At 47.4% G+C, this 285,966-nt stretch overlaps 4 protein-coding genes, 2 long non-coding RNA genes and 1 pseudogene across 14 annotated transcripts; 3 read left to right on the top strand and 4 right to left on the bottom strand.

The window, feature by feature from the left end:
* Window positions 1-2,975: 2,975 nt before the first annotated feature.
* On the bottom strand, window positions 2,976-95,971 carry TMEM266 (transmembrane protein 266). 4 transcript variants are annotated; one of them, XM_072809841.1, is made up of 13 exons: window positions 95,869-95,971; window positions 68,381-68,678; window positions 64,483-64,714; window positions 47,697-47,824; window positions 45,854-46,042; window positions 33,047-33,201; window positions 30,099-30,172; window positions 24,436-24,492; window positions 23,836-23,974; window positions 20,992-21,107; window positions 12,684-12,867; window positions 5,196-5,258; window positions 2,976-4,179 (listed from the first exon to the last, which is right to left on the bottom strand). In XM_072809841.1, the coding sequence occupies exons 4-13, from the start codon at window positions 47,732-47,734 to the stop codon at window positions 3,581-3,583; spliced, it is 1,614 nt and encodes a 537-aa protein (XP_072665942.1). In that variant the 5' UTR covers window positions 47,735-47,824; window positions 64,483-64,714; window positions 68,381-68,678; window positions 95,869-95,971; the 3' UTR covers window positions 2,976-3,580. The 4 variants fall into 4 exon arrangements, with proteins under 4 accessions (XP_072665942.1, XP_072665943.1, XP_072665944.1 ...); XM_072809842.1 differs by lacking the exon at window positions 64,483-64,714; XM_072809843.1 differs by lacking the exon at window positions 68,381-68,678 and having other exon boundaries at window positions 95,869-95,965.
* Window positions 95,972-96,937: 966 nt separating this feature from the next.
* LOC140622868 (uncharacterized) lies at window positions 96,938-98,139 on the top strand. The gene is made up of 2 exons (XR_012022549.1): window positions 96,938-97,130; window positions 97,840-98,139. It is a non-coding gene; the product is annotated as an uncharacterized lncRNA (long non-coding RNA).
* Window positions 98,140-106,191: 8,052 nt separating this feature from the next.
* LOC140623370 (uncharacterized) lies at window positions 106,192-170,359 on the top strand. The gene is made up of 4 exons (XR_012023000.1): window positions 106,192-106,706; window positions 117,241-117,306; window positions 119,813-119,906; window positions 169,589-170,359. It is a non-coding gene; the product is annotated as an uncharacterized lncRNA (long non-coding RNA).
* LOC140622564 (ATP synthase F(0) complex subunit C2, mitochondrial pseudogene) lies at window positions 140,987-149,909 on the top strand (annotated as a pseudogene).
* A 2,219-nt stretch (window positions 170,360-172,578) lies between the features above and the next one.
* FBXO22 (F-box protein 22) lies at window positions 172,579-198,624 on the bottom strand. Of its 3 annotated transcripts, none has more exons than XM_072809845.1 (7): window positions 198,442-198,624; window positions 198,110-198,248; window positions 193,047-193,134; window positions 191,982-192,077; window positions 187,511-187,675; window positions 175,065-175,230; window positions 172,579-173,024 (listed from the first exon to the last, which is right to left on the bottom strand). In XM_072809845.1, exons 1-7 carry the CDS (start codon window positions 198,573-198,575, stop codon window positions 172,607-172,609), a joined length of 1,206 nt encoding a protein of 401 aa, XP_072665946.1. In that variant the 5' UTR covers window positions 198,576-198,624; the 3' UTR covers window positions 172,579-172,606. The 3 variants fall into 3 exon arrangements, with proteins under 3 accessions (XP_072665946.1, XP_072665945.1, XP_072665948.1); XM_072809844.1 differs by having other exon boundaries at window positions 193,047-193,137; XM_072809847.1 differs by lacking the exons at window positions 198,110-198,248; window positions 198,442-198,624 and adding an exon at window positions 193,322-194,180.
* A 2,742-nt stretch (window positions 198,625-201,366) lies between these two features.
* UBE2Q2 (ubiquitin conjugating enzyme E2 Q2) lies at window positions 201,367-259,954 on the bottom strand. Of its 3 annotated transcripts, XM_072809848.1 has the most exons (13): window positions 259,678-259,947; window positions 249,554-249,655; window positions 245,279-245,383; window positions 237,352-237,408; window positions 233,375-233,515; window positions 230,099-230,183; window positions 228,533-228,593; window positions 227,694-227,784; window positions 222,512-222,570; window positions 210,872-210,920; window positions 210,338-210,433; window positions 204,773-204,839; window positions 201,367-202,969 (listed from the first exon to the last, which is right to left on the bottom strand). In XM_072809848.1, the coding sequence occupies exons 1-13, from the start codon at window positions 259,861-259,863 to the stop codon at window positions 202,938-202,940; spliced, it is 1,131 nt and encodes a 376-aa protein (XP_072665949.1). In that variant the 5' UTR covers window positions 259,864-259,947; the 3' UTR covers window positions 201,367-202,937. The 3 variants fall into 3 exon arrangements, 2 of the variants coding, with proteins under 2 accessions (XP_072665949.1, XP_072665950.1); XR_012022998.1 differs by lacking the exon at window positions 222,512-222,570 and having other exon boundaries at window positions 259,678-259,954; XM_072809849.1 differs by lacking the exon at window positions 245,279-245,383 and having other exon boundaries at window positions 259,678-259,952.
* Window positions 259,955-278,608: 18,654 nt separating this feature from the next.
* LOC140623371 (USP6 N-terminal-like protein) lies at window positions 278,609-285,920 on the bottom strand. 2 transcript variants are annotated; one of them, XM_072809850.1, is made up of 7 exons: window positions 285,577-285,920; window positions 282,309-282,429; window positions 281,541-281,635; window positions 281,270-281,335; window positions 280,660-280,759; window positions 280,235-280,389; window positions 278,609-279,941 (listed from the first exon to the last, which is right to left on the bottom strand). In XM_072809850.1, exons 1-7 carry the CDS (start codon window positions 285,754-285,756, stop codon window positions 279,837-279,839), a joined length of 822 nt encoding a protein of 273 aa, XP_072665951.1. In that variant the 5' UTR covers window positions 285,757-285,920; the 3' UTR covers window positions 278,609-279,836. The 2 variants fall into 2 exon arrangements, with proteins under 2 accessions (XP_072665951.1, XP_072665952.1); XM_072809851.1 differs by having other exon boundaries at window positions 282,309-283,237; window positions 285,577-285,715.
* Window positions 285,921-285,966: the final 46 nt, after the last annotated feature.

A 285,966-nucleotide genomic window follows, 5' to 3' on the forward strand; every position in this document is an offset into this window, starting at 1 on the left:
GCTCCGGCGCCAGCACGTGGTCGGCTGCGGGGAGGCCGCCTGCGGCTCCCGGGCTCAGGGCTCACGGCGCGGGCGGGAGGGGGCGGGAGGGGGCGGGGAGGGGCGGGGACCGCCGTGCTCGCCCCTCCCCCTCCCCCGTGGGCGGCCTGGGCCTGGCCCCTCGCGGTGAAGCCCTCCGCGGCCCACGGGCGCCCGCTGACCCCGGCCCCACAGGTCCCGCGTGGCCTCGGGGCCCCCGCGCGTCTCTCACGACTAAATAAAGTCTTAAAAAAAATTCAGCGTCTGGCATTTCAACCTGCTCGCGCCTGGGGGTGAGAGGGCGGCGGGGAGACGCAGCACAGGCCGCGGCTTCACGGAGGGGCCCCAGGCCCCGGAGGCGCTGCGCGGGAGGCCCTGCGTGCTGCTGCGGGGGCGGCCCCTCCCGGCCTCCACACTGCGTGAGCGGCCCGCGGCCCGGGGCGGGGAGCTGCGGGGGCGCCCGGTGGCTCGGCCTGGCCTCGGTGGGGCTGACGGCCGTGCTTCCTCCCGCCCCGGCCCCGTCGGCCCCGTCGGCCCCGCCGACCCCGCCGACCCCGCCGACCGCCGCCTCCCTGCGGCTCCGCCTCCTCCGGGGTCGTGACCCGCGAGCTCGTCCCTGGAAGCGAGGACGGAGGCGACGCCGCAGCCTCGACGCCGCTCACAGGCCGGGCCCTCGGGCTTCCCCTGCCGCCGGCGCCTGACTCGGCCCGAGCGCTGTTTCCTGCCCCGCGTGGGGGCCACAGGGCCGCGAGCCCGTCCTCCCGGCCCCACGGCCCCACGGCCCCGTCCGTAGGCCGCTACCTGCGCGGGGACCCCTCAGGCCTTCGCATCAGGCCGCGCGTGTCCGCGGGTCCCCGCAGCTGACGCGGCCGCAGACCTTATTCTCGCAGCTCCTCGTGCCCCGCCGCCGCCGAGCCTCCCGGCCGAGGTGCAGCCACGGCCCCGCAGGCCCCGAGACACCTGCCCCCGCTCCCAGGGGGGCGACCTCGGCCGGCTCCTCCCGGGGCCTGGTGGGCGGGGGCGCGGGGCGCGGAGGCAGGGCCCGGTTCCCAAGGAGCCGCCCGGCCGCAGCCCCGACGACCCAGCAAGAGACCCCGAGAGCACGGCAGGCCCTGGAGCCCGGAGCCCGGAGCCCGTTTTGTTCCAGGGAGCAGCGCCCTCGGGCCGGAGTCGGGGCCTGGTCTGCACCCGGCTGCCTCCCGCGGCCCTTAGCAGAGCCCGTCCCAGGAGCCACGGCCTCCCCCCTGCGAGCTGCGAGGCCTCGGGAGGCTGAGGGCGCCCCTGGGCCTCGGCGGAGGTGCCCGTAGGTGCCAGGCCCTGGAGAATCCCGCACCCCTCGCAGCGTGTGCGGGCCTGGGGGGCCTCGGCCTGGCCCGATGGATCCGTAGCCTCCGCTCGGCTCGGCAGCCCGGGCTCTGCCTCAGGTGGCGCCACAGGCCCTTGGGCCGTGCAGTGACCACCGCAAGGGCCCCCCAGTGTGGATGATTGAACGCGCCCCCTCGCACCCCCGCGCAGTTAGTCGCAGAGGCCGCGGGCGGCTGTGCTCGCAGGGGCTGGGCGCCTCCCCTGTCGCGGCCCTCGCCCTCGGCGCCCCACCGCCCTCCCCACGCCACCTGCCCGCGGCCAGACAACAGGAAGCGGGTAAGTGAGGGTCAGCGTTATGACCCCTGGTGGCCCGCGGGGACGTGGCTGGTCCCGAGCTCCCCTGCGGCTCGAGCCAGGAGCCAGTTCCCAGAGCTGCAGACTCCTCCGGCGCCCAGCGGCCGCCAGCCAGGACTCAGGGCAGTGACGGCCCAAACTGTCACTCTGCCTCCTGCACTTCAGGCCCTGCCCGGCCCCAGGCGGCCGAGCGGCTCCCATCTGGGCAGCTCCTGACCCTGACTGTGACTCTGCCCCTGAGGGCTGGCGACCTCCCCGCACGGTTGTCCCCGGCGTGAGTGGCCCGCGGCCCTGGGTGCTCGGCCGTTCCCTCCACAGTGGGGGCGACAGTCCCTAAGAAACCAGCCTTCAGAAGCGGAGCTCTGCCTGGGGAAGCATCTCCAGCTGGGAAACTGAGGCGGAGAGCGGGTGCAGCCGCGCGGCATCTTCCCCCAGGGCTCTCCTCCCCACCCCGGTTCTCCCCCAGAGGAGTCCGGGGCGGTGCTGAGCGTCGGTGGCTGGGTCTCCGCGGCCTGTGGGGAGCCGGGGTGCGGGGCTCAGCAAGGGGGCGCCGCTGGGTCAGCAGGCCGCCGGGCCTCCACCCACCCACCCGGGCCGTGTCCCGTGTGCCCCACGTACCCCCTGACCTTCCATCTGCGGGGAGGGGCTGGAACCCCTGCCCCCGGGATGGCTGTGGCCCGGAGCGGCTGGCCTCCTGGGGGTCGGGCCCTCTGCCCCCGGCTGCACGCTCAGCCCTGTCACCCTGAGCCTGGGACATCCTGCCCCGTGGTGACCACGCTGGGAGAGGCCGGGCGCTGATGGCTCCAGCTGCGGCGACAGGAGCCACCGAGGTGGAAACTGGACATGGGGTCACACACGGGACACGGGGCTCCTGCTCATCAGCCTGCGAGGACGGGCCGGGGGACAGGCGGCCCCGGGCCCCCGCAAGGCCGAGGCGGGCAGAGGGAGGATGGCCAGCATGCCCCCCTGCTCCTGACGGCCGGGAGCCAAGGCCGCTGATGCTGGCCCAAAGGAAGGGCCTGCACCCCACGCCCACGCAGCCCCAAGTCCCATGGGCGGGCCCTGGCTCGCAGCCGAGGTGCAGCCGTGGGCAAGGAAGGCGCCTTCCGAGCCCGCTCAGCGGGAAGAGCCGGCGCTGTGGGGGCCTCCCCCGTGGGAGCCTCGGAGCCGCTGCAGCAGGGGGCCCGGGCCTACCTGGTGGCCTCTCACCGGGCCGGGCCGCCCCCCACGCAGAAGAGTGACTGTGGCCTCCTCACCCGGGCCCCCGATCGCAAAGGAAAACCTCCGCCACCCAGAAGTCTCAGTGCAGTCGGTTTTATTATTAAAGCCAAGATTGCAAAACGGCTGTCTCCCCCCATGAGCCGCCCACCCCAGAGTCATCCCCTGTGTCCTGTGAACGTGAAAACCCCATTTGTCTGGGAAAGCCCCAGAAGTGCTCATGCCAAAGGAGAGAATGAGGGTGGGGGGAAGAGGCTCCGGTGGTGTCTGTGCGCCTCGTGGCTCCACCCGGGGTCCGGGAGGCCGACCTGGGGGTGGGGCAGGCCCACCCCGCTCACAGTGCTGTTCCCAGGGGCCGCGGGCCGGGAACGAAGGCAACGGAAGAGGCTGCGCTGGCCCCCGCTCCACCCTGCTGAGGCTGGGCCACAGGCTGGTTTTTGTAAAAATGGTTTAAAAAGACCCCAGCCGCGAGCACCACCCGCCGAGCAGGGCCGGGGGAGACGCCCGCTCTGGGCCTTGAGGTCTGAGGCATGTGGCCTCCCCCGGTGACGCCGCCCTGGGGGCAGCAGCACCCCGAGGGGGGCCGGGCGGGCTCCGGGGCCCTGCGTGGGGGCCCCGCGCCATCTGGGGCCCAGGGGAGCACCCACGCGGCTGCGCCCTCCTCCCACCCAGCCCACCTGGAGCTCTAGGCTTCGGGGACCCTGTGCAACTTCTGCTCTTTGGATTCCAAAGACCTGAACTTGTCCTCCAGCGCGGGGGCAGCGGGCTGGAAGTGGACGACGGGCTTGATCTGAAAGACGGCGAAGCCCTCCGGGTTCTTCTGGTTGAAGAGACTTAGCCTGCGCTCCAGCTCGGGGCTGCTCGGGGCTGAGCCCGCTGGGCCGGGCCGGGACACGGGGGCTGGGTCCAAGGCCCTCTGGGGCGGGCAGGGGCCCTCCAACGGGGAGGACAGCAGGTCCTGCGCCGTGGCCTCTGCCGTCCGACCCGGGGGCGGCCGGGGCCGGGGGCCGGGCTCCGAGGACGGCTCCTCCTCCTCCTCCTCCTCCCGGGCCGTGCTGCAGTCCGTGCAGGAGCCCAGCGTCCGGCTGCTGTGGCTCTGGGCCTGGGGGACGGAGCTGTGCGTGGAGCGGGAGGCGCCGTCGGAGGTGGCGCTGGCGCAGGTGCCATTGCTGCTGAGCTGCAGGGGCGTGTCGCCTGAGAAGAGGTCGGAGGAGATGTTGGGCTGGTGGACGTCGATGGCAGCGGTGGTGACTACGCACGCGGCGGGCTCTGGGACACCGCTGTCTGCAAGAAAGGACGGGACGCCGGTCACTCCTCATCCTCTGCTACTCCTCTGGGGACCCTGACGAGGGCGGCCGTGGCTGGCTGCTCAGCCCGCTCGGCGCTGCAGGACAGGGGGCTCCCGGGGGCCGCATCCCGGGCGGGCCGGCCGTGGGCCTCGGCGGGCACGTGGGGTGACTTGCCACGGAGCATAGCGTAGCTCACCCTGGCCCAGGAAGCTTGAGGTGCCAGGACAGGGGCTCCGAGCCTCAGGGCCCGGCAGTCATTCAAGGCCTTGACTGGGGCCAACAGGGCGTGACACGATCAGCGCTGTGCCCCCCAGAAGATGTTCCCTGTAGGGGGCATGCGGGGCGAGGCCCAGGACCGCTGGGAAGGTCCAAGGGCTGTTACAGGGGGTGCAGAGGGGGCAGGGGCTCCCCGAGAGCCCGAGGAGAGCGCACGGGGGGAGCTGCTCTCGAAAGTCCGCACATCGCATGAAGCTTTGAGAGAGGAACACAGACGACCGCTCAGGGGCCAAGCCGGAGAGGAGCCCGCCGCCCACCGCGTGGCACGTCCCCCGGGTGACTCCGGCCTCACGGCGCGGCGCGTCCTGAACGCAAGGACTCCGGAGAGCTGGCTGCGGACCGCGAGCCTCCACACGCAGGCTGAGACGTGGGGATTCTGCTAAAACCTACTATTTCCCATAAATGAAAAGCACCGGGCTTCCCGAGGCTCCTTCCGAGAGCAAGAATGCAGGAGGTGGAGCAAGGGCACGGCCCACGCCTGGTGTTCTCAAGCCCCAGCTGCTGCCTCGCCCCCTGCGTGGTCTTGCCGAGAGGCGCTCGGGGTGCGGGGCCCGGCCACGCAGGGGCGTAGAGCTCAGCCCCTTCCCTACACGGCCCCGGCTGCTGCCCACGGACACTGCAGCAGGACGGTGCCGGCGGGGAGGCTGCGGTCACGCCGCCCAGGCCCTGGGGGGGACGCCAGGCCCAGCCGCCCCTTTCGCCCCATCAGGACGCGTGGGCCGCCCCCGGACTCACCACTGCTGGGCCCGTTGTAGTACTGGCTCCCGTAGCTGTTCACGCTGTCCCCCGGCGCGGCACCTGCACAGCGGGACGGAAAAGGGGGTGTGGGCCACGGCCAGGTCGTGACCCCCCTCCGGCACCCCCTCCCGTCACCGCGGAGGAGGCCTCTGCGGCTTCCCGGTCCTCACTGGGATCTGCCCCGGGACTGGGCCGCACCGGGGTCCCCATGGAGCATCTGGCTGGACGTGGGACGTGGGCAGGAGCCTTTCCCTCTCTGTCCTCAGTTTCCCTATCTCTGAGAGGAGGCCTATGGGAGTGGCTCACCCCCAAGGCTATGGGGAGAGGGGCTCCCAACGGGCCGGCTTCCAGCAGGAATGTCCGGGTGAGGCTGACGCATCCCGAGGGGGTGGGGGCAACCCTGACACACAGAGGGAGGCATCAGGGCCAATGGGTGGTGTGGGGGGCCCTGGCAGGCTCCGGAGCGTGCGACGGTGAGGACCCTTGCCTCTGTTTGGGGGTGCTGCCCGGCCCTTGGGTTCCGAAAGGGCCCCAGCCTCAGACCCGCCTTCGGACGCCAGCGCCACCGCGTTAGAGCGAGGCGGCTGTCCGACGTCTGTCCCCTTCCTCGTTAAGGGGGGCCAGCGAGCTAGCGGAGGTCAGGAGGTCTCCAGGGCCCTCCGCACGCGCAGGCCTGGTCCCGCGTCTCCCGCGGGCTCCTGGGGGCAGCATGTGGCCTGGCGCGGCCTGTGCTTCCCGGGCCCCGACGTCCGCAGCAGCCCGGGGCTGGCCGCACGCACGCCCCCCTGTACGAGCTGTGTTGGCCGCCTCGGCTCTGTCCGTGCCTGCGGCGCCAGGTGTGTTTGCATTCCTGCCGGGTCGGGCAGGGGCCTCAGGCCTGCTCGGGGCCTGGCCCAGGACCGCTGTTCGCGCCTCGTCATACGCTGTGGGTGCTGTCCTGCCCTGCGGCCCGGCCCTGGGAGGCAGGTGGAGGCTGCACTGGCCGCCCCTGCAAGCAGGGCGAGTGCCCCCCGCGGCCCGGCCCAGCCAGGAGGTTCTGGTCACTTCCCTCGTGTGATCCTTGGGCCTTGGCTGCAGGGGCCTCGCAGCACGGGCAGAGCTATGGGCCCAGCTGATGTGTCCACAGACTCGTGACAATTCATCCTAAGGGAGCTGCTCACAGAAGGTGGCCTGGGGTGAATAAGAAAAACCCAGGCCCTAGAAAACTGCATGAAAGACCTGAGGCCAGAAACCCCTAGGAGGGCGCACGGGCAGCAATCCCTGGCTTTGGCGGTGGTAACGTTTTTCTAGAAATGTCTCCTAAGGCAAGGGAAACAGACGAAGGCATAAACTACTGGGACTAGACCAAACAAAACGCGTCTGCGCAGCAGAGGAGAGCATCCACAGGGTGACAAGGCCGCCTACCGAATGCGGGGAGATACTGGCAAATCATATTTGAGAAGGGGCCAATATCCAAAATGCTTTTAAAAACTCATACGACCCAACAGCAAAAAAACTCAAACTGATTAAAACGTGAGCAGTGGACCCGCAAAGGCGTCTCTCCAAAGAGGACACCCAGATGGCCAAGACCCGCGGGAAGATGCTCAACATCCCTCAGCATCAGGGGAACAGACGGAAACCACAAGGAGACGTCAGCTCACAGCCGGCAGAATGGCTAAAGCCAACAGCACGGGAAGCAGCAGGTGCTGGCGAGGACGGGGAGGGGGGGGCCCCCCCGCGAGCTGCTGGTGGGAACACCAACTGCCGCGGCCACTGGAAACCAGGCTCAAAAAATTAAAAAAAGACGAAAAAAAACCCTAAAAAAAACGGGGGATCCCCGGGTGGCTCAACGGTTTAGCATCTGCCTTTGGCCCAGGGCGTGATCCTAGGGTCCCGGGATCGAGTCCCACATCGGGCTCTCGGCATGGAGCCTGCCGAGGCCAGGACTCCCCGCCTCCACGGAGGACCCCGCCCCCGCACGCACTCAGGCCTCAAAGCCCAGAGGGAAGCCCTGATGCTTGGTTCGGGGCTCCCGTTCCCCAACCTGTTCCAATTTGCTGCTGGGCGACCTGGGGGTGCTCGCAGAACGGGGCGCTGCTGGGTACCCGGCATGAGAGCTGCGCCCGACACTGAAATCCCATCTTTCTCAGAGAAGACGTGCTTCGGCTGTTAGTCTTATTTTGGAAAAACTGGGGCCCAGAGACGGGACCAGCGGCATAACTGTGGGGCCCCTTGTCCAAAAAGTATGAGGGTCCAGAAATAAAGCCACGTGTATATGGTCAAGTTATGACAAGGAACCAAGAACACAGAACTGGGGAAGGACAGTCCCTTCGATAGTGGTGAGTGGAAAACTGCGCAGCCACATGCGCCAAAGATCGGCACCGGACCCCCGTGTCGGCTCGCACACAAAATTAACTCAAAATGGACCAAAGACCTGAACGTGAGACCCGAAACCGTGAAACTCCTAGAAGGAAACCCAGGCGGTCAGCCCCATGACATCAGTCCTGGCAGGGACTTGCTGGATTTGACACCAAACGCAAAGGGAATAAAAGTCAACATAAACCATCAGGATTGTGTCAAACTCACAAACTTCTGCGGAGCAAAGGAGACCGTCCCGGAAACCCAAAGGCAACGCAGCGGATGGGAGGGCAGGTGCGGCTCCTCCCAGGGGAAGGGCCACCACGCACATGCGTCAAGGACGCGAACCGCTCAACAGCACAAAAAACCAAACCGATTAAAAAATGGGCCGAGGATCTGAATAGACTGTTCCGAGGGCGACATCCACGCGGCCAAGGGACACCGAGGAGACGCTGCACGTCACCCATCCCCCCCGTCGGGGAAACGCTGACCAAAGCCACAGAGACGCCACCTCCCGTGGTCAGAAGGATGAAGTGAAAACACAGGAGGCCACAAGCACCGGTGACGACGTGGAGGAAACGGTCACTCGGCTGCCGCAGCCGCCACGGAAAACGGAGTCGAGCGTCCTCAGGCGGTTAGGATAGAATTTCCACCCAATTCCACTTTGGGGCATTTATCCCAAGTAAATGAAAACTCTAACTTGGAAGGTGCCCCCCGCGTTCCTCCCAGCACTGCCTGGGGTGACTGCGTCCCACGAGGCGTCCCACGAGGCATCCCGCGGCGTGTCCCACGGGGTGTCCCGCGGCGTGTCCCACAGTGAGGGCCCGAGAGGGGCCGAATGTCCGCCCACGTGCACCTCGCACTGGCAGCCTGGGTGCGGGGGCATCACGCTAAGACCCGGGCGCCCACAGGCGCAGGAGCACCCCGGTAGCGGCTAGGTGGGGGGGTGTCGTAGAATAAACAGGCTATGGGGATGCGACGCGGCACTAGGCGACCGCCCTTAGCAGTGACGTACAGCACATTTCAACAGACGCTACGTGGGTAAATCTGAAGGGTTCTCGTCACCAGAAAAACCCTTAGCGAGTATGTCCGGCGACCGATGGTAACTGGACTTATGAACAATCGCCCTGCGGGACGTGCAGTTATTGTATCGTGCACCCGAGGGGGACAGGCGGCATGTCCATCACACATCACTTAGGAATTTGGGGACAGGGCCGCCTGGGGGGCTCAGCAGTGGAGCATCTGCCTTGGGCTCAGGGCGTGACCCCGGGGTCCTGGGATCGAGTCCCACGTTGGGCTTCCTGTGTGGAGCCTGCTTCTCCCTGCGCCTGTGTCTCTGCCTCTCTGTGTGTCTCTCATGGATAAATACAATCTTAAAAAAAATTTCCAAGAGGGCGACAGTGGAGCCAAGAGCCGTGTGACCACAGGGTCACCCAGCCACGGAGGCGGTCCTGCTCGGCGGGGTAAGGCCAGCCCGTCAGGATCGCCTGGGCCCTGTGCCCCGACTGCCACAGGCTTCCGGGGAGGACGTCCAGGCCTGGCGGTTCAGCCGGCAGCCGCCCCGGCCCCTCCGAGCGCCCCCAGCAGCGCCGCCCCGAGGCCCAACCCCGCCCGCCACCATCCTGGCCCCTGCAGGCCGCGGCAGGGCCATTTCGTGGGACGCTCTCTGGGGCCCCGCGTCTGTGCGGTGGGAGCACGGCCCGCAGCCTGGACGCCGCCTCCCGGGAGCTGCGGGCCGAGCGGGGTGGCCGGTGCCCGGTGGCCGCGCTGCAACCGAGCCGCACAGGCAACACGTTTGGGGGGTGTTCAGGGCGACGCAGGGCACCGGGAACCGGCCACCCAGGCTTTAGGGGTGATGGCAGCCCGGCCAGGTACCCAGAAGCTGGCCTGCAGGCAGCTGCGGAGCCGCAGCGACCCCTGGGCGGCCTGTCCCCCCCCAGCCCCGTCCTCCCTGCCTGGGCGCCGGGTCAGCAGCTGACACCCCCCGCCCCCTGCGCTGGCCCAGGACACTGGCTTGGCCACACCTGGTGTCTAAGGGCAGGATGGGCACCACACAGTCGCCCCCCAGCTCCCACCCTCTGCCTGGGCACTGGCTCCGCTGTCCCCGCTCCAGAGGCTGGTGTAGTGTCCGGAGAGGCGGGAGGCAGAGGACGTCACTGGGGGATGGGGGGCAGGACTGGGCGGCCCGGGAGGCCCGAGCACCTCGGGCAGACACCCATCGCCGCAGGAGGGCCAGCACCACCCCCCCGGCAGCCGGGCAGCTGGTCACATCCACCCTGCGTGGCCCTCCTTGCCCTCGGGGTTCCTCCCGCAGGGGCAGCGGGCGGAGGGAGCCGGGGAGGCAGGGACTCGGAGAACGTGCGGGGCTGTCCCACGAGCTGTGTCTGCAGACTCTCCAGTCCTGTATCTCGACTCCCTGTGGGCTCAGCCGAGGCACCAGGGGCAGGGTCTGGGGATCAGCGGCGGGGGGCGGGGGGGGGGGTCAGTGATGGCCGTGCTGTGACCTCGAGGGCAAGGACCCTGGGGAGTGAAGGGCTGCAGGACGTGCGGCTGCTCCAACACGCTCCCTGAGCTCAGAGGTTCACAGCAGAACCCACGGGGAGGGCACCCATGGGGAGGCAAGGAGAGCCAGGCAGGCCCGGGGTGGGGGGTGGGGGGTGGCGGGTGGGGTGGGAACGTGGGCAGACGGAGGAAGGTCCTGAGGTGAGCGGGACACCGCAAAGCCGCTCCTCGTGTCCTTGGGCAGCAGGACAAGCGGGCAAAGCCGCCGACTTCCAGAAGTGCTTTGGGAAGGAAGGCGCCGCGTCACGGCCCACGGGGCCGGAGGTCAGGACGCTTCCGAGGGGCGCAGGATCCCCCAGCACGCTGGGCCTGTGAGCCTCACTTTGCTCGTGAGCAGCTATGGGCCCGCGGGGAGCCTGCCTAGCGCCAGGTGCGGGGCCTGGAGACTGGTGGGTCTCGGCGGGTCAGCGGGGACACAGCCAGGACGGGCCCCGTCCCCCGGGAGTCCCCGGAGTGTCTCGAGGGGCGAGGACGCGGGCCCTAGGTGGGAGGGCGTTGGGCCGCCCGTGGGCAGCGAGTGGAGAAGCTCCAGGACGTCACCGCCGCACAGCCCGCAGCTGGAAGTTTCACTGGCCTCAGCGAGGGCGCAGGGCGTGGGGGCCGGGGCAGCGAGGTCACGGGCCTATGCGGCACCTGCACGGGGCTCATCCCTCCAATGGATCCGTCGCCCTGACCCCAGGCCCTTAGGACGGAGTCCCACCATGCCAGGAAAGAGGCTGTAGCCGAAGTCGCGGGGTAGGCGGAGGTCCCGGTGGGGCAGGGCGGCCCCGGGCTCAGCGTGAGCGGGGTCTTCGTGGAAACCAAAGGAAACGGGAACACGGACACGCATGGAGAATGCCCGCGAAGGGGAAGCCAGGCCAACGTCACCGGCCACCTCCACCTCCACCTCGGGAGGCCGACCCTGCCGGGACCTGGACCTCCGGCCTCCGGAGCCTGGGGCTGGAAGGTCAACTTAAGAAGCTCCCCCCAACCCCCCAGGTCGGGGCAGCCTCCAGCCCAGGTGCGAGGCCAGGCACGTGGAGGTGCAGCCGCTGCCGAGGGGTGGGTGGTGCGGCCGTGGGGACGTGTGGGGCTGGGCCGGCCCTGGGCTCGGGCTGGCCAGATGCACCTAAGGGCTCGGAACAGCAAGGACAGCAAGGCAGGGGTGGCCTCTGGTGCCCGCGGTGGCCCTGCAGCTGCCCCCAAACTGCGTTTTGTCCCGGATGCCGCTGCAAGAGGAACCCAACCCTGGAATTCAGGGAGGAACAATGTAGCAGGAGCCTGGGCGCCTCCTGCTGGGGACGGGAGAAGGGAACCCTGGGAGGCCACCCCCGAGGCTCTGGCCCAGCCCGATGGTGACACTGCAGCCAAGGCGGAGGGAGGGGGTCCGGAGAATTTCCTTTTCAAGAGATTTCACTTATTTGAGGGACAGAGTGCGAGCGGTGGGTGCATGGGTGTGTGGGGAGGAGGCAGGGACCCCCAGGGGGGTCCTCCTTCCCAGGGCTCCCCCAATACAGGCAGCAGGGCCGGGTGGCTCCCCGTCCAGGCCTGGTGGGGCCAGTGCGGTCATGGTCGCCCCTCCCAGCCCCAAACTGTCCTCTGGGATCCGACGGTCTCTCAAAACAGGACAGTCGCCCCACTCCACGACACCCTCCGGGGCTCTCGCACACCCATGGGCTCCTCCCGCCTCCTGCCTCCCGCCGGGCACCTGCAGGGCACCTGGCTCCGGGGGTGAAGGGGGCCCTGGGTCCCACCGTGGCCGGCTCCAGGCCCGGCTCCAGGCCCCGCGCCGCCGGCCTCAGCGTGTGACCCTGTGTGACCCTGTGAAGGTGCCCTGACCCGGGTCGAGCCCCGGCTCCACGAGGCGGAGGGGCCAGGGGCGGCCAGCTCGTTCCCGGGGCTCGGCCTCAGTCCCCCCTGGAGCCGAGCACCTGGACTCGCAGGGACGGGGCACCGGGGCCGCCGGGACCTCGGGTGAGGGAGGTGACCCCCTGCCCCGCATCTCGGGACGGCGCCCTCGGGGCGGGAGGACACGGAAGGCAGCGGCGCAGGAGCGGTGCCGGGCGGGGTCCCTGGGCCCAGCGAGGGTGCGGGTCCGCCGCCCGCTGCCCCCTGCGGGCCTGACCCCGGGGATCGCGGCCTCCCCAAGCCCGCACCGCCCGGCCTGGCCCCGGGTCGGCGGGAGGGCGCCTCCCCCATCGGAACCGCGGCCCGAGGGGCCCCAGGCACCTGCGCCCAGCGCCCCTGCCCACCGCGCCCCGAGCCCCGCGCCTGCGCTCCCGCCCCGCGCCTGCGCTCCCGCCCCGCCCCGCCCCTGCGCCCCCTCCCCGCCCCGCGCCTGCGCTCCTGCCCCGCCCCTGCGCCCCCTCCCCGCCCCGCCCCTGCGCCCCCTCCCCTCCCCGCCCCTGCGCTCCTGCCCCGCCCCGCCCCGCCCCGCCCCTGCGCTCCTGCCCCGCCCCTGCGCCCCCGCCCCGCCCCGCCCCTGCGCTCCCGCCCCGCCCCTGCGCCCCCGCCCCGCCCCACCCCTGCGCTCCTGCCCCGCCCCTGCGCCCCCTCCCCTGCTGGCCCCGAGCCCGGGGGCGGGGTCGCGGTCCGCGGGCGGCTCACCTGGCGACGCGGGCAGCTCCTCCTCGACGCCGCCGGCCTCCTCCGCCCACCTGCCGGCCTCCAGCACCTCGTAGCGGCCCCGCGGGCGGCTGAGCACGTGGGGGGCCCGCAGCGCCGCCTCCCGCTCGGCCGCCAGGTCCAGGTCCTGCTGCGCCAGGTGCGCGCGCAGCTGCCGGATCTCGAACTGCGGGGGGAGGGGGAGGGGTGGTGGGTGCGGGCGACGCCCCGGGACCCCCAGCCCTGCCCGAGGCACCGCCGGTGCCCGCGCGCCCCGCCCTGGGGGAGGGGAGGGGAGAGGCGGGGGGGGGCGGGGAGGCGGGGGGGCACGGGGGGAGGGGCACGACGGCCCCCCGCCCCCTCGGGCCAATCTGCCTCGAGTGCAGCCGCACGTCCAGCTACTGCCCCGACCCCCCCTGCACCCCCGCACCCCCGCACCCCTGCCTCCCGCAGCTGCGCCCGCCGCAGCCTCGCACCCGAGGGCTTCTCACGCACCTGCGGGGCCGGGGCCGCCGGGGAAGCCCAGTCGGCAGGTGCACGGCCACACAGCAGGTGCACGGCCTGGCCCACCTGGCTCACACCTGCGCCCCACGGACGCGCCCCCCGGACTCGGCCGCACCTGCCCGTTTGAATTCTCTGCACCGCCCTTACCACCTTGATGTCTTAAAATCCTTTTTTAATGTTTTACTACTTTTCTTTTGGCGTCGGTGAAACGCACAGTTAAAGGCTTCAGTGAAAAAAAAAAAAAAAGGCTTCAGTGACCTCAGGACCTCCCAGGGTCAGAGTCACAGATTTTTCTCTGGGACCACTCGGTTTCTCGAGAGCTCGCAGCTGGGGGCAGGGCCGGGGTGGGCAGAGGGTCCCGCCACTGCCGGGGAGGATTTTCACAAAGTCCTTGGTTCCAGCCTGCACCTCTCCCCAGGCCCCGGCCCCCAGGGCCCACCTGCCACCCCTCTGGATCAGTTCCCGGAGGACAAACCTCTGATTCTTGTAGGGGGTGTGGGGGGGGGTCTCCCAGGGCCTAGGCGCCCACATACTGGGTGTGCAACCCCTCCCCTGGCTCAGCTCATTCACCCCTTTCCTCCCCGGCTCTCGGGGCCTGGGGCGAAAATCAGCCCACTTCCCTCGCCATCCTCTACAGGCACTTCAGTTCTAGATTCTCCACTCGAGGGAGATGGGTTACCCCTTTCTTGTCCACCGTCCAACTCCTCAAATCCACTGAAATCTCCATCCTCTTTGTCCTTATGGACAGGCCCTACCTAAAGAGACACTTTCTTAATTCTTATGTGTTTGAGGCTTTTTAATTATCATTTTAGTGGACTTTGGGAAAGGAGATCGGATAAATATGTGTGATCACTTCATTTTCTTTAAGGTCTGCCTATTGGTTTTGCTTCTCTCACCACAGAGAGTTTTTGCTGGTTAAGAAAAAAAAAAACAAAAAACAGGCCCGATGCATAGTTCACGCCAACGTCTGTGGTCTAAGTGCTCCAGCGTGGCCAATCTCAAACTACCCGCACGACGTCACGGAGAATTGGGAAGGAGCGTGCCCACCTGGCTGCCCCGCACACACTGCGGCCCTTCACCTCGTAACGGAATATCGTCTCCGTGCAGCAGGGAGCCGGTCTGTGTGGTTGCCGGGCGCAGTGAAGGCGCCCAGTAAAGGTCGTTGATAAATGAACGAAGCCAGTCAGCTTTGCTCAATTCTGTGGTTTCAGACTGAGCCCCAGCCCTAGCCCGAAGCGGAGACAAAGTCTGAGCCTTGATGCTGAGCCTGACCCTGCTCATGCACTACGCTCTGACCACGGTCCCGGGCTGAGCCCCACCACAGTTACACGGTGAGCCCTACACCCGCTCGCACGCCGAGTCCCGAGCCCGATCGCACACTGGGCCCTAACTCTGCTCTGGGTGTAGGCGCGGGCTCTGGACCTCAACAAGCCAGAGGCTGAGGAGTGAGGCTGGTGTTACGGGGTGGCCTTCTGTGCAGGGGCAGCGGGCTCAAGCCTCCCTTCTGGCAGCAAGTCCTCAGAGTCACGCAGGGCCCCTGAGGCAACCCTCCGGCAGCCCATGGGGCTGGAGCGCCTCCTGTGCAGGCTGAGGGGCACCCTAGCCCGCCTTCTGCAAGGCTGCTCCCCAGGCCCATAGGGCAGCAAACGGCCTCCTGGGCCACTCTGGATGGTGCATTACCGATAACTTGTCATCAATACAGAGCTGCCCACGAGCGTCCCGCTGGAATTCAGGCCAGGCAGCCAGAGGCCCGGGCTTGCCCATCCCCAAGCCCACATGTGCAGAGATCGGCACAAACATTAAAACAAGTCTTAGGCTCGAGACACGAACCCCCAGAGTATGGGAGTTGTCCTGGGCGTGCCTGCGTTCACTCAGTCACTCGGGCGAAAACTCTGGTATGTGCTTTGGAATGAAAACGCCTCTCCCGGCTTGGACCTGAGTACTCGGTGGCCCCAAGCGGGCGGAGGGGAGGAGGTGTCTGGGGAGCAGCCGAGGACCTCCCAGGACAGCCTCAAAGGCGGACACGGGGTGGCCCTCGTGGCAGGCCCTGCCTGGTGTGTCCGAGAGACAGAGGGCCCAGGGGGAGACGGGCTGGGCGTCCGCGGGGCACGGCAGGCGGAGCCCGTCAGCCACAGCTAGATGTTGCAAGGACGTCAGCCTTCACTGAATAGTGACCTTCACTGAACAGTGACCACTTCCATCCTCTGAGCAGCAGACGGGGCACAGGAGCGGATAGGATCATTGAGCCTGAGGACAGATCTTCAGAAAAATATCGAAACTTATGCCCCCTTCCCCCCCCCCAAAAAAAAAAAACAAACAGGAGAGCGAGTGAAGAGAAGCGGGTCTCAGAGATGTGAGACACGACCCAGGGGCCTGGCATGTGCAAGCAGGACTCCAGGAGGATGGAAGGACGAAACAGAAGCAGTCAATGAAGAAATCGTGGCCAAGGACTTCCCGGGTCCGATGAAAACCAGCAAGACACAGGCTCAAGACGCCTGGCAGGTCACCAGAGCAGGGCCGATCCCGGGAGGCCCTCAGCCCCTTTACGGTGCGGGCTTTTAGCGCCGGCCGCGGGGTGGGGGGGGCTGACCCCTGGAGCACACCTGGGAGGCCTGGGCCTTGACCCCGCACGCTCTGGCCGCTGGCGACCGTCTCTAACGCACCGGCAGCGACTCCCCCTTCCCCCTGATCCATGCTGCCCGCGGCTGGCCCTGGCCCGCATCGGGGTGGCGGCCGGTGTTTACCGCCGTCGGTTTCGCCGTTGTTTGTAACAATAAAAATCAGGAGACGGTGGCAAAGTAATGATTTAGGAGCCGGGGAAGCTGAATCCGACCTTGGCCCCCTTCCATCCGTCGTGAGGATGATTGGTCGTCGGCCATAAATTTAAATTATGGCAAAAGGATCACATAAGTCATTCGTCTGATGGCTAATTGTGTCAGCTGAATCGGCCTGTCGCTAGAGCTCTCGGCGGCTTTTCGGATCGTGTCCCCAGCTGAGGAACACGCGCACGCGCTTCCCTCCCGAATAATCCAGGTGACAAAGGCCATTGTGCGGAGCTGCGGCCTCGGGGCCTCTGCGGGAAAAGTGGGGCCTCTCTGGGATGGGCAGCTTGGAGCAACACCCCAGAACCAGGGTGGGCCCCGTTCCCCGCGGCTCCCAGGCTCCTGACAGCCAGGGGAGGTGGCGGCCCAGCCTCAAAGGTGAGGATGCCCCAGGGGCCCGGGGCAGCACCCACCCCCCACCCCCGACGGGGGCTATGGCCCCACAGGCCCCGGTGCGAGGCCCCCCACCCCGCACATGTCACGTCCGCCAGGTGCCTGCTGCTTGGGGCCAAGGCTGTCGTCCTGCGTCTCCGGGGAAAGGGCCAGGGAGACTTGCCTCAGCCACCAGGACCACTCGGGGGAGTGGGGAGGGGGGAGCCCCCCGGGCGAGGAAAGGGCAGAGAACGTGGGAGCCCAAGGGCTCGTTCCAGTGGCCTGTGTCCTCCTTGGGCCCCTCTGGTGCCCTGAGCATGACTGCGTATCTGGGTCCCACCTGCAAAACGGGGCCAGCAGCGCGGTCCACCCCCACCTCTGCTCCCGCTGCTGATGGAGGGAGGCCCGAGGGGCCGTGGGTGCGGTGGGAGCGACGGGTCCCCGGGGGCCAGGCTGCTGTGGTTTCTGCATTTGTTTGATGCAGCGGCTTGTGTTACTCCCCAGGACGGTGACCGCCCAGGCCCCCTATGTCTGGGCAGGCTAATGGCCAGTGGCCCCGCGTTCCAGCCCCAGAACCACAGCCTTTGTGTCCTGGGAAACAGGCCTGTCTCCGCCCTTGTCTGTCAGGCTCTAAAGGGGTTAATGCCCAGCCCAGCGCTCGAGCTTCCTGGTCCTTCCAGGTCCCTCCAGTTCCCTCCAGGTCCCTCCAGGTCCTTCCAGGTCCCTCCAAGTCCCTCCAGGTCTTTCCAGGTCCCTCCAGGCTCCTCCAGTTCCCTTCAGGTCCCTCCAGGTCCCTCCAGGTCTTTCCAGGTCCCTCCAGGTCCTTCCAGGTCCCTCCAGTTCCCTCCAGGTCCCTCCAGGCTCCTCCAGTTCCCTCCAGGTCCCTCCAGTTCCCTCCAGATCCTTCCAAGTCCCTCCAGTTCCCTCCAGGTCCCTCCAGGTCTTTCCAGGTCCCTCCAGGCTCCTCCAGTTCCCTTCAGGTCCCTCCAGGTCCCTCCAGGTCTTTCCAGGTCCCTCCAGGTCCTTCCAGGTCCCTCCAGTTCCCTCCAGGTCCCTCCAGGCTCCTCCAGTTCCCTCCAGGTCCCTCCAGTTCCCTCCAGATCCTTCCAAGTCCCTCCAGTTCCCTCCAGGTCCCTCCAGGTCCCTCCAGGTCCCTCCAGGTCCTTCCAGGCTCCTCCAGGTCCCTCCAGTTCCTTCCAGGTCCCTCTAGATCCTTCCAGGTCCCTCCAGATCCCTCCAGGTCCTTCCAGGTCCATCCAGGTCCCTCCAGGTCCCTCCAAGTCCGGGAGCTGCAGGCAGCCTATTTGCTAGTGGGCCCTCGTGCAAATGACATGCTCTTGCTTTTCTCTCCGTCTCCACCTTCACTGAAAGACTCTGGGGGGACCAGGCTTTCGGGTGTCGCTTGAGTTAGTGCGATCCCTACCGCAGCCTGCGACGTAAGGCTTGTTGCCTCCATTTTCCCAACAAGGAGCCCGAGGCCCAGGGCTTACGGGGGAGACTGGGCAGCGGGTGGGCATCTGGCTGGCCGTGCGCCTGCAGGCCGCGCCCCAGGGGCCGCCTCGGTCAGGGTCCTGAGGGGCTCGGGAGCTGCCCGGGCCTCCGTGCGGGCAGGGCCTCTGGTCACAAGAGCCCCCGCGTGTTGCTGACAGTCTCGGGGTGAAGGGGACTGAGGGAACAGAAGGGAGCTTCCGTCCGCAGTCCCACCCACGCTCCCATAGCGGAGGAAAGAGGTCGGTTTTGGGGGCGAGCCGGGCGGGACCCTAGTAACTCGGCCAGAGGCCAAGCTCGCAGGGCAAGGGGCAGGTGCCGGGGGGCTGCGGGACGGGTCTCGGGCCGAGAGCAGGATCCTGATGCAGCCGCACACGAAGCCTCGGCAGCGGTTCCTTGGACCAGCGGAGGACGTCATCGCGCGGGCCTCCCCGGGCATCGGACGAGGCTGGGGCTTGTGAGGCTGCGGCGCGGAGACAAGGGACACACGGCGGCGTGTCACCTCGGAGGCCGCCTGTGCAGCAGCGACGTCGATGCTCACCAAGACCTCGGCCGGGATCCGGACCGAGAGCCACGTACGGGTGAGCGCGGGATGGGGGGGACCCGCGAGCAGTGGGCCGCGTGGAAGCAGGTGCCGGAGGCGGTCAGAGGAGGGACGGGGAGACTGCCCAACGCAGCGCCCCCTCCTCCGCGGGCCCCAGGTTTCCAGCAGGAATCGGTTAAGGGTGGGTGAGCCCCGCAGCCAGAAGAGGTGACAGGGAGGAGGGAAGCACCGCGTGTCCCGGTGTCCCCGCCGCCGTGTGATGGGGGCGCATCCGCCCCTCCTCTGTGCCTCGCACCGCCTCCCCCTGCAGGTCTGGGTTGGGCCCAATGCCCTCGAAGGACCCTTCCCTTTATCACAGGGTGGTTCCGGTAGGAACCGGGCCACCGCCTGGCACCAAAGGGGCGACCTACAGGGTGGTCCCAGAAGAAGCCAGCAAACCACGTCGCCAGGGAGGGCCGCGTGGACACGCAAGTCAGGCTCCCGGAGGAAGGGGGGATGGATAGAGCAGTAGCCTCTCCGGCAAGCGGCAGCCGGCGGCGGGGCCTCTGACCATGGGCCTCCGACCTCGGGCTAGGCCGCGCCGACAGCAGGCGGCGGGATGTGAGTTGACCATCGTCCCCGAGCCCGAGCCCCAGGCTGGGCGTGAGGAGAGCCTCAGAGGAGCCCCGGCCACGGGCAGCCCGTGAATTCCCGGCCGGTAGCCCAGGCCCAGCATCAGCCAACGCAGCGGAGGCCTGAGGAACATCTACGGGCAGGAGGAGCCAAGGGACACATGATGGCCACGCGCGTGGGCCCCAGACCCCGACGCGGCCTCAGGTCGGAGCCTGTGCACGACCTGGGGGGCAGGGAGCTGGGGCGCTCCGGACTCGTGGTGCCGGCGGGCAGCGTGTGGTCGCCGAGCTCGGAGGAGGGACGTGGGCGGGAGGATGACATGGACGCGACCCTCGGGGACGGCTGGGAACGTGCCCGGCCCCCGCACCCTCAGCTGGGCAGCCACCGCTGCTCGCCTGCCTGACCTGCGGGGTGAGGGGCGGGTGCGGGCAGGGGGGACGCGGGCCGGGTCAGGGGACCAAGGGCCACACGGGTCCCGGCGCTGCCCCAAGTCGGCCGAACTGTCCCCGGGCCTGGGCCTTCACGCCGAGCATCCCGGCCCGTTGTGAGGCAGCACTGCTCCCCCGAGGCCCTGCGCCCCGGCCCCCCGACGGCTGAGAGGTGGCGTCCGCCCAGCTTGGGGGAGCAGCACCCTGGCTGCCCAGCGCCTACCGCCCCCCATGGCCCTGCGCTTCCAGCCCAGCCCAGATGACAGCCCTCGGGCGTTTTTTAGCTTAGGGAGGCTCCTCTTGTCTCCTTTCCAGATGTCACACCTACAGATCAGCTCCTCCCTGCGGGGACCCCCAGGACGTCTCCCCAGGGCTGGATCAGAGGCCCCCGCGGGCCCCGCTGGAGGCTGGGGGGTCGCCCTGAGCGCTCCCGGCCCCGTGGCCCAAGTCACCGTGGGCCAGCTCCTTCTCCACGGGCTGGAGGCTTGCGAGACGTGGCAGCGGCGGCCGTGCACCCGGGGGACGCAGCCGCCTGTCCAGCCTCCAGAGGGGCCGGTGGACGGCGCATCCCCCCAGCCTCCGTCTGCCCCCCGCCCAGGCCTCTGTCCCCGGTGGCCCCGCTCCAGCCCGTCCTTGCACCTGCACCTGCGCCCGCCCCCCTCCTCCGACGGCAGCCGGACCGGCCCCTCGGAAGCTCCAACCTGGCCATTCCCAACAGCCCGGCCCCCGCCCCGGGTCAGCCTCCCCCCAGGCCCACCTCCAGGTCCTCCTACGGCCCGAGCTCACCCGGTGCCAGGCGCCCTACCTCACCTGCCCCCTCCACCCTGCCGCCCCCTCCAGGTGGCCTGCCGCCCGTCACTCCAGCCCCGGTGACCCTGCCAGGCACACGTGCACCAGGCTGCACTGGGTGTTGGGGGCCCCCATCCTCGAGTCACTCGGGGCTCCATGGGGGTGGGGGCCTCCCCACAGTCATGGCAGTGCTGGCAGCCGGATGCCTGGTGACGAGGGGGCCGAGGCCTGTGGTCGCCTCAGTCTGCACCCGGGACCCATGGATGCTGTGCCGCTGGGGGCTGCTCCCCTGAGGTCTCCTGTCGCACATCTTGTGCGGAGACCAAGGCCGTGGTGTCCCCAGAGTAGACACAGGCTCGGCTCCCTGACAGTCCGAGGAGATGACCTTAAAGGCCGTGTGTGAGTTCTTGTGGGACGTCCCTAGGGATCGCGTGCGCTGACGTCGCACACGTGTCCCGGCTGCCCCAGGTCTTCCAGCCAAGGGACGTTGGGGCGGAGGAGCCAGGGCTGGGCTGCGGGCGAGGCCACCAGGGAGCATCCCGCTCAGTGGGGGGAGCAGGCCGGGGGCGCCGTGCGGGCCCGGGGCTGCGGGATGGGATGGCTTGTGGCCTGTCAGGACGGCCGGCGACCCCATCCGACCCCATGGTCCCTGGCAGGGACCACGCCCGGGCCTCAGCTTCCCCGTGTGTCCCCGGGGACCCCACAGCCCCGGCCCCCAGCCCGGGACAGAACGGGAAGTGGCCGAGCGTTACCCCTTGCTCCTGACAGATCTGCGTCAGCCTCTCCAGCTGCTCGTCTTGGATGACCTTGGCCTTCTCGTACTGCTGGATGACCATCTCCATCTCCACCTTCACGGGCAGGACGTAAGCTGGAAGACACGGACGGCGCTGTCAGGAGCGGGGAGGCTGGGCCGGGAGCTGTTCCCGGGGGTGCAGGGGTGCGGGGATACAGGGGTGCAAGGGTGCAGGCAGGGCTGGGCCGGGAGCTGTTTCTGGGGGTGCAGGGGTGCAGGGGTGTGGGCAGGGCTGGGCCGGGAGCTGTTCCCGGGGGTGCAGGGGTGCGGGCAGGGCTGGGCCGGGAGCTGTTTCTGGGGGTGCAGGGGTGCAGGGGTGTGGGCAGGGCTGGGCTGGGAGCTGTTTCTGGGGGTGCAGGGTGCAGGGGTGTGGGCTGGGCACGGGCTGGGCATCCCGCACCCGAGGCTACGAGAGGGCTGGCCCCGAGCCGCGGTGGCAGGGCGGCCCGCTGTCCTCGCCCCTGCGGGGGCAGCCTGGGTTCTGGCCCGGAGCCCGGGTGGTGCCTCCGAGGGGCCTGGGACCTGTGGAAGGCGGCGGGCGCTCCCTGAGGTGGCCGAGCACAGAGCAGCCACCGGGCTGGCCAGTCCCCGCCTGGGCTCCCAAGAGCATCGGAAACACCCCCCACGCAGCAGCTCGCCCGTGGGTGTTCACGGCGACCCAGAGTGGACGTGAACGACCATCCAGCCTCCGACGGGCGAGTGAAGGGATCGTGGCCCCTGCGCTGTGGGGCCCGGCGCCGCAAGAGAACGGAGTGAGGTCGGACACGAGCTGCCCGGGAGCCCAGCGGACACGGCTGCTCAGGGAAAGGCCGCAGACCCCGCGGGACACGGGCGCATGGTCCCCCGTGAGGGGCACCCAGAGGCGGAGGCAGGAGGCGCCCGGCTGCGGGGTGGCGAGCAGCACCGCTGAGCCCCCGCGGCCCCCACCCTGCGCTCTCGGGCCGCACGGATCCCGCGGGAAGGACAGCACAGACTTGCTGTTTCCTCTGACCTTGAGGGCGGCCCATGCGGCCGCGCACCTGCCTCGGGGCTCCCCGGTCTCTGCCGACGCCCTCACACCCGGGCCAGGGAAGCAAGGGACCGCCTGCCCACCCGCCCGCACGGAGGGCCCTGTCCCGAGGCTCCCAGTGGCCCTGCAGCGCCCGTCGGGGACGCGGGAGCCGCTGCTCAGCCTTCCCGGGGCGCTGGCGGGCGTGATGTGAGGGGCCGGCGGAGGGAAGCGGGGCCTCGCCTCTGCAGGGGGCGGTTATCGTGGACGGGCCGGAGCAGGGCCTGGGCAGCTGGGCCGGGTGGACAGGTCAGGAGCCTGCTGGGTGCTCGCGGCCGCTCTGCTGTGACCCCATCCGTCCTGGCCTCAGTGTCCCCACCTGTCAAATGTCGGGAGGGGACTGGACGGCTTCTCAGAGCCTTCCCAGCCTGGGCCTCCTGGGCTTGGGCCAGTCACACTGCAGCCTGATGAGGATTCCGGGTCAGGAGCTGCCCCCTGACAAGGCCCCACAGCCCACGGGGCCCGTGGGTGGGCGCAGGGGAGGGACGGGGGCCGGTGCCCCACCAGGGTTGAGCGGGCGCGGGGCTGCCTTCCGGCCTTGTACCCCCACAGCCACAGCTCCGACATTCGCGACCAAGGTCCAGGGCCGGAGTGACCGTCGAGTCTATACCAGGCAGTCTGCTCTTCGCGGCCCAACCTCGGCGGGAGCGGGAAGGTCCCCAGCCACGCCGCTGGGAGGGGGACGGGCAGGGCTGCTGGCTGCAGCGGGTTCTGCACCACCAGGGCTTCGCTGCGTGAAACCAGGTCCACAATCATCATCTGCACAACCTCAGTGGCGCCTCGTCCCTTCACGCGGCCACCGGCCTTGGTGGACAGCACAGGCCCACGTCCCAGAGGCTCCCGCAGCGGCTGTGCTGCTCTGGCTGAGGGCGGCGGCAGGTCCGAGGACGCCCCTGGAGCCCAGACTCGGCCCCCGTCTTCCTCGTCGCCAGGCCCCCCTTCCCCATCCCTCGGGCCCCCGTCTTCCCCATCCCACAGGGACCAGGTGCCCGTCTTCTCTCACACAGGCCCCTCCTCCGGGGGACACACCCTGGTCTGCCAGCACTTCCTGGAAGTAGAGGCAGCACCCAGGTCGGGGCTCCTCTCCAGGTGAGGCTCAGCGGGGAGGGCGGCCCTTGCGTCTGACGGCGCGGACCCGGCTGGAGACCCTAAAGCCGACTGCTGCGCCCGCCAAGCCCCGATCCAAGCCAGCGCCTCCCACAGAAACAGGCTCGGATGGCGTCCCCGCCGCTGGACACGGGGAGGTGGGCCCGCAGGGGCGGCGCCTCCACGAGCGAGCGACCGGGGCAGAGCAGGTGTCAGCCCGTTGGGGGGGGGGGGGCAGTGGCAGGCGTGTGTCCCAGCGGGGTTCCCAGCATGGGCGGCCCTGCTTACGTTCTCGTGTGACGTGCAGGCCGTCCAGACACGAGTGTTTGCACGTGACACGTGGGCCTGGTCCCTGAGCTCCCGCACAGAGTGAGCAGGACATGCTTGGCCTGTCGTCCTGCAATTCTGGAGGCTGCCCCAGCCTCCCGTCCTGTATCCCACTGTCTGTCTCCTCTCTGGGCTGGCCGGTCCAGGGTCTGTAGTAGCCATCTGCTGCCTGGCACCTGCCACTTGCCACCTACCACCTGCCACCAGCTGCCTGTCGCCTGCCACCTGGCACCTGCCACTGCTGCCTGCCACCAGCCATCTGCCGCCTGCCACCCGCCGCCTGCCGCCTGCCACCTGGCACCTGCCACCTGCGGGGTCTGCTGAGCCCCGTGGACCACTCACCATCGATGACCCTCTTCACCCGCCAGATCCGGAGCATGATAATGAGGCTGATGGCATCCCAGGGGCTCCTGGGCCCGTTGGCCACGGTGGACGCCACCATAGGGGCCAAGGACAGGATGATGACAGCCCCGTCGAACACCTGTGAGAGGAAGTGGACTTGAGTGGCTTGGGCCGCCTCCCGGACGTCCCGGAAGCCTCAGGCGAAGCAGCCTCTCCAGGAGCTCTGTCCTCACGGCAGGTCTGGCCTCCCCGATCCCGGGCCGCCTCTTCGGAGCCCCTCGCCCCCAGCCCGCGGGCACCAGACCCTTCACGGGAGGCTGAGCGGCGCCTGGTGCCTTCCCGCCCGGCCCCTGACCACGAGGCCCTTTCGCGTGGACTAAGTTGTTTTAAAGCGTTTCCGAATGATTCAAGAATAACTTCGAATCGTGCAGAATTTCAAGCAGAATCTTGAGGTCCCTTGGCCTGCGCCCCACGCCCCAGCCCCCGCCCGCCTCCCCAGCACCTGCTGCCGGGCGCCTGCACCGGGGGAGGGGTGGCCTTTCTGATGCCCCCCCGGGCGTTTCCAGCCCCCCGGCCGGCCCCAGGCCCCCCGGCCTTTACCTCGATCTTGTTTTCGATGTAGTCCCAGATGCCCAGCACCACGATCCGCAGCACGGTCTGAGGAGAGAGGAGAGACGCGCCGAGGTTACCGCTCTCCAGCGCCTGCCGTCCCCCAGCAGGGAAGATTCCGGAGCTCAGGACGCCCGTCTTCCCTGGCCCGCTCCCGACCCGCGTGGCCTCCCGTGCGGCCTCGGCACCTGGGCTGCGTGACGTCCGCGCCCCCAGCCCCCCGTCCCCGGGCAGCCCGCGGTCATCCTCCTGCCACCCCAGCAGCGTGCGAGGGCCTTGCTGGGTGGCCTCTGCTCAGGTGTCACCTCCGGGAAGGTCCCCACGCCCCCCGGGCTCAGGGCCTCCTTCCTTGGCGTTCCCGGGGGACCCGGACCATCCATCACGCCCCGCGGCCCTGCACCACCTCGCGGCGACCAGCCCCCGACCCCCACCGGGGCCCACGGGACACCCACTGCTCTCCGTCACCCCTAATCCCAACACACAGCAGACCGGGAACGTGGTGCGGCGCGAGTGGGCGAGCGGACGGGTGCGTCACCGATTCCCTAAAACCCTCAGGGATCGACTGCGCGGCGGCTGCCCCCTCGACGGGTTTCCCCGCTGACCGTGCACCTTCCCCCAAAGACGGCGCCTGGAGGCTGCTCAGGGGACCAGACGCCTTTGTCCACGGGCCCTTCCCCAAACGCAGGTGACGGTTCGCAGGGGCTCACACCCGATGGTGTCCCTTCTCCCGCACGCGACACCCCCGGCCGCCGAAGCCCCAGAGCTGCGGAGGCCGCGCAGGTCGCCGGGCCCCTGGACCCCACCTGGGCCCCCGGCCCCCTTGAGCCTGCGTCCGGTCGGCCGCGTGGGGGCCCCGCACGGTCGCTGCCTTCTCGGCTGCTGCTCAATCCCGACGTCGAGGTGTGGAGTCCGTGTCGGAGGCGGAGCCGCGTCCACCGTCCACTCCGAAGGCCCAGCCCGGCTCCCGGGGCAGAAGCGCGGGCCAGGAAGGAGGGACGGGCGTGGGAAGGGACGGGCGCCTCCTGCTGCTTCTCCCTCTTCCTCTTTTAAGATTGTGGCAATGATCCACAGAAACGCGAATTTTACCACTTCAGCCGTTTCTCCAAGCGTCCTGGGGCGCGGGGTCCAGCCCCTGCCCTGCAAGCACCGCACCGCCCGGCTCCACAGGGTCCCCGTCTCGCTCGCCGAGCGTCCCCCTGACCCCGCCGCCCGCCTTCCACCTCTCGGAACCTCCCGGGAAAGGGATCCTCTCACTTCACAAGCAGGAGGGCTTGGGGGCGAGGACGGGGCAGGAGACGCAGCCAGCAGCGCCCACGTGGGGAGGGGGCCTTGGCCCCCTCGAAGGGACGGATGCCCCTGGCCGCTCGGCCACCCCGAGCCTGGTGCCGGAGCGCGGGCCGCCTGCCCTGTCCTTGCCGGCTGCCCTCCGGGTGCAGCCCCTGGGGCCTGCTCGGGTCGCTGCCCCCCCCCCCCCCCCCCCGCAACTCAGCCTGGGCCTCCGAACGCGGCCCGTGGAAGCTGAGCAGCCTGGGAGCGCGTCCTGGTCCCGCCTCCCACCCGGCGGGGACATGGGGGGCCCCTCTGACCCCAGTGCTCGAGTCTGAGCTGTGGGGGACGCCGGCTCCAGGACACTGCACGTGGCGGCATCCTTTGCCAAGCCCCCCGGTCCGCGGGGACAGGGTCCTGGCCACACTGCCCTGCCCCAGGCCACGGAGCCGGGCGGCCGTGCTTCTCGACGTGCAGGCGGAGGCCCCGGCTGGGACATTGAGGATCTGCCTGAAGCGCAGACTCCTGGGGCCCGGGGGGCTCCGATGTCAGAACCTGGGGCCCCGGCCGCCTGCACGACTTCCCTAGGGCGCCCGCTGGAGGCACGGGGACGCGTCCTGTGACAATGTCCCCAGTGACCGCAGCAGGGGGGGAGGCCCGGGTAGCAGCCCGGCTCTGAGCCTCCCCTGGCGCTGTCCCTGCCGGCACGTGCTGTCAGTGGGACCCCTGGGCCAGCGCCCCACGCCGCCTGCCCGCCACGGGGAAGACGGGAGCAGGGCCTGGGCTGCCGTAGCCCTGCTCCCCCCTTCGCCCCTCGGCCCGCCCCGGGAGCTGCGAGGGCTTGCAAGGGGCCGAGGGAACTGAACTGCTCGCCCCGGGGCGGCCTCTTTCCCCCAGGACTGCGGGTTTCAGCCCCTCAGGAGATGGGGTGCTCGGGCACCCGAGATGGCCGAGGCCTTGGCAGAACCTCACGGCAGTGGCACCAGGTGTTTACCGTAAACAGGCCCAGGGACACACGGGCGCACCCTCTGGTCCTCAGGCCGTGTGTCCTTCCCACCCCAGGCACCCCCACCTTTTCCCCCAGGAAGCCCGCCTCCTGGAAGGTCCCCTTCGCTTTCTCCCCAGAGAAGGGATTCAGGCTCCAGGAAGCCACGGCAGGTGGGGGTGGGGTGGGGGGAGGCCCTTGCACCTGCTCCAGGTGTGAGTCACCAGGTGCCCCCCCCAATCGGCTGAGGCCGAGCCCCACCTTCTCTCTGGGACGGGGTTGGATGAGCTCCTAGGGCTTGGGGACCTCAGGGGTCCCAGCAGAAGCACCTGCTAGGCTATAAGATGCCTCGATGCAAATTCTAGAAGGTTCCCCTTTTCCAGGCAGAGGAAGCCCCCCTGCTCCCTGCAGAGCCATCTGCAGACCCTCCAGGGGAAGGAGGGAGCAGCCGCCGCCTGGGCCCGAGCGTGTCTGCAGCGCTGCAGCTGGCGGGGGGGCTGGGGGCTGGCCAAGCCGCGGGCGCCTTCCTTCACCCCCCGCCCGGTCCCAGGCAGGGGGAGGACGTGGAGTCCAGGACCCGGAAACTGGGCAGAAATGTGAGGTGCCTTTGTGGGGCCAGAAGCTGCCGGGCTGGTGCCGGAGGGAGGCTCTGGGGCAAGAGGCGCACGTCGGGGACAGCGGAGCGCACGGCGGCGCCTCCCGGGCGTGCACCCACCAAACAGGAGCGGGGGGGGGGGGGGGACTCCTTCTCCATCCCTAACCCTCGGAGTCTGGGCCGTGGCACTGCCCCCAGGGCCTCCGTGTGACCCTCGTGACCACGTGTGGCGGCCGGAGGCGCCCGGGGCCTCCCCACTGCCTTTGGAGCAAGGCCCCTGCTCCCAAGCAGGACGTGAGGCGCCCTCGAGACCTGGTCGTGCCTGGTCCCGGGTCGTGTTGCCCCCCCACGGCCGGCCCCGCGGGCTGCAGGTGCTCGTCCCTGCGCCTGGTCCTCCCCGGCGCCCCCGACGCCCCGTCCGCAGGCAGCACCCCCACCCCCAGGTCTTCCGCGACGGCCTCGCTTGAGCTCCAGCTCCCTTCCCAGGTCCCCGGTGCCGGGCCTGCCGAGCCCACCAGGTTCTTCACGGCCCAGCGGCGAGGCTGGAGCCCAGGGATTCCTGCGGTGCTGGGACGGGGCGGGGACGCGGGCCACGGGCTCGGGATGGAGCCTTCTGAACCCAGCGCGACCCCCCGAGAAGCCCCGTGCTCCGGCTCTGGCCGCTCCGTCCTCTTGGGTCTCGGGAAGGCACTTCCACGCGCGCCAGGCCCTCCCCTCGAGCGCTGGGGCAACCGCTGTTCACGTGATGGACACGAGGGCGGCCGCGGGAGGATGCGCAGGGGCTCCCGCCTGGGGGGGCAAGGCCCGGAGCCCCGACCCTTGGAGCGGGAGCCAGGCGGGACAGACGAGCCGCCCTGACCCCCTGGCCGGTGGGGAAACAACACGCGGCCCCTCGCCCGAGGACTCGTGTTCAGACGGATCGAGGAACGACGCCTGCGCCCGAGCCGCGGCCTGCGGAAGCTTGAAAACGACGCTGATGCCCACGATCGCGTGGCCCGAGACTGCACTCGGGTGAGACGTCCCGGCCGGGCCGCCGCCCCCGAACGGGTGAGCAGTCGGTGGGGCGGGTGGGGGGCGTCCTGGGCACGAGGCGCGTCAAGGACGGGGCGGGGCCTGCACACCCGCCCGACCCCCGTGCCACCCGCCATCCCCCAGGCGACCTGCCCGCGCCTCTCCAGGCCTCGGTGCCCGACTCCTACGGTGTCGCACTCTCGTCCCGTGTGGTCCTAACACCTGGTTGGGGTACCGGGTAGGACATGGCTCAGGAATGACCCCCACCTCGGCCTCCCAAGGAAACGGGGTGACGTCCCTTCCACACTGGCCAGGAGCCGTGTCTGTCATGCTGGGCCTGGGGTCACAGGCACTGTGGGGTGCACATCCCCCCCCCCACGGCTCTGGGCCCTGCCCCAGGTTCTCGGTGCCCCGCCTGCTGGCACCGGGCGCAGAGGCCGCACTGCCGGGGGCCCCGAGGGAGGGGCGGAGGCCCTGACCTGGTTCTGCCTTTGGACGGCCGGGCTGCTGTCCCCGTGGCCTAGGAAGGCCGCTGCTGGCGTCGTCAGGGCCAATACGCACCCCGATGTGCTGCTCGGGGCTTCTGGCTCCCCTGGGCCCTCCCACCGCAGGCGCCCGGGTCACCGTGAGAGCAGGCCCTCTGGGATGGGGCAGCAGCGGGTGGGGGCTCTGCTCCGGGGTTAAAGCAGGGGGCAGGGGTGGGGGGGCAGGGGAGGCTCTGCTCCGGGGCTCGGGGGCAGCAGGGGATGGGGGCAGCGGGGGGTGGGGGTGGGGGTGGGGGGCATGGAGGGCTCTGCTCCAGGGCTCGGGGGCAGCAGGGGGCAGGGGGGGCTCTGCTCTGGGGCTCGGTGCAGCAGGGGGCGGGGGGGGCTCTGCTCCGGGGCTCGGGGCTCCGAGGCACCTGGGCAGCAGGCTCCACGAGCTGCTTGGGACGCCCCACAGCGGGGGCTCGGGGCCCAGGCCTGCCTGCGAACCCCGGGGGGCTGCGGGACTTGAGGCCTGTGCCCCCGACGCGGCGCCCCACCAGGACGACGGCGCTCCCTGGTGTTTGAAGGGTCCTGAGGGCCACCGCGGCCCGGGAGCGACCCTGGGGCTCTGGACTCCGGGTGCCCTGATGGTGCCTCCAAACACTCTGCGCCCTCGTACTCCGCGCGTGTTCTTGCCCAGCGTCCTTCTCGCACCCCAGGCAGTGCTGTGCCCTGGACCCAGCGTGAGCCGTGTGCACGCTCATGTGCAAGGCCCTCTGCCTCGCCCCCCGCGTCGTCCCCCGAAGGCGCCCAGGCTCTGCGCGGCCAACCCGGGCTGCTGCGGTCGGGAGGGCACGCGGCGGGAGGACGGTGGCCGCGGCGTCCCGCTGGTCCTGCGCTCTGCTGGGGAGATCGGGGCCTCCGCACAGGGACTCGCCTCGGCCCACGGCGTGAAGCGCGGCCCTCCAGGCGGCCCAGGCCCGGGGGCAGGCCCCGGAACCGCTAGTCCGCATAGGCAGGGCAGCGCGCTGGGACCCGGTTCAGTCACGTACTGGGCACCGGCTCGCAGGGAACCCGGGGTGGGGGGGGGGGCGCCCAGGAGTCGCCAGGGGCTTCGTCCCCTTACCTCCCACACGGAGACTGCGACGTGGTGTCCCTGGCTGGCCCAGGAGCGGCGCTGGGGTCCCGAGCCCTGGCCCCCCCCCCCCCCCCGAGCCCGGCCCCCTTCACTGCCTCTCCCTGTGTGCACCCTGGAGGGCCCGCGGGGACGCTGGCGATCGCCCAGGGCAGGCGTTGCCTCAAGGGGTCGCAGGGCCCAGGCTTTACCTACCTCTGAGAAGAACACAGAGAGAATGACCAGACTGATCCAGTGAATTATGCCGGCAAACTGGAATGCGCTGGAAACTGTAACAAACACAATAACGGGCCAACTTTAGGAGCGAGGAGTCAGGTGCCCCGGCGGAGGGCCTTCGCCGCGTGGGAGCCCGGGACCGCCCGGCCAACACCTAGATCTGGGCACCATCAGGCCAGAGAACAAGAGGGCAGCGCACAATGGTGTCCGCGGCGGAGGGCGGAGGCAGCGGGGGGACGGAAGGCCCCGCTGCTCCCTCCTCTGCGTGAGAGGCCGCCCCTCGTTATTCCCGCTCAGTCCCCCCAGCCTTGGTGGGCTACACCTACAGCTTCGCCCCGGAGAGGAGCCCACCACCGGGGGTTCAGGAAGACGGGCGCGGCCTTCGGAGCCGGGTGGGCAGCTTGGTCAAGTCTGGACGCGCGTTCAGGACCCCTGCCCCAAGTCACATCCAAGGCTCCCGGCAGTTAGCGGGACTCTAGGCAAGCTTTTCAGTGTGAAAACTCTGAGCGTCGAGGGGGCCGTGGGGGTCGGGGTGCTTGGTAGGGGCGGGGGCGGGGGGTGAGGCTGGAGTAAGGCCTGGAGGAGGGAATCAGGCCTGGTAGGGGGCATGTCCCCTCCTGAACGGGGCAGTGCAAGCGGCTGGGGTTGCTCCAGTCGCCCTCCAGACGCCGGCGTGCAGCGGGGAGAGCCGCCAGCCCCCGAGAGCCTGCACCCCACCTGCACCAGACCGTCCTCGGAGTGACGGCCCTACCTCTGAAAGACCCTTTTAAAATAAGGGTGCCGTGACCAGCTTCCGAGCCCAAGCAGGGCTGGGTTTATCAGGCAGGGAGGCCACGAGCAGGGTGCTGGGGCCCGGGATAAGGGTCAGGTGGGCTCTGATGGGGGGCAGGGATGCTTCCCAGAAGGCAGACCTGGAGACACACAGCAGGGCAGCGGGGGGCGGGGGGGGGGCGAAACAGGGTGCAGGAATGCTGCTGGAACGCACATATGCTGCTTCTCTCCGGGGCCTGGGCCAGGCCCGCTCAGAATCCCCCAGGGGCTAAAGGAAACCCCCGAGATGTCAGTGGGGAGGGCTGGCCTGAAACAAAAGAGCTGAGATCAGCGGACCCCGGGGGGTGGGCAGTGTCAGGCCCCGGAGGAGCGGAGCGCTCCATAGGGAAAGGCTGCAGGGCCAGGTTCCAGGTGGGGGACCTCAGGGTCCGTCAGGCCAGTGTGACCCCTAGAGGACGAGGCCTGGGGGTGCTGGGGTTCTTTCCATCCCAGGCCACATGAGGCCGAGTGGGAAGTGAGCGTCTGAGGCCTGTGTGACTCTGAAAAGACCTCCAGATGATGCTGAAAACATAAAATCTCTCCCCATTATTTCTCAAATGAATTCCTCTGCCTTTTTTACGGTTTGCTTTAGAAGAGCAATAAATCTCTGATTGTGCGTTTTATGGAATTTAAGATGCCTTTTACGAGCCGCTGTTGGATCTCCCAGCAAAATCAATCTCCTGGATACTTAATTTTAAGCAAAATTCCAGTGTCGGCCGGGTTCTCAGTTCTACTCAATGCCTCGTCACAACCTGAGCCGCCGAGGGCCCCAAGCATAACCTACGACGGGGAAAGAAAGACTCTGTGGTATCCAAGACCTCATAAAAAGCAGACCTAAGGATGAGTGGGAGGGAACGGATGCAGCATGGTTTAATTCAAGACAGGTTGAGTGTAAAGCCAGCGCTGGTCACTTTATGCCGGAAGATACTTTGATTGGAACCAACGGGCCACCAGCTGCACAAACTCCAACGAGGCCTATCAGACAAAAGCAATTCTGTGCTCCCTGTCGTCCTCCCCTGGAGTCGGGAAGGCCGATGGGGCGTGGAAGGACCCTGGATGCAGAGGCTCCAGGACAGGGCTGGGGGCGCAAGTCTACAACAACTCCATGGGCTCGGGGCTGTTGGGTCTGTAGTCCTTGCTCTTGCCAGTAATTGAGTCTTGGGCACCAGTACTTTCGTCTCTTTTTTATTTGCACTCGAATAATCCACCTTCTGAATTGGAGAAATATGGGGATCCAGGAGCTGTACCAGAAAGGACTCACTCAGCCGAAGCCCGGAGCGAAGACTCCTGGCTCTCCCCACCCGGGGCACTAAGTCGGGGCCTGCACAAGTGGGGGCAGGAAGTGCCCCGCACGGCCACGGGACATCCAGCAGGACAGGAGAGGAGCAGACGACCATCAGCTGCCGTGCACATCAGGCCGCCAACAACACAAGCCTAGAACCAAAGCCAAGAGACCTGTGGTGGGAGGAAAACTGGCCGGGCCGTCGAGTGGCCTGGTGGCTTGAAGTCCTTTCCCCAGCGGAAGTCTCGAAGTTTCTCCAAATCCTAACTCCCTTGCCTATAAGACGAGATAAAATCCGTCACGTCCACCTTACAGGGTTGCCGCTAGGGCCAGACGTACGGAAGACACTTTCAAAATCATCATGTCCATAAGGGACCCGCCAGCTTCCAGCTGGGTATGAAATACAAGCAACCCTCTGGCCACTGTGGTTGCTGTGATTATCAGGGACCACTAGGTGATCGCCTCCACACCCGACAACTCTCTTTAACCTACAGAAAAGGCCAACCTGGAAAATTCCAAATGGGAACAATTAAAAAAAAAAAAAGTGCACACAGGGGTCCCCAACGTTTTTTATTTCATCAGTTTGTGATCGTGGAGTGCTGGGGAGGAGGACCGTGGAGGCCACAGGGATGGACGGGGCAACGGACAGTGGGCGTGATGGAGAGGGGAGCAGCCAGGGCTCCTCCCTGGGTGGGCATCCCCAGGAGCCGTGGGCCGTGCACCACAGTGGCCCCGGGCTGGGGGCAGAGGGCACTGCTGGTTGGGGACCCCTGGTGGATGCACATGGAATATTGACATCATAGGTATTTGCACACGTATCTCTCTTGCTACTCACACTGGAGAAGCTTTATATCTATTAGAAGTTCCAGAGTCAGGAGAATCACCACCAATATTACACAGGCTACCAGGAAACTGTTGAGACTCGCACTGAGCAAAAATACCTGCCACACGGCTGCTCTCTTCCCACAGCACGGCTTCAGCCAGGTGGACCTGTGGGGACAAAAGCAGGAAGGGGGCGGGGAGGGGGTCAGATCCCGGCACAGCCCTGGCCGCCGCTCCACCCTCCCTACTCCTCCCGGGCTCTACGGTTCCCAGCAAAGTGCAACCCCCTCCACTGGGTAGGATCACAGAGAGCAAACCCAGCTCACAGGAGATGGAGCCCCATACAGTCCCCAGACGGGGTCACAGAGGTCGGCGGGGGCCCGGCGAGCTGTCGTTGCTGCACGTCCGTGTGGTCGCGGAGCCTAGCACGGGCTCTGCATTTAGGAGGCTCTCAGCTCACCTCCGGTAAAAGCTCAGTAGTTGATGAGTGGGGTTTCCAGTGCTTTCCGGCTACAGAGGAAGAATGAGCTAAATCCCTATTTCTCAAGTGGGTTGCACAGAATCCTACTTCCACCGAATGTCAAGGGTTGCCACCCGATACGCTCGATGATTGGATAGGCTTTGGAAAATTGGGGTCGAAGTCAAACGGGGATTTTTCTGGGCAGACACGTTGGTGCCTCTACTAGGTTATTAGGCACCATCAGGCCCCAAGGGGTCCCAGGAGCAGTGCCTTCCACTCTCGCTCGACCCGGCAACCTCCTGTCACTGAGCCTCTGGTGGGACTCGTGCTTCGTGGACAATCTTTTGGGAAACCCCGACAGGAGAGATGAAGCCACCAAGGATGGGGTCTTCCCCGAGCAGGATGGGGAGTGCGGAGGGTGTGCGGAGCCTCAGGGCCGGGGCGGGGGGGGGGGGGGTGTCCCCGAGGGCATTTGGCGTATTCCCTTCAGGAACACAGGATCCCAGGGAAGAGGGGCGCCTCGCGGGGGTGCTGAGGCCAAAGCTCACTGCCTCGCCGAGGGAGGAGTGGGATCCCCAAGGGGCAGACAGCGCCAGGCAGCGAGCCCCCCCCCCCCCCCCCCCGCTCTGGCTCCGCCTTCGGACACCCGGGGCTGCGGGTCGGCATCTCTGCATTCTGGGCCTCAGTCTCCCGTTTGTCAAACCCTTAACTCCCAGGGTCACGGACGCTAAATGAGGGAAGGTCTCTGACTAGAAGCCCCGTGTGGCTGCGAAGGGTTGAGGAAGGTGTTGATGTTGGTGGGTTACCCGGTGGCCCAGCCCTGGGCTGTCGCCTCCTCTCCATCAGGGGAGTGTGCTGAGGGCGCCGGGGCCCACGCCTCCCGAGGTCCCGAGGGTGACCCCCCCGGTGTCGCTGGAAGAGGGAATCCTGAGGTGCTCCCCTCCCCGCAGAGGAACACCGAGTGCTCTGGGGGGTTCTTCCTCAGAATCCATCTAGGGAAGCTGGAAGGGTCCCAAGCTGACGGGACGTGGTACGAGCTCGTAGCTCTCCAAGGAACCTGGCGGCAAACAGATTAGTCAAGTCTTTCTGGATAGTTTCCAAAACCTACAGGAAAGGGAGGTGCCACCCTTGGCCCCTCGGGAAGGCAAAGGCTGGGAGCTCCGTGTCCGGCCTCGGGGAGCTGGGCCGCAAGGACGGCGGGGGGGGGACTTCAGCAGGTGACGGAGGAGAAGCAAAAACCAAACCAGTAGTCATTGTTTATCTGAAATTCAACTTAAACTGGGAATCCTGTATCCGGAGCAGGGGGTGCGGAGGGGCCCGGTGAGGGGCTGGGGCCTGGTCGGACGGGCGCGTGAGAATCCGGAGTTACAGGTGAGAAGCCAGAGCCGGTGAAGCCGCGGCGGGAAGGGCCCCGCAGGCAGGGCTGGCGTGTCTGTCGGGGCGGCAGAGGGGGACCCGCGGGCTGACGTCCCCCCCCCCGGCTCAGGCCCAGCAGATGGGGGGACCCGAGGGCTGACGTCTCAGGGCTGTGTGGCTTCTGCATACGAAGACCCTCTGGTTTATAAGATCTCTTGGGCCTCCCTTCCTCAGCCGACCGCTCCTGCCTGCGCAGCGCACCTGCGGCCCTTCTTCCCACGCGTGACCCTCCTGCGCCCACCCGCCCCGTCTCCGTCCTCTACTCCGGCTGCCTCTGCCCCCCGTGTCACCCTCTCTCGCCATCTCTCTCGCTCTCAAATCAATAAATAAAATCTTTTTTTTTTTTTTTTTTTTAAGAAAACCTAGTCCTTTATCTGTGGCCCTAAAAGTGATGCCGCTTCTCTGCCGCCTGCCACCTGGGGCCGGGCTGAGCCCTGGGGGGTCGGGGCGCCTGAGTCCGTGCCCGCCACCCCGGGAGCGCGGGAAGCCGGGGGGGACCAAGCCGTCTGCTCCTCTCCAAGCAGGAGGCTCCACGGCGGGTGGATCTGCCTCCGTGGGAGGGAAGGGCCCGGCAGCTGCCGCCTCGGCCGCCCACAGCCGCCCTTATCTCCTCGGCTTAGGGAAGCTGCCCGGGGCCAGGGGCTGCCGCCTGGGGAGCGGGAGGTGCGGGGGGAACCCGAGGCAGAGGCGCGGGATCCGGAAGCCAGGCCGCCGGACGCCACCTGCCCCCGGGAGGGCCCGCGACAGACGGGAGCGCGGCGGGTCACAGGCTGCGCGAGGCGCCAGGGCTGGGGGACAGTCAGGGTGGGTGGCCTGCGGGTGACATGAGGAGCCGGGGGGACCGGCCTGTGTGGCGGCGGCTGCTCAAGGCAGGAGTCTGTTCGGGCACAAAGGGCCGCGACATAAGCAACCGGAGACCGGGCCACGGCAGTTGGGCCGCAAGGACACGGGGCTTCCCGTTCAGGGCAGAGTGTGGGTGACCAAGGCCCCCCCCCGGGCATCCCCACGGCCGGGGTCGGGGTCAGGGCCTGGGTTGGGGTCAGGGTTGGGGTCAGGTCGGGGTGGTTGGAGCCGGGGTCAGGGTTGGGGCGGGGCTGGGGTTGGGGTCGGGGTCAGGGTCAGAGTCAGGTCAGGGTCAGCGCCAGGGTCAGGGCCGGGGTTGGTTCAGGGTGGGGCCGGGTTCAGGTCAGGGCTGGGGCTGGGTCGGAGCCAGGGTCGGGCAGGGGTCAGGGTCAGGGTCGGGTCAGGGCCAGAGTCAGGGCTGGGGTCGGTTCAGGGTCGGGGCCAGGGTCAGGTCGGGGTCGGGGTTGGGTCAGGGTCAGGTCGGGATCAGGGTTGGGTCGGGGTCACGGTAGGGGTCAGTTCAGGGTCGGGGCCAGGGTCAGGTCGGGGTCGGGGTTGGGTCAGGGTCAGGTCGGGGTCAGGGTTGGGTCGGGGTCACGGTAGGGGTTAGTTCAGGGTCGGGGCCAGGGTCAGGTCGGGGTCGGGGTTGGGTCAGGGTCAGGGCCGGGCCCAGCCAGCGGGGGACAGCGCCTGCCACCCCCCAGCCAGATGGCCCGGCCCGGAGGTGGGCGGTCCTCGGACAGTGACCTCCTCTAGCCCCGAGGCCTTGGGGACGGCCTGCGGCGGGCGGGGCAGGCGGCCGGTGCCTTCACTGCTCCTGTGATGATTCTTAGGGTCTTTTTTTTTTTTTTTTTAATTTTTTTTATTTATTTATGATAGTCACAGAGAGAGAGAGAGGCAGAGACATAGACAGAGGGAGAAGCAGGCTCCATGCACCGGGAGCCCGACATGGGATTCGATCCCAGGTCTCCAGGATTGCGCCCTGGGCCAAAGTCAGGCACCAAACCGCTGCGCCACCCAGGGATCCCGATTCTTAGGGTCTTGATAAAAGCTTGACAGAAGAGTTTCTAGAAAATGACAATGGGCTTCGGCCAGCGTCCGGTCCGCGTTTCAGGGGCGGGGGGCGGGGAGCCCCGCGGCAGCCCTCCGGGCTTCGGGCCCCTGTGCAGGCCACAGCCGAGGGAGCGCGCGGGGCGGAGGAGGCCGCTGCTCCCGGGCAGGCGGGGGTCCCGGGGCCGTCGGGCGTCCTGGCTGCCAGGCCGGCGCGGCTGGGATACGCACGGCCGGGGAAGGGGCAGTGGCCGGTCTGCGGAAGGTGGAGACCTCGGAGCTGCCCCGAAAGGTGCCCCCGGCGGAGGGGAGCCCGGCGTCCTGGAGGCTGGACTCCAGAGCAGCCCCCGACGGCCTGTGGGGCCTGCACCGCGGTTCCCTCCCACCAAGCCCGGGAGAGGAGCTGAGGGCGGGGGCGGAGTGAGTGGGAAGCTTGCCTCGAGCGGGGCTGGAACTAAGGCGCGAGCCCTGGGATTCCCCACCTGCCCCCAGCGCTGCCCTCAGGGGCACCATGGGGCCAGAGCCTGAGGCCTGCTGGCTGGGTGGCCCGTGCGGCCCGAGAAGGCACAGAGCCACACCACCATGCCCAACACCCTGAGGGTGCACGGCCTTGGGAGTGGCCCGGAGGGGTCACCGAACACGCCTGGGCTCCAGGTGCAAACTCCAGGAGGCGGCATCCTGAGGCCTTGTGGCCCCAGGTGCTCCAATTCCGTGATGCTCAACACCGTGGCCTGGATCCTGCACCCTTGGGGTGGGGGTGGGGGGGTGTCAACAGCCAGCAGAACAGCCCATGGCCTCGCTTTGCTTTTCTTGACTGCGTTTGTCCCAGATGGTTAAAACGCCGTGAGCGAAAGCCACGAGGCTGACTTCAATCCAACTCCGGCATCGATCTAGGCTTTACTTTCATTGATTTAACAAACACTTATACAGCACTTATGATCAAACAGAGGAGTTTCCTGAGCACTTTACAAATATTCACTCATCTAGTCGTTTTTCCTTCTTTCTTTTTTTTTAATAATAAATTTAATTTTTATCGGTGTTCAATTTGGCAACATACAGAATAACACCCACTGCTCATCCCGTCCGGTAAGGCAGTTCCTTCTATTTTTTTTTTTTTCTCTGTTTACGAACGGTGGGGAAAGCCAGACTTTTCCATCCGGTTGGGCTCGGGCGGCAACTAGAGTCTGCAAATCACACTCCCACGGCTGACTGAGCTCTGAGTATAATCTTTGAGCCTAATTTCCTAATCTCCAAAATAGGGGTATTATCCACCTCTGCAGGGTCGTCGTTCTGAAATATGGAAAGTAACACAGGTAACATGGTGCATACTGCAGGCCCCCCGTACCGTCTACACGAAGGTGAGTTAGGTATGTGGGTGCTAGAAAACGGAGTAATGAACTAAATACGAAAAATCTCAACGTTCGTTCCATTCCAGCCACGGTCATTCCGCGGCCGCTAAATGCCAGGCACTGTATTAGGTGATGAGCACACAGAGTGCCCAGGGCCTCCATCCTCACGGAGCCTGAGCTCTTGTAAATGAACTCTGAGCCAGCAGTGAGCTCCTAGTCCAGGCCACTCTGAAAGCAAAACAAATCGGAAAAAAAAAAAAAAAAAAGCAGGAGAGGGAAACGGGCTCACATGCACGGGAGTTCTCCAAACAGGCAAATATCTCTTTGTGGGAACCACGGGCCATCCTTTTGCTAAATACGTAAAAGGGTTGGTGGGGCTTCTTCCTCCGCCGGGGAGAACCAGAGGCACAGGGAAAGCGTGGTGGGGTGGCCTCCTGGTCCCTGCACCGAGCCCCAGGAGGTAGGCCAGGCAGTGCAGACCAGAGATACCAGCACAGCAATCCACTTCGCGAAGCGGGAACCCTCAGCTCGGAGGGGAGGGATGACCCTGGCGGCCACTCGGGGGATCCAAAGAGGCTGGTTTCCACACTGGCAGCTTTGGGGCTGCAGTTGGAGCCACAGGTCAGCCCTACTGCCTGAGGGAGGGGGGAGCATCAGCGAGCCTCCCACCCGCTTGTCCCAGCACCTCCGGCCTCTTGCATCCTGGGGATTGTCAACTGTGGGGAACACGCGGGGTGTGGCAGGCGGACCACCAGGCAAGTCCCCTTCCCCTGGGGGCACAAGGGCAGACACAGCGTGGACGGGCTGCTCCTGCGCTGGGCCGAGGCCGGGGTGGGCATCAGCAGGGGCAACACGAGAGCCACCTGACATGGGGGGACGGTGCCTTGGACCGTGGCTGCGAGGCCGAGGCCCACCTCACAGGTCCTCTGCTGTCAGGATGGCCACGGGCCTGATACCCCTGGCACCTGCTGCTCGAGCCCCCCCTGCACCTGCCAGGCAAGCCCCCTGCACCTGCTGCACGAACCCCTTGCACCTCCCGCACGAGCACACATGCCGGGCGAGCCCCCTGGCACCTGCCGAGCCTACCCCTTGCACCTGCCCTGCAAGCCCCCTCACAGCTGCCGTGCGAACCCCTGGCACCTGCCGCGTGAACCCCGCGCACCTGCTGCATGAGCCTCCCGCACCTGCCGCACCCCAGGATGCCTGGCAAAGGTGCGTCCCCTCACCTGCCACAGCCCGCGTCGCCCAGCTCCCGGGCTGTGGGCCTGCCAGTCCTGGGAGCCCGGGCACAGACCCCCCCGCCCCCGATTCCACCCACTGCCCACGCAGGGCTCACCCCTTGCGTTCGGGCTGCACCCCAGGGAGGGGGGGCGGCTATTGGACTGAGAAAGAATGAATCCGTGAACTTACTTTTTTACCCACAGGAAAGATCTTTGAGATTCTCGGGCTACAGGGAAGAAGTCAATCTGTGCTTCCCAGGAAATTTCTTTTGTCTTAATGAAAGCCGTACTGCCTGGCTGGCGCACCCAGAGCCCGCCGGGAGGGTCCCCGGGACGGGGAGCTGCGGGTGCAGCCGGGGGCCAGGGGAGGGCCGTTCAAGGGCAGACGCATCGTACGGACACCAGGAAAGCGGGTGAATGATGCCCCTTTTGAATGTTCCTCTCTTGGGGGAAAAAACGACGCAAAAGACTTTGCCAGCCAAGCGAAGACCAGAACCGCTAGGCCGCACTCGCACGGGCGTGGCAGGGATGCACCCGCCTTTTAACCTGAACCCCAAAAGGCTTTTCCTTCTTCTCAAAGGACACTGAGACTGAAGCTGGCATGTTCTGAGGCAGATCTGATTTATTTTGGGGGGGATGGCTTCGTGGAGGAGGGAGACGTGGAATTAGCAGGGGTGCTCGGAGGTGAGCCAGCTACAAACCGCGGCCTCGTTCCCTGAGAGCAACCTGGTCCCTCCCTGTGGCTCATCCAGTTCTCCCCAAACAGAACGGGCCGCCCCGTCTCCTCACCCTTAACACAGTCCCGTCCGTCCGTCCGTCCGTCCGCTCAGCTCCTTCCTCGCCTGCACGGGCGCCCTCTCTGTTCCAGGCTCAAGAGATCCGTCAGGCCTGAGGACGCGCACGATCCGGAACCGCAAGCAGACTGGTGAGCGGAGGACTCGAACTCGGGGTCCCGAGTGCTGAGATCAAGGGGGTGCGCGGAAGTGAGGCTTTACCCGGGCGGGGTGGGGGGCCACACAACACTTTCTGGAGGAGGTGGCCCTTGAGCTACACGGTGGAGGGAGGGGCTTTGCTTTAAGGTGCCTCCCGTCCCCCTTCTCCGCCTCCAGCCTTTGCTGGTGCATCTAAAATCAGCGTCGTCCTCACGTAAAGATGTTGCTATATTGGACCTGTCCCCGCGGCCTGACCTCTAAATACCCATTCCTGGGCTCCTATCACACCTTTTTCCTCTGACTGTGAAGTTCTGGCGGAAATGCGCCGCCAGCACCATCTTTAAGCAGCGAACCCCCTTTCCGTCTCCCGTCCTTCCTCCAAGCTTCCGTCGCCCCGCGGCCCGGCCCTGACCTCGCAGGTTTGACCTTTCAGAACCCAAAAAGCATAATTACAAAAGGCTGGATGTCTTTCTTTATTTTTATATTTTTTGACAAAGACCATCCCACCAGGACCCTCTCTGTCCCCCTCTTTCCACCAAAAAGATGGGGAACTCCATCTCTCTTTGTGGCCACGGAGTCTCCTCTGTAAGAAGGGGGTGAACGACACCCTCCTTGGGTTGCCTCCCTCGACACTGTCACCATGATCGCCCCAGGGTGGAGGCTCCCAACTTCTCGGAATTTCCTCTTGTGGCCCCTGGTCCAGCCCAGACACTGCAGCCCGACCAGGCCTTCAGTGCAATGGAGCTGGTTAGGAGAGGGGCAAGCTCCGGGCCGCGCCACGAGCCCCCCAACACTCGTTCGCTCCTCCAAGGATGGACGGTTGGCTCGCTGGGCAGCAGCTCTGGGCCTCACTTCCCCACCGCTGGACGGGACGACGTCCAATGCCCGACGACGAGAACCAGGCAGAAGGGTCTCTGGTCACGTGCAAACACACGGACCCCAGGACGGCCAGCGAAGTCGGACTGCATCCGAGTCCAAGAATCGAGCGGAACAGCCGGTGGGACCAGCCGTCGAGGGAGGCGGCATGTTCCTAGGTCATCCCCACGTGGTGACGAGGACAGCTGCAGAGAAGACCTAATTCTGGAGGAAAGGTCACGAAGGAGGGAGACCAGGCTCCCGTGAAGACGCGGGCCTGGGGGTGACTCTCCAGCTGCCCCCTGGGGAAGAGCCGCGGGTCTGATCTGCCGCCGCGGTCTCCAAATCCCTTGGGACCCGGTCCCAGCCAAGGTCCAAGCCACTGCAGGGGGCAGGTGAAGGTTTCCGGGAAGCTTCTCTGTTGCTCGTAAAAGGGACTAACGGGGAGTCATTCTCCCCGACCGACAGGGGTGAGGCGGGCGGCCCCCTCTCAGCCCCAAGGAAACTTCATCCTCATCCAGCGCGAGGGTGAGGCCGACGCCGGCGGCGGGCGTGGGCAGGGGGAGCGGCGTGCTCCTTGCTCGCGACGTTTAGCCTCTCGGCCCCCCTGGAAGCCGCTGGGTCTGTGCTCCACGTTGCACGAGCGAAGCGGGTCCTCATTACGGGGGTCTGGGCGGGGCGTGTTGCACGGCAGTCCCCACCCTCTGTGACGAGGGTGGAAGAGAGAGATGTCAAGGCGGCAGGAGGTTTCCGGGCTTGGGAGACGGCGAGCCTGAGGGGGGAGAGCAGAGGATCGGCCCGTCCCTCGGGTCATCGCGGGGCCGCCCCGGCCGGGGCGCACACCCCACTTCCCCTTCTTCCCGTCCCCGGACGGTCCACGGCCGCGCGAGTGTTCAGGGTCCGGGCATTCGCGTTTGTGGACAGACGTGCAGGACTGTGCAGTGTCCCTGCTTCGGGGCGAAGGGTGGTGACAGCAGTGGCGTGAGCTGCAGGGCAGATGCCGGGCAGCCGGGACCCCCGGGGGTGGAGGGAGGGCCAGACGCAGCCGGGACCGGGGCCGTGGCCCGAAGCACAGCCACTTCGGGGCTCGCTGACGGGCAGCACAGCCTGCGGACGGTGCGGAGGCGCAGAGCCCACCCCCACGGGTGCCCGCGGCCTCGTGCTTCCTGAAGGCTGGGCTGGGTGCGAGCACTTCCATGACGGGCAGCGGGCACGGATGGGAAGGGGCCAGAGCGGAGGTGGGGGGGGGGGACGCCCTCCCGGTGCAGACCCCGCCTGATGGGCGGCTCCACGGAGCTCGGCGCCCCGGAAGCCAGCGGCTCCTCTCCGGGCAGCGAGCAGGCTCAGGGTCCCCGTAAATGAGCCACAGCACGGGCGCGTCTCATCCAGGGGTAACGGGTCGGGAGGCCGGGCCGCTGGGTACAGGCCCACTGACGGGGGCTACAGAAATCCCTCTGGGGAAAAGACAGCTCGGCTTCAGGTTTGGGTTTGAGACGGAGCTTCTGGAGGCCTCGCGGCGGCTGCTCAGCTGGGCCTGAGCTGTCACCGTTTGTAGTGACGACCCGCAGGGAGACGAGGCAAATAAGCCGCCAGCGCAGGGGAGGGGCAGGTTACTCCGTCCGATTCTTGCCAGGGCTCCGAGTGTTTGGGGTCCCTGCGAGGGGTCAGGGTAGCTGGATAAGAGCCGGCGGCCCCGGAGAGTCGGGGGGCGCAGTACGGGGGCTGCAGCGTGTGCACTTGCTCCACGGCACTCGGAGGGGGACCCTCAGGGTCTGGCCACACGGAGGGGACGGGCGGGCAGCGACGGGGACGCGCAGCCGGGGCAAGTCCCATGAGGACGGAACCGCAGAGCCACATTCATCCCGCAGAAGGTGGGAGGGCCGGGGTCGGGGCTCAGGCCAGGTGCCCCAGAAGGAGCGAGGCGGGTGCAGCCCCACGGGGCGGCTTCTACTTTCTGAGGAAGGAGGGAGGAGGTCATTGTTGAAGGCAACGGGGACTTGAGGGCAACGGAAGCAATCGGAGACGACCAGCCCGGGCCAGAGTGACGGCCAGCCCGGGCCCCGAGGGACGCCGTCGGGCCGAGCCGAGAGGCGAGCAGAGAGCGGAGACCTTGGGTCTGGGGACGGGCTGCCAGGGGTCGAATGTGTGTCCCCTCCCCGCCAGTCTTACGAGGAAGCCCTAACCCCTCAACGTGTTGTATGACGGTGGGGCCTCTGGGGTGATTAGGGTCCGGTGAGGTCAGGGTGCGGCCCTCAGGGTGGAAGTGGTGGCCCCACAGGAGGAGGAAGAGTCCGGAGCGCACGTTCTCCTCTACCTACACGGAATGAGGAGAGGCCACCCGTCACCCAGTCTTCGCCAGCCACCACGCCCGCCGGCACCGTGAGGATGGACTCCGCGTCCCAGAGCCGTGGGGTGGCTAAGGCACCAGCCAGGGGAGGGGGCTCCTGCTGCGGCGGTGAGCTGACTGTCCCGCCTAAGCCTCTGCAGCCTGGGTGCAGCCTGGGTGCAGCCTGGGTGCAGCCGGGCAGCGGAGAGCTCAGTCTGGGCTCTGCACACGGGCCGACGAAGGGCCCTCGGGAAGGTCAGGGAGCCTGATGGAGACGGCCTCTTCCCCACGCCCGGGGGCTCACGCACATCCCTGCGCCGGCCCCTTCTTCACAGGGCAAAAGGGAAGGCGGACTGAGGAGCACCTCGGCACGTTGCAGCCACCCGACGGCGTAGCCCGAGTGCGAGGCACGCAGCCGCGGTCACAGCCGTGCACGAGCAGCAAGCCCGTGTCCCGGTCGGCTCCGGCAGCCAGGAGGGCAGGCTCGGCTCCACGCTGCTGCCGTGTGACCCGGGCAGGCTGCTCGCGCCCTCTGGGCTCTGCAGGGCCGGGACACCCAGAACAGACGCCTTCTACGGCCCCTTCCGCTCTAGCATCTTCAGGTTCTGGGTGACGTGAACGCACTGGACTAGCACGGAGTTCGAGAGACGTGAGCGGCCACGTAGGGCCCAGCCGGGGGCCCTGAGGCCTCTTCACTTCCTACAGACCAGACCTCCCGTCTCTGCAGGACATCTCCTTGCACCGTTTTGAGAAACTGGTACCAAGCCCCCGACAGAGTCGACTTTGCAGGCCCCGCGGGCAACGAGGTCCAAGAGCCCGGGTGACGGCCTCTGGCCGGTCAGTGTGAGGCCCCGCCCGGCCAGCACCCGCTGGGCGACCCTCCCTGAGCAGTCGGCGCCCGCCCCATCAGCTTTCTCCACCCGCCTCTGCTTCCCTCGGACGCCCTCCTCTTGCACAGCTCCCCAGAGCTCCTCGCCGCCTGCGGGGTGGGAGCCACCGGCCTCGTGAACCGGGAACCGCCGAGCGGTGCCGATTGGAGCTTCCCGGTTACTCAGCTGAGTTCTGTTAACAGTGCAACGTGGGGTTCCGGGAGGTTCCGGGAGGGGGGACACGTGTGTCACACCTGAGGCTGACCCGACCTGCACGTGGTGCTGTTTTGCGGCGTTTCGGAAAAAGGCAGGTAGGAAATTCTGGGAAAACCCCAGGAAATGCCTGCAGCAAGAGCCGAGGAGCCTTGTGAAGAGAGGCCTGTCCCCTCCGCAGCGTGCTTTCGTTTCGCTTCCTCTTCCTCCAGGAAGCCCTCTGGCCTCCACCGGAGCTCCTGAGCGAGACCTCCAGCAGCCAGGCGGATCCCCTCCCTGGCTGCTCCCTATTTACGCAACAGGAGCAGCCGTCCAGGGTGCACCTGGAGACTCCAATCAAACCAAGAGCCTCTCTGCCTTGCAGGCGCCTCATCTGTATTCTCCTTAATCAGAAGAGAGCTTGCAGGGCTCTAATCAGGAGCAAGCAGAACGATGAAGCAGGCCTCCCTCTGCCCCCGCGGAGCCGGCAGGGGGCGGGGGGCGAAGCCAGCCCTGGCCTGGGGCCTCCAGGATCTGGGGATCCAGAGACCGCCCTGCGGGTCCGCTCGGCGCCCAGGTCTGCGTCCTCCCCGCCCTGCAGCCCTTCGCTCCCTCCCAGCTGCTTGCCCGTCCTCTCCCCACGGTGCCCTCCTGCTGACTCGACTACGCGCGCCCGATGCCTAGAGAACGTCTCATTTCCAGCGAAAGCCTGTCAGGTGCAGTTTTGGCAAAAGCTGCGGGGTGTCACAATTGCTGGGAAGGTTCCCCCGGGAAGCGGGAGGGCCCCTTCGGGAAACAAGCACAGGAAATCCGAGCTCTGCAAAATCTAACTGTAGCTGAGCCTGCTCATCTGCTTCTAAGGTGACCCAACGAGCCTTCGTTTTTACACTCAAAGCAGCCAGCACGTTCCAAAATCCGCGCAGACAACCTGAGAAAGGAGAGTGGCCCAGACGGGGCTCCGAGGGTCCCGGCCGACGCTCATGATTCTCTAAGAGCAATGGGCGGGGGCAGGGGGGGGTGCACCGACTCTCCGGTGCACAGAGAGGAGGCTGGAAGGGCCACTAAGGAGCAATTCGGTCCTAAAACCATTTCATGAATCCCTGAGTCCCAAGCAAAGGTCACGTCAGAGGCTGTCTAGCGGCACCAGCAGTGCCCGGACTGTCTTCCCGGGGAAGCGACGCCTGGGTGGCTGCTGTGAGCTCCTGGTCTGCAATCCCCGTGCCGCCTCCCTGGAGGTGCCCACGGAAACCCCGGGGCGGGGGGGTGACGCAAAGGCCTCCTCGGCTACTCAACCGTCCTGGCACCTACCCTTCTCTTTGGTAATCCTCGTCCAGATTTGACAGGAGCTGCGAGCCCGCCGTGGAGAGGTCGACGGCAGCCAGGGGCAGGTCACGAGAGGCAAAGTTCAGTAGCTGCACGGGAGCAATGCTCTTGGTGTCCTCGTCTACTTGTTGGGAGATGATCTCGACCTCGGAAATTCCTCCTTCTATGGCAGGCCTGCGTTGGGGACGAGGACCACAGGGCAGTCAGTCCCCAGGGACAAAGCAGGTCTCTGTGCCCCGAGGGAGGAAGGGGCATCCGGATCCGTGCTTCGCCGGCGGGGGGCGCGGGGAGCCCGAGGGGCCGGCCTGCAGCCTGGTGTCCCCTGCCGGTCGGGACAGCGCAGGCAGGAGGCAGATCTGCAAACAGGAGCTACGGGGTGGGATCCTTATGAGGCGGGCGGAAGACTCGGGTGGAAATACCCCGTAGGATTGGGGCCCCTAGACTTTATATTGGAGTAATATATTCTTTTTTTTTTTTTTTTTTTAAGGATTGGCTTATTTATTTTAGAGCAAGTGAGCATGGTAGAGGGCAGAGGGGAGGGGAAGCCGACTGCCGCTGAGCAGGAGCTCCAAGCGGGGCTCGACCCCAGGACCCTGACACCATGACCTGAGCCGAGGCCCAAGAGTCAGACGCTTAGCTGACCAAGCCGGGTGCTACTCGCTTCCTACGTGAGCTGGTCCTACTACATCTCCCCGCCTTTAAGGGCTGCCAGTAGGGGATGGGGGCACTTGGTGAAACTTCTGCAGAGTTTTCGGTCTCCTCCTTTGTCACTGGGGCACAGGGACACGGAGAAGCCTCAGTTTCTCCAGTTGAAACACGAGGAGGTGAAACAGAGGCTTCGTCAGGGCCACCCATTGTCACCCTATCATCTGATATGGTGGGAGACACGGTGCTGGAGGAGCTCGGCCTGAGAAGAAGGTGGTTTCACGGGGCCGGGGGGCAGTTTCTGAGACTAAGAGGATGTGGCTCCGGGCGCGGGGACACGTCCTTCTGCCTTCCTGCCTTCCGTGCTGTTTCCCCCTCAAGGTCACAGCAGCCCAGCACCACCTCCGGTTGTGTGGTCATCTCGGCAGGAGGACACGAGGTCCCCCTGGGGGGGGGCATGGAGGCCCCGTTCTCCGCCCCCCTCTGCCCCATGGCCCTGCAGAGCTCCTTCTGTCAGAGGGGAGAGTAGGACCCTCCAGCCTCACTTCTGGGTTCAGTTCTGGGGTTTGTTGGGATCAAGGGGGTCAGTTCCTCCTGTAGGTCCGCGGGCCTCACCCGGGGCAGGGCGAGGGCGCAGGGCAGAGGGCAGGTGCCTCGAGGCAGCCGCGGGGGGCAGGGGGAGCGGGTCGGGCCGGAGGGCAGCAGCGGGCCGCGGCCTGGCATGTGCGGCGGGAGGAAGCCGTCCACGGGACCGCGGGTTTGGGCACCCACAGGGCTCCTCCCTTGAGACCTCCGCCCCTGCTCTCAGAAGCCCTCCCGTGATTCCTAAATCTCCTCGCGATTCCCACTTTGTGGAATCGCCGTAGCACGTCCTAGCCGCGGCCGGACGTTTGCTCTGGAGGTTTCCCGGCCTCCCGCGGCCCCTCGCTGAAGGAGGAGGGTGGCGTGGCCGCCCGAGTGGGGGACCCTCGTCTTGGGGAGGAGTCACAGCAAGGGTTCTGGGCCGGAGAGCTCCCGCACTGTCATGAACCGAAACACGAGATGAGCCCAGTGGTCAAGTCGGAGAGAGGGCAGGGGCGACAGACCCAGGGACAAAGTGGCCCGGAGCCCCTCGGGGCTGGGCGGGGGCCGCTGGTCGCACCCGAGACTCGGAGGGGCCGAGAGGAGCCCCGGTGATACTCACTGCGGCCCGGTCATGGTGGGAGGCGCAGCCAGAGCCATGGGTCCTTGGGCATCTACTGGGGCGCAGCGGTCTTGGGGCCCGCCGTCGGCATTTCTAAGCGCAAGTTCTTACAACGCACGACACGGTACCTTGAAAACAAATAATTGCACGGAAGCGATTTATTACCCTTGGGTGTCAAGCCAGAGTCCTCCCAAACTCATCTGAGGACGGAAGTCCTTAGAACGTTCTTCGGTACAGCACTTTGCCTTCCAAGTTAGGTCTGAACAAAGACAGGGGTGAACAGATGCCTACAACGACCCGCTGTGGGTCAGAGGCGGGACTTCTCTGCTTTTCAGGGACGAGTAAATCGGCCCAGGGTGACGAGACAGATGACTTCGCTGGTCGCACGAAATAACAGGAGAGCCAGACCGGCCGCGGGCTTTCGGACTGTTCGTCTACGGCCGTTTCACTAAAGGGCCGTGCGGCAGTGAGCCCGGAGATTTCCTGCCCCGGCGCCCGCATCCCAGGAACCGCGGGGCCCCCGCAGCCCGGCTCCCCGTCAGCCTTGCCACCCTGGGCTCGTTACGTCGCTCCTTTGTCCCCGGTTTCTCCACCCGCGAGAGAAGAACCGTGATGGGACTCAACGCGTTGGTGCACGGGAGACACTTAGGATAGTGCCTGACACGTGGTGTCGGCTTTTAGCATCACGAGTATTTTATGGATTTAAATCGCACCATCCGTGGCACCTGAGCACGTTCCAAGGCATTTGGATGTGGCTTTGCAAGATTTCCTCTTAAAATCTGGACTAGGTAAACGGAGCATCCTTTTCTGTGAACCGGGGCTATGGCACCACCTGGAGGTCTCCTAAGACGCAGAAACAAGCTGGCAGAAAGGACACAGACGTGGAGCTCCGTTCTGGGCGATTTCCTACAAGTTAGGTGGGAGGTTCCTCCGAGGGGTGGTCCCTGCAGAGGCTGCGTTGTTCTGCTGCAAACTGCCTTTCCCGGGAAACCTCAATCCCAAGCTGGGCAAGCAGAAGCACTTGAAATGCAGAGACAAGGGCGTTGGCGTGTCACGTAAAAGGAGCAAAGCACTCCCAGGGCAAGAGGTGTCGGATGGATGGCGGCCCTGCAAACTGGGAAGCTCCTTAAAGGTCTGAGCAATTAAGAAGCGACAGCTGAAGCTAAAGGTCCTTGAGGAAATCTTGGGAAAGTCTTAGAGCAACTGGAAGAGAGATGGAGGACTTTGTAAAATTAGAAGGGCTCGGGGCGCCCGGGGGCCTCAGAGGTCGAGCGTCTGCCTCCGGCCCGGGGCGTGACCCCGGGGTCCTGGGATCGAGTCCCACGTCCCACGGAGTCCCACGTCTCCCTGCATGGAGCCCGCTCCTCCCTCCACTTGTGTCTCTGCCTCTCTCTCTGTGTCTCTCATGAATAAATAAATAAAATCTTTAAAAAAACAAAACAAAACAAAAAAACTGGTCAGTGTGTAAGTAATAAACACGAACCATTGCACTAATAATATAGGATCGCCAATATAAAACGAAAACAGAAATGAAACTGATTTTTAAAAATTCTTTGACTTTTTGGGAAGGGAAATTTCAAATATATAGAATTACAGAGAATCATTAAATGAATTTCTAGTTATCCATCTCCCAACTGGAACAGTTGCCAACTCACGGATTGTCTTGTTTTCTCTATGTCCCTGCCCGCCCCTCACCCCTCTTGATGATGTCATTCATCTGCAAAGGTTCCAATATGTACCTGAAAGGATAAGGATTCCCTTTAAGAGATCTAACCACAATATTTTAACGTTATTAAATACCCAGGCATTGTTCAAATTTTCCCAATTATCCTGTAATTCTTTTTTTTATTTTTTTATTTTTATTTATTTATTTTTTATTTATTTATTTTTTTTAATGATAGTCACACAGAGAGAGAGAGAGAGGCAGAGACACAGGCAGAGGGAGAAGCAGACTCCATGCACGGGGAGCCCGACGTGGGATTCAATCCCGGGACTCCAGGATCGCGCCCTGGGCCAAAGGCAGGCACCAAACCGCTGTGCCACCCAGGGATCCCCTGTAATTTTTTTTTTTAAGGTTTGTTGAATCAGGTGCCAAGTGAGGACGACATGTTATGATTGGCTATTACGATTCTTAAGTCTCAATGAATCTGTAGGTTTCCCCCTCTATCTCATTTTCCCCAAGCAATTTATTGGAAAACCTGGGTCAGTGGTCCCAGGTTTCCCAGCCTGGATTATGGTAACTGTATCCCTTTCATGTCTGCCCGGTTCCTGTTCTCTACCTTTCCTGCAATTTTTAGTTATCTATAGACTTTAATCAGATTCAAGTTTTTTTTTAAGGATTTATTTATTTATTTATTTATTTGAGACACAGAGAGAGAGGCAGAGACACAGGCAGAGGGAGAAGCAGGCTCCATGCAGGGAGCCCGACGCGGGACTCGATCTCAGGACCCCGGGGTCATGCCCTGAGCTGAAGGCAGACACTCAACCACTGAGCTGCCCGGGTGTCCCCTTTTTATTTTTTTTTCAAGACTATACAGGCAATGTTGTGACTTTCATCAGCAGATACATAACGTCTTGTTCTTCTTTTAGTAGCATTAACAGCCATTGACAACCACTTCCTGGACCCATAAATCCGTTAGAATTTGCAACAGGGGCATATGATTTTATCATTCCTTCTCCATTTATCAGCTTCTATGAAGACACACTCCTCCTCCTCAACTATTTGATTACCCCAAGGTACAGTTCTCATAGGAAAGGGAGGATAAGTGCTTACCCCTTCCTTTTATTTACTGATTTTCAAAATTTAATTAATCGGGATCCTGTTATCTTCTACCTCGATCAATGGGGTATTTTCCACAGCATCATGGGTTTTAATTCACTCAGCGGGAGTTGAGCGACGGGGCGGAGCGGAAGTGATTGCCACCTCCAGGACAAGGCAGAGACGAGGCAGGAGAGAGGGTAAATCGGCCGAGAACGGACCGTGAGTAGCTGCTTCCGTCAGTAGTTTTGATCCCTAACAAGCTCTCTGAAGATGTTATTTAAAAATAATATTCTCCAAGTAAAATAACCCCAAAGCACAAGCCTGGCACAAAGCAGGTGTAGTCTAGCACTCTATAAATGAACATTTGACGTGCAAACCTGATGTCTCAAAAACCTGGTAACAGCAGAAGAGAAAACCTGTTTTGCATTTATGGGGACTGGCTGTGGGGGGTAGAGGCCGCTTTTTTGACGTTAGTAAAATTCCAGGTTCTTCTACTTGTTGCTCATTAGTCTTTGTAATCACCAATTTCAGTTGTTCCAGCCGCATCAGAATTCAGGCTGGTATCCTAGGAATTTTAAGTCTGAAAAAGGCTTTTAAGATCAATCACTCGCCAGGTGAAAACGTCCCTAATGTGGTTCCCCTGGGCCCAGGTGCCCGCAGCAACTCCTCACCTCTTAGGTGTGTGACGGCCCTTTTGCACGGCGACCTGCTTTCACACGCATCCCCCGGCTTCAAGCCTGGCCTGCTCAGAATCACCTGGGCCTTTCGGGATGTACACATTTGTAGGCTATACTGCAGGACTGCTAAATCAGATCTCCGCACGGGGAGCTTGAGAATCTTTTTATTTTATTTTATTTTATTTTATTTTATTTTATTTTATTTTATTTTATTTTATTTTATTTTTGATTTTTTTTTTATTTTTTTTGGTTTTTTTGAGAATCTTTTTAAATTTATTTTTATTTTTAATTTTTTAAAAGATTTATTTATTTATGATAGACACAGAGAGAGAGAGAGGCAGAGACACAGGCAGAGGGAGAAGCAGGCTCCATGCAGGGAGCCCAACGCGGGACTCTATCCCAGGACCCCAGGGTCACGCCCTGGGCCGAAGGCAGGCACCAAACCGCTGAGCCACCCAGGGGTCCCCGAGAATCTTTTTTTAAATTCCCCAGGTATTTTTTTTTTCTGACCTGCAACCACTCCTTTTGACTCTATTATACCAACGGTCCTCAAACTTTCCATCGCACCAGAATCACCTGGAAAACTACGCGGCCCCCTCCGCAACCTGTGCAACTCAGTGTGTCTGAGGTGGGAGCCTGAGAATCCATAGTTTGAACAAATTCCCCAGGGATACTGGTTTGCTGATCCTCAAACCACATTCTGATCTTCTGAGTCAGAACCTACTTGAAGTAAAGACGGCATTTTATCCCTATTTCGAGGCGGACTGGCTGCAAAGCTGCTGTGGTGGGGCTGTCAGCAGAATGCACCCCGGCCAGGCTGGAGGAGTCAGCATATCCGTTGGGAATACTTTCCTTTGCACATAACAGAATATCTGACTAGCAGTGACTTGGGCAGTGAAGACTTTTATTAATTGTCTTCTGCAGGGGCAGCCCGGGTGGCTCAGCGGTTTAGCACCGACTTTGGCCCAGGGTGTGATCCTGGAGACCCAGGATCGAGTCCCACGTCGGGCTCCCTGCATGGAGTCTGCTTCTCCCTCTGCCTGCGTCTCTGTATCTCTCATGAATAAATAAATAAAATCTTAAAAAAAAAAATCTTCTGCAGCAAGAAGCCTGGGGGCAGGGGCTCTAGGATATTACCAAGGACTCCAGCTGGTTTCATCCTTTCCCAGTCGTCCACGTGACGCATTACTCACACTCACTGTTCTGGTTGCAGAATGGCTGCTGCAGCTCCGGCTTGCACACCAGCTCCCAAACAAGAAGAAAGAACCAACGTCCTTCTCCTCACAACGCTCTGATCTTTGATTCTGCAGGAATTTTCTTTTCTTTCCAAGTCCTCAAGCCAACCTCTCCTTGGGCAGAGCTGTTCCCGTGGGCACGTGGCGGCAGAGAAGCCTGGGACGGTGGGCACCAGGCCCAAAGAGTAAGGAGGGACGTGAGAGCCTCGTCCATCATGATTCGTCCCTCGGGGCTGCGCATATTGTTTCCAGAAGCAAGTCTCCGTGCTCTCGGCAAGTAAGAAGCGGGAAGGAGCTGCTGCAGGCGTGACCAGCTGGACGCCGAGCCCGGCTCGGGCGCCTCTAAGGGGTTCTGAGGCTCGGCTCACTACGTTCCCTGGATCTCCAGGGCTCTTTTACTTAGAAAGCACTGCATGCGGGAGGTTCCCTTTTGACGTCATCAAGCTCGCTGTAGGGCCTGTTGCTGGCAAGGAGCCACCGACACCGGCCTCCCTGTGGACATGATGCTCCACGCCCGCAGCACGAGAAGGTCAGTCCTTGCGCTGCAGGAGCAAGGTTCTGGGGAGCAACCCAGGATCATCCTTGTTGCCTTGACCCGCTAACGCCCTGCTCCCCTAACGAGCAACTAAAATGCAGACAATCAGTCACGTACCCAGGCCTTCTCCGGCTCCAACCTCCGGCCTAAGACTACATTCTAAGCTACCAAATGACGGGCAGGGCCCCGGCTCTCCCTCTCGGTGTCCACGGCGTCCTCTGGATGCCTCTGAGCCTCTGACGGTCTACTGTTGGCTCCTCTCCGCTGAGTCACGCAGCCCAGCAATTACCATCAGTGCCCTCGAGTATGGAGAACGGCAAGTAAGAGGACACAAAACTAGACCTAATCATCCCAAATCACTGGGGTAGTCTGAGAGGGGAATCAAGAGGACCATCATCACAGTCTTATCATTCACCCTCAGTATTTTTTCTTTTCTTTTTCTTTTTTTTTGAACAAGCTTTCCTTTGAATTGAACGAGCCATGTCGCTGCTGGGACAAAGAATCCACCCACAGCCTCCTCACTCCTGGCTGGCCTGGATGGGAAGCGGACCACCTAGCGGGCACTCCGCACCCCCGGCATGATGCCCTTTCCCCCTGGAATTCTGCAGAGCTTCTGGGAAACTCTATTATCTAAGATTTTGGGAGGTGCCGACAGAGCTGGGGCTGTAATGTCTGTCCCCTCCCTCACCCCCTACCTTCCCTGCCTCCAGGATGGAGCTAATCTTTTTTTTTTTTTTTTTAAAGATTTTATTTATTTATTCATGAGAGAGAGGCAGAGACAGAGGCAGAAGGAGAAGCAGGCTCCACGCAGGGAGCCCGACATGGGACTCGATCCGGGGACTCCAGGATCACACCCTGGGCCGAAGGCAGGCACCCGGATCGAGCTAATCTTAAGCACACGCACCATGCTTTGCACATCTCCAAAACGATATTTTGCTTTATGTGATGTTGACTAAATATGTTAAGAACTCAGATGTAAATTAATTTTGCCGCCAAACTCAACAGGACACCAGGCCAGTGACCCTTCTTAGGTAAATGGAGGGGAGAAGTCCCCTCTCTTCAATACTTTCATTTATACCATAAATGGCGTGACCTAGAAGTGACCCCCCATTCCTTACCCTCCCCATGCCAGTGCCCCCTCTATTATGGGCTGAATGTTCTCATTCCACCTCAAGAGTCCCCTGTTGGATCCGAACCCCGATGTCATGGTACTAAGATGTAGGTCTTTGGCTACGTCATGGGGGTGAAGCCTTTGCGAATGGGGTTATTAGGACATGGCCATGTGAGGATTCGAGACACAGCTGACTGCAAACTAGGAAGACAGCTCTCCCCAGATACCAGATGGAGCCATCACCTTAATCCTGGGCTATCCTGCCTCCAGAGCTGAGACAAGCCCCCCGGTTGTGGTTGAAGCCCCCCAGTCCGTGATACCGTTACCGCAGCCTGAATGAACCAAGACGGTCTCCTGACTCTCACTGCCCTTTTACCCCGTCGCTGCGTTTGGCCATGTGACTTGCTTTGTTCACGTAGACTGGAGGCTGTGACAGCTACTTCTATGCATCACCTTGACACATAAAAGGATATTTAAACATTTCTGGGTATGTCTCTGAAAGTGTTTTGTTTTTTAAAGATTTTATTTATTTTAGAGAGAGAGAGTGGGGGGAAGGGGCAGAGGGAGAGGAACAGAACCCCCAGCAGAACCTGTGCCCAGCAGGGAGCCCAACACAGGGCTCAGTCCTATGACCCCAAGACTACCTGAGCAGAAACCAAGGTGCCCAGGTGCCCCTGTGAAGGGGTTTTGGATGAGATTAACATTTGTAAAGTAGGTAGCCCTCCCGATGTGGGTGGGCCGCGTGCAATTCGTTGATGATTTGAAGGCCTGAATAAAATACAAGGTTGAGGAAGAAAGGATTCTTTCTCTCTGCCTCGCTGTCTTTGAGCTGGGACATCAGTCTGCAGCCCTCAGGGTTAGACTCAGCCCTACACGACCAGCTCTCCGGCTAGACTTTGCAGCTTCCGTAATCACGTGAGTCAGTTCCTTAAGAGAAATTACTTTATTGAGCTTTTTTTTTTTTAAAGATTTTATTTATTTATTCATGAGAGACACAGAGGGGCAGAGACACAGGCAGAGGGAGAAGCAGGCTCCATGCAGGGAGCCTGATGTGGGACCCGATCCTGAGACCCCAGGATCATGCCATGAGCCAAAGGCAGGCGCTCAACCACCGAGCCACCCAGGAATCCCATATTGAGCTTTATATATATATATATATATCCTATTGGTTCTGTTTCTCTGCTGTACCCTAATATATCAGCAAGCATGAGGTGTGCTCACGGGGAGCAGCAGCTCATGGCCTCCTTTCTCGCACATCACTATGACGACAGACACCCGGGCTGGCCCGCTGCCGGGTGCCCAGTCGACCCAGTCGGGGCCAGCCAACAGCCAGCCTCCCCTCAGTCTGTGAGTGAGCTCCGTCAAGACCAGAAGAACCACCCAGCGGTGTCCAGCCTAAAGTGTCAACCCAGAGTCATGAGCTAAATTTAAAAAAAAAAAAATCATTATTCAGTTCTCTAATAACATCTTCCAAGTTCCAGGAACAATACTAAGCATCAACATTATCATGATGAATAAATGAGATGCAGTTATAGCACTCAAGACATTTGGGGGCTACTGATAGGACAGATGCAGAGACTGAAATTAAAATTCAAAAAGGTGAGAATAGGGCAGCCCCGGTAGCGCAGCGGTTTAGCGCCACCTGCAGCCTGGGGTGTGATCCTGGAGACCCGGGATCGAGTCCCACGTCGGGCTCCCTGCATGGAGCCTGCTTCTCCCTCTGCCTGTCTGTCTCTCTCTCTCTGTCTCTATGAATGAATAAATAAATAAAAATCTTTTTTAAAAAAGGTGAGAATAATGGAACATTACAAGAGTGTTTTGAGAGCCGTAAACCTCTTTATAAATATAAGTAACTAATGATTCTTCGCATCGGCAGACACCATCCCCTCTTCCTTCAGCCATGAAAGGTTTAGTTTTTTTCAGCCCACCGAGTTTTCAGGGTAGTTTATTCTGTGATATCACTAATAGAGACAAATGTCCACTGCAACACGTAAAAATGCAAAATGTATGTTTTTAAAGCACGAAATTTCCCTCCATCCTCCCTCTTAAGCTTTCACTTCTCAGCTGAGGTCCCTATGTTAACACCTTGCTGTAGAAATTCTTGCTCAGGATCCTGCAAGCATGTACTCACATCTATAGGCTAATTTTTGAGGGTTTGTGTTTAGCAAAATAAAACCAACTCTGCAATTTGCTTGTATCGCTTATCAATATACGATGGGCATCTTTTCTGGTCAGTAAAGAGATAACGATTTATACGTTTTTCTGATTTCTTAATTCATATATTTACACGCATGCACCTGTATGACTTTGCATAAATTGCTTGTCATGAAATCCAAGTTTTTAGTGGTGCCTGTTCCCCCTCATTCCCTGCCTTACTGCTGTCCTCCCCCGACAGATGCTTGTGCACATACACAATCCATTAAACCCCTATGTATCTTTCCTTACTGTTCTTTGTGTTTATATAATTATACAAATGGTTGTATGTTTTATTTAAAACTATATCATCAAAAAATAAAACTATATACCATTCATACTTATCTACTTTTTGCTTTTCTCACTCAATACCTGGTAGAGAAACCCCTTCTCCCAAGTCAACCAGAAAACTCAAATTCATTCCTTAATTAACGGCTGCACAAAAAAAAAAAAAAAAAAATTAACGGCTGCACAATATTGCATGGTGTAGATGTGCCATAATTTAGTTAACAATTTGCTCACTGATGGGCGGTTTCTGATTTTTTTTTTTTTTTAGGCCACTGCGAAAAATGCTACAGTAAATATCCTCACATGCATTTCAATTCGTATTTATTTTCAATCGCATGGGACGGATTCTCAGTAGTGACATTAGTGGGCTGAAGAGTGTATCTTCAAAAATTTCAATAGTTAGAAAAAAAAATTCAATAGTTAGAACGAGATTGCTTTCCCAAGGACATAATAATGCACACTCCACCACAACTCTTTGAGGGAAGAGTCTTAATCCTTCACAAGCTGTCGAGGGCGGCGGTGAACCAGGAAAGTCCAAAAACTTGCTTAATTAAACCGTCTTCCCCAAGGAGACAAAGGTGAGAGCAAACCTACTAACACAGATCTTTATGCCCCAACATAGTTGACTTAGGGACCATCCTGTGACAGTGTTCCTACGTGTCATTTTAGCAACGGTCAATCCCCCGAGAACCCCACTTTCCTCCTTGTGCCATAAACCCTAACCATCAGAGGCGAGCCAATCAAATGCCTGGTTCTCGGTTCCCTCGGGGGCCCACCCCCTGCTTCTGCTTACAAGCTGGCCGAGGATGGGTTAACACATGGCGAGCTTAAGGTAGATACAGGAGACCAACTAAGTGTATTATCAAAGGAGAAAAATTTAAGGAAGAATCACTCTCTTTTTCACAACTTAAGTGTATCAGTATAGAGGATATGGCCCACTTATTTTTTCTCCTTTCCCCTTTATTCCCTTAAAAAAAAATAAGTGGCAAATATCAGAAAGGGAGACAGAACATGGGAGACTCCTAACTCTGGGAAACGAACTAGGGGTGGTGGAAGGGGAGGGGGGCGGGGGTGGGGGTGACTGGGTGACGGGCACTGGGGGGGGCACTTGACGGGATGAGCACTGGGTGTTATTCAGTATGTTGACAAATTGAACAACAATAAAAAATAAATTTATTATTAAAAAAAAAAAAAAAAGAGGATACGGCCCAGAGTATTACCAGAGACTGTCAGAAGGTGGCACCGGAACCTCCTCAAGCTGTCCCCTCCGCAGTCTGTGCCCTCCTGTCCTCACTCCTAGGGAGGTCAGGTCTCCTTTCACAAATCACAGTTCTTTGCACAATGACGGCGGTCAAAATGTGGGCCGGTGTCCCATTCGAACACCACCCCCGTGGCACGGTGCTCACTGGCACGAAGCCGGGGCTCTGGTTTAGGTCAGGACTCAGCGGGAAGTGATACCTCACTTTGGAGAACCCAGGTCTTTCTGGAAGCCTCCCCACTTCCAGCTATCTCTCCGTATGACGCCGCTCTGCAGAGGTGCTCCACGTACATCTCCTGGGATGCTGGGAAGATCTCACTTCCCTCTAAACAACTCTATTTTATTTTATTTTATTTTATTTTATTTTATTTTATTTTATATTAACAAATTTTATTTATTCATGAGAGACACACACAGAGAGAGGCAGAGACACAGGCAAAGGGAGAAGCAGGCTCCATGCACCGGGAGCCCGACGTGGGATTTGATCCCGGGTCTCCAGGATCGCGCCCTGGGCCAAAGGCAGGCGCCAAACCGCTGCGCCACCCAGGGATCCCTAAACAACACTATTCTATTCTATTCTATTCTATTCTATTATTTTATATTAAAAAACAAATTTTATTTATTCATGAGAGACACACACACAGAGAGGCAGAGACACAGGCAGAGGGAGAAGCAGGCTCCTTGCAGGGAGCCCGACACGGGACTCGATCCCGGGTCCCCAGGATCACACCCCGGCCCAAGGCGGCGCTAACCCGCTGAGCCACCGGGGCTGCTCAACACTGTTTATTTTAAAAGGGTAGAGACTGGAGCAAATGCAAGCCAAGGCGCCTCCATGCCTTGACATAGTCAGGACCCCTCAGATAACAGGCATCTGTGGAGATCCCGAGAGTCCGAAGCTTGGTGCCCGGCGCTGGGATGCGGCACGGTCTCGGCCGCCCGCGCTCTCAGTGTCCAATCTTACCGGATCACAGGTTCCAGGGCAGCAGCACATGGATGACGACTGGAGGCGACAGGTGCCGGGCGGCAATGAGCGAAGGTGTGGCCAGAGTAGGGCAGGGGGAAGGTGGCGAGGGCTGCACACCGAAGGGGCGGCGGTTCTGCACGTGGAAGCTGCGGCCTGCCCTGCCCTGCCCTGCTGGACGCCGACCTCGCCCGGGGCGGGAGTCCCAAGACAGCGGCAGCCTCCGGCCGAGGCGAGTGGTGTCCACCGGGGCCGTGGCTGCCTCGGGCCGGAGAACCACCCGAAGAGCTTGTCTGAAAGGCCATTCCTGGGCCACTCAGGTGACCCCGAGCGGGGAAGCCAGGACCTGGAGTGGCGCTGCCGTCCGGGTGACGGGCCACCTGCGAAAGCCCGGCCTGAGCAGCGTTCCCAGCCCCTCTTGGCTTTACCTTTACGTCCCTCCTTCAAGAACCACAGTCGGGGTCTCCCTAATTACAAGCACCCCTAGGCCTCCGCCCGTTCCAGTCCCTCCTCTCCCGCCGGTTCTCTGCGCACCGACCGCCACCCCAGCTTGTCTGCGCTCGGAAAATCCTCCGTCTCCTCCAGAGGCTCCGGGCCTGCGTCCACTCCTCCAGCCTCCGAGGTCCTTAGTCGGAGCTGAGAGCCCAGTGTCGCCCCTGGGAGGACGCGGCTGGCCCAAGCTCGGGCACTGTCACGGGGTGTCACTTGGCCCCGGTTCGTGACCAAGCAGTACAGCCGGCGAGGAGTGTTTGCCGTGTCCTCCACACGCCGGTGTGTAAGCGCCATCGACGGGAGGAAGAAGGACCGCAGGTAGCGGAACCAGAGCTCGTGGATGGAAAAGGCTGCACAGCGCCACGCTGGGTCCCTGCACCGGGAACTGTTAGCCGAGCGCGAGCCCCGAAGACGGGGCTGGGGCGTTACTGTTAATGCGGAACATTTAAGCCATAAGAGGACAAACATGAATGGAAGCTAAGGGTCGGGCTGTCTGGGGAAGAAGGAGCCCAGAGCGCCTTGCACGGTCACGCCTCTGCCCCTGAATGCCTGGAAGAGCAAAGGGGAGGGAGAGGGAGCTCAGACGCCCGAGTCCCGAAGGGGCGATCGCACCCGGAGGGAGCCCGAGGATCACGACCAGCCACCCCGGGACTCCCGGAAGGGTGACGACGCCGTCGGGGGAGCCAGGAGGCCTCTCGGGGGCGCCGCCCAGGGCCGTGCAACCTCCTCCTTATGGGCCAGTGTCCCCGGCTGAGCGGGCCTCGGCTGTCCCGCAGTGTTCCTCGGGCCCAGGTCCTCAATGCTGTCGCCCCACTCGGGCGTCCCCGCAGGCCCGGGCCACCCTTGAGGGTCCTCCTCCAGAGGGGCTCCTTGGGGGGAGCGGGCAGCGCCGGGGACCGAGGGCGTCCCCCGTCCACCTTCCAGGAATGGTGACGGAGCAGGCGCAAAGGCCGCTCGCGTGCAGTTTCGACAGGGTGGTCAAGTCTGCAGGTTGCTGAAGGGCCACGCGGTAATAGGTAATAGGTAATAGGGCACGTCTCAGCCCAGCAGCTGCACTCGCAGGAGGTCGGCTGTGGGGCATAAGCTACGAAATACACACACGCGCCTACGTAAGTCCCCGCACGTAGCAGACGCTCCCAAGATACTTGATACAGGAATCAGGAAACCAGAAGCTGAAATGTAAACGTGTGTCAGAGGAGCCTGGTTAAATAAACAAAATCCTGAAAAGGATGGACGTGGCCTGGAGCTGAGCGCCGGGAGGGGCCGCTCACCGAGGCAAGCGAGGGACCTCGGGATGATGGAAGCATTCCAGACCTTGATTTTGGTCGCAGGGTGCATTCAACACGAGTGCTTTTTATTGTTTGCAAATTATACATTGAACAATTTTTTTTTTTTTTAAATGGATGAACTCTAGGGGATCCTTGGGTGGCTCAGCAGTTTAGCGCCCGCCTTCGGCCCAGGGTGCGATCCTGAAGTCCTGGGATCAAGTCCTGCGTCGGGCTCCTCGCATGGAACCTGCTTCTCCCTCTGCCTGTGTCTCTGTTCCTCTCTCTCTCTATGTCTATCATAAATAAATAAATAAATAAATAAATAAATAAATAAATACATACATACATACATACATAAATAAATAATCTTTAAAAAAATTACATAAATGGATGAACTCTGGAAACCAGTGAAAACTACTCTAATACAGAAAGTTGTTTGCCATTAATATTAATGGCATTAAACTAATAACATTAAATAAGGAAAGTGGGTTAAATAACATTAATGGCATTAAATTAATAACATGAAATAAGAAAAGTGGGTTATAAAATAATATACATGATAATCCCCATTTATGAAAAATACGCAGAAAATATGTGTGTGACAGAGTGAGGAATGAATGGGACTTTCCTATGGTCCTGGAGTCGCGTAGATGCCCTAAAGTTAAGGACAAACATGGTAGATGCTCACATTTTCTAAAGAAAGATGCCAGACCATCAATTGGGAACATACTAACAGATGGTCAAGCTGGTCTGGTAACAGCTCCCAACAGCCTGTAGCAGAGAAGGCTAGAAAAATTCATGCCAGACTCCCAGGGTGGCTGAGGCAGTGGGAGATGGGCAGGTGAGGACACAGGGCAGTGATGGGAGCAGCCTGTCCTCCACCACCAGCTAAGCAACAAGGTGGCACCAAGGTTCTTAGCGAAAATTAAACTCGATGGTTTAAGCAGAGCACGGATTTTTATTTTTTATTTATTTATTATTTATTTATTTATTTATTTATTTATTTATTTATTTATTTATTTTGGGATTTCTAAAGGATACTTAATCCTGGCTGAGCCAGAGAGCAAGCGTCGAAACGACGTGGTTGGGATCACCGACCTGCCCCTGGCGCTGCTCCTGGGTATCCCTGATGCCATGGCACCACCCAAACATCCTGTCCTCCTGCTGTCCAATCCTCGGGCTCCCGGCCCCATCTCTGGCAGAGACGGCTCATACAGCTGCCTCCTGGCTCCGAGGGAGGCTACTACCTCACATGGTGGACTTAATTTGGGGTTTTCCCCAAATCTAGAAACGCCATTCAAAGGACGTGGGACGGTCACAGGTATAGAAAGTACCCTCTATTGTTATAGGTCTCCTATGGGCATGTCGGCCTAGAAGCCACCTAGGAAGGCTGCCCAGGGGCAGAGTGCCAAAGCAGGGGCTGGGAGCAGCCCCGAGAAGCTGGGCAGCATGTCCAGGGGAGGGTGCGTGCGACACCCCCCGCCCTGGCCCCGTAGGCAAGACCCGGGGGCCTTCGGAGAGCAGCCCGGGAGAAGGCGGGTCTGCAGGCGAGCCTGTGTTGCGGGTCCAGCTCTGGCGACTGGATGAGAGATTGCAGCTTTGATCTAGATGCCCTGTTTCCACGTCTGGAAAATGTGCCTGTCCTAAATCCTAGAGTGGTTAGAGAATCTGAGGCATCTTCCAACATTCACGACGGGTGATAAGAAGGGGAGACGACAGAATATGCTGGATAAGGGCATAAACCGATCATTTCCTATCAACCACCACTCACCTAAGAGGTCCGGAGAGCTCTTTTCCCAATTACTTCCCAATTACTGCTGCCAGTTAGACCCGGGGCGACAGGGAAGCAGTATTCTTGGGGAGAGTTCTCAAATCTCAGTGCTTTTTGTTCGTAAGCATCTTTTATTTTTAAAAAAGGACATTTCCATTAAAAAATAAAAATCTAGATCCGCTAGAACTTGAAAACACTGTGCTAAGTGAAAGCCAGCTACAAAAGGCCACGTAGTGTATGATTTTTCCATTTATAGGAAATATCCAGAACAGATAAATCTCTATTTAATAGTGGCTTTATTGGCAAATTATTATTTGCTTCAGAAAGCAAATTCATAAAAATAAATAAATAGACAAACAAACAAATAAATAAATAAATAAAATTAAAAAAAGAAAGCAAATTAGTGGTTTCCAGGGGCTGGAGGGACAGAAGAATGGGGAGTGACTGCTTGATGGGTACGGGGTTTCCTTTGGCTTATGAAATATTCTAGAACCAAACAGTAATGGTTGCGCGGCGGGGTAATTGTACTGAACGTCAAATGACGGTAAATTTCATGTTCTGTGTGTATTTCATAATTTTAAAAACTGGTAAAATGAAAACAAAAACCACTGGCAACAAACATGTAGATATAGTGACTGACAGGGAAACATGTCCACCATAAATTAGAAAAAGCAGGTTTTAAAACTATGCCCAGGGCAGCCCGGGTGGCTCAGCGGTTTAACGCTGCCTTCGGCCCAGGGTGTGGTCCTGGAGTCCCAGGATCGAGTCCCGTGGACCATACCATTCTGCATTCCCACAAAGAGTGAGAATTCCTGCTGCTCTGCATCTTCACCCGGGTTTGGTGTCATCAGTTTTCTGGGATTTTTCCATTCTCTTAGGTGTGTAGTGGTGTCTCGTTATTTTGCGATTCCTTCATGACATTATGACGTGTAGCAGTTTTTTTTTTTTTTTTTTTTTTTTTTTTTTGCGTAGCGTCTTTTCATATGCTTATTTGACATCTGTGTGACTCCTTTGGTGAGATATTTGCCCACTTTTTAATTGAGTTGTTTTATTATTGCGTTTTTAAGACAATAATTTGTATGATTATTATAATTATTATAAGACAATCTTTGTATAATCGTCTTTCAAATTGTATAATTTGAACACAAGTCCTCTATCAGATATGTGTTTTGCAATATCTTGCTTCTTGAGGACAGTGGGGAGTTTGTGGCTTGTCTTTTCATTATGTTTTTGTTTTGTTTTGTTTTGTTTTTGTTTTTACCTTTGGGAAGATAAGCACCACAGCCGACAGACACACTGGGCCATCTGAGACCTCCAGCATTTACCGGGCAAGTCTGTTTGGCACCCAGGCCTGTGGGCTTATCCTTGGCTCTGTGTGTGTGCTCAACTCACCGGCCTCAAACGAGTAACTGACTTTCAAATCAAAATAGAAAAACTTGCTATTGCCACTTCTGAAGTGTGCCAGGAAGTGTGTAATCACTGTTAAGCACGTGGAGTCTTTCAATTCATTTAATTATTACTGCCGCGTCTTTTTTGACCTTCATTCGTGCATTTGTTCAACAAATGTTAGAGCCCTTGGAGGAATGCGGTGCTGGGCACGGCTCCTTGCTTGCAAAGCAGCCTCACTGTCTCTGGCACCGCCCTGGGCCCACATAAGGACAGGAGCCCACGGCGTTCTCTCTCACCCATGGACTGAGTGCAGGATGGCTCAACGTGACCCGGGGGACTCACTGCCACTCCCACACTACAGCTTTCCCACCCCCATCCTCCCCTTGCCCTTCAGGTCTGCTACCTGCTGAGGTCTTTTAGTTCCAGCTTGGGGTCTACCCCACTCTGCCTCTGCTCCCAGGAGCACCTGGTGCAAAGACCCTCCCAGCTGGCCCAGCCCCAGGTAAATGTGCTTCCCGCAGCTCTGGTGGCCCTCAGGTGAGACTCCGAGGGAGACACACAGAAGACTAAGACATAGTCTTGCTTCCAACAGTCTACTTGGAGGAGGATGTTAACAGAGAGAATCTGCGGTGAGTGCCCCAGAATCCAGCAGGTCAGTAGAGTTACTGTCTCGGACGGAGACTCGTCTCACGATTTTGATTGTGATCCGTCCCCCTTAGCTTCCTCGCCTACAGCAAAGGCCTCTACATATCGGGATGGATTAGATCTGTTCCTCCCAGAGTGTGGTCCCTGGACCAGGCACAGCGTTGGTACCACCTGAGGGCTTATGAGGAATGCAGATTCTCACCTTGTCCCAGACCTGATGAATCCGAGATCCGTATCTTAAGCTTCCCAGGAGATCCGCAGGACACCACAGTTTGAAAAGTGTTGGGATGCATGATCTTTACATTCCCTTTCGGTTCTAAGCTTCTCAATCTGTTTCACTTTCTGACTGTGCCAGGAGGGCGGCTGCTGGGAGTTCCCTGGGAGGTGGCGACTGGCTGGGCCCGCAGAGGCCTTTGGTTTCTTTGGGCTGATCACTTCCACAACAGAAGGACACGAAACAGGAGTTACGCAGTGGAAACTAACAATGCAGGTTCTAGTCTCGACTTCCTTTTTTTTTTTTTTTTTGATTTTATTTATTTGAGAGAGAGAGAGAGAGAGAGAGGAGCAGGAGAGACAGCGGTAGAAGGAGAGAGAGAATCTCAAGTGGACTCCACGCCAAGCACAGAGCCCAAGGTGAGGCTCGATCCCAGGACCCTGAGGTCATGACCTGAGCTAAAACCAAGGATTGGAGACTTAACTGACTGCACCACCCAGGGGCCCTTCCTCCCCAACTTTCCTCTTTTGAGGGATTTGAAGAGTCTTTTAAAAAAAACTTCCAGCTCAGGGGTCCCTGGGTGGCTCAGCAGTTTGGCACCTGCCTTTGGCCCAGGGCGTGACCCTGGAGACCCGGGATTGAGTCCCACATCAGGCTCCCTGCATGGAGCCTGCTTCTCCCTCCTCCTGTGTCTCTGCCTCTCTCTCTCTCTATGTCTATCATGAATAAATAAATAAATCTTTAAAAAAAACTTCCAGCTTAAATATTCTATTTTAAAGAAGGGCTTTGGACTCAGACCTAGGTTCAAACTTGAGCTTTGCAGCATACCAGCTGGGCACAGGCAACCTCTTCAGTCTCAGTTTCCTCACCTAGGAAATGGGGGTAACAGGCTGCCACGAGGACTAGCCCTGCTTCAGCAGGAGGACGCAGCGCGGTCCCTCAGACATTCTCCACGCGCCCCCGTGAGCTGCAGACTCCAGGGCGCGGGCCTCCGGTCACACGTCGCTAGGAAAGGGTACGCTGGACGTTGAAAACCGACTACGAGTAAACTAATTCTTTATATCACCGGTTGAAATGATATTCTAGATATTACTGGTTAAATAAAATATGTTAAAATCAGTCCCATCAGTTTCTCTTTTACGTTTCTAACTGTGCTCCTAGAAATTTTAAGTCGCATACGTGGCTGATACTTTGCACAGGGGTGACCTTGAAGAGACCAAAGCGGGCTCCGCGGTCCTTGCTAGTTTACGCTGCGGTCAGGAGAATCACAGCCACAGGGAACCCCCCTGGGGGAGAACCGCAGCCCTACGAAGAAGGGGAAAGAAGGGGGGAGTCACACGGGTTGGGGTGGTCAAGGAAAGCTTTAAGGGGGAGGTCACTCTGGGTGCGGCATGGCCCGGCAGGGGGATGCACAGACTGTGCTGCGGTAATGGGAGGGTTTCTAATTGTCCCATCGTGTCCTGTACACGGCAGGTCCCTGATGATTATTCTCACCTGTGGGGATTCGGGGCAGGGGGGTGACACAGGGTCAGTATAAATACAGGCAGACACAGAGGGCCTGTTGTCAAGAGGCTGGTCCCACGGGCCGGGCCCGAGTATCTAGATGGGTGGACGCTCAGCTCGGGTGAGGCCTCCTCGATCTCCCTGAGCACCCAGGGCTCATGCCTCCCCGGTGCGACCGGCAAGACCAGCCGCTGACAAATACGTGAGAAGCGTCTGTGCCGTCCGCACCTTGGCTATAGGGATAATGGGGACGCGGCTCCTTGAGCAGGGGTTGCAAACGAAGGCCTGTGGGCCAAATCCAGCCACTGACTGTTTTTGTAAATGGAATTTTATTAGACCGTGGCCGGGCTTACTCTCCTATGTGCCGTCCGGCTGCCTTTGTGCCACAGTGGCACACGGGTGTGTGACGGGCACCGTATGGCCCGCGAAGCCTAGAATGTTTCCTCCCTGGTCTTTTACAGCAAGTGTCTGCTGACCCCAGCCTTAGAGCAACAGTCCTGCAAGCGAATAGTGACAAGGTGACATGATCGGGTTCTAGGAGAGGGCTGAGAAGAACGGGAGAGGGGTGCCGGAGGGGATTCCCAGGCCGTGCTTTGTAGGACCACGGGTTCATTGGGAAGGTGAGCCCGTAGGGAGTGGAGAGGACCCTCCAAGAAGGAACAACTGCACCTGCGACCACACAGAGGCCAACAGGGTTAACCCTAAGAGCTGGATCCGCCAAGAACAAAAGGCTCCAAGCAGATGCTTGGGGCGGCCCAGCAACCCTACTTCCAGCCCTAATCCCATCACCCTCTTTCCCAGGTGACTGCTTGATACCTTTTCCTCTCTCCTCACACCCCCGATACCTCCCGTCCTAAAAACATCCCTTACCACCGCCGGCCTCTCCTGAATACCCTTTTTTTTTTGTTCCTTCCCAGCACATTCATTTGAAAATATGTGCACGTGTGCGGCCTCTAATTCTGTCCTCCTCATTCTGTCCTTTTAAATCTACTTCACTTTCCCTCCACTTCCTCAAAACGGCTCTTGCTGAGTTCATCAACGCCCTCCTTAGCAACCCCCCCCCCCCCCCCCCCGCTACTTCTCAGGCCTCAGCCTCCTGGGCACCTGGTGAACCCCCCACCCCCACCCCCCGGCACACTTTCCTTCCTCGTAGGTGGGAATCTGCTCCCTCCTGCATTTGCAGACTCCTCTCCCCATCTAATAAATGCACTTTTTGGGGTCCATGCCTCTGGGAATTTCACCCAATCTTGAGGCCTGTAAGCCTGGTCTACGGCACTTCCTGTGACAACGGCAGTGTACTGTCCGCTATCCTGTGTCGCGGCCCCGGCCACGTCTGGTCACTCGTAATGTGGATCGTGTGACTCCAGGCTGGTGGCTTCTAGGTCGGACAGGGCAGGTCGACTCGCCAGTGACCCACAAATACATCTTCATCCTCAAGCACTTGCCTTAATTCCAGACTCGTGGGCCCGACTGCATCCCAGACCTCTCCATCCCCCCCCACGTCTCACCTGACCCACCTCCGCCTTTCTCTTCTGGGATATTGACCCTTCCATCCTTCCAGCTGCTCAGGCCAAAAAGCCTTAGAGAACTCCTAGACCCCCTACAGGCCCACACCCAGCTCTGCCCTCCAGGCACACCCCTGACTTCCCATCACCTCTCCCATCCTGGACCGAGCGCTGGTCCTCACTCCGCTGGGCTGCCCCTGCCCCCCACCTGCCCCCCCCGCCCTCCACCTGCCCCCCACCTGCCTCCCCTGCCTCCGACCTGCCCTCCACACAGCAGATGCGGCCCTCCCCGCTCACTGCCTTTCCATCGCAGCCCGGGGCCGATGGCGTTGGAGGCTCCATACTCTGCCTCCTGCTGCCTCCCGCTTCCACCCCCCAGGCCACACCGACTTGGTTCTTCCAACACCCCAAGCACACCCCCACCTCTGGGCCTTTCCTGAGCCAGGGGCGCTCATGCCTCAGGTGTCCCATGGCTTGTCCCCTCACATCAGGCCTGCTCGGCCGCCACCTCACTGGCAAGGTCTCCCGGACCATGGGAAGCACACTCCTTCAAGAGCACACTCTGCCCACATTCCTCTCCTGTCTGCTTTACCCGTCTTCGCGGTACGTCCCGCCCTCTGTGCAGTAGAGATGATTGCTCATTAAGTATCTCCTCCATTAGAAGGGAGAGCTCCCCGGCAGTAGGGTGTGTGCTCATTTACTACTGAATCCCCAGCACCCAGAACAGGGGGTGCTCAGGGAGCATTTGCTGAATGAATGAATTTTAAGTGGAGGAGCCGGGAAGGTGAAGAGGCTAAGGGGCAGGTGGCTCACGGAGAGGCAAGGGACGCGATGCCGGGGCGTAGACACAGTGGGGTCACTGCAGGCCGCCCACTCACCTTGCGCCTCTGCCCAGGTGGTTTCTTCATCCTCCGGGTACTGCTGACGTCCCAACAGCCCCGTCCTCAGGCAGAGGGAGGAAGGCACCTCCCTGCTTCCATTTCAAGAGGCTGGACCTTTGTTTTGCCTCCAGGCTTTCTTTCTGGGCCGCCCGGGGGGCTCAGCGGTTGAGCATCTGCCTTCAGCCCAGGGCGTGACCCCGGGGTCCCAGGGTCGAGTCCCGCGTCGGGTTCCCTGCGTGGAGCCTCCTTCTCCCTCGGCCTGTGTCTCTGCCTCTCTCTCTGTATCTCTATGTCTCTAATGAATAAATAAATAAATTTTTTAAAAAAGTCTTTCTCTTTCCCTTCCTTCCTATAATCTCAGCCCATGTGGGGCTTGAACTCACAGCCCCGGATCAAGAGCCACGTGTCCCTCCAAAAGAACCAGCCGGCACCCCGGCAGCCGGGTGTTTGCTGTGCGAGTGGCCGGGGTAGTTCCCGAGTCCGCATCCGCAGAGGGTGAGGATGGTCCGGCCCCGCCGTCTGCCGTCCGCTGTCTGTGCCACCGCGGTGGGCAGCTGCTGGGGACGGGGGGGGGGGGGGGGCACCTGCCTCCGGGATGCTCCCCTCCCGCCAGCGGCCGCAGGTGAGCAGAGACCGGGGCAGTGAACAGGTGCACGAGGGCGGTCTCCTCCGGGGGCAGTGAGGCCACCTCCCCAAGCAGCAGGACCTGCCTCTCCAGGATGCGAGGGAGCTACTGCGCAGAGGCACTGGGCACCTGCACGCCGGAGGAGCCACTGGACATCATCGGGGACCGGTCTGACCATCTCGCTTCTTAGGTGGAGAAAACGATGCTCAGGGGTGGGGACCTGCCCACGGTCACCTCAGGAGTCTGTGCCTGAGCCGGGACTGGAATGTGGTTCTGTCCGCTGCATCTGTCCCCAGTGTGGGCCGCCTGGGTCAACAGTGTCCCCTGGGCCCACCTGTCTTGGCCCCGCTTTCGGACCAGGCCCGGGGCACAGGCTGCACTGCCTCAGCCTGGGGAGGGGCTTCCTCCCAGGGCCTTAACCTCTGGGGCCCCTGCAGGGGTCTCACCCTGATCCTTGCACAGATGCTGGAAATTAGAGGCCGCAACACAGTTGTCATGGCAACTCTGAAGGGCTTTTGCAGCAGGCACTCCACTGCGGACATCCTTCAGCGAGGCGCTTTGCTAACAGCCACCAGCCACGCCGTCCCGGGAAAGCCACTACCCCCCCCCCCCCCCCCCCCCGCCTAGCTAGCCACCCGCACGTTAGTCACGGACGTCCAAAAAAGAACCTGCGCCAGCTTGCAGCGCTGCATCCAAAGTGTGGCCACTAAAGGAAAAATAGAAGCTCAAAACCATGTTCAGATAAAAATGCAGAAAGATTATAGGGGAAAAAAACCCCAAGCTAAGCGCTGAACATGTATTGCTTTGGTAATTAGAAAAAACAAAAAACAAAAAACCCCACAACAACAACAACAACAACCTAAGACTCTAAGCCGATACAGTTATTGCAATTTAGTTGTGGGCTTTCAAGGCTTTCCCACTCCCTGGCCTCAGTTTCCTTCTCTGTATAATGATAGGGCTGAACTTTGTGGTCTAGGTCTGCGTCAGCACTGTCGTTCTGTGATTTGGGTCTTTCTGGAGGGATGGGACGGTGTCCACCCCGCACTCTCCTCTCTTCCCATCCCGTTTCCCTGGCAGCAAACGACGACAGACACGTGGACATGAGTCAGCTACATGTCCCAAGTTCCCTGAGTTCAAGGGGACAGACACGGTCTGGCATCAGCAGAAGCTGCTCTGCTTGTTTATCCAACATCCGAATATCCAGTTTATTCAACATTTATTGAGCACATACCATGGGCAGGGCACGGTGCCAAGGCTGTGGAAATAAGCCAGTGACGTATGACAGAGAGGCTGTCCTCAAGACATTTTCAGAGGCAACTGTAGCAAAGCCTCGTAGTAGGTTCTAAAGAGGGAAGGGACAAAGCCCCGTGGGAGCTCAGAGGATGGAGAGGCCATTTATAATGAAAGAATTTGGGATGCTTTAGGGGGAAACTCATATGGCCTCGAAATAGGGGTAGGATTTTTATTTTTATTTATTTACTTATTTTAAGATTTTATTCACTTAGAAAGAGGCAGAGACACAGGCAGAGGGAGAAGCAGGCTCCATGCAGGGAGCCCGACGTGAGACTCGATCCCAGGTCTCCAGGATCATGCCCTGGGCCGAAGGCAGACGCCCAACTGCTGAGCCACCCGGGCATCCCAGGGGTAGGATTTTTAAATGATGAAAGCAACCCACACACATAGTAAAAAACAATTCAAATGGTTCAAAGGTATATACAAGGACAGAAAGTCAAGGTTTTCCCACCGGCCTCCCACCCTAGTCCTAATCTACAGAGGCAACCACCCCAGGTTATTATTTTATTTTATTTTATTTTATTTTATTTTATTTTATTTTATTTTATTTTATTTATTTTATTTTATTTTATTTTATTTATTTTATTTTATTTTATTTATTTTATTTATTTTTATTTTATTTTATTTTATTTATTTTATATTTTTTTTCACCCCAGGTTATTTTAAAGAATACACCTCCACATCCTGCCTGTTGCCTCAGCGTGGGTTGGCACACCGTGCCCCTCGGGGTGTGTGGTGAGGCCCTGGCACTGGGGCACTTCCGTCTGCTGCTCCCAGGGAGGCAGAGCCGTGGGAGGCAGACGCAGGCCCTGGGCAGAGCTGCGGGTACCAACCTCGGTGCTTCCGCTCTGTAGCTGCCCGACTTTGGGCAGGTCACCCCACACACACCCTCCCCCGCACTTAAGTGTCCTTATCTGGAAAATGTGCATTAAAATAGCACCTATCTCGAAGAGGTGGCATTGGTATGAATTCAATAACCTACAAAAAGGCTTAGGATGGGGACTGGGACGTGACCGGGATTCCAGAAACAGCAGCTCCCGTACCGTTCACATCCTTCCCAACAAGCCAACTTTGATCGGCTGCACCAATACTTTTTTTTTTTTTTAACACGTCAAGGTTTAAATACTTTAGATTCTGTTTTCAAGCTATGGGAAGCTTTGCATGCTTTGCAGATTGCTCATAAATTGAATTTGAAACTTCAAAAGACCAGTAAGCAGCATGTATGTTTGTGCTTCTATCGACTATATATTCTATAGAATCAGGCAGTGTGAATAAATCGTGGCAGAAAGGGATAGGATACGATTTCATTAAACCCAGATTGCTGGATGGCAATGTTCAAATACATGGGTTTCTTTTCTTTTTCTTTTCTTTTTTTTTTTTTAATACTCCAATTGCTCAAAATCATGCTATATTTTGATTTGCTTCATATTTGGTCCAGACTCCTTCCACAGCTTTTTCTTTATCCTTCAGAAGTTTCTCATTGCATTTTTTTCTTACAGGAAGTAGAGATATATGTTCTCTTTATCCCATGGTAACTGCAACCAGATCGCTAATTTTCCTGTTAAACGGTCAATTTGGGACACATCACTCTGTGGACCTGCTGCAGGACTGTCATTCTGGCTTGGCTACATTTCAGGCTCTCCTGTCCCATGTCTGCTACTTTGTTGCATCCCTTTTATTTTTGCTGGAGCATGTCCTCAAGTAATTTTCTCAATAAAATTGTGTGGAAAGGAAACTTATTGAGTCTTTACCTGTCGGAATGTGAGATTATCTTACATTATCCTTTCTCTAGAAATTCCCCTCCTGCTTCAACACAGTGGTCCCCACCTTTGGCCTCCACTAGAGCGGTTTTGCTGTTAGCCAGTGACCTCCCACTCACCACGGACACTTTTAACCCTACGCCTTTCTGTAGAGTTTGAAACTGTTGATGACCGTCTGGTTCTTAAGAGTTCTATGTTCTTTTGCTTTGGGGGACACTATGTATTCTTTATTTTTTTCCCTCTCTTTCTCCTTTTATTTCCTTTTTCTTAAATAATAAATTTATTTTTTATTGGTGTTCAATTTGCCAACATACAGAATAACACCCAGTGCTCATCCCGTCAAGTGCCCCTCTTTCTCCTTTTATTTCCTTGGAGGTTTTTTTTCTCCTCTTCATAACCCTTCAAAACTGATATTTTTTGGTGTCCCATCTCTGCCCACTGATGGTCTTTCTCTGCATGAGCTTTCTGAAACAGCTCATCTAACACTAGGGCTTCAGCCACCATCTGTGTGTTGAAACAGAGCTCTAGCAAAATGTTGCATAAGAATTTCAAAATTAGTATGTCCAAATCTTAATTCATTATCTTACCTCCATCCAAAGGCTGTTTCCGCTCTTATGGTTTTAATTTTGGTTCATGGAGTCACCATCCACCCAAATCTCCTTATTTAAAAACTGTGGAGTCATCCTCAACCTTTCCCTCTTTCTCGTCTCCCAACCAGGTGCCAAGTCTTCCCAAGTCTATTATCAGAAATGTCCCTGGGATTTTCTCTGTTCTCACTGCTACCTTAGTCAAATCCTATTTCTCGCTTGGATTCCTGAAACAGCCTCCTAACTGGCCTCTCTGCCCCCACCCGCTCCCTGATCTCTCTAACCTTCATATACCTAATTATCTTCCCCGTTAAAATGGTTTTTTGTTCTTGTTGTTATCATGCCTTTCCCTGTTTAAGACCCCATCTGTCCCTGTACTGCACATACAGCAAAGCTTAAAATCCAGAGTCACACATAATACTTTGCAACCTACCTCTCTACATTTATTTACATTTTCAACCCCCTCTTACCCTTCAGCCAGAGATTTCTGAGATCCCATCCCTCTTGCACACTGTTCCCCTTACAGCTTTTTTACTGTTTCGTTCCTAAGTGTTTCAAGCCCATTTGCTCCCTCCCAGAGTGTCCTCCTAGTAACTTCTGGACTTACAATACTGTTGATATCTATTTCCATCTTCCTCTGTAGCTCTGTGGTCTGGTTCTGGGGCACCAGGCCTATGCTACTCCCTGGGATCATCAGCACCCAGCATGAGTCTAGCCACTAGAAAATGATGCAATTTAGGGGAATCCCTGGGTGGCTCAATGGTTTGGTGCCTGCCTTTGGCCCAGGGCGCGATCCTGGAGTCCCGGGATCGAGTCCCACGTCGGGCTCCCGGCATGGGCCCGCTTCTCCCTCTGCCTGTGTCTCTGCCTCTCTCTCTCTTTCTGTCTATCATGAATGAAATAAAATAAAATAATCTTAAAAAAAAAGAAAATGCTGCAATTTGATGTTGGGGAAGAAAATAAGTACATTTTTTTTTCTCTAACACGTAAACCTTGGGGAATGATTATGTTCAGAAGCAGGAAGAGGAGCCAGGGTGAGGGTCACGTGAGGCTAAACTCTGCAGAGTAGTAAAGGACTAGGGGAGAGGGCAGCCCCGGTGGCTCAGCGGTTTAGCGCCGCCTTCAGCCCGGGGTGTGATCCTGGAGACCCTGGATCGAGTCCCACGTCAGGCTCCCTGCATGGTCCCTGCTTCTCTCTCTGCCTGTGTCTCTGCCTCTCTCTCTCTCTCTCTCTCTCTCTGTGTGTGTGTGTGTGTGTCTCTATGAATAAATAAATAATCTTAAAAAAAAAAAAGGACTAGGGGAGAGAAGTCCAAGGACGGGGAGACGGTCAGCAATGTCCAATGCTGCAGGGAGGTTGCAGATGAGGCTGGGAAACAGGTCACCACATCTGGAGACTTGGTGGCCTCTGGCCAACCTCAGGAAAAACATTGCAGTAGCATGAGAAACGGGTCGGGATTTCAAGGGCTTAGGGCTTAGGGCTTAGGTGAGAGGGTGTGGTGAGGAAGCAGAGCTTCTCCGACCTGACTGCCATAGCACTGGACATCCACCCTTCCTTTATCGAATCACTTTCCCCTTTTTTGGCTTCTGTGATGCAACATTTTAATATCACCTCAGATTCCTTCAAGGGCTCCTCTATCACCCTCTAAATGTCAAGGATTCAAGGGTTCTGTTTTTAGCTCTTGTCTTTGCTTACTGGATAAACCCTCCTATTCGTGGCAAGTTCAATGATGCCTACCTCTTGGCAACCCCACAGCCTTATCTCCAGCCTGGGAGTCTCCCTAGGCTTCAGGCTCATATTCATTCATTCATTCATTTAAAAAATATTTTATCTATCTATCTATCTATCTATCTATCTATCTATCTATCTATTTATCGAGAGTGCAAGAGCATGAGAGCACATGCATGAGCAGAGGGGGAGAGAGAAAGCCCCAAGCAGACTTGGCCTGAGCTCAGAGCCTGATGCAGGACCTGATCTCATGACCCTGAGATCATGATGTGAGCTGAAACCAAGAGTCGGACACTTAACAGACTGAGCCACCCGGGGGCCCTCAGATCCATATTTAGTTCTGCCCGTTGGTGGTGTAGATGTCCCAGAGGTACAACCACCTCACATTTCTGAAACAACTCATTTCCTGCAACCAAAACTCTCCCCCAAAAACCTACTTTACAATTTCCACCAATCATAACTCTACCACCAAAGGTTATAGCTCCGCTACCACCGCTTATATCCCGGCCCTAAAATTTCTTAGCTGTATTATTACAATCTCACAATAAATTACAATTACAATACATGCAATATTACAATTATTACAATCTCTCCAGGACAAGCCTTAATCTCTTCTAGAATTCTCCACCTGCTTCCAAAGACACTTTTTTTCCCTCTAAAAAAAAAAAAAATCGATGCATAATTACGTACAATAAAACACACACATTAAAAGCGTAGAGTCTGATGGGTTTGAACAGAACTATCATCCCAATCGAGATACAGAATATTTCCATTTTCCCAGGAAGTTCCCTGGTGCCTCTTTGCAGTCGAACCCCTGACACCCAGAGGCAACTTTTGTCCTAAATCCTAGTGCCAGAGACTGGTTTGGCCCTATTCTTAAAGTGTATGTAAATGGAATCACGTGGCATGGATTATTTTGTGTCCGGATTTTTTAGTTCTCTGAGATTCATCTAGGTTGTTGCATTTATCAGTACTTTGCTCTTTTATATCGCTGAGTGGTATCTAACTGCATGGATATACCACAATTTATTTTTCCGGCCAGGAGCTGCGCACAGGATGATACAAGCCGCCCAGGTCCAGGCTTTCGAAGGGCTTAGGGGAGAGCGGCTGGGACAGCCCAGCAGCCACACTCATGGGTGCAAAATCGGAAGCGGAGCTAAGCGTTCTGCGCAAAAGGAAGGACGAGTGTCCGGGTCTGTCCTAATGGCTCGAGGAGGGGGATGAAGGGAGGGTTTCCCTGGGGAAGTGACGCTTGTGCTGGGATGGAGGAGGCACCTGGTGAGCAGGGGAGGTGTGTTCCCTCTGTGGCGGGGAGCACCGGGGGCTGTTGAGAGAGCCTGGAGCTAAGCGGGTGAGGACAGAGCGGGGCTGGTGGCCCCACACCAGGGAAGGAGGCAGGGCCGGGCCGGGGCGGGAACCGCCGAGGAGGACGCGGCCGCGATCCCGAGGGAGGCCGAGGAGCAGGGACCAGAGCCCGGGGCACGGCCTGGCCCTGCCTGACATCACGATGCACCGCCGCCGAGCTGCCCTGCGCCACGGCCTGGGGGTCGCCCGGGGTCAGTCACCTGCTCCGGAGTGTGGCCCAGACGGACCCCCGGGAATACACTTTCCGTGTTGACGCTGACAGCTCGAGGGAGCCGACTCCACGCACCGAGTGGGCTGCGGCCCGAAGGAAGAGTGGGGTTTTTTTTTTCCTTAAAGATTTTACCTATTTATTCATGAGAGACACAGAGAGAGGCAGAGACGCAGGCAGAGGGAGCAGCAGGCCCCACGCAGGAGCCCGACGCGGGACTCGATCCCGGGACCCCGGGGTCACGGCCTGGGCCAAGGGCAGGCGCCAAACCGCTGAGCCCCCGGTGGCCCGAAGGGAGAGGGTTTTGCAGCGAAGGCACAAGTGAAGATTCGGCGAGGGAGGGGGTGCGGCCAACAGGGCCCGGGCCGGGCAGGCGCAGCTCGGGCTGGCAGGGACGGGCCGGAACCCCAGCACGACCAGCTCGGGGACAGAAGAACCGTGCTTCCCCTGAGGCCGGAGGGAGGGCAGGGAAGTGGGCAAAGCTCCAGAGCAGGAGCACCGCCGGGCTGCGCGGCCACCTCGCCCGAGTCCCCGTGAGCGGCCACCTTCCTCGGCCCGGCCGGGGTCTGGCCCACGATCAGAGGCAGGTCTACGCAGCCGCGGCCGCTGGCCGTGAGGTGCAGGAGGCGCTCACCGGCCCTCCCGTCCCAGCACACGTCCACGTGGCCTCTGCGAGCACAGAGATTGAGGCCCGAGTCACAGATCCTGACGGAACCTCCGTTCAGGGAGGTGGAGAGGCCTGCCCGGGTCTACACGGTCGGGGGCGGCTGACCTGGAGCTGGAACCCGAGTCCACCCGCTCCGCCGCAGGCCACAGCGACCTGGGAGCCGGGTCACTACTCCCTTCCCGCCGGCTCGGACGCTCGGCTCCTCGGGGGGCCTAAGCGGGGTGCAGGGTGGCAGCGGCGGTTCTGCCTACACAACGGGTCCAGTTTGCATGATGGGACTCCCAGGGTTTCAATGAATGAATGAAAAAAGGAACCTAAAATACGATATTCTGACACAAAACTCATTATTCTCTCACCAAGGTGAGAGGGACCGGAAGCACCAACACTGGAACGTTAGGGACTCAAGATGGGACAACGGCCCCTCCGCATCACCAGTCACGGCAGGAGGACACCGTGGAGGTGCGTCTCCCCACACTTGTGAGCTCAGGACACAAACGCCACCGCAGGGATGACTCAGGTCGTGACTAGAGGGAGTGCGGGTGAGGCGGCCCGAAGGGAACCTGTCCCACCGAGGGCTATGCTGCGAGGCACCTGGGCCAGGAGACAGGCGGCCGCAGCAGCAGAGAACATGAGGGGACCAGCCCCATTTGTGGGGAACAGCCCTGCTGCAGGGACCTCAGTTAGAGGAGGGCAGGAGGGCCGGTGAGGGACGGTGCTCCCAGGGATCCTAACAGGAGACACGAGTGTATCACTGCTGCCACCAGACAGGGCGGCCTTTTGATCATTCCGAGCTTCTCTAGGGTATCCTAGAGTCCTCACGCTTACAAGCTGGGGCCTACTTAGTCTGTTCCTGTAGTTGACTCATTTATTTAGCAGAACCTGAGACTCATTCAAGCCTTGGCATCTTTTCCAGCCTTAGGAGCTGTAGTGGATTGAACAGTGTCTGCCCCCCCCCACCCACCTCCAAATTCACGTCTACTCAGAACCACAGGACATGACTTTTTTTTTTTTAAGATTTTATTTATTTATTCATGAGAGACACAGAGAGTGGGGGGGGGGGTACAGAGACACAGGCAGAGGGAGAAGCAGGCTCCATGCAGAGAGCACGACGCAGGACTTGATCCCGGGACCCCAGGATCACAATCTGAGCCAAAGGCAGATGCTCAACCACTGAGTCGCCCAGATGCCCAAGACATGATTTTATTTAGAAATAGTTTGTAATTAGTTCAAATGAGGTCATACCGGGTTAGGGTGATCCCTTAGTCCAAGGCTGGGCGCCAGGTCATGGAGGAGAAGGCTGTGTGAAGACAAAGGCAGAGACAGCCACAAACCAAGGAACACCTGGGGCCACCAGAAGAGGCAAGAGGAGATCCCCCCCCCCCCCACTAGAGCCTTTAGGGGGAGTGTGGCTTTGCACACTTTGTAACACCTGGATCTTAGGTTTCTGGCTTCTGCAACCCTAAGAAAATAAATTCCTGTTATTTTATTTTTTTATTTTTTAAATATTTATTTATTTATTTATTTATTTATTTATTTATTTATTTTTAATTCCTGTTATTTTAAGCCACCTACTTTGTGCTATTTGTTACGGTGGCCCTAGGAAACGAACTCATGAGCTGAGGTTGTTCTTCCTTCAGGGACATGTCGAGGGGCTCTCTAGCCCCCAGCAGCCCCCTGGGATACCCTCATATATAGAAGGGCCAAGGAAAAAACGTCTTCCAGGTTGTTTTTTTTTTAATAAATTTATTTTTTAATTGGTGTTCAATTTGCCAACATACTATTTGCTGTTGTCATTGAGCCCTCCGTGCTACCTCGGGAGAGAACACGCTTCTCCCTCAATTCAAAATCTGGAAGACGTGTTTATCCTGTGAGGCCTGTCTTCCAGATTTTGAATTGAGGGAGAAGCGTGTTCTCTCCCGAGGTAGCACAGAGGGCTCAATGACAACAGCAGACAGTATCCGCAAGACTCTATCAAAAGGCCTTATTGTGTGGCGTCAGCTTTGGCAAATTTACTAAGAGTCAGGTGGTGGCCTCCAGCTTCGTCAATCTCAAGGTTGAGTTGACTCAAGCATGATTAGCCAGATCATGCTCATCAAATTCACAAGAAATAAAAATTAGGCTGCAAATGCATTCATCTGTACGTGCGTGAGAAAAAGAGAGGCTTCTCTTGCAGCATCCAAAACGCTCAGGCTCACAACCAGGAGCCCAGAGTCAGCGCGGCTGGAAGCTGAGGAGTGGCTGCCAGCTGCATGGAGTCAAAGCAAGGAGGCCGAGAACACCCAGCAAAGAGGAGGGGACTCTGCCCGGGGCGGGGGGGTGGGGGGTGTGTGTGCGGGGGTGAAGGAGCCCAGCTTTCCTCTAAATAAGGTGTTAAATAATTAAGTGTAAACTTGCTAAATTATACTTAATGTTCTGAACTTGCCTCCCTAATCCACAAATCAGGTCACCTCAACTAATGTATTGGGCTCTTCCAAATTCACATCCGCAATGTGATTAGCCCCCCAATAGCTAACACCGCCTGTAGGAATCTCCTCTGGCTGCTATCACAAATTGCCACCAGCTCGGTGGCCTCAAAGAACAGTGATTTATTCTCACAGCTCCGGAGGCCCAAGGTCCAAAATCAATGTGTCCGTAGAGCTGTGGTCCTCCCTGGGGGACAATCTGTTCCTTGCTTCTCCCGGCTTCTGGTCGCTCAGGTGTTCTTTGGCTTGAATCCCCATCACACTCCTCCGTCTTTGTGGTCACACTGCCACGTCCTCCTCTTCTCTGTGTCACGTCTCTTTCTTGCCCCTCTCTTATGAGGACATCCGTGATAGTATTTTTCCAACCACTGATAATCCAGAATTAACTCCTCATTTCAAAATCCTTCACTTAACCGCATCTGCAAAGGCCCCTTTTTTTCCAAATAAGGCAACATTCACAGGCTCCAGGATTGGATGTGGGTATCTTTCGGCATTTTAGGGCCCATCACGTCACCATCTGTGGATTCTGAAGACTGCGGCCTGTCTTGGTCTCTCCTCAGTGTCTCACACACAAATGCACTGAATAGGCAAAGTAAAGCAATCTCATCTCCAAACTCTGAGGCACCTCGCTATCACTAAATACTGTCAACATCCGTCTAAAAGATAATCCAGAACCTTTATACCAAAGGCTTCTCAACATGATAGGATTTCACGCATACGTGATTCAATGCGGGATTATTTCTGACAACGAATCCATCCCTTTAGGCCAATCTGTCAGGATAAACGTAATCCCAGCCAGCATCATCTTTGCGATATCAATGATCTCACCTATTAAGTGTCTTTCGTGATTACCTCCTGTCCTCCCTGTTCAAATCCTTTCTACCTTTTGAGGCCCAGCGGATGACCCACCTTCCTGGGAATCCCCCACGATATTTTCTTTCTCTCCGCACCTCATGATCCTGTCTTCCTCTGAGTTCTTTCTGCCCTACCCTGAGGGATCGTATCTGCCTGGCACTTGGTAAACTCTTCCTGAGTGGGATTTTCTTTCTCAAATAAGACTCAATGCATATGATATAGCTTATTGTTGGAGTTTTGTGAAAAAATTGTTGGTTGATGAATGTAAGAGGGACTACTGATTGTTAGGGTGCAGGTTAGAGTCCACAACAAAATAAGACTGTTCTCTATGCTGAGCCAGAAAAAAAACAAAAACAAAAACAAAAAACAAACAAACAAAAACAGTTTTCTTGGAGGGCCCAAGAGAAGACATAATATTTGTTTTGGGTCAACTGACGTAGAAAATTAGGTGACTGTCTCTTGGAGGATGAGATGTTTAACCTTCAACTAGAAGGGAAATTTCTAAAAAATAAAATAAAATAAAATACATAAAAAATAAATAAAAATTTAAAAATAAATAAATAAATAAATAAATAAATAAAAGAAGGGAGATTTCTCTCACATAACTGGTAAGATGGGAAATAAGAGAGGAGATTTTCTAGCAAGACTGGTGGGGACCATTGTCTTTCAGTAATTCACCAAAATGACCAACACAAAGAGAGGAGGAGAGGGACCCACTACTAGTTCTCTATACCTTTTAGAGAACATGGAGTTGTTCCTTTGGCCAACCATGCAAATCTGTGAGAAAGAGAGTATTATGGACATCAAGGAAATGGGCAGTGTTCAGAAGGGACCACATCACAAACATCACTGTGGCAAAACTGGAAGAGTCTACAGCGCTACCCGGCATGGAGCTGGCACTGTTGTAAACAAACAAGGGCAAGATTCTCGCCAAGAGAATTAATATACGTATTGAGCGTATTAAGTGATTTTAGAGCGGAGATAGTTTCCTGAAGTGCATGAAGGAAAACGATGAGAAAAAAGAAGGAAGCCAAACAGAAAGGTGCTTGAGTTCAACTGAAGTGCCAGCCTGTTCCAACCAGAGAAATACCCCTTGTGAGAACCAATGGAAAGGAGCCCGAGCAACTGGAACCCATTCTCTATGAATTCATGGCGTGAGAAGCGTAAAAACAAAACACCCCAAAAACTAAAACAATCTCAAGACTGGAAAAAAAAGAAAGAGGACCCTGGTGACTGGAGTCCCATTTCAACTACAAGCCATGATCTTCATACCGTAAACACAACCCTCAACCATTTGACACAAACAGACACAACTGATCACTCGCTCATCCTTCTTCACTCTGTTCTCCCCACTTCCCGGAGACCCTACCATCTGGTTTTCCCCTTTCCTCACTGGATGCTTTTTCTCAGTTTTCTTTGCGAGGTCCTCTTCCTCCTCCTTGTGACCTCTAAATGTTGATAAGCCCCAGGGCTCTTTATCAGACCTTTTATCTCACCCATCTGTCCCCTCTGCCAGGGCTTAAAATGTCATCCACACATGCTGTCTTCAAAATTTTTATCTCCAGCCCCATTCTTTCCCCTGAAACCCAGAATTTGCATATCCAACTGCCTACCTGAATCTTCACCTAGACGTCTCGTAGACTGTAAAAATGAATGCCAAAACCCAATCCTTTATTTCTGCCCACCTAAAATCTACTCCTTCCCCCCACCCAAAATCTACCTCAAAAAAATGGCTTCTATATTCTATATAGAATATATTTATATTCTATATATATTAAATATAATAATAATTCTATTATTCTAATTCTATATAATTCTATGGAATTATATAGAATTATATATAATATATTTAATATAGAATAACTTTTTAAATAATAAATATATATATTTAATTATATATATAATCCTATCTAATTATATAGAATTATATATTATATTATATATTATAATTATATTATAATTCTATTAGAATAATAATTCCATTATTCTATTATTCTATTATAATTCTACTATAATTATATAGAATTACATAGAATTATATATAATATATTTAATATAGAATAACTTTTTTAAATAATAAATTTATTTTTTATTGGTGTTCAATTTGCCAACATACAGAATAACACCCAGTGCTCATACCATCAAGTGCCCCCCTCAGTGCCCGTCACCCAGTCACCCCCAACCCCTGCCCTCCTCCCCTTCCACCACCCCTAGTTCGCTTCCCAGAGTTAGGAGTCTTCCATGTTCTGTCTCCCTTTCTGGTATTTCCTACCCATTTCTTCTCCCTTTCCCTCTATTCCCTTTCACTATTATTTATATTCCCCAAATGGATGAGACCATATAACTTCTATATTAAACTGCAGATACCTTAAAATATAAAATATATAATATGGTATAAAGAGGAAATATGTGACGCCAATAACATAAATTGTGTGTGGGTGGAGATGTAATGGAGTAGAATTTTTGTGTTTAGTGGGTACAAAGTTTTAGTTTTGTGAGATGACAAGACTTTTGGAGATGGGCAAAACCGATGGCAGCATAACTGCGAATGAATTTGAGGTCACTTAGCTATGTACTTAAAGACGGTTAAAATGGTAAATTTTGTTATATGTATGTAACCATAATTAAAATTATAAAAAATCATGCAGGGCAGCCTGGGTGGCTCAGCGGTTTAGTGCCGCCTTCAGCCCAGCGCGTGATCCTGGGGTCCTGGGATCGAGTCCTGCATCGTGCTCCCTGCATGGAGCCTGCTTCTCCCTCTGCCTGTGCTTCTGCCTCTCTCTGTCTCCTGTGTTTCTCATGAATAAATAAATAAAATCTTTTAAAAAAAATCATGCATGTCTCAAAGGATAGGCAAAAAGGTAAATGATAACTATAGTAGGATTTTTTATTTATTTTTATTATTTTTTATTTTATTTTTTTTATAGTAGGATTTTTTAGATGATTTTTTTCCTTATTGCTAAAGCTGTTTGCAATTTATGTATTACTTATGTGTGATTTTTATGTATTTCTATAATAGAAATACATACAAAGCTGTGTATAAAACTTACACCTAAAACTTACATAACTTACACAAACGCAGGAATAGACTCATATAGAGAATAAACTGGTGGTTGCCAGAGGGGTGTGTGTGGGAGGGTGGGCAAAATAGATGAAGTGGGGAAAAAGCATTATACCTAGTATAGTATTTAACTACATAAAAAATCTGGAAATAAATCACATGTGTCACTAGCTATGGACCCCAAACTCCCCGCTGAGTGTCATCAATTTTAGTGGACTCATTTCCAAAGGAATTGGACAGGAGGCCTTTAATCTAAATATAGGCGTGCTCAGATTTGCACATGCAGACTGTGGAGGCTACCTGCCACAGGGCGATCGTGCTACAGATGAACAAGCTGTTGCAAAAACTCTGAACGTCCCTACACGGTGTCATTTAATAATGCGGTGTCTTTTGACAGAGACCAAGCCACAGAGCTGCCTACGGTGTATAATTAAGGGTTTCAGATGCCAAATGCCATTCATCTACGCTTGACTCTTCCAGCAACTATAACTGAAGAATAATTTGTAAAGTGAGATCACTGTGTGAATTATTTCTGTCCCGCTGTTTTAAGGCACTGCATAGTTCAGAGTAATTATTCCGGGATCCCTAAACCGCAAGTAGCCTAATCCCATCATTTGACAGGAAAAGATGGCAGGACTCAGAAGAGCGAAATGACTTGTCCAGTCACACTTCTAGTACGTGCTACAGAGTATGGGCTGGGCGCCAGAAATTCTTATGCCTTAATCTGATGTTTGTTTGTTTTTTAGATTTTATTTATTTATTCATGAGAGAGACACAGGCAGAGGGAGAAGCAGGCTCCATGCAGGGAGCCCGATGCGGGACTCGATCTCAAGTCTCCAGGATCACACCCTGGGCGGAAGGTGGAGCTAAACCACTGCACCCCCCCGGGCTGCCCTAATCTGATGCTTCTTACAAAAATTAGAATGTTACCTTTGGAAAAGGAAAGCAACAACAGTTTCAATGTGGTTACAACTAGAAAGGACTTTATTTTTTTTTTAACTTTTGTCTGTAGACTTCATAGCCTTCTGGTTATTTTTTTCCTCATTTCAGGAATTAAGACTAATTTTCTGGTGCTAAAAGAAAACACAATTTTCAAAGGCAGATAGATTTCTGATAATGGGGCAAAATCTGAGTTGAGTGTGATACTTAACACTTGTAAAATATTCTGTTTAGAAACTCTTTTCTTGTACCATCTGACCAATCCTCACAACATCTCTGAGATAAACAGGGCAGGTATAAGGACCCTGATGCCTACAGACAAGGTGAGCCATAGGTTTTACAGATAATGAACAGGAGCCTATACGACCTGAGGTGGACTAGGTTCTGTGTTCTAATTCTACCACTAACCAGTAACTTGACCTTGGGCAAGTCATTTGCCTCCCTGGGTCCCGTTTCCTCATCTGTGTAATGAGGATGCAGCATGTAGTGGCCGGGGCTGCAAAGACAAACACATATACTGAATGGCTTACACAACAAAAAATGTATTTTCTCACAGTTCTGGAGGCTAGAAACCAAAGGTGAGGGTACCGGCATGGTCAGATTCTGCTGAGAACCCTCCTCCTGGCTTGGAGATGGCCACCTCCTCACGGAGTCCTCAAAGGGTAAAGAGAGTGAAAGAGAAATCTTTCTTTGTCTTCTTATTCCTCTTTTTTTTTTTTTTTAAAGGCTTATTATCTTTTAGTAATCTCTATACCCAACATGGGGCTTGAACTCACGACCCTGAAATCAAAAGTCGTGTGCTCTTCTCACTGAGCTGGCCAGGCGCGCCTCTTTTCCTCTTCTTCAAAGGCTACTATCGGGTTAGGATCTCTTCCTCAATGACCTCATTTAACCTTTTTTTTTAAAGCATTGTTTTAAAATATTTTACTTATTTATTCATGAGAGATAGAGAGAGAGGCAGAGACATAGGCAGAGGGAGAAGCAGGCTCCATGCGAGGAGCCCGATGCGGGACTCAATCCTGGGACCGCGGGGTCACACCCTGGGCCGAAGGCAGGCGCTAAACCGCTGTACCACCGGGGCTGCCCTGACCTCATTAAACCTTAAGCACCTTCTGAAGACCTCATCCCCAGTCATGTTGGGGGTTAGGGCTTCAACAGAGGCACTTTAGCAGGGGACACGATTCAGTCCATCCTGGTGTCTGGGGTTCTGTAGCACACACAAGTCTGGCACAGATGTGTGTGGCATGAGTACTTCTGCCCTGCCTCCCAGGTTCAAGAAACCGCACAAGGCCTATTTCTAGACTATTGGTGAGTGATGATTCTGAAGGCCTTCCACGCAGGCTTTTTTCCCTTTTTGAAGGCAAATTACAAGCCAAAGGTGATCCCTGGCTACAGCAGGTCTCTCCCAAGGCTGGCGCCTTAATGCACTTTCAGAAAGTAGGATGTTTAACTGTTATGCCTGGCCTTTGGGTGTGACATGCAATTCGTGCTACTGCATTTAGAAAGAACCTGGTGGTGAATGTCAACCTGGAGGTGGGTTTTATTTTTATTTATTTAGAAAGATTTTATTTATTTGAGAGGGAGAGAATGAGCAGTGGGAGGGGCGGAGGGGGAGAGGAGAGGATGAGAGAGAGAGAGAGAGAGAGAGGGGGGAGCAGACCATCTACTGAGCAGGGAGCCCGATGTGGGGCTCCATCCCGGGACTCAGAATCACAACCCCAGCTAAACACAGATGCTTAACCGACTGAGCCACCCAGGTGCCCCTTGGGGTGGGTTTCATTTACTCCATTTATTTATGTATAAAGATTTCATCTATTTATTCATGAGAGACACACAGAGAGAGGCAGAGACACAGGCAGATGGTGAAGCAGGCTCCCCGCAGGGAGCCCAGTGTGGGACTCGATCCCGGACCCCGGGGTCACACCCTGGATCACACCCTGAGCCAGAAGGCAGACACGTAACCCACTGAGCCTCCCAGGCGCTCCTGGAGGCGGGCATTAAATCAGAAATCTACAGCTGAATTTTCTAACAACCACGAAGCTTACCGAGCAAGCGTGGCCCTCCACCAAAGCACGCGGTACCTGTCATTCCCGCGTCACCCCTGAGCACCGGAACATGCCTCTGAGTGTAGCTTTGAGGTCAGAAGCAGCCTCTGGTAGAGAGCCAGCTTACCCAGGTCCCATCTAATTCCCTCCGATGGTAACCAACTGAGAGTTCCTGAGTCATTATTTTTTGGCTTAATACACTTATTGTCCAAAGTATAAATGTATTTTGGGCACTTAAATACAATTCCAACTAGAATATCCCAGGCTGATTGGAGCATTGCGTCGGAGTTGTTATATTCAGACCCGATACCCTTAGGAGTATGATGGTCTGAATTTCTGCAACCACTTTATTGGTTTCCTTCTCCTTATTCATGACGTGATCCGTACCTGCTTATACGGAGCCCCCCCCCCATTGTAAGGGTTCACCCTATGATCCTTTGATCTCCCGGTGGTGCAAAGGCGGGAGGCATTCCGTGGAACCACACTGAATCTGAATCTGGATCTGCTCCCAGGCTGGCGATCTGCAGGCGGCCGCAGCGAGTGGCAGCCCCGGGTCAGCTCGCGACCGCCAGGATCAACAGCCGGTCCGTTTACAACCGCCCTGTACCCAGACAGCAGCCACTTTTCCCGCTTTCAGGAAAGTATATTCAGTAAATTACATGAGCTAGGCAACGCTTCATTGTAGAAACAGGCTCTGCATTAGATGATCGTACCCAACCGGAGGCTAACGGAAGTGCCTGGAGCACGCTGGGGTGGGCTCCACGAAGCGACGTGTCCGCAGCACGCAAGCTGCATTACGTGCATTTTCCACTTATAACGGGGTTTTGTACCATTGATACGTAGATACTAACTTTACTCTGTTAGTAACTTCAAGCCCAAATGTATCTTTTGTATCTATTATACTTTTCATCTTTTTTTTAATCCAAACTGTCCAAATCTGATATTCTGTGAATTGGGAACATACTGAGCTTTCTGGATTGATCCTATAGAGCAGTGGTTCTCAAAAGGGGAGGATTTCCTACACTTGGGGACACTTGGCAATGTCTGGAGACATTTCTGATGATCACGACTGGGGTGGGGGTTGGGGGGTGGTGCAACTGGACTAGTGCTCATTTTCCTTGGGAAGGGATGTTATGAGGACAGAAAAAAGGCCCCAAACACTTTATAAAATCCTAACAGTCTCACAAGTTGGGAGAATTTCAAACTCCTTCCAAAAAGAATTAATTACTCCCTGTGCTTCCATTATTTTAGTGATTTCCACATATCCCTCCTCATTCCAAAAGGGTCTGTGGTGTTGACCCAATTTTCCCATATAAGGCTTACAAGGGGTTTAGGACTGAACAATACACGTTTGTTTCAGTTTAGGAGGAAAAACGATTTTGGAAGGACCAAGAAAAACGATCATGTTTTGGCAGTTAGAGGACGGAGTTACATTCCCCGTGTGTGTAGTGCTAAACGCTGAGAAGGATATTTTTATAAAGGATAAATCGCAGATGGTGTCCCGAAGTAGTTTACGATTCGCCTGACAGAGACGGGCTCAGCGCCGAGGGAGGAGGCCTCCCTTCCCGGGGCCTGTCCTCCCGCGGCCTCGGGGTGGGTGCAGCTCTCGGGCGCCCCTCCTGGGGGGGCAGGAAGGGGAACCGAGGCCCTCAGGTGGGGACCACGGGGCAAGGCCTGGAAGGGGGCGCCCGGCAGGCCGGGCTGGGGCGGTGAGTAAGCTAGTTCAGAGCTCGCGGGAAGGGGGCACTGACGCCGCAGGCAGGGCCCTGGAAGGGGCCAAGCTGCGTCTGCCACCGGCCTGCCCTCTCCTGGCGCATCCGCTCAGCCTCCCCCGGCAGCGCCTGCACCTCCCTGCTCCTCTTCCTGTCACAGACAAGAACTGTGTGTGTGTGTGTGTGTGTGTGTGTGTGAGAATGAGTCGCCCAGATCACAGCGCTCGCAAGGCCGGAGCGGCCGCCTGGTCACCACGCACCCCTCCAGGCCGCCTCTCCCCTCCGGGCCAAGAACAACAGAAATAACCGGCCAGACCACTGGGGGGAAGGGGGCTGCCCAGGGCGGGTCAGGGGGGTCAGGGGGTCGAAGTCAGCAGGGCCAGGGCTGCTGAGCCGTCCGGGCTGAGACCTGAGACAGGCGGCGGGTCTGTGACTTGGCAGTCGCGGTGACCTTTGGGAGCCCTTGGCAGCTCCTGCGGGACGGTGGCAAGAGGGACAGCAGGGGGGCCCAGGCCAGAGGACAGGGCAGAGGATGGGGCAGAGGGAACAGACACGTCCAACCTTTTCTTTGGACACTGGGACACTGTCCCCCGGCAGTGGAGCACCTGCCCTATTTGAGGGACCGAGACCCCCCGCCCCTGAAGGACAAGCTAACGCAGCTCAGAAGCGTCGTCCAAGCAGCGGGCATCGCACAGCCCGTCGCATGGAACTGAGGTGCAACACAGGATTTGGCTGGGGCCGGGCTCTTCAAGGGGACCATCTGCTTGGCCTTGTTCACGCACTGCTGGGCCCGACGGCAGCGGGTGACTAAGGCAGGGGACCGAGGCAACGACAGCCCAGGAGCTCATCTCAGACCCGCTCGGAGCCGCGGGCAGCAGGAAGCAAAGCGCCTGCCCGGCTCTGGAAGGGAGGCCAGGGAACAGCCCCCGCGGTCCACGGTCCACACTTGCACACCTGGGCTGCGGGGGCAGAGCACGACGGACACTGTCTCAAGGAGCTGTGGGGACTTCCCGGCCCCTGTCCCAGCTGCATGGCGGGTTTTACGACAAATCAAAGGTAGCTCTAGGGAGGCTGTCTTTTTCTCAAAGGGTAATTCCCTTCCTAGGGCAGCATTAAAGCCTGGAGAGGAAGGGGGAGGAGGAGGGGAAGGAGGGGGAGGACAAGGGAGGAGCAAGGAGAGGAGGAGACAGAAGGAGGAGGAGGGAGAGGAAGGAGGAGGAGGGAAGAGGGGGAGGAGGAGGGGGAGGAGGGACAGGTGGAGGAGGAGGCGGTCCCATGGCTGAGGAGCAGTTTGGCCGACTTTATCCCATAACCATGACCTCCCTCCAGCATCCCCGTGTCAATTCTAAAGTGTTCTAAGGCTTAATTATTCCCCCAAACACCCATGATGTTGCTCAGATCCAAGAACTACCACAGACCATAGATGTAGGAAAGGAAACCAGGAGCCTGAGACGCCTCGGGCCCAAAGAATCCCCCCGGGGGGCTCAGCGCGTGAGCACCTGCCTTCGGCCCAGGGTGTGATCCCGTGATCCGGGGTCCCAGAATCAAGTCCCACATCGGCTCCCTGCATGGAGCCTGCTCCTCCCTCTGCCTGTGTCTCTGTCTCTCTGTCTCTCATGAATAAATAAATAAAATCTTTAAAAAAAAAGAAAAGAATCTCAGGCTGGGATACTGCTGGTACATTCTTCCTGCCAAAACTCAGACGTGCGAGCTAAGTGCTTTGGCAATGAACTCTCACACTCTGGCTTAAGCAGGGAAGATACCAACAGGTATTTAATCTTTAAAAAATGCAACAGTTTGATGCTGGTGGGGCAGTGATTAACCTGCCTGCGTGAGTGTCCACAGATTCTTTTTCCTTTGTGTAACTCAGGCCACTAGGAAAGTTGGTGGCATCTGGTCTCCGTTTTTGGAAGTCTTCAAAAAACGTGATGTATGGGATGCCTGGGGGGCTCAGCAGTTGAGCATCTGTCTTGGGCCCAGAGCGTGACCCCGGGGTCCCAGGATCGAGTCCCATGTCGGGCTCCCTGCATGGAGCCTGCTGCTCCCTCTGCCTGTGTCTCTGCCTCTCTCTCTGGGTCTCTCATGAAGAAATAAATAAAATCTAAAAAAAAAAACAAAAACAAAAAAACAAAAAAACATGCCGTATGCCAAATAGAGGGGAACCCGAGTGGCTCCTCTGCATCCGGGCCATCTCCCCACATACTCTGCGCGGCCTTGTCACCCGTCTCAGCCCTCAGCTGACTTTCCATCTTCCTTTGTCTACCTGGGAGGTTTCTCTCGCCCTGACATCCTCTTGAGACCTCTCCTGGTTCTCCTCTGCTGTTCCCTCAAACACACACATAGAGCCTTCGCATTTAGGAGGTGGCCAAGGCTGAGGACTAACAAGGACGGGGCCGCGGCCACTGGCTAGTTCCTTCCCACAACACCGGGGTTGGGGAGTGAGCGAGACAGACAAAGCCTGGCGCTGGAGCACTCCCTCCCTCGGGAGGTGGACAATAAACAAAACTGCCAACTTACAGGGAAAACTAGGATGGGCTACGGAGGAAAACAAGGCCGGGAGGAGGCCAGGAGTGCTTTTGGGAGAGAACTTTTATTTTTTTTTAATTTTTTAAAGATTTTATTTATTCATTCATAGAGACACACAGAGAGAGAGAGAGACAGAGGCAGAGACACAGGCAGAGGGAGAAGCAGGCTCCATGCAGGGAGCCCAACGCGGGACTCAATCCCAGGTCTCCAGGGTCACGCCCTGGGCTGCTGGGGGACCTAAACCGCTGCGCCACAGGGGCTGCCCAGAACTTCGTTTTAGAGGCGTAGTCGTACTTTGGGCAAAGCCAAAAAGAAGTGAGGGCACAAACCCAGCAGATGTCGTCGGGGAAGGGCATTCCCAGAGAGCACCACCAGGGCCGGTGCTCCGAGGCCGCGAGCCAGCCGGGATGGGCAGAGGCCGAGCGCCTTCCTGGACCCTGAGCCACACTCACCTGGGCCTGGGCCTCAGCCTGGCTCCGTAAACCTCCAGGGCCTCGGACTCGTCTCTCATTTATACACAGTTAGCCACCAAGGGTAATTGCAAAGGGGTAAAAGAGATACAGAAAGGAAAAGTATCCATCACAGGCCCTGGATCATGCCCAGCTCCTCCCCAGCACGCAGGGGCCCCTCGCCTCTCCCTCGGCGACGGGGCTCCTCTCCTCTAACTCCCGTTGCGGCCGAATAAAACACGTCCAGAAGTATTGCCGTTCAAGGGCCTCTGTGAGTGAGACATTACCCGGTGGAAGAAAAAAAAAAAGCCCCTGCAAGTGATCTGCATCTATGTATAGTATTGTTGGCAAACAGTAACATTTCACTATCCACGTTACAAAATCCAGAATTCACAGCAAACTATTAATGTTGACTATCGATCGCCAAGAGGAAAGACTACTAAATAAAGACTCTAGCCATTGAGCTTCTACCTTCCACAAGCACGTAGCACGTCAGCACCTCACGATGAGCACGTGCTGCTCTCACGAGCAGAAATCACAGCACAGGCTAGCGTTGGCGCAGGAGAAGTGATTTCCTGGCCTCTCCGACATCAGTATCCAGGAGCTGCTATTCCACCTTGCTCACCAAGCGAGGCCTGCCGGGGGGCCCCGACCTTAGGAACCCTTACTCCTTCTCAGAGAGGAAAGTGGGTGCACATAAGGCCAAAGGGAGCTACGGGGTTCACAGATGAAGGTCCTACAGGGGGGCCACGTAAGGCCAAAGGGAGCTATAGGGTCCTACAGGGGGGCGCCTGGCTGGCAAGCGAATTATGTGCACCCTTTTGGGAAGGGGATGCATTAACTCATGGATTGTGAGTCACTTTCTTAGCAAAATTAAAACTCTTGCAAAGGCTGCCACCAGGGAGAGAAGAAGATTCAGTGAAAATAAAGTATCTTAAAGTAAGCTGTGAACTTCTTTTATGATTCAAGATTATTGACACTGAAAAAAAATATTTGAAAGAATAGTAAAAATACTATAACAAAAAAAAAACCCACACATTTCACAACTAAGTAGCTCAACAAGGTCAGTCAAAGAAAGACAAATAAGCCAGTTCCCAGTGTTTTAGTCAATGATGCATTAAAATGTGCATTACAATCAGTCACTGCAACGCATGCTACCTTGAGCTTGGAAAAATTTTAGTTGCTCTCCTCACCTCCAAAAAAACCCCAAAACACACTTGGTGAGAGGAAAATATAATGCGTAAGCATCTGTAGCTGATCATACGGCTTTTCCCAGTTTAGATATATGATTCGAGAAAAAAAAATGTAGTCCAGAAACATTTTTACATTCCTCAGATGACCACTGCACCCAAAAGGATGCTCAGCTCTGCATTAAATAAAATCCTGCTTGAATGGTAGAGCAGACTTCTTCTACTTCTTGGATGCTTTCTAATTATGAGATTTCTGACTGAAGAAAACAGCGATGCTCTACGTCGGAAAACCCATTTCCTCTCCAGAAATCAAGCAACACTGCTCTTTGCTTTTTTGCTGCTTCTCCAGTAACATCAGGACTCCTCTTGAGTTTATCTGATCATAGACTGGAAATCCTCAGGGCGGAAAGACTCCAACTCAGCATTTCCATAAGTACTAGGGAATGTGCTCTTCTAAAACCCAGGGTTTTCCATGAAGCAAAATTGCTATGCAAATTGCTTTACTGTCAACACAGTATAATGAAAAAAAGTAAGATCATGTTCTACAACCAGTCATATTGCCTGAGGAGGAAAAAAGAGAGCTTATGGAATTTGTAAGGGAGTCTTGTATTTCCTAATATCAGCCCTAAATTAGCCCTAAATTTATAATTAAAAGCTGTACCTTCCACGGGATATAATTTTCAAATAACCCGTCATACTTACCTCTATCTTTCTCACCACCATCTTAAATACGTGACTTGAATGTAAAAGTGCGTAGCCCCACCGAGTGGGTTTTCCATGGATGCAACTATAGAAATTTCTAAGTCTATGAGAACTACTAGGAATGTGTAGCGAAAGTCCATTACTTGCATTATCATAATTCACTTGCAAAAAAAAAAAAAGGAGTCAGTATATACCCATAGCTGAATGCACAGATTCTAAGATTATTCAAGTGAATACATGCCGCCACTGTAGAGAGACTGGTGCACAACCGGTGTGGATTCCTTCACCCCCCTAAGGAATTCATGTGCTGGTGTGATAGACAATGTTGTTCTCATGACTGGCACTGAGACCACAAGTGAGTGTGCGGGGTGGCAGAAGACTGGAGTGGGATGCGATAATGAAAAGCATGAGTGATTCATTCTATTTGATGCGCATACATTTTATAGATTTAAATCTGAAGGAAAACAACTTTTTTGAACTTAAATGCTTGCTTGAGAGCGCTAAGTGGAAGCACGTCTAGGATACCACTTCTTGCAGGCTCAGTGCCACCTCAAAAAATTCCACACAGACCCATCCTGAAACAACGATTTCTCCTACTGGAAAGCCACTAAGGTTGATGTGGAATCTGTGAAAGGGGAATCAGGTCCAAGCAGGTTCGCTCGTGCACAAGCTCGACCTTAACTAAAGCACAGAGGCAGCGACAGCACCAGGGTTAAAGGTTCCTCCCCGTGCCCATCGACCCCCGGCAATCAGACGCACGTGAGTTTGCATCTTTATCCTCGCCACGTCCTGACTGTGTGACCTTGGGCACGTTAGCTAAGCTTTCTTAGTCTTAGCTTCTTCATCTTCCATACGGAGAGAACGGGTTCCTTGTGAGGATTAAGTGATAGCACGCACAAGCACCCCTTAGCCCGATACCTGGCACATATGCACACTTAAGAACGTGTCCTCATGATTAGATGGGGCACACTGACTGCATTTGACAAGCACTGAGTTCTGCTGCCATAGCCCAATGGCTGGTGATACTCATTTTCTTTCTCTCTTTTAAACAGAGCTGCTTTTTTTTTTTTTTTTTAAAGACTTAGTTACTTATTCATGAGAGACACACAGAGAGGCAGAGACACGGGCAGAGGGAGAAGCAGGCTCCCTGCAGGGAGCCGGATGCAGGACTTGATCCTGGACCCTGGGGTCACACCCTGGGCTGAAGGCAGGTGCCCCACCGCTGAGCCACCCGGGCGTCCCGTGATGCTCACTTTCATTTTATGCCTCTAGTTTTTACTATTCCTTTTACCACAGTATGCGGGGAGGGGCAGAGAAAGGTCATCAGTTCCACGTATCCCACTTTTTGCACCTGCTGCTCCAAGCAAGGGGGAGCTCGGAAATCCGTAACGTGGACACTGAAGCGAAATTCAGTCATCAGGACATGTTGTAAGTGTGTGGAATAGAAACAATTCATGTAATTTATATCATGCGGAGCATCAAATCACAGGTTTTATTTTAAAAGAGCAAAACCCAAGCAATATTCAAGAAGGCAGGAAAAGCCAGTGTGGGCCTGTCGCTGGTGTTAGTGACGAAGTGGGGATCGGTGGGTCTGACTTCCAACAGGTGGCAAGATTCAGTCATCCTCGGATGCAACGTCCTGATGAGTTTGGTATGGGAGCCCGAGGGGTCCCCAGGGGTCCCGAGCACCAGGTTCAAGGCCTCGCTGCTGCCATCAGCGGACAGCCTGCTGCCTCTCAGCCTCGTTGGCAAGTTGGCAGAGACCCGCTTGCCCTGGGCTGCGCCTGCCCGCGACGGGACCCGGCCTGACTGCGAGGCTGACCCCGCACCCGACCCTGCCTGCGAGGCTGACCCCGCACCCCGACCATGCAGGGGATGCTGCTCTCCGAGCCCCGACCCTGCCGGGGATGCTGCCCCCTGCGCCCTGACCCCGCCGGGGATGCTGCCCTCCGCGCCCCGACCCCGCCGGGGATGCTGCCCTCCGCGCCCCGACCCTGCCGCCCTGCCGGGGATGCTGCCCCCTGCGCCCTGACCCCGCCGGAGATGCTGCCCTCCGCGCCCCGACCCTGCCGGGGATGCTGCCCCCTGCGCCCTGACCCCGCCGGAGATGCTGCCCCCGGCGCCCCGACCCTGCCGGGGATGCTGCCCCCCGCGCCCCGACCCTGCCGGCGGTGCTGCCCCCCGCGCCCCGACCCTGCCGGGGATGCTGCCCCCTGCGCCCCATCCCTGCCGGGGATGCTGCCCCCCGCGCCCCGACCCTGCCGGTGGTGCTGTCCCCCGTGCCCCGACCCTGCCGGGGATGCTGCCCCCGGCGCCCCGACCCTGCAGGGGATGCTGCTCTCCGTGCCTCGACCCTGCCGGGGATGCTGCCCCCTGCGCCCTGACCCCACCGGGGATGCTGCCCCCCGCGCCCCGACCCTGCAGGGGATGCTGCCCCCCGCGCCCCGACCCTGCCGGCGGTGCTGCCCCCCGCGCCCCAACCCTGCCGGGGATGCTGCCCTCCGCGCCCCGACCCTGCCGGCGGTGCTGCCCCCCGCGCCCCGACCCTGCCGGGGATGCTGCCCTCCGCGCCCCGACCCTGCCGGGGATGCTGCCCCCCGCGCCCCGACCCTGCCGGGGATGCTGCCCTCCGCGCCCCGACCCTGCAGGGGATGCTGCCCCCCGCGCCCCGACCCTGCCGGCGGTGCTGCCCCCCGCGCCCCAACCCTGCCGGGGATGCTGCCCTCCGCGCCCCGACCCTGCCGGCGGTGCTGCCCCCCGCGCCCCGACCCTGCCGGGGATGCTGCCCTCCGCGCCCCGACCCTGCCGGGGATGCTGCCCCCCGCGCCCCGACCCTGCCGGGGATGCTGCCCTCCGCGCCCCGACCCTGCCGGGGATGCTGCCCCCCGCGCCCCGACCCTGCAGGGGATGCTGCCCCCCGCGCCCCGACCCTGCCGATGGTGCTGCCCCCCGCGCCCAGACGGAGCCCCTCGCAGCGGCCGCGGCCGAGCACAGGGGCCGGGCGGACTCTGCGCCCCGACAGCAGTCCCCGACCCGGACCCGCAGGGCCCCCGGCAGCGGCCCCCGCAGCGCAGCCCGCGCGGTTCCCGGCTGCAGGGCGGACGCGGGCGAAGCGCGGGAGGGAAGAGCGTCCGCGGCGGCCGAGCCCAGCAGCCCCAGCCCAGGGGAGCCGCGAGCCCGCACGGCCCCGCACGCCGCCGCCCCCGCGAGCCGGGATGAAGGTCAGCGCCGGGTCCCCCCGCCCCGCACCGGCCGGACGCGGGCTCCGGGACGGGCTCCGGGGAGGAGGCCCCGCCACGCGCCGACATACCTGCTGCCTGGGCCGGGATCCGCTCTGCTCTGCGGCGGCGCGGCTCGCGCTCCCGGGCCCCCGGGCTCCCGGCTCCGGGCCGCGGCCTCCGCTCCTCCGCCCCTCCGCCCCCCGCGCTCGGGGCGCGCGCGGCCTCGTCCTCCGGCTCCCGGGCCCGCGCCTGCGCCCTCGCTCCGCCGCCCGCGCCCCGCGCGCCCGCGCCCCGCTCCTCCGCGCGCACGCGCCCCGGCGGCCGTCCCGGAGCCCGCGGGGGGAGGGGGAGGGGGAGGAAGGGAGGGGAGGGAGGGGAGGGAGGGGAGGGCGCGCTCCGTGCAGCCCGCACAGCTCCCGCAGGTGTTGGCTCCGTCCCGCTGTGCCCCGGGGCCTCTGACCCCCGGTGCCCGCTGTCAGGGCCCGCCTGCCGGGCCTCGGCCGGGACCCCCGGACGCCCGCGCTCCTTAGCCCGCCGCGGCCGTCCTCCACGAAGGCTTTTTGGACGCGCTGCTCGCCCTCGTCCGTGACATTCCGACGCGGCTGTGACGGGGCCGGGGTGCGCACCGCAGGCCTGGGTGGCCGCGTCCGGGGCGGGGGGCTGTGCCCTCGACGGGAGGGCCGCGGGGCTGGGGGCGGGGCGGGGGCGGGGCGGGGGCGGGGCGGGGCGGGGCTGGGGCTGGGGGCGTGGTTGGCGGGGGCGGGACGGGGGGCGTGGCTGGGCGGGGCGTGGCTGGGGGCGGGGCGGGGCGGTGGCCCGGCGCGCAGCAGGTGTCCCGCGGCCCCGACGACAGTCCTTGTCCGTGCCGGTGTCTACCCTCTGGCGTCTGCGAGCGCCGTCCGTGTCCTCAGTTCTTGCCAAAAATACAGCCACGGGGCCCTGACACTTCTGCCGAAACACTTGAAGGGTCTGGGAACCCGGGTTTACGCACGGGGTCCGGGGGGCTTGGCCCCGCCCCCGCCCAGCCCCGCCCCCGCCCCCGCCCGCCCCTCCGTCCCGCCCTCGGCCCCGCCCCCGCCCCCGCCCGCCCGTCGCCCCGCCCCTCCGTCCCGCCCCGCCCCGCCCGCCCGCCCGTCGCCCCGCCCCCGCCCGGTGCCCGCCCCCTCTGCTCCGCGGGCCGCAGGGTGGAGGCTGGCGGTGGAGCGACCTCGCCCGGTCGCGGGGTTCCGCGGAGGCTGGGTCCCCGGCCTGGAGCGGGGAGTCCGTGGGAGGAGCGGGGCTCCCGCGGGCGAGCTGGGCCGGGGCTCCGCGTGCCGCTCGGCTGACGGGTTCGGAGGGAGCTGGCCTGCAGGTGACGCGGGAGCTCCGTGCGCGCCCCGGCTTGTCGGTGACCGGGGGGGTCGGGGCGGGCCAGGCCGCGGGTGACCCTGGGCGCCCCGAGGGCGTAGCACCCACACGCTGCCCGGCACCCCGACTCGCAGGGTCGCGGGCTGCCGGAGTCGGCAGCCCGAGGCGGTTTGCGGATCCGGGTGCGACCCCCTTGGAGGAGTCCCTGGCCCGCGCCTCCCGGGGGGCACCGACCCTGTTCCGGTAGCCGCAGCTCCAGGACGCGCAGGGCCACCACCGCGGACGGGGAAGGTGAAGAAAACCCCAAACGCGTATAATGTGCCGGGTCTACGCCGCCCCCTGGTGGGCACCCGGGCGTCCGCGCTCCCGCGAGGTCGTTCTCGGGGTTGCAACCGGGTGGACCAGGTGCACCGGGTGGACCAGGTGGACCAGGTGCACCGGGTGGACCAGGTGGACGGAGTGGGCCAGGTGCACTGGGTAGAGCAGGTGGACCAGGTGCACCGGGTGGACCAGGTGGACGGAGTGGGCCAGGTGCACCGGGTAGATCAGGTGGACCAGGTGCACCGGGTGGACCAGGTGGACGGGGTGGACCAGGTGGACGGAGTGGGCCAGGTGCACCGGGTAGATCAGGTGGACCAGGTGCACCAGGTGGATCAGGTGGACCAGGTGCACCAGGTGGCCTTTCTCCAAACCGGCCCTCCTCTCACTTTCAGATTCTCCCCCAACCGGAGGAGGACAGCTCTGACCGGCCTCTTCGCGTTAGCTTGTTCTTAAACACACCTGTGAGACTCACTTGGGGTTTCCTGTTCAAAACCAGATTCTGGGGATCCCTGCGGGGCTCAGTGGTGGAGCACCTGCCTTCGGCCCAGGGCGTGACCCCGGGGTCCCGGGATGGAGTCCCGCGTCCGGCTCCATGCTGGAGCCTGCTTCTCCCTCTGCCCCTGTCTCTGCCTCTCTCTGTGTGTGTCTCTCGTGAATAAATAAATAAAAATCTTAAACAAGCAAACCCAAAACAGATTCTGGAGCCTTACCTCAAATCCATTAAAGTGTCACCTACAGGAGAGTAACACGTGACTGTTATTTTGCCTGCTCCAGGGACTCTCACAGTAGGGAGGTTGGAGGATGCTAGAGCTGTAAGAACAGGTGCTGCTTGGGGGGACCAGGTGACTAACCGGAGGGAGCCTTCTGGGTGAGGGAGTTCCGCAGTGGAAGAGCTTCACTGGGTTAAGCTTGTGTGTCGCTTTCCTGCCAGACATGCGGCTCCTGGTGTGGCGGCCACTGGCACCGTAGCCCACTGCAAAATGCCTTTTGAGGGAAGTCAGATGCTTCTTTTTAAATGAGCTCTACACCCAATGTGGGGTTGAACCCATGACCGCAAGGTCGTGAATCACATGCTCTGCCAACTGGGGACCCCAGGACTTCTCTGGGTTAAAAAGACTCTTTTCAAGAGTATCAGCATGTGGAGGCCGAGAAAATCAAGGCCATTCCACCTCAAGTTCAGCGTCTCAGGGCCCTGGGAATAAGAGCTGAACTGTACAGGAAAAACCGCACAACACCCTTGACGGAGAGTCCCATAACAGAATGAGAACAGAGCTTAATGCCCTTGACAGAAAATCCCATATCAGAATGAAAGCAGAGCTCAGAACGCCCTGGACAGAGACAGAAAGTCCCATATTGGAATGAAAACAGAACTTAAGAAATTCCTCCCCCCTTCTGAAAATCCCCTAGACCAGCCCATAAAAACCCAGCTGGAAGCCCCCTCGGGGTCCAAGTCCCTGCTCCACTGGGTCGGGTGCACTTGGACCCAAGCTTGAGCTTGTGAATAAACCCTCATGTGTTTGCATCGGTGTCGGCTCCTCGGTGGTTTCTCGGATTCGCAATCTTGGGCACAGCAAGCATCACATAATCAGAAAGTGTGCGCACGCGTGTAGCTAGGGAGTTACAGCGGGGTGGGTTAGACGTTACGGTGGTCTTGTGAATGTGTGCAAAAGACTGATGGCAGTTACAATTTGTTCTCTTGTAGTTGCTCCTAAGAATAGAACATATGCATCTGATGCCACGTGATTGTGAAATTTAATACCAATTCAATCTTAAATTGTTCAGGTGTTTGTTAATACTTTAAAACCTTTTCTGGTATCGATTTATAGTGCAACCTCATGTATTTGGGACATGCAGGGAGAAGGCCAATCAGAGTTAATGAGAATCCTGAAAAACGGAGTATGTGTGACTTCAATACATATAGACTCATCTGTATGATTATTTACCCAAGTAAATGTATAGAAATGCAGAGTAAGGGGATCCCTGGGTGGCCCAGTGGTTTGGCACCTGCCTTTGGCCCAGGGTGCGATTCTGGGGTCCCGGGATCGAGTCCCACGTCGGGCTCCCTGCATGGAGCCTGCTTCTCCCTCTGCCTGTGTCTCTGCCTCTCTCTCTCTCTCTCATGAATAAATAAATAAATAAATCTTAAAAAAAAAAAAAAGAAAAGAAATGCAGAGTAATCCAGAGCTTTGGGCACAGTTCATGTCCTCCTTTGGTCCATATCTCTCATTTAAATAATTCTTAATTGTTAAACAGAGGTAGCACTACAATTGTAAGGATGAAGAAACCAAACCTGATTGCTTTAGTGTCGTTATTTCATGTGACCAGTTAGGGTTTTCATTTGCGTGGAAAATTTAAGGGCGAAACAAAGTACAAACTTTGAGGTATAACATTGCTGGTTGGTAAGTACAAATTTTAGTTCATATATGAAATTATTCTTTTAAATAATTGAATGAAATATTTTTAGCTTTGAAATTTATTCTTTTTTGTTAATGTTTACTAAAGAACAAGAGAATAGGAGATGTATTGTGTTTATTTAGTACTTCAACAGACCAAAATGTAGAACTTTCTTCAAAAATGTTAATTGCAGTACTTTTTTGGGGGTGCTATAATATTTATTTTATATTGGCATATAAGTGGAGTTGAATAAAAGAATTTTCATGGCCTGGGGGTGCCTGGGTAGCTCAGTCAGTTAAGCATTCAACTTTTGATTTCAGCTCAGGTCATGATCTCAGGGTGATGAGATGGAGCCCTGAATCCACACTCTGCGTGGAGTCAGCTTGGCATTCTCTCCCACTGCCCATGTCATCCCTCCGCCCCCCAAGCTCACTCGTGTGCACATGCGTGCTCTCTCTCTCTCGAATAAAAAAATAAAATCTTAAAAAAAAGAATTTTCACAATCAGTATCTTTCCTGGCTATTATATTTGCTTCATTTCATGATCATTACTTGAAATAATTTTGTCACATAGAGGAAGTGGCGTTAAAAATAATACCCCCTGTATGTCATATTCTGATGATACCACTGGGCTAAAATGATCACAAAGTGAATGGTATTCAAATTAAGTGCGCTTTACTGTAAGCTTAATATTTAGAATCTTAATTGTCCTTCATGAATAAACTGTTCCTTTGGCTATATAATTCATGTGCCAAAATGGAATATCAGTGATTGTATATTTATATATATTATATATATTTTATGTATATTTATACATATTATATATGTGTATATACACGTGTGTATATATATTTTAAAACATGAAAGTGGCCCAATATTCCAATTCTAGTAAAATTGGGCTATTTTAAAACTTAGCAAGCACAGGTCGATGTGTTTATTGATGGAATCTTAATAATTGCTGACATTTATTAAATGTTTATGATGTGTCAGATACCATTCTATGTGCTTTATATGAATTAATCTTTCTTACAACCACCCTATTGAGAAGGTACAGTTATCTCATTTCATAGATGAGAAAACTGAGGCACAAAGGGATTAAGTAACTTGCTCAAGATCACACGCTGGTAAGTGAAGGAACCAAGATTCATCCTGATTCAGAGGCCCCAGGTTCAACCCCAGTGCCTCAGTGACTCATACATATACACCAAATTGTGCCTCAATGAGTTTGAGAAATCATTTTGTAGTGAGAGAAGCTTTCTGGATTTCTCACTACCCTGGAGGCAAAGGGTTCCGTTGCTAATTCCTTCTGTAACTTTGAATAAGGCAATTTAGTAAATGTCCCTTATTTAGAGAGGCTTGAACTTACTCCATCTAGAAATTCTCTGAATTTCTTTCTAGTTATAAATTTTGATGTTTCTAGGATACTGTAAAGAAGAAAGTTTGATTTTTCATTTATCTAATAGACTAAAAATGAACTAGAGAAATAAAGAACTAGCATGATTGAACTTAAGGTAGATAAATCTTTGATGCTTTGCAGTTGCAAAATTACATTACTGCTAAACCTTTTATGTTCATTGTTTGTGTGACTATAGAAAGACCATAAACTTCTTCGGGATTGATTGTGCATTCCAAAAATTAGCTCGGTATAAAAACTTACATTATCCACATATGCTACTTTTATATAATTGAGGTGCTGTGAGCCTTGACCTTCTCAGTGCCATATAAAGTAAAGCTCTTTGGGGGAAATGAACTTTTAAAGCAGAAGACAGATCATACTGTATACCACTTTTCCTCCTTTCTCATGAAGGTTATTACCTTATCGAAATGATGATTATTAACTCCCTATCCGTAATATTTTTCCTTGGTAGAGACATAATATAAAAAAGTGACTTAAAAAATAAAGAGATTGATTGATTGATTTGAGAGAGAGCGAGTGCATGGGGTGGCAGAGGGAGAGGGGAAGCTGACTCCCTGCTGAGCATGGAGCCTGAGGTGCTGAGCTCTATCTCAGGATCCTGAGACTGTGAGCCAAGACCAAGAGTCCAATGCTGAACCAACTAAGCCACAGGCACCCTAAAAAATAAGTTTTTTAAAAAAAGAAAAAGATTTTTTATTTATTCATTTGAGAGAGCGCAAGTGAGAGCACTAGCAGGGAGCAGAGGGGAGGGTTAGAGGGAGGGGGAGAAGCAGACTCCCCACTGAACAGGGTGCCTGGCAGGCTGGGGGCTCAACTGCAGGACCCTGGGATTGTGACCTGAGCCCCAGGCAGACCGACTGAGCCACCCAGGCACCCTAAAGAGTAACTTTTATAATAAAAGAAATACAGTTCCTTGCCATCCCCTCAAACTCCCTGCTTGGAAGGGCATTAGCCTCCACTCAATACTCTTTTTTTTTTTTTTTTAATTTCAGAGACTGAGAGAACATGAGCAGAGGGAAGGGCAGAGGGATAGGGACGAGCCCCCTAGGGGTTCAGTCCTACAACACCGAAAACATGACCTGAGCTGGAATCAAGAGTCAGATGCTTAACTGACTGAGCCCCCCAGGCACCCCAATACTCTTAATAAAATTTCATTTCCCTCTTAATCCAACTTTTAGCCTTGTATATGATAATAAATAGTTTTCCTGGGCTTAAAAAAAAAAGATTGGAGAAGGAGGACAAATTAAAGATATTAACAAAGTAAAATTTCTGCTGTTTGTTTATGAAATCCTCAAGGGTATCACCAAATAAAAGAAAAAGCTCATATGAAATTTGTAAACATTCTACTTTCCTTCTCTTCATGTGTTCCTAAAATTGTTATGTAAAATATTTTCCATTTTCCTTTTTCTTTATGGCTGCCATAATTTCTATCCAAGCAGAGGAAATAGAGGTGAACTATAGAGTGAGAGCCAGTTTCCTCTCTGCTGTACAATCTAGGAGAAAAAAACCTTTACCCAAGGACAAATCAGGTAAGTTAGTATTTGTTAATTCATTCTTTCTAAGTTTTGGGGCCATACAAGTAGCCATATTTTGTCAACTATAACCATAGATCATGGGTTTAATTTAACTAAGAGACAATGAGGTAGACTCCACAGTATGCAATGTTCTGTAACTTTTAAGTTATAGAAGCTTGGGTCTCGATTCTAATATTTGAGAAGTCTGTATATACAGAACCATAAAAACATTAAGAACAACAACTGTAAACTGGTTAAATCTACGTCTGGTCTTCGTGATTTAAAAACAATATGAATAAAAAAATAAAAATAAATAAAAACAATATGAATAGAAGTAAAGAAGGTTAAGAAAGTTTTGGAGAATAGGAGTCTGGAAAATAGTCTAAGTCGTTAAGCTTGGAAAAGTAAAGGCTAAGAGGTGATCGTGCTTTTTGAGTAGGTGAGATACCATCCCGCCGAGAGTGGTGCCTGTTGTTTTCCCATCTCGAGAGGGGGATGCAGCAGGATAAATTTACATGGGAAAGATCAAAGATTTTAAAATTAAGGATGTTTAATATTAGAATGATTTACATTGGAAAGTTGTAGAATCCACTTTCTAAAAGGTGTAAGTAGCCTGATCCTCCGCCAAGAATAGCTTATATACCCACTGACACATCCATCTAATTTTATGATGCTATTGTTTGTTTTGAAAACACTGATTTTTGTCTAAGGCAGTGGCTAACATGGTATATTTCTAATCATCGAATATTTAAACTTACAGAACTGACTTTAGGAGTATTACGGAAAATTACAAAGTTATTTTATGGGCCCAGAAATAATCGCATATTTTACTCAGTTCCATTGTTGGCCACGTAACCATCATTAACATGTTTTTTTATGTGATTATTATATGAAACTCTCCAAATATATACATGTTAACATTGACAGAAATTGAATTATGGACTCTAAGTGAATTACCTCTACCAAGACTCAAGAGATGGGTGGGAGGATAAATTTAATGATGATTGTGTTCAGGATTGTTGAGAACTGCTCTCTGAAATGTGCGATGCGGTGGAGGATTGGCACGGTAAGTGGACCCACAGCGTGATAATCTGAAAATGGCCTTTGGGAACAACAACAAAAAAAAAAACAAAAAAAAAATGCTGTTCCCCTCTTCTTTCCATTGATTCAGAGAAAGAGGGGAAAGGAAGGACTAAATAGTTATATTGGAAAAGGCACCTTGTGATTTCAGGGAAAACCAGATTTCTATGAAGGGTGAACTGCAGAGAACGAAAAAAATAAACTTAGGATAAGTGGAGTTTATCCTCCAAGAAGTGGACGCTCGTAGATGGGAGTTAGGTGGAAGGTGAAAAATGGCTTGAGAAATTGAAGAATTAGGTGTGGAGTGAGTGTGCTTGGGGTTGGGGGTTGAGTGTGAAGATGTGATGGTGGAGGCAAAAGGGGAGACTCCGTGCTGATGGCGGTAACTAGCAGATGAGTATTTGAGTAGAAGAGGAAAGTAGACACACGTCGGAGGAAAGCCAGGGCCAGTAAGATACTATTTCTTTATGAGCAAGAAAATATTAAAGATAACCAGTTATGCATACTGAGGTAAACGGGAGAGGATAGTAATTACTCCAGGCCTGAGAAGGGCACACACATGTGGAAAACCACCAGGCTGACCGGCCCTTTATTTCAAGAAGAGTTTTCCTGGTACGGTGTTCAGAGACTTAAATTGGGATGTCGACTGTTGAGTGTCCGGTCTTCAAGGCCATAGGAAACCTCTAGGAAGACCAGGGTTCCAGGGACAGTGCCAGGGGGTCAAGAGGGTTGGGAAGCTAAGAAGCTTTATCTTCTTTACATCACTGTGCAGAGCTGCAGCATTCTGTAGGAGCCCTGCATAAGTCAAGACTATTCTTAGCAGCAAAGAATGGGAACTTTGCTATTGCAAGTGCAGGTAGCTTAAAAGAGTTTTTTTAATCACTCACAAACCAGCTTCAGAACTGTGATTCTTGATGAATTATTAATTTGGGGGAATTTGTGTTATTTCATATTTTGCATAGAAAGCGAATCTTTATGATCGATTCATTTCCTATTTACATAATGTACAACCATACACTATTTAGGGTTTTCCGTTAAGAGTAATGATAGCCAGCATTTGGTGAGTGCTTCTTACTGCCAGGTGCTTTACATATGTGGATTCCCTTTTATTCAGACAACTCTTCCAAGTAGGGATTTTAATTCTGTCTTGTCCAAGCTTTCTCCTATAGGTGAAAGAGCTGGATGCAAAGGTTTTTACCCAATGTCACGTGATTAATCTCTTCCGGAACATTCCAATGTGAACTGGGATTTGCATTCCATCTTTCTGGCTCCAGAGACTATGCTCTTACCCACTAAGCTGCATACTTTTTTATATATAAAAATTGTGAGTTCTGGGTTGGTTGGAAGCTATTATTCTTTGAACTGTTAGTGGCTTGAGTATATTGATAGGTGGCACAATTTATGTCCAAAAAAATTGCCTTTTTCTGAGCTGCTACAGAGAATGAAAATTGACTTATTGCTTCTATAAATGTCTTAAAGAAGTTCATGCTGATATACTAAGTGATGCAAAGGGCTGTTGCCTTGGTTAGGCCAGTTGCTGTTATTCTAAAAGACCACATTGGGTGGTTTAACCTTACTTAGTGAATTTACCAGGATCTGACTCAGTTTTGTGGTCTTAGAAACCTGATCTGGTCATTAAATGGACCATTCTTTCTGGTCCCAGAAAGAATTAAATTAGTCTACAAATCTCATCAGCCATATATGTAGAGCCAGAATGCAAATTTATTAATTTATGATGAGATAAAACTGTTACATAAACCAGTCACACCAGGATGATCAATGTATTTTCTTTTTTTTTTTTTTTTTTTTTACATTTTTAAAAAATTTAAATTCAATTTGCCAACATATAGTATAATACCCTGGGCTCATCCCATCAAGTGCCCTCCTCAGTGCGGGTCACCCAGTCCCCCCGTCCCCCTGCCCACCTCCCCTTCCACAACCGTTTGTTTGTTTCCCAGAATTAGGAGTCTCTTATGGTTTGTCTTCCTCTCTAATTTTTTCCACTCAGTTCCCCTCCTTTCCCTTATAGATCAATGTATTTTCTTTCAGGTGGTGGACCTAGATGGGAAATCAAATTATAATCACGAGGCTTCTTGGTGAACAACAGGCACCATGACTATTTCTTGTTTTGTTTTGTATTTTTTCCCACAAAAATTGTCTATTTCAGAAACTCCTCAAGGATATCATCAATAATAGCTGCTATTGGCATGTACTGGCAGTCCTTAACTTATAAATAGCCTCCACCTCTGGGCCCCACCACCAGGGGCTCCGCTGCCATAGAAACAGTTGTTAATAAACATGGGTATTTAGAGAATCTGTGGGTTCAGAATTGAAGGAAGGGAAAGTCTGTGAAAAGCAGAGTTGCTAAAGGGTGCTAATTTCAGGGATGGACTTCTAAGTAGGACGACTAGGATCTTTTTACCTAAAATGTATTTTTGTAGCACTGCCCGAGGGTCTTTCTCCCCCCGCCCCCCTGTTATATTGCCTGCAATTTCACCAAATAGAGATTGGTTTCTATTTGTCAAGTGTTCTCTTAAAACTATAAATATCTCTACATAGCAGTTATTCTTAGTGACCTTACTAATACCCATTCCCTGTTGTTCACTTTCATTTTCTTAGGAGCGGCAATGTGCCCAGCCATAAGCAAAAAACCCTAGTTATAGCCAGTCACGAGCCCCCATCCTCTTTTGCCAGTGATCTTGAACACCGGTCTGTTGACTTTAGGGAGGGCTTTTGTTTTCCCGATAAAGAGACCATAGGTGGCTGGTACTCTCCCCTTTCCACTGTCTTTGTGCCTTAAATGCAGACACGAAGCTGGAAGATGTAGCAGGCATCTTGCAACCATAAGATGACAGGTATGAGGCTGGGAACATGCTCCCAAACAAAGCGAGGAGGACCCTGGAGGAGATGGATCAAAAGAGTCTGGAACTCAGAACATGAGAGACTCCTAACTCTGGGAAACGAGCTAGGGGTGGTGGAAGGGAGGTGGGCAGGGGGTGGGGGTGACTGGGTGACGGGCCCTGAGGGGGGCACTTGACGGGGTGAGCACTGGGTGTTATTCTATATGTTGACAAATTGAACACCAATAAAAAATAAATTAAATTAAAAAAAAGAGTCAGGAACATTGTTGTACCGTGTGTCCGACTTTGGACTGCCTACCTCTAGGCTTCTTATGGAGAAATATGGGGGGGCGGGTTGTAGCCTTTGTTATGTGATAGCAAAGCATTTGATTAACCTGTGCCTGCTGTTTCTTGGAAGGATCTGTGCAAAATGAGGCTGCAGTGTTAGGAAAACTCTGGAATATTGTCATGTGTTGGTTGCTTTTTGTGGCTTTTCGGAAGGGTCCTAGAGGAGGCAGTGAGCTCAAATTAGTGCCCCTAAGGGTGAGAGCAGAGAGGGCAGCACAATACAGTCCAGCAGGAATTCTCCCTTTAGCTCACCCTCTAAATTGATGAAGAGTCCCATAATTTGAAATTCTGTAGGGATAAAGTGCAGTACCTCCTCCCCTAAGACTACTTTTAGGATTGTCTCAAGTCTTTTATGAGAGGTTCAGAGGTCAGTAGCTAAGAGATGAAAATCTCCAGGCCTAAAACAATATTTCTAGAAACGTTGTTTTGGCTGTGGTTCTCACACAAAGAATCGATCTGAAGAAAATAGACCAGAAACTTGATGTGTTTTTGAGGGAACTAGAAGACAAAGATGGCCATTAATTGCGATTGTTGTCACCTTCTAAGCAATCCTCATACCTTCCTCTTTAAGTCAAGCCAGTATGAAGTGGACCACCAAAGCTGTGGAACCCCCCAGAGGGGCATCCACTTTAAAACCTACCTCACCTACGGCTGTGCGGGACGGTGACCGAGCAGGTACGCCGGAGATTTAAACTAAAAGATGCCAGACTGATTAATCAGGGAGCTTACTTTATTTCCTGCCAAGGAATCTGTGATTTCTGACCAATAAGATTTGATATGGATTGTGAACTGTTGACTGCTGTGTGCTTCCTCTTAGCCCCTTTCTTAATATAATTTTTATGGAGGTCTCTTTTTTTTTCTTTTTCATTATTTTATAAGTATATATAGGAAGGGAGTGGTTTAGAGACCTGTTATGTTTTAGTCTTAAAACCATGCAGATGGTCAGATATGAGTTACCATATTCGTACTACATAGGACAGATAGAAAATTACCCAGAGTTCCTGTTTCATGCAGTAATTGGATGAAACAGTGGGGTTGTCTTCCTTCAGAAAATGGTAAATCTGTTCTATTTAACAGATACGTGGAGGAAGTGGGTCTGTACTTGTTGAGTTGAGGACTGGCGGACATTGCTGGTGGCCAGCCCATATCCGTTTCTTACCTCTACCATAAACCTTAAAAAGTTAAAAATTTGATTCTTTCTTTCTTTCTTTCTTTCTTTCTTTCTTTCTTTCTTTCTTTCTTTCTTCTTTCTTTCTTTCTTTCTTTCTTTCTTTCTTTCTTTCTTTCTTTCTTCTTCTTTTCTTTCTCTTTTCTTTCTTCTTAAGATTTTACTTATTTTATTTGAGAGAGCAAGAGCACAAGCCAAACCTAAGACTTTGGGATCATGATCTGAACCAAAGGCAGAGGCTTAACCAATTGAAACCCCCCAGGCGCCCTTTTGAATCTTTCTTACTGCTACAGTAGCTACAATTCCAGATTCCAGTTCATGAATCTGCTGGGGGACTTCATGGAAAGCTTCCCCTTTTTCTAAATAAAGAGTCAGACACGATTGGGGTTAAGCCTTTTTCTCGCTTTGACCTTTGATATGTTTGGAGCTGCAGGGATCTTCTTGGAATTATTAGACAACAAATATGAATACAAAAAGTCAATATGTTCAGGATGGTGAAGCAAAAATTTTGAAGATATTGATAGCATTATCGATTACTAAACCAACCTTAGCAATCACTGTGTTCAAGACTTTCTGTCTTGTGTGAAAAATGAATCCGTATTTGTATATGCTGTTGGCAACTGGCTTCTCTGTTCCCTGTAACCCGAAGCGTCCTTAACAGTCACAGTATAAATGTCTCTTTTCTCTAATACAATGTCAAGGAGACTTTTTGTTCAGTTTTAGTCATAATGTCTTACTAGCAAACAATGGCTTTAAGAAGGGAAGAAAAGATGTTTTAAACTTTCAAAGTGTTGCTATGTACAGGCATCTTCTCAATATGTGGCCCAGATGACATTTTCTTACTTTTTGGAATAGAACCGTGGCATAGCTCAGCCTTGCACTTTTAATATAATTAAGAAACACTTTTTGAAAATTGGTTTCTCATGCTGAGTTATATGGTAAGAAATGCTAAAGATTGTTAGAACCATATAAAAGTCTTTAGGAAGAAATTGCTGACTCCAGTGGAATGGTTCGATGTAAAAGTGGCTTCTGTATGGAACACCCTCTTAGTTCTGCATCATTGACTACTAATAAAGGTTTATTCCAAAGAGGTGTTTTACCTTAACTGCTTTATATCAGGACATGTACTTGTTCTCCCAGTGTCCATTTAGATATTTTCGTTCATTTCAGAAAATTGTTTTATTCCAGTTGTTGACTCAACCATATGAGGTTCAAGGTTGTGCTTTTCTATTTTTGCCCTTCTTAAAACTAATTAGAAGTGTGCCAGCTTTTTATAACCTAAGGAAATGCTTGAACACCAAGCACAGGTAATTATGGAGCTAAGTAGAATAGACATATTTCTTTGAATGTATTTTATAGAAAAATTATATTTGGCTTCGAGAAAAGCTAGCTTTCTAATTTTTAGTCATATTGACAAGATATGATTCAAATACTTGTTTAGGAAGAGAAAAAGATTAGTTTGATCTGAAGGTTTTTTTTTTTTTTTTACATTATAAAAACAAAAGCTTTTAAAAGTATTTTAAAAATAAGCTGGAAGGCCTGACACTGAAGATTCTATTATTACCATAACTAAAAACATGAAACGATTTCGAGGTGTTGAGATGTATTGGTCTCTATTGTAGTTCTGTTGCTGGCCTCATTACATAATATTTGACTTTCCTGAGTAAGGCCTGACAAAAAAACTGATGCCCTAAGACTAGCAAGCTGACATCTAAGTGTGAGATTCTTAAATGTAGTAAGGTGGTTTTAACCAACTGGCTGAAAAATCTGATTTATTTCTACTGAGATTTGTACATTCTACAGAAAGGATTTATTTATTTATTTATTTATTTATTTATTTATTATTTTTTTAATTTAATTTAATTTTTTTTTACAGAAAGAATTTAAAATAAAATTTAAAGTTTGGGGTTTTTCTTTATTTAAATTACTTTTTTTTTTTTTGGTTACTTTTATTTTTAATAATGTATTGTCATTGGGGTGCCTGGCTGGCTCAGTCGGTAGAGCATGTGACTCTTGATCTCAGGTTTCTAAATTCAAGCCCCACGCAGGGTGTAAAGATTACTTAAAAATAAAATCTTAAGAAGACTAAGATTTTATTTAAGAAAAAACAAAAAATAAGATGTGATTTATTCTAGTAGTGGCTTCTATGACTATCATATAAGGCTTAAGTGCTGGGTGATTCTCCTATCTACTTTTTATGACTACCCTGTTTGCTGGCTGTTCTTAAATTGTATATTATATACACGAGCCTGTATTTTTTCACTGTGGGAAGCAGCAGTGCTGAGTGGATACTTTCCTCTCTGGCCTCATCTTCCACTATTTGCTCAAACTGCACAGGTCTTCTAGCTCTCTCACTTCGTATTATCTGAGTCCCCACAGTTGTGAGATTGCAAAGGGAAGCCAAAATTATATTCATTAATGAACAAATCACTTATAAAGTTAGTTGTCCTTCATACACGTACACCTTTTTGCTGGGGGGCGTTATTAGTCTTTTCCTGGTTGTTGAGTACTCTGGTGAAACAATGCAATACAAAGTGATTTTAGGATTCAGTTTCAAGTTTTCAAAAGATGTATGATAGATGAATAATGTTGATGAACTCAGAAATGAAACTCATGGGGATCCCTGGGTGGCTCAGGGGTTTAGCGCCTGCCTTTGGCCCAGGACATGATCCTGGGGTCCTGGGATCAAGTCCTGCGTTGGGCTCCCCACATGGAGCCTGCTTCTGCCTCTCTCTCTGTCTCTCTCTCTATCATGAATAAATAAATAAAATCTTAAAAAAATGAAATTCATGATGAATGAAGATTTGGCAGAGTTAGTCCACAGCAAGTGAAAAATAGAAAAATTACAAAGATGATGATGACCCTCTCATTTCTTAAAAAATCATACATCAGGATTAAAAGAAAGACTTGAAAAATTTGTTAACAATCTCAGATTTTTTACAATAAAAGCTTTATAGTTGTGATATAGAAAGTAGATGTGTAAAAATTTTGTAGAAAATTATGCCCACATCTCTACGGTATCATGTCGTCTGTGAAGAGGGAGAGTTTGACTTCTTCTTTGCCAATGTGAATGCCTTTTATTTCTTTTTGTTGCCTGATTGCTGAGGCTCGGACTTCTAGGACTATGTTGAATAGCGGTGGTGAGAGTGGACATCCCTGTCGTGTTCCTCATCTTAGGGGAAGGGTCCCAGTGTTTCCCCATTGAGAATGATATTTGCTGTGGGCTTTTCGTAGATGGCTTTTAAGATGCTGAGGAATGTTCCCTCTATCCCTACACTCTGAATTGTTTTGATCAGGAATGGATGCTGTGTTTTGTCAAATGCTTTCTCTGCATCTATTGAGAGGATCATATGGTTCTTGGTTTTTCTCTTGTTGATATGATCTATCATGTTGATTGCCTTACGAGTTTTGAGCCAGCCTTGCATCCTGGGGATAAATTCCATTTGGTCATGGTGAGTAATCTTCTTAATGTACTGTTGGATCCTATTGGCTAGTATCTTTTTTTTTTTTATATGATAGTTACACACACACAGAGAGAGAGAGAGAGAGAGGCAGAGACACAGGCAGAGGGAGAAGCAGGCTCCAAGCAGGGAGCCCGACGTGGGACTCGATCCTGGGTCCCCAGGATCGTCCCCTGGGCCAAAGGCAGGCGCCAAACCGCTGCGCCACCCAGGGATCCCCTATTGGCTAGTATCTTGTTGAGAATTTTTGCATCCATGTTCATCAGAGATATTGGTCTATAATTCTCCTTTTTGGTGGGGTCCTTGTCTGGTTTTGGGATCAAGGTAATGCTGGCCTCATAAAACGAGTTTGGAAGTATACCGTCCCTTTCTATCTTTCGGAACAGCTTTAGTAGAATAGGTATCATTTCTTCTTTAAATGTTTGATAGAGTTCCCCTGGGAAGCCATCAGGTCCTGGACTTTTATGTCTTGGGAGGTTTTCGATGACCCCTTCAATTTCCTCCCTGGTTATTGGCCTGTTTAGGTTTTCTATTTTTTTCTGTCCCAGTTTCGGTAATTTGTGGGTTTTCAGCAATGCGTCCGTTTCTTAGACAATTAAATTAGATTGCCTAATTTGTTGGTATATAGTTGCTCAACATAGGTTTTTAAAATTGTTTATATTTCTTTGGTATTGGTTGTGATCTCTTTAGTTCATGATTTTATTAATTGGAGTCTTTTCTCTTTTCTTTTTAATAAGGCTTACTAGGGGTTTATCTATCCCATTAATTCTTTCAAAGAACCAGCTCCTGGTTTTGTTGCTCTGTTCTACAGTCCTTCTGGTCTCTATTTCATTGAGTGTTGCTCGAATCTTTATTATCTCTCTTCTTCTGCTAGGTGTAGGCTTTATTTGCTGTTCTTTCTCCAGTTCCTTTAGGTGCAAGGTTAGCTTGTGTATTTGAGACTTTTCCAATTTTGGGGGGGAGGCTTATATTGCAATGTATTTCCCTCTTAGGATTGCTTTTACTGTATCCCAATGATTTTGAACAGTTGTATTTTGATTTTCATTAGTTTCCATGAATCCTTTTAATTTTTCTCTAATTTCCTGGATGACCCATTCCTCTTTCAGTAGGATGTTGTTTAACCACCATGTGTTTGAGTTTCTTCTAAATTTCTTCCTGTGATTGAGTTCTGGTTTCAAAGCATTATAGTTGGAAAATATGCAGGGGACAATCCCAATCTTTTGGCATCAGCTGAGACCTGATTTGTGACCCAGTATGTGGTCTATTCTGGAGAAAGTTCATGTGCACTTGAGAAGAATGTGTATTCAGTTGTGTTCGGATGTAAAGTTCTGTATATATCTGTGCAATCTATTTGGTCCAGTGTATCATTCAAGGCCCTTGTTTCTTTGATGATATTCTGCTTAGAAGATCTGTGATTGGCTGAGAGTGCCGTGTTGAAGCCTCTCAGTATTAGTGTATTTTTATCTAAGTATGTCTTAACTTTGGTTATTAATTGATTGATATACTTGGCAGCTCCCACATTAGGGGCATAAATATTCATGATTGTTAGATCCTCTTATTGGATAGACCCTTTAAGTATGATATAGTGTCCCTCTCCATCTCTTACTACAGTCTTTGGGATAAACTCTATCTGATATGAGGATTGCTACCCTCATATCAGAGCTTTCTTTTGAGGACTATTTGAATGGTAAATGGTTCTCTACCCTTTCATTTTCAGGTTGGAGGTGTCCTTAGGTCTAAATGACTCTCTTGTAGACAGCAAATAGATGGGTCTTGGTTTTTTATCCAGTCTGAAACCCTGCGTCTTTTGATGGGATTATTAAGCCCATTCACGTTCAGAGTTACTATTGAAAGATATGAATTTAGTGTCATCATATTACCTGTTTTTGTGGATTGTTTCCTGGGGCTCCCTGTTTCTTTTACAGAGTAAATTTTTTCTTGAAGAGCTGGTTTGGTGGTCACATATTCTTTCAGTTTCTGCCCATCCTGGAAGCTCCTTATCTCTCCTTCTATTCTGAATGAGAGCCTTGCTGGATAGAGTATTCTTGGCTGCAGTTTCTTCTCATTTAGGAGTCTGAATAGATCTTGCCAGCCCTTTCTGGCCTCCAGGTCTCTGTGGAGAGGTCTGCTGTTAATCTGATATTTCTCTGCACATAAGTTAATCCCTTGTCTCGGGCTGCTTTAAGGATTTTCTCTGTATCTTTGGAATTTGCAAGTTTCACTATTAAATATGGAGACGTTGAATGTTTTTTACTGATTTTTTGTGGGGGACCTGTCTAGCTCCTGGACCAGAATGCCTCTCTTCTTCCCCAGATGAGGGAAGTTCTCAGCTATAATTTGTTCAAATATACTTTGTGATCCTCTCTCTCTCAGCCTCTTCTGGAATCCCAATTCGATGTAATTCTTCCTTCTCAAACTATCATTTATTTCCCTAACTAAGCCTCTCCTCATGGGATCTTAATTGTTTTTCTCTTTTTCCTCTGCCTCCTTCCTTCCCATCTACTTGTCTTGTATGTTAGTCACTCCCTCTTCCACCTCATCTACCCTAGCAATTAGGACCTCCAGTTTGGATTGCATCTAAGTTAAAATATTTAAAATTTCAGCCCGATTAGGTCTCAATTCTGCAGTAATAGCATCTCTAGAGTCCTTTATGCTTTTTTCCAGAGCCATCAGTAACTTTATAATTGTAGAGACAAAAGTTAAAGACTTTATTAGGATTACATATCAGAGTGTTAGTGTTAAAAACCTTTGTGATGTAAGAGTCAAGATACAGGTATCACAGCAGAGAGAGGAAGTGGTGAGAGAAAAAGTAGAAGCAAATCTAGCAGCACAATTATTAGTTTACATGATAAGGTGTCAGTGAGTTGACTCAAGTTCAGTTATTCATACGTAGAGGTATATTATTTAAGATTACACATGTAACCAAAAGAAGAAATAGAATGTCATTTATCAAACATTCAAATTAAAGAGGAAGATAGTAGTGTAAGAGAAAAAGGCTCATCCTTGCTAGCTGGGTGATACGTGTTGTCTAGGGTGCTGAACATACAAATAGGATAAGCATTTTGAATTATGGAAATGAATGTCAGAACACTGAAACCAGAAACCTCTTCATTCAGAAATGAAGAAAATTGTGCCATTGGCCACATTGGTTCTTCTCTTTTTCCCCCCTGATAATTTCTTTAATGAGCTGCTCCTCCAACCACTAAATGTTGATATTTTCCAGGGATCAGTCCATGGTCTCTGCTTCATACAGTATATGCACACTCCCACCTAATTCATTCACGTAAATAGCTCGGGTAACCTGCCTGTGGAATTTGAATCCCAAATCTTTTATGTCGAACCTCATTTTAACCTGAATGCGAGATCTGCAGTTCAAGGCATTTCCTTCTACCTTCAAGTGCTTCTCAGTAGCACTTGAAATTTAACAGGGGCAAATGGAAATTGTTATCTTACTTGCGAGTTCTATTTCTATATCCTGCTTTTTAAAATTTTTAAAAAATATTTATTTACTTATTTTAGAGAAAGAGTGTGGTAGGGAGAGAGAGAATCTTCAGCAGACTCCCGCATTGAGAGCAGAGCCTGATTTGGAGCTCCATCTCAGGACCCAGGAGATCATGACCTGAGCTAAAACCGAGTTGGTTGCTTAACGGACTGAGCTAACCAGGCACCCCCAACCTTTGTTATTTTAAACAGCTTTGTTGAGGTATAATTTATATACCATAAAATTCACCTATTTTAAATGTAGAATTTAATGACTCATCAGGTCCATCCATGTTGTAATATGTTATAATCCTTCATTCATTGTTATTGCTGAATAACAGTTTATTGTCTGGCTATAAGCCACATTTATCAGTAAACATTTGAGTGGTTTCTAGTTTTAGGCATTATGAATAATGTTCTAAACATTTTCCTACATGTCTTTGTGTTGAACTGTGTTTCCGTTTCTCTTGGATACATTCGTGGTAAATTTATGTGTAACTTTTTAAGGAATTATCAAACTATTTTCCAAAGTGCCTTGTATCTTCATCAAAGTATGAGGGATCCTGTTTCTCCATATTCTTGCTAGCACTTGTTATTGTGTGTCATTTTTACTATGCCCGTTCTAAAGGTGGGCTGCGATACCTCATTGTGATTTTAAATACATTTCCCTTATCAGAAAGGGAGACAGAACATGAGAGATTCCTAACTCTGGGAAACGAACTAGGGGTGGTGGAAAGGGAGGTGGGCAGGGGTTTGGGATGACTGGGTGACGGGCACTGAGGGGGGCACTTAATGGGATGAGCACTGGGTGTTATTCTATATGTTGGCAAATTGAACACCAATAAAAAATAAATTTATTATAAATAAATAAATAAATAAATAAATAAATAAATAAATAAATACCTTTCCCTCGTGGATATGCAAAAGTGAGTTTGGTTTCTTTCTTTTAGACACTGCTCTCTTATTCTCTGGATGTGCCTGTTAAGCATATCTTCAATTCTCTCTCTTATCTTCATGCCTATTGCTTTATTTCTTCACTGGTCTTGATTATTAAAATAGCCTCCACACTGCTTTGCCTGATATCAGTTCCTCTGGAAGTTGCCATCTATTTTTCACATTGCCCTCCAAATGATTTTCCAGAATGCAGATGTGATCTTTCTCTGCTACAAATCCTTTAAGCCTTTAAAATAAAGTCTAGCATGTGGACCCTGATTGTTTTGCATTACCTATTCCTGCCACTCTTTCCCCATACCATTCTGCCTTCCTGCAAATCCACACACACTCCACACACACATCCTGCACACATCCTGGCCCGCGATGTACCTGCAATTATCTGAGTACAGTAAGAATACAGTTTTTCTTCTGTGCCTTTGAACATGCAGGTACCTCTGTCTGGAGTGTTCATCCATCTCTGTTCACAAACTCTTGCTCATTCTTCAAGGCTCAGCACAAATAATACTTCCTCTTGGAATCTTTCCCTGATTCTTTGTAACAGTTAAGCTCTGTTTTGTGTGTGTGTGTACTAAGAGAGAGTGGCTATATAGGTCTCTATGAGACTATATTAGGATGAATTGAATGAAATGGTCATTTTTGTAAGTCCAAATATGGTTTACGTGAGCCAGCCTAAAACATTTTTGTAATTATTTGGTTTTGTGTCCATTATTTCTTAAAGGTAGTTGGCCACTTACTACATTTTTGTTGATAGATAAATGAACAAATTGTTCTTAAAAACCAAGACTGTTTAAAAGTCAGAGTACAAATAGGCTTTATGAAAAAGTAAAAAGCCACGCATCCTGGCCTGCAATCTACCTGCATTCAGTTTCATTTACTGAGTCATATCTTTTATATAGAATTTTTACTACATTAATGTTTATTAAAAATAAAGCTTGACTTCTCTGCAGGGAGATTTAAGATTATGTTACTTAGGCAATGACTTATATTTAGTGTGTTTATACTGCTTAATGTTGATTTTTTAGTTTTCTATGTTCAGATTTTTTTATTGATATGTAGTAAGTATCTAAAAAAAATAGATGCCCTATTTGAATTTTATAATGCTTTCAAAAGATAATTTCTCCTAAATTATTAATTTTAGGTGCTGTTTTTCAACCCTAAATTTTTGATCAAGAATGAAACTATTTAAAAATTAGGATGTCAACAGGTAACTTTTTGTAAATTTATACTTTTGTCAGTGTGTGTCACATAGAAATAGAACAATACCTCGCAAAAAGTGTATTAACACAAAGATATATTTTTCCCTATTTAAAATTGTTTCAGAACGAACTAGGGGTGGTGGAAGGGTAGGTGGGCGGGGGGTGGGGGTGACTGGGTGACGGGCATTGAGGTGGGCACTTGACGGGATGAGCACTGGGTGTTATTCTATATGTTGGCAAATTGAACACGAATAAAAAATAAATTTATAAAAAAATAAGAAAAATAAAAATAAAAAAATAAAATCTGAAATGTTTTGGTTTTGAGAGATAACCTTTTATAGCATGAAACTATTTTATTTTAGACTTAACTATAAAATTATTTGCTTTTTACAAATTGACAAATTCTAGCTTACTCTGTATCTGATATCAACTTTACAAAGAGTAGGTGAAATCAAGATAACAAATTCGGAGATAGTGACTCAAATTAGATGAGCATTTTTTTTTTTAGATGAGCATTCTTTACAGCTAAAATACCAGATGTTGAGACCTGGCTGGTTATAACCCAGTTAAAAATAAGGGCATTAATTTCAGCTACAGGAAGCATTCTATGATAAAATTATACTCCATCCTCACTGGAAAACCCTGTGATGATTCCCATGATTTTGATGTAATGTTAATTGAGATTTTATTTATTAACCAAATTATTACTGAAAAATGGTAAGCATTATCTTATTAAAAGTTGTTTGATTGTAAAGAGGCATGCCATTGTGTAAAAAAGGAAAAATCTAGAAGAATTAGTTCTGCTTGGTTTACTTTCTTTTTTTCCACTTAAGATTTTATAATTCTGTTTTCCTCTTCACATTTTTATAACTGTACAGTTTTAATGTCTTGGTGAAACAGATTATTATCATATCTTAGTAAAAGGAACACTTAAGAATTTTAAATTCTGGCTGTGGAGACACCTGGCTCGTTAACAATTATATTTTAAAAAGTGTTGATATTTAGTGGCAAATAAATGCTAGAATTTTTTTTTAATGCCAAATTTGAGTAAAGCCATTTTCTCCTTCACATAAGATGATTTTAGGTCATTTTCTAGACAGACAAGTAGGAACCAACAATGTGCAGTTCTAAAGCAATGTAATTCTCCCTTCAAGGCCAAAAGATTAAGTAGTCAACAATCTGCTTTTCTAATTATAAACAGTAGTATAATGACTCTGTAAATTCTATGGTTATCTATGAATTTTTCTATATAATGGTTTTGGTGACCAGAAATGAAAGAAAAAGGATTTTAAAAGATAAGATTGAGGGAAGGACATGCAGGTTGGAAGGAAGGAGAGAGGTACCCAGGAGACAAGGAAGGCAAAGAGATAAGGAAGGATACAGGAAAAGATCAAAGGTAAAGAAGGATGTAAAGGATGGAGAAAGAAGGGGGAAGAGAAAGCAAGCAAAAGAGAAATGGAAGTTTATTTTTTTCAGTATTCTGAAAGTTTTGGCTGCATATCAAGCAATGACTAGGTTTTTAATTTTACTTTAGAACATTAATGTCTTTTCAATTACCAGCTATTACCTAAAATCTTCTTGCATATCAAAACCTTGTAAGATTACTTTTTTTATGTTGTTGTTTTAAAGATTTTATTCTTAAATAATCTCTACACCCAACATGGGGCCTGAACCCAGAACCCTGAGGTCAAGAGTCACATACCCTACCAACTTAGCCAGCTAGGAGTCGCATGCCAGTCAGGCGTCCCTGGGTTTTGTTTTTTTTTGTTGTTTTTTTGTTTTGTTTTGTTTTGTTTTGTTTTTTGGTTTTAAAATGACCATAGATAGGGGTGCCTGGGTGGCTCAGTGGTTGAGGGTCTGCCTTTGGCTCAGGTGGTGATCCTGGGGTCATGGGATCGAGTCCTTCATCTGGCTCCCTGTGGGGAGCCTTCTTTTCCCTTTGTCTATGTCTCTGCCTCTCTCTCTGTGTCTTTCATGATTAAATAAACAAAATCTTTTAAAAAATAAAATAAAAATAAATTTTTCATATATAGGAATATTTAAAAATAAATTTTGGAAATCAGAATTTATCTCAATTACATAGATCATTTTCCCATAGCAGTTTCAGAACTTAATGAATTTGGGACCTAATAGGAAAGATAAGAATTTAAATACACCTTTGGAACAGAGAAGCTCTAGACAAAGCTGCAGAATATCAGTATGAAATGAGAAAGACTGCTATTTAAGATCCTATTCACCTTTTAAAAATCTAATGAATATAGAGATTCCCTATTTCTGTAATATAGCCTATAAATCTGTTATAGCTAATGGCCACATCCTTAAGACAGATCAATTTTTCCCTCAAAGGGACAGAAGTCCCTGTTTATCAAATAAGAAATAAGATTAAGTTCTTCATGTTGAGAAACAATTCTTCATTCTAATCTTTAGAATCACTACTTCTAAGATACTTAGTCCTTCTACTTACCTTATTAGAACAATTTAATTTGCTCTTATTTCATTTATGTATGTGTTTAGATCACGAAGAGCCCTGTGGTCCCAATCACAGGTCATTTTGCCTGAATGGAGGGATTTGTTAAGTGATACCTACTATTCCCAGCCCATTTAGTAGGTAAGTGAAATGGACTGAGGTGGGGAAGGGTAATTTTATTTTTTATCGTCTACTAACTTCTTTGAGAAGTGGTAAATATTGAACAAAAAGTATAAGATGAAAAAATATGAGGAATTCTCTTCATAGTTACATAGAACGAGATTATACTTTTAAAACAAAAAACAAAGTAGCAAATCAGTTTTGCTCAAAGTGTTTGTTTTGAAAACTGGTGGTAGTTTCAAGCCTAGTCCGATTTTTACAATTTTTACAATGTTCATTTCAGTGAACTCTGTATGATTTTAGCAATTTAGGGAAGACACTCTGTGTTTAATAATATTACTGACAAAACAGATAATTCACTAGTGTAAAAAAGTCCAACACGAGACGTTTTGCTCTGGGTTTCGAATACATAAATACATGATAGCTGTGTTGGTACCAAAGTTTACGTTTGATATATTAAAAAGAAAAGCATTAGGTTTTTCTAAGGGTGTCATCAAGTAAAAAAAGAAGGCTGTCCCAGCTACTATTGTTTTAAATAAAATGATTCACATTGGGAGTATATACGTAGCCACATCAATAAAAGACTTGAAAATAGTACTTATTTAGCTGGCTTCTTTTGAGTTTGGTTGAGTGCAATTTAAGAGGGACATAATAAACCTCTATTAATTTATTTATTTAAGATAAAAAATTTTATGAAAGAGAGCAAGAGCAAGCATAAGTGGGAGTGGGAGGAGCAGAGGGAGAGGGACAAGCAGATTCCCTGCTGAGCAGGAAGCCCGACACGGGGCTGATTCCAGGACCCTGAGGTATGACCTGAGCCAAAGGCAGACGTTCAACCAACTGAGCCACCCAGGTGTCCTAATAATCCTCTTTTAATACATGAATTAGCAGCATATTACTATAATGACACCGTGGACTTTAGTGGAGCAAACACCTAAGGATCTCAGGATATTGTGGCACGTGCATGAATTGCTCTATTTTTATTCTTTAACTGAAATGAGAGGTATAGAATCTAGATTTAAGATCTTTCTAAAGTGAAATTCATAGGAAAAGTGAAAAATATTGAGGTTTAGTATGGAAGAGAGGAGGCAGAGAAATAATCTCATGATTATTTCAAGATGTTCTTAGAGGTTTTCCTATGGGAAATAGTGACTAAGTGTTTTTCCTGTCAAGTTAATAAAGTGGAAAAGCAGGGGATACAAGAACAAATCATCCATTGTTTTGTACCCACTAGGTGCCTCTACATTTTTCTTTTTAAAATCTATTTACTAAGATATAATTTATGAATGATATATTGCATCCTTAAAAGTGCACAATTGAGGGATTTTGACAGATGTTTATACCTGTGAAACCACCACCACCATAACAACATCAGAACATTTCTATTATTCCACATTTGCTGATCATATTTTTAATTTGTATTTTCATGTTTCATCTCACAAAAACCTAAGAGAAGGGGAGAGAAAACCTAAGGAAATAGAAAAATAAGAGGAAAATAAGAAGTGACTTGCCAAAGGCCATACAAGTAGGATTAAAGAGATGTCCTTGGAGTACAACTTCCAAGTTTCACCTAATCTTATGGTATATTCATTCTGAATTCTTTCTAATGGGATAGGATATGTGGCATTCATAAAATGAAACCAAAATACTCATCAGAACAAATACATTTCATAATTAAAAGATACTGACATTTTGTATATTGATCGTAGTGAGGGCTACTTGGATTAAAAAGACTGTCCTTTCTCCATTGAATTACCTTTGCACCTTTGTCAAAAATCAATTGATCATATATGTGTGGATCAATTTCTGGATTATTTTATTTCATTGATCTATGTTTTCATGTTTTATGAATACCAGACCATCTTGATAACTAACTTTATAATAAGTGAAATCAGGTCATGTGAGTCTTTAGCTTTGTTTTTCATCTCATTGATCTTCAGTTTTCTTTTCTAAAAGACAGTATTTAATGTTAAATTTTTCCAAACATATTTTAGCTGCGTCTTACAAATTTTGTAGTTCATTTCTCAGTTAAACATTTTTTTTCCATTGTGATTTCTTCTTTAACCTGAGTGGGGTTGTTGTTGTTTTTGCGTTATCCTTTAACATTTATATCTAATTTAATTGCATTATGGTCATGGTAGGTACTTGGTCTATCCAGCTTTGCCCTTAATATTTTTCCGTATACTAAAGGTGTTTTTATACTGCACTGAATAAACTGAAAGAAAGAATTAAGAGTACTGAAATTTGGAGAATCACTGAGATAGGAAGAAATGTAGTGTCTTAACTCAGGCTGCTATATAGCAAGAAACCCATAGGCTGGGTGGATTGTGAACAATAGAAATTTATTTCTCACAATTGTGGTGGCCAGAAATCTGAGATCAAGGTGCCAGCATGATTGGGTTTTGGTGACTGTCTGCCTCGTGGTTTGCAGATGCATCTGGGTAGACCTTTTTTTTTTTGATTGGCAGGTTTGTATTCTGGAAGATCTGGTAGGGAACCAGGTTTTAGACTGCAGCCATTCTGTGGGATTAATACCCTCTGTGCAGTGTGGGTGGTGTAGCTTGGAGTTGTTGGACACTGAAAGGAAGGTGAAGTTGGGAGACAGAAAAAGGAAGGAATATGACTAAGGGTTAAGTGAAGTTGAATGGCAGATACATTTTTAAGTCCTAGTATTTTATAAAAGTAATTGCTCTCCAATAATAGCTCAGACCTTCATTACCTCCTGCTTTGTCTAGAGAAATAATTTCCTGGGGGGGATCCCTGGGTGGCTCAGCGGTTTAGCGTCTACCTTCAGCCCAGGACGTGATCCTGGAGACCTGAGATCAAGTCCCACGTCGGGCTCCCTGCATGAGCCTGCTTCTCCCTCTGCCTGGGTCTCTGCCTCTCTCTCTCTGTGTCTCTCATGAATAAATAAATAAAATCTTTAAAAAAAATAATTTCCTAAGCAAGTTTCTTGGAGCCTAATTCTCATTACGACTTCGGCAATTTGTCACCCAGTCATTTTTGAGGCCTTCTCTTCCTCCTTGGTCTGTGTTCTAACTAGAACATTTACTATCTATGTTAAATACACTCCCATCCCTTCTTCCCGTCTACGCATATTCAAATCCTACTTACATTTCAAAGCTATTTCCTCCCTCACTTCATCACAAATCAGAATTAATCTCTTCCTCCTCTGAATAGAGAAATATGTGGATCCTGGGACCATGACCCAGCCAAAGGCAGAGGCTTTGAACAGCCTAGTATTTTAACTGAGATACCCAGTTGCTCCGCATGTAGGGTATTTTAAATGGTCCGTGTGTACTAGAGAGAAAAGTGGATTTTTTAATTGAGGTGAAGATTTTATATATGGACATTAGATCAAGCATGTTAAAATGTGCTGTTTAGATCTTTTATGCCCTCGGGGCACTTGGGTGGCTTAGTGGCTGAGCATCTGCCTTTGGCTCAGGGTGTGATCCTGGGGTCCTGGGATCGAGTCCCACATTGGGCTCCCTGCATGGGAGCCTGCTTCCCTCTCTGCCTGTGTCTCTGCCTCTCTCTCTCTCTCAAATAAATAAATAAATAAATAAATAAATAAATAAATAAAAATAAATAAATAAATAAATAAAATCTTTTATGCCCTCAACTAATTTTTTATCATTTTTTAAAATTTAAATTCCATTGGCCAACATGTTGCCTGTGTTCTCCTCTAGGATTTTGATGGATTCTTGTCTCACATTTCAATCTTTCAACCATTTTGAGTTTATCTCTGTGTCTGGTGTAAGAGAATGGTCTAGTTTCATTCTTCTGCATGTGGATGTCCAATTTTCCCAGCACCATTTATTGAAGAGACTGTCCTTTTTCCAGTGGATAGTCTTTCCTGCTTTGTCGAATATTAGTTGACCATAGAGTTGAGGGCTCATTTCTGGATTCTCTATTCTGTTCCATTGATCCATGTGTCTATTTTTGTGCCAGGACCACACTGTCTTGATGATCAGAGCTTTGTAGTACAGCTTGAAATCCATCATAATCACGCTTGTAATGCCCCTGACTCTGGTTTTCTTTTTTAATATTCCCCTGGTATTTGGGGTCTTTTTTGATTCCACACAAATCTTAAGATGACTTGTTCCAACTCTCTGAAAAAAGTCCATGGTATTTTGATAGGGATTGCATTAAATGTGTCTATTGCCCTGGGTAGCATTGACATTTTCACATATTAATTCTTCCAATCCATTAGCATGGAATATTTTTCCATCTCTTTGTGTCTTCCTCCATTTCTTTCAGGAGTGTACTGTAGTTTTTAGGGTATAGATCCTTTACCTCTTTGGTCAGGTTTATTCCTAGGTATCCTATGCTTTAGGGTGCACTTGTAAATGGGATTGACTCCTTAATTTCTCTTTCTTCAGTCTCATTGTTAGTTTATAGAAATGCCACTGATTTATGGGCATTGATTTTGTCTCCTGCCACACGCCGAATTGCTGTATGAGTTCTAGCAATCTTGGGGTGGTCTTTTGAGTTTTCTCTGTACAGTATCATGTCATCTGTGAAGAAGGAGATTTTGACTTCTTCTTTGACAATGTGAATGCCTTTTATTTCTTTTTGTTGTCTGATTACTGAGGCTAGGACTTCTAGTACTATGTTGAATAGCGGTGGTGAGAGTGGACATCCCTGTCTTGTTCCTGATCCTAGGGGAAAGGATCTCAATGTTTCCCCATTGAGAATGATATTTGCTGTGGGCCTTTTGTAGATGGCTTTTAAGCTGCTGAGGAATATTCCCTGTTTATTCCTACACTCTGATGAGTTTTGATCAGGAATGGATGTTGAATTTTATTAAATGCTTTCTCTGCATCTATTGAGATGATCATATGGTTCTTGTTTTTTCTTATGTTGATATGATCTATCACATTGATTGTTTTGCAAGTGTTGAACCAGCCTTGCATCCTGGGAATAAATCCCACTTGGTCACGGTGAATAATTTTTTAATGTACTGTTGGATCCTATTGGCTAATATCTTGTTGAGAATTTTTGCATCTGTGTTCATCAGGGATATTGGTCTATAATTCTCCTTTTTGGTGGGGTCTTTGTCTGGTTTTGGAATCAAGGTGATGCCTCATAGAATGAGTTTGGAAGTACTCCATCTCTTTCTATCTTTCAGAACAGCTTTAGTAGAATAGATATTGTTTCTCCTTTAAATGTTTGATAGAATTCCCCTGGGAAGCCATCTGGGCCTGGACTTTTGTGTCTTGGGAGGTTTCTGATGACTGCTTCAATTTCCTCCTTGGATATTGGTCTGTTCAGGTTTCTATTACTTCCTGTTCCAGTTTTGGCAGTTTGTGGCTTTCCAGGAATGCGTCCATTTCTTCTAGATTGCCTAATTTATTGGTGTATAGCAGCTCATAATATGTTTTTAAAATACTTTGTATTTCCTTGGTATTGGCTGTGATCTCTCCTTTTTCATTTGTGATTTTATTAGAGTCTTTTCTCTTTTGTTTTTTTTAAATATTTTATTTATTTTATTAAAATAAATTTATTTATTTATTTATTTTTAAAAATATTTTATTTATTTATTCATGACAGAGAGAGAGAAAGGCAGAGACACAGGCAGAGGAAGAAGCAGGAGCCCGACGTGGGACTCGATCCCTGGTCCCCAGGATCACACCCCAAGCCGAAGGCAGCGCCAAACTGCTGAGCCACCGGGGCTGCCCTTCTCTTTTGTTTTTAATAAGGCTGGCTAATGGTTTATCTATCTTACTAATTCTTTCAAAGAACCAACTCCTGGTTTTGTTGATCTGTGCCACAGTTCCTCTGGTCTCTGTTTCATTGAGACTGCTCGAATCTTTATTATCTCTCTTCTGCTGGGTGTAGGTTTTATTTACTGTTCTTTCTCCAGTTCCTGCAGGTTCAAGGTTGGTTTGTGTATTTGAATTTTTTCCAATTTTTTGAGGGATGCTTGTATGCGGTGTATTTCCCTCTTAGGACTGCTTTTGCTGTATCCCAAAGATTTTGAACGGTTGTATCTTCATTCTCACTAGTTTCCATGAATCTTTTAATTCTTCTAATTTCCTGGTTGACCCTTTAATCTTTTAGCAGGTTGCTGTTTAATCTCCATGTGTTTGAGTTTCTTCCAAATTTCTTCTTGTGATTGAGTTCTAGTTTCAAAGCATTGTGGTCTGAAAATATGCAGGGGTCAATCCCAGTCTTTTGGTATCAGTTGAGACCTGATTTGTGACCCAGTATGTGGTCTATTCTGGAGAAAGTTCCATGTGCGCTTGAGAAGAATGTGTATCCAGTTGCGTTTGGATGTAAAGTTCTGTATATATCTGTGCAATACGTTTGGTCCAGTGTATATCATTCAAGGCCCTTGTTTCTTTGGTGATGTTCTGCTAAGAAGATCTGTCATTTGCAGAAAGTGCTGTGTTGAAGTCTTCCAGTATTAGTGCATTATTTAAGTATGTCTTAACTTTGGTTATTAATTGATTGATATACTTGGCAGCTCCCACATTAGGGGCATAAATATTCACTATTGTTAGGTCTTCCTGTTGCATAGACCCTTTACGTATGATAGAGTGTCCCTCTTCACCTCTTACTACAGTCTTTGGGATAAACTCTAATTTATCTGATATGAAGATTGCTATCCCAGCTTTCTTCTGAGGACCATTTGAATGCTAAATTGTTCTCTACCCTTTCATTTTCAGGCTGGAGGTGTCCTTAGGTCTAAATGAGTCTCTTGTAGACAGCAAATAGATGGGTCTTGCTTTTTTATCCAGTCTGAAACCCTGCACCTTTTGATAGGATCATTAAGCCCATTCATGTTCAGAGTAACTATTGAAAGATATGAATTTAGTGTCATCGTAATGCCTCTTCATCCCTGTTCTTGTGGATTGTTTCTTTGGACGTCCTCTTTCTTTTACAGAGTCCCCCTTAATATTTCTTGCAGAGCTGGTTTGGTGGTCACATATTCTTTCAGTTTCTGCCCATCCTGGAAGTCCTTTATCTCTCTTTCTATTCTGAATGAGAGCCTTGCTGGATAAAATATACTTGGCTTCAGGTTCTTCTCATTTAGGACCCTGAATATATCCTGCCAGCCCTTTCTAACCTGCCAGGTCTCTGTGGAGAGCTCTGCTGTTAATCTAATATTTCTCCCCATATAAGTTAGGGATCTCTTGTCTCTTGCTGCTTAAGGATTTTCTCTTTATCTTTGGAATTTACAAGTTTTGCTGTTAAATGTTGAAGTGTTGAATGGTTTTTATTGATTTTAGGGGGAGACCTCTCCATCTTCTGAATCTGAATGCCTGTTTCCCTCCCCAAATTAGGGAAGTTCTCAGCTATGATTTGTTCAAATATGCTTTCTGGTCCTCTGTCCCTCTGTAGTTTCTGGAATCCCAATTAGACGTAGATTTTTCCTTCTGAGGCTATCATTTATTTCCCTTAACCTTTCCTCGTGGTCTTTTAATTGTTTTTCTTTTTTTCCCCTCAGCTCCTTCCTTGCCATCAACTTGTCTTCTATGTCACTCACTCTTTCTTCTACTTCATTAACCTTTGTCATTAGGACCTCCAGTTTGGATTGCATCTCATTTAATTGATTTTTAATTTCAGCCTGATAGATCTAAATTATGCAGTCATGAAGTCTCTTGAATCCTTAATGCTTTTTTTCCAGAGCCACCAGTAGCTTTATAATTGTGCTTCTGATTTGGCTTTCTGACATCGAATTGTAATCCAAATTCTGTAACTCTGTGGGAGAGAGTACTGTTTCTGAACTTTCTTTTGTGGTGAGTTCTTCTTTCTGGTCATTTTCCACAGTGCAGAGTGGCTGTATGAGTGGACTGAGTCAAGAATATCAACCACACGACCTTAGTAAATTTCACCCTAGATGATTCTGATGAGGTCAGAGACCAGAAAATGAAAACAAAGATCAGAGCAGAATAAAAAAAAATAAAAAGAAAAAAGAAAAAAAGGAAGAGGAAAAAGCAAAAGAGGAAAAAAAGAATAAAAAAAGGAAAAAAGGAGGGGCCTGGGAGATGGTGGTGATGACGAAGTTGTAGTAGAGGGAGAATGTAGAGGGGTCCTCGAGTGTGATCCCCTTGGTTCTGAATGTATTAAGTTCTGTAAGTTAGAAGATGCTCAGTCCCAAATTTATATAAACCAGTAATACTTGTGGAAAGCCCCAACATTGACCACGAAAACATAAATGAGATAAAAGAGGGGGTCAGAATGGGAATGAAGAGGGTATATGATCTCACAGAAGGAACCAGCACGGTGTCCCACTTGGCTCTGGGTGCTGCTGGTCATGATTTAGAAGGTATTAACTTCCGCCATTGCAGAACAAAAGGAGGGAGAGAAAACAAAAGCAAAACAAAGAACCATATCTTGTCTATCTCCCAAAATTAAATTGAGTATGTTGAAGGGAATCTAGAAGTGGAAAATGTATCTAGGACCTGTAATTGTAGAAATCTCAAAGTCAAAAAGGAAGAACCTTAAAAATGAAGAGGTGGTAAAATATTGTAGTTAAGGTGGGAAAACAAAAAATATTGGAAATTTTTAGCCGGATATAAAAAGGAGTTGTACTGGAAAAAGGGAAAAAAGGGGGGGGGGGAACCCTCTAGTTCTATATACTGTAAATCCCTCGACTTCCCCTGGAGCTTTCCAGCGCTGCTGGGTCCAGAACTTGCTCCTCCCTGTCCTTCCAGCTGGTCTCTGGGGGAAGGGCTGCTGTGCTGACTCTCAGGTGTGTGCACCTGGGGGAGCTGCCCCGCCCCTGCCGGGTTCTGGGGTCAGTGGGAGCTGTTGACCCCGTGAGCCCCTGTCCCCTGCGTCCCCCCACCCCAGGCACAGGGTGACACAGGAGGAACACCAGTGGCCACGGCCAGCTCCCCAGCTCTGGAGTCAGCTCCCCCAGTACCCACCGCAGCACCCGGTCCGCACTGGCCTGGGTGCTGGGGGGCGGGGGGCGCTGACCTGCACAGCTCGGGGGAGCCTGGCGGCAGGGGCATCCCCGCCTTCCTGTGCCTCCCCACGGCAGGAGGGGCCGCACCCCCATCCTGTGCCCTCCCCCCTCCTACCCCACTCCGCCCCCTACCCCACCCCCTCAGCAGGAGGGTCCCCGCCGTCCTGTGCCCCTCACCCTTCCCCCTTCCCTCCCTCCCTCCTCCCCACGCAGGTGCACCCCCGCCTCCTGTCCCCAGGCTCCCCGCCCCCCTCCTCCACTTGATTCTGTTTTCTTTTATTTTCTCCGCCTTCCTCCTGGTCAGGGGCGGACGCCCTTCCCCCTGGACTGTCCGGCCTCCCTTTACCCCTCGGGGCTCGCGGGTGTCCAGGATGCTGTGACCGGCGTCCAGGTGATGGGGGGCGGCGAAGACCCTGCTTCCCCCGGCTTGCCTCGCCCTCCTTTTTTTAGAGTCTTAAAAACAACTTTATTGAGATATAATTGACACCTCTTTTCTTTAAAAAAAAAAAAAGATTTTATTGGGGATCCCTGGGTGGCGCAGCGGTTTAGCACCTGCCTTTGGCCCAGGGCGCGATCCTGGAGTCCCGGGATCGAGTCCCACGTCGGGCTCCCTGCATGGAGCCTGCTTCTCCCTCTGCCTGTGTCTCTGCCTCTCTCTGTCTCTGCGACTATCATAAATAAATAAAAATTAAAAAAAATATTTTATTTATTCATGAGAGGCAGAGAGGCAGAGACACAGGCAGAGGGAGAAGCAGGCTCCATGCGGGAGCCGGACGTGGGACTCGATCCCGGGACCCCGGGGTCATGACCTGAGCCACCTGGGCGCCCAACACCTCTTTCAAGTACCTATATAGTGTGTACAATTCAGTGGTTTTTAATATATTCATATTTATTACAACCTCACCTACAATCAACTTTAGGACATTTTATTCACCTGAAAAGGAACACCATACACCTGGCTGTCATCTCCTATGCTCTCATTTCTCCAGCCTCTTAGCTCAGTGTAGTGTAACCTTTTAATTTGAATTTCAGCTGTTTTGAAATTCTTTTATTTTTTGTTTATTTTTTATCAGAGTATAGTTGACATACAATGCTCTATTAGTCTCAGATATATAACAGTGATTCAGCAATTCTGTACATTATGCAATGCTCAGCATGAAAAGTATAATTATTGTCACTGTACAAAGTTATTATAATAATATTGAGTATATTCCCTATGCTTTTCATTCCTGTTCTACATAGAAATAAAATCATATGGTTTATACCTTTCTTTGATTTGTTTCACTTAGCGAGATAGGCTCTAGGTCCATCCTTGTTGTGAATGGCAAGATTTTGTTATTTTTATGGCTAAGTAATATTCCATTGTATGTATCTACCTCCTTCTTATTTGTCCATGAGCCCATCACTGAACACGTGGGTTGCTTCATATCTAGGCTCTTATGAATAATGCTGCAATTAACATAGGGGTGCATATATATCTTTTTGAGTTGGTGTTGTTTTCTTTGGGTACTCAGCAGTGGAATTACTATATTATGTTGTATTTTTATTTTTAATTTTTTGAGGAACCTCCATACTGTTTTCCATCATGGCTGCACCAATTTACATCTCCACCAACAGTGCCCAAGAGTTCCCTTTTCCCTACATCTTTGCCAACATTTGTTATTTCTTGTCTTTTTGATACTAACCATTCTGACTGGTGTAAGGTGGTGTCTCATTGTGGTTTTGATTTACGTTCCCTGATGATTAGTGATGCTGGGACTATTTTCATGTGTCTGCTACTTGTATGTCTTTGGAAAAATGTCTATTCAGGTCCTCTGCCTATTTTTAAATCATTATTTGTTTGGCATTTAGTAGTATGAATTTTTAAATACACATTGGGTATTTATGTCATTTGCAAATACCTTCTTCCCATTCAATATGTTCCTTTTCTTTTGATTGATGATTTTATTCATTGTGCCAGAGCTTTTTAATTTGATGTACTCCCAATAGCTTATTTTGCTTTTTCCCCCTTGCCTGAGCAGACACATCTAGAAAAATGTTGCTAAGGCCAATGTCCAAGAGATTACTGCCTTGTTTTCTTTCAAGATTTTAATGGTTTCAGGCCTTGAATTTAGGTTATTAATCCATTTTGAGGTTTTTGTGTGTGTGTGTATGGTGTAAGAAAGAGTTTCAATTTAATTCCTTGGCATGTAGCTGTCCAGTTTTCTCAACACCATTTATTGAAGAGACTGTCTTTATACCACTCTATATTTTAACTGTTGGGATCTTAACAAATAACATTTCTAAAATAGCACCAAGATAAAATTATGTTTATATTTTCCCCTCTAAACTTTCATATTCAAATGAACTTCATTAAAAATAGTTATTTTATTTCCCACATAATAAATTGTGTGGAAATATAAAAATAAGATATATCTGTGGCTATGTATATATATGTATTTTATAGGCATAGAGACAGCCCAACTACTAAAATAAAAGCAGGGGTCAAGTCCATTCAATTTGGAGATAAGAAAAGAACAATATGAAGAGTTTTGCTGAAATAGGCACAGTCTAATGTTATTACTGCCTAAATATAGCTATGCTGAGCTGTCTTGCTATTATTCAGGTGTCAACGTTTCTATAATGGCCTTATGTTGTAGTTATAAGACTTTGCTGTAATTTGTAGTCTGGAAGAAAGACATGCTATTGTTTTTCAGCTTCAGCTGAGAACATTAATATAATGGGAAGAAAAATAGCACGTTTTAGATTTCCAGTAACATTGTTCAGCTTTTTATTCACTTAAAACATTTATATGTGACTATCTAGAACTTTTTAAAGAAATTTCAGAAGGCAGAGTAATTATTATAAATCTTCAGATTTATATGTATCTAGTATTATGTATCTAGTATTATAGGAAATACTCTTCCTATATGTTTTTTCAGTTTTACAAATAAATTTCAGAAATCCACAGATCAGACTTTTGTTTAGTGTGTCTAATTTGAATTATTCTTTTCTTCATGTATTTATTGTTTTCTTTCTCTTTCTCCATTAATACCATTCATAAAATTAGGAAAACAACAAGCATTTATTACATGCCAAGTGCTTTGAAATACATTATCTCATTGGACTGCCCCAAGATCCCTTTTGGGTAGCTGTGAGGCTTTAAGTTTGAATCACTTATATCAGGCCACTATCCCTTTCTACCATCATATGGCTTCTTGCCTTGGAAACTTGGACTTTTGGAAACACATATTTTATTTTCTGTCCAAAGTAAAAGTGGTTGTTATTAAGGGACCAACTATAAAGTAGCAGAATTTTATCTTTTTGGGCTCTTTCTGTCATGATTCTTTTCCTCATACTGTACATTCACTGTTCTCTGTTCTCTGCTTTAAAAATTCTTTCTGAAAAATTTCATTCACATGGTGATTTAAATAACAGTGTAGCTTAATTTATGACTTCTCCCAGAGATGCTGTCATTTTCATTTTTTCTGCAGAAAAAGAATTGGAAGGTGAAGCTGACTCATGGCTCCAGCTGTCTGGCTATTAGGAAGTCCTTTACTCATATCTCATCAAAGCTGCCACTAAATTTCTTAGGCTTAATCCAAATGGATTTCATATATCATTTAGCTTTTTGTAAGATAAAAGAAATCACAATTGCTTTATTTCTTGACATTCTATTTTAAATTATTAAAAAAATTTTTTTGGTTCTAATGTAGCACACAAATGGCAGAAATTAACCAATGGAATACTGTGATTCTTAAAGACATTGCATTTTTTTTTAAGGATTTTATTTATTTATTTGAGAGACAGAGAGTGCGCAAGCACACAGCAGGCTGTGGGGCGGCAGAGGCAGAGGGAGAAGCAGGCAATCTGCTGAGCGGGGAGCTGGATGCAGGACTCCATCCCAGGACCCTGGGATCACAACCTGAGCCAAAGGCAAATGCTTAACCAACTGAGCCATCCGGGTGACCCAAAACATTATATTTTTATTTAGTTTTATATTTTTAGTTGCTAAAGATGTCAGAAAAACATTAAAAAATGTGGCCTTTTTCTTGTAAAAGTTTGATCCAGGGTAGGTTGTTTTATCATGATTTTCATCCCTTTGCCTTTCATACATAGTGTGTTCCTGAAAACATGTTTGAAAGTCATTGCCTGAAAGTAAAATGGTAAAGTGGTGTAAGGGACCCAGAGATCTGTAAAGTGTTATAAAGTGTAGTTGCTGCTTTCCTTTACCTTGGCAATCCTTGAATCTTCCAGGCTCTGGAGTCTGGGTCAGCCTTCCTAATGGTATAACTTTTTGGTTTTTTAATTATTTATTTTTATTTTTAAAAAATTTTATTTATTATTTATTCATGACAGACAGACAGACAGACAGAGAGAGAGAGGCAGAGGGAGAAGCAGGCCCCATGCAGGGAGCCTGACTTGGGACTCAATCTCGGGTCTCCAGGATCACGCCCTGGGCTGAAGGTGGCATGCTGAGCCACCGGGCTGCCCTGCTTTGTATTTTTTTTGAAGATAAGGTAAAGGCTTGATCGCATACAAATATAAATGAACACATCAAAAATATTATTTAACATATTAATTAATGAGGAGACCAGTATGATGTTACAGCAGTTCAAAGCAACAGATAAATATGTAACCAGAAATTACATTATTATTTCTGAAAGGAATTTACAAATACATGCAAAACTGACCGGTGTCTAACGGGCAATAATCAATTATATTCCACCAGACAAAATTTATTTTGAATTTCTGTGGGAAAGAATCATTTGTGTTATTTTAAATTTTCTAAAATTTAAGAATTTAAAATAGCTGGAATACAACGAGAGATGCAAACCGCTGTAGCACTGGATAATCTGAAAGAGTGTATCGGACAGGACACCTAGTGATATTTATTTTTGTCCATTTCAACGTACTTCATACTTGTTGAGGACAGTCCTTGCCCCTGGTGGTTGTAATAATCTCAAAGAAATTATTCTTGATATAAAAAGTGCTGGTGCAGCTTATATAGATACAACAAAGGTATTAAACAAATAGATCACCTTCAATTTGCTTTTCTGTCTGAACATTTTTATAAGGAATTAGAATAGACTTTTATAAACCTCTATTACTAGCTGTCCTGAGGCTAGGAAACCAAGTCTAGGAAACTAACTCTACCAGATTTCACTGGTACTTCTATAAATTGGATGAGTTCTTCTTTTCTTGAAGTCCCCCAGATTTGCTAAGGTTCTTGGTCTCTGCATAAGTAACTTCCTCACTACCTGTAAAGCTTGAACTTGTAAGACTTACCAGGCCAGTATTACCAGGCGGCCTTCGTAGATTTGGAATCTATAAGTGAACCTTAGTTCTGTAGAAATGACTTGTCACACCTAACTCGGTGAGACTCATTTCAAAGATGACAGTCCAGAGAAGGCCTTGGTTGCCCAAATGATTTACCAGTTTTATCCTAATAATAATGAGAATAGAGTCTTTCTTTTTTTTTTAATATTTTCTTTATTTATTCATGAGAGACACAGAGAGAGGCAGAGACACAGGCAGAGGGAGAAGCAGGCTACATGCAGAGAGCCCGATCGATGCAAGACTCAATCCCGGGTCTCCAGGATCACACCATGGGCCGAAGGTGGCACTAAACCGCTGAGCCACCCAGGCTGCCCAAGATTAGTCTTATTGGACACATGAAGGTAACAATATTGGCATTAAGAGACAAATGACTCAGTTTCTGAATTTATGGGTCAGGGGATGTTCAATGAGAATCAGATATTTCAAAATATTTTCATTTAAGCAAAAATACTATTTACTAACTTGTGGGATATTGATAGCTTAAGGAAAAAGGTTTCTTAATATCAGAAAAAGAGATCATTAAGTATTACCAATATTTCAAACCGATAACTACTAAATTTTCCTTCATCAATTTATTCATTCCTATGTTCCTCAGCATCTTGAATTAGCAGTCTGCTTTCATAAAACTGTTTGCTAAAAAAAATAATAATAAATAAAGCTGTTTGCTTCATCTAAAGAATCCTGGAAATCCTGATTCATCCTTTCATCTCAGAATATTGTACATAATAATCTTTTTTAAGAAATATAATATAATTTATAATTATAATATAATTTACAGTGAATGGTACATTTCTTGTCCATGAGGCTCTGGGACTGTCCTTTTAGGTTTAGGACACAAACTGTGCTTTATAGCTACAGCATTGCCTTCTCAAAAGCATCACATTAAAACAAAAACTATGTAGATGATAGATAATTAGTGGTTATGGGTAATTTATTTCTGTAACCAATAATGTCAGAATGGATAAAGGTAAAATTCTCTATTGGAATCTATATGAATTCCAGTTAAGAGTTTTGATCTATATTTGCCCTGAGACTAAAAACATATTATGGACAGCAAAGACACTGACAAATCTCCAGGAAATTCTGGAGATTTTTGCCCAATGTTTCAGTATTATAATTATTTCGGTCATCTTTGTTTCTATAAGGTAAAAGACAAAAAAAAAAGAAAAAAGGTGTGATTTTTTCCAGGGTCCTCTGGGAAATGTCAAAGACAGTTTTAAATGTAAAAGATAATCTGAAATTTTTTTTTCTATATTTTGGGTCTAGTTTGGGAAAGGCAAAATCAAAACAGTTGCCAGAGGAGATTTGGGCACTTGATTAATATAGTTTCAAAGGTGCCTGAGAAACCATACTTTACCACTTTAGTTGAAATGGACAAAATAAAATTATTTTGCAAGTTTTGTTCTTCATTATGTTTTCTCATATTCTAGACCAAACCGACCCTTACTTTAGTTATCCCTGGTTCTTTCTCATGAGCTTTTCCAGTTCAAATCATTTTTATAATATCATTAAGATGTTATTTTTAACATGCTGTGTGGTTATTAATCTTTTCTTCAATCAATCAGTAAGTATGTATTTTTAAAAATTTATATTTCAATTTCCAATAGAGTAAACGCCAATAATTCTAACCCATGTAAACAGAGGCTCTAGAATCCTCAGTTAGTTTGAGAGTCTTTTGGTTTGGAAACCAAAAAGTCTGAAAGTTGCAAATTGCTGCTTTCAGACAAAATTACTTTTTTCTTTGAAAAACAAAAGAGTTGTATTTCTATGTCACAGTTGTTCCTACTATAGTCTTTTTACTCATATCAATTATAGCTTTCGCCCAAGTAACTAACTTCTACTTCACAGAGAAAACTGAGGGGTGGGTAGTTTAGAGCCGTCTAGCATACACAAGCAATTTAGTAGATATGCAAAAATCAGGACTACGCATAATACAACTTTTTACTGCCACATACTCCCTTTTTAAATCTCCCATGTTTTTATTTATTACATTAATAATATTTCTAGCAAAAACAAGTAACAAAGTTAGTAATTGAATTCGCATTGATGGGTTTCATTTTGATCTGTTATCCAATTTGGGGGGAAAAAAGCCATATTGATCAAAGGGATTAAAAGTAAAACCCTGTTGCATATATACAATGGAATATTATTCAGCCATCACAAAGAATGAAATCTTGCCATTTGCAACAACATAGATAGAACTAAAGGGTATTATGCTGACCGAAATAAGTTAGAGAAAGACCAGTACCATACGATTTCACTCATGTGGAATCTAATAAACAAAAGAGAGGAGCATAGGGGAAGGGAAAGAAAAAGAAAATAAGATAAAAACAGAGAGAGAAGCAAACCATGAGAGACTCTTAACCACAGGAAACAAACTGATGGTTGCTGGGGGGGAGGGGGGAGGGATGGGGTAACTGGGTGATGGGCATTAAGGAGGGCACTGGATGGAATGACCACCGGGTGTTATATGCAACTGATGAATCACTGAATTATACCCCAGAAACTAATAATACAGTATATGCTAACGTACTTGAATTTAAATTAAAAAAGTAAAACCTTTTCTTTGCAACATATAGTATTTTTATTATGGCTTTAAAACTCCAGACAGATATAAAATGTAAAATCCAACTTCCAGGACTCTCATTTTCATTAAGACTATCACATGGACTTGTCTCACTTTTTTTTTTTAGTAATTTATACACTTATTAAAATGTATATGCTTTAACATTGGGCAGAAAAACTGAAAATACAACAGTGCGAATTATACTTTATACTTAATATCTTTGTAATTCTACTGAATTCTCATGTTACTGAGACCTTAACCTCATCTAAGATATTTTGAAATATTACAACTATCACTTTTGGGGGAACATTTTTTGGTACTTCAGTCAAGTCCTGAGGGAATTTTATCCTAAAATTAGGGCTAGAATTTAAATTTCCAACACTCCTATCCCCAGGAACACAATTAGGAATATTCAGAAATCCAGATATCTCTTAGATCTTCAACGCTTGAGACCTATGTCTGTAAATTTGAAAAAGAATGACTAACAGAGAATTTTTTTTACATTTTTAAATTTTAAAATCATCTTACCAACATATAGCATAACACCCAGTACTCATCTCATCAGGTGCCCTCAGTGCCTGTCACCCAGTTACCCCCACCCCCCCCCACTTCCCCTTCTGCAACCTTGTTCGATTCCCAGAGTTAGGTGTCTCTCATTGTTTGTCTCCCTCTCTAATTTTTCACAATCAGTTCCCCTCCTTTCCCCTATAATCCCTTTCACTATTTCTTATATTCCCCGTATGAGTGAAACTATATAATTGTCCTTCTCCGATTGACTTACTTCACTCAGCATAATCCCCTCCAATTCCATCCACGTCGAAGCAAATGGTGGGTATTCGTCCTTTCTAACGGCTGAGGAATATTCCATGTATCCATAGACCACATCTTCTCTATCCATCATCTTTCGATGGACACCCAGGCTCCTTCCACAGTTTGGCTATTGTGGACGTTGCTGCTATAAACATCGGGGTGCAGGTGTCCCAGCGTTTCACTGCATCTGTATCTTTGGGGTAAATCCCAGCAGTGCAATTGCTGGGTCGTAAGGCAGATCTATTTGTAACTCTTTGAGGAACCTCCACACAGTTTTCCAGAGTGGCTGCACCAGTCCACATTCCCACCAACAGTGCAGGAGGGTTCCCCTTGCTCCACATCCTCTCCAACATCTGTTGTTTCCAGTCTTGTTAATTTTCCCCTTCTCACTGGTGTGAGGTGGGATCTCATTGTGGTCTTGATTTATATTTCCCTGATGACAAGTGATGCGGAGCATTTTCTCATGTGCTTGTTGGCCATGTCTAGGTCTTCCTCTGTGAGATTTCTGTTCATGTCTTTTGCCCATTTTGTGATTGGATTGCTTGTTTCTTTGCTGTTGAGTTGAATAAGTTCTTTATAGATCTTGGAAACTAGCCCTTTATCTGATGTGTCATTTGCAAATATCTTCTCCCATCCTGTAGGTTGATGACTGTTTCTTTTGCTGTGCAGAGGCTTTTTATCTTGATTACATCAAAATTAGTTCATTTTTACTTTTGTTTCCCTCGCCTTCCTAGATGTATCCTGCAAAGAGTTGCTGTGGCCAAGTTCAGAAAGGGTGTTCCCTGTGTTCTCCTCTAGGATTTTGATGGATTCTGGTCTCACATTTAGATCTTTCATCCATTTTGAGTGTATCTCTGTGTCTGGTGTAAGAGAATGGTCTAGTTTCATTCTTCTGCACGTGGCTGTCCAATTTTCCCAGCACCATTAATTGAAGAGACTGTCCTTTCTCCAGTGGATAGTCTTTCCTGCTTTGTCGAATATTAGTTGACCATAGAGTTGAGGGTCCACTTCTGGATTCCCTATTGTGTTCCATTGATCTATGTGTCTGTTTTGTTCCAAGACCACACTGTCTTGACCACAGCTTTGTAGTACAACCTGAAATCCAGCATTGTGATGCCCCCGGCTCTGGTTTTCTTTTCCAATATTCCCCTGGCAATTCGGGGTCTTTTCTGATTCCACACAAATCTTAAAATAATTTGTTCTAACTCTCTGAAGAAAGTCCATGGTATTTTGATAGGGATTGCATTGAACGTGTACATTGCCCTGGGTAATATTGCCATTTTCACAATATTAATTCTTCCAATCCATGAGCATGGAGTGTTTTTCCATCTCTTTGTGTCTTTCTCAATTTCTTTCAAGAGTATTCTGTAGTTTTTAGGGTATAGATCCTTTACTTCTTTGGTTCGGTTTATTCCTAGGTATCTTATGCTTTTGGGTGCTATTCTAAGTGGGATGGATCCTTTAATTTCTCTTTCTTCAGTCTCATTGTTAGTGTATAGAAATGCCACTGATTTCTGGGCATTGATTTTGTATCCTGCCACACTGCTGAACTGCTGTATGAGTTCTAGCAATCTTGGGGTGGAGTCTTTGGGTTTTCTATGTACAGTATCATGTCATCTGCAAAGTGGGAGAGTTTGACTTCTTCTTTGCCAATGTGAATGCCTTTTATTTCTGTTTGTTGCCTGATTGCTGAGGCCAGGACTTCTAGGACTATGTTGAATAGCGGTGGTGAGCGTGGACATCCCTGTCGTGTTCCTGATCTTAGGGGAAAGGCTCCCAGTGCTTCCCCATTGAGAATGATATTTGCTGTGGGCTTTTCATAGATTGCTTTTAAGATGCTGAGGAATGTTCCCTCTTTCCCTACACTCTGAAAGGTTTTGATCAGGAATGGATGCTGTGTTTTGTCAAATGCTTTCTCTGCATCTACTGAGAGGATCATATGGTTTTTGTTTTTTCTCTTTAAAACCATAAGATTTTAACAATATAATTAACACCATGATCCAGACTTATTCTAAAACATAATACCTAGCAGTTATAAAATTATTTATAAGTTCATACAGAATATTTATGAAAATTATTCTGTGCTGGGCAATACGGCAATTTTCACCAAATTTCAAAGTTTCAAAATTATATCACATATAGACCTCATTCTCTCAGTGTGACTAAGAGAAAAGTCAGTGACAAAAAATAACTATGAAAGACCACCATATTTAGAAATTAAGTATAATAGAGAGAAGCAACAAAGCCAAAGTCTGGTTCCTTGAAAATATTAATAAAATTGACAAATTTCGGGCAGCCCTGGTGGCGCAGCGGTTTAGCGCCGCCTGCAGCCTGGGGTGTGATCCTGGAGACCCAGGACCTAGTCCCACATTGGGCTTCCTGCATGGAGCCTGCTTCTCCCTCTGTCTGTGTCTCTGCCTCTCTCTTCACTCTCTCTGAATGAATAAATAAATCTTTAAAAAAAATAAAAATAAAAAAATAAAATTAAAAAAAATTGACAAGTTTCTATCAAGGATTTAAAAAGAAAAAAAAAGGCACAAATGAACAATATTAGGAATGGAAAAATATTTAACTCAAGTGCAACAGACCAAGAATATTTTGTATAACTTTATTCGGGTAAGTTTGAAATCTTAGATTAAATGCAAAAATCTCTAAAAAACTAGTTGTCTAAACTGGCTCAAAAAGAAATATTTATTCTTGAAATATCCTGTCATCATTCAGTAAATCGAGTTTGAAATCTAAAAATCTCACTGATCCAGACCCAGACAGTCTTACTGGTGAATTCTCTAAAACAAACAAACATGCTACTACAAAGGATAGAAGAACAGGGAAAACTCATTCATTCTTTTTTTAGACTAGCATTACTTGATACTGAAAACCTATGAAGTCAGGCACACTCGTGTTCTGGGGCTGGCATATCAGAACAGCACAGACTGGGTGGACTAAACAGAAATGTATTTTCTCATAGTTTTGGATGCTGGTTGTCTAAGATCAAGTTGTTGGCAGGGGCTGTTTCTGGTAAGGCCTTTCTTTCCGGCTTATAGATAGCTGCCTACTTAGGTCCTCACGTACCTTCTCAAGAAAGCAGAGAGAGAGAGAGAGAGAGAGAGAGAGGGAGATCTGTGTATCTTCCTCTCTCTCTCTCTCTCTCTTTTTTTAAAAGTAGGCTCCATGCTCAGCTTGTGGGCTTGCACTTACAACCCTGAGATCAAGAGCTGCAAAATTTACCAAGTGAGTCAGCCAGGTGCCCCTTTTTCTCTTCTTATAAGATACTACTCCTTTCAGAATAGGGCCCCATTTGTCTAATCTGATCTAACCCTAGCTACTTCTCTAAAAGCTCTGTCCCCAAATATAGTTACCTGAGGAGTTAGGGCTTCACTTTATGAATTTTGGGGGACACAGTGTAAACTATGATATTATGTGTATTAACATTCTCCATACAAACATAACTAATAGGGTGTGTGGAGAGAGATTTATTTTAAGGAAATGGCTCGTTCAATTGTGGAGATAGACATGTCCATAGGCATCAAGGTGGGCTGGCAGCCTGGAGACTCAGGGAACAGTGAGTATTTCTTCTTGTTCAGGGGAGGTCAGTCTTTGTTCTTTTAAGGCTGTAGACTGGAAAAAAAAAAAAAAGGCTGTAGACTGGATGAAGTCCAACCCCATCATAGAATGCAATCTGCTTTATTCAAAGTCCACTGATTTAAGAATTAGTTCAAAAAACACTCTTATAGAAACATCCAGAATAATATTTTTTTAATTTTTATTTATTTATGATAGTGAGAGAGAGAGGCAGAGACACAGGCAGAGGGAGAAGCAGGCCCCATGCACTGGGAGCCCGACGTGGGATTTGATCCCAGGTCTCCAGGATCGCGCCCTGGGCCAAAGGCAGGCGCTAAACCGCTGCGCCACCCAGGGATCCCCAGAATAATATTTGACCCAATATCTGGGCACTGGATCCAGCCAAGTGGATACCTAAAATTAACAATCACAGTATGAACAAGAAAATTATGATCCAACCTTATTCATTCAACCTAGATTAAAAATTAGCAAACCAAATTCAGTAATGTATTAAAAAATTATGATCTTGGAATTATTCCAAGGATTATAATACATTAATACAGGAATGCAAAGTTGGTATAAAATTATTAACTAAGGTACTTTATCTAGTTTATATAGTAAAAGAGAAAAATCTTTCTCTTGAGAAAGAAAAAACTTCTCAATTCTTATCCAACTAGAAAGAAAGAAAGGGTATCTACCAAAAGCCTACAGCAAGCAGCACATATAGATACTCGATACATTAACACGGGTGTTATTGCAAAGCAGTGCAGTAATAATGGACTTCTCAAAAATGAAGTTGGCATTATTGTTTATCCATATGGAAGAAAGTAAAATTGGATCTTTACCTCAAAGCATACCTCAAAATTAGTACAGGTAAAAGACTAAATGTGAAACGAAAACTCTCACAAGAACATTTAAATATCTTTGTGCCATTGGTGTAAGAATAGATTTCTGAAACAGAATTCAAGAAGTACAAATAGTAAAACAACTGGCCAGTAAATTTTACTATATTAATATTGAAAACTTGTGGTTAAAAAAATGAAGCTATGAAAAAAAAATGAAGCTATGAAGTAGGAGAAAATGTAGCGTGTGAAAATAGATGTGTATATGGGTGTGTGTGTGTGTGTGTGTGTGTATGTGTTGAATATATCAACAGCAACTACAAGTCATTAAAGAGAAGTTAAACTGGTAGACAAATGAGAAAAATAAGTTTATAGAAGATGAAGCAGAAACTTTTATTAAATAAACATAAGATGCTCAACCTTATTAGGAAAATGTGGATTCAACCCACAATGAAAAACACAGTCTCACTCAGGAGATTGGCAAAAAGTAAAAGAACCAAAGACAAAAAAAAAAAAAAAAAAACCATGTAATATAAAATGTGAGATTTTAGAATTTGAAGCTGTTTTGAAATCTTTTGAATCAGTGTGCAAACACCCTGTAAGGTTAAACGGGTGCATGCTCTACAACCCAGCAGTTTTGCTTCTGTGTATATACCTCACAGAAACCCTCACACACGAGTACCAGGGTTTTATAAAACTGCTCATAATAGCAAACGATGAAAATCACCCATGTACACATCAACAGTAAGTTATGTTCATATTCAAGAATATAAGGGCAGAAATGAACTACAGTTACACACATCGACCTGGATGAATCTTAGAAACATGATTTTAAGTGAAAGACGTAAGTCACATTAACAGTAGAATCCATTCATATAAAATTTAAAACTAGATAAAATAATGTGCTGTTGAGGGTCATAAAAGTATAAAGAAAAGGGAGAGACCAATGAACACAATAACAGAATGGTGGTTACCTCTGGTGGGAGAGAAAAGGACGCAATTAGAGAAGACAGGGAATGGGGCATTTGGGATACGTTAGTGGTCTATTTCTGATCCTCTGCCGTGTGCATAAGGGTCTCTGAGTTTTAAACTGTACATAAATATGTTTCTCATTCTTTTATGTATGCTTTATTTAAAAATAAGTTATTTGCTAATCATGAAAGTTAAGCATTTTCATTTTAAAGCCTTTGGTAAATGAATATAGGTTTAATCAACAAGAAACAATAGCATCCTTAACATTCTTTATAAAAAGTGACATCCTTGAATAATTTTCAGAAGAGTTGCAGTATGTTTAAAATTGTGTATTTTCCTTTTTTGAATGAGAACATAAGCAGAGTCATTTTTACATGATAATATGGGCAGACACATGAGTCTTAACAAAACCAAGAACGGAATTAATTTGAAAATGAGTAGCTTATTGCTTATAGAATCTACACTTAAGATTTGGGCTCATGTGTACTGACCAAGTGAGATGTATTTGTCAGAAATGTGGTGCTTTCGAGAACGAAACCAACTCCACTTACTACAATAGTTTTTGGGTCCATTAGTGGTTGTGATTGCTTCAACTGTGGGCCTTTTGAAATTCAGTGACTAATTGGTGCCATCTCTAAATGAAGTCCAAAATGATACCTCACTTATGCCAAAATCTAGGCTAGAATCAATAGTGTTTTCATGAGGAGAAACCAGAGTATTTTTAGAAGACACATTTCATTTTGCTGTGGCAAATGATTTTGAATTCATTTTCATTAATATAAGGTAATACTTTAGGCATTGACACATTGAAAAAAATGAGAACGAGTGTGCATTCTCAAAGCTTGTTTAACATTAAAAGGAGTTTAAAAAAAAACTGTCATAATCATCTGAATACAATTATAACTATATTCACTGGCCAGGTGACCAAAAAGATTGATGAACTAAAACTTTTAAAAAGGTACAAAATGAGTTTTTAAATGCCATTAATAGAATAGTTAGTAAAGCCACCCCACATCACAAGGGTCCTAACTAATAATGAAAACCTCTTTAAAAAGGGTAAAAACATTACCTTAAACATTAAAACATTACAAAAACATTACATTAGTAACAGGAGCTCTCTTATTTTCAAGGAAAAGAACTAAGTTCATCATCAGCATCTGAAGTCCCTGTAAATACCTACCTGCTTTGGTGGATTTGTTAAATAATGGGGCAGTTTTAGGGCAGCCTTGTCAATTTCAAGTAGTTCTGGAGAAGAAAATGAACCTCTAAATATTCAAGTTTAAATTTCTTTCTCCTTTTCCACTTACCTACTTTTTATTTGTGTGTTTCTTTCCTTTTTACTGTCAGGAAGGGCCACATTCAGAGGGCCAATTCAGTCCAGTATGATATAAACCTGGTAGAGACAAGCACTGGTGCCCAGCACAATAAGCAAATTCAAAATAAAATGTTCATTTTAAAGTCCTGGATGAGGTTGTTGTTGTTACATATGGGGATCTGGAGCTACCCAAAAGGTTGACCCAAGGAAAATTTTGTATGCATTTTGACATTAAGATGGTTTTCTTATTAGCGACATAAGTCATCTTTTTTTTTTCCCAGAGAAAACCATGTTATCTCGTATGTGAAATTATGTTGTTAGCTATAATGTTCACTATGTGAACATTAGTGTACATTGTACACAATGTACAATGTATATAGTGTACATTGAATGTACACTATTCAAGGGATTATTTCTCCGGAAATAATGTGAAGTGGGCGTATATAGAGAGGAGGAAGATTTTTTTTTTTTTTTTTTTCCTGTAAGGATAGGAAAATCTTTGGGAAACTTGGAGGCCAGTTAACGGCTGAAAAGTATCTTGAGACTTCTACTTCTGGCCAAGATGGAGTAACAGGGACTGGATTTATCTCCTACTTAAAAAAATTTTTAATAAAGGATCTAATACATGAATGGATATAATACACAGGTTTTCAAGACCTTGGACATCAGGAAACAAAGGATCATGATTCTTGAGAGATGGGAAACAGAAGAGGTGATCCAGTGATTACTTCAGATTATTGCCTTGAAAGAGTTTACAGGCTGTGGCCCAGGGTGGGGGAACCCAGGCTGAGCTTGGTAGACTCCCTGAGTTGAGAAGATAAAACTGAGTCTAGAAAGATTGAAGAGACTATGGTCTGTGAACAGAGTGCCGGACAAAATAGCTGCACAGAGAGAATTCCAGAAATCCTCAGTTCAAGTATTCAGTTGAGTATTAACACATATATAGGAGGGGAGTACTTGAGGTTAGGGTCAGAATTACATTTTTAAAAAATTATTTATTTATTTGAAAGATAATGGAAGCACAAGCAAGATGAGGGACAGAGGGAGAAGCAGAGTCCTTGATGAGCAGGGAGCCTGATTTGAGGCCATATCCCAGGACTCCAGGATCATGATCTGAGTTGAGAGCAGATGCTTAACCGACTAAGCTACCCAGGTGCCCCTGGTACAGGATTACCTGAAAGGATTAGAGGTGTCCAGTACTCACACAAGGCTGGGAAAAGTGTCTGTTCCCAATAATAAAACAAAAACTCCAGTTATTCATGAGGCATTAGGTAGAGTACCGAGGAATGTTTCCCCAGTAGAGGGGAATAATTAGCCCACATTAAACACTGTTCTGGTCCTGCCTAATAATCCTTAAAAGTGAGAACTGAGTCAATTTGTTTCCAAATAACTGCATCCCGGATTAAAGTTCAATAAGGCAAACAAACAACAACAACAAAAACAATCCAGTACGCAACAGGTACAATTCACTGCCTTGCATCCGATCAGAAATTACCAACCTGTTGGTTTAACATATGCAATCAATATGACATAGCACATTAACAGAATGAAAGATAAAAGCGACATGATCATCTTGGTAGATGCAGAAAAATTAGTTGACAAAGTTAGTGTCCATTAGTGATAAAAACTCTCATCAAAATAGGCATAGAGGAAATTTCCTCAACACAATAAAGACCATTTGTGAAAATTCCACAGGTAGTCTCATTATCAATGGGAAAAAAACTGAAATTTTTGTCTTTTGTACTTGGCCAATACCAAGCAAAGATCTCATTCTCAGACTGGAAGTACTACAAGAGCAACTAGACCTGGTATTTCTTAAAAAACAGCATCCAATCAAAAAGGAAGAAGTTAAATTATCTCTGTTTGCAGATTACATTATTCTATATGCAAAAACCATAAATAAAATACTCCATTAGAAATTGTTAGAACTAATAAATGGCTTCAGTAAAGTTTCAGGATACAAAACATATAGAAATAAGTCGCAATTCTTTACACCAGCAGTGAGCTATCTGAAAAAGAAGGAAATCAAAATTATCCTATTTATAATATACCATCAAAGTGATGACTTAGAAATGATCTTAAACCAAGGAGGTCAAAGATCTATACATTGAAAACTATAAAACCTTTATTAAAGAAATTAAAAAAAAAAGAAAGAAATCAGAGATGCAAAAAAATGGGAAGATAGCCCATGTTCATGAATTGGAAGAATTAATATTAAAATGTCCATACTGCCGAAAGTGATATACAGATTTAACGCAATTACTATCAAAACTTCAATGGCATTTTTCACCAAAGTAGAAAAAAACAATTCAAAAACTTGTATGGAACCACAAAGACCCTGAATAGCCAAAGCATTCTTGAGAGAGAAGAGGAAGGTTGGAGGCATTACACTTCCTGCCTTTAAATTATTTTACAAATATATTATAATTAAAACAGACACACAGACCAATGGAACAGAATTAAGAGCCCAAATGTAAATCAACCACATATAGTTAATGAATTTTTTAAAAAGTCTTTATTCAAATTCTAGTTAGTTAGGTAGCATGCAGTGTGTTATTAGTTTAAGGTGTACAATATAGTGACTCAACATTTACATACAATACCCGGTGCTCATCCCACGTGCCCTCCTAATCCCCATCACCCATTTCACCCATCCTGCCATCCACCTCCCATCTCTCTGGTGACCCTCAGTTCTCTGTAGTTAAGAGTGTGTTTCTTGATTTGCCTCTCCCCCTTACCTCTATAATCATTTGTTTTGTTTCTTAAATTCTACATGTGAGTGAAATCATATGGTATTTGTCTTTCTCTGACTGACTTCATTCTCTTAGCATAATACTTTCTGGCTCCTTCTACATTGTTGCAAATGACAAGATTCTTTTTTACGGCTAATATCCCATGATATATACATACACCACTTTCTTATTCATCAATTGATGGACACTTGAACTGTTTCCATAATTTGGTAATTTTAGGTAATGCTGCTATAAACGTTGGGATGTATGTATCCCAATCCCTTTGAATTAGTGCCTTTGTATTCTTTGGGTAAAATACCTAGTAGTGCAATTGCTGGATTGTAGGGTAGTTCTATTTTAAACTTTTTTTTTAGAGATGGGGGAGGGGCAGAAGGAGAGGCAGAGAGAATCCTAAGCAGGCTCCACACCCAGTATGGAGCTCAACATGAGACACATTCTCAAAACCTTGAGGTTATGACCTGAGCTGAAATCAAGAGTCAGATGTTTAATTGACTGAGCCATCCGGGTGCCCCCTATTTTTAACTTTTTGAGGAGTCCACAATGGCAGCACCAGTTTGTATTCCTACCAACCGTGCAGGAGGGACTTCCTTTGTCCACATTCTCACCAACATCTGTTTTTTCCTTGTGTTGTTAATTTTAGCCATTCTGACAGGTGTGGGGTGATATCTCATTGTAGTTTTGGTTTGTATTTCCCTGATGGTGAATGATGTTGAGCGTCTTCTCATGTGACTGCTGGGCATCTGCATGTCTTCTGTGGAAAAATACCTATTCATGTCATCTACCCTTTCTAAAATTGGATTATTTGGTTTTTGGCTGTTGAGTTTCATAAATTCTTTGTGTATTTTGGATATTAATCCTTTATCACATATGTCATTTGCAGATATCTTCTCCCATTCTGTAGGTTTCTTTTTAGTTTTGTTAATTCTGTCCTTTGCTGTGTAGAAGAAGCTTTTTATTTTGATGAAGTCCCAATAGTTTATATTTGCTTTTGTTTCCCTTGTCTTAGGAGACATATCTAGTAATGAATTGCTATTGTTGATGTCAAAGAGGTTACTGCCTGTGTTCCCCACTAAGATTTTGATGGTTTCATGTCTCACATGTAGGTCTTTAATCTATTTTTAATTTATTTTTGTGTATGGTGTAAGAAAATGGTCTAGTTTCATTCTTTTACATGATGCTGTCCAGTTTCCCAACACCATTTGTTGAAAAGACTGGTTTTTTCCTCCATTGGATAGTCTTTCCTGATCTGTAAAAGATTAATTGACCATATAGTTGTGTGTTTATTTCTGGGTTTTCTATTCTGTTCTCTTGATCTATGTGTCTTTTTTTTTTTTTTTTTGTGCCGGTACCTACTGTTTTGATCACTACAGTTTTGTAATATAAGTTGTGGTTCAGAATAGTGATACCACCGCTTTGCTTTTGTTTTTCAAGGTTTCTTTGGCTATTTGAGGTCTTTTTGGTTCTATACAAATTTTAGAATAGTTTCTTCTAGCTCTGTGAAAAATGCTGGTGGTATTTTGATGGGGATTTCATTTAATGTGTAAATTGCTTTGGGTAGTATAGATATTTTAACAATATTTGATCTTCTGATTCATAAGCATGGAATCTCTTTCTATTTATTTGTATCATCTTCAGTTTCTTTCATCAGTGCTTTATAGTTTTCAGGGTACAGGTCTTTCACCTGTTTGGTTAGGTTTATTCCTAGATGACTTATTGTTTTTTGTGTTATTGCAAATGGGGTTGATTCCTTAATTTTTCTTTCTGCTTCTTTTCTTTTTCTTTCCTTTCCTACCTTTCCTATCCTTTTCTTTTTCTCTTTCTTTTCTTTTCTTTCTTTCTTTCTTTCTTTCTTTCTTTCTTTCTTTCTTTCTTTCTTTCTATTTTTTTTTTTTTTAGAGAAGGAGCTTGTGAGTCGGGGTGGGGAGGGGCAGAAGGAGAGAAAGAGTATCCTAAGCAGACTCCTTGATGATGTGGGGCTCAATCTCATGACCCTGAGATCATGATCTGAGCCAAAATCCAGAGTTGCATGCTCAACTGAGTTACTGAGGCACCCCATCATTTCATTAATGGTATAGAAATGCAACAGATTTCTGTATATTGATTTTTTATCCCGAGACTTTACTGAATTTGTGTATCAGTTCTAGCAATTTTTTGGTAGAACTTTTTGGGTTTCCTATATAGAAGATCATTGGGGTGATACATCAGATTTAAAAATTTCTGCACAAAAAATGAAACAATCAACAATATTAGAATACAATGTAAGAGGTGGGAGAAAACATTTGCAAACCATATATCTGATAAGGGGTTGAACCCCAATGTGTATATAAGGAAGTTCTACAACTCAATAGCAAAAAACCAACTAATCTAATTCAAAAATGGGGTCCTTCAACATGCTTAGCTCTTCCCTATTTCTGAGGAAAATGTACGTGGAATGCTATTTTGTCACTATTTTTCTAGATAAAGAAATATTAAAATAACTATTTGTATCTCTCAGTCTTCTCTGCACAGGAGCAGCTCTCCTGCCACAGCCCCTCATCTCCTGAAAATGTACACCTCACAAAGTTTGTCTCCATTCTCTTCTCGGTCAGGAGCACTTCTCAGCTGGTGAGCCAATCACTGTCGTTAGTGGTGCTAAAACTTCAAGAGACACTGACAGATGAGAACTTCAGCATCTAGGCTGCCCTGTGTCCCCTGACCTCACTTATACCTTGGAGCAGTTTCCAAACAAGCACCATTTCATGGGACATTGACACAGCAGCCAAGTTCATTGGGGTTGAGGCTGCCACGGTAGGAATGACTAGCTCTGGGGCTAGAATTGGGACTGGGTTTAGTTGTGTTTGGTTATACCAGGAACCCTTCTCTGAAGCAACAGCTCATCTCCTACTCCATTCTGGGCTTTTGTCCTCTTGGAGGCCATGGAGTTCTTTTGCTTAATGGTCGCCTTTCTCATCCTCTTCACCATGTGAAGGAGCCATCCCCACCTCCTATAGGACTTTTTCCTGTGGTTTATCTACCCTGCATGGTCCTTTTCCTATTCCTCCTGAGACCATGTGGTGAAGGTGGTTGGCTTAGGGAAAACAAGTACTATATTCTTAAGAAAGAATAGTTGTTTATGAAATAGTCATACATAGGATTTTTTTTAAATTTTTTTTTCATACATAGGATTTTAAATGTAGGATTTCTTATGAGTTAATTACAGGTGTTTTGTTTTAAGAACTTTTTCTTTATTTTAAAGATTTTATTTATTTATTCATGAGAGACACACAGAGAGAGGCAGAGACACAGGCAGAGGGAAAATCAGGCTCCATGCAGGGACCCCGACGCGGGACTCGATCACGGGTCTCCAGGATCAGGCCCTGGGCTGAAGGCAGTGCTAAACCGCTGAGCCACCCAGACTGCCCTGTTTTAAGAGGCTTAAATATGATTCCTCTCTCTCCTTACTGAGTGTCATAGAACTAATTGCATCTTAATACAGAGCCCATGTAGGAGACAAAAAAAAACCAAAAAATCTTCCAGACTTAATCTAAACTAGATTTTTTCCCTTTGTAAACGTGACCCCAAAAAACGGAGGGGGAGAGGTGCAAAGAACCTGAATAGATATTTTTTTTAAAGAAGACATACAGATGGCTGACAGGTATATGAAAGATGCTCAACATTACTAATCTTCAGGGAACTGCAAATCAAGACCATAGTGAGATATCATACCTGTGAGGGTGGCTATTTTTTTTTTTTTTTTATGATAGTCACAGAGAGAGAGAGAGAGAGGCAGAGACATAGGCAGAGGGAGAAGCAGGCCCCATGCACCGGGAGCCTGATGTGGGATTCGATCCTGGGTCTCCAGGATCACGCCCTGGGCCAAAGGCAGACGCCAAACTGCTGCGCCACCCAGGGATCCCGGGGGTGGCTATTATAAAAAGATAATGTGTTGTTGAGAATGTGGAGAAAAAGGCACCCTTGTACACTGCTAGTGGGAATATAACTTGGCTCCATCATTATGGAAAACATTTTGGAGCCTCCCCAAAAAATTAAAAATAGAATTTTTGTGTAATGCAGCAATTCTTCTGGATATATATCCAAAAGGAAATGAAATAAGTATGTCAGGATGGCTGCGCTCCTGTGTTTATTGCATTATTCACAATAATCAAGATATTAAAAAAACCCTAATATTCCATTAACAGATGAATGGATAAAGAAATAGCAGCTGAACATTATTCAGCCTTTAATAAAGAAGTTCCTGCCATTTATGACAACTTAGATAGACCTGGAGCCGTGCTAAATGAAATAAGCAGCCAGAAAGAAAAATAATAGTACGTGATCTCACTAGCATGTAAAATATACAAAAAAGTTGCATACAAGCAGAGAGTAGAATAGTAATTACCAGGAGTGAGGAGGTTGGGGAAATAGGGAGATGTTGATCAAAGGGTAAAAGGTTGCAGTCGTAGGCTAAATAAGTGGAGAAATCTAATGTACAAGTCTGATGAGTATGGTTAATAATGCTGTATTCTACATTGGAATTTGCTAAGGTGTAGATTTCAGATGGTATCACCACAAAGAAATAAAATGGTAACTATGTGAAAAGATGGATGTATTAATTAGCTTGACTTTAGTAAATCACTTTCCTATATATATGTACTATTAAAACATGCTGTGTACCTTAAATATATGAATTTTTATTAAAAATAAATCTAATGCAGTAAAGGATAACTTAAAAAGAAAATGAGCAACCTGAAAAGAAGCAGGAAATGTGTTTAAAATAAGAAAAATTAATAAACTGAAATTGATCCAGAATTATTACAAATCTTAGAATTAGCAGGCAGGCACATTAAATAGTTATTATAAATGTATACCATGTATTCAAAAGTTTAGTAGGAATACGGAAGATATATATTTAGAAAAATTAAATTGTACTTCCAGAGATGAAAATAAGTGTATGAGATGAAAACAGTAAATGGTATTAACATCAGATTACACATTATAAAAGAAAATATTGGTAAACTTGAATATACAGTAATAGAAACTATTAAAAAATTTTTAGTGAAAAGAATGTCATGTGATACTATGCAACAACTTTAGGTGGTATAATGTAGAGGTAATTAGAGCTGCTGAGGAGATAAGAGACAGGAAAGGACAGAAAAAATATTTGCCAAAAGATGTGAAAAGTCTATGTACTGAAAACTAAAATATTGCTGATAGAAATGAAAGCAAGAGCTAAATAAATGTAGTGATAGACTGTGTTCATGATTTTGTAAAACTCAATATTGTTAAGATGTTAGTTCTCAAAATTGACCTAAAGATGCAATATTATACCAAACAAAGTCCTGGCAAGTGTGTGTTTGTAGAAATTGACAAACTATAAAATTCCTATGGAAATGCAAAGGATCTAGAATAGCAAAAGCAATTTTGAAAAAAAATGGGGATGCTTCATATTGTTTTACTACATCATATTACAAATGTACAATCAAGACACTGTGCTGTTGGCATGAAGATAAACAAATGGATCTAGAAATAGACTCGATTTTTGACAAAAGAACCAAGGCAGTTCAGTATAGAAAGGATAGTCTTTTCAACAAATTATGCTGGGACAGTTGGATAGCAACATGTAAAAAGATGAATTTAGATCCTTACTAAACACAGAAAATAACTCAAAATGTATATAAATGTAAGAGCTAAAAACTAGAAAACTCTATAAAAGAAAGCTTAGAAGACAATTCATAGAGGAAAACTTAGAAAGTCTTTGTGACATTAGATTGAGCAAAAAGTTTTAGCTTATGTGTGAAAAGCACAATTGATCAAAAAAATTGGACTTTATCACTGGACCATAAATTGGACTTCATCTACTGCTTCAAAACACACCATTATAAATATAAAAAGACAAGCCACTAACTAGGAGAAAGTACTCACAAATCATATATATAATAAAAGACTCCAGAGTATATAAAGAATTCTTTCAACTCAACAAGAGTCACCCAATTAAGATTTGAGCAATACATTTGAATTTACATTTTTCCAAAGAAAATATGCAAATGGCTTATAAGCATACAAAAAGATACTTAACATAATTAGTCAGGGAGATGGAAATTATTATTAACACTGCTATAATTTTAAAAATGTTAACAACTAATGGTGAGGATGTGGGAAAACTGGACTACAAAGCTGATGGGAATTAAAAACTGTAGCCATTTTGAAAGACTTTTGGCAGTTTCTTAAAGGGTTAATACATAAATTTATCATATCACCCAGCAATCCCTTCTCTAGTAAATGAACTACTCTAAATACATGAAAACATATGCCACCCAAAAACTTGAATATGAATTATCATAGTGGCATTATTCATAAAAAGTAGAAATAACCCAAATGTCCATCAATTACTTAGTAGATATATAAAATACAGTATATCCGTAAAATGGAATACTGTTCAGCTATGAAAATGAACAAAGTACTGGTACATGCTATAACATGGATAAACCTTTATTATACTAAGTGATGCAAAAGACCATAAGTTGGTGTGTTTACATTTTTTTGGATTTTATTTATTTATTTGACAGAGAGAGAGCATAAGCAGGGGGAACAGCAGGCAGGGGGAGAGGGAGAGGCAGGCTCCCCACACAGCAAGGAGCCTCATGGGGGACTCGATCCCAGGACTCCGAGATCATGACCTGAGCCGAAGGCAGATGCTTAACTGATTGAGCCACCCAGGTGCCCCTGATGCTTACATTCATGATGTTACAATAGATGCTACAACATGGATGAACCTGGAAGTACTATGCAAGTGGCTGCCCAGGGTAGGAGGTCAGAATGGGGAGTGACTGCAAGTGGACTGGAGATAGTATTCTACTACAAGTGGATTGTGGTGATGGTTGCACAATCGCAAATTATTAAAATTTGTTGAATTGTATACTTTTAAAAAAAAGAGATTTATTTTAGAGAGAGAGTACATGAGCAGGAGGAGGGGCAGGAGGAGACGGAGAATTCTCAAGCAAGACTCCCTGCTGAGTGTGGAGCCCGACCTGGGGCTCAGTCTCACAAGCCTGAGATCATGACCTGAACCGTAACCAAGAGTCAGCTGCTTAACCAACTGAGCCGTCCAGGTTCCTGAATTATATACTTTAAAAAGGTGAATTTATGAGATCCCTGAATTATATACTTTAAAAAGGTGAATTTATGAGATCTAAATTATACCTCAGTGAAGTTGTTTTTAAAAAGCCAGTCAGCTTTTCAACAAATGGTGCTGAGAAAAGTGAATATCCACGTGCAAAGGGAGTGAAGTTGGACTCTTACTTGGATAAAAAACTATAAAACTCTGAGAAGCAATCATGCGAGAAGGCTTCATGAAATTGGATTTGGCAGTGATTTCTTAGATATCACACCAGTCACAGGCAACAAAAGAAAACTTTGTTAAAAAGGACTTCATTAAAATTAAACATTTTTATGCATCTAAGGACATTATCAACAAAGTATAATTGCAACCCACATAATGGGAGAAAATATTTATAAATCATATATCTGAAAAGGGATTAATATCCAGAACATGTGGGACTCCTACAACTCAACAAATAAACAACATAATTCAAAAATGGGCAAAGGACTTAAATAGACATTTCTCCAAAGATATACAGATGGTCAAAAAAGCACATGAAAAAATCCTCAATACCACTAATCATTGGGGAAATGCAAATCAAAACCAGGAGATACTAGTCCACATGGATTAGGATAGCTATTACATAAAGCAGAGGACAATTGTTATCAAGGACGTGGAGAAACTGGAACTTTTTGGTGTTGTTGATGGTAATGTAAAATGGTACAGTGACACTAGAAAACAGCAAATTAGTGCCTCAGAAAACTAAACATTGAATTATCCTGTGATCCAGCAATTCTACTTCTGGGCATGTACACTAAACAATTGAAAGCAAGGACTTAAATTGATATTTGTGTGCCAGGGTTCATGGAAGCATTATTCACAATAGCCAAAAAGTGGAATTCACCAAAATGTTTACTCAATAACCAATAAACAATGTGGTACATTCACACACTGGAATGTTATTTAGCCTTAAAAAAGGAACGATAGTCTGACACTTGCTACGTCATGGATAATCCTTTAAGACATTATGGTAAGTGAAATAGGCCAGACAAAAAAGGTAAGTACTGTATGATTCCATTTACATGAGATCTTTAATCAAATTTATAGAGACAGAAGATAGGACGGTAGTTACTAGGCACCAAGAAGAGAATGGGGGTTACTACTTAATGAGTACAGTATCAGGAGGGGTCGATGACAGAGTTCTGCAGACGGATGGTGGTAGTGGTTGTACAACAGTGTGGATGTACTAAATGCCACGGAGTCGCACACTTAAAAACGATTAAAACAGTAAATACTACCAGATATGTATCACAGTAAAAACCGAAAGAGATGCCATTATTGAGTGATGCTATCACATGGTGCATTTTAATTGCTCTAAATCATCACTTGAGTTATCAAGACATTGAGATGTGCTCCTGTACTGTTTAACTGAGTAAAATGTGTTTTAATGGTTTGCTAAGTTTGTCGTTCTTTGCTGCATTTGTGGTGATAATGTCCAGAACCCCATTGCTCTGTGAAGTCTCACCAGGAAACTCCCCGAGGCCTTGCTCATTCATCAGCCACCTTCTGGTACAACTGCTCATCGGGTAAAGTCCTAGCACACGTGTACACGGTAGTCATGTCACCTCTCTTGCACCGACGCCCCAGCTCTAGGGCACCGTCCCTCAGGTGCAAGCAGGGCAGCCCGGCGGGGCGGTCAGGAGTGTCAGGTGCCATCCCCGCCAGGCCCCGGCTCCTGGGGCACCTCACACAGGCCGACGCCTCCCGTGAGGCAGGAGGTGGTGCTCTCATTCTGTGAAGGGGAGAGTGGGCCGTGGAGAAGGGCGGGCACACTTACTTCCGTGAGCCCTGAGCGGGGCTGCCCGCGCGACCCTGTGTGCTGACGAGCGCTGTGCCAGGCCGCTGGCTTGACTTAGGCGTTCTGGGCCAGGTTACGGGCTCGCCACATCACAAAACCACAAGAGCGGGTTTGTAAACGTGAATAAAAATAAATATATTGGTGGGTGTGCATATATAGGAAAAATGAGATGGAGAAAATATTTTAGTTCTTTTTTAAAAAAAAATTTTATTAATTTAAGAGTGAGAGAGTACGAGGGAGGGGCAGAGGGACAGGGAGAAGCAGACTCCCCACTGAGCAGGGAGCCCCATGCCGGGGTCGATCCCAGGACCCTGAGGTCGTGACCTGAGCCGAAGGCAGATGCTCAACCAACTGAGCCACCCAGGAGCCCTGAAAATATCTTATTCTTATTTTCCATAAGTCATGGAGAACACTGAAGAAATATCATACTGAACCAAACCATTCCTTTTTTGTCATAAAGGCAGAAAATAAATACTGTAAGGTAAAAGGGATTAAAAGGGTTAATCCTTCTTTCTTCCCTAAAAAAGACTTAAACATGAAGTCTGCTCTACTGCAACGTATGCGGGGGTCTGTAACATTTTATTGGTTTATACAGAACCGCTAAATCGGGAGCGATCCCAGTCCTGCGTGCAAGTTGCAGTGGTTCAATCCTCATTTTTTCCTGTAAGCTAATGTGCTAAAGCAAACAGAGGCAAACTTTCTTACAACTAAAAAGATGAACTCTTAGCAATATATGAAGACTCTAAGAAAAATGTCCCATAAGTGCAAGGAATGGCTAGTTCAGAGGCTTCAAAAACCGCCTAATTTTTCACCATGCTGAGCTGTCTGGGGAAGCTGCAAATGCAGATATGCTATGAAGACTTTCCACTTGGTGATTAGAAAAAGAGCTTTTATTAAGAAGGCTACTTCTAGACCATATTTTTAATATTAATGAAATGATTTCTATTAAAAGTAATTGATTTCAAGAACCTATATCTAAAAAGAAGAAACACAAATCCACAAACTGCAGAGGATACACTAATTTTCAGTGCAGGTAATTGTAGATACTTGGGATTATTGTTTTGGTTACCATTTAGGTTTCAAAGTTCCAAACCTATTTTCTTAATGAGACTTTTCATTTTTAGGGCATGATTTTTTTACAACGTGAGGCTTTCATTTTCTTAGGGACAATATAAAGAATTCATTAGGCCAGAACAGTTTCTTCAGGCAGCTTTTTCCAACTTTACCTGAAATATGAATGGATAAAGGTGTGGTCTATATACACGTGGAATATTCCTCAGCCACCAGAGATGATGAATACCCACCATCTGCTTCGACGTGGATGGAACTGGAGGGTATGATGCGGAGTGAAGTAAGTCAATCAGAGAAGGACAAACATTATATGTTCTCATTCATTTGGGGAATATAAAAAATAGTGAAAGGGAATAAACGGGAAAGGAGAAAAATGAGTGGGAAATATCAGAAAGGGAGACAGAATATGAAAGTCTCCTAACTCTGGGAAACAAACTAGGGGTTGTGGAAGGGGAGGGGGGTGGGGGAGACGGGGTGACTGGGGGACGGGCACTGAGGGGGGCACTTGATGGGATGAGCACTGGGTGTTATGCTGTATGTTGGCAAATTGGATTTAAATTAAAAAATAATAAAGTTACCCTGAGATATAATATAAAGAAAGTAATAGTGACTTTTAGGAAGTATGAAAGTGAAGTGTTGTAGGGTGCTCTGGAACAATGGGTGCTCTGAACACCAAAAATCTGAGCTAGTAAAGAGTTGAGGCAGAGAAGCAAACACAGGCCAACTGTACCAACCCAGCTGTTAACTATTTCTTCTTCAAGCCAATTTCTCCACATCTTGCCAGTTTTGTTGTTGTTTGTAGCCATTATAATGTGTGTGAAAAGGTACCTCATGGTGTGTGTGTGTGTGTGTGTGTGTGTGTGTGTGTGTTTAATGTTTAGGTCTATTTTATTTTATTTTTTGAGTTTTTATTTCAATTCCACTTAACATACAGTGTAATATTAGTTTCAGGCGTACGATCCAGTGATCCCACACTTCCATACAACACCCAGTGCTCATCGCGTGTGCACGCTTAATCCCCATCTCATGATTTTAACCTGTATTTCCCTAATGATAAGTGATGTTGAGCATCTTTCATGTGCTTGCTGGTCATCTCTGAATACCTTTCTCTGAATACCTTTCTATTCAAGTCCTCTGTACATTTTTGAGTTGGATTGTCTTTTGTTGTTGCATTTGACTTCTTTATTATATTTTGGATATTAACTCCTCATATTAATTAGGATATTAATTCCTCATAAGTGATTTTTGTACCTTATATTTTTAAATATTTAAATTCAATTAACATACATAGTACATCATTAGTTTCAGATATGATTCTCAACAATTCATCAGTTGCATATACCACCCAGTGCTCATCGTATCACGTGCCCTCCTTAAGTGATTTGAGCTATTCTCCCCTATGGATTTGCTTTTTCACTTGGGTGAAAGTGTCCTTTGTACATGAAAGTTTTAAATTGTGATGAAATCTAACTTGCTCATCCTGTTGATACGTGGGACATTGATGTCATATCCAAGAAATCATTGCCGAACCCATTGACCTGAAGTTTTCCTTCTGTTATTTTAAGACATTTATAGTTTTAGGTCTTGCATTTAGGTCTTTGATCTATTTTTTTTATTCAAGTATAATTAACAGATAGTGTTATATTAGTTTCAGGTACACAGTATAACCATTCAAAAATTCTACATGCTTCTCAGTGCTCATCAAGATAAGTGTACTTATCCCCTTTATCTGTCTCACCCATTTCCTCCCCCACCTCCCCTCTGGCAACCACCAGTTCTCTATATTTAAGAGTCATTTTTTGGTTTGTCTCATTTTTAAAATTCCACATATGAGTAAAATCCTATGGTATCTGGTATCTGTCTTTCTCTGACTTATTTCCTTTAGTATTATTATACCCTCTAGGCCATCCATGTTGTTGGAAATGGCAAGATTTCATTTGTTTTTTTGGAGTCCATAATGGATATATATATATACACACATACATATACACATATATATACATATATATACACATATATACCATTATCTATCATCTATTATCTATCTATCTATCTATCTATCTATCTATCTATCTATCTATCTATCATCTATTTTCTTTATTCATTCATCCATGGACACTTGCGTTGTGTCCCTATCTTGGCCATTATAAATAATGCTGCAGTAGGGCAGCCCCGGTGGCTCAGTGGTTGAGCACCCGCCTGCAGCCTGGTGTGTGATCCTGGAGTCCTGGGATCAAGTCCCATGTCAGGCTCCTGCATGGAGTCTGCTTCTCCCTCTGCCTGTGTCTCTGCCCCTCTCTCTGTCTCTATGAATAAATAAAATCTTTTAAAAAAATAATAATGCTGCAGTAAACATAGGGGTACATAATCTTTTCCAATTAATGTTTTCATTTTCTTGGGTAAATACCTACTAGTGGAATTACTGAGTCATATGGTAATTCTATTTTTAATTTCTTTAATTTTTTGAGGAATCTTTATATTGTTTTCCATAGTGGTTGCACCAATTTGTATTCTCACCAATGGTGCACAGGGTTCTTTTTTCTCCACATCCTCACCAACACTTGTTATTTCATGTTTTTGATTTTAGCCATTCCTGACTGATGTGAGGTGATATCTCCTTGTTTGTTTTTTTTTAATATGGACATTTATTTGCATAGAAAACATAGGGAGGTATAGCCAAGTGTTAACAGTGGCAATCTCAAGAAGATCAAATTACAGGGATGTCCACAGTCTGCACTTTCTAATCTTTACTGCTGCTTATCATCTTTCTCTTTCCCCACCATCAGTTTCCTTGTGGTTTTAATTTGCATTTCCCAAGGACATCTGTGTGGCTCAGTGGTTGAGCCTCTGTCTTTGGCTCAGGGCGTGACCCCAGGATCTCTGGATCGAGTCCCACATCAGGCTTCCCGCATGGAGCCTGCTCCCCCTCTGCCTCTCTCTGTGTCTCTCATGAAGAAATAAATAAAACCCTTAAAAATAATAATGATAATTTGCATTTCCCAGGTGATGAGTGATATTGAGCATCTCTTCATGTCTCTTGGCCACTTGTATGTCCTCTTTGGAAAAAAATGTCTACTCAGTTCCTCTCCCCACCCCCCTTTTTAAGATTTTACTTTATTTATTCATGAGACACACAGAGAGAGGCAGAGTTACAGGCAGAGGGAGAAGCAGGCTCCAGGCAGGGAGCCCGACTTGGGACTTGATCAAGGGTCTCCAGGATCACACCCTGGGCTGCAGGCGGCGCTAAACCACTGCACCATGGGGGCTGCCCCCTCTCCCCCTTTTTAAATCAGAGTGTTTCCTTGGCGTGGAGTTTTATAAGCTCTTTATGTATTTCGGATATTAACCTCTTATGAGATACATCATTTTTAAATATCATCCCATTCAGCAGGATGCCTTTTCATTTTGTTGATGGCTTTCTTTGCTATGCAAAAAAAGCTTTTTAGTTTAATATAGTCTCAATTGTTTCCTTTTCATTTTTCCCCTTGCCTGAGGATATATATATATATAATAGCACAAATATATATATATATATATATAGTACACCTGATGTTCAAGAAATTACTGCCTACGATTCCTTCTTAGGGGTTTTACAATTTCAGGTCTTAACATTTAAATCTTCAATTCACTTTGAGTTTATTTTAATATATGGTGTATGACAATGTTCTGGTTTCTTTTTCTTTTTTTTTTTTTTTGCATTTAGCTATGCAGTTTTTCTAGCACCATATGTTATAGAGACTGTCTTTTGTCCATTCAATAGTTTTGCCTCCTTTGACTATTCAAATGTGGGTTTATTTCTGGGTTCTCTATTATGTTCTATTGATCTATGTGTTTATTTTTGCACCAGTACCAGATACTGTTTTGATTACTACAGCATTGTAATGTATCTGAAATCTGGGGTTGTGATACCTCCAGTTTTGTCTTTTTTTTTCTGAAGATTGCTTTGGCTACTCAGAGTCTTTTGTGGTTTCATGCAAATTTTGTTATTTTCTAGTTCTGTGAAAAATACTGCTGGTATTTTGATAGGGATTGCATTAAATCTGTAGATTGCTTTGGGTAGTATGGACGTTTTAATAATATTTGCTCTTCCAATCCATGAACACAGAATATCTTTACCTTTGTGTCCTCTTCAGTTTCTTTCATCAGTATTTTATACCTTGCAAAAGTATAGGTCTTTCACCACTTTGGTGAAGTTTATTTCCTACATATTTTATTATTTGTGGTAAAATTGTAAATGAGACTCTTAATTTCTCTTTCTGCTACTTCCTTATTAGTGTATAGAAATGAAATATATTACTGTATATTAATTTTCTTATGTGTTTAATGAATTTACTACTTCTAGTAGTTTATTAGTGGAGTCTTTAGGGTCTAAAGACTCTATACATAAGATACATACATAAGATCATGCCGTCTGTAAATAGTGAGTTTTACTTCTTCCGTACCAATTTGGATGCCTTTGATTCCTTTTTTTTTTTTTTTTTTTTTTGGTATCTATGTCTTGTGTTGTTCCTAATATTAGAGGAAAACTTCTGAATTTTTCATCTTTGAGTATGATGTTAGCTATATTCATAAATGTACTTTATGTTGAGATATGTTCCCTCTAAACCTACTTTATTGAGGGTTTTTTATCATGAGTGGATGGTATACTTTGTCTAATACCTTTTCTGCAGCTATTGAAATGATCATATACTTATCTCATTGATTTGGGAATATTGAATCACCCTTACAAAGCAGGAATAAATCTCATTTGATCATGTGAGTGATTTTTCTAATATATTGTTGGATTCTGTTTGATGTTTTGTTGAAGATTTTGCATCTATATCCATCAGAGATAATGGCCTGTAGCTTTCCTTCTTTGTAGTATCATTATCTGGTTTTGGTTTCAGGTAATGCTAGCCTCAAAGAATGAATTGGAAGTTTTTCTCCCTCTTTATTGTTTTTTAGAATATTTGAGAATAGCTATTAACTCTTCTTTAAATGTTTGGTAGAATTCACCTGTGAAGCTGTCACTGGACTTCTGTTTGAGAGTTTTTTCATTACTGATTCAATTTCCTTGCAGGTAATTGGTCTGCTCAAATTTTCTATTTCTTCCTGCTTCAATTTGGGGAGATTATATATGTTTCTAGAAATTTATCCATTTCTTCTAGGTTGTCCAATCTGTTAGCATATAATTTTTCATAATATTCTTTCACAATTGTATTTATTTCTGTGGTGTCAGGAGTTATTTCTCCTATTATTTTTTTTAATTTTTTTTTTACTTATTTATTCATGAGAGACAGAGAGAGAGAGGCAGAGATGCAGGCAGAGGGAGAAGCAGGCTCCATGGAGGGAGCCTGATGTGGGATTCGATCCGGGGTCTCTAGGATCAGGCCCTGTGCCAAAGGCAGGTGCTAAACCGTTGAGCCACCCAGGCTGCCCTCTCCTATTATTTTTTTTTTAGTTTCTATTTTATTTCTGCTCCAATATAATTATAATTTTCTTCCTTCTACTGGTTTTGGGTTTTGTTTGTTCTTTTTCTAGCTTCTTTATGTGGAAGGTTAGGTTGTTTGAGATTTTTCTTGCTTCTTGAAGTAGGCCGGTATTGGTATAAATATCCCTCTTAGTACAGCTTTTGCTGCATCCCAAGGATTTTAGACCATTGTGTTTGCATTTTATGTCTCCATTTATTTCCTTTAAATTTTTTTTTGGTTGATGCATTCATTGTTTAGTAGCATGTTATTTAACCTGTAGTTATTTGTGTTCCTCCAGATTTTTCTTTGTGGCTGGTTTCTAGTTTCACAGCATTGTGATCAGAAAAGATGCATGGTATGGCTTCAATCATTTAGAATTTCTTGAGACTTCTTTTGTGGCCTATTATGTGGTCTCTTCTGGAGTATGTTCCATGTACACTCGAAAAGAATGTGTATTCTGCTGCTTTAGGATGGAGTGTTATGAATATATCTGTTAAATCCATCTGGTCCAGTGTGTCATTCAAAGCTACTGTTTACTTATTGGTTTTCTGTTTGATCCATCCATTAACATAAGTGGAATGTTAAAGTGTTATTATTGTACTATTATTGTATTACTATTAATTCCTCTATGTTCGTTATTAAGTGCTGTATGTATTTAGATGCTTCTTTGTTAGATGCATAAATATTTATTATTTTTATATCTTCTTGGTTTTTCCATTTTATGATTACATAGGGTCCTTTTGTGTCTCTTGTTACAGTCTTTATTTTGTATTTTGTATTGTTTGTTACAGTCTATTTTTATTTTGTATGCTACTCTGGCTTTTTTTTTTTTTTTTAAGATTGTATTTATTTATTCATGAGAGAGAAAGGCAGAGACACAGGCAGAGAGAGGAGAGGCAGGCTCCATGCAGGGAGCCCGATGCAGGACTCAATCCCAGGACTCCAGGATCATGCCCTGAGCCAAAGGCAGATGCTCAACCACTGAGCCACCCAGGTGTCCCCGACCCTGGCTTTCTTTACACATCCGTTTGTATGATAAATATTTCTCTACCCCTTCACTTTAAATCTGCATGTGTCTTTCAGTCTGAAATGAGTCTTTGTAGGCAGCATATAGATGGGACTTTTTTTTTAAGATTTTATTTATTTACTCATGAGAGACAGAAAGAGAGAGAGAGGCAGAGGCACAGGCATAGGCAGAGGGAGAAGCAGGCTCCACACAGGGAGGCCAACGTGGGACTTGATCTCAGGTCTCAAGGATCGCGCCCTGGGCTGAAGGTGGCGCTAAACCGCTAAGCCCCACCCCCACCCCCACCCCCACCCCCGGGCTGCCCTCTTTTATTGTTTTTTGATTTGTGATTACCATTAGGTTTGTACATAACATTTTCTGTATATGTTAATTAGCTTGTATTAAATTTCTGATCACCTAAGTTTGAACACAATCTTTACTTCTCCGCCCAGCCCCATATTTTAGGTATATGGTGTCATACTTTAATCCTTTTATTTCATGAGTCCCTTGACTGATTTTTACAGATATACTTACTTTTACTGTTCTGGTGTTTCCTACTTTTAATGCTCTCACTTATGATCTTTTTGTTCAACTCAAGGAAGCCTATTTAACATTTCTTGTAGTTGTTGTAGTTTCTTGTAGTTAGTTGGTCATGAATTCCTTTATCTTTTGTCTGGGAAAGTCTTTATCTCTTCTTCAATTCTGAATGGTAGGCTGGCTGGATAGAGTATTCTTGGTTGCATATTTTTTTCCTTTCACTTCCTTGTGGCCTAGGAAGTTTCTGTGAGAAATCAGTTAATAGCCTTATGGGGTTTCCCTTGTATTTAATTGCTGTCTTTTCTCCTCACTGCCTTAAAAATTCTCTATTATTACTTTTTGCCATCTTAATTATTATGTGTCTTCATGTGGACCTCCTTGGGTTGAAGGGATCTTGCTCCCTTCCTCCTTGCTGATGGGATCTCTGGGCCTCTTGGATCTGGATTTCTGTTTCCTTTCCTCAGATTTAGGAAGTTTTTCAGTTATTATTTCTTCAAATAAATTTTCTACCTGCTTCTTTCCTCCTTATGGGATCCCTATATTGTGAATGCTATTATGCTTGATAGTGTTGCTGAGCTCCCTAAGTCTATTCTTATCTTGCATATTTTTCCCCCATCTCACATGCTTAGCTTCATTTCTTGCCATTCCTCTGTCCTCCAGGTCTCTGATTCATTCTTCTCCATAGCCTACTATTTACTCCCTCTAGTGTATTTTTCATTTCATTTATCGTGTTTTTCATTCCCGATTGGTTCTTTTTTAACCCCCTTGTTAAGGGTCTCATTGATGTCCTCCATTCTTTTCTCGAGTCCAGTGAGTATCTTTATGATGATTATTTTGAAATCATCTTTTTGGAAGATTTTTAGTTATTTGAGAGAGAGAGGACAAGCAGGGGGAGCAGCAGAGGGAGAGGGAGAAGCAGGCTCCCCACTCTGCCTGGCATGGGGCTTAATCCCAGGACCCTGAGGTCATGACCTGAGCCAAAGGCAGATGCTTAAACTGAGCCACCCAGGCACTCTTACTTTGAATTCTTTACCACATATATTTGCTTATCTTCATTTCATTTCTCTTTTGCTATCATTTTGTCTCGTTCTTTAATTTGGGACATATTTATTTTTATTCTTATTTTTTGTACTCTGTGTTAGGAAAGTCAGCTATAGTTCCTGATCTTGAAAGTAGTGGCCATATGAAGAAAAGAAAGTAGTGGCCGTATGTGGTGCCCTGTAGTCCAGTGTCCTGTTCCCCAGAACAAACATTTCAGTTGTGTCTGCTCTGTAGGTTGTGTGCATCCTTAATACTGTGGCTGAATTACATTTGCATTCAGTGCAGTCGGCTGCAATGGTCCACTTTGTCTGTTGTGGGCAGGTTTTGGTCCTGTGCTGTTGAAGAGGTCAGTCTGGGGCTACTGTTGGTTTGTAGTTGGATGGTGTCAGTTGTCAGACCATATACCTGACCTGTTTGCTGGGGCTGTAGATGCGTCAAACTGGATGGCTCTCCCATTGTGCTGCCCCCTGCTACCACCAGAGAGGTTGCTGCTTTGGAGGGTTAGGGTAGGACCAGATGCCTGTCCTCAGTCGGCTCAGGCTGCATTGTATCCTGTATCTGTGATTATCTTCCCTACTCCAAAGCAGGTGTCAACTATGGACTGGCACTGGTCCCTGCCTGGGCTGCCTGCTGGATTTTGCTGTGGGAGGGGTGCCTGGCCAGTGGGGTGAGTTGGATCGACAGAACAGAAGAACAGGGCAAATCATGTTAGTAAAGTAGGTGGACAGTGTTGTCACTGGTTCCTGCAAGTGTCCAGCTATCTAGGCTGAGGTTGGTGGGGAGAAATCCTGCTTCCCAGCTCTTTTCTTGCAGAAGTATCCTAAAAATCTGTGCCCCTCCAGTACGTATTCTGAGATACACGTCCTTCATGCATACCCCAGATGCTTTTCAAAGTGCCGCTTCTCTGTTGTATCTTGTTGGGATGGTTTTGCTGTCTCTTTAAGGGCATGGACTGCTTCTTTGTTCTCTCCCAGAGCTAAACCTGTTGACTTTGACAGTACCTGGATTGCTGATTGTAAAAACTTGTGATGTTAATGCCCTGCTGGTTTTCAAAAGCAAGTGTTTTGGACACTCATCTTCCCAGTGCAGGTACCCTGGGCCTAGGTTGCTTGGTGTGGAGCCTGCCTTCTCCTTTCCCTCATGTTTGTTGTGTTCCTCTTGTTTGTGGTTAGTCTCACTAGGAGTTTGGTTTCTGTTATCTACCCTTTTCTTTTTAAAAAGGATTTTGTTTATTCATAAGATGCAGAGAGAGAGAAGCAGGCTCCACACAGGGAGCCCGATGTGGGACTTGATCCCAGGACCCTGAATCACACCCTGAGCTGAAGGCAGATGCCCAATCACTGGGCCACCCAGGTGTCCCTCTACGCTTTTCAGTATGTCCTTCTCTCTGTGATTAACTGTGGAGCCTGTGGTGGCAGTCTCTGTGTAGTTTACCGGAGTTAGGTGTACTGATATGGTAAGTTATTTGATCCATTTTGTTGTTTCTGGTATTAAGTAAGCATCTAACTTCATTTTTTTTTACATGTGGATGTCCAATTTTCCCAGCACCATTTGCTGAAAAACTGTCTTTTTTCCAGTCTCGGTATATTCTTCAAAATCATTTGACCATATAGGTATTTCTGGATTCTTTATTCTATCCCATTGGCCCACATGTCTGTCCTTACATCAGTACTATGCTGTTTCGATTACTGTAGCTCTGCAGTTAGTTTGGAAATCAGGAAGTACGAGCCTTCCAACTTAGATCTTTTTCAAGTGTTTGGTTATTTGGGGTCCCTAGACATCTCACTGAACTTTAGGGTATAGTTTTCTATTTCCATAAAAAATATTTTTAAGATTTTGAAATGGATTATATTGAATCCATAGATCATTTTGGGTAGCATTGACTTCTTTCTTCCAACATGGGATAGCTTTCCCTTTATTGTTATTTTCTTTCTGAAGTGTTCTGTAGCTTTCAGTATGAGTCTTAACTGCCAAGTATTTTGTAGTTTTTAATGCTATTGTAAAGGGAATTATACTTCATTCATTCTTAATGTTTACAAAGGCAACTGATTTTGGTTTTGTATCCTTTTTTTTAAATTTATGATAGTCACACAGAGAGAGAGAGAGGCAGAGACATAGGCAGAGGGAGAAGCAGGCTCCATGCACCAGGAGCCCGACGTGGGATTCGATCCCAGGTCTCCAGGATCGCGCCCTGGGCCAAAGACAGGCGCCAAACCGCTGCGCCACCCAGGGATCCCTTGGTTTTGTATCCTTAAATGTTGTCTAATTTGACTAGTTGTCTTCTGCATAAAAGATCACTTTGTCAACAAAGATAATTTCATCCTTTCCAAATTGTCTTTCTTAACTAGTTGCTATGCCTAGAAATTCCAACACCTGGTGCAATAGAAGTAGCAAAAGGTGGCATCCTTGTCTTGTTCCTGATCTTAGAGGATAAGTTCTTTCAGTCTTTCTCCATTGAGTACGATGTTACCTGTGAGATTTTCGTATGTGGACTTTATTATGGTGAGGTAGTTTCCTTTTATTCCTAGTGTGTTGTTATTTAAAGAAAACCATATCTTGTCATATTTTGTTAAATTCTTTTTCTACATCAATTGTTATAAGGGTTTCCCCCTTCATTCTGTCAATATAGTGTATTAATTCATTTTCACTTGTTGAACTATCCTTGAATTGGACTAAATCCACCTGTTCAAAGTGTGTAGAAGTTTAATGTGATGTTTCAGTGGCTGATAGTCTTTAGGATTTTTGCATTATTATTTACCAGGGGTATTAATGTGTAGTGTGGCTTTTCTTCTGTTGTAGTCAGCTTTTGTGTCAGGGTACTACTGACCTTAGAGCATGAGTTTCTCTTGAACATTTTTGGAAAAGTTTGAGGACTGGTTTTATTTCTTAAATTGTTGGTAGAACTCACCAGTGAAGCCTAATGCAGTTTTCCTTCGTTGGGAGGTTTTGGATCCCGATTTAGTCTCCTAGTTGGAGGTCTGTGTAGATTTCATTTGTTCATGATTCAGTCTTGGTGAGGTTTTATATTTCTAGGAGTGTATCAATTTCCTCTAGATTATCCAATTTATAGGAAGTGCAGCTGCTTATAGTGCTGATGCTTCTATAAAAGCATTACTAATAACCCCATTTTTATGTCTGCTTTTAGTAAGTTGAATCCTTCCCCCCCCCCCTTGGCCTAAATAAAGGTTTTTCCACCCTTAAGATCATTTTGATTTGCTTATCTTAGCTTTAATCTTATACTAGCTTTAGGGCTTTTCTAGAGTATTTTATACACTTATATATTAAGGTAAGCATTTACAGCTATAAATTTCCTTCTTAGCACTGCTTTTGTTGCATCACAGAAGTTTTGGTATGGTGTGTTTTGCTTGTTGTACTTTGAGGGTCTGTTATTAGAGGTGCAAAGTTTCTTAACTGTTTAATTTTGATGTATCTTAAACCTTTTATTAATATCTAATGTCCTTCATTAGTCTCTTGTAACCTTTTTAGATTTAAGGTGTTTTTGATAATAGTAGAGCCACCACTGCTCCCTTTGGGAATATCTTTATCCATCCTTTGATTTTTAACCCATTTGTGTCTTTGGATCTGAAGTCAGTCTCTTGTAGACAGACAGCATACAGTTAGATCGTGTCTTTAAATCCATTTATATTTAATTATTGATAAAGGACTAATGTGATGGATATTTATGTGCCTTCTAGCTTTTTGTCTTTCATTTTCTGTCTCTCGTATCCAGTTGAATTTTTTTGGTAGTAAAACATTTTCTCATTCCCTTTGTGTACATTATATAGCTACTTTGTGGTTACCTTAGGGATTCCACTTAACATTCTAAACTAATAACACTCTAATTTGAATTTATGGCAGTAGTGTATAAAAGCTCAGTAGTGTATAAAAGCTCTGCTCTTATATAACCCTGTCTTTGTCTCCTTTCAGCTATTACTGTCACAAAATTACATCTTTAAGCACTGTGCACCTGAAAACATAGACAAGCTCCTGTTTTAATAGTCTCTTAGATTATGGGGAAGACAAAAAGTAGAGGTACAAATCCAAATTAGAATTGTAGAGTGTCCTAGACCACCATTTTGCTTTGTCACTCAGGTCACTTATGTTGTCTGTAATTCTAGTATCATGACAAGGCCTTGAACATGGTGAATTTTGGTCAGACTTGGAAGTACTCTGTAAATGTTAAGGAAATGGTCTAAAAATTCTCATCCTTATCATTGTGTTTAAAATTAAGGTTAAAAGGAATATATTTTCTCCCCAATTCCTTGTAGTTATCATTCTTGCCTTTTTTGCTGATTGTGAGGATGGTTCATATAACCTTTATAAGATGAAAATGCTCTATACCCTCTTAGTACCAAAACATTAAATGAAGTTTACTGGCTAATATTTTCTTCTTTATAGTAGCATATATTTTTGTAACCTCTCTCAGTTGCTGTGTCGGGCAGAAGTGAAATATATAAAATGAAAATAACATGCGTTGCAGATGTATCACTATGCTATACCTATGGCCAATATTAAACTAATTTTCTGGTAATACATTCTTCACATAATATACTTTGTTCACTCAACAAGGAGTTCTTACTAACGGTTACTATGTTTTATTTTAGGACTCCTACCCTGTTTCTACAAATGAAAATCAAGTCAGTCATCTAAAAAATCTCACAATTTCCAAACAAGAAGATTTAGTGTCTTGTTTCCATTAAAACTGAATTTATGGTGGTGATATTCTGGGTTACATTGTGTGGGCACAAAATGACAAAGGTAGTTTTATTTTTTTCTCAAAAATTTCTGTAGAATGCATAGGAAAATTCTCAGATTTGTAAGTTTTACATTCTTTGCATATTCAATGTGTTAAACTTGTGATATAAATCAATGGCAAACCTTTTACTATCTGGCATTTTACAAATTTCAGACATTGCTGTTTGCTAATGATCCAGTTTTAGGCACGGTTAAGGGAACTCTAAGTGGCCTATGAATGCCTGTCATTAGTACCAGTCACAGCAGATTATTATGTCATTATGCAGTGTGTCTCTTTCTAGGTCTAAATCCCAAGGTCTGCCTTTCCTCCTTTTCCTTAGATGCCTTGGAAGGAATTTAGTTCTACTTGGGGACAAAGAGAATGGAAATATAATTCCTTGAAGCAGACTTTCATAGAGCAAATTGCAGCAGGATAGTGCTGTGATAGCATTAAAAGGAAGCATTTTAAATGTCTTGATTAAGTCATCCTATCAGTCTGATCACTTGAAAGAAGGCAGTTCAGTGTTATGACACAGAGTATAATCTTTACTTCTCTTGTGCTTACGTATGTTTTCATGTATGATCTTTTTCCAGTTTCAAAAATGACTATATAAAAGTTGCCATTTCTAGGAATTTAGTATGTTATTAGCTGAAAAAATAATCCTTTAATGCTTGCTTTTAACACAGATCTTTAAAACTGTAATTATTTCATTTTAACTTTGGTTAAATTCCTGTTCCCTTACATGCCACATCAAAACTTCTAGAGGCAGCAAAGATGGCTTTTGTTTTCATCAATACTATCTTTGTTTTCTATTGAGTCAATCTTTCCCCTTTCTATTCTGCACGATTACAACCTTGTAGTCAAATGAATTTACTAAGCCCCTGAAGCTCAGCTATACAAAGGAACTCTAGAACCTCAAACAATGTATTGAAATGATCCTGCGGCAGACTCTCCTTTGGGAAGTAATATTCTTTTGTATGAGCATTAATTTGAAAAAAATAAAATAATCCATTCAATTGTCCTGCTCATTTTGTTCATATTTTTAGTTTTTCAAATCCTTTTTCCTCTACTATTCGACTCATTTATAGCAAAGAAAATTTAGTGTTTTCCTTCTGTGCTATGTAAGCATATCCAAAGACTTGAATTTTGAGTATTGTCTATGTGATAATGGGCAACCAATGTCAAATAACAGAAAAACTTAATAACTAAATAAAGGTGAGATTATTATTATTCACAGATAAAAAGTTCTAAAACTTTTCTTTGCACCTTCTTTAGGAATTAAGATTTAGGATAGCTATAAAATAAATGTGTAAGTATTTTTATCACATAAACAGCAAAAGAAAACCTTTTAATGTAAAAACTGAGGAAAATGATTAAAAATAGAAAAGCAGGAAGGTTAATACATTTGATTTCACTTACCTTGTAGGTTTTCTACTGTTCTGTTAGAACCACTGACCATTACAAAAGTGCCATACATTAGTCATATCATACTGTATTAGGTAAACTATGCTATTATAAACACCTGTTATAAGAGCTGGAAAAAAACAGTGGCTGAGGCAAGACTCATGTTGATTCTGATCTTGTAAGACAGTCTGGAGAGAGACAATCCAAGCCGCATATGGTAGCCCTTCAACAAAATTGTACGGCAACCCCGGACATGGTTCTGTCCCCCAAGGGCATCGTCTCTTCTGAAGAGTTCAAGATGTCTCACTGCCAGATCCACTCCCAAGCATCAAGCACAGGGAAGAGCTAAAAACTGGCCACACCATTTTTTACATGTCATGTCACTGGCACAACAGTCAATGGCAAGGGACAATAGGAACTGCAGTCTTTGCTATGGGAGGCACATGCCTGGCTGAAAATCCAAGGTTCTAGCACTATGTGAAGAAGGTCAGTGGGGAAAATTGGTGTTCTCTCAACATAGCTCCTTTAGGTATTAGCATAATTAGAAATACAAGTTTAAAAATCATTCTGCGGGGAACATGGCAAGACTTACTAGCTGACAATTACTATTCTGGGTTTTCATTTCTTTCTTTTTTTTTTTTTTTTTTTGGGTTTTCATTTCTAAAGTATTATTTACTTCCATCATTCACTCACCAAAAGCAATGATATACAAAAAACACTGTCTGAGTGAGTTTCCAAGGTAGGTTTTATTGGTATAAAACCAAAATAAGGTGATGTAATTGTCAGCTATATAGAACTAGGTGAAGAAAAGGATTTTCTCTTAGAATTTCTTCACTGAGGGAAAAGGAAAATTTTTTCCTTATAAAGTAATAAAATATTGATTAGTCTTGGCAATTATTTGACTAAGCAACTTCAGGGCACTAGAACAAAAATAGTTATTTAATTTTTATCAAATAAGTAAAAAGTCAGCAATTTGTTACAGCTTCTGAAAAAATAGGCAAAACCGTAAAGCAGAGAAAGATTTCTCAAGCTATCCATGTATTTTTCTCCTTCAGTAAGGGAGAAAAAAAGGTCTTCATGATTTTACTAAAAGATCTAACAATGCAGAGGTAGTCATGGAATGTCTTAAATCTTCATCCTACTGATGAATCCTCTCTCAATCTTCCTATGCTTTAGGAAGACTATAAAGTCACATTACACAGCAGCTACATAATCTGGTACAATACAGCCATCGTCGGTTAGGATTGTGCATGATGCAAAAGCTCCCAAATCTGTTTGTGGTATGTTATATACAAAGCTGTCCTTCACCAAACTTATTAAAAACCACCCCTAATATAATCTTTAGAGATTCAAAGCTACAAAACTGATACACATATAAAGTTGTTCTTGTTTTGTTTCTTTTTTGAAATATACATCTGTTTCCATTTTCTAGGAAAGGCAGAGCCGGAAGTCATATATTGTGAAAGCCACTTTACAGGCGGCTTTATTTAGATGACCCAAGATGAATCAGTACCATTATTGTTGTGTAGCTGTGAAATAGATCATCATCCTTTACCTCATTACATTTCTTCAATACAAAGTTCCCAGTGACTATGCGATCGCATCCAATTTCTCCATTTCCAAAGAAGCCAAATAAAGGAACACTAGGAAAAAACTTTCTGAATGCATCAGCCTCAACATTCCCCTTGGCTCTATAATATTGAAAACCCCTGCCAACACATGCAAACATGAAGCCAATGGTATTCCGTTCTGGAATGTTGGCAGCTTTGAGGCGCTGCATCGCAGCCTCAACGGTCTTCTCGTCATTGACATCCTCGTTGAGGAGCACCGTGGCACTCTGGATTCGGTGTCCACTAAATGACAGTCCAACCACACCAGTGGCGTCAATATCCAGAGGCTGTCTGGAAATCAAATTAGAAAAATGTGGTGATACATCATGAAATAAAATATAAACTTTAAAAGGTAAAAGAAAAGTGATTCACTGGCCAGGAGCTGCTGTCTTTAACAGCCTCCATCTAGCCCGAGGCTTACCTTTAGCTAAGAGCAGTATAATAGGGATTAAAAATTAAACTATGAAAACACTTAAAAGAAGGCAAGGAAGCAGATCTATGAGGAAGTAAACAACTGTTTTTTCAGTCACAAATTTGAGGGGCAAATGTATCTCCACAAAGATTTCTGAAAACCATCATGGGTTTTTAGAAAGATATAAAATATCCTTAACCTTTTTCACTTTCTTAGAAGGAATCTTAAAAATTTTATACATATACATGATATCTACTAAATAAAGCTTTCTAGTATTATTTACATGTTTGGTATCTTTCTCCCCCTTACCTTGGCTGTCACATTCTAAAAAAAGATATATTAGATATTCAATCATGAACAATAATCTTATTAGGAACCTGTAACTCCAGAAGTTTTAGCTTAACATTATCTGGTCCATAAAGAAACAAGATTCTATTGCTGGGTCTTATTTATTACTTTCAGCCTAGAATTCAGCTTAATCTAAAGATAAAAACATGTTTTGCTTATATTTGCTCTTTTAAAAAATGAAGTATTTCATCCTTACTAAAGAAAATATAAAGTATCAAAGTTATAGAGCATAATATAGTGAACACCTATAGGAGAAAAACAAATACCTTATATTTCTATCATGTTTACCAACATGTGAGTTGATGAAAGGGCAAGATTACTTGGCTAACAAGATACTTAATTCTAAAAGCTTAAATGATTAAGACAGTAAGGCTAACTTAGTAGCAAAACCCTTTACTGAGGAGCAAAATCCACCTTCTCAAGTCCTCCACTGCCCCCTTAAACTTACTATGTTTCCTCTTTGACATATAATCGCAATGTGTATTGTCAGTATCTTGTCTCAAAGAATTATTTATCCTTTTTTTTTTTTTTTGGCAAGGTGGTATATCTGGCCACTGTCAAAACGGAGCTTTGATTTATTCAATGGCTTCTTTTACCCACTGACACAGTACGAAGACCACATTAAAATTAATGTAACGATTCTTGAGGCTTATTTCCCACAATAGGTACAGAAAGAAAATGATATACAGGGATCTCTGGGTGGCTCAGCGGTTTGGCGCCTGCCTTTGGCCCAGGGCATGATCCTGGAGCCCCGGGATCGAGTCCCGCGTCGGGCTCCCGGCATGGAGCCTGCTTCTCCCTCCCTCTGCCTCTTTCTCTCTATCATAAATAAATAAATCTTAAAAAAAAAAAAAAAGAAAAAGAAAGAAAATGCTATACAGTCAACTGACCATGCTAACAGGCTCGCATCCCAGATGTTGTATGCCTGGTCTGAGTGAGATTGGCATTTAAAAGGTAAATGAGGTGCTAAATCATCACTGCGCTGACATACAATTCAGAGGTAAAAGCAAAGACGCACAGAAGATCAGGTCTGAGGAGAAATAATCCACAGGTAATCACTGAGAATTAGGTGATTCTACTGCTTAGAATTCAGTGCACTTGCATTCTTCACCTCTTCCTCTCTGGTGAGGAAGACAGATTTGATAACTGTCACAGGTAATGTTATTCCCTCTCCAGAGAATTTCCATAGAACTCAGCATACCGGAGGTTCTAAGAAGTTTTACCATGAGGATTCACTGTGTAACCATGTGTTTCCTTTAGAGGAGGAAACAGAACTACAGAGGAAGTGATCACTATGGTTGTACAGGGTTCAGAGCTGTTAGGGATACTCCAGTAGACAATGCTGAAAATCAACTTAGAAGAGAGGATGAATTCAACTAAAATAAGTTATTAAAAGAAAACATAAAAATTTCACTCCCTAACAGTAAGCAGAATTATGTTGAGTATTGCAAAACAGAGTGACCTATTAGCTTAGCAGTTCTGTAAACATGTATTTTAAAAAGCCTAGGTAAGAAAAACCTGAGAACACTTGTGGTCATGCATAGGAGAAACTGGAAGCACAGGAGACCTACTTGTCAGAAGTCAGTGATGCCAGGTTATCCACCTGGCCTCCAGCCAATATGACGTTCATATCACTGAAAGCGCTGACAACTCGCTGCAGATAATTATTGGCTCCCACCTTACAGCAATTATAGCCAAATACCAAGACCACACGAAGCTCAGGGTTATCTAGAAGGCCTGCAGAGAAAAGAAGAGCAACAATTAAAGATAGCTTTCCAAGAGGAATATTAGTATTTTTATTACAATCTTCTACATTTTTGCAAAATGCAATGTTTCTGCTAATTACTTGCACTTCTACTTATATGCAGTTTAGTGATGCTGTCCAGTTTCCCATTTTGTTTTGGGTTTTTTTTTTTTTTTTTTTTTTTACAAAATCTAACACTGTTTAACATGTTTGCTGGCATTAATTTTCCCCATTAAAAAAATGAAATGGCTATTTGAAAATAATACAACCCACACTCAACACAAATAAGGAAGCTGCTATGTAACTGAGCAGCACCTGTGGTGGATCTTGATAGAAGCTGTCTCCATACAGGACACACCTGGAATAAAAGGGAACGCTGGTTTACACAGAACAGAGTTAGCAGCAGTGATAATTTAAAGATCCAGAGAAAATGGACAGACAAGGCACCAACCACCTGTAGTGTCCAATGGTGGTCCCCCCCAAAATGTATCCACATCAAACCTCTGGAACGGATGAATGTGAACTGACGTGGGGAAAAAAGGCCTTTGCAAATGTGTTTAGGGAATTTTTTTTTTTAAGATTTTATTTATTTATTCATGAGAGACACAGAGAGAGGCAGAGACACAGGCAGAGGGAGAAGCAGGCTCCATGCAGGGAGCCCGATGTGAGACTCGATCCCAGGACCCCAGGACCACACCCTGGGCCGAAGGCAGGCGCCAAACCACTGAGCCAGGTGGGCTGCCTTTGGATCTTGAGATGATATCATCTGTTATTATCCAGGCAGGGTCCATAAATACTAGGCCAAATGTGCTTAGAAGAAACACAGACACAGAGGAGACAATGTGACCACAGAGGCAGAAAGTGGAGTGATGCAACCGTAAGGACTATCAACAGCCACCAGAGGGTGGGGGACACAGAAGAGATCCACCCTGGAGCTTCCAGAGGGGGTGCATCCCACTAGACACCTGGATTTCAGACTCTGGCCTCTGGGGCAGTGATGGAATACAGTTCTGCTGTTCTAAGCCTCTGGGTTTGTTATAGCAGTCTCAGGAAACCAGTACATCATGAAAATACATACAGGCCCAATCTACGTTTTCCAGGAAAGGGGGTGGGAGTGAAGACGGATTTTAAACTCTTTCCAAAACAGGAAAAAGTGTTCTATTCTGTAGCATATCAACAAAAAGCAGTTTCCATTAGGGGGTGGTATAGCCCAACAGGAGACAGGCACTTCCCTACAAACTCCCCTGCTTTCACCTGAACCTCTGGGACTTAAGATTATCAATTTCAAAATTTCTGGCATTATCAAACTCATAATTGGACAGGAAAAAAAAATCCAACACCTAACCCACACTCCTGTTTCCACTGAGTCAGCCACATGACTTCCTTCTTGACAGACCTAAGGTGCCAGTCATCAGAAATAAGGCTCATTTAAGCAAACTGTGGTGGGGGTGGGGCAGGGGATCACTGATTACTAACAAGAAATAAATCATGCGAGAGCAAGTAATGACTTATCAAGGGAAACTGCCTCTGCTCTATTTTTAATTTTCTATACAATGATACGGAGGGTGAAAAGGATATTATTCTAGAAATCCAAGACTTTCATACCATATATCCTAAAACCTACTAAAAGGTCTTTTTTCCCCCACAAAGACCAGAGCAGCACATTTGGAAAAAATGTTTTTCCTCTTCTAAAATACTTTTTAAAGTTGGAAGAGGGCTGTGGGATCAACTGTCTAGTCTTACAAGTAAGGACTGCTAATCCCAGAAAAGTGACAAGCCCAGAGAGTTACATGGTAGGGTCTAGATTAAAACCCACATCTCCACTCAGATTTTTATGTTTCAGAAACCTAAAGCTTCTAAATATCTATCTTCCCTAATGTTTTCTAAGCTCTAGACTCTCTTTCACAATTGTCTACTAACATTTTCATCTGAGTACTCTGAGTACTCTAGACACCAAGTCCCATGTCAGATTCAGGAAAGCAAAAATATGAAGAAATACTCCAAAGACAGGCCGGGAAAGCTTGGAAAAACTTTAGGACTGCATGTTCAGATTTCTCTTCTTTTTAGAGAAGCCACTCTCAAGACAAATGTCTTATGATTTGTTTCAAAGTGGTTGAATCTAAATGCACACAGAAAATATACTTCAAAGAAAATCTCTCTTTAAAATGAGGCTAATAAGAGGGAGGGGCAAGATGATCGAAGAGTAGGGGTCCTCAACTCAGCCCCACAAACTTACCTAGATAACTTTAGTTTTTGCTTTTACCAAGATAGGATGGTGAAAAAAATAAAACATCAAGTTGGGGAGGGGAACCGTGACTAGCAGGGCTAAAGCAGATCTGCGAAGCCTCTGGGGCATGAGCCCAGCCCTGGAGAAGCAGGAACTTTAAAAATCTGCACCTGAGTTCTTCCTGACAGAAAAGAGCTCAGCAGGGAAATAGGGCAGAATGGCAGGAGGGGCAGTGAAGCCTTAAGATTCCCGGAGTCACTGTAAGAGGAGCCCCCCCCCGCCCCCGCCCCCGGGAAAGCTCAAGGCAAACCGTGGTGAGTAAAAGGCTGGAGGGCCACAGCCCTCAGGGCATTGGGGAGAAGCCAGTTGGTTAGGCGGGCAGCTCTGGGGCAGCCTTTACAATAGAGCCTGGTAACAGATGGAGGTGGCTGTAATCCACTCTGTTCCCTTCGGGAGAGGCGGTCCCTGGGAGCGTGGGTCCAGCGGCACCAGGCCCTGGACACCAGGGCCCCCAAGTGGACAAAGCCAGTGATGCTCCATTCCCCCCATATCAGGTGGAAGCGGGGAGGGCACAGGACAGTGAGGACTCTCCTGCCGCTGGGTGCCCCCCAGCTGTGCAGATCAGCACACCTGTTCCAGCCCCTGGAGCATCTAGGCCAGGGAGGACTGGGAGCTGTGGTTAGTTACTCGTGGGGAGCTCGACTCTAGAGCTGGAGATCTGGCTGTGGCCATTGGTGTTCCTCCTTGTTTCACTTTGTGCCTGTGGAGAGGTGGGGCCGCCAGAGAACAAAGGCCCCATGGGGTAAACAGCTCCCACTGAGCCCAGCACCCAGCAGAGGGTGGAGCATCTCTGCTCAGGTACACACACCTGAGAATCAGCACAGCAGACTCTCCCCTGGAAGAGGAGAAGAGCAAGTTTACTGAACAAGCAGGGCTAGAAAGCTCCAGGACTGAGGGAAAATAGTATATAGAACTAGAGGGTCCCTTTTTTTGTTGAATTTTCTCTTTCTGTTACACTTGTTTTTAAATCAGAATAACAATTTCCCTTTTCCCACCTTAACTACAATATTTTACCAAATCTTCATTTTAAAATTTTTTCCTTTTTGACTTTCATAATTCTACAATTACATCTCTTAGATGTACTTTTCACTTCTGGATTCCCTTCAACGAATTCAATTTAATTTTGGAGATATATGAGATATGGGTATTTGTTTTTTGTTGTTTTTATTGTTTCATTTTGTTTTACATTGGTGGAAGCTAGTACCTTCTAAAACACAACGGACATACACCCAGAACAAAGTGGAACACCATGCTGGTTCATCCTGTGAGATTATATTCTCTCTTCCTTCTCACTCTGCCCCCCTCTTTTATCTTGTTTATATTTGTGTGTTCAATATTGGGGCTTTATCTAAGTACTGCCAGTTTATATAAATTTGGGATTGAGCACCTTCTAACATACAGAACATAATACATTCAGAACCAAGAGGATCACCCTCTAGGACCCCACAGGGAGACCACATTCTCTCCACTACCACTTCCTCACCACCACTATCCCTCCACCCCCGTTTATTCTCTTTTTCTTGACTTTTTTTTCTTTTTTTTTCTTGTTGTTGGTTTTTGGCTTTTTACTTTTACAAATTTGTTTTAAAATTTGTTTTCTACTTCAGTGGTCCTTTTATTTTGTTCTGTTCTTTTTCTTTTATTTTCTGGTCTCTGACCTCTCTGGAATCACCAAGGGTACATTTTACTTACGTCGTGGTTGATATTTTTGACTCAGCCCACACATACAGTCACTCTGCACTGGACAAAATGACCAGAAGGAAGAATTCACTACAAAAGAAATAACTGGAAACTCTTTGCCAAAGAGTTACAGAATTTGGATTTAAATATGTCAGAAATTCAGTTCAGAAGTATAATTATAGATATACTGGTGGCCCTGCAAAAAAGCATACAGGATGCTAGAGACTTCCTTACTGCAGAATTGAGATCTACTCAGGCCGAAATTAAAAACAGATTAAATGAGATGAATCCAAACTGGATGTTAGGGTTAATGAGGTGGAAGAAAGAGTGAGTGACATAGAAGACAAGCTGATGGAAAGGAATGAAGCTGAGGAAAAAAGAAAAACAATAAAGAGCCCACAAGGAAAGGCTTAGGGAAATAAATGATAGCTTGAGAAGAAGAATATACATCTAATTGAGATTCCAGAAGAGACTCAGAGAGAGAGAGAGAGGACCACAAATTATATTCGAACAAATCATAGCTGAGAACTTCCCAAATTTGGAGAGGGAAACAGGCATTCAGATCCAGGAGATAGAGAGGACCCCCCCACCCCAAATCAATAAAAACCGTTCAACACCTCGACATTTAATAGTGAAACTTGCAAATTCCAAAGATAAAAAATTCTTAAAGCAGCTTGAGACAAGAGAGTCTTAAATTATATGGGGAGACATATCAGACCTTTCCATAGAGACCTCGCAGGCCAGAAAGGGCCGGCATGATCTACTGAGGGTACTAAATGAGAAAACCATGCAACCAAGAATACTTTATCCAGCAAGGCTGTCTCAGAATAGAAGGAGAGATAAAGACCTTCCAGGAGAGACATAAACTGAAAGAATATGTGACCACCAAATTGGTTCTGCAAAAAATATTAAGGGGGACCCTGTAAAAGAAACAGGGAGCCCAGAGAAACAATCCACAAAAACAGGGACTGAATAGGTAATACGATGACACTAAACTCATTATCTTTCAACAGTTACTCTGAACGTGAATGGGCTTAATGATCCCATCAAAAGACACTGGGAATCAGACTAGATAAAAAAGCAAGACCCATCTATTTGCTGTCTACAAGAGACTCATTTTATATATTAAAAAAAAAAAAAAATATATATATATATATATATATATACACACATAAAATCTATATCTACCTACCTACCTAATCTATCTCATTTTAGACCTAAGGACACCTTCAGCCTGAAAATGAAGGGGTGGAGAACCATTTACCATTCAAATGGTCCTCAAAAGAAAGCTGGGGTAGCAATCTTCATAGCAGATAGAGTTTATCCCAAAGACTGTAGTAAGAAATGGAGAGGGACACTAAATCATACTTAAAGGGTCTATCCAACAAGAAGACCTAACAATCATGAATATTTATGCCCCTAATGTGGGAGCTGCCAAGTCTATCAATTAACCAAAGTAAAGACATGCTTATATAATAATACACTAATAGTAGAAGACTTCAACATGGCACTCTCTGCCAATCACGAATCTTCTAAGCAGAACATCACCAAAGAAACAAGGGCCTTGAATGATATACACTGGACCAAACAGATTGTACAGATATATACAGAACTTTCCATCCAAACTCCACTGAATACACATTCTTCTCAAGTTCACATGAACTTTCTCCAGAATAGACCACTTACTGGGTCAAAAATCAGGTCTCAACTGATGCCAAAAGACTGGGATTGTCCCCTGCATATTTTCAGATCACAATGCTTTGAAACTAGACCTCAATCAATCACAGGAAGAAATTTGGAAGAAACCCAAACATGTGGAAGTTAAAGAGCATCCTACTAAAAAAGGAATTGGTCATCCAGGAAATTAGAGAAAAATTAAAAGGATACATGGAAATTAATGAAAATCAAAACAACCATTCAAAATCTTTGGGATACAGTAAATGTGAACTGGTGCAGCCACTCTGGAAAACTGTGTGGAGGTTCCTCAAAGAGTTCAAAATAGACCTGCCCTACGACCCAGCAATTGCACTGTTGGGGATTTACCCCAAAGATTCAGATGCAATGAAACGCCGGGACACCTGCACCCCGATGTTTATAACAGCAATGTCCACAATAGCCAAACTGTGGAAGGAGCCTTGGTGTCCATCGAAAGATGAATGGATAAAGAAGATATGGTTTATGTATACAATGGAATATTACTCAGCCATTAGAAACAACAAATACCCACCATTTGCTTCAAAGTGGATAGAACTGGAGGGTATTATGCTGAGTGAAGTAAGTCAACTGGAGAAGGACAAACATTATATGTTCTCATTCATTTGGGGAATATAAATAATAGTGAAAGGGAATATAGGGGAAGGGAGAAGAAATGTGTGGGAAATATCAGAAAGGGAGACAGAACATAAAGACTCCTAACTCTGGGAAACGAACTGGGGGTGGTGGAAGGGGAGGAGGGCGGGGGGTGGGGGTGAGTGGGTGACGGGCACTGTGGGGACACTTGACGGGATGAGCACTGGGTGTTATTCTGTATGTTGGTAAATTGAACACCAATAAAAATTATTTTATTAAAAAAAAAATCTTTGGGATACAGTAAAAGCAGTCCTAAGAGGAAAATATCTCACAATACAAGCTTCCCTCAAAAAACTGGAAAAATCTAAAATACACAAGCTAACTTCATACCTAAAAGAAATGGAGAAAGAACAGCAAATAAAGCCTACACCTAGCAGAAGAGAGATAATAAAGATTCGAGCAACACTCAATGAAATAGAGACCAGAAGGACTGTAGAACAGAGCAACAAAACCAGGAGCTGGTTCTTTGAAAGAATTAATAGGATAGATAAACCCCTATGCAAGCCTTATTAAAAAGAAAAAGACTCAAATTAATAAAATCATGAACTAAAGAGATCACAATCAATACTAAGGAAACATAAACAATTTTAAAAACATATCATGAGCAACTATATGCCAACAAATCAGGCAATCTGGAAGAAATGAATGCATTGCTGGAAAACCACAAGTGACCAAAACTGGAACAGGAAGAAATAGAAAACCTAAACAGGCCAATAACCAGGGAGGAAATTGAACCAGTCATCAAAAACCTCCCAAGACACAAAAGTCCAGGCCCAGATGACTTCCCAGGGGAATTCTATCAAACATTCAAAGAAGAAATGATACCTATTTTACTAAAGTTGTTCTGAAAGATAGAAAGGGACAGAGTACTTCCAAACTCGTTATATGAGGCCAGCATTACCTTGATCCCAAAACCAGACAAAGAATCCCCGCAAAAGGAGAATTAAAGACCAATATCCCTGATGAACACCGGTGCAAAAATTCTCAACAAGATACTAACCAATAGGATCCAACAGGACCTTAAGAGGATTATTCACCATGACCAAGTGGGATTTATCCCCAGGATGCAAGGCTGGTTCAACACTTGCAAAACCACCAACATGATAGAGCATATCAATAAGAGAAAAAACAAGAACCATATGATCCTCTCAATTGATGTAGAGAAAACATTTGACAAAACACAGCACCCATTCCTGATTAAAACTCTTCAGAGTGTAGGGATAGAGGGAACATTCCTCAGCATCTTAAAAGCCATCTACGAAAAGCCCACAGCAAATATCATTCTCAATGGGGAAGCAGTGGGAGCCCTTCCCCTAAGATGAGGAACACGACAGGGATGTCCACTCTCACCACCGCTATTCAACATAGTCCTAGAAGTCCGAGCCTCAGCAATCAGGCAACAAAAAGAAATAAAAGGCATTCACATTGGCAAAGAAGAAGTCAAACTCTCCCTCTTCACAGATGACATGATACTGTACATAGAAAACCCAAAGACTCCATCCCAAGATTGCTAGAACTCATACAGCAATTCGGCAGTGTGGCAGGATACAAAATCAATGCCCAGAAGTCAGTGGCATATCTATACACTAACAATGAGACTGAAGAAAGAGAGATTAAGGAGTCAATCCCATTTACAATTGCACCCAAAAGCATAAGATAGCTAGGAATAAACCTAACCAGAGAGGTAAAGGATCTATACCCTAAAAACTATAGAACACTTCTGAAAGAAATGGAGGAAGACACAAAGAGATGGAAAAATATTCCATGCTCATGGATTGGAAGAGTTAATACTGCGACAATGTCAATGCTACCCAGGGCAATTTACACGTTCAGTGCAATCCCTATCAAAATATCATGGAGTTTCTTCAGAGAGTTGGAACAAATGATCTTAAGATTTGTGTGGAATCAGAAAAGACCCTGAATAGCCAGGGGAATATTGAAAAAGAAAACCAGAGCCAGGGGCATCACAAGTTGTGACTGTGATGGATTTCAAGCTGTACTACAAAGCTGTGATCATCAAGACAGTGTGGTCCTGGCACAAAAACAGACACATCGATCAGTGGAACAGAAGAGAGTACCCAGAATGGGTCTATGTCAAAAGACCGATCTGATTATGTCACTCCTGTTTAGACTCCTGGCTTCCCACTTCCCTTAAATTTCTTACCGTGTTTTATGGGCATGACGTGCCTCTGCAGCTTCACCTCACATCACACTCTCCCCGACAGCTTGTCCTCACTACTCCAGACACACCAGATTCTTCATGTTTCACAAATAAGCACTGAATCCACAGCATTTCAACTTCTATGAAGGTGCATTATCAGGCCCTTTCTATTTCCTGTCCTTGATCTTAGGCTACCTTGCTCTATTTTTGTCAGTAACCGAGAAAGAAGGTAAAGACTCCAATGATGCTCCTCACTATCCACATCTGAGGACCCTTCCGCAAGCTAGGTTGCTTCTTCTTAGGGCCCTGTCCACGTCACTTTCCCAAAACCCCACAACAGATTTTAAGTACTGTGGTTACAGGTTTCCTAGCACCTCTGTGCTTCTACTTGGCACATATTTCACATCCATGGTACTTGAAGGAAGCAGTCAGTTTGTTCTGCTAGGCTGGAAGCTCCAGAAGGCAGGAACTTCACCATGTATTTCTAGAGTCCCACACATACAGCACCTAGCATATGGCATGCATGCAAACAGTTCCTAAAAGAACAAACAATGGCTTTTTCTGAAACTTTGGTAAGGTGTTTCTGCCCTTCTCAAAAATTAAGTGCTCATCCACATATTTTTTTTTCATCCCAGAGACTATTTTTAATACAGGATACCACACAGACCTCAGGAAAACCTGTCCCTCATTTTTAAAATGTGCCATTTTTGTAAATTCAAAAAGAGTAAGAGAAAGAATGTGTGTATAAAATTATATATACTATGATGCTGGGCCAGACAATGACATCCTCTCTACACAAGGTCAGGAAGAACTACAATTCTCAAACGCAAGGTCCCCGTCTTCAAGAGGCACTTCCAATTTCATGGAGAACTGAGCCACTTCAATGCTTTCTGTTGCCCTTCACAGGTCTTCTCATCACGGTGCCTAAGCACTGGGGCAACTCTTCTGTGTTCTCTAACACTGGAAAGCACCCCATTCATGGTAGTATCCCACAGGGGTTGGAGGACTTTTTCTCTAAAGGGCCAGATAGTTAATTAGGTTTTGCCAGCCATATACTCTCAGTTTTATGTTTAATTCTGCCATTGGAGTGCAAAAGCAGCCATAGGTGATACATAAACAAATGCCTGGGTTCTAGTAAAACTTTATTTACAGAAATGTGGGAGGCAGACTTGGCACAGACTTGTAGGTGGTCTTTCCCTGCCTTACAGTGCTTGTCTAGACTCTTGCAGGAGCCTCCGAACTAGTCTCCCTGCTTCCACTATCTTCCAAGGGTCACAATCGCAACTAGGTGAAGATTTCTGGTTAACAGTTGCCATTTACTAACTATGCTCTCTAGCCAGGCCTCACTGTGCCCCATCCTTTGTCTGCAAAAGTAAACTGTTTACTACTTTCCCTACATGCTCTCATTACCTGGCTCTGTGCCTATGTTTCTGCTAATCATCTAGCCTATCCTGTTACCACTCTTACCTTTCATGTTTCTCATCCTTCAAAGCTTTAAATGCTACGTGGCCCACGAAGCCTCCTTACTCTCCCTCCCACTGGTGATCCTTACAGCAACCTTTCCAGATCTTCTACAGAGGCACAGCTCACTTTCTATTTGGGTTGTAATTATGTATGTACCTGTCACACCCTTCCTGGAGTAGCACTGCGACAGAATTGGCATTCAATTAGTTTTCTAGCCCTATGGGACCTTTTAATAATGCTGAATGAAATTAACATAGAATTTCTATTATCATGAACCCAGTGAACATACCCATCCTCTCATCAGCATCAAACTCTCTCTCTTCTTCCTTCCTTGTTGTAAATTCGCTGCTGGAGTATTTTCCAAAGTCTCTACTAAGCTGTCCTGGACACTCTTCACAGACAGACTGCCAAGACATATATATGCAAATGGCTCTCAAACCAACAACTCTGACCTCAACTCCTTCTTGACTTTGAGACCCACAAACTTTTAGCCACCAATCTAAGAGAGTTCTGGTTTGCTGAGCACTGTTAACTCCAACAAATCTCATTATAATATGACAAAGTCTCTCTGGTTTGGCTACACAGTCACATTTCCTCCTAAAATTCTTTCTGCCTTTGTAGCTAATATTAGATCCATTTAAAAGGCCCAATCTGAAGTTTTCCTTAGACTCCATCTGGCATCCTTGATTTCAGGCAGCTTTATGATAACTCTGGTGTTCTGTTTATGTACCATGTAGTCTAAGAGCCTTTGCTCTCTACTCTTGCCAGAGTTTAGTTTCCTCACCAACAACACCCTGTGACAATTGCTACCTGGCAAGGCTCTCATGAGGATTAGAAATAGCATGTAACTCGAATATCCAAGACCTTCGCTGCCCTTTCCCGGAATGTCCTTTTCCTGAGCTCCCGCTAGACTATTCCTCCACACACCCCAAGGCCACACTGCAGATGCATCACTGTGACCCACTGCAAAGCCTGCCTAAGGTACAGAGGCCAACACTGGCCTACCATCTACACAGCAATGTATTTTGCTAAGTGCTTTACATAAGCCACTTCATCTAATCATTACAACTCTGGAAGTTCGTTTTCCCACTTTACAGATGGGAAACCGAGGCTTAGAAAAGTTAAGAAACTTGTCCTGAACTAGAAAGCTAGAAAGTAGCAGAACTAGGTCAGCTACAAGCCTGTGTCCTTACTAGCTAGAGTATCCAGCCCAACCCCACACACTGGCTATTGAAACCTCGAAGGCTTTACCTGTACCTATACCTGTACCTGACAACTCTCTTCTATGTTACTGAGGCCTGCTGCTGCCAGCTGCTGATCTTCGCAGCCAATGCCTCCTCCTTCCATCGCCATCAACCACTTTACATCTTTCTTTTACATTGTAAAGGACAGCTGTCCAAGTCAGTCTCAATGTGTAGACTCCTTTTTTTCTCATCAGTAAACCAATCACAAATTTTTCCTTCACTGCTACATAATTTTTTATTCCCACTGGATTTGGTGCCATTTCAAATAACAGAGGCTTAGCTCTACAGACTGGCTGATTGATGCATAAACAGGTCACCACTGAGTATCTTCTATGCCAACAGATTTTAATGAGTTAATGCCAATAAGTTCATTTGTAGGTATAGGCAAAAAGCCTTAACACTGTTCTGCTTGAGTAACTCCTCTGTTGCTTACTATATTAAATTAAAATTTCTCATCAGATCCTGGAAATTAAGTCAACCCTTTACCTCTTCAAAATCACCTTATGACCTATCTACTCTGACATATCCTAGTAAATACTTGTTTGACAAATTCTACCTTCATTTACAGCTTTTCTAAAACTTAACAAGTTCACTATACTTTTTCCCATTTAAATTAATCGACATAGAACTAACCTCTAGCTTCTAAAATTTTTTTCCCAATAAATGCCTTTTATTGGTCTAAGAAAATGCTTTAAAAAACTTTTCAGAAAATAAAAATAGGTCAAATGATTAAATATTCAAAGAGAAAGAAGTGCTTCAAGATTAAGAATTAAATACAAAGACATTTATTATCAAGAGTATTTTTGGAAAATTTTTCATCTCTGGTTCTCTCAGGCTTTAACATAAGTAAAATAACTTAAAAAGCGTATTAAAATCTTTTAAGAAATAAAAAGAAAATTGCACAGTCCATCAAAAGTAAGTAAACACTTAAAAATAAGTAAATTTTACCAAGAGTGTACTGCGGTAGCCTCCGTGAATCACTAATTTGAATTACCCACATCTCTAGTAATGTGTATTTAATTTAGACTCTCAAAGGAACAAAATCAATCAACAAATTGGGCAACTAATGGTAAATAACAGTGACTTACCTACTTCAGTGAGTTGATGTCTTTCTAGTGTTAAATTCTTTGGGTCCTTAATAAAATGAAAGGGTTGTATTTTTATTCCTTCAATTTGAGGGAATAACAGAGCAAAGCCAGACTCTCCAATTTCTATTTCCTGAGGTCGATTGTTACCTGATCCCATTGGAGTCACTAGGAAAAAAGTTAAACAGTTTTATGAACAGATTTAATAAAGCTGAAATTTGGTAACACTTCATGCCCCACTTAGATACCTATCTTGCCTCACTTAGATAACTACACTTTGGGTAACCAAGATAATCAACAAGTTAAAAGCTGAGTACAAGTTTCTCAGTTTTGAAATTTTAGGGGTAGTGTCATGCTGTCTGCAATTTACTTTGAAATGGTTAAGAAATGTTTTACAAACAAGCAGAAAAAAAAGCAACCATTGCAAAATTTTTTAAAATGGTGAATCTAGATGAAAGGAATATGGATGTTTACTGTACTATCCTGTCATTCTTCAACTTGGAAGATTTGAAGTTTTTCTAAATAAGAGGTTGGGGGGTAGTAAATACATCTTCACAGCAATTCTACTTTTAAAAATTATCCTAAAAATATTGACAATTATATAAAGTACGTATATAGATGTACATATACACACACAGAGCTATATATACGCAAAGTACTTTTACACACACACAAAGGAAATGGACAGGCTGATTCTAAAATATATGTGGAAATGCAAATGACCTAGATAGCCAAAATGATTTAAAAAAACATCAAAACTTACACTAATCAATCTTTAAAAAGAGGATCAAGACCTACAGTAGTATGGCACTGACTCAAGGATAGACAAATACAGGGTGCCTGCACGGGCGGCTCAGCTGGTTAAGTGTCTGCCTTCAGCCCAGTGCATGATCCCACAGAAGATCAAGTCCCACAGAAGAATGGTAATGTGATTCATATGTGGAGCTAAACTATTCTGCAGATAATATTCTCAAGAGAAGTAAGAACAAAGACTGAAGATTACTGAGAAAGTGCTTTAGTAGTCCAGCTGAGAAGACATTCAAAAGAGATTTAAATATTGCACAAAAGGAGATTGGGTTCCCTGCTCGGCAGGGACTCTGCTTCTCTCTCTACCCCTTGCCCTACCTGTGCTCTCTCTCTCATGTCTTCTCTCTCTCAAATAAATAAATTTTTTAAAAAAGGATAGGCAAATAGATCAATGGAATGGAATTAAATCCAGAAAGACCTATAAACATGCAGTCATTATTTTTAACAAAGGTGCCAAAGCAATTAGAGGAAAAAAAAAAACCTTTAACAAAGAGTGATGAAATTATAGGATGAATGTATGAAAAAAAAATTAACCTTGAACCCCTATCTCACACCATATATAAAAAATTAATTCAAGTTAGGTCACAGAACTGAATATAAGAGCTAAATAGAATAGCTAATAGAAAACATAAGAGAATACCTCTGTGACTTTGAGATAGGCCAACATTTCTTGGAGAGGATTTTTTTTTTAAGATTTTATTTATTTATTCATGATAAGACATAGAGAGAGAGGCAGAAACACAGGCAGAGGGAGAAGCAAGCAGGCTCCATGCTGGGAGCCCGATGCGGAACTCGATCCCGGGACTCCAGGATCACACCCTGGGCCAAAGGCAGGCGCCAAACCGCTGAGCCACCCAGGGATCCCCCTCTTGGAGAGGATTTAAAAAACATTCACCATAAAAAGAAAAACATAAACTGGATTTCACCAAAATAAAAGTTCACTGATCATCAAAGACACTGTTAACAGAAAGAAAGAGAGCAATAGGCTGGGAGAGAAGATTTACAATACCTATACCTGTAAAAGGTCTTATATTAGAATATATAAATAATTTCAACTCAAAAATAAAAATCCAATAAAAAAAGAATAAAAGACTCGGAAATGTCACAAAACCGACAAATAGCCAAAAAATATATGAAAACATGCCAACACAATTAAAATCATTGGAGTAATTCAAATTAAAACCACTACAAGAAGCCACCTCATACCCACTATGATGGCTAAAATGAAAAGACTCCTTTGAAGACACTAAGTGTTAGCAAGGATATGGAACAGTGAGCAACTGAAACCCTCATTCAGTGCTGAGGAGTATAAAATGGCTCTGGAAAATGGTTTGGCAGTTTCTTATAAACATATACCAACCCCAAGACCCAGCAATCCCACCTCTTGGTAACTGCCCAAGAACAAACCCATGGCTACAAGACTTACATAGAAATGTTCACAACCTGGGGCGCCTGGGTGGCTTAGTCAGTTAAGCGGCTAATTCCTGATTTTGGCTCAGGGTCCTGGATTCCAGCCCCATGTCAGGCTCCTCACTCAGTGGGGAGTCTGTTGTTTCCCTGCCCCTCCCCTCCCCCTGCTGTGCTCTCGTGTGTGCTCTCTCTCTCAAATACATAAAATCTTAAAAGAAAAATGTTCACGAGAGCATCATCCATAATAGCCAGGAATGTGAAACAATCCAAATTGCCATAGAGTGGAAACATCGTCTATTTATGTAACAGAATTACACTCAATAATTTTTAAATGAATTACTGATAAACACAGTAACATAAAGAAATCTCAAAAATATTATGTTGTTAAAAATATTTTTACAGAGAGAAAAAGCCAAGACATAAAAAGGAGTATATACTATATGGTTCCATTTGTATGACATACAATAGGAAAATTAATCTATGGTCGCAGAAATCAGAACTGGGATTTCCTTTATAGGCAGATTGACTGGAATAGGGCACGTAGGGACTTCCTGAGATGACAGAAATATTCTCTATCTTGACTGGTGTGTAAGGTTACATAAGGGTATATATTTGTCAAAACTCATTAAATTGTACACTTAAAATTGTACAGGTCACTGTAAGTAAAGTTCACCTTAAAAGAAAGAAAATGACCTCTACGCTTAGAGGAATGAAAAAATTTTCTCAAACCTGAAGCTTTCTGAACCTAAAGAGGGAAGATAGGCCAGTAGCCAATGGCTGCTTTAGAAATGATCACTAAACTGTGGCTTAAGAAAAAGAAATCCAACCAAATGTCTTGGCAGAAGTTTTGTTGGGATATACATGGGACTGCCTCACAGAAAGCACCTGGCTCCCAGGGAACCCAAATCAGTGTGTCCAGGGAAACGTGATGGAACTGCAATGGCACCTCCTCCTGATGTCAAGATCATATGCAAACTCGGAATAGGTAACGTTAAAACTCCTTCAGCGTAAGGGGAGCCCGTAAGGCAGGCTTAAGGTAGACCTCCTGCCCTCACAACGGGGTCCTCCCCAAGTCCACCCTCCCACCTGAAATTTTAGAGGAGAAATGTGATTGTGCTTTCAAAAAGCCACAGTGGATGAGGTGGGGAGGCCAAAGAAAATGAGGAAGCGACTATTCTATGTAAGCATTTGCTAATAACTAGTAATGGCAAAACCTAGATCACTCATTTAAGGAAGATTCAAACGTAAAAGAAAAGCATGGTTTCTGATATCCTTTTTTTAATCCAATGAGAAATGAAATGTGTGGTAATAGGTGGATGTCATAGCAGGGGGTGGAGAGCAGATAACGAGAGGGAGAGATGAAATAGTTTCTATCAACCAGTATTTACCCTTATTCATTTGTGAACACTTGAAATCCTTCTACCTCACTATATAAGACTTAAATTTAGGTCGAAAGTCAATTATGGAGTACTACAGAGTGAAAAAAAGAAAGTTGTAAGAACTAACATGTGCTCACTGATTCCTGCACATCTCTACTCTACTTGCGCTAACTCATTTCATCTTCATAACCCTCCAAAGAGGTATTATCAATCATCTCCATTTCATATATGGGGAAACTGAAGTCCTATGAGGTTAGGTAACTTGCCCAAAGTCACACATATACTAAGTACAGTTGGGATTCTATTCCAGGCACCTGAATCACTGTACCGTGACTTCTTCAATACTGTGCCTCTCCCCCGTGGGCTATGGAAAAGAATCAAGAATAATAAAAAACGGTAAAAATTCACTAGTGAACTTGGGAAAGGGTATAATTTCACGCTATAAACTTCAAACCATGGTGTCCCAGCAGAGAAAGAGAGATTTCTAGGAAGATCTACTGTGGCTTCTATTCCTAGCCCTAACACTCTCCTGCCTACCAGAAATGATACTGGTTGAATTGACAAAAGTGAGAATGCTCACTTAAAGCTTTCTAATTTGGAGAGAGGGAGAATGTGAGCTTTTTTCTCTCACGAATGGCTCCCCTAGAAAGATATGCATCACATTTAGTTTACACAGACAGCCCTGAGACTACTAGCCACAATAACCTAAAGAACACTAACAGAAGTCAAATATAATACCATGGTAAATACGACTAACTTTATGGCATTCTGGATGGCCAAAAATATAAATGTGCTTTTAGGCTACAAGTAATTTGCTAATCTACAGGATCCCTCAGTAATGCAAGGCAGGAAATCATCAAATTGGTATTTTCTCTCACCTACAATTCCTGGGGTCACAATCCCAAGGATGTGGCATTGTTTTGGGAATAGCTTCTCAAGGGCAAATGCTGCTTCCATAGTAGTTCTTTTCCTTGCTGTAATAATACAGTAGCAAAATTATTACATTATTCATTTGAGGTCAATTGTGATGGTGTGGGGGGGAAAACAGCAAACACGGAATAAAGTTTAAGTCGTTTATACCACTGCTTTATGAGAAAGTCAATGGGGGTGCCTGGGTGGTGAAGGGGTAGGCACTCAACTCCTGATACCAGTTCAGGTCTGGATCTCAGGGTCATGAGTTCAAGCCCTATGTTGGGCTCCATGCTGGCTGTGGAGCCTACTTTAAAGAAAAAAAAAAAAAAAAGGACTAACAACTTTGATGAAAACATTTTCCCATTTGGGGCCTGTTTTATTAAATTATAAATCTGACCCTCAGCACCACCATTTGCCTTTCTTGCTTGGTTCATATACTACTTATGCCCCAATGATGTTAAATCTAGCAACAGCAGCTACATTTTACCTTGCTATTGTATCTCTCAGTTTATTTTTTTATTTTTGGTACCTCTCTGTTTAGCTGATATTACAGCATGACTTTTTCATTGCATAAACAAGTCACCTGGATTCAAATTAGACAGTGATTACCCAGGTCGAGCTCTGGGCCTCCGTGTGCCCAGCTTGGGACACTCGGTGTACTTCTCTTAACAGAGTCAGGAAGGCACAGTGTAATTTTGGTGTCCCTGAACGGGTCCCCATCACAAAATAAAAGGTTTTAATAGCCAAAGATAAACATCCTGTTTAGTAAGAAAAAGTGGCTGGAGGATTAAATTGTTTCAAAATGAGAAAAACATCTTTCAAAAGAACGTTTTAATTGTACTCCAAAGTTCAGAAATCAGTCTGAAGCAGAAGGGGGTCTTCAAGTTTCAAAGACAATGTATTCACATCTGCCATAGGGAGAAGGCCGAGAGCCTCACCAAGTCTGTAACTCTCAAGACTAGGATAGTACTTAACTCCAGAGGTATATAAGGAACAAAAAACCCCCAACCCTTTTCTCTTTCAGTATTTACCTCTCTTGTGGCCACGACACTCTTCCAGACTAATGAACGTTTCTGAATCAGCCATATAAAGAACTGTCTGTGGTAAGATGTGAACATTCTGCTAACAAAAACAAAACAAAACAAAAACAAAAAAAGGAATTAGATCACATGAATCCATGAGTGCTCTCCTGGTTCCTTAAAGTTCTGCCCTGGTCCAAACTGCTGTTGGCGTACCCTCCCCTTCAGGTCAATGTTAGCATTCTGACTCCAACCACTTCCCATTCATTTTCCACTCATGCTCTTACCTTTTCAGGCCATTCATTTGAGCATCTGTTATTTCTTCTCAGGTCAAACTCATTCCAGCCTGACTCAACAAGTTCATTTTCATAATTTAAACTCTTAAACAAAAACATTAAGTGCCAGCAAAAGTTGTCACTTTTGCTCTGTTTGAATAGGCATTACAGTCACAGAAACACCTCAGCAACAAAGGGAAGGTATACACCCTGTACCACTCCTTCCACTGCCTACCAAATCAATATCCCAGACCTTCACTTCCACCTTACCGTCTGGTTCCCTCCAGGGACCTTTCTGCTTCCTATAATTCTCACACACACACACTGCCGTTCGGGGATTCTCCTGCAGCTCTTTTCACTTTGTACTTAATTTAGGATTGTTTCCCTCAAGAGACCACTCAAAGTGCCACCTCTGTTACAAAACCTTCTCTGAGACTCCTTCAGGACCCCAGTCCTCAAATCCCAGTCATTCATACTCGTGCCTCACCTGCACTCACGAGCTGGGCTTCTTCAGACTCCTGTTTCCCACTAAATGTCACAGTACAGACAAGTGACAAAGTGGTTGAATTAAACAAAAGGATGAACATACTTTTTTTTCTGAACTGGTTATTTTCAAAGACTTAACTGTCAGAACAGAATGAAGTACTCACATATAGCAAAGCCTCAATGTTATTAAAAAAAAAATGTTACTCCACTGTAATTTTGGGGAATGTTATGATGTTTCAGAGTAGATTTCGTATAGACAAACTCAAAAAAGATACTGAGACAGAATGATGACCTTGTGATGGCTCCAAGGCTGATAACCTATGGATATATTGCCCTTGGTCCGCACAGCATTTTCAAAGAATATAACCTGGTTACCAATTATTTAAAATTCCATAAAATATTTACAGAAAATGTGGGCCTCCAGATTCTTTCAAAAAACTAGACATTCTAACAACACTTGGACCGGGCTAAATGCAGGCAAGTACGCCCTGGTGTGCCATGGCCTTATTGCTCTCTATGCGGTTACCAACTTCATTATCTGCCTAACTTTGGAGTCATCTGGTACAGGGAGTAATGAGATAGAAGGTATAGTCTTGAAGGTTTATGATTCTCTCTCTCCTGGTACCCAATGAAAAGCACTTGCTTAGTCTTCCTTCCTAATTCTCATTAGAAGCAGTAACAGTGACAGTCCTCAACAGGAAATGTTCTTAAAGCACAATGTGAGACAACTACATCCTTACTCCACCATTCAAAGAAGTTCCAAAATGGCAAGATATTTTATAAAAATTTTAGTGGACTTTAAAATCTAATAAAAGTTAAATTATCTTTATGGCTAAAATAGTACCATGTCCACTAAGTAATGCGGCAAACACAAAGGAAACAGCATGATTTGGACAAGGTTACATGTTTGTGTCTAACCACGCTAGCATTTACTGCACTGAATAAACTTCTTTAAGGGCATTACTGTATGAATTTTAATGATGACACTGATAATAGAGAATAATTTCATTTACTGAAAATATTATCCCTGGTACTGCAGTTAATGTATTTGTATGCATCATCTTCCGTTATTTAACCGTTAGAACAACTCTTTCAGGGTATGAGGAAAATTCTCATTGTCTTTTCATTTTATGGAGATAGAACTTGAAGCTCAGAGAGATTAGGTAACTTTCTGAGAGACTGGCAGCTAGTATGCACCAAAGATGGGTTCAAACCTAAATCTGTCCAGCTATAACAGCCATTATATTGTATAAACTTTTAAAGCTATATAAAAATAATACCTGCTGTGGTAAAACTTAGAGGAAAAAAAAGCAAATTTAAAACATTAAAAATAAAATCACACAATTGTACACCAAAAGGAAACCTCTGCTGACATATTAGCTTCTTTTCTAGTCTTCCTTTTGTTTTTAATAACTCAGATTATACTAATTTCATAACCTGCTTTCTTACGACATGAACATTTTTTCTTGTCACTACTGTATCTTACAGGTCATCAGTAAGTGGCTTTATTTCTACACTGTAAGTTGTTTTCAATTTCCCTTAAAATAAATGATGCTGCAAACATCTTTATGGAAGTGTTTGCATTTCGAATTTCTCCAAGTGACAACCTCTAGAAATACACTGGGCAGGATTTGAGCCAAAGTGCAAAGAAAAGTTTACTGCAAGCCTGCCTGTGGATACCGGCCGCTTTGGATCTGAATCCTAAAGACCAGAGTAAGGAGAAAATCCACACGAGAAGAAGGAAACAGAAGACTGGTTACCTGTCGGGCATTTGTCTAATATTTAGACATATTAAGAATGCCGAGCGCCAGATTTCTAAAAGGAAAAGTACAAAAAATACCTAAGAGAAAAGAAAATTGGGAAGAATCTTATGTTGGACTGAAATGGGATGTGCTTGTTGCAAACTCCTGACTTTCCATATATATAAAAATGTACTTGTAAATGTGTGTGTATGGATGAGGTTTGTGTGCGTGTGTACACGTATGTATGCATACACAAACACATACATACGTATATATTCCTTATCTCTGTCCAGTGGGCTCTGGAGCAGCAAACCCTTCAACTGCCTTGAGTTGGCCAGATCTTGGCTTTTTTTTAATTTATTTTTTTTTAATTTTTATTTATTTATGATAGTCACACAGAGAGAGACAGAGAGAGAGAGAGAGAGAGGCAGAGACACAGGCAGAGGGAGAAGCAGGCTCCATGCACCGGGAGCCCGACGTGGGATTTGATCCCGGGTCTCCAGGATCACGCCCTGGGCCAAAGGCAGGCGCTAAACCGCTGCGCCACCCAGGGATTCCAGATCTTGGCTTTTAAATACCATTTTCCACTAAAAGGAACCAAAGCTCTTTAAAGAAATGACTGATTCCAGGACTAAAGCAGACAAAACATAAAATGAACTTTGAGCATCTTCTGCCAGAAAGCAAGGAGGTGCTCAAAGGTGATGGACTCATCTCTCAAAGACCCTGAAACCAGCTGAAGGGGCTCAGTCTAGTCAAACTGGGGACAATTTGGATGCCAAAATAAATACTGGTAGTTAGAGATCATATTCCATTGAATAAAATAAGAGACTTAAGAGTCTATACAGAAATAAATCAATGAATAAATTGAAACAAGGTATTTCCATAGTTTCAAAGTATCTCCTCAGAAATTACTTCCTAATTACAGTGGAAAAGAATAATTTTACAGGAGGGCCATCTGGCAGACACAGACCATCTGAATCAAATTATCAGAGGTAGTACCTCCAGTAATGGGACAGAAATGGAAGTCATATGCTACCTGACAGGATGAAGCTAGAAGAGCACGGCATCACCTCTGTGATATTCCTGCCAGATACCTAATCTGAATCTAAGAAACAAGCTCTACAAAATAACTGGCCTGTAATTCACATAGTTGTCAAAGCTGTGAAAGTCAAGGGAAGCTTGAGAAACTGTTCCACCTCAAAAATTAAAGAAATGACAGGGGCGCCTAGATGGCTTGGTGAAGCCTCCAAATCTTGATTTTTGCCGAGGTCATGATCTCGGTGCTGGGATGCAAGCCAGTGCCAGGCTCTGCACTCAGTGCCGAGTCTGCTTGTCCCTCTCCCAGGCATGCACATGCACGCTCGCCCTCTCAGATAAACAAAATCTTAAAATTTTTTTAAAAGGGTGATGGCTGGATGGCTCAGCAGTTAGGCGTCTGCCTTGGCTCCAGGTGTGATCCTGGAGTCGCAGGGTGGAGTCCCAATCGGGCTCCCTGCATGGAGCCTGCCCCCCCCCCCCCGTGTCTCATGAATAAATATGATCATTAAAAAGAATTTTTTTCAAAAGAAATAACAAAAACAAGGTAAGACTGTAATCTGAATTATTCTGTTACGGGGAACATTACCGGGACAACTGGCAGCATCTGAACGGACTCTGAGGAATGGATGGTAGAAATGTGTCGGTAAGAATTTCCTGACTCGGGGGATCCCTGGGTGGCGCAGCGGTTTGGCGCCTGCCTTTGGCCCAGGGCGCGATCCTGGAGACCCGGGATCGAGTCCCACGTCGGGCTCCCGGTGCATGGAGCCTGCTTCTCCCTCTGCCTCTCTCTCTCTATCATAAATAAATAAAAATTTATTTAAAAAGAAATTTAAAAAAGAATTTCCTGACTCGGGCAGCCCGGGGGGGCCCAGCGGTTAGCGCCACCTTCGCCCAGGGCGTGACCCCCGGGTCCTGGGATCGAGTCTCACGTCGGGATCCCTGCGTGGAGCCTGCTTCTCTCTCTGCCTGTGTCTCTGCCTCTATGTCTCTCTCCGTGTGTCTCGTGAATGAGTAAATAAAATCTTAAAAAAAAAAAATTTTTTTTAAGTATTTCCTGACTCCCCGCACCGTGACGAGGCCCGCAGAGCCTGCCCGAGCACCGGGGCACACGGAAACTCGGCCTCAGGGCCCCCTGGTCAAGGCGGCCGCCCCGGGCCGCGCCCCCCGCTCACGCCCCGAGCCCCCGGGTCCTGCCCGGCTTTGGGGGCTGCAGGCCGGAGACGCGGGAGGAAGGAGGACGGCGCCTGCTGCCGGGATCTCTGGGCCACGTCCTGGACGCTACGGCGGAGGGAAACCCGGCGGCCCCCCTGCGAGCAGTGACCACAGGACTCGGGTCGGGCAACGGGAAGGTCCTGCACAGTCGTGATCCTAAGACCTGCGCACACGGAACGGCCAGCGCGAGAGCCCTCGTCACGGACACTCCTCACGTCACGAGAAAACGTTCCCCGAGTTACAGGAATAGGGCGACACAGTAGGGACGACAGAGGACCCCGCCCGCCCTCCCGGCCCCGCCGCCCCCGCGGCCCGCACTTGCCTCGAGCTCCTCCGCCAGCGCGCGCACCAAGCAGTGGTCCTGCCGCCGGCCCGCGCCCGCCAGCCCCGCGGAGACCCAGGTCACGCCGCGCTGCAGCCGCAGCACCCGGCGGGCACACTCCCTCCACAGGCGGCACACGCTGGGGGCGCAAACGCACAGGCCGTGAGCCCGCGGCCCCGCCCGCGCCCGCGCCCCCCGGACCCCGCGGCAGCCGGAGGGGCACGGCGGGCGTACCTCGCGGTGGGGACGCCGCCCCGGGGCCCGCCCGCCCCGCCAGCCAGGGGAGCCCGCGGCACGTCCCGAAGTCAGCGTCCCGCCTCCGCGCCTCTCACCCGGCCGCCCGCAGCAGCGCCTTGGCGGGCAGGAAGGTGAGGACGCGCTCCACCACCTCCGCCAGGTTGCCCAGCACGAAGGTGCCCTGTGGGTCCGCGCACGGGCCTCGGCCACCGCCGCCCAGCAGCTCCATCCCGCAGCGGCCGCCGGGCGAGCCCCACGGCGACGCGGAAGGCCGCGGGCAGGCGGGCGCCGACCTCCCGCCCCGGGCGCACGGCGCAGGCCCGCGCGTCACTTCCGGCCGGCGGGGGCGGCAGGCGCTTCCGGCGCGTCTGGGGGCGGGCGTGTGTCAGCGCGAGCCCAGCCTTGACCCGCTCCGGTAGCGACGGGCTCCGCGTGTGCGGGCGCTGCGGGAAGCTTTGGCGTAAATTTTTTTTTTTAAGATTTTACTTATTCATGAGACAGAGAGGCAGAGGGAGCAGCAGGCCCCATGCAGGGAGCCCGACGTGGACTCGATCCTGCGACCCCGGGGTCACGCCCCGGGCTGGAGGCGGCGCTAGACCGCGGGGCCACCCGGGCCGCCCCACGTAAATGCTTTCTTCAGACTGTGCAGTTGGGGGGAGCGCGCGGGGGCGGGGGACGCGGGCGCGCCTGGGCTCCCCCGACTCGGGCCGGAGCCGCGGCCCCGACGTCTAAGCGCTCAGGGGTTTCGGGTGTAGACTCGGGCTCGGGTAGCGGGGAAGAGCGCCCCGGCCCCGCCCCCGCCCCCCGCCAACCACTGGTCCCCGCGTCCAAGTGCTCAGAATCTGTTCCTTCTGCGTAGATCCCAAGGTGCGTCCACGCCTGTGCCTGCCGGACTCCCGTCGCTCGGCACTCGGCCCGCCGGGCCCATCCGCGTCCCTGCGCACCGCGAGGCCTCTTTTCTGGCCGAATCGATAAACCCGCGTCTCTACGCACTTCGAGTGGGCGGTTGTGAAGGCGCGCTGTGCCGGGCGGGTGCCGCCCTCTGTAAACAGCGGGGAATCGCCGCTGAGGGGGCCATGGCTAGGCCCGGGCTCTGAGGCGCCCGCGGGCCGTTGCCGTCCCCCCCCTTTGAGGAGCCCTCGGGCCGTTCTCGCGGCCCCTTCTCTGAGGCGCCCTCGGGCCGTTCCCGCCCCCCCCAGGCGCCCTCGGGCCGTTCCCGCCCACCCCTCTGAGGCGCCCTCGGGCCGTTCCCGCCCACCCCTCTGAGGCGCCCTCGGGCCGGTCCCGCCCCCCCTCTGAGGCGCCCATGGGCCGGTCCCGCCCGCCCCTCTGAGGCGTCCTCGGGCCGTTCCCGCCCCCCGAGGCGCCCTCGGGCCGTTCCCGCCCCCCCCCCTGAGGCGCCCTCGGGCCGTTCCCGCCCCCCCCTCTGAGGCGCCCTCGGGCCGTTCCCGCCCCCCCCCGAGGCGCCCGCGGGCCGTCCCCGCCCCCCACCTCTGAGGCGCCCTCGGGCCGTCCCCGCCCCCCTCTGAGGCGCCCTCGGGCCGGTCCCGCCCCCCCCTAGGTGCCCGCGGGCCGGTCCCGCGCCCCCCCTCTGAGGCGCCCTCGGGCCGTCCCCGCCCCCCCTTCCCAGGCACCCTCGGGTCGCCCCGCCGGCGGCGCACTCGCCCTTCTCTGCCTCCTCACCAAGGCACGTGTCTTTTCTGGCGTTTAAGCCCCTCGCCGGGTCAGGTGGCCGCTCCCCTGCACGCGCCTGTGGTCCGTGACGCTGAGCATCTCCCCCCGCGTGTCCGTCGGGTGTGGGCACGCCCTCCGCGCGACTCCTGCCTTCCCTGGGATTCCGAGGGAGGCGCGGCTGCATCCCCGCCGACGTCCCTTACCCCTGCTGCGCCCTCCAACGAGCCTGGCCTCCAGCCCCGTCTCCTGAGGGTGAACTCGATTCACCTAACGCAGCGGGTCCCAAGCATGTGGCCTCAGGACTCTTAACACGTTAATAATGACAACCCCACGGAGCTTGTGTGGGTTGGATCTACTATTGGCCATATTAAAGATTAACACTTCAATATTGATTCACATAAAATAGTAAGTCCAGATGAACAAAGACTAACAGAATATTTGTGAAAAAATAACTATGCCCTCCCTCATCCAATAGTGAACAGTTGTGGGGTCGCTTTAGTTGGCAAACCTCTAATTTCTGGCTTAATGGAAGCCAGCTGGACCTGCTTCTGAATGCCATCTGTTGCGCCGTCACATTGGGCGGGCTCTGGAAAAGCCCACTGTACGCTTGTAAGAAAATGGCAAATGTTTTAGGAAAATAACTTGACCCTAACCTCCTGGGAGGGTCCCTGGGGTCTCCAGAGTTCCCCAGATCGTACACTGACTAGCGCTGGCACAAAGTATGAATTCAGCCATCAGTTGAGAGGTGGGCACAAGCCCCAGTTCCAGCCAAGGAACAGTGAAGAGCAGTACGCGGGGTGGGTGGATGGGTGGGTGGCGGCAGCTTCTAAAAGACCAGACCATCATCTGCCTCTGCGCAGAGGAACGCGGATACAGCACCCAGACATAACATTGAATCCAAAGATAAAGCCAACACAGAAAAATCTCAAAGCAGCGTAGCAGAGCCCGGATGTCCCAGGCCTGAGTTTTCTGACCAAAGTTTTTCTGGGAGAAGACTTGATAGCTGTCTGTAAAGAGGCCACGGGAATACCACGGAGGGGGCAGACTCTTGTTAACGGGGGAGGGGGGGACTAGGGATGGCTATGGAGAAAGCAGTACTTGGATTTATATTAAGGAAAGAGCGGGAGAGGGAGAAGGTTGAGGAAAACCGGAGTATAACCAAGTCCATGTACACCATTTCTGGGTTCCCTAGGTTCCTCTTGTTAAATCAATCTGCCTCTGTTCCTCTCAACCCTCTTCCTCACCCCATCCCACCATATATAAATCCTACTTCAAAAAAAAACCCTCACTCTTGGCTTCAGGTGTTTGTAAGCTCTATTATCTCTTACAAGGGAAAAGTAACAAAGTTATTTTTTAAATGGTTTTTTATTCATAAACTTGATGCAAGTTTACAAAATTTACTGTACATTGCCAAATAAATCTGCAATGAAAAATAAAACCCCCAAAAAACAAAGCATGCCAAGTGTGCAGCTGTCGATCTGCTAGCCATCAGGATATTAAAGAATTCAATAATGTATTCAAGATTTAGCCTTAGGTTTAAGGAACTTTAATGCTTTTAAAGAATCCTGGCTGGTTACTTATTATCTCAGCAACTGGCGATCAGAACTTTATACAAATGTAACCCAAGTACACAAAAATGCCAGAAAATATTTTTCTACTGTTCTCTCTTAACCAAAATAGAGCAAAAACAAGTCACACACACACAGTAACGCAGAAGTGCCAAGTTTCTCTGATGTGGTCTACAAAGTTAAGAATCGAAACTTAGAGCAAATGTGTAAGAAACATTTTTGAATTTTGTAACATGTTTGTGCAGAAAAATGTGCTTCTGGATTTCATTTTAAAAGTGCTTAATAACTAGAATTTGCTTTTAAGTCAAACTTGGGTAGATAAAAAAAAAAAAATCTATCACCAACCTAAACCAGACTGATTCAAGTAAGGCAATAAAATGGAGGTACGCTGATTTGAGTCACGTTTTATAAAAGAATGAACATGGCAGGATTCCTATTAGTCTTTCAATGTAAAAGCCATCGTTATGACTATAGCAAAAATTTTAAGAGTCTCCAAATTAGATATCTTTTTGTGCTTCGCTGTGCAACTTTTTGCTCAAGGATTCTCTTTGTGCCAATCACTTTACAAGTTTATTAGTTTAAAAAGGATTGCAACATCCCGTTAATAAAATGGAAACACAAAGTAAAATGATTTAGTATTTTAAATAACTTCAAGCTCTATACTGCAGTTCTTCATAAGAAATACTGAACCAACAAAGAAGCGGATTCAGCCCAGCAAGACTGATGCCCCAGTGGAAAGTACTACTCACAAAGCTTTAATTTACACAGCCTTGCTTTGCTTTGCCTAAAAGGTACAATACAACTCAGCATATTTTTGGGAAACAATTCATATTTTCACCTAGCCATAAAAAAGTTTAACAGTTTAATGAGGAGGTTTCCTGTCATTATTTTGGCAATATCAAAAAATGGTTTTTATTTGAAAAAGCTAGTGTGATTTAGAAGACCTTAAATTTTCTAAACCAATATTAAAATATCAAACTTTTATTGGCTCTAAATGGAACAGTATATTGCAAGTCCTTATAACACATGAGCTCAATATGGGAAAGTTACCCTATAGTCGCAACTTCTATAACCTGATGCTGACTTGTCTGCTTAACAGATTTTTCATGAAAAAGAGATGAGTGGCCAGTATGAGTAAATGCCCCACTACTCAGTCCAAGATACCTAAAATGAGCAAAATGAAAAGGCTGTAACTCATACTGGATGTCAGTCAACAGATTATCCACTAAAATATCTATTAGCTAATGTCTTCGGTACTGCTGTTATAAGGGCACTCAAAGCTTGTGTCTGGATGTTGGAAAGATTTTCTTTAAAGCAACATTGGTTCAAAGGTACGACAGTCAACATATTTAGCCATCTTCCTTTGGAGGGGTATACCAGCCTGAAACACAATGGAAAAAATGTTAAAAGACCTTCTTGAGTCAGTAAGAGTAATGGCATTTCGTTTAAGTTTGGCTACTTCCTCTACTCATATTTTTCTTGTTTAAACCTATTGTAAAAATTAAACTTACATTCGGGTTGATAACAGCATTTTGATATGTGCACAACAAAGTTATTTTCCATGAATAAATTGTACTTGAGTTTTCAACATAAAATTTCTACACTAATTGAATATCTAGCTAAAGGTGATAGCATGGAACAACGGACTACAAGCTAGGTTTGCTCTTCCATTTCAACTGCATAAAAGTAAACCTAACTGAAAATAACTATCCCCCAAACAAAATGCTGGCATTTTAAAATAATAAGAACCTGGACTGTCATTAATACAACGATACCATTTCACCAGTGAGGAAGTCATCTCAGCAAGTGCAGTGACTATGCCTAGGATCAGAGTTGGCAGCACAAACCAACCTGGAACCTTTCCTGATTCTGAATCAAATGCTCTTTTACCAAAGCTAAGCTTATACACACCCACTTTCTAAAATACATTTACATAAACATTTTGGAATGATGACTACAATGTTTGCTTCAACAAAAAATAAGTAAAAGAAAAAATGTGACTGTTTCCCAGACAACAAAAATCTAAGCTCTCTATAGAAAGGCTAACGAAACTAAGTATTGCTTCGCACGAAATGGCCATTGGAACAGTATGAATATACCAAGATATGTAGAGCATCCACATGGTTATGAAGTCATATACAAGTACCTGTGGATTTAATTTAGCGTGCTATGAATTATTATGAAAACCCAGCCTTGCCCTCAAGTTTTATCATTTCCTTTAGAAACTTGAACTGTTTCAAATATTACTTTCAGAAATAGTCACTGAAAAAAGTGGTGAATTTGCTTTGAAATTAAAATAAAAGTGTGCACAAAGCACAAGTATTAAGTCACAAGCTACCACATTTCTAGTAAAGAACATTTTGCTGTAAATACTCTCCTTAAAGAAAACTTCCTATTAACTTGCTCTGCACAACAAAGCATCAGTTTCACTACCATGGCTATAATGAATATCTTGTTATCAGCACTTAGTTACAAAGTGCCATGCGTATACACTATTCTTTTTCCTCACAAGTCTGGCAAGACAGATAGCACCTTTTTAGAGATGAGGAAATGGGACTTGCTCAGAGACACACAGCTAGTGAGTAACACAAATGATACTTGAAAAATCAGTCTTCTAATTCCAAATCTACCTGTTAGAGACAAAAACTCAAAACATGCATTGTGAATACCAGCAAAATTTAAGGTATAATAAACTTCATGAAAGATATTTTAAGTTTTTTAAATTTCCAACTCAAATACTCTTCTATGTCTATATGTCTGTTTTTACTTGAATAGATAAATGTGTATGACTGTCAAAAAGCACTAGGTAGTCTGAAGATGTTTCAGAAACAGCTGGTTCAGGATCCTGATTGCATTTACTCAGTATCAAGAACAAGAACTCCACCTGCACAATTGCCTTGAACCCAATTCCTATCCAAATACCAGACATTTCAAGCAAGTAAAGTGATTTGTTCATTAATCTACTAAAAAATCTTGACTGACTCAGGTTCTCAGGCCAAGTATTTAGGATACAAAGATTTTTTTAATGAAGCAGTGTGTGCATCCTCAAAAGTTAAATTTTTTCATTGTGGTAACAGTACTTTAAGAACTTAAGGCAAAAACAAAAACAGGAAAAGTTATCAGTAGGAAGTACCTCATAGAAAACTTCATAAATGGTAATAAATACTTATTGAATTAAACGTACCATTTTTCTCATGTATCTGTACAATGGAATTATAGGATTGTTGGGCTCTTGCTAGATTATATTGATTCTGAAAGAGAATTACACATTTTAAATAAAAACTGTAAGTAGATGAAGATCATTACAAATAATTTATTGGATGTATTACTACTATGCTTAAAAGAACACAGGAAACGAAATATTTCCATTTCAAAAATAACTTTCACTTCAAACCCTCATTTCTCAATTTCATTATTCTCTACCACTTTAGAGTAACAAAACCAAAGTTGTACTACAATAAAAATCTATTTAAGCTCCACAGTTCACTTTTACAAATCCTTTTACTGGACAAGTATAAGGCTTTATAGTTCTAGTGCCCCTCTCCACTGGTGAGTCAAGTCAAAGAATGCTATTTGGACATGAGTAAAACTCCCATCTCTCTTCCTCATAACTGCCACGTCCCTCCCCCCACCCCCCAAAAAAGCCACCACACACACACAAAAAGCCTGAAATATGACCGTTAGATAAGGTAACACTAAGCTTTGAGGACTACGTGTATCAATGACACCTTAAGTTAAAAATCTAAAAAAATATCATAAGTGGCACCAAGGCATTACTAAAGGACTCCTGTTTTGGTAGCCTCTTTAGATCCTCTTTTAAAGGGCCAAATTTAGGATTGATTTTGTTTCTATCAGTACAACTGAGCAACATTTTAACCTACAATATATCATGAGCATTCTTCATAGTGGTACACACCCGTTATATCATAGAACTTAATAATAAATTCACACAGCACAAGAATTAAAAAGTATAAAACATTCTAGGTGAAAATTCTCCTTCCTACCTGTCCCGCAACCATCCGGTTCTTCCTCTCATCCACCCTCCTTTTTCCTACTCAAGTTAATTACCGTTAGTTTCTTGTATCTCCTTAAGATTATATAAGAAAAGCCATGTATAGCTTATTGTTAGTACCCACCATCCCCTGCTTTTCCTCCCAAGAAATGGTAGGTAGTATGCTGCAGACACCATTCTACTCCCTTATCTCCCCTGAATCTTGGACCTGGTTCCCTATCAGTGTGCAAAAAGCTTAATCCTCCTGTTTTATTAAATCCTCCTGTTTTTATTCTGTTACATGGAGAGTCAAATATCTTATTAATCTCCAATTGGTGGACATTTAGGTTGTTTTCAGTATTTTGTTGTCACAGTGTTATAGTGAGTAACCCTGAACAAATATTTCCAAAGTCCTGGGGAAAAGTCCTTGAGCAGAACTGCTGGGTCAAAAGATATATAGGCCTTTGTAATCTTGAGGTGTTGCTAAAATAGCTGTCCTTAAGTAAGAGTGTATAAATGGGCTCCACGTGTGGGAATGGTGGGAATGCCTCTATACCATCTCACCAGAGCCCTCTTACAAACCTTTGTTATTTGTAATATCAGAGGTGGAAGGAAGGGGGGGGGGATTTGATTTGCATTTCCATTACTGAGTGAGGCTGAGTGTGTCTCCAAATGTTCACAAGCTATTTATTTCTATTTCTGCAAATAGATGTTTTAGGTCTTTCTTTTTCTACAGTGTAGCCTTTTTCACTTTCTAAGACTTTTTTTTTTTTTTTTTTAAGATTTTATATATTTATTCATAGAGACACAGATGGGGGGCAGGCAGAGGGAGAAGCAGCCTCCATGCAGGGAGCCCGATGTGGGACTCCAACCCGGGACTCCAGGATCACGCCCTGGGCTCCCAAGGGCAGGAACTAAGCCACTGAGCCACCCAGGGATCCCCATCTAAGACCTCTTTAAAAACAGTAAAACCCTCCCATACCGCATCTGTAAAACAAAGAAAATGTGCCCTAATGTTATCTGTAAGTTAATGAAAAGTAGTGTTATTCAGTCAGCCTGTTCACCAAGGGACAAAGGTACAAGAGAAACATTATACAGGAAAAATACACATAGATGGGAACTTGCAAATGATGGAGCAGCAGTCGCTTCCTATCCCTACTGCCCATCTACAAGAGGAGAAAGAAAGAACATCAGCCTTGCCCATTCCCAGTTGTCAACATCAGGATCTTCGTCCAATTTAGAGAAGGTCACTGTGGAGGCTTCTGGTACCAGGGAGTTGGCCCTTTCTGTTTTCTGCTCCACTGACCTCTGCACATATCATTGTTAACTCCTTCCTTCTGCTTTCAGCTTACCTGATTGTCTTTTCTAACACTGAGTTAGAAGCTTGGCTCATTTATTTTTTATTTTTTTTTAATGATACAAGGATTTTAGGGCAAGGAGTATTCAGTCCGAGCTCTCCTTGACTTCCTAGCACGCAGTAATTTCATTATTGCTGTTCTCTAGCTATCCTGCAGTTTTCATTTCAAAGCCCCTATTAAGGGCTGTCTGAATTTCATAATTCCACAAAAGGAACATTTGTTTTCTTGTTAAAGTTTTTAATTTAATGAGGATCAGAGGATGACATCTATCCTTTTCCCACTTCGAAAATTTGAAGTTTTCTTCACTGAACAGGATTAGTTTCATGAATGTTTGAAAGAGAGAGAGAGAGAGAGGGAGGAAGGATAGATAAAGGGATAGAGAAGGAAAGAGGGACAGAGGGAGAACTTTAGTATTTCTATTATGGTTCAGTTCTAAGTATTTTTAAATATTCATAAGATTCTTTAACCATGATTTATTTATTTTAAGATTTATTTATTTATGAGAGACACAGAAAGAGGCAGAAACATAGGTCCCAGGACCCTGGGACCCCGGGAAGGCAGGCGCTCAACCACTGAGCCACCTCGGTGCTGCATGATTTAGAATGGTGTTTAATTTACAAATTCATATGGATTTTCATTAATCTTTTCATTACTGACTTCTAACCTTAACTGCTATGGGCTTGTTTTTTAAGTATTAATTTATGGGGGATCCCTGGATGGCCGGCAGTTTAGTGCCTGCCTTCGGCCCAGGCTATGGTCCTGGAGTCCCGGGATTGAGTCCCACATCAGGCTCTCTGAATGAAGCCTGCTTCTCCCTCTGCCTGTGTCTCTGCCCCTCTTTCTCTCTGTGTCTCTCATGAATAATAAAATCATAAAAAAATTAATTTACGAATTTATTATTTTCCCCCATATCCCAATAATGCTTGGGAAAGATGTAGTACCTAACTATTGGCTACAGAGTTCTACAACTGTCCATTTGACCAAGCTTAATTTGTTCTTCAAGTCTATGGGCAACAGGGAATGATTTATTGGTGCCTTTCCTGATTGTAGAAATAGTTTAGGAGCTACTCCAACAGTTGCTGTGCTCTAGGATTTGACTATTTATTTACCCCAACTATCATGCCTTCTATGCGGTGAATGAACCTTGCCTATCCAAACCCCAAATTCTTGCCAAGTCATAATAGAAGAACTCTACTTTAGAAGGCTTTCTCATTACTACAGCCTGGAGTTAATGTTACAGCCTGTAGCCCATGTTAACTGACCAGAAAACCAGCCTGGCCGACATCCTTCTGCCCCATGGCTTACTCTCAGCTCCTGCTGGCTGAGCCTACGAGAGCAAGCTAATGGCAGGGCTGTGCAATGACTCTTGCCTGCAGAAAGCTGCACATCCTGAGCAACATCAATTTGACCCTATCTCCAAATTTCGTATGTTCTGAGAGGCATTTTTTTTTCTCCAGTACTTACGTGTATCATTTTAGTAATATTTTCAGGAAACAAATTCATTCATTTATTTTTAATCAACAGCTAATAGTATCATTAAAAATATTTAAAATATTTTTGAAGTAATAGTCATATGTCAAAAAAATTCAAAGAGCACAAATGATTTAAAGTCTCTCTTCCATCTCTAACTTACCCCATCAATATTTCAATACCCCCTTTTCAGAAATAATACTTTCTTGAATATCTTTACAGAGATGGTCTCTGCTTAAAAAAAAAAAAAAAAAAAAAAGACAAAAAAAGAAAAAAGAAAAAAAAAAAGACACATCTACATAATACATCCTTGTCTCTCCCTCCCTCCCCCTCTCTCTCTCTCTCTCTCACACACACACACACACACACACACAAATGGTAGCCTATTTTTTAACACCATTTAGCACATGATTTGACAGTATTTTTAAGTTAACATTCAGACTACTTCCTGTAGTTTAAAATCCTTGAAGGTAAAACTCCTAATTATATAAAGTTTCCATATTCTTAACTGATATTTATTAATAAGAAGAAAAAAACTGAAAGAGTGAAGTTTTATCATAACAATTCATTAAAAAAATTCACCTTGTAAGACATACTTTAATATGCAAATGTGCTTAGTTGCCCAACTTAGCACTCTGTATAAAACCTATAAATCATGGAAACATAAGGGTTGAAAATAATACTGACATTGAGTGATTCCAAGAGAACTGTGCCACTGAACAGAGTATTGGTACTATAGAATTTTAAAACTGGAAGAGACTGAAAATATCCAGACAATTGTTTTTAAGGTAAAGATACAGACACCCAGAAGAGGTAAGTTTACACAGTGAGTTACTGGTAAAATGTTCTCTCAATTACTCAAAAACAATCCTCTTTCTAAGCCTTTTATATATTTTAACAAGAAAAACATGCTAATTAAAAAAAAACATGATGAAATTTCACATCAAGTTCTATATAAAAAAAAAAAATAAATGCCAGGAAGAAATTTAAAAGACCAGAAGTATACCAAATGGTAATATTATTTCTAGTTAAATGTAGTTAAGCAATTCATTAGCATTCAATAATTAACTTGTAGATTTTATAAAAAAATGTTATTTTTATTTTGTTCCAGTGTAAAGAAACATCTCTTAAAAGAACTCAAGTAAGACTGACTATATAGGACTACCCCAAATAAATGATTTTTATAATAGCCTTTTCAATTTTTTCTTCCTTTGTGAATTAATTAAGAGTCTACTGGACTCCTGCTTTGATGTGCAATATAGTTATAAATACATAATTTAGATTTCAAACTATTTGGATAGGCATTTAACACAAAATTCACACAGACCTTTAGGAACACCCAAATTTTTGAAATGTTAGGTCAGGATAATTTCCATCAACAAATATTTCTGCAAAATATACTAACTTAAGAGTATTATCCTTGGTCCATTTAACTGTTTATAGACAACTACAATTAGACATGGAAAGAGGTTTCTGACATAGTGAATAAAGAACAGAACTCTGTGGGTAAGAGTAGAGACTAACACTAGGCCGTCTGGTTCCAATCCTCATTCTGCCACCTGTCCACCTTACCTACATGCGTTATCTAACCTCCATGTGCTTCAGTTTCCTCATCCACAAAATGAGGACGATAATATTACCTACTCTTCTGTCAGTAAAAGGACTGAAATAGTACCTACAAGTAAAAAGTTTAGATCAGAGCCTAGCATATAAATGCTCACTGGGAATTAACTATTATAACATGATCTCAATTTCGGCAATCTTTAAAGTACATATAATTTTTAACTCATTAGCATATACATACAAGACTTCAAATTATAGACATGTTTACCTATAGTAAGAATAACAAAGACTAGAAGAACAAGAAGATGTCTCATAAGGTAACAGAAAACATGTATTATCATTTATGTGATCTTCTTAATAAAGGTACCTTATTTGCTCCAAACTGCACTCTGGCTTTGCCTTTCACTAAGGTGGCATTGATCTGCATGATGACTGATTCTATTGAGTAGGCACTGCTCCAGCCCTACAGGAAGAAGAAAAAACACAGTGGTACTCTTGATTCCCACTTGGGAAAACTTAAAATGGCACGTAGCAGCTTGACAACAGCAAGACAATGTTAAGAAGTCTGTATACAAGAGAAAAAAGTAAAGTTGGACTTTCTAAAAATCTTGTAAAACAAAAACAAAAACAAAATCTATGTTCTAAGTATCAAACATGAGCAAATTATAACCTTATAGAAACATCGCTCTCAGAACACCTATCCTTGCATAGATTAAGCACCAAGTACAATGTCATTTTATTGGTTTGCCTTAAATAGCATTTCATTATTAAAAGTAGGTACTCTTCAAAACAATTTTTTGGTGGCATTACATCAGAGCTTTTTCACTCAGAATCTAATTTAACATCATCAAAACACTCCACCGAAATTGAAAAACAGGAGTACCACAAGAAAACCAGTCACCTGTTTTGTGAGAAGTTCCATACATAGTGCTCCACCACCCAACACATACCTTAAAAAGAGAAAAGGAAATCATATTTAATTCTCTAAATGTCAGCGTTCCTTTTTATTTAAAGTACCACCACTTAGGAATACATACAAGTCAAGGTTAGAAGATAACATCCAAAAATGAGAATAGTGGTTAGGGTTCCAGGACTAAGGATAGTTAAACAATTCTAATGTCATTGCTTTATAACTGTCTTAATTAAAAAAAAAATAGTTCTTAGAGACAGAATACTTAATCTAAGGATATCAGAAACTAGGAACTTACTCCTGAATATCCCAGGAAATGGGAGTATTACATTCATCTGAAAATTTCTCTAACAGTTATGTTAGCCAATGACACCAGTTTTGCCCCATCTGTAATAATGAACATGACATGGTATTTTTGTGGTTTAAATTGTTTTCATCCATCTCTTTGTGAGGATCAAGTGGTTCTCATCATAGAGTCCCTTCTCTGGGACTCCTCAATTTCTCTTTCCAATCCTGAGAACTGTTCTCTGAACCAGACAACTTCTGGAAATCTCCCAGATTTCTCTTAGGAAATCGTTATTTAGATCAAGATTATTCAACCTTTTAACCCTTCCTCAAACAAAATAATTTCATTTCTCCTTTAATGTTATTTTGACCTTCAAAATATATTAAATATCATGCCTAAAATAAAATCAAGGGAATAATTATAGAAGACAGACTGATAAATCTTGAAAATACATAAGCTAAGACCACAAGTCTGAACACCAAGGCCATTACAAACTTTTTTGTCCTCTGGAATTCTGCCCATGTCTTTCCCTTGCCTGACATTCTTTTGGCTCCCTACTTTTCCAAATGCCGTATCTTTCTCCAGTAAAGCTTGCCAAGACCATTCTAGTATACAGATTTTGCATTCTGGCTACCCAAATGCCTCCTTGTGTTGACTAAACCAAATTACAGAAAAGTAAGGAATCTAAAAACTTCTATTGTAGACCATTATCATTATTAGTTATAGTAAAATTATTCAGTAATGGAATTTATTCAGTAAGTCCCACATCCTGGAGAATTTAAGCTAGTGTCTCCCTAACCTGACTGCACCAAACTCTGGGAACTTCCACAGTTAATATAGGAGGGAAAGAAAAACACTTCAAAACACTAAATTTGGGTAGAGAATCAGAAGATTTACAAACTTGTTTGTATATTCTCCTAGATCTCTAAAACACAGACATCTCCAATCATCTGAATCTCCCAATGGGCTCAAAGAGTATCTTGTATAAAGTGGCTTTAAATAAGCACTTGTTGATTTAACAGAATTAGAAGATCCATGCTTTCATTTGAATTTTGGTTTCTCCATAAATTGCTCAAACTCTAGTCATCTGTTAATGAGTTAACACTATTACTGATCTTTACACTTCAGAAATGCTAAATACAGACAGGGACTCAGACTATTATCTTAGGAAAAAAGAGTTGTGTAGACCAGCCCAAGTTACAAATTACCTGCCACCTTTCTTTTTAGCACCCACTCTTCATTCTGGGCATGGAGAGTCTTTCAGGTGGGAAGAAGGCAAGATTTTGTATTCACGGGCCAAAAGAAACTAATTTTCTACAAGGCCTTAACTACACAAATGTTTGTTGGATCTCTAAACACAAGAAACAGCTCTAGAACCTACATAAAAGTGAGGAAAGCAAACTTTTCCTTAACACATACTATTAGTAGCATTTACACCTATAAAAGGAGAGATTGATTCTACTTCCACATTGAGTTGTATTCACTCTATCAATATATGCTCCAAATACTTATTGTTCTTTGCCTTCAAATAGTTCCTGCTGAATATTGAGACAATTCAAGAATATTAGAAAAAAGGAAAAATAATAATAATCTAAGGGTCACTTAAAGATAATATACCACATATGGGCATGGTAATAGTTTCAATTTTAAAAAAACCTCAGTTGTGGGCGCCTGGTTGGCTCAGTTGGTGAAATGTGCGACTCTCGATCTTGGGGTTAGGAGTTTGAGCCTGGCACTGGGTGTGGAGATTACTTAAAAACAGTTATCTTTAAGAAAAACAAGATACCCACTACTTGCTTCGATGTGGAGGGACCTGGAGGGTATTATGCTGAGTGAAATAAGTCAATCGGAAAAGGACAAACATTATACGGTCTCATTCATTTGGGGAATATAAAAAATTAGTGAAAGGGAATAAAGGGAAAAGAGAAAATGAATGAAAATATCAGCGAGGGTGACAAAACATGAGAGACACCTAACTCTGGGAAATGAACAAGGGGTAGTGGAAAGGGAGGTGGGAGGGGGGTTGGGGTGACTGGGTGATGGGCACTGAGGGAGGCACTTGGCGGGATGAGCACTGAGTGTTATGCTATATGTTGGCAAATTGAACACCAATAAAAAAAAATAATAATAATAAAAATAAAACCAAAACAAAAAAGAAATCCCCAACCAAAACAAATAAATAACTTCAGTTGCCAAAGTTGCATAGCAAACACTATCCTAAAGCTTAGCCTCTTTAGGCAATGTATAATTTTTGTTATACTAGGAAATTCTTGCAAGAATGTTTGCCAGTTAATCTCATCCACAAGCTAGGATGATCACTTAAATTGCATTGATGAGGAAACAACAGAAATCATTTATCAGTGTTCATAGAACATGATTAAGTGATGCTAAAAAAAAAAAAAAAAAAAGAGAGATGAGGAATATAAAAATTTTATATTATAGTCAAATTCTTAACAATAGTCACATTGAAAAAAAAAAAAAAAAACAATAGTCACATTGGGGAAAAAAAAAAAGGAGGGCTTACCCAGGCCACATAAAACAGTCATGACCCTCCCCATTCTTGAGGTAAGGAAATAAACTATACGTTGTAAGAACAGAGACTTTAGATAGGAATAAATGAAAATGCTGGCACTTAAAACCAGACTATTCAGAACACATTCCCTTAATACAGACAGAAACAACCCACGGTCATCTAGAAGTAGAAACATTCTCTTCATGGATGAATGGGGCACAAATAAAAATTCACATTATGTTAACCAATAAAGTATTTTCAGTTGCCTATGGATAGCTGCTCACAATGTATTAATGAGATAAAAAATAAATAATCTTTATGATTCTCTTTTAAGTTACTATACTCTGACCTGGACTAAGCAAGAAAGATAGCCAAGTACTGATGGCTCATTAAAATACCAAGCCTTGAAAAAAAAAAACAAAACAAAACAAAAAAACAAGCCTTGGGTAGGGGAGGCTGGGGGAGGCTGGGAGCGTCTGACTTCAGCTCAGGTCATGATCCCAGGGTCCTGGGACTCAGTGGCAAGTCTGCCTCTCCCTCTGCCCCTCTCCCCACTTGGGCATGTTCGTGTTCTCTCTCTCTCTCTCTCTCTCTCTCTCTCTCTCTCTCTCTCAAATAAATAAAATCCAAAACACAATTTCAGAAAAATATAAACCAAGCCTGGAATTACGTATTACCCTAAGCTGTCCACATCTTGCTAACTTACTGTAATTCACTGACTCATGAATATTTACCGCACAAAAATATACTACACACCGACCAGGGAGAGGATACACTGAAGAAAAACGACAGGACCCTGTCCTTCACGTGTACCATCTAGTTAAGATCACGGGCTAAACAAATAAAGTACGGAAAGGGGACTCAGAGCTCTCGAAGGAATAACCAGGGGACTCTTTAAAAATGTGCTGGTCAGGAACGGTGTCTCTACGAGTAACGTACAAGCCGAGATTTGTAGGAGGTAGAAGTGTGGGCGGGAGTAACATTCCAGGCAGAGGAATGCATGCTTAAGAAAGGTTAGGAGGGAAAACACATGCCGGTACTGAAAGACATTGAGTGGGGCACCAGCTTTGACAGGACAAGTAGCGTCCAAGAGGGTTAGAGGGGAAGCCAAGGGCAAGATCACAGACAGCTTACAGAATACGGGAAGAGCACCAACCTGTGAGCAATGGAAAGACAGGGATGAGTTCAAGCAGGAGAACAACATAATCAAACACAAATTTATAAAAGATCACGCTAAAAGCTTACACGACAGAAGGAACACAAGCAGGAGTCCAGTCAGGAAGCCTCGGAAGTGGTCCACGTGAGAAACGGTGGTGGTAGCAACAGAAACAGAGACAAGTAACTGGATCTGGGACCTCTCTGAGGAGGAGAATTAGAGGACTGGAGGTGGGAAGGGAGGGTATAAAGAAGAACTACATTCAATAACGGAGATGGAGAAGATGGGGCAAAGAGCCTGGAAAGAAGAGGAGTTCGAGTTTCCATGCTATAGAGTTGGAGATGCCCGTGCAGAGACATCCATGTTGGCACGCCCGGGTGGCTCAGCGGTTGAGCTCTGCTTTGGGCCCAGGGCGTGATCCTGGAGTTCTGGGATTAAGGCACACGTCAGGCTCCCTGCATGGAGCCTGCTTCTCCCTCTGCCTGTGTCTCTGCCTCTCTCCATGCCTCTCATGAATAAATAAATAAATAAAATATTTTTAAAAACAGAGAGACATTCAAGTAGAGATGTCAAAAAGGCAGGTCGATATTGGGAGTAGAAAAGACAAAAACACAGGATGAGCGCTGGGTGATATGCTATAGGTTGGCAAATTTTGAACTCAAAAAAAAAAAAAAAAAGACAAAAACATTAGCTATAAAACCTGGCAGTCGCTGACACGGAAGATATTTTGAAAGCCATGGGAGCCTCTTCAACAAACAACACTAGAGCAATCGGACCATTAAGGAAAAACCCTCTGATTTAAATCTCATACCTTATACAAAAGTTAACTCAAAATGATGCACAGACTCATCTGTAAAATGTAAAACTATAAAACTGAGAAAACACAAAATAAGAGACTTTCTTCAGGATCTAGGACAAGGAAAAGAGTTCTTAAATTTGACACCAAAAGCATTATCCATAAAAGGAAAAACATCTATAAATTGAAACTCATCAAAACTAAAAACTTTTTGCAAGACACAAAATAAAAAAAAATCTGTTGTGTTTCCATACACTAGTAATGACATAGCAGAAAGAGAAATTAAGAGAATGATCCCATTTACAATTTCATCAAAAAGAATTATACCTAGGAATAAATTTAACCAAGGAGGTGAAAGACCTGTACTCTAAAAACTCTAAGACACTGATGAAAGAAATAAAAGGTGACATAAATAAACGGCAAGACATACTATGCCCATGACTCGGAAGAATATTGTTTAAGTGCCCATATTATCCAAAACTATCTATGGATTGGTGTAATTCCCATCAAAATACCAACAGTGTTTTTCAGAGAACTAGAACAAAAAAAATCTTAAGATCTGTATGGAACCACAAAAGACTGAATAACCAAAGCAATCTTAAGAAAGAGCAAAAAAGCTCTGGTATTGATGGTATTACAATTCCAAGTTTCAAACTGTACTACAAAGCTATAGTAATCAAAACACTATGGTACTGGCACAAGAAGAGACACGTAGATTAATGGAACAGAACAGAGAGCCCAGAAATAAACCCACACATACATGGTCAATTAATCTATGACAAAGACAAGAAAACACAATGGGGAAGAACGACCATTTATTCAATAGTGTTGGGAAAACTGGACAGGGAGCTACATGCAAGAGAATGAAACCATTCTCTTACATCATACACAAAAATAAACTCAAAATAGATTAAAGACCTAATTTTAAGATCTGAAACCATAAAACTCCTAGAAGAAAACACAGGCAGTAAACTCTTATAAACCATCCTTAACAATATTTTCCTGGATATGTCCCCCAGGCAAAGGAAACAAAAGCAAAAGTAAACAATTGGGATTACACCAAACTGAAAAGCTTTTGCACAGCAAAGGAAACCATCAATAAAACAAAAAGGCAACTCACCGCATGGGAAAAGATACTCACAAATGATATATGCATTAAGGGGTTAATATCCAAAATATATAAAGAATGCATAGAACTCAACACCAAAAATTCTAACAATCCAATTTAAAAAGCAGTGTAGAACCTAACTAGACCATTTTTCCAAAGAAGGCCTACAGATGGTCAACAGACATATGAAAAGAAGCGCAACACTAGTCATCAGGAAAATGCAAATCTAAACCACAATTATGTATCCACTCACACCAGTCAGAATGACTAGTATCAAAAAGATAAGAAACAACAAGTGTTGGCTAGGATGTAGAGAAAGGGAACCCTCATGCACTGTTGGTGGGAAGGTTAATTGGTAGCCACTGTGGAAAATAGTATGAGGTTCCTCAAAAAACTAAGAAGAGAATTACCATATGATCTAGTAATTCCACTTCTGGGTGTGTGTGTACACACACACACACACACACACACACACACACAGTGGAATAGCATTCAGCTTTAAAAAGGAATGAGATCCTGCCATTTGTTAATAAGGACAGGCCTAGGGTATTATGCTAAGTGAAATAAGAAAAGTGAAAGACAAATACCACACGATTTCGCTTCTATGTGGAACTTAAAAAACAAAACAAATGAACAAACAGCAAAAAAATACAGACAACAGATTCATGGTTGCCAGGCCAATAAGTAGGGGGAAGGTGGTGAGGGGAGTGGGGGGAATAGGTGAAGAGGATTAACAGGTACAAACTTCCAGTTACAAAATAAGTCACAGGGATGGAAAGTACAGCATAGGGAATATGGTTAATACTATTGTGATAACTTTGTATGGTGACAGATGGTAACTACAGTTATCACAGTATGCATTTTATTTCTTTTAAGATTTTATTTATTTGACAGCACAAGCAGGGTCAGAGGGAGAAGCAGACTCCCGACAGAGCAGGGAGCCCAATAGCGGGACTCGATCCCAGGACCCAGGATCACGACCTGAGCCAAAGTCAGACGCTTAACCAACTGAGCCACCCAGGCACCCTGACACAGTATGCACTTTCTGATGCTTAAAACTGGCAAATCACTAGGTTGTACATCCAAAACCAACGATATTATACATCAACTACATCTCAATTTAAATAGATAAACTAAAAACCTTTGCTCTACAAAAGATTTTGTTAGGAAGACAAAATGAAGGTACATACTGGGAGAAATTAAAAACCATCTATTACAACAAAGGACTATTATGTAGACCACACTAAAAAATTTTTTCCAAAATTGAGAAATTGGCAAGAGATGTGGACAGATATTTCACGAAAGAGTCTATGAAGTTGCCAAGTAAACATATGAAAGATACTCAATATTAGGAAATATGCCTTAGGGAAAAGCAGATTAAAACTATAATGAGGTATCACTACCTATCAGAATAGCTAAAATAAAAACAAGTGGCGAAACCAAATGCTGGCAAAGATGTGGAGAAACTAGATCACTTACACATCCCTGGTAAGACTATAAAACGGTAAAGCCACTATGGAAAACAGTTTGACAATTTCTTTAAAAATTCAATATACTACAAGAAGAATATGAGCTAGCCACAGCACTCTTGGACACATACCCTAGAGAAAGCAGAACAGTGTACACAAGCACTCCTAGCAGCTTCATTTTGCAGGAGCCAAACCCTAGAATCAGCCCAGGAGTCCTTCAGGTGGCTGGTTAAACCATGGAATGCTTCTCAGCAATGAAAACGAACAAACTAGTCATATATGTAGATGAATCTCCCGGGAAGTGGGTGAGTAAATACAACTAATCCCTAGAAGTTACAATTCCAAAATAGAGGATTCCATTTATGTAACTACGTTTTTTGAAATGGCAAAATATTAAAAATGCAGGACAGATTAGTGGTTGCCACCAGGGGTTAGAGAAGTGGGCGTATACGAGGGAGGTGAGTGTGGTTTGAAAAGACAAGACAGATTCTTGTGTATTTCGAACTTCAATATCCTTCACTGTGGTGGTGGATACACAAACCTATACAGGCGATCGAGTTATACAGAACTTAATACAAACATACACACAAATGAGATATAAGAAAAACTCAGAAAATCTAAGGTCTATGGATTGTATCAGGGTCTCACCATAATATCACACTATGGTTTTGTGAAATGTTACACTGGCAAAGTGTACAAGGAATCTTTATTATTTCTTATAGCTGTATGTGAATGTACAATTATCTCAAACATTTCAATTTTAAAAAAGCCACAGGAATAGAAGGAAAAGACAAAAGAAAGAAGACCCAGTACCAATTTCTGAAGAACTCCAACATGGAGAAGTTAGGTGAACAAAAGGAGCTACCAGCTAAAGAGACCAAGAGGAAACAGCCAGCAGCCAAGAGAAAAATGTTGCGATGTTACTGAGAAATCAATACTGATTTCTCAGATCATCAAATATGATAAAGCCTGAAAAGGGCCCCCTGAGTTTACCAACATGGAAGTCCCTGTTGGCAACAGTGGGGGGAATATTAACCGCTGATGCCAGACTAGAGAGGCTGAAGAGTAACCAGAAAGTGAAGAGTGTGATTATAGAAACGTCGCTGTGGGAGTACAAATGGGGTGGTCACTTTGGAAAAGAGTCCAGCGTTTCATCAAAAAGTTTAACAGTTACCAGAGGATCTAGTAATTCCACATAGGTGTATATATAAGGAGAAATGAAAATATGCATGCAGATCAGAACATGTGAATGTTCATAGAAGCATTCTTCATGGTAGCCAAAGGCAGAGACAACAAATGTCCATAGATAAAATGTGGGACAGCCATACAACGGAGTATTATTCATCCATAAAGTGGAATTAATAATATATGCTACAGTAGATGAACTTTAAAAACATTTGCTAAGTGAAAGAAGCCAGCCATAGAAGGCTACATTTTGTATGGTCCCACTTATATGAAAGGTGCCAAACAGGAAAATCCTTAGAGACAGAATGGAGATTAGTGGTTGGCAGTGGGTGGGGGGCTGCAGTGGGAATGAGAAATGACTGCTACCGGGTACGGGATTTCTTTCAGGGAGTAATGAAAATGTTTTGAAATAAGACAGTGGTGATGTTTACACAACTCTATGAATATACCAAAAACCACTGAACTGTACACTTTCAAAGGTTGAGTTTTAGCATATGTGAATTGTATCACAACGAAGCAATGAAACTGTTATTTAAAAAATAGTTTGGCTGTGGGGACGCCTGGGTGGCTCAGCCGTCGAGCGTCTGCCTTTGACTCAGGTGTTGATCCTGGAGACCGGGATCAAGTCCCACATCAGGCTCCCTGCATGGAGCCTGCTTCTCCCTCTGCCTGTGTCTGTGCCTCTCTCTGTCTCTGATGAATAAATAAATAACATCTTAAAAAAAATAGTTTGGCTGTGATAAGAAACAGAGGACGAGGATGATAGCTAGAAGATGGAGGATAAAACATATATAGGACAAAAACAGCTCAATAATCTCATCAGACTCAGTGCTTAAGTGTTAGGCTGAGCCTGAGGTTCCAAGGCTCTGTGTTTTATCAATCCTTCATCAGGCCTTCACCTTTTTTAGTTCTTCTCTCATCAGCCAGTAAGTCCTCCCCATCATGTAACAGTGGACTATGAAGACCAAGTCACTGCGGTTCTGCTTCACATTAGTGCTCACCTTCCATTCATCTTTCCACTTCCACGGTACCAAATTAGGGTGTCTTCACTTTACTCTAAGACAGGGCCATCAGCTTGCTTGCTTGCTTGCTCATTCATTCATTCATTCCATTCATTCATTTTTAGGATTTATTTGTGAGGGAGAGAGAGCAAGCCAGAGAGTGAGAATGAGTGCAAGAGCCTGTGTAAGCAGGGGGAGGGGCAGAGGGAGAGAAGAAGTAGCCTCCATGCAGAATGCAGAGCCCAACACGGGGCTTGACAGGACCCTGAGATCATGACCTGAGTTGAATTCCAGAGTCCAATGATCAACAGAATGAGCCACTCAGATGCCCCAAGACAGGGCCATCAGCTCTTAACTAGCCTTGCATTCTTCTAGGCTTTCTGAACACCATTGTCTTCTTCCATTGTTATATTTCCTTCTAAAACATTCTCTTTCCTGTATTTTCCTGTTCCTGAACCAGCTAATGAGAGAGAAATTCAATACCCTCAGGTCATAGTTTGCTTACCAGGAAAAAAGAAAATGAAAACAAAAAAACAAAAAGCCCTGCACCACTCCACAGTCCTATAAAAACCACATTTTCATGTAACTCTTCCATAGGAGTTCTACCCACCTTGCTGTCTAGTTCAAACTCGTCTGGTCTGGTGTGCTATGAATACATCACATTCTTTCCTAGATATGTGATTATATTTACTTTTTCACCTATGTAGATAATTTTCCTTCAACCTCCACCAGCGAAACTCACTCTTACTTCAATGCCCACCCCTCACCCCCACCCCCAGATCCCACCTGCGGGACACAGTCTTCCCAGATCGCTATACTGGAGGCAACTCCCTTTTTCTTTAACCTCAAAGAACTCAAGTCCACACTTCACATTTGCAAATCAATGAAGTACTTAATGCTTTTAATCTCCTTTTATTTTTTTGACTTTTAATTTTCTTACTTTTAATCTCCTTTTAGTTGTTGGCTTTTGGTGTAATGAAAAAACATTTTACTAGAAGGTTTATTTGGGTAAGCTGACAAGCTGACTTACTATTCAAATCATTCATTTGTATAATGGGATTAATAACACCCAAAAGAAAAAGACAGCAATGAAGAGAAACTATGTAACAGATTTTTAAACTGAAATTGGTATTATTCAACTTCATGTCTTTGTCTCCACAACTAGATGGTAAACTAAAGATCAGAAATACTTAAATTTCTTAGGATTTCTCATGACAAAATATGAAAAATCTATGCTATTCAAGGTTAGATCAGATTTCAAAATGATCTGATAAGAATATTTTTATACATTTATCCTGAATTGACAAAAATTTTTTGAAATCTCTTCCTTAATCATTTATAGCCATCTATATTTTTTATCTAAATGAAATTATTACTATGTCAACAATAGCAATGATCAAAGTAAGGACTGAAGATTTATTTTTTTTTATTTTTTGGACTGAAGATTTTTAGATCTTACACCGTAATATGGATTACCTCACAAGGTTGAATTGGTCAATTTACAATTTCACAATTCTCTAATTAGTTTAATTGCTCCTAATTTAAGGACCTGCAGAACATTTAATAACTAACCTAGGTACCAATTCTGATCTTTTCGCCATCTTTCATAAGACTTCTAATAACAAAAAAGCAATACAAGCTTCAATAAAAATGCAAGACAATTTGATTCTACCAAACTGAAACCACCACCTTTGCAAGGAATTAGATGGCCAGGTCCACAGGGCCATGAGATTTTCTGTGATTATTCCAGGTATCAGGCTTGTGAGAATCATTCTCAAATCTTTCTCTAAATCCTCAATCACAATTTATATTTTAAAAACATTTGTTTTTTTTAATGGTAAAATATATAAAAACAGGAGACATAATAAACTCTTACTGATAACATAATAGTTCATAACCAATGGTTCTCAAATGATGGTTCCCAAACTAGCAACATCAGCTTCACCTGAGACCATCTTAGAAATGTAGAATGCAAATTCTCAGCCTTTTCCCACATCCCAGACCTAGTGAATTAGAAGCCTTGGGGTGAAGCCCAGCATTCTAGGCCTCCTAGCATTTAGCTAGCCCTCCAAATGATTCTGATGCACACTATCAAAGAGAATAGTTACTGAAACTTACCCTCCTGAGAGAACAGGTAACACCACTCGAACAAATGGAGGATCAAATGGAAAGTTATCCTAAAAAGCAAATACGCAAATTTAAGTCATTTTAAGAAAATCCTGAACACTGTATTATTTCAAAGACCTTTAAATAGTCTGTAAAGAATGTGTGCATTTATTATCTGATGATGAGGGTCATAAAAGTAAAAATCGCATCAAAACTGAGATGAAGTAAAAACCAAAGCAAATAAAAATGAAGTCAAGGTCAGTGATTTTACCAAATCAGAACAGTGCTTTCAATAGAGTCATGAAAAATATGAAGGGGCTCCACTTGCAATAGAACTATATAAAGGAACCCTTCCAATCATGATAGACTAGGTAACTTAGATCAATCCTCCAGTCGAGAACTAGAAGAGGTGGACAAAATATGACAATTACAGAGCCAAGATCTGGAAGAAAAAGGGAGCCCTAGAGAGTGGGTCCTTTCTTCCCTCCACCCCACTCCCACTTTGGGTTTTCTTTCAATTATAGAAGAGGAAGACAAGCAGTCAAGATCAGTATAACTCAGACTCACACTCACAAGGCTGGGGAGGTAGATATTGGAGCTGGGGTTGGCCAAGGAGAGGCCTAGACAAGTCTCCCACACCTTAAGGTCAGGATCCTGAAGGACAAGTGATAAATTGCCCTAACTGACAAGCACCGAAGTCCAGCTTTACATCACCTAATCCCTGACCCGATTCAGTGATCCTTGGTTGCTAGTGCCCAAGTGGGGCAAATGTAAACCCTTTCTGGAGAAGAATACCATCCAAGGCTTCAAATTAGCTAATTTTTCACTTGTAATGTCTATTATTAAAAATAGCCCATTACACAAGACTTAAAGACAAGCATGTCCAGGAAGTGAGAAGCAAATTACACAAAACCTGTAAGAGAGCAAGATTAAATAGAACCATCAGACATAGCTTTTAAAATAACTATGTTGAATATGTACAAGCAAAGAAAAGACAAGATTGAAAACCTTGGCAAAGGACTAAAATAACAAAAATGAATTACATAGAAATTCTGAAACTTAACAGATGAATTTAGCCACAAGTAGAGACTCAGTGAAAGAGAAATTCAGTACACAGGCCAGAAAACATACAAAATGAAGCCGAGAGAGAGAAAAAGGTAGAAAATACAGAAAATAACAAGACACAGGTGAATGTATTGAATAGGCTTATTTTATGTAGAGTCCTAGAAGGAGAGGAGAGAACGGGACTGATGCAGTATTTGGAGAGAACGTCTGAGTATTTTCCAAAACAGAAAGACTTCACAAGATTTAAGTGCTATGAGTATTCTGACAAATAGATTTCTACTGCAAGGGAGAACCTACCCACACAAGATGCCAACTTAATGGCAATTATTACAATCTACTTCCAAATAAATTGTAGATAAAAGGTGAGCTACTTAGCAGATGTAATGAAAGACACAGATGCAAAGCTTGGTAAATAAAGTGCAATGTCATTTAATCTATTTTTTAGATCTTTACGTATTGATCCAAAATGATAAACTGTTTTTAATTGACTATATGACTGAGAGAACTACCTTCATTTTAAGTAATTCTTCAGAGTAACTCCTCCACATCAAGACCGAGGGACTCTGTTCCATAAACTACACCCGGGAACTCAGTAATCAATATTTTACAGAAATAAGAGTTCCTTAAAGGGTTATTGTGGGGAGGATGGGGATGACTGTGAACATAGAAATTTGAGTTATCTTGGCATACTAACTCCAAAACTGAGGATCTTTAGGTTCACAAGGATCATGAGGTTTCCAGTTCAATACCTTGGGCTTTCAAGATACTTTTAATGATGAGGAACATTCTACTCTTGAAAGATTGGCACCAGATGGCTCTACATAGTTATCACTTCCCTATACTCAGTTGAAAAGCATCTCTTTAAAGTCTGACTTACTAGTTTTAATGTCATGCTTTGTGTTAATCAAAAACCGAGACAAAAGCTTCCACATAACTATTCCTTTAAATAGTTGAAGACAAGCTCTCATGATCCCTATGTTCTTCTCTCCAAACCTACAGTTTAACCACCTATCTTAGGACATGGAAATAGCTTTCAAATCCTTGCCCCTATTCTCTAAATGAACCTATATTTGTCTGGATAACCCCTTCCCAAAATACCACCTCAGAATTCAGCTCAGTAGTTCACATACGGCTTGAAAAACCAGACCACCACCTCTTTAAAAAACACAGCATAACACATTAGCCTAGCTGCAGACGAATCTAGTAGGTCCACAATCCCCAAACTTGTGTTATATTTTATCTCAAGCTCCATTCTCTTATTACTTATGACTTTCAAGTTGTCACCATGGACATCTGAGGCCACAAACACTGTTGACGCTCCTTCCTGTAAATCCTTCTTTCTGAGTCATACCTCCAAAATCTGTGAATCCTGATACTTAATAACTCAGTAGTTCAGTTTGCAACGGTCACTTAGTTCAGAGCAATCATATTATTCCTAGTCCTTTTAACAAATACTCCAGCCCTAGCAAACTGGCAGGGAGTCATGGTCCAGAAAGACAAATACAGAATTTCAGCTATTTACCTTCCAGATCGTCCCCTCCCTGAAGTTCTATCTAGATTATGAAAATACCATGAAAACATTAAGTGCAGCCACAAGTCTTTCAGTTGCCTGGTCAACATTTTATATTTCCTTAAAGAGATCTCTTGAGAAAGAAGTGAGAGGGCAGGGACATACAGGGGGCTTTCAAAGGTCCTGATGAAAAACAAAAGGACAATTTTTTTTTAACACAATTTATATCAGTTTCAGGTGTAAGGTTCTTTTTTTTTAAAAAAAAAAAAAAGATTTTATTTGTTTATTCATGAGAGACAGAGACACAGAGAGAGGCAGAGACACAGGCAGAGGGAGACGCAGGCTCCATTCAGAGAGCCCGACGTGGGACTCGATCCCAGGACCTAGGGATCACGACCTGGGCTGAAGGAAGATGCTCAACTGCTGAGCCACCCAGGGATCCCTCAGGTGTAAGGTTCTATTTCTTAACCTTGGTATTGGACATGTGGGAATATGATTTAATAGATTGTTCACGTTAAAATATTCTGCACAAATACACACACACACACACTCTTTCTAAAAAGCTACTGTCCTGGTTTATTTTTTCAACATACGAATCAATAAAAATGCAGTCATTAGCAACTTCAGTAAATATATACCAGACTCACTCTGGGAATACCTATACTCAGTTGAAAAGCATCTCAACTGACAACCACAAGAGTTTCTATAATAACAAAACTGAGGGAAAATACAGACATTTGACATTTGGGTAAATTGAAGAAAGTTGAATCATAAATGAAGATATATCCCCAGACAAAAATATATACATGCAAAAGATGCTTCCAGAAAATTATTTTTTTTGCAAGTATAAAGTACCCTTTCATGTCTTTGCTTTCTTCCTTCAAAACCCTTCATACTGGGGATCCCTGGATGGCTCAGTGGTTTAGCGCCTGCCTTTGGCCCAGGGCTTGATCCTGAAGTCCCAGGATCAAGTCCCACATCAAGGCTCCCTGCGTGGAGTCCGCTTCACCCTCTGCCTGTGTCTCTGCTTCTCTCTCTCTCTCTAATGAATAAATAAAATCTTTTTAAAAAATGTTTAAAAAAAAAAAAAAAAAACCTCATACCCGTCTATTCTCACCTATTCCTACCACCATCATCCTTCATTCCTTCTTGCCCAGATTAAAATCAAAGCCCCAACTAGTCTCCCAGAAATCTACTCTATCTTATCCAAACCCTATTCGGATACTGAAGACCTAATAATTGTTTTAAAAAGTAATAATAAAAAGCCTAACAGATCAATCATGCCCCTACCTAAAAACCTCTAGTAAGTCTTTACTGTAAAGGCTAAGATCCCAGGTTCTTCATCATGGTCTCCAAAGCTCTACGGCCTTCATCACAGATTTCTCCCCTAGGAAGAATACAGGCTCTTGAAGAACGCGAATTATATGTAGATGCCTCATATCCTCAAGCCTTCCACAGCCCCTAATGCACTGAAGTCTACCTAACTGAAATGGAAAAAATATACATCTCTCTAAGACAATTGTTACATAAATGTTTTCTTCCCAATTTAAAAGAACACCGGAAGAAGAAGCTCCATAGAATTCAAATATATAACTCCTTAGAATCAGTTCCTAATTTTTTTGAAACAAAGATTTAAAATAGACTACATTTATCCATATTTCGTATTAAATCACTACATTTTATCTAAATTTCATTGCTATTTTTCAACCTTTATTAACATTAAAAATATTAAATATAACCTATAAATTCAAAAGTACATAACATATAAAGGTACACCATTATATATTATCAAATATGCATCCATGTAATCAGCATCCTAGAGAAAACAGGCCAGAGCCAGTATCCAAGAAATCCCCAGATATTCCTTTCAGCTCATAACTCCCTCCCTCTCACCTCGTAGTACTCCCTATCCTCAACTGTATGGTAATCACATCTTTGCTTTCCTTGAAAGTAACTACCCAAGTTTGAATCCATAAATCTGTGTTTCTCAGGCTTTTCATTTTTGCTCCACTAAGGCTTTTTAGAAAAAAATTTTATTCTATCCCCCAACACAGATATACTGTGTTGTTTATTGTATTGTATTGTATTGTGTCCCCTTATAAGGCCACCAACTATTATAATATCTAAGATTTTTTTCACTCCACAGGCCAGTTTTCACCCCAATGGTGGGGATATTGTCTCTATTGAGAATGCATGCCCTGAACAATATAATTTAGTTTTACCTATTTTTGAGCTCTATATACATGAAATTGTACAAAACATGCTTTGGGATCTGGTTTCTTTTGCTCACCACTGTGTTTAAGATTCACGCACCTTTCTGCATATAGCTCTATTTCCTTTTATATGAATATCACAGTTTTCCATTCTACTGTAACAGACACACTTGGGTTATTTTCTGTTTGGAATTATTATAAACAACACTGCTCTGAACAGTGTTGTATGGGTCTCTTGGGGTACCTAAGTACTCATTTCCAGCACAGTATACACTCTGAGAATTCCTGAACCACAGGGAATGAATACCTTCTACTTTACCAAGTAATATCAAATTGTTTTCCAAAGCAATTCTAAAAATATACATTCCCATTAGAAGCATATGGAGTCTCCTTAACATTTTCTTACCTTAAAAGAGAAATTAAGCAAAATATATTCTATGCCTTCTTTTTCTTTTAAGATCTGAAGATCACTGTGCAAAGGACTGTCAGGATCAACCCTAGGAATCACAAAAGCAATTCAAATGAAAAACCAAGAGAGGTTTCTTACTAACCACAAAAATGAACCAGTTCAAGAGCTAACAGAGCCCCTGGGTAAGTTTCAAACATAAAACTGCTGTATATGGTCCCTGGAAAAATAAATCACAATAGCCTCTGACTCCTTGGGATTCAATGTCCAAGAAGATCACTGTATTTTTAAATCCATGCCCATGAGGGGATTCAAAGTTAGCAGTCATTCTAAAGGAAAATCATAGTACATAAATTTTCTCCAGAACTCAAAAAATTATTTTGCTCTTCTAAAACTGTATTATAAGCCAAGGGGCTCAAGGAGCGAAATTTATCACGGACAGGACCAGAAAAAGGAAATCATTAACAAAAATCTAAAAATCTGTCTACAACTGTTCTACATATGCAGGTCGTACTCAAATTCTTTATTCCAAAAGTAAACTGATTATCATGGTCAATTAGGTTATTAAACACACTTGTTTCTACAGTTCCCAATTATCTCACTAACTCCATAAAACATTTTATCCCACAGCGGGTCCTCCCTTTTTCTCCTTCCTCTTGCTGACTTTACTTACTTTAGCCTAAGATACAGTTGATTTTAATAACCTGAGAAGTATTTCTATAGAAACACAGTTCTAAGTAGAAACCATATCATAGAGGCATCAAATCAGGGGGAAAAAGATTTCCACTGTGATAGTCCATCATTACGAAGATTAGGTTAGCAATAGAAGAGTCACTTACTTCTGTAGTTTAACATGCCAGTCATATAAACTGTCATTTATGAGTTCCACTGAATAAATCCCTGTAAAGATACAGAACATGTATTTGTTTTTTTTTTGTTATTGTTTTGTTTTTTTAAGGGAGATAGGTGCAGGGAGGGGCAGAGGGAGAGAGAATCCCAAACTGGCCTGGAGCCTGATGTGGGGCTCAATCCTGTGATCAAGACCTGAGCACAAATCAGGTATCAAATGTTTAACCAACTGAGCTACCTAGGTGCCCCCTAGGTTACTCTTTATTTGATCTTTTTAATTATTACTTCAGTGTAAATGAACACATTAGATAACCATAAAATCTAGATATTTTGCTGTTAAAACACAGAACAACTAAGCTATATTGTAAATATTCTGCTATTGGACCTGAGTAGCTTAGGCTCTTAACAGATAATTAAAGCCATCAATGAAAAGGCTTCTTTAATGAGTTGAGAAACTGTTGACCACTAATTGTGAGTGGGAAGAAAAAAATTATGCAAAATCAAATGTACTTTAAGACTCTTCTATATACATGTAAGTATTTCTATAAAAATGGAATCCCTCTACGTAGTTTTATAATCTTTCTTCAACTTTCCAGTGCATCTTTTCAACTTAGTATATAAGGAGTCTATTGTAAATTTTTTTAATGACTCTATGGACATTTATTTTATGGATATACCACAATTTAACGAATTCCATGTAGTATCTGATTATTAATTTTTAATGTTTTACTACAATGCTATACAAATAATTATTTAACATTTAAAAGTAAACCCATAGGTAAGTACTTAACTGTATTTGATTGGGTTTCTACAGATAAACTTTTAGATTTCTTACAAGAAAAACAGGATGCCAAAACTTCTAATAACTCACACACAAGGATGGTTTACCTAAACACCCTAAAGCAGAATTTTTTTTACTTGTTTTTTATTTTTAGTGAGCTCTAATGATTTAGATTTGATGACTCTGAGAATTATTGAATGGATAACAAAGCTACCTTCAAACATATTAAAGTTAAACTCTTTCCCTTATTCAATACAGTTAGAATCTCTGTGACAATAAAAAGGAACTTTACTTCAATTAGAGGTTCCACAATATTTAAGTCACAATGGGTAAGAAAGAACAAACTATGAAATTAACTTAACCCACCTATTTTTAAAGTTATATCATAAATACACAATAAAAGCTGATTATTTTTTTAAAAAAGGGGAAAAATCAACTCAGCAACAGTTCTTTGTTCATACAATAATATATGTATCTTAATTACCTTCTAAAGCAGATATCACTTATATCTTTCCCAGAAGCTAAAAATCATGAGTTAATCCCCATCAGCAAGAAGACAAAAAAGTTATAACCATTTTCAAAAATCCAAAGACCAAGTAAACTCATCCTACGTTACCTTCCACATCTTTTGCTAACTTGATTAAATCTACATTTTACATTCCTAAAATAAAGTTAACAACCATTTCTGTTTCTATCTACTTATAAGAACTGAAGTATTACTCTCTCTGAAAATTAAAAACAGCATTAAGGAGAGGAGAGATCCAGAGGTCCTTACCTGCTTTATAACTCTGTGATCGGTATATGTCCCTGAGCTCTTTCATAAGTCTATCTGAAGCTTGCACAGACCCAGACACTGCACCCTGCAACATAAAAACTGCTGTTTACCAGGATCTATGGAGTCAAATAACTGAAGATTTCAGGTATAGAAATCTGAAATGAAGGTTTACAATGAGATTATAAGAACAGATCACAATTAGACATTTAAAAAAAAATCAAAGAAGTTTAATTGACGATTATGAAGTTTAAATAGGAATATAAAATGGGGGACAAGTCTGGCTCATTTGCTCTTTGTTAACATCTGAAAAACAAAAAAATGTCTAACCACAAGTCTAGATCACCATGGCTCCTGCAATAGCCTAGAACTTAGTATTAACCTATTTCAAACTCCACTGATTTTTTAAAATATTTTTTTCTCTTTAGGATTTATTTTTTTAGAGCATTTTTAGGTTCACAGAAAAATTGAGACAAAGTACAGAGACTTCCCATATAACTGCTCCCACCACACACAGCCCCCCTCATTATCAATATCCCTCACCAGAAGGCATATTTCGTAAACTGAAGGGTCTACACTGACACATCATTACTAGCGAAATCCATTATTTACTTTAAGGCTCACCTTTGGTGCTGCACACTCTATGGGTTTGGAAAATGCATAACGACACATATGCACCGTTATAGTAGCATACAGAGTATTTTCATTGCCCTAAACATCCTCTGTGCTCTGTTTATCCCTCCACCCCAAGTCTGGCAAGCACTGATCTTTTTGTTGTCTCCAGGGTTTTGCCTTTTCCAGAATGTCATTTTGTTGGAAACATACAGTTTCCAATACAATGAGTTTTCAGCTCATTTCTTTTTTTTTTTTTTATCAGGGAGTAACATTCTATATTGTTGGAAAAGACCACAGTTTATCCATTCACCTACTGATGGATACTCTGGTTCCTTTCAAGTCTTCCCAATTATGAATAAAGTTGCTATAAGCATCTGTATGCAGGTTTTTGTCTGGATATAAGTCTTCCAACTCATTTTGGTAAATACCAAAGAGTGCAACTGCTGGAATACGTGGTAAAAACTGTTCAGTTTTGTAAGAATCTGCCAGGATTCTTCAAAGTGGCTGTACCATTTTGCATTCCCATCAGCAACGAGTGAGAGTGCCTATTGCTTCACATCCTCACCTGTCTTTGGTGTTGTCAGTGTTCCTGATTTGAACCATTCTTTTTTAAATTGTTTTAAAGATTTTACTTATTTATTCATGAGAGAGAGAGAGAGAAGCAGGCTCCATGCAGGGAGCCAGATGTGGGACTCGATCCCAGGGCTCCAGGATCACGCCCTGGGCTGAAGTTGGCGCTAAACCGCTGAGCCACCCGGGCTGCCCCAATTTTTTTTTTTGGGGGGGGGGCTATTCTTATAGTTATGTAGTGTCACCATCAATTTTGAAAATACTAGAAAACCCTTACCATTTTACACTATCAACTAAAACAGTTTCATTAGTCAAACTATAGGCAAGAATGCAATAATGAATGCCTACTTTACATATTAAGAAACTGAGAAAAAGGGGATCCCTGGGTGGCTCAGCGGTTTCGCGCCTGCCTTTGGCCCAGGGCGCGATCCTGGAGTTCCTGGATCGAGTCCCGTGTCGGGCTCCCGGCATGGGGCCTGCTTCTCCCTCTGCCTGTGTCTCTGCCTCTCTCTCTCTCCCTCTCTATGTCTATCATAAATAAATAAAAATAAATCTTTAAAAAAAAAGAAACTGAGAAAAATAATGCAAGTTGCACTTGTATGCAACTAGTTTCAGTTCTTTTCCATGTTGGGATTTCTTTAAAAATGAAAATGTACCAATATCTTATTCTAAGACTAAATATGAATGCCACGGGCAGCCTGATGGCTCAGCAGTTTAGCGCCACCTTCAGCCCAGGGCGGGATCCTGGAGACCTGGGATCGAGTTCCACGTCAGGCTCCCTGAATGGAGCCTGCTTCTCCCTCTGCCTGTGTCTCTCTCTTTTTCTCTCATGAATAAATAAATAAAATCTTAATAAAAAAATAAATATGAATGCAACTATTTCTCATAAAACAAAAACATTTAGAATTCCTTAATTAAAAAAGATCGGATCATGTAAAATTTAAAATGTTAATGTCCACACTATACTTTGGGAGATGGGTGGCAATCAGATTCACAAAGCTTTTACTTCTACCTTTGTGACCTTGAATACATTACTTAACTGGTTTAAACCCTAGTTTCACACCTATGAATAAGAACAATATTTTATAAAGTGGCTACAAAGGTTAAATCGGAAGGTAGAGTACCTAGCTTAGTGTCTCTCTTGCAAAAATATTCAATAATTCGTAGTCATTTTGACTATAATATACAAACTGAAAGCAATCACGACAGAAAGTAAATCATTAATTTAAATGCTACAAGGATTTTTTTAGGTAATCAAGATAAGTAGAGCTAAATTACTCTCTAAAAAGAGAAAAAAAGATTTGCCGATTAAATTAATACAGTAAGACAGAAGGAGAGAGATTAATCTATCTCCTTACAACATCTAGCATCTCCCTACATAGTAATTGAATCCTGGCTTCTGAGAACCTGTGTCTAAAGCAAAGGTCCTCAGATGTCATGGGTTGGATAAACAGCTCTAATGGAAGGCAGTAAGTAAGTCGGAAGTGTTGAGGCAAATAGCCGGACTTGTACACGTTTCCCTACTTTGGGCATTTTATATGCATCGTTCTCATTTATTCTTCTCAGCAATCAACCAAAAAGTATGTATTATCCATATTTTAGAGTTGAGGAAACTGAGTTGTGTCTATTACCAGACTCACTGTTCATTTCACGCCCCATTCCACTTCACATAAAAGAGATGTTAAGTCAAAGAAAAAAATACTTCTGGCTTCGTTAGAGCACAAGAGATCGGAGGGCAGCTTGGTGGGGAAGAGTTTAAACTGTACTTTGTAGAAGACACTGAATCTAAATACACAGATCTCACAGAAGGGTAAGCATAAAATAGGCTGGAAAGGAGCCATAACAATGAGTAGCAGGTTAATTCCAGCACGTAAAAAGCACAGGAGCATGGAAGAAAGATACCAACAGATGAGAAACTTCAACAACAACAAAAACCCATCAGGTAAACAAAACATGGCTGAGTGTACAACAGAGGAGAAAGTGGAGAGGGCAGCTTAGACTGCTATCCTAATGAACTGCCCAGTTTTATATTAATTATTACCTATAATTACTCAATCCCCAAAGTCCAGGTTCTAGATATTTGCACATACTTACATTGAGATGGTCTTGCCTTTGAGTCTTCCTAATTTTCTCTAGTATTGCCAAGTTTTCCTTTTCAATTCCTTCATCCTCTGACTTTTTTCCACTAATAGGCTCTTCTTCCTTCATCTCATAGTGATCCAAGTCTTCTATGTCCTACAAGAAAGCTATTAGTTTGTTGAAGCTTATGCCAAAAGTTCAATTATTCTTGATTTAATAGGAAACAGAAAAGAGAATGGGGAAGAGAAAAAAGCATTCACATTCAGTTCAGCTTCCCTCCTTCTGTACCTCACATTTTGTTTAAGAGCTAGAATCTGAGTAAAGCATATTTAATAGATTTGTTAAGCTATAATTACCAAAAAAAAAAAAAAAACTCCTATTGAGAGGAACTTTGAAACCGTTTAAGCATTAGATATCAAGGAGCTTATTTATATCTTGTTCCAGTAACTTGACTTCTAGAAATCTATTGTAAGGAACTAATTTAAAATGTGAACAGAGACTCAAGCATAAAGATGCCTATTTAAACTTTATAGCCACAACCTCCCCCCTCCCCCAAACTGCATGTGCAAAAAAAAAAAAAAAAAATCAGAGCAGGGAGGCACACTTGGGTGGCTCAGTTGGCTAAGCATCCAACTCTTGGTTTCAGCTCAGGTCATGATTTCAGGGTCGTGAGATGGAGCCCAGGGACAGGCTCTCCACTCAGTGAGGAGATTCCTTGCCTCTCCCTTCCCTATCTGCCTCTTCCTCCCACTTGCACTTGTAGTCACTCTTTCTCTCTCAAATAAATAAAAATCTTAAAAAAATCCAGAGCAGGTAACTCAATTCCATGGAATATTAGAAGACCATTAAAATGCCAACATAAGCATAATTGTTTCTTCTGTATCAACAATGAAATAAAAGAGTGGTGAGGGCAGCAGGATGCCAATCCCTTCTGTCGGGGGGGTGGCGAGGTGAGTGGATGAGGCTGGCCACTGTGGGCACCAGGTTCTGTGCTCAGCTGGCTCCCACCTGCTGCTTCTGGCTGCTGCCTAGACGTGAGGCAGAGCAGCTGCCCCAACTCACACCTGAGAACCCGTCAGGGGAGGATCCCACACAGCCCTGGGGTGAGCTGGGGGACTGGGCACCCCTAGACGACCGCAGGGCCTGTACTAGTTAGAGCTGCGCTGTCCAACAGGGCAGACCCTCGCCTCTTGCAGTTGCTGAGCACTTGGGATGCGGCGCGTCTGAACTCCGATGTGCTGTAAGTGCACAGTCCATACTCAATTCGGTAGACTTAGTGAGAAAAGATATAAAGAGCTCGTTTCTTTGTTTTATATCAATTACACGTTGAAATGATAATAATTTGAATATATTAGGTTAAATAAAATATATTAAATGGAAAAAATAATGCAATGAAAAACAAAATACAAAACTGAATATAATCTCAATCACACTAAAATAAGCACAGAAAAGAAAAGAGACTAGAAGGACATATAGTGAAATAATAACAATTAAACGCTAGAGACATTTAGTGCTCTTCCTTCTTTTCTCAGTTTTCTATACTGAGCACCTACTGATTCTTATAATTAGGAGAAAAGTCAGAAGAGGAATTTGAATAATAGCCCTTGGCTGACATCTTTAATTACTACATCAGTCTCCTTCCTCCCTTCTTGTATCATCTACTCTTAAAGAAATCTATGCAGAACTTTTAAAATTCTAACCTTTTTCTATTACTTTTTTTTAAGATTTTATTTATTTATTCATGAGACACACACACACACACACACACACACACACAGAGAGAGAGAGAGAGACAGAGAGACAGAGACAGAGAGACAGAGACACAGGCAGAGGGAGGAGCCGGCTCCATGCAGAGAGCCTGACGTGGGACTCGATCCTGGGACTCCAGGATCAAGCCCTGGGCCAAAGGCAGGCGCTAAACCGCTGAGCCACCCAGGGATCCCCTTTTTCTATTATCTTCTCTTTACTTCAGCCATCAAAATCTCTAAAGGAATAGAGTCCATACTTACTATCTCCTTTTTTTTTTTTTTTTTTTTTTAAGGAAACTAAATTCGCTGTGATCTATAGATCTCTGTAGACCAGTTTAAAAACCACTTCCATCCAGACCCAATGGTCTTAGACTCCCTCATCTCTTCCACCCTTACTACAATTTTTTCGTATTCAGACCCTGTCCATGACTCTGTGTTTCACGGAGCTCCCTCCCCTGATTTGTACCCTTTAGCCCCAATGTTCTATCCCACACTTATTTTCTTCAGTTCTCACAAATGCCCTTAGTCTAAATCTCCTACTCCTATATCTTCAAACTCAGCCACATTCCTACTCCTAAATCTCCACTTGAGCATTAATGATGAATTCTGTTCTGTGCAGATTATCTCTATAAAACATTCTCAGCCCATTGGCCTTTGCTTAAGGCCTTTTTGTCAACAATCACAACAAATAAAAACATTTGTCTCTAATTCAAGACTTTTAGCCATCTGCTTTTCTAGGAAACCTTGCTTTTTATCAATCTTGTTCTTCCAAAAAGACAGCTCTAATGCACCTAAACACACCGTGCCCAAAAGTTGCTCTGTGCCTTTTTATCCTCTTTTCATCTGTCTTGATCTGACATCTCCAAGGTCCAGGCTCTTATCTTTCTAGATTTCCCTAAATCTTGCTATCCCTTCTTTATATTATCTTGTGAAGGGAAAATGAGAAGAACGTAAACTCTGAGTAGAATGTCAACCTCATTGCATACCAAACCCACGGGAAAGGTTTAACGTTTTCCTGCAGTTTATCCTACCTAAGTTACACTGCACGTAAATGTTAAAAACAAGCTCTATCCCAAAAAAGCCATACAAGTTGGACAATGTTAAGAATTATTTTGTGCCCAGACTCACAGAACAAACCACAACTACTTCTTTAGTTTTAAGACATCCTAAGAAGTGTATTTAAATTTAAGATTTTGCACTAATTTAGAATTGGTTCTAAAATCAAAAACAGGGATCCCTGGGTGGCTCAGTGGTTTAGTGCCTGCCTTTGGCTCAGGGTGTGATCCCTGGGGTCCTGGGATCGAGTTCCACATCGGGCTCTCTGCATGGGGCCTGCTTCTCCCTCTGCCTCTCTGTCTCTATGAATAAATAAATAAAATCTTAAAAAAATAAAATTAAAAAATAAACTCCAAAAACAGTAAGAAGGTTTTAAAATCAAGACTGTAGAATTCAGATATGTTTTACATGATCAATGTAGACACATACTTCCACTCTGAATTCTGAATTTAAACAAAGCTTCAGAGCCTGAAAACCTCAAATTGTATCAGTGGCTGGCAACTGAACTGGCCTAAGGTCAAGGTCTTAGAATCTGTTCTACCAAATTCTTATAGGATTTTTCAACATGAGATATCTTCATTACTTCTAGTGAGTAGTCCCTGAAATGTTCTCAAATTATTTAAATCCAGAATTTTTGAAAATAGTTCCTCTTCTTAAAAACAACCAAATATGAGTTAAATATTGATTAATATAAAATGTAAATATAATTTTAATGCTAAATGTTAAGAGCATTTATTTTCTAGGAAATCGAATAAGCATTTTGCTCAAAAACATATCATTAGTTAAAGCTAAAGCCAGGGCAGCTCGGGTGGCTCAGCGGTTTAGCACTGTACCTTCGGCCCAGGGCGTGATCCTGGAGACCCGGGATCGAGTCCCACGTCAGGCTCCCTGCATGAAGCCTGCTTCTCCCTCTGCCTGTGTCTCTGCCTGTGTGTGTGTGTGTGTGTGTGTGTGTGTGTGTGTGTGTGTGTGTGTACGCGCCTCTCTTGAACAAATAAATAAAATTTTTAAAATAAAAAAAAATAAAGCTAAAGCCAGATTTTAGAAATTACATTAAATTTCAAATACAATGTGGTTTTCATTATTCTACATTAACACTGGTTTATAAAGGAGATTAGAGTATTACTAAAATATTCAAAAATGAAGATACAGTATTTATAAAAGGTGATTCTCACATAAAATACCTACTTCAGCCATCTCCTCATCTTCCTCTTCTTCTGAAGTCACTTCTTCTGTGGTCCCATTCTGAAAAGGAAAAAGAATCTGCTAGGGCCACACAGAATAAGCACATACTGAGTACATTAGAAGACTTTAGGGACAAACTATCAATCTTCTATCGCTACAGTTCCACTAACAGAATTTACTAAAGTTGAATATTTACTTTTAAATCCAGCTTTGATGTGACAAGTAATATCTATCAGCTTTTGAAAATGAAACAATTTTGACCAATTCAACTTAATAGATACCTTGAGAATAACAATGGCAAATAGTCCAATATAAAGCAGAACTGGAAAAAAATTTAGAACATCCTAATTCAAAATAAGGAAACATTTCACGTATAGGGCTATGTATATAAGGTCAACAGCTTCTTTCACTTGAAATAAATATCCCAAACCATGTATTCCTTAAAATAGCTACCTTCTTAACTTTGGAAGGCTTGATTCTTTCCATAAATTCCACTGCCTTACATTATAAAAGGTAAAACGTGTTAGAAAGTAGACATTTCACAAAACTAAAAAATTATAAAATGATCACCATTTCACTAAAGAACCATTTTTCTTTTTCACAGCATGTCACCTACCACAGAATACTTCTCTACAAGGTACAATTTACCACTCACTCACAAAGAATCTGACGGGATTTTAGGCAGGGTCTTCATACCTAGTTTGGCAAGTTTTCTGAACCAGAGCAGAGTTCACAATGCAATGCAATAAAGTTAGTGGAATTTTTTCTTCCTTCCAGAAATACTTGCTGTATTTGTTCCAACTACAGCTGGTAAGGAACAGGAGGCCTAATCTGATGACCTCTTACTAGGGGTGTCAGAACCAGAGAGAAAAGACACATTTTAAAAAATATAACTCAACAAGCAACAAAATCTAACAAATGCATCTCTTCCTGTAACTCAGGAGTTGGAAAAGTCGGCCTGTCAGTACCTCCCCATTCACATGCCACAGTCAGAACACAGGTGTACAAACCCGGAGGGGGAGGCCACAGCAGAGAAGAGCGACAATTGCTGACGGGACTCACATCCACCACTGACAATGATCAATGGTATACTTCATCTATAAAGGAGCAGGTAACCAAGTATCACCAGATATTTGAAGAACACAAGCAATCTGGAAAAAAAGGCACCAAGTCGAACAAAAAAGAACAAGTGACCTGAAGCATTATTAATGAAGAAAATAAAATAATAATTTAAAAAAAAAAAACCTAATTGGAATCCTTAGCAGTACTTGAGAAGACACTGCTGTATCCACAAAATATAAAAAAAAGATTATATGCAAAGGAAAAGATGGTTCTGGGAAATCAAAAAGATTTTCTTAAAAAAAAAAAAAAAAAAAGATAAAAAGGGAAAAAAAAAACACTAGTAGAAGGGCCAGAGAGCTCAATAGATTTGAATGACCAAAGCATTTGCAATTTAGAAGATGACCAAACTGTGACATTCCCTTAGAATGTGGAGAAAAAGGAGACACGTATGGGGAGGGAAAGGGTACCAAACTAGAAGAGGTAAGGGAAATGGGAGATAGGAATACAGAGAACTATTTATCCATAAGACTGAGGGAAAGAAAGAAGACAAAGGTTGTCAAGCTAAAGAAAGACTTCAGAATATTAAGTGGCTCTGAATGCCCCAAAAGGAATACTGAAAAGTAAAACCCTACCAATTTCCAGAAAGAAAAAAATATAGAAAAAGAAGAACCAGACAGCAGGCTTTTCACTTGTGACAAGAAGTACTGGAAGATAAAATGTAAAGAACCTAGAAGAGACTCAATTCTGTATCTGGTTCCATCGGGACAGACAGCACATCTGTGTTTCTCTGCCACTGGATCCTCAGCATTTTTTTTTTTTTAAGATTTTATTTATTTATTCAGAGAGACACCGAGAGGGAAGAGGGGTGGGCAGAGACACAGGCAGAGGGAGAAGCAGGCTCCATGGAAGCAGCCCAACGTGGGACTCACCCCGGGACTCTAGGATCATGCCCTGAGCCGAAGGCAGCTGCTGAGCCGCGGAGCCACCCAGGGATCCCTACTCAGCATTTCTATAGAGTACTTTGCACAGAGTCAGATAGATAGGTGTTCGATGAACAATAAAAACACTTCCCACACACATTCCCAGAAAGCCTTTCTAGAAATGAAAATAAAGGACATCATTCAGGGATGTTATTTTCAGAGTTAGGAAGCAACCATGGAATATGAGAAACAGCAATAAGCAAAGACCTAATAATACCAATGGTTAAGTTTAAGCAATTGTTGACAATTCAGCTGAGAAGTTATAGGCCATATTGTAAACAGTGAAAAACTAAAAATAGCCCAAATGCCATCTGCGAATGTTAAAAAAATTTTTCTTAAGAACTCTTAAATTTAAGAAGAAATTGACCCTCATGCCCCGGTAATCCAACTTCTAAGTATGTGCCCAGAAAAACACTTGCACAAGTATCCCACAAAATATGGACAAGAATGATCATGGCAGCAGACTGTTCTTTTTTTTTTTTTTTTTTTTTTTTTAAGATAGGTTTATTTATTTGAGAGACAGAGTGAGAGAGAACATGAGCAAAACCACAAACAGGGCGGGGAGTAGAGAGAAAATCTCAAGAAGATTCCACTTCGAGCTCAGAGGCAGACATGGGGCTTGACCTCACAACCCTGAGATCCTGACCTGAGCTAAAACCAAGAAGTGGCTGCTTACCCAACTGCACCACCCAGGTGCCCCACACTATTCCTAAAACTGCAATCAACTCCAATGGATAAACGTTATGGTATATTCAAACAATGGAACAAATACAGCAATGAAAAACCTACAGCTAAAAAGAATAAGTTTAACACACAATGTCAAGCAAAAAAAGACAAATGAGAAAGAATACACATATAGTACGACTTTTAATATGAAGCTTAAAAAAACAGTCAACACTAAACCATCTTGTTCAGAGATGCAGATAGATATGTGACAAAACTAGGGAAAAGGAAAAGATTAGCACAGAAGGGAATGATCCATCATCTGGAAAGAGCCTGCAAAAGGCTTCTAGTGCTAGCAATATTGTGTTTCTTCACCTGGGTGGAGCTGGGTGGTAGTTCCCAAGTATTCACTGTAACTTATGTTTTCAATACATATAAAACTTTTTCTTGTGAAATAGAACAAATATGAACAAAAGATGGAATCAAAGCACTTAGGAAATACAAACTATTTAGAAATATACTAAACCTATGCAATGAAGTCAAATGGCACACAGAAGAAAATGTGTACCTTTACATGTTTGTTAAAGCAATTTAAATCATGGTGATCTCATAAACGAGAAAAGCAAAAGAAAAAAATACTCAAGAAAATTAGGTTTAAGAAAAGGACTGATTCTTTCAAAAGGCCAACATAATAAAACAGACAAGCTTCTGACAAGTAGTCACAATAGAGAAAACAACTTCAGAAATGAAAAGAGCTTCATAACTATAGATTCAAAAGTAAGGATGAGTGATTTTTTTTTTAGAATCTAAAATTACTAAAACTGACTAAAGGAATGGAAAAAAAATGGAGATTCATGTGTAGAAAAAAAACGTATCCAGCTCAGACGTTTATTTAAACCATGATTTCTGCTTTCTGAATCTGACTGCATTCATTGGGCTTTTCTCCTTTATGTGCTTTATGATGCAAAGTGAGACTAAACTTAAGAGAGAAAGTTCTTGGGACGCCTGGGTGGCTCAGTGGTTGGGCGGCTGCCTTCGGCCCAGGGCTTGATCCTCAAGCCCCGGGATCAAGTCCCACATCGGGCTCCCTGCTTCTCTCTCTGCCTGTGTCTCTGCCTCTCTCTGTCTCTCATGAATAAATAAAATCTTAAAAAAAAAACAAAACACATGATTTCTAAACCCCAGGAGTACTGATATTTTGCACAACATAATTCTTTGTCATGCAGGACTGGACATCCTAAGACATTTAGTAACATCCCCTCTACCCACAAAATGCCCACACCACACCCCCCCCTCAGCTGGTTGTGACAACCAAAATTATCTCCAGGTATTTCCAGATGTCTCATGGGAGGCAAAACTGGATCCAGTTTGAAATTTTATTTAAACTGTCCTAGATTTTAGAAAAAAATACACAAAGCTCACCAAGTCATCCTATGAGACTACATAATCCTGATTCTGAAATGAGACAAGAGGAGCCTAAAAGGAAGTAAATAAACCAAACTACATTAAATTTCACTTAAAGTAGAAAAAGCCAAAAATAAAGTACTATTATATCCATCTTGTCCCTCCAGCCACCACCCATGAAAGTGCTGAGTATTATGAACATAAGGATGAATTCACAATTAGTAAATTTCTACATGTAATTCACAAATTGTATCTCTACATACACAGAGCCATGAAAAACAAGATAAATCCACACATACCATGTTCATGATATATTGTTAAGTGAGAAACAGAAGTTGCAGACATTCCAGAGAGGGCAAATTGAACATAGCATTTATATATGTTTTTCCCCATCTTGTTTCTTTCCTGAGGCCGCACCAGAATTATAGTTGTTGTGAATCAAAACTGTATTAACACACAATGATAACAAAAAAAGGAAATGGGCCGACCAGCAGAAAAGAAAATTCACGCGTGTTAACAGATGACAATATGTGGAAGAATGGGAATTAGTGGAGCAAACAAGTACAGTAGGTTAGGGATTACAGGAGGCAAATCTGCCCCACAGCACCCTAGAGAGCCTCTAGACTCCAAGACACTGGGTACACGAGACAGCAGGAATTACAGATCAACCAAAAGCCAAAACACAGAACATGTCCAGTCCCTGAAACACAATGCTTTCCCCTGTGTCCTTACACAGCACCTAGGCAGACATATTTACCTCAAACAGGAGATTATAAAATGTCGTGTCCAAAGAAACCAAGTAGTTCCAGCCTCCATTTATTATTACACCACAGAACAGGGGGGTAGGGGACAGCAGCTGGAAGTCAGCTTAAATTCCTCCTAAACACTATTAGTTGACAAGTCTTGGCCACAAAGAACTCTCAATTATCTTTTCAGTACCTCACTCAAATAGGAGTAAGAAAGGAAATAGAAAGAAAAAAAATATGAATAACATAGAATAGATATTTGAGGAAATTTTCAAAAAGAAAAACAAAGATAAACCAGGGGGATAATACATTTCTCTTTAAATGTATTAAAGAGAAAATAGAGATGCCAGAGAGGGAGAGGACAAGGATATCAAAGTAACTCCTTAAGGACACTTATGATTACATCTATAAATCAAAAATAATATGAATAAAGAATAATTAGAACAAGAAAAAGTTCTTAGAACTTATGGTACACCATTGGAGAGTTCCTCCAATGAACCACATCCCCCAGCATTCATCCCCTTTTATGGTCCCCTCCTCCACAGTCAATCTAGGCTGGCCACATGACCGGCTTTAACAATAAATGTGGTAGAAAGGACACTGGGCCAGTTCCAGAACTAATAAGCCTTAAGAAGGGCTGACAGCTTCTACTTTTGCACTCTTGGCAGCTAAAACTTAGGAATTTGGACTACCTTTCTGAAGAAAGAGAAGCCACAAGAAGAGGTCTATCCAAGAAGAGGATGAGATGTCAGGAGAAAAGAAGGGCTATGTGAAGAAATACCAAGGTACCAGACAGGTAAGTAAGGAAGCATTTTGTTTTTTTTTGTTGTTGTTGTTGTTGTTTTGTTTAATTATTTTAAAAATTTTACTTATTTATTCATGAGAGACCCACAGAGAGAGGCAGAGACACAGGCAGAGGGAGAAGCAGGCTCCTCGCAGGGAGCCCGACACGGTACTCGATCCCTGGACCCGGGATCATGACCTTAAGCAAAGGCAGACACTCAACTGATGAGCCACCCAGGTGTCCCAGTAAAGAAGCATTTTGGACACTGCAGTGCAGTCGTGTCCAAATGACCATTGGTCCCAGCCACTATCTGACTGTGCAGTGTGGCCAGCAGAAAAAAAAAAAAAAAAAAAAAAAAACTGTGGAGCTAAGCCTAATCAGCCCACACAATTGTAGGAAATAAAACAAATTAAGTTCAGGGTAACTGGTTAAGAGGCAGTAAATAATTAAAACAACTGAAAGGTTATGCTGTCCAAATTTTAAAAATTGAAAAACTTCCAGAATTTGAAATTAAAAAAAGAGAGAATAAAGGATGCAAAGACTCAAAGAGGTCTAAAATCCCATTGGTAGGCATTCTAAAAATGAACAAATAGAGAAAACGGAAAGGAGAAAGTCATCACAGAATACAAGCACACTTACCCCCAGAGAAAGATAAAGGAGTCCAACATTTGAAAAGAACCATCCATACTGAGTGTCCAGCAACAATGAAAACAAAAGCAAAACACGCACACAAAAAAAGCCACAACTAAAAATATACCATTGCAATATTTGAGAACACCAAGACAAATTCTTTAAAGTCTCCCGAGTCATGCACAGATGAGGAAGACTTAGAATGGCATTAGGCTTAAACACCACCTTTGGCTAGAAGACGACAGCACAGTCTTTGAAATTCTGAGGGAAAATTATTTTCCACCTAGAATTATATATATTCAACTAAACTATCAATCAAATACGACTGTAAAATATAATAGCAAGTAACATTTATTGGGCATTTACTATACACCAGGCACCGCTCTAAATGATTTACATGTACTAACTCATTTACTCTTTATAGCTCCCCCAAAATAGAGATACTACTATCTCCCCCATTTTACAAACAAGATATTAAAGCAGAGTGGTTAGGTAATCATCTCAAGATCATACAGCTATTACGTAGCAGAACCAAGATTCAAACCTACAGTGGTCTGGATATATATTTTTCAATGTTAGAACTCAGAAAATGTACTATTCCTTCAAGCTAGGATTTTCCTTGGGGATGTACTCAGGCAAAATGAGAAAGGGTTAGCAAGAAAGAGGACATGAGATCAGATGACAGTGGATCCACACTAGTGGAGGAGACAAATATTTCCAGATGACAGCTGCACAGCCAGCCCAGAGGACAACCTGGCAAGGCTGCTGCAAAAGAACCGAAGGCTCTGGAAGAGAGTAAGAGCTCACAGGAAAGAGACAGAGCATCACTTTTTATTTTTATCTTTTTTAATTTTTTTTAAAAGATTTTGTTTATTCGAGAGAGAGAGACAGAGAAAGAGGCAGAGACACAGGCATAGGGAGAAGCAGGCTCCATGCAGGGAGCCCGATGTGGGACTCGATCCTGGGTCTCCAGGATCACGCCCTGGGCTGAAGGTGACACTAAACTGCTGAGCCACCGGGGCTGCCCAAGCAACACTTTTTAAATTAAGAATTATTATTATAAGGAGGACATTGCAAAACAAAAGAGCTCTATAAGAAATGCCAAAATAGAAAACTCGACACTGCAAAGTCCTAATGATAAACAGTGATTGTTCATAGGACTAAATATAAATGGTGTTTTAGGAAGGGAAGTGGGTGGGAATGTGCGTGGCATGAGAGTTAAATCCTTATATCTATTTATAGTACAAAGTCAATAAATTATGCCCTAAATAGGTAAATCTGGAAATCCAGAAAAGTTAGAGGTGGTGGTAAACTAGTGGGCATTTGTGCTGCCAGAGAAGTAACCTTGGGTCAGGCCTTAAGCAGCACAGATAGACTTAGAGGTGGCAATCCAGGTGAAGGTAACTGAAGGAATGGTTACAGAAATCAGGAGCGGTACCAACAAAAAGGTGGTAAGTGGGGGAGGGAGGCAGGTGTTTCTCCTCATAGTGAATACCAGCAGCTCCAGAGAATAAACAGGTTATTTTTAGTATCTAAAACAAAACAATTCAACAAGACTAACTTCTAAGTAAGTTGTATAGTGAGAAGAAAAATCATCCTAGTTTTACTTTTGCTCGAGACAATTTATTTAACTCTTGAACACTGGAGAATTTTTACTTTACCTGACCCGTGGGTATTGGTTGATCTAGCATCTCAACATCCAGGTGCTTAGGAAGGTTATATAATCTGCAGAGTTCACATATCAACCACTTCAATTGCTGACGAAGCTACAAAACACATTTCGGTAAATAAACATTATGTTAAAGAGCCCTTAGAAGACATGAATAATGCTATGACTACCGTAAACCAATCCAGTAGGAAATGAAAAAAGTTTGTCACAACTCAATTCCAGCCCACAGATAAAATAACCGTCCTTAAGAAATATTGTTAGGGGCTGCTAGTGTAAGAAGGTGACTATGGCTTGAATACAATCCCTATAACTAACACCTAGCAGAATGACGACAAAGACTGAGGAAGGGGAGCTCTAGACGCTGTCAAGTTTTTAGCTGCTAGCTACTTTTCTTAGTAACTTACAACTTCAGACAAGAATACGTTTACATTAATGAGGTGACAAAAAAATAGAGGCAGTGTTGTTACACATGGGTTATAAAATTATACATTTCAGTCATATTCATTTAAAAGTCGAGGCAAATGTGGCCTAGTAGACAGACTCTTGGAATCTAAAGGACCCTGGATACAGCAGGCATCATTCTAATTCCCTGAGTGTGAGGGTTCCCATCTGTAAAATAAGGAAATTAAAAACTCCTTATAATGGTAAAGATGAAATAAAATCTTCTGTGGAAACACTTGGCCCTTAGGTTCTTAAACGTTTGTCAAAAAAAAAAAAAAAAAAAAAAAAAGGAAAAAGATGCACTAGGAAAACCATAAGGGTAACTCATTAAGTTCCCATCTTTACACCCAGATTGTTTTGTAAGCATATCTACTCATCAAAGCAAAGCAGCGAGGTAAATTACGTTCACAAACATGTTTTTCATTATTGAAAAAAAATTGTTTTCAATGTATACGTTTAGGAATTATGGTTTAAGAATGTTCAACACTGAGTAGACTTTTCCCAGAGCTAATAAGGTAACTTACTTCACCTGGTTAGGAACCGTTTCCTGGATGTCTCTGACCAGGAAAAGAGATGAAAAGGCAGGTTTATGAAGGACTAAGAAAGCAGAGACAGGATTAGAATGGGTTACCAGCAGAGTAAGATTTTCCAAAGTTATCAAAGGAACAAGCAGATATTAGGAAAGTTGAGTAATAAATTAGGATAAAAAACTTAAATTTAAATTTAAAAGGTACTGTGGATTTAGCCCTCCGATAAGCTCAGAAGAACATAATGAGGATGAGAAGGGGTGACCTGGACACAGACCCAGACACTCCAACCCCCGGCCAAGGAAGAGCTATGGGCGTGCCGGGGAGCAGCGGCAGTGTGGTGGAGTCACAGCGCAAACAGGAAAACTCGGGCTGTACATCTTTCAGGAATTTCAACTTTACACTCCCTCCCCCAAAGAAGCGTTTGAAGGATGGAAGAAACTAAGATGGTGGGAAATATTTAGAAGGTAGACGGACAGGTCTTAGCAACTCAGTAGGTAGCTTGGAGAGGGGAGGTGTCGGGAAATCTAGGTATGCAGAACCTTTAGTTCCCAGGTTCAGGCATGGGTGACAAGCTTCATTATTTCATCTTGTCCCGCTCATAATCACAAAGAGAATGACTGAAGGGAAAGGGTGGGGCTGGTGGAGTGCCATAGGTAGGTAGGCTCAAATTTAGATGTAGTCATTTTAAACAGTCATGGCACATCCAAGTGAGATTCCCTGGATCTACAGGATATATAGACAGATACACCGGCTTGACTCAAGACATAAATTTTAGCTAAAGGTACAGATTTAGGAATCCATGGAATATAGACCGTGATTTAAGTAACAGTAGTAAAAGTGATTTCTCACAGAAAGCATGCAATGAGAAGAGGAAGACCAAGGGAGCTCTGAGAAGACCAAGGCAGGGTTCAGAGACAGGAACAGGAGACAGTGACCTGATGAAGTTCTCGTAAGATTATCAGTTCCCAGAGAAGAGGGATTTGACTTGACTTCTGTACCCACCGCTGATGACACAGCCTGATATGGAAGCCAGTCAATTAAAACAAAACAAAATCTTCTCTCTGTTCTACTATTAAGAGTTTCTTGTACACACCCAGGAGGAGTAAAACTATAAACCCACACAAATACGGATTTTTACAACACTGTTTGCAAAAAGGGCCAGATTAGAACAATATTCTATGCCTTGCCTTTTCACGTGCACATCTTGGAAAGTTGTATGCATTCCTATGGAATTAACTACAATAAACTATTATATCATAAAACTGGTAGCCTTTAACTGACTTTTTATTGGCGACTTTAAGTAATAAATGTTTGTTAAATGGAGGAATGTTTCAATAAGGGAAAAATTACCACTATGAAACTGCTGCAAAGATGTCAGTTTTAAGGTTAAAAAAGGAGTCCCTGTATTTGGCAACTAGACATAAAAATTTTCAGTGCAAAAAAAAAAATTCTTTTTCAGTGCAAAAATGAAGGCACAATCTAGACTATAACGAATTAAGTAAAGCAAAGGTGAGGAAATACAACATCTGTCGTGGAATGAGGTTATGAAATAACTGGTAGACTATAAGAATAGAGGGTAATTTGGTTTTCTTCTTTTATGTAAATATATTAATTTTTTAAAAAATACAATGAGACCCAATTTTATGCCCTAGCTCATTTCATTTTGTGAGCATTTTTTGATGAAAAATTTTAGACAGCGGAAAACAGTCATTACTACTATTATAAGACTCATACTTCTGGACCTTTTTAGAGTTACCGTCCTAAAAGAAGATAGCAGTAAAGGGACTAATTTCCCTGTCCTGTCACTCTCTCCTGCTGGAGATGCAAACGTATGTCTGTCTAGCTTTTTACTTTTACCTCTATCCTTCCTGCCTCTCAGGACCAGTCTCTACTCTTAAAATACTCTTCAACTGATTTCTTCTGCTGTTAATTTTAGGAATAGATGTGTTTAAGCCACCCATCACTTATTTTGACAAGAATCTGAGGTAAGATTCTAACTTCCCCTATCCTTAAGTGTTTCTTTGAGTGTTTTAACTTACTCTGAATTCTCAATTGCATGACTGTGTCTAAACTATTGTCTATCTGTCCAGTCCAACGCCAGTACGTAATATTTTTATTTAATATCTAATTGGACAAGTCTCTCCTTAGTTTTAATTTTTTTTAATTATTTACTCTTTAAAACAAGCTTTTTAAAAAAAAAAAAAAAACAAGCTTTAGACTCATTTTGTCAAGTTCCAAAAATAAGACTGTTGGGATTTTTAGGGGAATTAATTGCATTCAATTTCTATTAACATAAAGCTATGGAGATAATAGACATATTTATAATATGGAATCTGCCCATCCAGGAACATGGTAGTCAAGTCTTTCATTCCATGTTAATCTTTAAAAAAGAGTATAAAACTGTATTGAATATGACCTCAACTCTTTAAGCATATCTATTAGAGTCTATACATTTTATTAGCAAGGGGAAAAATGCTGATAGAAAATAGCTATCATGTCTACAGTGGTTATCTTAGGCAGAAATCTTCTCCAAAATTTCTATTTCCCTTCATTTTAACTAAGTTCTCTCACAATAGTCATTTAGTTTTAAAATCATAGAAAATAGATTTTCCAAATTCTGTAAAATGGAAAGTTATATTTCTTCATATATTGAAAAAAAAAAAAACATTTTCTTTGTGTACCTATGGCTTTTCCTGCAGTCACAGACTCATGATCGAGAAAGCCGTTCCCCAAAACTAGCACTGATATCATTCTAGCATGATTTCTCCTCAAATCCACTGCAGTCTTTTTTCCTTTTTCTATCTTCCACCTTGGCTAGTGGTCCCTACCAAAAATGCTTGCTTGGTTTAATAATCAGATTTCACAGAAAAGAGACCACCTAACTCCTTATCTAAATCAAGGCTTAACCTATGGGGAATAAAAAAGATAAGTCGGGGCAGCCCTGGTGGCCCAGTGGTTTAGCACCACCTTCGGCCCAGGGTGTGATCCTGGGGTCCTGGGATCGAGTCCCGTGTCGGGCTCCCTACATGGAGCCTGCTTCTCCCTCTGCCTGTGTCTCTGCCTCTCTCTCTCTAATAAATAAATAAATAAATATTTTAAAAAAAGAGAAGTCCGGTAGTACAGAATCTGAAGGCCAAAAAACAAATGAAACTGGTGGTTAGCTTCTTTAAGGTTATCAAATAATCACTAATCACTTTTCTATATCCTATTACCTCTTAACACTTAAGTTCTGCATATAACATTCTTTGGGGTGGGGGGGTGGGGGGGAAAGAGAGTAGGTTGGCTTATCCTCTCACCGAATTGTTGTTCTTAGTATCTTCTAGACGTTCCAGCACAGACGTCAGATTTGGGTCATCAGAGTCCACAAACCATATTGGTGAAGAGGATGGATAAGATTCCTGTTACAGAGACATCTATGTTAAACACATTTACATACAGACTAATCTGGGTATGCAAGTTGGCCAGATGGCAAGATGACAATGGATTTAAGTAAAATACATCACAGTGAAGAAAAGCAAAACATTAAAATCTATGCATGGAGAAAACTTTTTTCTAATTTTTTTTTTTTTAAAGAAGTTTTATGGTGTAATTTTGCCTCCTCCATGTTACATAACTTGTACACTTAAAAAAAAAATCAAGCAAAATGGGGATCCTCGGGTGGCTCAGCTGTTTGGTGCCTGCCTTTGGCTCAGGGTGTGATCTGGGATCGAGTCCCATGTCGGGCTCCCTGCATGGAGCCTGCTTCTCCCTCTGCCTGTGTCCCTGCCTCTCTGTCTCTCATAAATAAATGAATAAAATATTTTTTTTAAAAATCAAGAAAAAAAAAGTAGTTTACCCAGTCAGTAGTAGCTATTTAAAACAAAAAAAGGAACACTGCAAAATGTTAGGTTTTATTGAAAGCTGGGGGAAAAAAAATGGTACTCAGGCACCAGGAAAGATGGGCTTCTTTCCTTTACAATGAAAGGTCAATTATGGCCTGGATTCTGCAGCTTTAACATTTTTTAAGGATTTTACAATCTGGAATTATAAATAAATCCCTCAAAAAGCAAAACAAAAAAGAACAGAAACAACCAAAACCCCAAATACAACCACCTCACAACCCTGAAGTATAATCTATAAATTCAAACCATACTACTTTTGCCTTTCAGTAAAACAAAGCTACATTTCTAAACTTCATCTAGAGGAGCTCTAACCTAATTTTTAAAGGTAGGGCAAAGGAGTATAATCTAGGCACTTGTTTTTAAAACCTTATAAATTCTAAAATGATTTTTATAAATCTTACTATACTCCTTGCTCTCTAATTACAGAAATTTCTTTGAGATTTTTCTCCATTGAAAATTGGCCCCCAAATCAATCCCATTTGATTTCACCTTTCTCCTACTCCTTTCCAAGCCTCCTCAGATCCTCAGATCGTAGGGAGGGATGGAATTTCTAAAGGAACAGCTTCCTTAAACGAGGCGAGGATTGTTTCTTGAATACTGCTGTGCTGGAAGGCAGAACAAGCCAGCACCGTGGTGACCACGCGCCACGTACAGCTTTCACTGGCCACGGAGGCGAGCCTTTGAGATGGCATCCTCCCTGCACGTCCTCCCTGCACAGCCCCCGCCTGGGTGCTACAGCTCCGAGGCCACGACGTCCCTCAGCGCCTAGTGGGCAAGCTCGGAAGTGGTCCCAGCAGCCCTAGCCCTGGGATTCATACTCCTGTGGGACTCCCGCCCCTGGACTGGCTTCTAACACACAATCCAGCAGGCAAGGGGAGGTCGCCTCTGGGGTTAGGGGACAAAGAGACGGGCCCTTCTCTGTCGCTCACCCTCCCTCTGGTGGAAGCCATCTCCTTTCGGAGAAGCCTACAGCCACCTGGCAAGGACCTGCGAGGCCTCTGCCCAACTGCCAGGAGAGGCGACTAATCCTACGGCAGGAGAGAGGCTGCAGGCAGGTTCCCCGCAATCTCGCCGTGGGCCGGCTGCAGCACCAGCAGCACCTTGACTGCCTTGCAGGAGACGCAGCCCCAGTGAGGCCGGAGAAGCCGGGCAGATCCCGGCACACAGAGACTGAGGCACCGGTGGCTGTTTTAGGGGGCCACGTCTGTTACAGAGCAATACAGAACTAATTTAAACCCCATAAAATTCCAATATTTTATTCCATCACAAACTGAGTACTAACCAGAAATGCTATAGCTACATATTTTTCAAAGTACAATCACATGGGTTTTTTAAAAGTTAATGAATAAAGTATTACATGCTTTCACCTCCCAATAGACATTTACTCTCTACTGTTTTCTGTTACAAATTAGGGAAACTCATTATTGTTAGATACTAGTTACAGAACCATGAGGTTCTAGTTATGGAGAAACAATTTTGCAGAAACACAGTATTAAAGATGCGTTGCTTTGAGAACTATAATTTTAATTACAATATAAGTTGAAGTCAAAGAGACGGACTATTTTTGAAGCTCTCAATTTTAAAGAACAAAAATTTGGATTGAAGGAGGACATCATTAAATCTGTTCAGTAGTGGTTTATTCTATATTCTCATTCTTCTAATTCTTATTGTGTCCCAAACCTCTTCACAGACTACAAGAAAAACTATCTTCAAAATTAATCTTGCTCTTAAAGAAAACTACTTATTGAGTATTACATTTTCTTCTTCAAATTCTTCAGCCTTGTTTGGGAACACACCATCTAGGCCTTAGTTTTGTATCTGTAGCCAAAAAAACAAAACAAAACACAAAAACTAAAACTAAAACCCCCAGCCAACTATATTTTAGAACTTCCCTGTGTAGATTATGTTTGTCTAGTAAACTTCTGCGAACCAAAATAAAATATATAAATTGTTGCTCTGGACTAAAACCCCTTAAAACCATATCATGACCCCTGTAACAACAAAACATGACTGAGATCAGTTAGTACCTAGGACGTGCTCTTTTAATCCTAGAGAAGGTAGGATGGACGGTCGGTCTAAGCAACTACTTCAACCTTTTCCAAAGTGAGGTCCTCGACCCCTGAGGGGAACCTGCTGAGCCGGCAGCGCAAATAAAAGGCAGTGACGCCGCTGGAACCACAAACTAAGCTTGGAGTCCCGGTATTCCTCACCACCGGGCATTCAACATGCTTCAAAGACAGAGAAAAAGGTGTTTTACCTAAGAATATCTGAATAAGTAGTAAAAGTTCCTTTACTAAATCTGAATCCTTATGTAGGTCTTTTAAATAGTGCAGCTGATGAAATGGAACACACCCACGAGAACTCAGAGAACACCCGAGAAAAAGCGTTTGTGTGGCTGCGCTGTGAAGTGAACCAACCACTTTAATGCAACCCCAACTTTACTTGAAAGGATGACTGATAAACAATGTTATTTCAACTTGGGTTTCTGACAGACATTTTCTGAAACATGAATAAAGAGTGTGTCATTTCAAGGAAAACAAAGAACAGTATTTATTGCCTATAATAATATTCAAGCTTTCAAGCAAAAACTAGAATTTTGGAAAATCTGTATCCACTACTATGAGCCTGAGAGCTTTCCAAGAATATTCTGATGAGATTGCCGCTGATCTTAATATAATGTCTTATTACATAATGAAACAGATCAACATTTAGAGGATTTCAGCGAGCCATATTTTCCACATGACCAATACATTATGTTATAGATCATGCAAAGATAGAAAATCCATTCACAGTTCAAGAAAAACCAAGTTTTGGTGAACTATCCAAAAAGAATATCTATAATTATCTAAATAACTATTAAAATATTCCTACTTTTTGCAACCAAATATCTGTAGGAGGCTGAATTTTCTTCATATTTCAACCAAAACAACATACCCTCACAGACTGAATGCAAAAACAAATGACAGACCAGACATCAAAGAGGTTCATAAGAAATGTAAAATTATGCCACTATTCTTACTAAAATGTTTTAGATGACAAAATATGGCCATTTTTCATAATAGTATTTTTATTCATATGTTTAAAACAAATACTTAAAATAGTCATTAAAATAATCTCTAATGATAAATATTGATAGCTAACCTACATAAAAGCTCCTTGGGCCCTCAGTACTCTCTTTTTTTTTTTTTTTTTTTTTTTTTTAAGATTTGTTTATTTATTTTAGAGGAGGTAAGGGTCAGAGAGGGTGGGAAAAGGGAAGGAGAACCCTAAGCAGACTGACTCCATGCTGAGCACAGAGCCCTGTGAGGGGCTCCATACAACACCCTGAGATCAGGGCCTGAGCATGAACCAAGAGTCAGATGCTTGACTGACTGCATCACCCAAGCGCCCCTCATCTTCAGAATTTTTTTTTTTTTTGGAGAGAGAGAGAGAGAGAGAGAGAGAGAGAGAGAGCGCGCGCATGATCTGGGGGAGGAGGCAGAGGGAGAAGGAAAACCACGGTCCCCGCTGATCGGGAGCCTGACACAGGGCTCCATCCCAGGACCCTGAGTTCGAGACCCCAGCCAAAGGCAGAAGCTCAACAACTAAGCAACCCAGGCACCCCTCACTTTTAAACAGTATGAAAGTGTTAACTCCAAGAAGTTTTAGAATAGCTGCCTTCTCCACACCTCCTGCAGCCCAGCCCTTCCTTACAAGAAACATCCCTCACCACTCTCTACTAACCTATGTGGTTCTACTGGAGCTCGTTTCCCCAACTTGTTCCCATCTGCCCATCTCTTTCCCTTGACCCAAAACTTGGGCACAGGTCTCTATGAGCCCATCCTACTCCCAGTGATTAGCTGTCAGATGGGCTAAGTGAGACAAATCGAGGTCTTCTCTGGAACTAAAATTCACCTTCTGGATGCTCTAGAGTCTTAAGGACAAAGTTGGCCACCCTGAGATAGTATTTATCTTTCCAAACAGAGAGGGATTATGCAAACCAAATTGTTTTCTAGAGGGTCATATTTTCTGTCATGACTGTGAGAACACCCATTTCACGGCACACTTGCTAACATTTTTACCAATGTTAAATAAAAGCTCCTACGTGGAAGGAAAAAAGTTCCTATGCAATTTGTATTGTCTCCAGAAACCAACTGATTGAATAGGAATGGAAAGCCAACACTTCCAGGGAAGTTTCAAAGGACATTACCTATACACGTAAGGATTTAGCTCTAGCTCTTAGAGTCCAAAGCATTATTTAAAATAGAAAAAAAAAAAAAGAGAGAGAGAGAGAGAAACCATCAGTCTTATTCAGAAATAACTTTCTGTGTCTATTTTCTACATGAGTCCACTAACCCCAATGTGTGGCTCCATATCAAGGACCACCAGCAAAACTCTGCCAGAATGGTCCGTTTCTACTATCTTTCCAAATAATAGAACGTGGTCATCTGCAAGGACTTCATCACTCTCTCAAGATGGACACATACAACTTTTGTTGAAGGTTCAGGAGCATAACAGTTCTAATTCTTTCAGAGACCAGTTATAGGACACATTACTTTCACACTGTGTTCCAGAAATTTGGGGTTAAGAATGATACTGACAGAATTACCGTTCAGTGCCCTAATAAGAGTCTAAAAAAAGTCTCTGACATTTAATTTTTAAGATTTATTTATTTTTAGAGACAGTGGACATGCACGGGCCCATGCATGAGTTGGGGGGGGGAAGCAGAGGGAGGGAATCTTCAAGCAGACACCCTGCTGAGCCACCCAGGTGCCCCTAAATGCTGACATCTGGGGAAAAAAGGCTACCCAAAGAAAGAAATTGCTCCCTGCTAATCATTTTGCAAGCAAACAACGAAGTAACTTGATCAGAGCCCAGAGAAGCAGAGTGAAAAATCAACACTTGGTAAAAGAAAAATGCATACATACCCTGTGATCTGAAAAATGCTTAAGTGTTTTGAGTAGCAAATCGCAGCTAATCAAAACATCATTCTAATTAAACTGAGGCAGAGAAAATAAAGATGCTGGAGAAGATCCAAACCACCTGATCTGCAGAAACCAATGGACAGTTTCCTTGGTTCTGAGTCTACTTTGTCTTTCAGAATAATCCCTTAGAACAGAGAACAGAGCAGAGCACTGTTACAATGGCCTTGGAAACAGGGACTCTGCTTCATCCCCTGGCTCTCCAGGAATGCTTTACGTTTGGCAGTGACTGTTTCAGTTCAAGTCCCCACCTCTCCACTAGCTGACATCCATCTAATACTATCCTTTCCCAGGTCTAAGGAAGTTTAACAAAAACAAAACAACAACAAAAACATCAAGTTACTCAGGGATACACCATTCATAAAATGGAAACCTGAGTCTCTTTTTCACATGTCTGTTCTTTCAAGGAAGGGTATAAAAATGGCAATAAGGGAGGATAGATAGGTAAGGACTAGGAATTTGACTCTATAAATTGGTCAGATGATTGAAAACAATGATTCCTCTGGCCTGAAAGTACCACTTAGGTGTTATTTCCAAATGATTCTCCAGGAGTTCAATTTGGAAAGGTAATCTGTCCCAGAAGGGCAGACCAAAGAAAAGGTATTGGGCTCTTTAATCAAGTTGGCTCATGATTTCCTTTGTATAACCTTCACAGGGCTACTTTTTATTTAGTGTAAAGAAAAGAAACCTGAAAAAAAATTAATTAACAGCACTGATTTATTCCCCATGAAAAGCTGTTAGAAAGGATTTTCAAAATAAATTGTTATCCAGACACAAGGGACACTATCAGTTTCATATTTGTAGAAAACATTATGACTACTAAAGAGCTTTCTTACATAAGCTTTCATGTGGGACAAAAAGTATTGTCTAATTTTTTTTTTTTTTTTTTTTTTAGAAAAACACAGTAGAAAAAGTGATTTAAGGCCCCAACTACTAAGTATAGACTAAACCTTTTGCTCTCACCTAAACTCAGGGTTCTAATGTTTGTTATGTTAGTGCCCTGCTGTAGGTGGGGGGGGGGGGGGGGACGGACTTTGGCAATGACCAGTAGAAATTGGCAAAACAAAGAAAATGTGCAAACACAAGTAGCCTGGCAAATAGCCACTCATGCAAAAAAGAGTTTATGGTTTATGCTACACAAACAATAACATTAGTATGAAGTTTTGTTTGCCAGCTAATTTACACCGTGGGTGGTGGGGTGAGGGAGGGGAGATTTTCACTCTGAAATACTAATTCCCTATCAAGAGTTACCAGATTTCCAGAAGTCCATATAAGGAGAAATGGAGTTGCCAAGTTATGTTAAATATTTCAAAGGGACTAAAAGAATGCCATATACTAGCTCCCAATAAGGCTGCACATGCTGCTTTGCTTCTAGGTGTGAGCATAACAACTGCATGTTAGTGTTAGTGGAAACTGGCAATTAGATTTGTTTGCATGACACTCCGTATCAGGAGTTCACACAAAGCAAGTAATAAAAAAGACTCTTTGAGGTGGAAAATAGCATTTTTTTCCCTTCATATTTTAAGATTAGGACAAATCTATATAACAGGAAAAGACTTAGCTCAATTCCCTTGGCCTACAGAGTCAAAGAACATCTATGTTTTGTTTTTTCCTTTTTAAAACTATCTTTCATATGAAGTCAAATTACAGATTTCCTATCCAGGGACCTATTAAATACTGAAATATTTAAAATATGTCTTGATGTTACCTCCACACTTTTGACAAATTCTTGGCAGTTAACTTACACAAGAGTTAAGATTTTTGTTGAAACAGAATATAGCTAAAATAGAATATTTACTGAGCATTTACTGAGTGGAAGATGAAGAGCATAGAGACTCTTCTCCCCTGTCATAAAAAGAGACAAACATCTAAAACTATTAGAAGAGAACATTAGGAAACATAACCAAAGCAGTAAAGATTCTAGAAGGGAGGAAGGGGAAATAAATACCACCAGTGACTGAATAGGACTTCCTAGAAGAGCCTTGAGGGATGGTCAGATGTGGAGACAGATCGGGGTGGGTAAGGGGTACATTCCACGTGGGAAAAATGGCTTCAGAAGCCTCAAAGGAAAAGGGGGGCACAGGATCTTGAGAAGACTATTCAGAAACTGGCAAGCAGGAGTGCAAGGAAACGGGTGAGGCGCAGTTTTCTCAAATGTTAAAGACACTGTGTAAGTATGCTTCCTGGTGAGCAAGGGAAAAGACAGGGCCTAGCACGTGGAGGAGCTCAATAAATATCTGGGAATAAGAGCAAAAAACAAAAAACAGATAAAATTCAGTATTTTTTTTTTTTTAAGAGCTATAACATTTTAGAGAATAGCAATTCACAAACACAATAGACAGGAAATCCAACCTCATTTTTTTCTTTGCTCTTTCCCCTCTAAGCAAGCGGTATGGGCACCAGCAAGCCATGTAGATTTTATCAAACACCTACCTATGCTTAAAGAGTGTCGTCTATTTTTTAGAGATACTCACTGAAATATTTACAGATGGAGTGACAGACCAGGAACCTGCTTCAAACTAATCTGAGGTGGGGTACAGGTGACATTGGTGATTGGCCAAAAATTGACCATTGATGAGGCTGAAGACATGGAGGTCCTCCACACTATTCAACTTGTGCATGTTTGAGGTTTTTCCATAAAAAGTTAATACACGTTCCTGTACACTGAGCACTCAGCATGGTAACTATTTTCTAGTGAGACCTCTCACAATCCTGAGTAGCTCCTCATACTGGTCCATCCCACACCCTCCTTCCACCCGGTGTTTCTAATCCACCCCCGTGCTGTGCTCTGCTCTGTGCAGCTGATTCCTATCAGCCTCCTCTGCTTCTCACTGGGGACGATGCCGGCGTCGTGCTGTGGGCACAGCCTGGACACTAAAGGACATCTGTCACCCCTGGAGCCCTGGCACTAGGCGCCAGCACAGCAGCGGTGTGACCCTATGGCCACCGAGGTGACCACAGCCATCCACACACACTTCCTGAGACCACACCCCGGAGAGAACTCCTTCTGGCCAGGGCAAGCACAGTTTTCCCGACTTACCTCAGGAATTTAGGAGCTGCCAGAAGCCTACAGGGTGCATCTGAGCACGTAAGGCAGCCCTACCACGTCCTGGGCAGCTTCCCTGCAATGGTCAGCACTCAGGCCAGTCTCCTTCATGCTCACTACTACTTCCTGCTTCCCATGTGTGGGAAATGTTGTCCTTTACCAGCCTATAGCCTCATACTTTGTCTACTTCTAGGCAAGCCCCATTTTCTCAAGCTTTGGTGTCTTTTCTGGATAGTTCCCTCTGCCTGAACCGAGCTTCCACGCCCAAGATTCTACTCACCTGTGAAGGCCCCACTCCACTGCCACCCCCCCACACACACACACACCAAACTCTAGTTAAGTGCTGTCTCGGGCTTTCCTAACGACCCCGTAGAGCTTGACAACCCTCGGTCATACGAACCTCTTCCCCAAAGACGATTTTGTTCTGAAAACTGCTCTACCCAGTTTTGCAAACCGGCCCTAGAACAGCACACCTAGACGCTGCACGCCTGCTCTCCCCAGCACAGCACTTGTCTCTGTCTCTCAAAAATACACAGCTGCTCCCGCAGAGCGTCTGAAAATGATTTCACCGTCAGTTATCATGACTTCCAGCCCTTTCCAACTCCCCAGTGCCACCGGCTTCACCAGACTTGGCTCCAGGGAGCGCCCGGCGGCCACCTGGACTCCTGCTGTCAGAAGCTACTCCGCGGCTGGGAACAGCACCCCAAGTCAACGGGTCACCGTTCCCTCAAACACACCCAGGAAAGGGTTATGAAACGCCAATCCCGCTGTTCCTAACGAGCCTCCAATTTAACCCAAAGAGGGAGCTTTAAACTGCCGCTTGGGCTTTGTGGCCTAAAATCCTCTTTCCGGGCAGAAGGCTTGGACAAACATCCCCTTCTGCCTGCAGATCATCCCGAGGCTTACGCCCAGGGGGGCCCGGCGGCCAGAGCCCGCGGCAGCACCTGCGAGCCCGGTACGAGGCGCCCTTGGGGCTCGGCCGCCCGCGCGGAGCCAGGCCTGCAGGAAGGGGTCGTTCAAGCAGCACCGGACGCTGCGTTCTCCACTCTCCCTGGAAGGCGGCAGTTCCCCGCGTCAGCTCTTCCTTAAACGTAGCTGGGGGAATAAGGGAGCCCAGGGACAGCTGACTGCAGAGTAGGGGGCCCCCCATCGGGTGCCGGGGCTCCCCCTGCCGCAGGGACAGCGGGTGTGGCGGCCGCGGGGACACGGGCGGGCCCAGGGGGCAGAGCGGGCCGAGCGCCCGCAGCCCCACGGCCGCCCCGCGGGACAGGTGGGGGTAAGCCCCCTCCTCCCCCTCCCTCCCCCTCCGTCCCCTCCCCCTCCTTCCCCTCCTCCACCCGCGCCTCGCTCCAGGGCCCGGCCTGCGCCCCGCGGGGGCCGGGGAGGGGCCGGGGCCTTGAGGGGCGACTGCCCCTGCCTCCCGCCCCCTCCCCTAACCATTCTCCCCCGCCCCGTCCCCTAACCCCCTTCTCCCCTCCCCTCCCCCCTCCCCCCCAGCCCCGGCCGAGCCCCGGCCGAGCCCCGCGCCTCACCGTGATATTGCAGTGCAGCGAGAGCGGCGGCGGCGGGCGCGGGCTGCCGGGCGGGGCCGGGGGCGGCGGCAGGAACTGGCAGTGCAGCTCGTCCAGCTTCCAGCTGACGACGCGGAGCCGCTCGTGGTCCTTGTGGAAGACGGACGCCAGGAGCTCCAGCTCGGCCTTGAGCCCCGCCACCGACATCCTGCCCTCATCTCCGGCGGGCCCGGAGCCGCCGTCACGGCCGCCGCAGCCCCGCAGGGCCCCCCGGCCGCCGGCCCGCGCGACGCGGCGAGAAACGGCGGGGGCGGCGGGGCCTCGGGCGGCTCCCGGCAACCGACTCGGCGGCCCGTGAGCGCGGCCCCGCGGCTTCAAAGGGCAACGGCGCCACCGCCCCCGCCCCGCGCCCCGCCCCCTCCCCGCGGCTCCGGCTCTAGCGCCGGCACGCCCCGCCCCCGCCCCCGTGCGGCCCCGCCCCTCTCCGACCCCGCCCCGCGGCTCCGGCGTCTGCACGCCCCGCCCCCTCTCCGACCCCGCCCCCTAGGCCCCGCCCCTCTCCGACCCCGCCCCGCGGCTCCGGCGTCTGCACGCCCCGCCCCCTCTCCGACCCCGCCCCCCTAGGCCCCGCCCCTCTCCGACCCCGCCCCGCGGCTCCGGCGTCTGCACGCCCCGCCCCCTCTCCGGCCCCGCCCCCTAGGCCCCGCCCCTCTCCGACCCCGCCCCGCGGCTCCGGCGTCTGCACGCCCCGCCCCCTCTCCGACTCCGCCCCCTAGGCCCCGCCCCCCTAGGCCCCGCCCTGACCCCGCGCGCTTCTGCCCCGCCGGTCGGCCGCGCTCCGCGGGCCCTGGGTCTCGGGGTGTGGGGCGGGCGGGCCCCGGGGCGCGTCACCTGCAGGATCCGCAGACCCCTGCGCGCCTCTGCCCCGAGCCCGGCGGGCCACCTGGGCGGGGTGGGGACGGGGCGCAGGGGGCGCAGGGCCGCACAGCTGCTCGCACCCGGACCCGCCCCGCTAGCCCGGGCCCCTGCCAGCGTCTTTCCTTTCCTTTCCTGCCCTGAGCGTTGGTCCCCTTCCCACGCTTAAGGAAACCCTCTGAGCTCCCAGGAGGCAGGACTGGCCTATTTTCAGTGAAGTCTTAGCTCAAATGTGTCAGAGGGCCGCCCAGTCACCCAACACCGCGTCATCCTAGGTTAACGTTTTTACTCAGCACCAATCACTGATATTTTGCTTATTTGTCCATCGTCTCTGCCCAACACGAATGTCTTCTTCAGAGTTGCATCCAGGACTTGGAACAAGGCCCTTCGCGGACACGCAGCGTCCCTGCCTGGATGCTCCTGGGAGGCCTGCCCAGCACGTGCTGCAAGCCCCGGCGCCTTCCGTGCGGGTGCAGGATGCCTGGAGGATGCCTGGCGGTCCCTCCAACGGACCGAGCCTAACGGGGGAGGGGGGGGGGCAGGGGCCTAGAAGGAGGACTCACTCCCTGGCTGTGCGACCTCTGCAGGTGCACAGGGCCTCCAGCTTAGAAGAGCCCTGCGCTTGGTTCCATGCTCTGCTGTAGCTCTTTTGAAATCCTTAATGACTTTTCAGTAAGGAGCTCTGCATTTCCCTTTTACACTAGTCTTGACAAGACCTATCGAACCTTCTCTGCCTAAGTGTCTCCTGCTTCCTGATCTACAAGTGGTCCCTGGTCTACTGGTCCCTTAGATCACACACCACAGAACAACACAGGGAGATACGAGGTCCACTGAGTGAGGGATATTTTTAAAGCTTTTATTTTCATTTATTTATGAGACATTGTATCATGTTATAGCGCTACTCAGCTTTGAGGGAGTCACAGACCCTCTGGAGAACTTAATAAAAGCTATGATCCATTTTCCTGGGGAAATACTTCTGCTTATAAAGTGTTGTATTTGTGGGGATTCGTGGTCTGCCCTGGCCCTAGAGATAGCATTATGAATAAGGACTGAGAGGAGAAGGGAGTTCCAGTCCCGAGCTCTAAGTCAGAAATAACTAGGATACTAATAGGCAGTATTGCCCCATTAGACACCGGAGGGGCCCGCTGCTTGCTTTTTCCATCAGTCCTCAGTACTCTTGGGATCCTAACAGGCATGGGAGTCATGGACAAGGATTTCAGACAAAGGGGAACAACCTGTTCAGAACCTACATGACTTTGAAAAATAAAATGCCCTCAACATATTATTTAATCTATCTAAGGTTTATTTTGTTATCTCTAAATTGTTATGAGTAAAGAGCTTTATAAATTGCAAATGCTTTTACTAGTTATATCAGAAATAAATATATAAGTATCAATTTCACAATCATGTTGTGAGCATTTGCTGTGTGCCAAGCCACGAGAGGGCTAGGCAGAAATAGAAATTGAATTCAAGAAGCTTAAGGTCTAGCATTGTAAACAAAACACTGTTTCCTGATGATTTAGGCTGCAGATAACAGAAAGCTGTGACTTAAAATGGCTAGGACAATAGGAGATATATTACTTTACATACAAGAGCGGTTGATCAGATCTTCAATAAGATCAATAGCCCGGATCCTCTCCATCTCCTTTGTCAGGGGAGCAAGGTGGCTATGGCTGTTCCTGTGGGTCACATCCAGCCAGGAGAGTATCTAGAGTCAGAAAGGACTGCTTCTTCCATATCTCCTAAGAAATGGGGACCTTCCCAAGATTCTGTCCGGCTGACTTCCCTTCTGTGTCATTGGCCAAAGTGTATCACATGCCCATCCCTAAACCAATCACAAGGAAATAGGTTGGATCATTCTTTGGACTTCACAATCATCTGGGATGGGAAGGATGCTGAGGCAATCACTGTGTCTACTACAAACATGCAAATAAGGACAACACCAGACCATAATTGATAAGAAGTTTGAACTACTGAACTACTACATAGCAGGGAAGAAATTAATTCCAGAAATTACTTGCATGAAAATATTATCATATTCAGAGAATATCCAAGAGCCCAGTCGATTACGCAGTACAATGCAAAAAGAAAAGGTTGAGGAGGTATTCTCTGACACCTGATTTCAGGGCCCTGAAGTACATGCCAGGGACTACACTTTCATTTGATGAATCATCACTTTTAAGAAGATTAACCTGGCATTAGTGTTTACAAAACAGATCTCGGTGGGTCTAAAACTGTGATGTTGCCACCAAGGAGACGCAGGAAACGGAGATTCTAGAGCTGACCTGCCATTAATTCAACAGGGCGAGTCACATCCAGCCCTGAGTTTCTTCAGCTTCAGACATTAGGCTTTTGGACAGGTCCAAGTCAATAGAAACACTGAAGTAGGAGATGTGGCAGTGGGGATAGAAAGAGCTGGGCTGATTCTAGGGATATCTCTGAGGTAGAACTGCTAGATATTAGAGGTGATGCAGAGAGAGAGGGAGAGAATTTTATTTAAAGTAACTTTGACATTTCTTGAGTAGGTGGCTGAGAGGGAGTGATGCTATTGCAACAGCCAGAAAAAGATGAATTTGAGGTGACGGTGGGACCTCAGGTAGAGAATGTGTACTATAGGCCTTGAGTTTAAGAGGGAAGTCATCGCAAGGGATGTAACTGCAGATCAGCTCAGCCACACAGAATGATAGTAGACACCTTGGGTGTGGGTATGATCATTGAGTCACAGGGGAGAGAAGACAATTCGGGCCATTGTGTAAGGCTATACCATTGGTAATTTAGTGGTAAGGAGTCATTGGAGAAGTCAGAGGATGACCTATGTGTCAGATTCTCTGTGGAAAGGACAAGAAAGATAAGGGCCAAGAAAAAAATCTATGGGCTTTAGGGATTAGGAGGTCAATAGTGTTTTAGAGAAAACCATTGCAGAAGAATGGACACAGGATAGAAGCACAGACACGATGTGTAGATTACTTCTTGGAAAGGTTTCGGAGTGATGAGAAAAAGAGAAAGGAAGTTTTAGGGTTTTGCTTTGTTTTTATTACAGTGTAGACAGGGGTGGATTTACTGTGAAGCCTAACCTTCAGGGCTCCTTACACTTGTACAGGCCTCTTCTAAATAAAGTTCAATCTTGAACAACACAGGCTTAAACTGAGCAGGTCCATCTATACGCAGATATTTTTCTGATAAATACAGTACAGTATTGTAAATGTATTTTCTCTCATGGTTTTCATAGTAACATTTTCTTTTTTCTGTCTTTATTGTAAGAACACAGTATATAATACATATGACATGCAAAATATCTGTTGTTTATACAATCCTTAAGGCGTCTGGTCCATAGGCTTTGGTAGTTAAGTTTTGGGGAGTCAGAAGTTAGATGCAGATTTTTGGCTGTGTGGTGGATCAGGACTCTAACCACACATTGTTCAAGGGCCGACTGTAAATATTCATTTTTGTTCCTAAGTTGGTATTTGTAATGTTGTGTTCTTTTTCTTGAAGAACGCTCCAGAGATTGAATAAAACCTGGATCTGCCCCTAAAATTAGAGTCGTTTTTAGGCAATGAAAACTGAAGATAGACATGGGGAGATACGACATAGAACTAGGCCCTGGAAGAGGAGGGAAAGGAGAGGATAAGGAGTTACTCATGGGGAGAATGGGTTGAGGGAGACTAAGAAATGTTGCGTTGCAATGGAGGGTTATTAAGGGATCTCAAACGGAATGACCTGGAATTCAGCAAGGCAAGTTTGGGGATGGGCAAGACCGAAATACAGAAGCCTGAGAACAATGGAGTGCTGACAAAAGTTGGTTGAGAACTCTGACCATAGGATCCCACCTGGATGTGTCTGAAGGGCCATGAGAATCAAATGGGGTAAGAGTGGAAGTCTCTAGAAATCAGAGCAAGTTCTGTATGAAAGAGTGGGAGAAATCAAAACCTGTATGGAAGAATTTTTAATTCCAAGGACTTTGTGCAGCCCGGGTGGCTCAGTGGTTTAGCGTCACCTTCAGCCCAGGGCGTGATCCTGGGGACCTGGCATCAAGTCCCACGTTGGGCTCCCTGCATGGAGCTTGCTTCTCCCTCTACCTGTGTCTCTGCTTCTCTCTCTCTCTCTCTCTCTCTCTCTGTGTGTGTGTGTCTCATGAATAAATAAAATCTTTTAAAAAGTTTTTATTTCAAGGACTTCAATGCAGAATAATTCTCAGTGATAGTGTATTTCGTTCTTTTCTGTCCCAACATATCCTTTAGGGCTGCTCTCAGGTGCCATCTCTTTTATCAAGCCTTCTCTGGTCCCCCTAAGTTAAATTTAATCTCTTTTTCTCTAATTTTTCAGTACCTTGTCTGTTCCAGCACTTACTTTTTTGGTTTCACCTTGGCTGATGACTGGCTATTCTCACCTTTAGCTAGTTTTATCTTCCTCTGCTAGATTATAAACTTGTCAAATCATCTTCATATCTGTAACACATAATGCGATCCCCGGGACATAGAAACTATGCAATACGTGATCACTGAGTGGCCACAGACCACCAGAAGTGAAATCCATGTAAGGCCTTCAGCTAAAGAGACTGCAAGTAAGTGAGAAAAGTGGTCTAGTTTCACTGAAATCTCAGGGAAGCTGTGACCTCTCCCTGGCTGAAGTGTGCACACATCAGCATGTGGCCACATGTGCCCAGACAACCACAGAGCTCCTCACAAGGCACAGGAAACGGAGCCCATCCCTGTTGACATGAACAAGTGACTCATTATTCTGCCGCAGCCAACTCAGTGAGAAACTGTTCTAAGGTCATATTTTCACAAGTTTGGGCCCTGGCTTACATTAAAACTACTTTTTAAAAAAAAAATTTTTTAAAACTACTTTTGATTTTAACTTCATTACCAACACCCATCATTTCTCTCTTGCCCGTATTGTAAGGGGCTTTCAGACCTTGATACAAATACATTGAAAGTGTATGAATTTGAAATAGATACACATATGAATATTATTCTGGGGAGAAGGTCCGGAGCAGCGCCGTGTAGTACTGTCTGTACTTGTGCTGTCCAGCAGAGGAGCCACCAGCCATGTGTTGCCACTGAGCACTTGAAAAGTGGTGAATGTGACTGTGGAACTGGATTTTAATTTTATTTAATTGTAATAAAATTTAAATAGCCGCATGTGGCTAACGGTGACTGTACTGGGCATCACAGTGGTAGATAACTATGACAGCACATAGAGCCAGTGGAGCACTTTTAAAAACATGCCATCCCTACTCCTTGAGAACAGTGACCATTTATTACTACGCGTTGTATCTTCAGTGCCTGATTCAGGTTCAGTGTTTAATCAATGTTTGTTGAGTGAATAACTGAAGGGCCAAATTTCATATTTTCTCTGATCTTAGTTATTACGTTTCTAAAATAAAAAGGATGTACACTTAGATTTCTTCTAACTCAAAAAAAAGACTCTAGTAAGCAAATACTTATTAGACAAATATCTATTAAGTACCTATTATGTGCGAAGTAACTTCATTGCTGTAGCAATCTTAGGAAACTATCATTATACTGACTTTCAGAAAAGGGAAATAGTTTGCCCAAGCTCATGCAGCCCATAACTGATAATGTCAAAATTTTAACTCAGGTCTGTCTAGCTGTCTTCACTACACTCTTGCTTCTATATAAATCATAAATATAAATATAAATAAATGTAAATACTTTAGATAAATATAAAATAATAACAGCATTGAGAGGGCAAGGTGGCATACAAACCACACTGAATTGAAATATAGATCCTCCTCTTGGGAAGATCCCTGGTTCTACAGGTAAATTCTTGACTGCTGAGTGAGAGATGCCAGCTCTTCAAAAAACACCTGGGCTACTGAGAAGGCACAGACACTCTTTAGCCTCCTGAACCCACTGAAGCTGATGAAGGGAGGCAGGAGGGAAATCAGCCCGGAATGTACCAGAGTAAATACCTAGAAACCTCTGAGTTTTATCTTCCCTCTGTTGCTACCATATGAAAGCTTCAAATAGAAAGATTTCCTCCTCCTGCCTTCCACAGTCACAGTCCAACAAAATGTTCTTTTGGAATGTTTGAGGCTAATGAGTGAGAACATTTTTGTAGATGTAGGCATAATATACTTTTGACACAGTAATTTCAAATCTAAGCAGTTATCCTAAATAACTAATTAAGCAAATATATCAAGATTTAGTTACCAAAAGTGAGGGAATGACTAAAAACATCAAAAATTGATAAGCCAATCAGAGAAATCTCAACATTAAATATTTGATGATACTATGCAATTATTACTTAATTATTTAGGTGTGACTGTAGTATTATTACCATTTTATTTTCTTAAATGAGGGTCTTTATCTTTTATAGCTCTTTGTCAATGAAATAAATAAAGATTTGATTCAAATATTTATTCCACCTCTTTTGATAGTAGTAAAAGACAAGAAAGGACCAAGTATCTTAGAACTGGATATGCCGTAAGTCTGGTATATTCAAACAATGGAATAGCTTGCAGCCATTAGAGTGAAGTTGTGTATAGCTCTGGAAAGATATACCAAAATGCTAACAGTGGTCATTTCTCGGTGGTGACTTTTCAATCAATTTCAATTTCCCTTCTGTTTATTTATATTTTCTGAAATATTTTCATTGAACGTATTGTTTATGTAATGAAATAATTTTAAACTGATTTCTAGATATTTAAGGTAGAGATAGGTAAATCAGTTAAGGAGTTTGCAAAGGAATTTTAAAGGGCCAGTGGGTATGTAGCTGCCTTTTTTTCGATCACAAAAGGACACCTGGCTTAGAAGCAGCTCAGAAGCTGACACAATCAATTCAACTCACACTTTTGTTTTGGATGAATTCCTTCTCCCCAGACTGAGGTGACTGAAGGCTCTTTATGCCTTGAGTTTAGGCAGAGGCTTTTCCTTCTCTGGCCCACCTGCCAAGGCTTCCATTAAGCCTTTCATCCTCTCTGCAGAGCAAGTGCTGGGTGTAGAGGCCTCACCTGTGCACAGTCTAGTGCTTCAAGCTGGTGCTATTTCCAGGAGGAGTTTATGGAAACACAGACTTGATTCTATATTTGGGCTTTGCTATAATCAATTACACTAGGGCTTGGAATAGCCGAAGTGCCTAGAATCTTTTTTTTTTTTTTTTTTAGTGCCTAGAATCTAATAGAAGAATGAAATGTTTACCTGGTCACTGTTTCAAATCCAACCCAAACCCAGTCAGGGGTTGTGTAGGGTGTCAGAGGTTATGTATTGTTCTTTCCACTGCCCCACCTGGGAAGAGTGAGTGCTCCTGGCCCCATTCTGCCCAGGCGGCTCCAGGGGCCAGCACAGCCCTGACCGGTGAGGGCACTCGGGTGACACGCATGGATTCATACAGGGCTGTGTGCACGGGCCCAGCCGGACCCATGTGCACCCTTCTCGCAGGCTGGTGCGGCCTTCCTGGCACCCTTCACTTGGATGCACCGCAGTTTGCTTATGGGTTCATGTATTGAAGGACATCCTGATCTCTTTAAGGTTTTAGCTATGATGAATAGAGCTACCGTGCATACTCGCATGCTAGTTTTTGCGTGGAAACAGTTTTTTCAGAACAATTGTCTAAATACTAGAAGTATGAATGTTGGGCCCTCAGGTGAGATTTATTTAGCCTTGGAAAAAACCGCTAAACTGTCTTCCAAAGCAACCGTATGCACATCCCCAGCATGAAGGAGCGTTCCTGTCATATACAACCCTCCAGCAACTGGGATCCTTTTTTGGGACTTTAGCATCTCTAAATGGTGTGTAGCACTATCTCGCTGCTGTTCACATTGGTAACTTCCTAGTGATAGAGGATGTAGACCATATTTTTGCAGGCTTGTTTTTTATTGGTACATCGCTTTGTCCAGGTGTCTGCACAGATATCCACCCGTGGTTATACGGCTATGTTCTTATTGTGGACTTCTGAGCGTTTTTTGTAGAGATTGGATAAAAATCAAGTAGTTTGAATATCAGATGTGTGTTTTGCAAATATTTTCCCAGTTTGTGAGTTGTCTTTTAGTTTTCTGGGCAAAGTCTTTCACAGAGTAGAAGTTTTACCTTTATAAAGTTCACATTATGTATATATATATATATATTTTTTTTTTTTTGGATCAGTGTTTCATGTTGTGTGTTAAAACGCACCACCAAACTCAAGGTCATGTAGATTTTCTTTTATGTTTTCTTTTTGATATTTTGATAGCTGTGTGTTTTAAATTTACGTACAACGTTCAGTGAGTTTTGCTGGACGTGGTGAGAGTTTGGTCCACATGTCACGTCGCGTCCCTGGGCTCCAGGTCACCGTCCGTCAGTGTCCTGGGGAAGCCGGGGTTGGGCTCCGCGTCGGGGAGACGTTTCCGCCGCTCACAGGCCTCGGCTGGAGCCTGGACGGAGGCGGGGGCGGCCCTGGGCGCGGGGACACCGCCTCCCGCTCGGCCTCCTGCAGCGCCTGCGCGTCCCGCAGGGGGCGCCCGAGCCCAGGCCCGGACCAGGGGGCGCGTGCGCAGTAGCCTCGTCCGCCTGCTGAGGGGAGCCTGGGTGCGCGGGGAGGCTCGGGGAGGCCGTGGGGGGGGCGTCCACGCTGACAGGGCCCGGCTCCTTAGGACCCGCGGGGAGGCTCGGGGAGGCCGTGGGGCCGCGTCCACGCTGACAGGGACCCGGCCTCCTCAGGACCCGCGGGGAGGCTCGGGGAGGCCGTGGGGCCGCGTCCACGCTGACAGGGACCCGGCCTCCTCAGGACCCGCGGGGAGGCTCAGGGAGGCCGTGGGGTTAGGGTTAGAGTTAGGGTTAGGGGTTTGGGTCAGGGTCAGGAGTTAGGGGTTACGGTTAGGGTTAGGGTTTTTAGGGTTAGTTTTACGGTTATAGTTAGAATCCGGGTTAGGTATATGGATTATGGACTAGGGGTTAGTGTTTGGTTTCGGTTACTGATAGGTCTGCTGTTAGGCTAGGTTAGGGTTAGGGTTACGATTAGGGTTAGGGTTTTTGTCTGTAACAGTAGAGATTGGATCTGGTCATGTGCTTGACACTGGGACTCCCAGTAGCTTCAATGGGTTAGTTTTAAGTGTTCTAGTTATGTTTGGGGTTAGGGTATGTGCTTGGCATCCATCCATTCAGAAGCCTCTCCAGAGGATCAAACTCCAGGCCTCTGTTGAGGTGACAGTAGCCATGGCAGGCGTCTCCTGAGCTAGGGAGGGGATTTGCGGCTCTAAGTACTCTTTATTTGGATTTTCAATTTCCTTCCTGTTTTTATCTCGCTGTGCCCACCCGTTCCATCAATACTAACAATTGTCATTTTAAAGTTTTAATTGAATTCCCGTTTGTTAACACAGTATAACATAGTTTCAGGTGTGCCACATAGTGATTCAACCTTTGGCTACAACGCCTGCTACTCGTCACAGGTGCCCTCCGTCATCCCCATCCCCCACTTCCCTATCCACCCCCCCCCCATTCCTCTGGTATTTATTACTTTATTCTCTATGGTTAAGAGTGTGTTTCTTGGTTTGCTTCTCTCATCTCCCCCCCCAACCCCGGCCCTTTGCCAGTTTGTTTGGTTTCTTAAAATCCACACGTGAACGCAATCGTATGGTATTTGTCTTTCTCTGACTGACTTAGTTCATTTAGCGTCAGTCCTTTCCGGTTCTCCCACGTCGTTGTCAATGGCTTCATGCCATCCCTTCTGATGACCGAGCGACGTCGCAGTGACTGTATTTCCCCCATCGTCTGTGCCCACTCATCTGTCGGTGGACGCCTGGGCCCGGTCCGCCGTTCGGCTGCTGTTGATGATGCTGCTGCAGACACTGGGCTGCGCGTCCCCCTTCGAATCTGTGCTTCTGTATCCTCGGGGCAAGTACCTCGCTGCGCAATTCCGGCATCGTAGGGTCGCTCTACTTTTAACTTCTTGAGGCCCCTCCACACCGTTCTCCACAGTGGCCGCACCTGTTCGCATTCCCACCAGGAGTGTAAGGGGCTCCCCCTTCTCCCCAGCCTCACCGACACCTGTTGTTTCTCGTGTTGTGAATTTTAGCCATTCTGACGGCTGTCAGGTGACGTCTCATCGTGGTTTGGGTCTGCATTTCCCTGGTGATGGGTGATGCTGAGTGACTTTCCGTGTGTCTGGTGGCCATCTGGATGTCCTGTCAGAGACAATGTCCATTCATGTTTTCTGCCCATTTTCAGTTGGTAATTTGTATTTAGGATGCTGAGATTTATATTTGCTTTATCTATTTTGGACACTAACTCTTTATCGGATGCATCGTTTACAAATATCTCCTCTCATTTTGTACGTTGCCTTTTTGCTACGGTTGTTTCCTCCACTGTGTGGAACCTTTTCAACTTGATGAAGTCCCAATAGTTTATTTTTGCTTTTGTTTCCCTCGCCTCAGAGGCGTGTCTAGAAAGATCCAATGGCCAATGTCAAAGACATTGCTGCCTATCTTTTCTTCTTTTTATGGTTTTAGGTCTCACATTTAGGTCCCTAATCCATTTTGAGTTTATTTTTTACATACATGGTGTAAGAAAGTGGTCCAGTTTCATTCTTCTGCATGTGGCTGCTTAGTTTTCCCAACCCCGTTTGTTGAAGAGACTGTGTTTTTGCCGTTGGATATTCTTTCCTGCTTTGTTGAAGATTAATTGAGCATAGAGTTACAGGTGTGTGTCTTGTTCCAGTTTTCCATTCTGTTCTATTGATCTAAGGCTCTCCTTCTTGTGCCCGCACCATACTCTTTGGATCACTAGAGCTCGGTGATATAACTGGAAATCTGAAACCCCAGCTTTGGTTTTTTTTCAACACTGCTTTGGCTATTTTCAATCTTCTGTGGTTTGTTGTTGTTTTGTTAAAGATTTTATTTATTTATTCATGAGAATACACAGAGAAGGGAGAGAGAGAGAGGCAGAGACACAGGCAGAGGGAGAAGCAGGCTCCATGCGGGGAGCCCGACATGGGACTTGATCCCGGGTCTCCAGGATCACGCCCTGGGCCGAAGGCGGTGCTAAACCGCTGAGCCCCCCCTACCCCCCCCCCGCCCCCGGCAGCCCATCTTCCGTGGTTCTATATAAATTTTAGGATCATTTGTTCCAGTTCTGTGAAAAATACCATTGCTATGTTGATGGGGATCGCATTAAATGTGTAGATTGAGCATAATTTGAGAAGAATGGATATTAACTATTCTTTAGATATCCGGTGGAATTGCCCCGGGAAGGCCATCTGGTCCTGGACTTTGTTTGTTGGGAGATTTTTGATTGCTGATTCAATTTCTTTGCTGGTTATCTGTCTGTTCCAGTTTCTTATTTCTTCCTTTTTCATTTCTGCTATGTTATCCATTTCTAGGAATTGATCTATTTCTTCCAGGTTCTAAGTTGTTGGCATATAATTTTTCATAATGTTCTCTTATAATCGTTGGTATTTCTGTGGTGTTTGTTGTTATTTCTCTTCTCTCATTTGTGATTTTATTTGGGTCGTGTCTCTTTCTTTTTTTAAAAAAAGATTTTATTTATTTATTCATGAAAGACACACAGAGAGAGCAGAGACACAGGCAGAGAGAAAATCAGGCTCCATGCAGGGAGCCTGATGTGGGACTCAATTCCCCAGGACCCCAGGATTCTGACTGGAGCCAAAGCAGATGCTCAACCACCGAGGCACCCAGGTGCCTTGCTGATTCAATTCCTTTGCTGGTTATGGGTCTGTTCACATTTTCTATTTCTTCCTATTTCAGTTTTGCCCGTTTGCACATTTCTAGGGATTTGTCCATTTCTTCCAGGTCTCCCAGTTTGTTAGCGTATAATCTTTCATAGTATTCCCTTATAATTGTCTTATTTTTCTGGTGTTGATTATGATCTCTCCTCTCTCATTTGTGATTTTTATTTAGAGATGGTCCTTTCTCTTTTCTTGTTGATAAGGCTGGCTAGGGCTTGATCCATTTTATTAATTATTTTGAAGAACCGGATCTTAGTTTCGCTATTCCATTCTACTGTTTTGTTGTTTCTGTGTTGTCTATTTCTGCTCTCATCTTTATTATTTCCCTTCTGCTGCAGGCTTTAGGCTTTGTTGCTGTCCTTTTTCAGCTCCCTTAGGTGTAGGGTTAGGTTGCGTATTGGAGACTTCTTGTTTCCTGAGGTAGGCCTGTATCGCTATGTACTTCCCTCTTAGGACTGCCTTTGCTGCATCCCAGAGGTTTGGAGAAACATGTTTTCATTTTCATTTGTTTCTATATATTTTCTAAATTTCCTCTTTAATTTCCTGGTTGCTCCATTCATTCTCTAGTAGGATGTTCATACTCTCCACGTATTTTTGGTCTGTCCAAATTTTTTCTTGCTCTTGACTTTGAGTTTCATAGTGTCTTGGTCTGAAAATGTACAGGGTATGATCTCAATCTTCTTGTACCTGTTGAGGGCTGATTTGTGGCCCATGATGTGATCTGTTCTGGAGAGTGTCCCATGTGCACTTGAAAGGAATGTATATTCTGCTCCTTTAGGATGAAATGTTCTGACTCTATCTGTTGAGTCGCTCTGGTCCAGAGAGTCAAGGCCATTGTTCCTCTGTTGATTTTTGCATAGATGATCGTAAGTGGGTGTTAAAATCCCCTGTCGTTGTATTATTAGCAGTGAGTTTCTGTATGTTGTTAATTGGTTTCTATATTTAGGTACTCCCATGTCGGTGGCATAAATATTTACAGTTGTTTGATAATCAGATAGAGATTGATAGAGAGTCTTCTTTTTTTTAAATTTTTATTTATTTATGATAGTCACAGAGAGAGAGAGAGGCAGAGACACAGGCAGAGGGAGAAGCAGGCTCCATGCACCGGGAGCCCGATGTGGGATTCGATCCTGGGTCTCCAAGATTGCACCCTGGGCCAAAGGCAGGCACCAAACCGCTGCGCCACCCAGGAATCCCGAGAGTCTTCTTAATTATGAAATAATGCCCTTCTTCATCTCTTCTTACAGTATTTGTTCTTTCTTTTTTTAACTTAAAGATTTTATTTATTTATTCATGAGAGATATACAGAGAGAAGCAGAGGCAGAAACACAGGCAGAGGGAGAGGCAGGCTCCCCAAGGGAAGGCCGATGTGGGACTCGATCCTGGGACCCTGGAATCACACCCTGAGCTGAAGGCAGATGCTCAACCACTGAGCCACCAGGTGTCCCCAGTGTTTGGTTTCAAATTTAGTTTGTCTGATATAAGTATGGGTCCTCCAGCTTTCTTTTTATGTCCATTAGCGTGATAGATGATTTTCCATCCCCTGACTTTCAATCTGCTGGTGTCTATAGGTCTAAGGTGAGCGTCTGTAGGCAGCATATACATGGATCTTGGTTTTTTTTTTTTAAAGATTGTATTTATTCATGAAAGAGAGAGAGAGAGAGGCAGAAACCTAGGCAGAGAGAGAAGCAGGCTTCCCACCAGGAGCCCGATGTGGGACTCGATCCCAGACTCCAGGATCACACCCTGAGCCGCAGGCAGAGGCTCAACCCCTGAGCCACCCAGGCATCCCGGATCTTGTTTTTTTAATCCACTCTGATATCCTATATCTTTTGATTGGAGCATTTATTCCATCTGCATTCAGAGTGATTATCGAAAAAGATTAATTTAGTGCCTTTGTGTTACCTGTAGAGTTGGTGTTTCTGGCGATGTTCTCTGGTCCTTTCTAGTCTTTGTTGGTTTGGGTCTCTTTTTTTCCCCCACTACAAGAGTCCCCCTTAAAATTCCTTGCCGGACTGGTTTAGGGGTCATGAACTCCTTTATTTTTTGCCTGTCTGGGTAACTCTTTATCTCTCCTTCCATCCTGAATGACAGCCTTGCTGAAGAAAGAATTCTTGGCTGCATACTTTTCCCATTCAGTATATTGAATATTTCCTTCCACTCCTTTCTGGGCTGCCAAATCTGTGGACAGATCTGCTGCAAACTTGATTCATCCTCCCTTGTAGGTTAAGGACTCCCTCCCCCCACAAACCCCGCCTCCGCCGCTTTCAGGATTCTTTCCTTGTCTGTGTATTTTGTGAATTTGACTATGATGTGCCTTGGCGATGGTCGGCTTCTGTTGAATTTAGTGGGAGTTCTCTGTGCTTTCATTTTCAGTGTCTGTGTCCTTCCTCGGGTTAGAGAAGTTTGCATAATTTGTTCAAATAAAACTTCTGCCCCCTTTTCTCTCTCTTCATCTTCTGAGTCTCCTATGATATGAATGTTATTGTTTTAATAAGTGGCTGAGTTCCCTAAGTCTGCCTCTGTGGTCCATAACCTTTCTTGTTTTTAAGGCTTCCACTTGGGACTGCATCTCAGTTATAGCATTTTTATGGCCTGACTAGATTTTAGTTCTTTTATTTCTACAGTAAGGGATTCTCGAGTTTTCTTCTGTGCTCTTTTTCCAGCCCAGCTGCTATCTTTTTAAATCATGTTTTAAACTCTAGTCAGACATCATATCTGTGTATTGATGAACTTCCTAGCTGTGAGTACCAGGAGGTTTCTTTGGAGGTGAATTTCTCCATCTCATTATTTTATCCAAAAAGAAAGAAGGAAGAAAAAAAAACAAGAAAACAATAACAACAACAACCTACCACCCAAAAAACCCCACTAGATGTTTTGGCCTGCTTGTTAATCTAAATTCCAAAATAAGAAAGAAAATCAAAGTACAATGAAAGTAAACAAAACTAAGTAATATATAAGGTATATACATGAAAATTAAAATCAAGCAATTAATAAAAAAGAGTCGAAGAAAAGAAATGAAAATAAAGCAAGCACAAAGTACAGAGGAAGCTCGACCCCACTCTCCCCGCGGAGCTGGAGCTCTGCGGCCTCTGCGGTCCGTCCACTGGCGGCAGTGAGGGGTTGGGGCGGGATCTTGGGGCGGGGCCGCGGCGCTTACGTCAGGTGTGCACCTGCCTCGGGGCGATGCACCTGCCTCGGGGGCGATGCACCTGCGGGTCAGAGGCGGGGTCTGGCCTCCCGCGGGCGGCGCCGTGCTGCTCCTCGAGCCTCGGCGCTGACATCAGGTGCGCACCTGCCTCGGGAGCGATGCACCTGCCTCGGGGGCGATGCACCCGCCTCGGGGGAGATGCACCTGCCTCGGGAGCGATGCACCTGCCTCGGGAGCGATGCACCTGCGGGTCCGAGGCAGGGTCTGGCCTCCCGCGGGCGGCGCTGTGCTGCCCCCGAGCCTTGGCGCTGAGGGCGGGATGTGGGCGGGGGGGCGGGCAGGTCCCCTAGGCCTGGGGCTGAGCATCCCGCCCCCGGTCTGCAGGGGCCTCCGCAGAGGAGCCCCCGGGCCCCGGGCCTCCGCCGCTTCTGCAGACCCTGCGTTCACCCTGCCTGCGGCCCAGCTTCTGTTTGTTTTTTGATCTCGGACAAGTGACTGAGTTTCAAACCTCCAAGTTTTAGGGACTGCCCTGGGGGAGACCCGTGCTCCTCCCGCCCGGGAAGGTCTCCTCCCACTTTTGGCCTTTGCTGGCCCGGCCCAGGGACGCGGCCCCGACTGCACAGGGGTTTGCAGTTTGTGGCCACACAGGGCAGACAGCTGGCCCTAGTCCCGCGGCTCTCTGCCGGGGTCCCCGCTCCTGAGCCTGGGAACCGTTGGCGCCACCGTCCTTGGGACCCCGGGGACCCTGAGCCCACCCTGTCGCTCCAGGGGCCGCCCCCACTTCGCCTCCCGAGCACCGTCAAGGCCGGCGTGTCCCCCACTCTAGCAGACTTCTGGAAGTTCTGACTTTATGCTCTGCTGCTTCTAATACTGTGCGTAGACCTGTCAGCTGGCTCCCTGCCCCTGTGGGGTCCGGGGCTGCGTCTCCCCCAGACCGACCGATTGATTTTCTTTTTAAGATTTTATTTTTCTGTCATCTCTACACCCACATGGGGCTTGAACTCTCCGCCCCAAGAACAAGAGTCGCGTGTTCTTACGAACCACACCGAGCGGCCAGGCTCCCTTTGATTGATTGTTAGGTATTAATTGAAGCCGACGTGCTGCCTGTGTCAGGGCAGACACTGAGCCCCCTCGTCAAGGTGCGGTGGAGTCATTGGGACCTTGATCGATGTTAAAGAAAGCAGAGCCTCCCCGGGAGCCGAGGGAGCGGGGCCCACACACGTGACAAGTTGGCCATTTCCTTTACCAGGAGTCATTTGGCTGTCAATTTATTTAAATTGCTATTCAATGGCGAAGGTCGTTCTAGGATGGGGATACAGCGAGAACGTTCTAGGTTCGGAGGTAGCTAAAGCTCCCCCGTCATGGACTCGATGTCCCAGTTGGGTGCAGAGATAGGCGAGCCAGCAAAGAGATGAGAAACATGGCCCTGGGGTGCCTGCCGGCCTGGTCGGGGGACCTTGATCTCAGGACTGTGAGTTTGAACTCCATGTTGGGTGTAGAGAGAACATAAAAATAAAATCTTTAACAAATAATAAATGGATGAACTAACAAAGCATGACATGGAAGGTGAGTGCTCGCTTCAGGACAAACCTCAAAGCGGACTATGTCTAACCTGCGACCTGTTCTTGATTGCCCCGCTTGCACTCCTGGGCCCAGATGACGTCCTCCACGAGGGACGGTCCCGCCCGAGTGGGAGTGGGCTTCCTTCCCTGTAAGGCCCCTGCCTCCCCTCGTTCTGCAAGAGAGAAGAGCCCGGAAAGGCACGAGCTCGGGGGATCAGCATAAACCTTGGCGATGGTCCTTCCCGATCCCGGGAGCCAGAGCTCGGCCTCCTTTTGGGACCCGACATAGTAAAGAAGCCCATGTGGTCAGTGGCTCGGATGCAGGGTGGAGGCCGAAGGAGAAGCAGGAAGAACAAAATAGGGGGGAAACCAGAAGCTGAAGGAGAGGAGGACAGATATCAGCATCCAGAGCCTTCGCGGGGACCCAGCGTCCTTTCCCAGGAGGGGCCCCCCTCTGTAGGGTGCTTCCCGCTGCCCCGCACTCCCCGTCGGCACCCGCAGGCACATCCCCAGGCCTCCAGCGCCTCTGCAGCCATGGTCTGGAGCGTCCTCCGTGTGTCCTACCAGGGACCCCAGCGTCGTGTCTGTAACTGTCCGGCTGCGGTCTGACAACAATCAGGGGATTCCGACGTTTGTTGGGTTTGGGGTGTGTGTGTGTCTGTGGCCGTGCCACGATCTGATCCTCAGGCCACGTCGTCCTGACGCCGAAACGGTTGAAACACCATCATTTCTGGTGCTGGCGCTGGGCGGCTAGCTGGGTTCTCCTGGCCGACCCGGGCTCCCTCGTGCCGTGCCCTCCCGCCCGAGGGTCAGCTGAGCTGGAAGGTCCGGCTCGGCCACATTCCCGTGGGTGGCAGTGGGTCCCCCCTGAGCGCCGGCTGCTTCTCTTTTCCCCGATGCCTCTCCAGCGGGGAGCCAGACCTCGGGGCTGCCCTGAGAGGAGCTCCTGAGGAGCCGGCTGCCCATGGGGGAAGCCCTGGGGCTGCCTGTGTGTGGGAGTCGGGGTGGGGACGGGGCTGGGGTCCCTCTGTCATCCTGCACTGCCTGCCCCCAGGCCGAGCCCCACGCTCACCCAGCCCCTACTCTCTAGGGCATGCAGGGTGCCCTCCACACTCCAGTACGAGAGATCCAGCAGCACCAGGTGTGCACGCTGAGCCCGCTGGGTGAGGGTGGCCCAGGTGTGAGAGCTGCAAGGGCCTGCTGTCCTGACGTCCCCTCCGGGGCCACGCTGACCGCCCTGCGGGCCCTCTGTGCCCCAGACGCACAGGCCCGGGGCGGGGAGGGGAGGAAGTGCCCCGGAGCCCGGGCAGCCCAGGCCCCCTGGACAGAGGGGGCACAGACCTCCCAGGGCACTTTGCACAGACCCTGGTGACCTGAGGCTCCCCAGCTGTCACTCTGTCCCAGGCCCGTCCTGGCCGCGGGCACAGGCTGAGTCGCAGTAGAGTCTGTGGGGTCCTGACCCTGGCGTTTGGCCGCCCCTGGAAGGCACGTGGGGACGTCAGCTGTGTGTGTCTGGCGGCGCCCCTGCAGGGGCTGGTCGGGGCCTGGGCGGTGCCCCCTCCTCCCCTCTGGGGGTGTCTCCCTACCCCGTGCACAGAGCTCCGGGAGATGCAGAAATGAGCCGGCCGTGCATTTTCACACAACAACACTTTATTGAACTTGCAACAGCAAACAGGGACTCAGAGCCGAGGGTGCGTGCCTTCCCCTGGGAGACCTTCCTGTCCTTAGAGGAAAGCGGGAATCCCACAGGGGTGCGGGTGCTGGAATCCCCCACCTGGGAGCCTGTGCGGACTCGACTCCGGGTGGGGGCGTGTGTCCTAGGTTGGGGCGTTGAGAGGCGGTTCTGGGGACAGCAGGGCTGACCTGGACCTGCGGCCCATGGGCTCCTGCGCTGGGTCCCCGCAGGGCAGCTGGACCCTGGCCTTGGGCCCCCTGGGGCCGGGTGACTGACTGCTGGAGCCCCAGCACATGGAGGAACCTGCCTCCTGGTGTGGGTGCGGGTGGGGCCCACGGGCCTGCCCCTGCTGCCCTGCCCTGGGGTGTCCCGGGATCCCCAGGGCTGCCCTAGGTCAGCGACCTGGATCTGTGGGGCACACCCAGGGCCCAGGAGGCCACATCCGGCTGTGAGAGGGCTCGCTCAGCCCGGGGCCAGAACGCAGGCCTGGCCAGGGCCCTGGGGCACTGGATCCCATTAGTGCTGGGCCTGGGGGGGGCTCGAGTCACCCCTGCCCCCACAGAGCCCGGGGCCAGGCCAGCCCAGGTCCTTCTGGGTCAGGGGCTGGTGTCCTGTGCGGGGGGGTGCCGCCCTCTGGGAGGGACAGCGAGACGAGGCAGGGCACGGTGACGGCAGGCCAGAGCCTCCGGGCCCCCGCCCTCACTGCCACGCTCTGCCCCCGAGGCCGGCGAGCATCAAGCTGCCCCATGGACACGGAGAGCAGAGGGTCCCAGGCCTGTGCGGGGCCTCGGGGCAGCAGGCTCAGCGCCACCCTGGCTCTGCCCTGGCTGTGCCCGTCACTGCCCAGCGAGGGGCACGAGCTGCAGTGGCCGCGGGGCAGGAAGGGTGTCCTGGGCCCGACAGCGTCGTCCCTAGGGAGCTGGGGGGACCCCGTGATGGGAGTCCCGGGGGTGCTCCAGGGCCTGGTCCGTCGCGGGGCCTCTGGGGTGGCCCAGGCAGGTGCCGAATGGAAGGGGACCCCGTATTTGTCTTGAAGCCCACCATGTCTGGAGGCCGCCTGCCTGCACCGTCCTGTTGCACTGGGAGGGTGGGGAGGGAGCTCCAGCACTGGCGGGGGGAAGTTGGACGAAGGCCTGGCTGGGAGGGGGTCTGGGCGGCTCAGGCTGGGTGGCTGGGCCCTGGGAGACCTGCTCCTCTACCCTGGGCGGTGGCTCAGAGGCTGGAGAAGAGAGGAGAGGCCCGGGCGCCAGGGACACTTGCTCCAGGCCCAGGGGCCTCGTGAGGAACTCCTCAGGTCCCGCTGGAAAGAGGCCGACGGGGTCAGCATCTCCAGCAGGCTGTGTGTCCCCCGCTGGGGGCCCCGGGGGTCCTCACAGCTCCCACGTGGCCCCCCGGCCTGACCCTGTGCTCAGCCCCCCACACTGGTGCCCGAGCCCTGCAGTGGGTGCCCGCCTGCCCAGCCCTGGCCTGGGGTCCCCGAGGCTGGAGCAGAAGAGGAGAGCCCCAGAGATGAGGACGGGGGCCCCGGGGGCTCTGTCCCCTGTGGGCAGTCCCAGCGGGCCAAGTCGGGAGGGGCCGGGGCCCTGAGCCCACCTGGGGCGGGGGCAGGTCGCACCGCATCCTCCGGAGCAGGGTCATGGAGGCCTGAAGGTGTCTGAGCACCACCTCGTCCTCCAGGGCCCAGGGCTGGGCCAGAGAGTCCTGGAGGAACTCCCGGAGCCCTTCCAGGGGCAGCTTCAGGAGGCGCTCTGGGCGGTGGGCGAGAGTCAGACCCAGAGGGCCCTGCCCTGGGGCCCCCGGTGACCCCAGGCCAGCGGCTGGGGTCCCGCTGTGCCCAGGAGCGCCGTGGGCAGTGCGCTGGCTGGGGTGGCCCCTGCCCACTGCTCCTCTCAGGGAGCCCCGCTGCACCCGCCTGCCCCGCCGTCCCCCTGCACCAGGTCTGGGTGCTGCTCAGAGCACAGGGTCACCGCCCCTGCCCCCCGCCCCTGGCACACCTGGGCTCCCAGGGGCTCACTTACTCCTGTGCACCTTGAGGATGGTGTAGGCCATGGCCGTGAGCACCCTCTCCCCATCAAGGACGTAGGCATCCCACAGCTTCAGGGTGAGCGAGAAGGGGGTCTACGGGACAGCGGGGTGGGAGGAGCGGCCTGAGCAGGGCCCCTGAAGGGCTCGGCTGGGGCTAGGCTAGGCCTGCCATCTGCCCCCCGGCTGCCTCCGACGAGGCCCCACAGCCCCCCGTGCATGCCCTCCTCCCAGGGAGATCAGGGCTCCCGGCCGCTCTGGGTTCCGACCCTGGCCAGCACCTCCCGCACCCCTTGGGGGACAGACTCTGCCCGCACTTGATGACACCACGCCTTGAGAGGACCCCAGGCTGGCCGCCCGATGGGCGGGGGGCCCGTCCACACCCCAGGCTGACCCGGCCTCCCCCGGGGGAGCTGAGGCAGAGACGGCCCGCCCCCCGGAACCTCGTCCAGGGACCCTCTGGGCTTCTCCAGGATGGGCTGGGCTGCGAGCCTCAGCCTCAGGGCCCCGGGGTTGGGCCTGGCTCGTCTGGAGGGTGGGGCTGAGCTGGGCCCTCCCCGGGGACAGGGGACAGGTCCGGGAGCGGGGGTCCCGGGAGGGCCTCACCCGGCCGAGGAAGCACTGCAGGAACCACTTTGGAGTATAGATGCCGGTGGACATCTGCTCCTCGTCCTGGCGGGAGGGCAGGAGGTGCTCAGGCCCCACGCCGCGGCCCCTGGAGCCGGGTGGACGCGCTCCCCATGGCCCAGCCCAGCCCCGAGGGCGCCCCCGGGCCCCAGGGGGAGGAACGTGACCCCAACTCTGGGCAGCTCGGAGGGCCGTGCCCCCGACCCCCTACCCCGGGCCGGGGGATGGAGCCTCAGAAGCTCCCACTTGCCATGTGCTTCCTCAGGTCGGGGAGAGCTCTTTGGAGGACGCGCTCGTGATGAGCCTGGAACCTGAGGAGCTTCTGGAAGCCCGGGACGAAGAAGCCTGAGAAGGCCCCAGGCCCCCACGGTCAGGGCCTCCTCCTGCACCAGGCGGGGTGGGGGGTGTCGGGGCAGGGGCCTCCCCCCACGCCCTGACCCCCATGTGCCCACCGCCCTCGGAGCCCTGACTGGACCCGCTCTTCCCAGAGGGCAGGGCTGCCTCCCAGGCCGGGGGTGCGGGGCCCGGGGACCCTTGTCCTCAGAGACCCCACGGGGCGTGGGCTGGGGGCTGAGGACCAGGCCCGGCTGACCCAGCACCCTCTCTCCTGCAGGGGCCGCCATGGGGACAGCAGGTCCCCAGCCCCAAGGGGCAGCGGGTGCAGGCCACGGGGAGGGTGATGGGCGTGCACGGCCCTCTGTGGGGCTTGGGAGTGAGGCTGGGGGCCCCCGGGAGGGAGAGACGCTGCCCCCTGGGCCCCGTGTGGCCGTGGGCTGGCAGGGGGGCCTGGGGGGCAAGCAGGCAGCCGGGCGGGAGGCTGGGGGAGCAGCGGGAGTGCGAGCCTGGCCTGCAGACGGTGGGGCGGGTGGCCGTGGCTCCAGGACCCCAAGGCCACCGGGGAGGTGGGGCCCTTGCCCGTGGGGGGGTGGGCTGGGGGGGTCCCCGCCTGCCCCCCGGAGCAGCCTGCAGGGAGGCCCTCCTGACTCCCCTCCCGCCCGACGGCCCGGCGGGCCCCTACCGTGCCTGTCGTCAGCAGGCGACACCATCAGCTGGGCCAGCGCCCAGAAGGCATCGTCCTCGGGCAGGAACATGAGGACGATGGCCGCGATCTCGCTCATGCCCTGGCAGTAGCCCACCTCCTACAAGAGCCAGAGCCCCATGGAGGGCGTGCGCCCCGAGGCCCCCTCTGATCCCACCCTGCGGGCGTCAGGCTCCGCCGGCCCCCTCACAGCCCGGGCTCCCGGAGGGGGCTCTCAGAGGGCAGGGGGGCAGGTGAGGTCCACCCGGACCAGCTCGGGCGCCAGCACCCCGGGCCCCACTACCGAGCCCTGCGGCCGCCGTGCCAGGGCCCCCCGTCCTCAGACCAGCACGAGGGGCCTCTGTGAGCTGTGCCAGGCTGCAGGGGACCCGCCAGGTCTGGAGACCCCCCGGAGGGCAGGTCGGGGGCCTGACTGTGGCCCCTGGCAGGTCCCACGAGGGGAGCTGGGCCAGGACACCCCGCGGGGCCGGGGAGTGCGTGAGCTGGGGTCCTCGGGGACCCTTCTGGGATGCGCCGTGGAAGGGGGCGGCCTCCTGGGCGCCTGGGCCTCGTGCCCTTCAGGGGAGTGGGAGCCTTCCCCGCCCGGGTTCTCGTCAGTAGAGCCGTCTGTCAGGGTCCAGACCCGAGCTCTAGGACGGCCGCGGTGCACGCGGGGGCCCCGGGCAGCCCCAGCCCTCAGGCACGCAGGCCCTGCCTCCCCTGGGAGGTCTGCACCCCGCCCCCTGCCCCTCCCAGAGGAGAGAGACCCTCCCTGGCATCTCGGGGCCGTGGAGCTGGGGCCCTGACTGTGAGTCCCGCTGGTCACCAGCACTCAGGACAGGCCGCCCGTGGGGCAGGGGGCGGGGGCAGGGACACTCTCAACGTCGTACACCGAGTAGGCCACCAGCACGTGGAACAGGGCTCGCTGCCTAGGAGGGGGGACAGCGGGGGGCTCTGCTCAGTCAGCCCCCGCCCAGCAAGGCCGCCGAGGTGCTGACACCTGCCCCGCAGGCCCTGCGGCCCGCAGGGCCCCTCCGCGGGGGCCGATCTCTGGGGTCAGGTCTGCGCACAGGGACAGGTGGCGACCTCACAACGTGCAGTGTGCCGGGGGTTCAGTGCACCCTGGGGTGTCCGACGCCTCTGAGAGGCTCCCGCCATGGGGTGTGCAGCTCCAGGCTCCCCCAGTGCCACCAGCGCCCCTTCCAGCCCTGGAGCGGCCCCCCCCTGCACGCCCCTGGGAGCCAGCGCTCCCCCTGCCCCGGTCCCCGCAGCCCCTGACGCCTCTCCTCCGCTGCCCTGGCCTGGCCTGGCCCCGTGTCCCGGGAACACCACCAACCCCACGTGGCCCCTGCCCCGAGCCCATGCAGCCGGGGCGTCCGTGGCCCTGAGCCCACCCCCAGGCCTTCCCAGGTGTCCCTGGGCTGGACTCTGTGGCGGGGGACCCCGGGCCCGCCCATTCCAGAGCATCTTAGGGCTCCAGGTCTGAACTGCCGTGAGGAGAGCAGGGAACGTCGTGCAGGTGTGACCCCGATACAGGCTGCGAACCCCTGGGGTCACTATCTGAGCACGGGGGGTACGGGGTGCGGCCCCCTCAGCGCTGCCAGGAGCTGCCCGATGCCCCCCGCAGGGTGGCCTGAGTCTGCACCCTGGCTCCGCGGCCCCCGGGCCTGGGCTGCTGGAGGCCGGCTCCCCCTGGGCCGGGGGTCACAGGTCAGCCTGACCCTGCCGCGCTCTGAGGGCCACGGGGGCCCCGGGGGGCAGCAGGTTCCCTGCAGGGAGGAGCACCGAGTTCCTGTGGGGAGACGGTCCGAGCGGCCCCCCGGGAAGCCCAGCCACCCTTGCCTGGTGGCTCCCCAGCCCCGCCCCTGGCGCCCCTGCAGGTCAGCCCTGGGGTCCCGGGCTCCCACACACCCCGCCCGCTGCACACAGAGGTAGCCACACCCTCTGCTCCACCCACCTGCACCCCCCTGTCGGGGACTCCCTGCCTTCCCCACCTCCCCGCAGCCCCTGGGGACTCTATGGGACACCCGGGCTTCTGACAGGAGCAGGCCGTCCAGAGAACCCCAAGGTGGCCGGGGAGGCTGAGCATGTCCCACAGGGGGCAGCTGTACCGCGTCCTTGTGGGGGGGGGCGGGACCGATAGTGTAGGGGTGGGGGTGTGGGGGTGTGGGGGATGGTGTGGGGGTGATGTAGGGGGATGGCGTGGGGCGGTGGTTGAGGGGATGGGGTGGGGGGCTGCGGACACAGGGCACCCCCTTCTCTAAGGTGCACACGGAGATGTCTACAGATAAAGGCGACCCCAGTCTGGGGTTTGCTGTGACCCCTGCCCCTGCCCCTGGGGCCCCGTGTGCTCAGCGCAGGGCCTGCCTGGACCGGGGCGGCATCTGGGGGTCGTCATGCTATGTGTGCTCACCAACTGCAAATTGTCTAAGATAAAATGCCCAGAATTCAGAAGTACATAAAGCACTGAGGGTGGGTGTCACCCTGACCTGTCCGACCTTCGTCGGGTCCATGTGTCTCGGTCCAGCCGCGGCTGGGCCACCTGGCCCCCAGATCCCCTTACTGCCCCCCCACGCCCCCACCCTGGCCTTTGCTCTTCACGGGGCCGCCCCTCAGCCCCTTGGGGTTCAGCTCAGACGGTGACCCCTGGAGGCCCCATCCTGGGGCCTCCCCATCCCCGAGACCCTGGGGGTGGGGGCACGGGGGTCATCCCCAGCACCCTACCATGTGGCAGTGTGTTGTTTGCTGCCGTCCGAGACCCTGTGTCCCCTGCACAGAATCCCCCGGGCCTCCCCTGGCCCCCAAACCCCGCTGGTCAGGACACAGACCCCGACCTGTCAGCAGCTGCTGTCCTGGGCAGGGAGCCCTGGGGCCACCATGGGAGTGTGTCCTGCAGGAACCTCCACCCTTCCCCTGGGAGGCCGGGGACGGCAGGAGTGCCCACCGTGCCCGCGGGGCCTGCGTGAGGGCCTGTGCCCAGCTGTCGTGGGTGGGGAGGGGACTGAGGGTCAGCCCTGGACAGGGAGGGGACATGGAGGATCAACCCGGGTGGGGAGGAGACATGGGGGGTCAGCCCAGGTGGGGAGGGGACATGGAGGATCAGCCCTGGTGGGGAGGGGACGGGGGGGTCAGCCCTGGTGGGGAGGGGACAAGGGGTCAGCCCGGGTGGGGAGGAGACATGGGGGGTCAGCCCTGGTGGGGAGGGGACAGGGGGGTCAGCCCTGGTCGGGAGGGGACTGACGCTCCACGGGGAGTGGATGGGCCCCACCTGGTATTTCCCGGCATTCCTGGCCTTAACCTGGTCCACGTTCAGCAATCGCAGCCACACCTGTCCCCGCACCTGGGGCGGGACCCCCTTGTCGACCCGGCGTCGCAGCTGCGGGGAGGAAGGCGATGCTGGTGAGAGGGGCCCAGGGCGGCCCCTTGGAGCCCAGGGAGCGCGAGGCATCTAGAAGGTTCCGGCTTCGGCTCCAGGGTGTCTCTGGAGAGGCTGGGTCTCCCTGGGTTGGGCTCCGCATCGGGGAGACGTTTCGGCCGCTCACAGGCCTCGGCTGGAGCCTGGACGGAGGCGGGGGCGGCCCTGGGCGCGGGGACACCGCCTCCCGCTCGGCCTCCTGCAGCGCCTGCGCGTCCCGCAGGGGGCGCCCGAGCCCAAGCC

The sequence above is a fragment of the Canis lupus genome, chromosome 32 (assembly GCF_048164855.1).
Source record: "Canis lupus baileyi chromosome 32, mCanLup2.hap1, whole genome shotgun sequence".
Classification (NCBI taxonomy): Eukaryota; Metazoa; Chordata; class Mammalia; order Carnivora; family Canidae; genus Canis; species Canis lupus.

What these genes read in the sequence shown, in the direction of transcription:
- TMEM266 (XM_072809840.1), bottom strand. Translation starts at nt 47,734, where the DNA reads ATGGCTCTGGCTGCGCCTCCCACCATGACCGGGCCGCA. An exon ending in GAGGATTACCAAAGAGAAGG is followed by an intron (nt 33,202 to 45,853) that starts GTAGGTGCCAGG and finishes TTGTCCCCACAG; the next exon opens with GTCCACCTGGCTGAAGCCGT. An exon ending in CTACAACGGGCCCAGCAGTG is followed by an intron (nt 4,180 to 5,195) that starts GTGAGTCCGGGG and finishes CCTTTCTTGCAG; the next exon opens with ACAGCGGTGTCCCAGAGCCC.
- FBXO22 (XM_072809844.1), bottom strand. Translation starts at nt 198,575, where the DNA reads ATGGAGCTGCTGGGCGGCGGTGGCCGAGGCCCGTGCGCGGACCCACAG. An exon ending in CGCTGGCGGAGGAGCTCGAG is followed by an intron (nt 193,138 to 198,109) that starts GCAAGTGCGGGC and finishes TGTTTTTGTTAG; the next exon opens with CAGAATGTTCACATCTTACC. An exon ending in TGTGACCCCAGGAATTGTAG is followed by an intron (nt 187,676 to 191,981) that starts GTGAGAGAAAAT and finishes CTTTTTTCCTAG; the next exon opens with TGACTCCAATGGGATCAGGT.
- UBE2Q2 (XM_072809848.1), bottom strand. Translation starts at nt 259,863, where the DNA reads ATGTCGGTGGCGGGGCTCAAGGCCGAGCTGGAGCTCCTGGCGTCCGTC. An exon ending in AACCAATACCCACGGGTCAG is followed by an intron (nt 237,409 to 245,278) that starts GTAAAGTAAAAA and finishes TTTCCTTTTCAG; the next exon opens with AATGGGACCACAGAAGAAGT. An exon ending in TGGCATGTTAAACTACAGAA is followed by an intron (nt 227,785 to 228,532) that starts GTAAGTGACTCT and finishes TGTGATTCCTAG; the next exon opens with GGTTGATCCTGACAGTCCTT.
- LOC140623371 (XM_072809850.1), bottom strand. Translation starts at nt 285,756, where the DNA reads ATGCCTCGCGCTCCCTGGGCTCCAAGGGGCCGCCCTGGGCCCCTCTCA. An exon ending in GCCTGCTGACGACAGGCACG is followed by an intron (nt 281,636 to 282,308) that starts GTAGGGGCCCGC and finishes GGGCCTTCTCAG; the next exon opens with GCTTCTTCGTCCCGGGCTTC. An exon ending in TGCAGTGCTTCCTCGGCCGG is followed by an intron (nt 280,760 to 281,269) that starts GTGAGGCCCTCC and finishes GCTGTCCCGTAG; the next exon opens with ACCCCCTTCTCGCTCACCCT.